This window comes from Pezoporus flaviventris, unplaced genomic scaffold (genome assembly GCF_033815535.1).
Source record: "Pezoporus flaviventris isolate CSIRO_AGI_PZ_B2104156 unplaced genomic scaffold, CSIRO_AGI_Pfla_v1 ptg000021l, whole genome shotgun sequence".
In the NCBI taxonomy this organism is placed as follows: Eukaryota; Metazoa; Chordata; class Aves; order Psittaciformes; family Psittacidae; genus Pezoporus; species Pezoporus flaviventris.
The window spans coordinates 11170537-11454686 of record NW_026892569.1 but is presented as its reverse complement, the minus strand read 5'-3'; the positions used below and the strand labels follow the sequence as shown (position 1 = coordinate 11454686).

General features: G+C 51.9%; 6 protein-coding genes and 1 long non-coding RNA gene across 13 annotated transcripts in view; 4 read left to right on the top strand and 3 right to left on the bottom strand.

The window, feature by feature from the left end:
* Positions 1-87097, bottom strand: part of PLXNA1 (plexin A1) — a 105391-nt gene extending 18294 nt beyond the window's left edge. For both annotated transcript variants that reach the window (XM_061456053.1, XM_061456054.1), the window contains exons 1-23: positions 86963-87097; positions 74558-75901; positions 68356-68538; positions 41524-41664; positions 39141-39241; positions 38862-38985; positions 36680-36833; positions 36001-36100; positions 28651-28765; positions 24308-24508; positions 16674-16770; positions 16162-16352; positions 13729-13880; positions 13302-13422; positions 12839-12975; positions 12158-12325; positions 11196-11289; positions 10601-10840; positions 10309-10452; positions 9397-9631; positions 7778-7920; positions 4433-4689; positions 1394-1460 (exon numbers count right to left, since the gene is read on the bottom strand). In XM_061456053.1, the coding sequence (XP_061312037.1) occupies positions 1394-1460; positions 4433-4689; positions 7778-7920; positions 9397-9631; positions 10309-10452; positions 10601-10840; positions 11196-11289; positions 12158-12325; positions 12839-12975; positions 13302-13422; positions 13729-13880; positions 16162-16352; positions 16674-16770; positions 24308-24508; positions 28651-28765; positions 36001-36100; positions 36680-36833; positions 38862-38985; positions 39141-39241; positions 41524-41664; positions 68356-68538; positions 74558-75760 (4368 nt within the window). In that variant the 5' untranslated portion in view covers positions 75761-75901; positions 86963-87097. The remainder of the gene's footprint in view (positions 1-1393; positions 1461-4432; positions 4690-7777; positions 7921-9396; positions 9632-10308; positions 10453-10600; positions 10841-11195; positions 11290-12157; positions 12326-12838; positions 12976-13301; positions 13423-13728; positions 13881-16161; positions 16353-16673; positions 16771-24307; positions 24509-28650; positions 28766-36000; positions 36101-36679; positions 36834-38861; positions 38986-39140; positions 39242-41523; positions 41665-68355; positions 68539-74557; positions 75902-86962) is intronic.
* Positions 87098-99884: 12787 nt separating this feature from the next.
* On the top strand, positions 99885-117409 carry LOC133270639 (uncharacterized). Of its 2 annotated transcripts, none has more exons than XR_009743860.1 (3): positions 99885-100198; positions 102580-102704; positions 116817-117409. It is a non-coding gene; the product is annotated as an uncharacterized LOC133270639 (long non-coding RNA). The 2 variants fall into 2 exon arrangements; XR_009743861.1 differs by lacking the exon at positions 116817-117409 and adding an exon at positions 106111-106295.
* CHCHD6 (coiled-coil-helix-coiled-coil-helix domain containing 6) lies at positions 107701-213704 on the bottom strand. Of its 5 annotated transcripts, XM_061456064.1 has the most exons (9): positions 213564-213692; positions 212858-212996; positions 211117-211186; positions 210171-210303; positions 183516-183536; positions 177716-177799; positions 160020-160090; positions 144269-144404; positions 107701-108268 (listed from the first exon to the last, which is right to left on the bottom strand). In XM_061456064.1, the coding sequence occupies exons 1-9, from the start codon at positions 213648-213650 to the stop codon at positions 108245-108247; spliced, it is 765 nt and encodes a 254-aa protein (XP_061312048.1). In that variant the 5' UTR covers positions 213651-213692; the 3' UTR covers positions 107701-108244. The 5 variants fall into 5 exon arrangements, with proteins under 5 accessions (XP_061312048.1, XP_061312049.1, XP_061312050.1 ...); XM_061456065.1 differs by lacking the exon at positions 183516-183536; XM_061456066.1 differs by lacking the exons at positions 177716-177799; positions 183516-183536.
* Positions 213705-214542: 838 nt separating this feature from the next.
* On the bottom strand, positions 214543-228872 carry TPRA1 (transmembrane protein adipocyte associated 1). Its single transcript, XM_061456052.1, is given in 12 exon segments — positions 214543-217243; positions 218321-218401; positions 218977-219079; positions 220111-220171; positions 220587-220697; positions 221788-221867; positions 222310-222382; positions 223847-223933; positions 226206-226338; positions 226471-226670; positions 228754-228827; positions 228830-228872. Coding segments are annotated over 12 exon segments (1266 nt in total). The 5' UTR covers positions 228858-228872; the 3' UTR covers positions 214543-217008.
* A 2212-nt stretch (positions 228873-231084) lies between these two features.
* MCM2 (minichromosome maintenance complex component 2) lies at positions 231085-242093 on the top strand. Its single transcript, XM_061456051.1, has 16 exons — positions 231085-231339; positions 231668-231855; positions 232343-232518; positions 233129-233392; positions 234356-234575; positions 234858-235065; positions 235662-235796; positions 235959-236150; positions 237159-237252; positions 237348-237598; positions 237851-237977; positions 238182-238294; positions 238394-238636; positions 239333-239515; positions 240191-240346; positions 241225-242093. The coding sequence occupies exons 1-16, from the start codon at positions 231334-231336 to the stop codon at positions 241333-241335; spliced, it is 2667 nt and encodes an 888-aa protein (XP_061312035.1). The 5' UTR covers positions 231085-231333; the 3' UTR covers positions 241336-242093.
* An 8737-nt stretch (positions 242094-250830) lies between these two features.
* PODXL2 (podocalyxin like 2) lies at positions 250831-275223 on the top strand. The gene is made up of 8 exons (XM_061456050.1): positions 250831-250970; positions 260151-260444; positions 266205-267100; positions 268069-268143; positions 270891-271047; positions 271167-271228; positions 272425-272604; positions 272915-275223. Exons 1-8 carry the CDS (start codon positions 250919-250921, stop codon positions 273122-273124), a joined length of 1926 nt encoding a protein of 641 aa, XP_061312034.1. The 5' UTR covers positions 250831-250918; the 3' UTR covers positions 273125-275223.
* A 2114-nt stretch (positions 275224-277337) lies between these two features.
* The window catches only part of ABTB1 (ankyrin repeat and BTB domain containing 1), a 23107-nt gene continuing 16294 nt past the window's right edge, over positions 277338-284150 (top strand). The window contains exons 1-7 of the mRNA XM_061456057.1: positions 277338-277500; positions 278915-278977; positions 280044-280099; positions 280562-280706; positions 281350-281509; positions 282427-282472; positions 283896-284012. Of these exons, the coding sequence (XP_061312041.1) occupies positions 277445-277500; positions 278915-278977; positions 280044-280099; positions 280562-280706; positions 281350-281509; positions 282427-282472; positions 283896-284012 (643 nt within the window). The 5' untranslated portion in view covers positions 277338-277444. The remainder of the gene's footprint in view (positions 277501-278914; positions 278978-280043; positions 280100-280561; positions 280707-281349; positions 281510-282426; positions 282473-283895; positions 284013-284150) is intronic.

The following is a 284150-nucleotide window of genomic DNA, read 5'->3' as shown; positions in this document are numbered from 1 at the left end:
GTGGCACATGAGCAGCTTCTGAACAAGGTGAACATGCCCCATCACTTCACCACTTGCCCACACGCCCAACCTAGGACAGGCCAAGGGCATCAAGTCCCACACACAAACACAAACACAACATCCCCAGACACCACTGTGGGCATTTGGATGCTGTGCAGCAGCCAAAGCCCAACCTTGTCCACTTCAAGGAGCCTTAAGGGTGTTTATAGGCTACTCCTGCCTATCCAACTGACCCATCTGCCAGCATCCTACCTTACCCCACAGGCAAAGCCCCAGCACAACAGGGCAGCAGGAGGTCTGACATCTCCCCATGACCAGCACAGCTCTTCTTCTCCCCAGCCCTGGAAAGCATCTCTGCTGCACGCTCCAGCTAGATTTGTACAGATAGAGGCTATCCCTCGACAGAGGCAAAAAGCCAAGTGCATGTAAGTGATATTATAAATCACCTCTCGCTGATGATCACTCGAGTTGTGCACAGGCTCTGCTCGCTCTCATCTCTTGGCTGGAAATGGTTCAAACTCTCTTTATCTTAATGAGGGATGAAATCCCACCAAACCTGCTGCGTGGCACCCAGCTTCGCTGCACGGAGCATCCCAAGGAATGGCTCTGTTCACTGGCAAAGCAGCAGCAGGACAGCAGGCACCATTCACCCACTGGGTCCAGAGGGTGGAAGCACTGGTGCTGGTGGAATAAATGTTCTCGATATGGGATGGATGAATCAGGGGTAAAAACAGCCCTGGGGCTTCAGCATCCTCTGCTGCCATTGCGATGAAGGTGGGAAAAAGGTGGATTCAAGCTCTGCATCCCCGTGGATGCACAGTGAAGAGAGCTGTGTCCTGGCTGCCAACACGCCCCATGGGGTGTCCATCCCCACCAGGGCACCTTTTAGAAGGGAAACAGCGATAGAAACACTTGAGGGAAACAATCCCCCTACCGCAGAGCCTCAGTGTCAAAGAGATGAAGGAAAAGCAGCAGCTGTGCACGAAGAGTGAAGCACATCCAACTGCAGCTCAAACAGGCAGAAACATCCTCCCATCACAGTCACATCTACAGAAGGACAAGCTCCAAGGGCTTTTTCCTCCTGAGTTACACAAACAGAGGCAAGGAGGGAGGAATGGGAACTGCTCCAAAGGGGTTCAAGGCTCAGCTGAGTTGCTTCAGATTTATCCTATCTCCACTATGCATTAAGCAATTCCAGTCTGGATTTCATTTCTCAATCTCAGCTATTTCTCCAGAAGGAGGCCCATTATCACGGATCACATCTCAGAATCCCAGGATGGGAATGGAGATTTGGGAAGTGACAGCTACTCTGGGAGGGAGCAGCAGAGCATCACCCCAGGCTTTGGTACCCCCTCCCTGCCCACATGGGGCTGCCATCCCTTCCCAAACTCACCTTCAGAAACTTGTACAGCAGGAACGTGAACCAATTCGTCAGCATCTTCTCTGCCACCGACTCCGTCCTGCAGGGAAGGCAGAGAGCAAAGCCATCAGCAGGGGATATTAAAGGGCTCTGATCCCACCTGCTGACACCTCAGCCTTGGACTACAGCTGAATTCCTTTTGTCTATAGAAGGGGTCATCCGGAAAGGGAGGAGCCTCGAAGCAAAGGGGCACAAGCAAACAGCAAAGCTCTAGTGGAAAGGGTGCCCATCGTCAAGGCTGAGGGATGGCAGCCCTCCAGGAGAGAGAAGCAAATTGGTCTCCAGTGTATTTGGAGAACCAGAGAGCCAAGTACAAACTTGTCCCATGGGATTTAACCATTTCTTGACTCCATGGTGGAAATCCGGGTCTCTGTGTGTCTCCTCAGAGTGGGGTGGTGATGTAGCAGCTTGCAGTGTACAATGCTGCAACCACCAGCTCCAAAAGGAGTTCAAAAATGGATCCGTGCCTCTCTGCTCTCAGAGATGCAGCTGATGGTCACAGATTGCCCCTAGTTTCCTAAAGCATGGTTCAAATGCAGATGCCACCTTGCTCCATAAGCATGGAAGATTCAGGGGAGTTGGCTGTGTCTGTCTGGGACCACCACCATGCAGATGTGCACAAGAAGGAGAGCAGGATCCCATGGGATGAGCGTGAGATGCGATGGGTCCCGACAGCATGGGGGGTGTGTGCTGGTACTGCAGCCAGGATGGGCTTCATCAGCAGGAGAGAGGGACACAGGGCTCGGGTTCCTACAAGGACATCTTATGGTGTCTATCTGCACCACAGCCTGCTCTCAGGGCCATAAGATTGATACTCCCCTTAACATGTCCATTATTTAAGTGCCTTTCACTCCCTCTGAAGTAAACCCCCAGCCAGCCCTCACCCTCTGGGTTAGGCTTCCTCAGCTTATCCACCCATTAACCATCATATCAGCCGCTTGCAGACGCAGATGCTCCTGAAGCACCAGCAATACCAACAACCTCAAGGACCTTCCTGCTGCACCAGGGGAAGGGATACAAACAGGAGACTCAAGGAACCAAACCCATAAGGAACCAGAACCTCAGAGCCACCAGAAGGAGTTCCACTGCCCAAGGGCAATGCCATGCAGCAGATGGGCAAGGAGCAGCTCCCAATGGCCAGATGGCTGGGATAGGAAATCCATTTTGCCTGTTTATTCAAGCTGACTCAGGGTCGTATGGTCCCTTCCATGGCTTTCTCTTGTGCTAATGGGGGCTTAGACCTTTTTGCCCTCCCTGGAATAGCAGAGCCCTCCTTAAACCATTAGGGGATGGTAATACCTGAGCCTCCAGGGAAGCCTTTCTGCCCTGCTGGGAAAGATTAATGCATCAAGGGGAAGGAAAAAGGGAGAAGGGACACAGGAAGAAAGCCATGGAGGGGTATACAGAAGCTATTCAGCAGATATCCCCCAGCCCCAGCCCAGGACCTTTGTGACAAGGCTGTAACACTCATGTGAAGTGTCATCATCCAGGCTCCGGTGGGTGTTTGCCTTTATCCGCAAGAGAGCCAGATGCCACAGCAACAGGGGATTATCCAGTAACAAAATAAACAAGTAAGAGCTCTCCCTACTCAGATCAACGTTAATCCAGTGCCCTGGGCAGTGAGCACACCCTCAGACCCAGCAGCAGGGCTAATCAAAAGGATGGAGAAGCCCTCTAGGCCATTAAACATCACCTGGGGACACACAAGCAAGATGATGGGGACCTCGTCCCTGTCCTAAGCCTCCTGCAGCTCCACCAGGATGGGCCCTTGAGTTCTGTCCCTGTGCTTGTCCCATGGCTCAGCCACTGCAGCTCCTGCCCTCCTCAACCTGACTTTTATTTAGATGTTATTGATTTAGTTCAGGAGCTGGAAATGCAGTTTAAGTATTCCAATGAAACCTGGTGTCATGGAGGGATGATAAGAAGAGAAGAGCCTAAGGATGCGCTTGGGAAGCAGGGATGGGGTAGAGGGTCGACACTTCCAAGATCCCCCCGCTCACCCAGGCGGCCACAGGTCTGCTCTGCACCCCATCTCTGGCACTTGAGAAACTAAGGTCACCCTTTTAAATGTGATAAATGAAGCAGAAAGAGACCAGCCAAGGGAAGGTGGCTGGAGCTGGGACCAACTCACATCTGTGTCTTCTCTCCAGGGCCAGGCACACAAAAGCCAACAGGCTTTGTCTGATCTGACCATGCCACCCATGAACATTGGCTGATGGCTGAAAGATGCTCTTGAGGCTTCCTGGTAACAAACCAGCCCCATGGCTCTCCCCTGGCCCCACAGCACCTTCGCTACAGGCTGGTGGCACCGGGCTGGTGAAGGCGGAGATAGGGAGGCACAGCAGTGCAAAGGGAGAAGATGGCACAAGCAGGGCCCCAGGCTGGGCTGGTGCAGCTTATTAATTGTTTTTGTTCAGCTCTTGGTGTATCTCTCAATATTCATCAGCCCGTGATGAAGGAGAGCTCAGAGCTATCATTAAATATTGATGGGCCAGGCTTGGCAGGCTGCCTCCTGCTCGCGCTCCTCCCGGCCCCACAGAGACTCCTGGATTGGGAAGAGCTGCTTGGCTTTCCCAGGAAAAACCCTGTGCGCCCAGCAAGGTGGGCAAGCCCCAAGGAGGCACCCATGCAAACCAAGAGCTGCCCCACATGCTGAGAGGTGTGTGTGACCACTGGTCCCATGGAGACGGGAAGGCATCACCGTGGCAATACACACCGGCATGCATCCTCACTGCACTGACCTAGCTGTCAAGCATATTGCTCCCTTCCTTCCCAGACAACACAAACCTCCATGGGCCAAACTAGAGCAAGAACATCCCATGGGTGACTCCTGAATGTTGGGTCCAAGTGGTCCCACATCCCTTATACTTGCACACAGACAGGCAAGGAAATGCTTGACAACAGACCACCAGCCAACACCAAAGCCATCACTGATGGCATCCCCAATGACACCAGCTCAGAAGAGCCTGGGCACTGTCCCACAACTCCTACCCCCCCAGAATGGTCCCTCACCTCCTCAGTAGCAGCTTGGGGTGGTTCTTACTCTCCAGGTTCTTCTCAATGAGGTCGGAGAGGAGCTGTTTCAGCACACCCGTGGCGTACTCCATCTCGCCCTGCAGTGCCGTCATGATGAGCGAGGCCACGTTGCCGCGGTCCCGCATGGAGAAGCTGCGCTGAGCCTCCAGCGTGCGGATGAAGGTCAGCAAGAAGTGCTTCTTGTTCAGGAGCTGCCCAAAGAGCGTCAGGGACTTCTCCACGTTTGCCTGGACCTGCAGGGATAGAGCAAAGCTGGGAGATGGGCACGAGCAGGAGGGCAGTAAGAAGGCGCTGGGCTGCACAAGACGCTGGATTCACACTCATCCCACAAGAGGAAAAGATGAAAATGGGTCAAAAAGCAGCTGGATTTGCTCTTTTCATATTACCAAGCTTCCTATTTGGTGATGAACCCCGGTTCCCTCCAAAAGTATTATCTAGTTTGTAGTACCCCAGCATCAGGTTAATACAGGGCATCACTGTATATAATGTACATACATTCACACACATCTATACAAAGGCTCTCCCACACATATGCAGGCACATACAGAAACTTCCATCCCATAACCACACACTCTTTCTCTCCCAAACACACACACGCACAAATAGTAATTCTCAATTTCAGCTAACAAGCAGCTCAATCCCCACCCAAGGCAATACCCAACACATGCTCTGGGTATTGCACAGAGAGCAAACATCTCAACCCTGAGCTCCACCACCAGCAAACCCACCTCATTTTGAGGGGCTGGATTTCAGACAGGGAAGGAAATCACAGAAACTCCACTCCAGACACAGCCTGAATCATTCCCTGTCCTCTCAAGACATTTAAAGGTGTATTTCTGGCCCTACTTGACCACGCAGGACCCAGCAGGGATGGGGTTGGGATGTTCTCAACCCCACGCTGCCATCGTCAGCACAGCTCTGGTCAGCCCTGACCACATTCCTTATCAGAAATGAACATTTATACAACACAGTGTTTTCCCATTGGAAAAGATGGTTTCCTCTGAAGAAGAGCCTCGCTGTGGCAAAAAACATCAATGGAATAAGTGAAAAATTTCATTCCACATCAGTATTTGGAGACAAAACAACATTTTTCACTTCAAAACACCAATTCAAAAAGAAGAACAGGGTTTTGACACATCAAATCACTTCACTTCAATCAAAACTTTGGATCGACACTTTTCCCTTCAGCAGAATTCCTCATGGGTTTAACTTCCCCCTCCAAAATATTCCTTCCCATTGGACAATCCCACTGTTTTCCCACCCTGACCTTGCCAATTCTGCAATAGGAATCCCCAGGTGCCACCATCACCCCCATCACCCAAACGCCTGTCCCAGAGCATCCCCAAAGGATGCTCTGCCTCCATCCTCAGGGTTCCCTCACAGCAAGCACATGGGTCTATTTCCCTTAATGCAGCTCAAGAATAAGGCCCTGCTAGGAACAGAAATGCTTTAAATTAGGTTTTCCCAGAGCCTCTCCCTCCAGACCATGCAGAGACCTCAATGCAATAATGCTGGAAATTCAGATGCCTGAGGTTCAGCAGCATTGCCCAGCAAGCTCCCTACAGGGATACAGAGGTGCTGGGCAATTCCTCAGCATGGGAAGACCCAAGAGCCAGCTGGAGCACAGTGGCTGCACTGGAGACCTACCAGCCCCACCAGTATAACTGATGCAGAGAAATGGTGCACCCCTATCCCTGTGGGCTGCTGGTGCTTTGACAGCCAAGCCCACACAAAGGTGACCACAGAGCAAGAGGACTTCTCCCTTCAACAGAGCAGGAGGATCTCAATAGGATGGGGAACGGGTCCTGTCCAACAGCGACCATCCCATTGGAGCACAGAAGGACATGAAACCCCATCACAAGCAGCACAGCAATGCCTGAGGCTGTCGCCTCCCTGGTTTCCCTGTGTTTAACTGGCTGATCATTAGCAGAAATAAATGAACAACACTGAATTAAATATTTCATCAGGCTTAAACTCCTACCAAGCACCAAAACCTCCCCCTCAAACCCTAAAGAGAAAGGAGCTGGTCCCGCCAGCCTGATGCTCGCTGCAGATTAGCGTGTGCGTGCGCAAGCGCCGCTTCCTTCCCGTCACTTGCAATAGCTAATGTTACACTCGGAGCAAAGAGACAAATAAAAGCAAACCTGATTAAATTATATGAAGCTTACACAACTGTAGTTGCTTTATTTAATCTCTTTTGGGGATTTGGTGGGGTTTTTTGTCCTCCTTTGCAACTTTAACCCCTTGTTTCCCACGCCAAGCTGAGCTGGCATGCTCATTCAAATGGGATGTTTTGAATTAGGAACTGGAAGCAGACAAACTCCCATCCAGCCTGTCGCAGCCAATGCAAAATTCCCCCTCTGATACCCTTTGTGATACCCTTTCCACCCCTCCCTCTGTAGGGAAAATCCTAAAGAGCAAGAGCAGAGGTGAGAGGAGAAACAGGCGTTTGCACAGGCAGGAAGGGCTGCACCCCAGGGAGAGCTACGCTCACGCTCAGAGCATCCGGAAACCCGAGCTGCAAGGGGAAATCCATGGAAACAAGGGGAAATCCATGGAAACCGGGTCCCCACTGCCCTCCGGAGCTGGGATTAGGGACCAGGGAAAGAGAGCAGGCGGAGGGCCAGGGCCCCGCGCCGCAGCCACGCTGGCGTACACCAGCAGCACGTGCACTTGCAGTTGGTAAGAGCTTGTTGTGTTGTAATTAGTGACCGTGCATCTTGCACCAGGGCCAATTACTTCTCCTAAATACATTGTGAAGCCCCCGTCGACATTAATTACTGTGCCGGGTCAGCAGCGAGGGGAAGCTGAGGTCACCCCCCCCTCCTTTCCCTCATCAACAGCGGCCTCAGCAGCCCAGCAAACGAGAAGCCAATTGGTGTGCAATTGCATGCACTAAATGAAACAGAGGTGGGGAGGCCGGGAGAGGAGAGGGAGCGGGTTTGGGAAGCAGGGGAAGGATGCCAAGGTTGGGTTCTGCATGGGGAAACGGAGCCAAGCAAGCAGGCCATGTCAGGCAAGCCTGTTAGAAACGAGCAGCCGGTCAGGCATCAAACAAACCCAATTGAATAAAGCAAGTGCTGTAGAAAATGACAGCAGCAATGATATTAATATAAATATTGATATTAATGTCAGAGTGCAGCAAGCAGTCAGCAGCCGCTCCGCGTTCATGTTGGCTGCCACGTGGCGAGATGCTCTTTGCTGCACCAGGCCAGCATCCAACCAAGGCATCTCTCCAGCCCTATGCTTGGGGCAAGGGGGCTTGTGCAGGGGCAGAGCCCCAGTGTGAGACGCTACAGAGACAGACAGACAGACCCACACCTCCATCTCCTTCAGCACGGGGTGGTCTTCTATCCCTGGGAAGAGAACGCGCATGGCGTAGGTGCGGTAATCCAGGAAGGGGATGCCGGCGCCATCCAGGTCGTTGGTCAGCTCGTTGATGTCAGTCTGCAGCTCCGCAAAGGCTGGGGTGGGAAAGGCAGAATTAAACCAACACATCCTGGAGTCCCAGCACCCAGCCTCAGCACCCAGCCTGCACCCCACGGCTGGGCCCCCAGGCATGAATGGGCTCCGCACCCCTCCTCCCCGCAGGCTCTGATCACTGTCCCCATCTCACAGATGGAGGAATGGAGCTGCAGAGGGAGGGGATGACTTCGCCAGAATAAAGCATGTGGCAGCACTGGGAACAGGACCACCAGGTCCCAGGGGGCTCAAATCCCTGCTGCTCAGCGCTCCCAAGCCTCCCAGGGATGAAGGGGAAGCAGGGAATGGCAAGGCATGAACAAAGCTGGAGCTTCTGGGGGAAAACATTAGCCTAAACCACAAGAATGTCCTCATTTCTTTTTGACCTAAATACTGCTCCAGAGAAGAGCTTGAACACACCCACCCCAGCACCTCCAGATCCGAGCAGAGGCAGCAACGAATCCCAGGGGAATGAGACACGGGATAGGGGGGGGTCCTGAACCTTTAATTGCACCTACAGGGAAAAGCTGTCAGGAGAAGAGTCCTGGAGATGCAGCAGGGAAAGGGACTGGGGGGCGAGGGGAGAGCAAACCCTTAGAAAAACCCAATTCAAGGCACTTTAAAGGGAGCTGGGAGGCAGGCAGAGGACTGCAGGCTCATCAGCCTGATGAGAGAAAACAAACCGTCAGCTTGAAAGGCGTGCTATCTTATCTGTAACTGGTGGGACTAGAAAGGAGAAAAGGCAGGGAAGAGATTGTGCCTTTTAATTAAAAGCAGATCCTTTTATCTGTCAGCTGTGGAAGACAAGACACCATCCCCTCCACCAGCTCCCTTCCCTCTCCCTGTCACCAGTGCCATCCGCAGGCACACGTAAGGATGGGGATTTGGGGAAGCAAAGGGGGTTTCTTCCTTTCTTTCGTCGCTTTATTAGCTCAGGTTTGGTGCCCACCGCACCAGCAGCACCAGGGTTGGTTGTGGTTGTAGCTGGCAGGGTCAGGGCCTCCGGAGCCAGCTCAGGGGGATAATGGGCAATTAGGTTTTATCAGCAGGATCATACAAGAAATTCTGTCCAATTTCACAGCATCTGTCTATCACATAATGAGAGATGGACTGCCCGCTCCCAAGCAGCCTCCACTACTCTCCTTGCTCTCTTTCCACCTATTTGGAGAAATAAAGGGGAATTTTGTAACGGGAAAAATCCCCAAATCCCACACAGAATGAGTCTGCTTCCTTTGACAAAGCAGCTTTGCCCATTCCCTGAAGGTATTTAAGTGACATGTAGATGTGCCACTTAGGGACATGGTTTAGTGGCAGACTTGCCAGTGCTGGGATAATGGTTGGGCCCTTAAAGGTCTTTTCCAACCTAAATGATTCTATGATTCCAATTCCTCTTTTGGGGAAAGGGCGGGACCACACTGAGCTTTGGGACAGTAGGTAACCCTCCAAGACCCCAAGTCAACAGCACAGGGATCCCTCACCCTCTTTGCATTCCAGGGCCACCCGGGACTCCAGGTTGTCCATCTGCAGCTGGAGGCGCTTCAGGGTCCGGTCGGCATCCCGGGATTTGCGCTTGTATGCGATGAGGACGATGATGATGATGAGGAGGAGCAGGCCACCTCCTCCACCGATCCCGATGATGGCGGGCAGGGTGAGCAGGCTGTCGGAGTAGATCTGCAGTGTTCCCGGGGAGAACTCGAACCCTCCAGCCTTGATCTGCACCATGGTGGGGGTAAAAAACAGACCTGGAGTCACAAGGACAGCCCTTCCCGCAATGCCCAGAGCTGGAGGATGACTCCCAGCCTAGGGGAGGAAGGATGCAGGGATAGCAGGAGCTGGTCCGGAGCAGTACAGGATGCTTTAACGGGATGCAGAACACACGCTGCCAGCGTGCCTGCAGAACAGGCAGTTTGATGTCTCATTCAGACAGCATTACATTAACAGATGGGATGTGAAGTGAGTTCCCCCATGGCTGGGAGGGTGGTGGGGGGACTGTGCTGGGTCCCTTTCAACCTGGCAGGGTCCTGGAGAGCGAGCACTGCTGTGCTACAACCCCACTAACAAAGGAGCCTTCCTTGGGGTATGAGCCAGCACTGAGGGAAAGGGGTGGGAGTCCCCCCCCCTGCCTTGGCACAGGCTGTGCCTTGGCACCCAGCAGGGAAGGGAGGCTGCTGGCAGGGCCACCTAGGGCACAGGAACACCTGGTTGTGTGTGCTGGGGAGGGGACAAAGCATTTGGTCCTAACAAGTTAAGGAGAGCGATGCCCGGGGGGCAGGAAGGATGCTCCTGCATGCACACCGGCTATCCAGTCCTCATCCAAGGATGAGCACAGAGCAGGACTGGGATCAAGCCCGACCCTCTGTGGTTCAGAGGGTACCAGTGTCAGCACTCACCGTGACTTTGTGCTGGCCGGTGAGGTTGGGGGACTCGCAGAGGAGCTGGGTCTCGGACACCGTCAGCGTGCAGGGGGTGTCTCCGATCAGCACCGTGTAGTTGAGGCGGGAGTTACCGGCTGCCGGTGGGAGCAGGTTCCTGCCCTTTGAGGGAGCAAGGAACGAGATTGTCAGTTCTCGTGCAATAGGGAACACTTAAACCAACCCAACGTAAAGCAAACCAGTGCAGGACTTCGTGCAGAGACAAAAAGCCACCTCCACTGAGGGACACATCCTTACCCCTCTGCCTTACCTTGAGGATGAGGGGAGAGCTGGGCTTCAGCTCCAGCATCCCAGTGGGGCTGAGCGGCTCAAAGACAGGGTCCGGGTAGTAGACGAAGTTGGTGGTGTTGATGATGAGCAGGGCCTGGACGTTATCCATGATGAAACCAATCTCATCTGGGCGGTCACCCACCTCCGGAGGGCTTCGCACAGGGTTGTCGATGGACGGAGCATAGCACACCATGGTCGTGTCGTTGTAGACGGTGCAGTTCTGCAGGAGGCACAACTGAGGTCAGACCCAGCTCCCAGCAGGATCAGACCCCATAAGGATCTCCTGCAAGCAGCAGCTCTGGACACGAGGTTTAGACTTGGGATCTCCTGTCCTGTGCTGTTACATCAACAGGCACCACATCCCACCATGGGGCAGAGACTCCTGTCTGCATGGATGTGCAAGGGGTGGATGTGCTCTCTCTGTCATTGTCCCGCAGACATCCCACAAACATCCCACCGGTTTTCCACACTCAGATCTCAATGCTCTCGTGGCCAGGGACTCTGCAGTGAGAAGGCTCAGGGAATCCCTCCTCCTTCTTATGCTCTGCCCCCAGCCCCAGCCCAGCATCACTTACGTTCTCCCTTTCAGAGCTGCAGTACTTGGCCCGGATCCTGGGCTCTTTGATGGTGGCCAAGTTGGTGCCAGTCACGGTCAGCAGCGTCCCGCCACTAGAGACATGGAGACAATGGGTTAGGACAGGCAGCTCAGCGCTGGGTCCTCACTTCTGGGAGGGAATCACACATCCTCATCAGCCAGACACCCATCCGCCCCAGCCTGGGTGAGCCACAATGCCTTGGGGACCTCTTATCCTATCCAGATGCCACCACATCCAGCAGGATCTGCATGCACCACTGCCAAACCATCTCAGCTGACCCAGGGACCACCTAGAGACATCTAACTTGCTAACTAACACCAACATCCCACCCTGCGTCTGGGTTTGGGGTCTGAAGGCAGCTCCCAAGCTAAAGGAGACCAGGTTTCTGCAATGGGAAAGCATCCCAAGGAGGAGGAGATTCTGTCACCCCCTTCACCATGCAGGCAGCGGGTGGCAAGGCAGGCTGAGCCCTGAGGGGCTTTCTCCATGTCTTGGTGTTGGTGTTAAGAGCCCCCATTGTCCCTGAGAGCTCAGCCATGTCCCTGGGGAGCTCGCTCCTCATCAACAGCCTGGAGAAGGTTTCCCCTTGGCACTGGCTCTTAATGGATTCCTTGGGCTCCTCTCCAGCCAATTCAAACCTTTTAGGAAAATATGTAAACATTGCAAAAACTCCCTGATGGGAAATAGGTTCATTTTATTTGCTGTCGCCAAATGTCAGGCTGAAATTAAGCAGATCCAAAGCGCTCTCTGCTCTTGTCCCCTGCCAGGCTGAGCACTGCAGGCCAGGAGTCAGAAGGGCCCCGGTGCCAAGCCATTGCTCACACTCCTCTCACCACGTCTCTGGAGCACGGCCCAGTGGCTATAGCAGCAGCACTGAGATGCATCCATCAGGAGGTGGGGGGATCCACGTGGAAAACAGCCCCCCATAAGCAGTGATTTACCTGTTGATGCTCCACTCGGGATCGATCTTCTGGATGGTGGGGTCCTCGGTGTAGTTGTACTTCACCTCAGGGTTGCTCAGCTCTGCCCGGTTGATGTTGATGAGGATGGGAGAGCCACCGGGGCTGTGCCCAGGGGGTGTCCTGCACCGGATCTCACGGGCGCTTCTCCTGGGGTAGGAACACACAACCCATCAGTGTGGAGGCAAGAAGAGGGTGAGAGGGGGCAATGCTACCCCAGCTCCTTGCCCCTTCTCAAACTACCGGGGGGGGGGGGGGAGGAAAGGGAGAAAAGAAGGGGAAAAAGACAGACAAAAATAACCCACCAAGAACTGAAACAAAAGGCAGGAGGGAACGGGAAAGGCTGAGCAGCTCCTGAGCGTTCCCATCGCGCGGCTGCTGCAAACAGCAGCGATTAGGGCTGATAACCAGTAATTACCGCAGGAAAATATTTAAAGAGCAGCTCCATTATCATCCCTAATCTAAAAATTATCCACTTCATGCCTCGGGGCTTTGTGCTTTTAGAGAAGAATCCCTGTTCTTGGGGCTCTTCCTGCAGCCTCTGACACACAGCGGTTTCAGGGGGGATGCCTCCGGATGCCCCCAGCACGGGTCCCTATGCAGGGGTTCCGCTGCCTCTGGAGGTGCCTTTTGCCCACCCTCATGGCCCTCCGTGCCCCTCACCATGAAAAAGCACACGGCCGTCCCCCGATGGTGACGGAGACGTTGCTGCCGGCGTTGAGGTGGCTGCCTTCGATGGCGATCCAGGTACCGCCGGAGAGAGGACCCCGGGATGGGATCACGCGGGAGAAAGTGGGCGTCTGCCAAAGGAAAAGAGCATCCCTGGGGTCAGAAAGGCTGGGGACCGGATTCTGCATCCATAAATAGCCCCAGGAGGGTGACAGGACTAAAGGAGAGCCATGGGACAGCAGCAGGGCACAGTGCTAAGGGTGACAGTGCCAGCAGGACAACGGGGAAGCAGAGCAGTGGCAACCTTGGAGAGATTCAACCAGCATGACCCATCACCTGCCCAGAGCATCCCCACCTGAACCCCAGGGAAGTGGTGGGTAAATGGTGGCTCATCCTCCAACTGATCCACCCGGCATCACCTCCCAGTCATGAAGCCTGTCCCCAGCATGGGACTTACCACAAAGGTGAAGCTCTTGGGGGACGTGGCTCGGTAGCTGGGCGAGCAGTCGCGGATGCACACTTCGACCCGCGCCTCGTGGACCTTGCTTGGGCTGGCATCTCCAATCTCACACACGATCCTAAGGGATGCAGGGAGGGAGCGCTCAGTGTCCTGGCACTGAGATGCTCCCTGTGCCATGGCGGGGATGGGCTGGCTTCAGGAAGAGATGGGTCTAACACCAACAAAGGTGCCAGCAGCTTCATGAGAAACCAGGGCAGAGGCTGTTGGCTGGGGGCAGCTTCCCCAAAGCCTTTGAGCTCCTCCCAGGGCAACCACAACCAGCAGCCCCTTCTCCCCCAGTTCAGCCCCATGCCTTCACAGCTGCCAGGTGAACACCAGCGGCCCTGTCCCAGCCCACCGAGGCGATCCCCCTGCAGACACTCACTGCTCAGCACTGATGTACTCGCTCTCGATGGGGATGCACATCACTTTGCCCACCCGGACGCCCCAGCGAACATCTTCAAACTTGAGGCCCAGGTTCTCTCCGGTGATGGTCAGACGGGTCCCTCCTTGCCTGGGGCCGGTCTCCGGGAACAGCTAGGAGAGAACATGGCCCATCAGCCAAGGGAGCAGAGCCATGGGGCTGCCCCGCATGGGCAGCCATAGGACGCGTGTTACTCCCCTACAATCACTCCTAAGGAGCAGATGGGAGATGATAAATCCCAACACATCTGTAAGGAACCCACAGAGGGGGAAAGACCTCCCAAATGACAGCCGTGTCCATAAATCCCCCAAGGAACAAGCCAGGAGATGCCACATGTGTCCAGGCAGAGGGATGGGATTTAGACACCCCACTGCAGATACAATAGGAAGGAGACAGGGAGTGTTTCTGCACAGCCCCACTTCAGCCATCACCTCTGGGGTTAACCACTGTCCTCTGGATTCATGCTGCTCTGATCATCTTCAGCATGGAATGGGGGATCCAGTCCCCCTGCACCCAGACAGCCTGTGGGATGTGTCCTGGGATCAGAACTGGGACCAGCACTTTGGGCCACAGAAGCAACCACAATTTACAGGGTAAAACCCCTTCTAGGGCTGCAGGGAACCACTGCTGCCTAAACCCAGCTCAGCAGTGCCCAAGGCCAGGATCAGAGCCCGTTACAGCAGCTGCCACCAGCATCATGCTGGGGGTTCCCCCCAAACCCAGCGCCACCAGGAGGGTGTTTGTTTGGTGTTTCTAAATGAGTGTTAAAGGCTGCTCCCTGTGTTCCCCTCCTCCTCCATGGCAGAGCTGATGAAGGCCATGCATCCAGGGGGAAAGGAGCCCCGGAATGAAAGCACAGCATTGGCACCCAGCATGGGGAGGTCACAGCTAAACAAGGAGGGAGCTGAGGAGGAGAGCAGGGCTGCTCCAGCCTCCCCTTTCCCCCCCACCCCTGAACTCCTGCCCCACAAACACCGATGCTTTCTTGCTCATTGGTTTCACAGGGTCCTTTCATACCAACAAGCTCCGGTGGGCATGAGCAGGGGGCTCATCCCCAGCTCCAACGGCTGCAGTAGGGGCAGGGGATGACAAAGATGAGGGGTTCCTCCTTCCCAAGGGAAGGGACATTGCTCTTCAGGGTCACAGGACCCTGCAGAGGTTTGGAGGGGGCTTGTCCCCACCCCCGAGCAATGGGTGTGACATTCTTCACTCCAAGGGAGAAGAATCATTGTCATCTCCCAGCCCAGCAACCAGGAAGACACCATCAGCCCAGAGGGATGGGCAAGAAGGAGGCTCTAGCTCCTCCTGAAACCACTGTATCATTGGATCCCAGACTGGTTTGTGCTGGAAAGGAGCTTAAAGCTCCTCCAGCTCCAACCCCTGCCATGGGCAGGGACCCCTTCCATAGAGCAGCTTGCTCCAAGCCCCTGTGTCCAACCTGCCCTTGAACACTGCCAGGGATGGGGCAGCCACAGCTTCTCTGGGCACCCTGTGCCAGCGCCTCAGCACCCTCACAGGGAAGAGCTTCTGCCTAAGAGCTCATCTCAGTCTCCCCTCTGGCAGGTTAAAGCCATTCCCCTTGGCCTGTAGAAGAGGGGCTGTGGGAAGCACCAGGCAGGCTGCCGGAGGAGCATCACGCCAACAGCTACACACATCCACACCGACCACCAGCTCTAAATGCACTGATGCAGAACAGCACCAATCTCAAGCCTAAATGCTACCAGATCTGCTTGTGCTACACCTGCAGTTACTGCAGCATCTCGCAATGATTCAGGGCTGGAGAGCTGCTGCCGAGGCTCCCCTTACCCCCATGGCTGCCGCCCAGCACACCACAACACTGGTACAGAAAAAGGCACCACTCTCACTTCCAGCTTCCATCAGATAAGGCACTGAAACCCAAACAGACCAGATCCTGCGCTAAGACTCCAGTCATTAACACCAGCGAGGCCTCGCCAGACACGGGTAAACAGAAGGTATCCAGCAGAAATACCCAGCAGTCCCTCCAGTGCGCCTGGAGCCCGGCCCGACGGGCATGTGAACATTAATATACACAGTGTTATTAAGCAAAGGTCATAAAAGCTGTCAGGGAAGGAGGTGATGATGAACTACCAGCACTAGTAAGCACTGGGGAGCAGCAACCTGGATCCGCGGCTTTCCCAGGATCCTCCCGTCACACGTAGAAGTGGTGGGAATCTCAGAGATGAGCCAGAAAACCAGTGCATGGAGAGAGGATTTCAGCCTTGGAAATCCCCACGGTGACCAGAGGTGTTTAGGACTAAACACCATGCAGATTTGGCTGCTGTGAGGTGCCACTGGACAGCATCGACTCCATCCCCATCGCGCATCTCAACCCCTCCACCCCGGGGTCCCGCAGCACGGAGCATCCCCTTGTACCTTGGTGATCTTGGGGTCGGTGCAGCGGCTGTTGCCGCTGGTGGCGTGCATCCAGCTGCTCTCGTAGGCCAGGCAGTGCTGGCGCAGCGAGCAGCGCCGCTCCGACACGCACCAGCCGCACTCGAAGCGTGGGTCAGCCTTGAGGCACAGCCCGCAGCTCTCCCGCAGCGCTGAGCACTTGTACAGGTGGGCTGCAAGGCAGGAGGAGAGCCAGGGTCAGCACGGACCCCCCAGCACATGGGCACAGAAGCTAGGGGAGGACGGGTACCCACTCCTTCCCCATCCCACTGCGTGCGTGCCAGCAGCTCCCAAGGGAACAAACCCCCACAGGCAGGAGGCTCCAGCATCATGGACTCAACGCCAAAGCTTCTTGATGAAAAGCCTCTTGTTTAACAAACCCATTTGACTGATGCTGGTGCAAACTGCAGCAGGGTTGGGGAGATGGGTAGGCTGGAGATTGGGGGGGGGGGGGACGGGGCTGTTTTCCCATCCCAATCCCATCCCTCACTCACCCTGGATGTTCTGGGGGTTGTCGATGACAAAGTTCCCGTTCCAGACCACGGACAAGTTGACTGGCAGGTCGCTGATGTCGTTCCCTTCATAGAAATACTGCAGGAGGGGACAGAAGGAGCCAAATCGGTGAGGCAAAACACCCCGATGAGGCATAACCCCCTGTCACACAGATGTCCTCCATCAACCCAGAGGAGAGGGATTCAGACTCCAGAGCTAGGGACAGATCTAAGAGCAATGGCCACAGCACATACAAGCCAGCAGGCTGAATTGGCAAAACATACTAATAAGCCAAACAGAGGGTTTCTAAATAGACCCAAAACCCATTAGGTCTGATCTGCGATGCAGGAAAATGACACTGCTCCAGCAGACCCCAAACCAAGACCCCAGCACCCGCTGCTGCCCAACGTACCCACCTCTGCTGCTCCTTCCAGCCTGGCCGGTGCCTCCTCTCCTCCCAAGCCCCCTTCCTGCCTGCCCATCAGTATTCCCTGCACAGCCGCCGCACGCCGGCGGAGCGGTTTAATCGATACGGAGGCAGGAAGGCAGTTGGCACCATCCCTGACAGCTAATGACCTCCTTCGGCAAGAGATTCCCCGCTCCTCGCCCGGGAAAATGACAGGCGTGTCACGAGAGATTAAATGAATGATTCATGGGCTGCTGGAGTTTGTTAGGGAGCGGTGGATGCTCCGGCAGCGGCCCCAGCATCACCTCCCGCAGCCCCGGTGCTGTACTTGGAGGAGGTGGCTTCAGCATCTCCTCCAGCACTGACCCACAGAGCACATCTGCCCCCTGCCAGCACCAGGGACCGCTGCAGGGGTCTGTTCTGCTCGACCCACAGGAGGCAGGGATGTGGCCCCAAAGGCAGCCAGCACGGCCACGTGGCTGTGGGAAGCAGGAGACACTAGGATCCTTCTCGCTATCAGAGCTGGGCCCTTCCATACTGAGCCTCTCCCATCATCAACCATGGTCCAGCACCAGACACAGCACCAAAGTGGGACATGTGCCCAGTGTGGGACATAGCTACAGCAACACCCTCCCTCAACCCTACAAGGTGCAAAGGCAAAACAAGCCTGGTCCTCACTTACACCTCCACAGCTTTTGGCTTGTGGTCCTATGCTCACCCCACACAAATGCAGGGTGAAGGATCCCAAAACACAGCCCTCCCCAGGAGGAAGGCTGATGCTGATCAACCCTATGCAGCAGTTTTAAGGCATAAAACATCCAGCCGCAAACTCAACCCTTTCCTGAGCATCCAACAGCTCCACCACCATCTCCACACTACATAAGAGCCCCATCGCCCCCCCATCACAAAGCTTGCTCAGAAGAGTTCAGCCACATCTCCACCACACATCACCTACACCCGGATCCTCTCAGCAGCATTCCCATCACCACGTATGGAAAGACAGAGCCAGAACCACACTGGGAGTCCAAACCCATTCACCTTCCCCTATCCTACACCCACCCAAGGACATCCCAGGCAGTAACACAACAAGGAGCCAGCTGGACCCAGAGCATGGAGCAGAGGGAGCATGTGCTGGGAACGGGGAGGGCGGTGGCAGTGCCGGAGCAGGATTCAGCAGTGAGGAGCCACGTGGCAGCGTAAGTGAAATTGGCATTTTCAATTTGTACTCTGACATGTCTCATTTGGGGAACTGGCATCTCGGGAAGGCATCCAGGCTGCAGCTGTCCAAAACACTTATTTGCATCTCTCTGCCCCGGCTGCTTTTGGAAATTAGTTCTTCTGGGAGGTGGGAAGGAGGAAGAAGAATAGGGAGGGGAGAGGGAGGGAGGGAGAACATTAACTCTCCATGTGCCAGCCCAACAGCGTGATTGCACAAGAGATGGTGTTCCTCTGGGGAAGGAAGGAAGGCGTGCTGAGGATGCTGGATTTGTGGAGCTGGAGCAGGCAGGACTGGGTGCAGGGAAGCAGCAGGAGGCATCACCCTGGCTGGGATCACCAAGGGAAACTGGGTATCAATGAATAACGTGTCCATCAGCAGCCTTGCAAACAGGCAGCGCACCCATGGCTTGGATGCTGTTATGGTCCCTGTAGGATGCTGGAGCCGGAGTCATGGCTCAGCTGTGTGCAGGCAGAAGCTGAGGGCTCAGGGCTCAACCCTCGTGGACACTGAGGTCCATCAGATCCGCTCTGATTTCCAAAGTATCTCTTCTTTTAAAGGATGTTTTCTTATGCCCTGTTTTCAACTGTTGGAAGCAGGAAGGTGCCCTCTCCACCCACAGGAGAAGAGGTAGCAACCAAACCACAGCAAAGCAGCAGCCACTTCCTAGCCCTGAAGGTCCCACAGCCAGTGGGGATCAGACAGGATCAGGGAGGGGTGTGCTTACCAATCTGTCCATCCCATGGGACCCAGCACACAGCTAGCCAGCAGGTCCCATCATGCTGGCTCCTCCCTGCTTCTAGCTAACACGGAGCTAAACATCCATTAAATACTTAACTGCTATTAACATCCCGGTTAATCAATCACTGTGGCTGGCAGCAATACGGGATGAGCCATGGGAGGGGATGCCAGGGCGGGTGTCAGCGCAGGGATGGATGCACCTACCCTGCAGTGCTGCTGTCAGACTCCTTCCACCCTACAGAGGTGCCCAGCACCCTCTGGCTGTGTCAAAGGATGATGTGCCATGATGCTGTCACGCGGCTGAGTTATAGGGAAGGGATGTTTCCTCTGGGAGCAAAATAAACCAGTCACAGCCCTAAGAGCAGACCCACGGCGCCCAAAAGAGAAGCGCTGTCATGCAGCACCGGCCACAGAAGGGGATGGCGGAAAGGATGTCATTGAGTGAGTCAGCAGCAGAGCTGTGAGCTGCTTGGCTCCTTACCTAGCCCAGCCAGCCTCGCCGCCCTCCCTGGAATGTGCCTACAAGGCGAGAGTGGAAGAGCTGATGGAGGATGTGCCACGCCACCAATCTGGATATGGCTATTCCCAGATGGCAAGGATGTCGTTTGGACAAGAGGACTCCTTGCTAAGCCTTTCTCAAGGCAATTTATCCAAAACTTACCTCAGGCAGCTTAATAGAATCACAGATTGATTTGGGTTGGGAAGGACCTTGAGCTATCCAGCTCCAGCCCCTGCCATGGGCAGGGACACCTTCCACTAGAGCAGCTTGCTCCAAGCCCCTGTGTCCAACCTGGCCTTGAACACTGCCAGGGATGGGGCAGCCACAGCTTCTCTGGGCACCCTGTGCCAGCACCTCAGCACCCTCACATCTTCCCAAGTAACAGCCAACAACCTCATGTGCTCCTCCCATCCCCGATTCTCACACTCACCCCATCCCCATGTGGGGATGTCACCAGCCCAGCACGCTGCAAGAGCTGTGGGTGCCCCGCAGCCATCACCCCCCATGAGGACATCCAGCGGACAGGTGGCTCCACTGCCCTCTGCAAGCAACCCCATACATCCAAACTTCCCTTGCATCCCCCGCTCCTTCCCATCTGCACCATCCCCCTGGGCTGCATTTCTGGAGGAGGGCTCGGGCTGCAGCTGTGTCCTATTTTCCTGTAGTTGATGACCTCAACTCCTTCCCCGCACTACGGGGACGGCAGTAATGTACATCGCGTCTCGCCAGGGCTCAACTGCAATTCATCATTATTTTATCTGCTGGAATTTAATTGGATCCTATCAAACTCTCCTGATACTCCCTTTTCACTTTAAACACTGCTGCAGGAAAGATAAATGCAGGCAGTGCCAGGACGGGGAGCATGGCTTTGTCGGAGAACGGAGCTGTTGGAGAATGGGCTCCAATCCTGCTTCCCTCTCCATGGCTGGTTAATTAGAGATACCTTTATTGGAGGTGTGAGGCACTCGGAGCAGGGCACGTGTGTATGATTTATGTTCTTCCATAAATACACCCCAGGCCTAGTAAAATACTGTCATGCACACAACGGCACAACTGGATAGGAATGCTTGGCCTCTCATTCTGGATCTCCTTTTGCTCCTTTCACATATATCTCCTCCCTTCCTCCCCAGTCACACACAAGCTCCTTTGCCTGGATTCCTTCTGCCCAAAGTTTGGCAGGGTGGAAGTGAGGACCTGAAACCTCGGGAACACGTCAGAGCAACACCCACAATAAAGAAATACCCAGAAAACATGAATCCATCAGGTCCTGCATTCCCACATCCATGCCTGGGGTACCCCAGTCTCAGCATCCGCACTGGGTACCACTCACACACCCACCCTGCTCTGCACCCACATCTCTTTGTCATGGGATAAGATGCTTCTGGGCAAACATCCCAAGCAGAGCCACGCTAGCAAGAGGGGAGTGAACTCCAAAGCCACAGCCCAAACGAGTGGATAGGATGGCCTGTCCATGGGGATCAGTAAGGAAGGAGCCAGGGAGGTGACACAGCTGCTCCTCACCACGCAGGGCTTTGGGTAAGAGGAAAGGGAAATAATTGAGGCGTGAGGCTTAATTCAAAGTGCTGAGACAACAAACTCCAATGCTCATGGAAAGGAGATCAGGGGTTCTTCCTATTTTTACATTTAAAGGGAAAGAGCAACTCTGGGGCTATGTCAGCCTTAAGAGGGACATTCTGGATGCTAAAACCCAAACCCTTGGCAGTGAGAAACATCCAAGGCCAGGACTAAATGGGATGAAGTCCAAGGTTAGAAGCAGTTCTGGGTGCACTGTGGTACCTCCCAACAGCAAAACTGCTTCCTTTCTGCAGCATTCAGAAGGATGAGCCCCACTGAGGGATGGCAGATGGGAAAGAACGGGCAAAGGCAGGAATGCTTGGGAAACGAAACTCAGTGGCATTGCCTGCACAATTTAAGGCCTGTGACCATCCCTCCATTCTCCGCTGCAAGAAGCAAGCCTGGAAATGTCTGCTTCCAGAAGATGATAGCTAATCAATTAACAAAAAACACCAGTTTATTAGCAAAGAATTCCATTTTCTTCAGCTTGCCTTTCCTTTTTGCTTCCTTACAACACATGTGGAAAACCTTTCAGGTTGCTTTCCTCTTGGAGAGCAAAAAGAGACCAAAGTGAGGAGGCTGAAAAGGCTTTTTTCTGGTGGGATGACAGGGAACACCAGGCCTTGTCTCCCTTCGGTTTGCTGGAGATCTATTGGGTGTCTCAAACAATGTTTATAGGCAACACTCAAACCTTAATGAATGGCCTGCTGAATATTTAACCAAGATGTCCTTTCTTCAAAGCCTAACAAGTCATTGGAGTTTGACAAGCACTAAAACTAAACAAAAGACAAAGAGTTTTAAGCAGGCTTGACTTATTATCCCTTCCATTCACTCGGGATTTAGGAAAGCATCCCTAATTCCACAGCGTAATTAACCTCTTGTTTAGATCTCATTGAACTCCTGGAAACAAAAGTGTGCTTAAATGCCTTTCAGAGGAGAGGACATCCATCCCTCACTCACTGGCTGGGTGTCATCCTGCCCTACTTCCCCACATCCCTAAAGCCCCATCCCAAAGGATGAATGGCAATGGAAGAACGCAGCGGGTCACGGGTGGGTGACGGCGCTACCAAGCAGCCAGATGGACCGCAAGAAAAGTCGTGGAGGAGACAAACATCACCCAAGTGTGAACACGAATCCCCCACTGCAGAACGCAGCCTGGCTGAATGCCCTCAGACGTTAAAGCAGACCCTGAAAGCAAGACAGCTCCTCTCAAACCAAAGCTGTCTTCTGCCGTCTGTGAAGCCGCGTCTCCTGCCTGACACCGTGGCCCCATCAAGCTGCTGCCATCCACTCCTGCACCCACAACACCTCCCATGCACCATCCATCCCATTTGCTCCATGTTCAGGGCATCCCTGGTGATTTCCAGGTCAAATATACACCACTACCAGCTCCATGTGGGGACCACAGAGCAAGGCAGGCACAGCTCAAGCTGTCCTTTCCCTTTGGAGAGGGGTTGCAGAGCCCATGCAGCTCATGACACCAGTGCTTCTGCCTCTCGGCTTTGCACCCAGCCAGGGTCCCTGATGGAATTTGGGACGAAGAGGCCACGTTTCTTCCAGACTCTGCATGAGGACAATGGCTCCTCCAGCCCATTTCCACCCACAGACAGGGACACGTCTCAGAACAACCCCCAGATGACCAAGCAGGTACCTGATGTACCCAAGCCTTCTGCTGGGACACAAATGGCTTGGCTGACCCCCAAGAAACCTCTCACACAGCTGTGGTAGACACAGAGTAGCTAGGCTTGGGTACCAGCAACAACAAGACCCCAGGATCCCCACCACCATCATGGCTCTTGGCACACACATCCATCATGCTCCCCTTGAAGCACTAACACCGAGCCATACAGGCGATGGACAAAACTGGGTCTGGGAGCAGACCTGCATGATGGCAAGGACCATGATCCACACCAGGGACCAGCAGCTGAGCCAGCTCCACTGGGCAGCTCTCCATCTGGATGCTTTTCTTCCCTAAACTCAGCAGCAAGAAGACAAAGCTTTGCTTAAGCTGCCTCAATACTGGCTCATTGCAGCAGAGCCCTGCAGACACTGCACTGGTCTTTCTGCTTGCACTTTGTGCTGCTCCCTGCTTCCATCTCCAGACCAAGCACAGACCAACAGCAACATTTCCAGGCAGCAGCTCAGGGCAAGGAACATTTCTGCTCATCACCAACTGCATGTTACCAAGAGCGAGCCCAGGCACTACAGCATCCCCCAGGCACCGCTACCCAAACAGGATGCAGCGACTTGGGATGCTCCTCCTGCCCAAAGGCTCCGCATCCCTGGGAGTGCAGGAGGAGGGAGGGAGCCAGGACTCATCTTTAACAGCCTCTAAATGTCACATGTGCCACCAAAGGACAGGGGAGCAGGGCTCGGTGCTGGTGTTAGGCTGCAAATGAGCTTTCACTGCGTGAGTGATGGAAAACAAATTTTGAACGGATTAAATGGGAAGGAGAAGGGAGGGCCGGGCCCCATGTAGATGAGGGCAGGTCAGTGCAGAGCTAAGGAACACTGTGGAGCTCTTAACACCCTGGGTTAGGTTTGCTGGTGGGCTTGCGGCTCCCTGCATAGGACTGCTGTACAGAAGGGGCATAAAACAGCTCAGCAAGGGGCCACCAAACAGCCTCTTGCTTAGGGATAAGGCAGAGAGAGCTGCAGGGAGCAGGAGCAGAGGCAGAGATGGGTGGGAGCTGGGAATGGCAGAGGGCTGCAGGAGGAGGGAAGTGCTCTGGGACCAGCAGGAACGGCAGCACACAGGGCAGGGTGCACATAGTGTGACACTGAGAAGGTGTTAGCTCAATCCTGCCTGTAAAGCAGGATGGCTTGGTGTCAGGGGAAGCAAGAGCAGGCAGGGAGAAGGGGAGGCAAGGCTCCGGCACGTCCTGGCCAGCTGGCTCCAGCCCAGGCAACTTTCTTCAGCTTCCCAAAGTCAATTTCCTTGGAAGTGCTCCTAAACCCTGGCAGCTCCCCCAAGGCAGCTCTGGCACTGATCCCATCCGGAATGACCCCGAGCAGCAGCCTCTACATGCACTTGGGGGAAGTGGAGAGGACCCCACTTCACACCCCGTAAACACCAGAAACTTCCCATTACTGCCCATGGGAGAGCAAACCCCTACACAAGCACACAGGAAGGTCCTGAGCAGAGCAGGGATGAGCAGTCCCCAAACACAGCTCGAATCGGCTCCCATCCTGCACTCACCGAGGTGTTCTGGCACTGGATGCTGGTGCTGTTGAAGCGCAGGGCGGTGACGCGCGTGGTGCTGCCGGGGATGTGGAAGATGCACTCGTAGTTGCGCTGCCCGGACTGTGGCTGCGGCAGGTTCTTGGCTGTCAGGGTGATGGGTTTCACCACCCCAACGGGGATGTAGATCTGGGTGGAGGGCAGGATCTGGGGGCAGTCCTGTAAAGGGAACAAGGGGCTGATGATGAGAGGGGAGCACCACACAGACCCCAGCACCCTAAGACCCCCCCCCCGCCTGGCAAGCTCGACAACACGCTGTAAAACACCACCCTTAATAAATCCTTATGTGCAGCCAACCCCAAACCATCTCACAGCTGCTCTGACCAAAGCCCTCAAGACAGGAAGGGAGGGCACAGAGGAAAATGTGTTGGTTGGTTGGGTTGTGGGGTGTCTTTAACAGCTTGGGTTGATCCAGGTGGGAGATGGGGAGAGGATTCGGCTGTGGGACCTGCACACATGTGGGCAGAATGACTGGTAATGAGATGGGCTGTAATGCCATTATTGCAGTCAGTAGGTTTCAGGGTTAACACCTGCTGGGCTGCGCATCGTGAGGCTTGCTCAGCCCTCTTGTTTCCCTTACAGCCTCCATCTCCCTTCTCAAGTGGACAGAAAAGCCTTTTGCCCCTTTGATGCAGCAATGTGGCTCTGCAGTGTTGCAGAGAACCTGCTCTGCAGCGGATGCTGCTGCTGCTGCTGCTTCTACCTGTGGCCAGCTCAAAGCAGCATCACCCCGGCTTGCAGGCTGCCCAAGAGACAATGCCTCCAGCCAGGGGATGCTGGTGAGGCCAAGGAGAGCAAGGCAAGGGGCTCAGCATCACCCCACCAGCTCTGATGTTCCCAAGGGAAGGAGCATCCTTTAATAGCCATGGGCTCCTGGCTGCTCCAATGAACCTGGTGTGCAAAGCAGAGGGGAGCAGGAGAGCACAAATAAATGAGCTCAGGCAGCAGCAGAGCCCCACAGCCCCAGTGGGTGCCACCAGCAACAAGAGCCTGATGTAATCCCAGGCTGGCTCTGCTGAGCAGGATGGAAGGCATGCACCTATGGCAGCAACTCCGGGAGGAAATAACATCCCGGAGGAATAATGTGTGTTGCAAGGAGCTGCTGTGAGAACAGAATCAGCAGCAGCAGCACACAGGCACCCCACTGCTCTTCAAAGGGTGGCAATGGGGCTGCAAGAGCAGCTCTTGCCCCAAGGCTACTGGTAGCCACACACAGCCAATGCTGCCCAACCGCCTCCTGCCACTCACAGCGAGCCAGGCTGGACTCTGAGCAGCACTGGGCTGTGTAATAGCTATAGGATTAATCCAACTTTCAAACAATGCAGAGAAACGAGACAGAAATTGCTTCATTTAGCAAATATTGACCAAAAACCCCAATTCGTTTTACTCTAAGTTTTCTGTTCTTCATAGAACCCCAGACTGGTCCAGGTTGAAGGGACCTTAAAGTTCATCCAGCTCCAACCCCTGCCACAGGCAGGGACCCCTTCCACTAGAGCAGCTTGCTCCAAGCCCCTGTGTCCAACCTGGCCTTGAACACTGCCAGGGATGGGGCAGCCACAGCTGGGGGCAGGCCGGGATGTGGGCAGGGATGCGGGCAGCAGGGCTCATTTTGCTGACTCACAGCTTGAAGGAGCCCCCCCCGGTATCTCTCATGCTTCACATCTGCCAGCAGAGGCGACTCATCCAGCAGCTATGTCCCCCTGTGACCAGGCAGGAAGCACCTGGTGCTGGCGGGCACCGGGTGCCCGGGCGCTGGGACAGTTCACTTCCCCTATCCCAGCACTTGCATCCCTTGGGAATGCTCTGACAGCCCAGAGAGATCTGCATCCTGCCAAAACCAGCCTCCCCCGGCACAGCCCCAGCTCCCAGGAGCCATGAAGGGATGGGACAGGCAGAAAAGCAGCATCCGGACACACAGACACATTCCCCACCATGGCAAACTCGGATTTTCTCCATTAAAACTGTTTTTCTGGCTGGATGAGAACATGACAAAGGTGTCCAGGGGAGGTTGAGAGCTTTAGAGCCACGCTGCAAATGCTGTGGTTTGGATGTTTCTGGCAGCTCCCAGCCCCAGCTGCAAGGCTGGGCCATCAGCAGTGATGGGGATAAAGGAATCTGGGGCTGGTTCCTTCACAAAGTCCTCAGCCATTCCCACTGGTGGGGGTATCACAGAATCCCAGCCTGGTCCGGGTTGGAAGGGACCTTAAAGCTCATTCAGTTCCAACCCCTGCCACAGGCAGGAACACCTTCCACTAGAGCAGCTTGCTCCGAGCCCCATCCAACCTGGCCAATGAAGAACAAATACACTGAACCAGCTTAGACTGAACCAACACACTTGGTCCCCAACACACTTGGTCCCCATCACACTTGGACCCCCTCTGCAGCAGCTCTGCAGCAGCAAGGACTCTCACAAGAGAGCAGCTTTTTGGGGTGGGATGCTCCAGCATCCATCACTGATCACCCCAGGCCACTGCTGAACACCACAAGTAGGGAAAAGCCAATGACAACCTGTGCTTCTTCATCATCCCTTCCTGCCCCACACCATGGAGCAAGCCAAGGGCAGGGTGATCTCCAGAGCTCAGGCTTCAAAGCCACAGCAGTCATGGGGCAGGGACATCCTTCCTGCTGCTTTCATTCCCAGGCGCATTTACATGAGTGCTGGCTCCTACCCACGCCTCATTCCTGCCCTGCCACTCCTGGAAATCCAGGTGAACATTCCTGGCATTCCCAAGGCAGTGCCATTGGTCACCCTTTATGTTTTCCTACAAAACAGCCACTTTCCCACCCAGGAAACCATGGTGAACCACCCATGGGAACCAGCGGAGACACTGAGTGCTGCTGTTAACCCCAGTGCCCACCACGCTCCAGCCAACACACACAGACCAAACCCTCCTTAAAATAACCTTCCCAGTCAGACTTCCTCCCACAGAGAGGATGGGGACGGACATCTACCATTAACGTGTCCGGGGGCACCGAGTCCCTGATCCACCACACCACCCTGATGGGGACCAGGATGGATGGGGACGGATGGGACGTCTCATCCCGGCCCAGACACGCAGCCCACAGCAGCTGCTCCAAGGCTGTCTCAGCATCCCCTGCAGGAAGAGCTGAAGCCACACCGATGTGCAAACAGGCTCCAAAACCTCAACCCAGGCACGGCTCCAGGTCCCAGTGTGGCCGGGAGGTCTGCTGGGGGACACCCTGCCATGCTGGGAAGTGACACGGGTTCCCATGTGGCTGGTTGAGGGAAGAGCAGCACGTGTCCCATAGACAACACCCCCGGGGGTACAGCCCAATGCTTTTGGGCTCTCCTGATGGAAGCCAGCAGCTCCCCATGTCCTCAATGAGGGCGATGGGCAGAGCAGAGCCACCGGGATGCAGTGGTCTGGACACCACGTGTTTGGAGAAGCAGCGCCAGGGCTGGATGGAAGCGCAGCCTCAAGAGCGGGCTGCGGGATGCCGGGAACAGGCTGATCCCCCGCTGGGTTTCTGCAGGGCACAACCAGGAGAAAACAGCTCCTTCTGATCTCTTGTGTTACTGAATCATCCCGGCTCGGTGGGTACGCCATGTCCAGGCAAGGCCAACCCATCCCAAAGGAGCAGGGAAGCCAGGCAGGGCTCATCCGCAGTACAGGCAACTGGAAACTCAAGTTCAACCGGAGCCCTCTTCCAGGAAAGGAGGAGAAACTCCTTCCCAAAACATTCCCTTCAGGATGCGAATGAGCACTTCCTGTAGAGCCAATGGCTGCTCACCAGACCTCCAGACCCAGCCCAAGGACCAGTGATGCCACCAACAGGCTGGGGATACTGGGACCCCCATAGGCACCCTGTCAGTGACACGTTTCCCACTGGATGACATGGATGTGTGCAGGATGAACATCCCCCCCCCCCAGGAATGTGTATTTGAGATGAAGAAGGTGTGCCGTGTAGCAGAGCAGTTTGTTTTACAGATTTCAACCTTCCCCTCTCTGGAAACAAGTTGTTCTGCAGTGACAGCTCAAGCTTGCTCCCTTCAGAAGCATCAAAGGAAAATGCTTTGGTGTCTCTGCCTTTGGTTTTCCTTTCATTCAACCTCAAGTGCTCTGGGCTGCGCCTGGCTCCCCAAGCAGCCTCTCTGCAGCCACACAGCCTCTTCCCACTGGCACACTGTCCTGTCCCATCCTTGCTGCTTCCCAGGCAGTCCCAGCACCCTAGGCAAGGCGGTGGGAAAGGTTTCCAAAGAGGTTTTCCCTCTTCCAACCCCATCCCCATAGGGGAAAGGAGCCGCAACAGGACCAGGGAGCCAACCCACGTCACCTTACCTCGGAGAGCTTGACACGTCCCTCCAGGAAGGAGCAGTCGGCAGCGTTGTGGGTGCAGATGTGGCGGTACTTGCACCAGTGGCAGGGGAAGGAGCCATTCACACAGGACAGGCAGCTGCAGGGAGACAAGTGGGCAGCGTTAGGGGAACACCGCTGGGGATGCTCCAGCAGGACAGCATCCACCGGCGATCCCATATCTCTGGGTGGGAAAGACCCCCCCATCCATGGAGCGAGGTGCCAACAGGCTGGGAGGGGAGATGCCTGCACACCCTGGACCCTCAGGCTTCGCCCATAGCAAAGTAAAGGGATATGATCTTCCTGGCACTGCAGCCCAACTCCCTGCTCCGCTTGGCACATTGACCCTGTCCACCTGGCTCCTGGCTGAGGCTGAGCTCCAAACTGTGGCTGGCTGAAAGGTGATTTAAGCAAGAGAACAAGCAGCAGAACAAGGGCTCTGCACTGCAGGGGAACAGGGGAGAAAGGGCCAGATTAATGCACACTCATGGAGGGGAAAAGGTTGGGCAAGATGAACAATTCGGGACCATAGCGCCTTTGAGCTGCTCACAATAGGTTGTGTGTGACCCCTTCCCTCCCTCAGCCCTCTGCAGTTGCGCCTGCCTGTGTGTGTGTGCAACTTCCACCCCCTCCCTCCAGCCCCAGACATTTCCAGTTCTCTCCCCATCCTCCTCTCCAGACTCTTTGTGTGGTGGGATCGTGTGTGCCCCCCTCTCCCTGCCTCTCCTTGGGATGCACCTGGGTACCGGGGATGTGTTTGGTTACCAGGGATGCGCTTGGGTACCAGGGATGCTGCGAGCTCTGTGCTCTGCACCCCTCTTACCAAAGGAACCAGCCCCAAGGACCTTGATGTCTCTCCCCCGTGCAGGAAGGGACATAAAGAATCCCCTCCTTGTGCAACCATTCACACAAGTGGCCTGTACCTTTGCTTTCCAAAAGCTCCCACTCCCAGCACCATGAGGCATCCCTGCCTGCAAGCACTGGGAATCCCATGAACCCCCAAGCTCTCAGGGCACTCAGCCCTGTGTGGATGGAATGTCTGAGCCCTCCCCTGTTGTGCTGTTCCATGGCACCAGTGAGGTCCTGCATTAATGCAGTGAAGGTTCACAGGGCAGGTCTGCACCAAGCATGTCCCGTGCAGCCCAAGGAGGAGATGGGAGAGCTCCTGAGGCAGAAGCTGGAGGGCAAGAAAAAGCCTATTCTGGCTTTAAAAAGAAATAAACAGGGAATAAAAGAGTATCAGCCCCGGTTTTCTCCCTAGAAGCTCATACCTGCCCCCACTGATCCAAGCGTGAGCAGGATGGGATCCAAAGCAATTACATTTAAACAAAGGGAGGATCTTCCCCTGAACACAGCGCTGGCAGGAGGCAGGCAGCCCTGCCTCATCCTGCTCCTAAAGCACAGCTATCGCGCTGCCTCTACCCCCTGGGAAACGACAGGGAGAACAGAGCATCACCGACAGGGAATATACAGCATCACCAACCTGGAATATAGCATCACCGACTGGGATAACACAGCATCACTGACCGGGAATATACAGCATCACAGACCGGGAATACACAGCACCACCACGCAAGGAGGCAGAAGGAAAACCTTCCTGGAGAGGGACATCCTCAGGGGGCACACCAAAGCCCTTGTCCTCCAGCAGACCTGTCCCTTTGGGTACAAGGACCCATATGGTACAGACAGCACAGGGTGCCAGTGCATGCTTCACAGGGCCACTGCTCCCTGCCTGCCCTGGGGTTCCACGCACCATTCCATATACAGCAAGAGATTCCCAAATCCATGCACACACACTAAGGAAATACTTAATTAAGCTGCTTGCAAAGGGGGCTGGAAGTCATTTCCATGTTTCGCTCACATTTTTGCTTCCAAATGAACAGCCCTTTTAGCTTTACCCACAAATATGCTAATTGAGATGCTCCTTATGCAAATATATGCAATTTTATTTCAGCTGCAGAGATTCAACTTAAAAGCAGAGCCACAGCCTCCTATTTCTGCCTGCTTTGATGGAGGGAGGTACAGAGGGTGCGGGGGACACAGACAAAGCAAACGGATGGCTCCTGCCCTATGATAAGGGCTCAAGCAGCGACCAGTGGGCAGGTAAATCCAGGACGTGAAGGCAGCAGGGCTGGGAAAGCACAGGTTAATCCTCATGGAAGCAGAGCTCCCACAGAGAGGTCATGTCAGAGAGGAGCATGCTCTAAGCCAGGGCATAACCACCAACCCTGCCATCCACCAGGCACTGTGCATAAGAGAGATCAACCAGACACCACGTCCTGTGCAAAAAGACCCCCAGTCCCCTTCATCATCTCCCAGGCACCTCAAAGCAGTTGGGTGAAGCACCCAGTACAACCCTGCCATAGGCATCCTGGTCTCCAAAGCTGCAGCTCTGCTCTGAAAGCCAAATCCTGGCTATCTGGGACCCTGCTCACCTTAGGGTCTCCTTTGCCATTTAAACACTGCAGTTCCCAGCTTATTTCCTGATCTCCACTTGCTAAAGGACCTAAAGCATCTCAGGTTATCCTCCATAATGTATGGTTCCCCCCTCCTACTTCAGCCCTCCCCTGGTTCCAACTGAATTGAGCCATTCCTGAAGCGCCGTCCTCGGAGATGGTTTTCACACTCTCCCTTCTGCCGAGGTTCTCCATCTGCCATCAGGCCATCAAACACCTCCATAAGAGCACTCACCACCGCGCATCTCACTCCACAGCATCCCTGCTGCGTTTAGAGCCTCTCGGGGTCAGCACTCCCCAGCTGGCCAAGGACTCTGTGAAGTGGTGACCAAGCCATTGCCTGGGTGCTGGTTCATGCAGTGAAACCCCATCTCCAGCCTTCCCCAGCACATCCATTTGACCACGCAGCTCCTGGGAGGCCGCCTGAACCCCAGGGCAGGAGCTGGGGCTGTAAACCCCACGCAGGTCAGCACGGCCGGGGCTGTATTCCCGGCGTGTCCGTGCGCCGCCGCTGTCTGTTCCCGGCTCAGGAGCAGGCTGCTCGGCAGCGCGATGCCATCTGTGCCGTCTCTCTCCTTCCCACGGTCAGGCATCGCTTCTTCCCTCATCACTTCTTGCCTAAGAGGCTTTCATCACTCTGATGGTTAGAGGGGGGTTCTCCTTCACGTCTTGGAGCTCCCCCCTGCCTCCCCGGAGCACGCCGGGAGGGCAGGGAGCCAGCGAGGCAGGAACCCCACAGTGGGGCTGCAGCAGACACGGACCCACAGCTTGTGCCCCATCTGCCCCCTCCTCCTCAGTCCTGCAGCAGCCAGGTAGAGATAAAGCCCCGTGTGGGAAAGGGGGAAAGGATCATCCCACCGGCCATCTCCTTTTGCTTCCTAATGTTACTGAATCATAGAATGGGTTGAAGGGACCTTAAAGCTCATCCAGCTCCAACCCCTGCCACGGGCAGGGACACCTTCCACTAGAGCAGCTTGCTCCAAGCCCCTGTGTCCAACCTGGCCTTGAACACTGCCAGGGATGGGGCAGCCACAGCTTCTCTGGGCATGCTGCTCCCCTCCAGGGATGGGGATAAACTGACAGGACAAGGGGTAATGGGTTAAAACTTAAACAGGGCAAGTTTAGATTGGATATAAGGAAGAAGTTCTTTACTGTAAGGGTGGTGAGACACTGGAATGGGTTGCCCAGGGAAGTTGTGAATGCTCCATCCCTGGTGGTGTTCAAGGCCAGGTTGGACAGAGCCTTGGGTGACATGGTTTAGTGTGAGGTGTCCCTGCCCATGGCAGGGGGTTGGAACTGGATGATCTTAAGGTCCTTTCCAACCCTAACTGTTCTATGATTCTATGGGAACAGCATTTGCACACACAGAAACAGCACAGCACACACAGGACATCCCGCCTGGAAACCCCGACTGCTCCGCAGCCCTCCTCCTGCCAGGAGGATCCATCCTTAGCAAATACTCTGCTCCAGCATAGCCGGCATCTGGAGCAGCAGCTGTCAAGGGTGAAGGGCTGAGCTGCAGTGCTCTGGGCTTTACATCCATATCTCTGCCCCAGGGAAAGGGGGAAAACCTGAGGAGCAGCGGGAACAGACGGTCAGTGCCCCCAAAGCCCTACAACAGCCCAGACCCAAACCCTGGAGAAGCATGGGCAGGAGATAAGCTCTTGCTTCCCTCCATCCCTGCCATCTCAATCTTTCTGCCCTTCCTTTCACACCAGCCCTGTGCTTCTCCATCCCTGCTGGGTTTTGCCAAGAGCCTTTAACTCACAGGGTAAGGGTTGGACACAGAGACCTCATCCAGGGCATCCACCACCATCCTGCCTGGAGGATGCAGAGTCAGGACCCAGGTTTTAAACCCCTTCAGCTGCCTCCCCTCACCGAACACACCCGCAGGCTGGACCAGCCCTCCTCATCCACAGCAAACGTGACATAAACCAGGTTATCCTAAGCGGTCTGTGGGGCCATCCTATGGGATTTTCCACCTTCCCCAGTGCAGGCACACACAGGGATCTCTTACTGCCTCACAGCTCAGTTGTGAGAACCCAGACACACTCAACTGCTTGCAGCCATCTGTCCATGCCTCCGAAAGAACACATCTGTATGCATCTGGAAATGAGCAGCATGGGGCCAGAGAAGAAGCAGTCATAGTGGGTATGGGCAGCCAGGAAGGCTGCAGAGAGGAGCCCAGTGAAACAAAGGCTACATCCTATGGATGCCAATGGTTGCCTTGGCCACCAGACCAGCTCCACTGCTCCCAGGCCCTGGGACATGCATGTAAATCCCATTTAATTAACGGAGGCTTATAGGGAAAGCCTGAGCTGTGGTCAGGGCAACAGCAGAGTCACATCTCCCCAGCCAGGAGGAGACAGAGCTTCTTGGCATGTCTACCCCTTGCTCCAGCACCCTGGAGCTGACAGGACCCGAGTGTCGCAACCATCACTGCAGCAAGGACAAGCACAAGGCTGGCAGCCTGGAGACCCTGCCCAGAGAAGTATCCCAGTGATGCTGGTCTGTGATGGGAAAATCCCCATGATGCACACTATAAAGCCCTGCAGTAACAGACTGGACAGCAATAGGGCTCTTGGCCTGGACCATCACAAGCCAAACACACAGGCAGCACAACCTTCTCTATACCCGTCCTTCTCTTTAGGAGAAAAGATCAGACACAGCAAGAAGAGTTTTGCAAGGTGGTGAGAAACAAGAGAGCCCGGTTCCATCAGCCCCGCAGCCTGCAGAAGGGCTTTGGCAGCGTGTTTTGCTGATGCCTTCCCATCAGATGGAAAGTGTCTTTCAGCATCAGATGTCTGCTGAAAACAAGGGTCAGACTCTCCCCAGTGCACACAGCGGAGCTGAGTTGGCTTCCCTGGAGCTACTCTGGCTGACAGAAGCAAAGAGCTCCTTAGAACCCTCCCATCTCCCCACAACCACCTGAAAACTCACCCAAACACTTCATCCTCAGCTGAGACATGATTCAATGCACAGGGCTCTGCCTCCCAACCTGAGCAAAGCCACCCAAATAGAGAAAGAGAACGTAACGCACAGCGATCAAAGCTCTCCATAGGAAAACAAAACATCAGCCTCGTGGAAAAGCAGTGTTCCCAATCCAGAATTCATCAGGCTGACGTATAGATTTTCCAGCACAAAATATGAAACCTGGATCTGAAAGGCTATTAACTCCAAAGAGATCCATTAAAGACGCCTGTCTGCAAATGGTATTTAGAAGTATTGCATCATCCAAGGTACTGTCACGCTTTCTGGCTCTGGCTCGACTGCAGGTCACCCAGTTAAAGCTGACTCCAAACCCTAAAATTCTTGACATAAAGGAAATATTAGTTCTGTTCACCAGCCTAGAACATAGACTTTTCTATCAGCTCCAATGCAAGCCCATAAATATTAATGCATCCATAATTAGCCTTTTTAAATAATGCATCCAAAATTAAACATGAACGCAGTAATAAATCAGTCAGGGCTCTTTGTTATAGGTTTGTCAGGGCAGGGGGGGAGGATGTTGGGTTTTATTTCCCCTCCTGTGCCAGGCACATCAAATAAAATGTCAATTCCCTGACCACCTCTTCCCGCTGGACCCCCGCTCGGAAGGGATCTGATGCCACTGGTACTTGAAAGTCTTCTTCCTTTGATTTAGAGAACTAAAGTCACATCTGCGTTTGGATTCGCAGCATAATGACATGCAGCCAGCCCACGCCAACGCTGAGCTCATCCTGTTGCAACCACACCATGCGACGGGAGACAAAGCTCAACCTGGGAGTCAAGGTGAGGGAGAAAGTCAAGTTGGCAAACTCTCTCCTCCCTCGCCGCCACAGCATTCCCAGGAGCCACGACCCGCTCCCATGCAAAGAAATCCCTGTGATGCACAAGGTTGGCTCATCCCCCTTGGAGCTCACCTGCTTTTCCCTAATCCAAGTGGAGCAGCAACTTGAAGCAGAGCCCCCCCCTTCCCAAGCCAGGCTAGACACGCTGCAAAGAGCCATCCGAAAGAGATCACTCTGCATTTGCTTATCTATAATTACTGATCAGCTGGAGCACCACCATCCAGGGGAGGGTTCTGCCAGGGTAATGAAATCATTCGTGTTCTTAAGCTCCAAATTCTTTGCCCAAACACACCCCAGCATCTCCCGCAACGTTCCCATCGTGGAGCCATCTCCCCGCTGCTCAGACACACCATCCACGGCTCCCCATGAGGAGCTCACGGTTAGAGGCGTTAGGCACCCTGCTTAGACAGCACATCAATAATCCACACCTCCTCTGTTTTATCATCACCTGCACATCTCAAGCTGCCTGAAATCCCATACGCGGAGAGGATTTCATGGCAGCCTGACAAGAAAGCAAATCCACAATTACTTCCAGTTAGGAAATTCTTGGGTAAACGCCCCAGGACATGCAGCATGTCCCGTCCCATGCTGCTGTAACTTTCCAGCTCGCTCTCCAGCAAGCCTGGGAAGCAGGTACCACAGCAGGAAAACACAGGCTTCTCCTTTTGCATCGCCAAGTCATTCCTATTAACTGTTTCCAGGAATAACAAGATGCTTGGCATTTTAGGTCACATGGATTCCTGCACTCTGCAATGCAGTAAACTCGCCTCCTCTTCCAAAGCTTTGCCAAACCCAAGCCCTGTGTTTAAGTGAGGTTCTGCCCTGATGCTACCCGTTCCCACACACCTAAACCAACTGCGGGTGCGCTGGTCACCATCCCAGCTTACAAGGGTAAAAGGAGGAGGTTTCTCACTGCAAACACCACTACACTCGACTGCCCTTTCCTCTTGTGACATCAGCACCCACAAAGCTGAGATTGAGCTCTCCAGGTCTCACCCTGCCCCACCAGCCCCTTCCCAGAGCATCCTCACAAAGCCCAGGCCACTTACGACTGATGGACGCTGCAGTTGTAGAAGACAAAATCCACGGAGGCAAACTTCTTCCCTGTCTCCTTTGACTTCAGGTAGAGCTTCACCACCCGCTTGTCCCCTAGGAGAGAGCCAGGCAGAAAAGGCATCAGAAAGGACACAGTGCTTGGTCCAGAATTCATTCAAACCAATGCTTGAAATGGGCTGGAGGGAGCTGGGTATCACCACTCAGTTAACAAAATGCCCCAAATCTAGAGTGTTCACCCATCCCAACAGGCCAGCAGAGCCCAAGCACAACTCTGAGCTCCTGAGGGAATGGAGGCAGGTGCCTTGGGTTGTACTTAGGTATTGAAGGGGAGCTTAACAATTCTGGAGTCAGCAGAATGTCCTAAAGCCCATGGTCAACTACAGCACATCTGCCCGGGAAAGGGACTATAGGTGGGAATGAAGCCAGGGTGCCCAGGAATGGCGCACAGACCACCAGAGTGCCAGCAAATAGCTCTGCCCGTGCCTCGGAGGAGATCAAGGGCCAGTCCCCCATGAGCAGTGATGTCCTTCTCCTCCTACACCCCAAGAACCCAACTCAGGTCCTCCCTGGGGACCACTGTCACAGGACCATCCTCCTGCACATCTGCCTATGGGGCACAAGTGGGGCAAGGTTTGCCTGTCTCTTTCTTCCCACCCCAGGGCACAAGCTCACCACGGCCTCTGGTGATGGGGATGACGTCCTTGGCAGAGGGAGAGCTGCAGTAGATCTTCCCATCTTCAATGCGACTCTCGGACTCGGTGAAGTCCTCAAAGGAGCAGTTGACTCCTGCTGAAAGGTCTGGGACATTCCAGGCCTGCAGGACCAGCTGGGGAGGAGAGACAAGAGCATCAACTTGGAAAACCAGCACAGAAGACTCCTCTGTGTGTCTGCTATGTGTAAATCCAGCCAATAGAATGGGGTGCAATCCCCCATCTGCCACTCGCGCTTTGGCAAGCGAGCCCCATCCATGGGCCTCCCTACTCGAACAAGGAGCTCGGATTTAAACGCATTAAGAGACGGAATGACTCACAGCCTCCATCCTCTGCCCTTGCCATACCACAAACCATTATGTCTCACCTCTGTGCAGAGGGCAAGCACAGTGTCAGGACTAAAGAGTGTTTCACGGAAAGGCATCCACTCCGGCAGAGCCGAGGAGGGGAGGAATCCACCTCTTCCTTCACAAAGTCATTCCCAGGGTCAGCAGTTCTCACTTTACAAAACGCTTGCCTTATTTCTCATTTGAATTTTTCACAGCTTCCAGCCATTAGTTCTTGTTATGCCTTTCCTTGATAGATTAAAAAGCCCTTTAGTCCCTGATATTTGCTCCTTGTAAAGGCACTTATACTCTGTAATCAAGTCACCTCTTAATCTTCTTTTTGATAAGCTAAGCAGATTGAGCTCTGGAAGTCTCTCACTGCAAGGCATTTTCTCCAGCCTTCAACTCATTTACATGATGTTTACGGGAGGATTTCAGCCTCTCCCTTGAAAAGCTGGATTCCAGCCCCAGCACAGCATCCCTGGATGGACCACACCAGACCCCATGCAGCATCCTGCCACTGGACAGGGGGAAAACCACCCCAGAGCTGAACACAGCACCCAGATCCCAGCTTCACCCATGGAGCATCAGCAGCCCCATAGTGAGGGCTCAGCCCTGGTACCATGTCCCAGTACACTGGGTGGATGCCTGTCCTCTCCTTCTGATTGAGACTTGGCAATGTCAACTCCCTGCCAAACCAGCCCCATGCAAACTCAACGGCACCAAAAGGAATCTCACCCCATAGCATCCCCATCAGCCCCAGCAGGTCCCATCACAGCCATGTCGCATTCATCTCCACATTAACAACACACATTAGCCCTTGCAGAAGCACTTCCTAAACCGTTTCCATCCAGTGACAATTCCCTCTGATGAGGACTTTTGGAGCTCTGTCACGGAGCCAGTTTTTAATCCACTTAACACGTGCTTTATCAATATTGTATAATGCTAATTTTTAATCAGAACGTTGTGTTGTACCAAGCCAAATGCCTTGTACAAGCCTAAAGACATCACATCCCCTGCAGTCCTCCTCCTAATTCAAGTCATAATTCCATCAAAGAACAAGACGTGGTTTGGTTGACATAAAACCACATCGACTGGCATTAATTATGTCTCCATCCTTAAACCTTTATCATTTGCATCCTATACCTGCTTCCAAACCTGATGGCAAACTAAGCAGTCTCTGACCACTTGGTCCTTTCTGGACTCGGGCAAAACAAGGAGCACCTTTTCTCAACATCCACTTATTTATCACAAAGTCGTTATTCCAAGTATTCGCAGGCCTCAGAACTCCTTGGCCAACTCTTTCAGGAATGCTGAGTGCCAGATATCCAGACAAGGCAGTTTGCAAAACTTTATTGCTCGTAGACGCTGTCTCATGTTCTCTTCACAGTGCTAATGGCCTGGAAAACTACTTTGGGGAAGTCCATCATCTTTTTCTGTCTGCCCTGAAAGAGCAGCGAGTTGTGCATCAAAGTCTCATCCCAAAATATCCACTGCAGGCCAGAGACAGAGACAGGCTATTGAGCTAGACGGATGGCTGGCCTGCGAACAGCATCTCTGATGGTGGTGTTTGGCTTATGGGGAGATATTTATTGCTCTGTTACGTCTTTTCTGACTAATCATCAACTGGTTTATTGTCTCCATCAATAGGCCAGCCCTCAGCAATGCCCTGCGCTTTGCTACCTTGCATTTGTCTCTCTTCCCCTTTCTCCTTACTTGACATAAACTCCTCAGCTATTTCCAATTGCTGCCTCCCCTCCATCGCCTGCAGAGGGTCAGGAGTGGCTGCTGGGGCTCTACGGAGCAGAGGTGACTTACCGGGACCTCGGACATGGTGACGGAGATGTTCTTGGGCTGGACGGAGAGCTGGACGCACTGCTGCAGGTCGGAGGCGAAGCGCTGCGGCTCGTCCGCCCGCTCGCACCGGTCCTTGCGCGAGCATCTAGAAGGGATGGAAACCACCCCGGTGAGGAGGAGAGACCACAGGGCCCTGCACAGCCAAATTCCAGGAGGGATGTCCCCAAGGGGACCAGTGATGGGGACACACGTGCGTTGCCAATGCTGGCCTGGCCCCAAGGACCGTCCTGCGGTACTTACATGTTGTGGAGGACGCACCAGCCGCAATGGGGGTCCCGGGAGCCCAGGCACAGCTCACAGCTCTCGTACTGCTCACAGCTCTCCACCGGCACCCGCGTCACCTGTGGGAAACCAGGACACTCAACTCACTTTAAGCTTCCTATTATCCATAGACTCACGGAATGGTTTGGGTTGGAAGGGATATTAAAGCGCATCCAGTGCCACGGGCAGGGACCCCTTCCACTAGAGCAGCTTGCTCCAAGCCCCTGTGTCCAACCTGCCCTTGAACACTGCCAGGGATGGGGCAGCCACAGCTTCTCTGGGCACCCTGTGCCAGCGCCTCAGCACCCTCACAGGGAAGAGCTTCTGCCTAAGAGCTCAGCTCAGTCTCCCCTCTGGCAGGTTAAAGCCATTCCCCTTGGCCTGTCCTTACAGGCCCTTGTCCAAAGCCCCTCTCCAGGTTTCCTGGAGCCCCTTTAGGCACTGGAGCTGCTCTAAGGTCTCCCCTTCAGGAGCCTTCTCTTCTCCAGGCTGACCCAGCCCGGCTCTCTCAGCCTGGCTCCAGAGCAGAGCTGCTCCAGCCCTTGCAGCATCTCCATGGCCTCCTCTGGAACGGCTCCAACAGCTCCACATCCCTCTTGTGCTGTTGCCCCAGAGCTGGATGCAGGACTCCAGGGTGAGCCCCCAACAATCACCAGCTGCTCTGCCAGGCCTGGCAGCACATCTGCAGTCACACCTCCAACCAAGCCCCTTCAACCAGCACTGTACCATTGCATGGTTGCAGGCGCAGCCGGCACCCTGGCTCTGAAGGGGTTACCAGCCCTTTATTAATTGCTCCTCCAGATTTGATTAAAATCCCCTCATTCTCGAAGCCCTTCGAGCTCTGTTACAACTGTTCATTTAATTACTTTCCACCAGCACTCTGATAACACCAAGTGTAGTAGGGAGGAGAGCGGGTTTTATTAAGGAGAGGGGAGGAGAAGAGGGGGGCCGGGGAGGGGGTGCAGGAGCTGCCTGCTGTGCCCCTGCCTCAGTTTCCCCATTGCTCCAACAAGGCAGAACTCACTCATTTCATTGCAATTTGCAATCTTTGCTACTGAAGGCTAAGCCCGGGGTGCTTCCCTCCTCCCAGCCCCAGCATGGGCTCAGAGTGATGCCTGCAGGGTAGGGATAAGGCTGGCCAATCTGTATCCTTTGGTTTGCATGTCAGCGAGGGTACCCGCAGTTCCCATCTCTTTGTCTATACATTGCATCAGTTGGTGGTAATGGGGGGAGCAGTGGGTCCACCCCCAAGGCAGAGCCCACACAGGCATGTGCTGTGCTGGCCCTTGGTGGACATCCCCAGTCCAGGTCAGCATAAAAGACACACACCCCCGTTATCCACATCTCCAACATCTCCCCTGCAGATGGGAGGCTTTGCAGAGCCAGGTCCAGGACAGACACACAGCCAGGGACAGACACATGGCCCAGGGCAGCCATGCCCAAACACAGCTTCTGCCCCACCTGGAATGCTGCAGGTTTCCTGCAGCAGAGCAGAGAGCAGAGGCAGGCACTGGGAGGAGGGGGAAAGGGCTCTGCTGTCCCACAGGGCTGTCTAGACAAACACACAGCATCCTCTCCCTGTGCAAGCCCCCGGGCTGGCAGCCAGGAGCCTGTTATGCTCCAAGCTCTGCTGTGGTCCCACTCACACACACACCTCTGCAGGGCAGAGGAGAGGAGATGCTGAGGGATAGAGGCACCACACCACAGCCACCCTGCACCACCCCACCGAGCCGGATCCACCACCATGGCATGAGCCTGCTTCACCCGCTTTACTGCAGCCCATGGATGGATGAATGGCAACAGCAAGCTCTTCCACAGCTCGGGGATCACACAACCACTCACAAAGCCAACTACAACTTCCTATTGTGAGCCCAAACCACGCTGCCACGATGGCAGCACTGGATGGGGATCAGGTCTGTACCTCTGGCTGGTTTAGCATGAGCAGAGACAGGGACCAAGGTGTGCACGGGAACACCAGCCCCATGTCCCCTCAGCCCCAAGGTGCAAAAGCAGCCACCTCAGAGGAGGAAAAGCCATTTGGAGCCAGGAGCTGCTGCTAACCTGTGAAAACCCTGCTTGGGAGGGGATGAACAAAGCAGGGAGGTTTATGGCCAGCCCCTCGCAGCAAGGAAAGGTCAGGAAGCCACCAGTCCCCAGGGACCATGGGCATTTCAAGCAGCTGCTGCTAACAATTAATGCCTTGGACAGTGCTTTTGCAGAGAGGAGCTGCACATGGTCCCCAGGCAACCTCATCCCAGGAAGCAAAGGGCAGACCCCACCACGAAGATGCCCAAAGGGCTTCCCATCACCAGGATGTAGCTGTCAGGCAGGAGAGCAAAGGGGCTGTGTCCCCTCCCCTTACCTGCTTCTCGGTCATGGCATAGATGTGCTGGCGGTCGGGGCTCAGCACCAGGTCCCGCAGGATGGAGCTGCCCTCGTGGGCCACGACGTTCTCGTACTGCAGCGCTTGGTGCTTCCTCTCGGCTGTCAGGTCCACCAGGATCTGTGGGGAGAGTAAAGGAGCGTGAGTACATCCCACATACACACGGGGAATGTGTCCTCTTAGAGATGCCACCCCTCTGTCCCACACCATGGCCACTGCATTATGGCAAAGTACTGCCAAACGGTCTGGTGCACCATGTTTACGTGATGGCATTCACCTCTCCACAGAGGGAAGCCACATCCCTGGTCCTCACACTGCATCCCCTTAATATGCTGCCCCACTTCCCCACTGTTGCTCAGCCCAGAAGCCCCTCCAACTCACAGCATGGCATAGACAAGCCCCCAGCCCACAGCAGAGCAGCAAACCCATCCTGCCACAGTGGTACCAAAAGCAGTTTGCACATCACACCATGCCAAGCCCTCCCGGGCAGGATGCTGCGGCGCATACCAGGCTCGCATCCCCCCATCCATTAGAGGAAATGCTTGGACAAGTGACTGGGAAGTCAACAGGGTCTTAAGGAAGCTGGAGGTCAACAGAGGTTCAGAAAGTGCCTTTGTTCCCTGAGCAGGAACGTGGGGAAGGCTTTAATCCCCTTCCAGCTCACAATTACCTTAAAGCTCTTCCTAAGTGCACCAGTTTCTGGCTGTACCGGCAACAACCACATCAGGAGGCACCACAGGGACCCCCATCAAGCAGGGAATAAACTCAGCCATAACCTTATGACCACCTGCATGAGCCTGCTAATGCCATCACTTGTGATACTCCTCAATTCAGGCTGTCCCCAACATGGAGCAGCCTCAAGAGAGGCAGTGCCAAGAAATGGCTGAGTGGGCCTCATCTGCTCCCATAGGATGCCAAGCACCCCCCAAAATCCATCCCACAGCCCTGCCCTGATCATCACACCCGCTCCCATGGCCATCCCCAAGCCCTCCATAGCATCCCGGCCACCTCGTCCCCCTCCTGCAATAAATCCCTGCTGGCATTTACATAGCTCCCAATCAGGAGGAACGGGGGGCCGGGAAAGCAGGATCCCGGTGTGCAGCTGATTAGCATGGAAATGTATGCGGCTCACAAACAAACCGGGGCCGGTTTAATTAGAGCGGCGCCTTTGATTCAGCGCCAGCCTCCACCGGGCCCCAGCCCCGGATTATTTTTAGGCAGTTTTACAAAACAAATGTATTTAATTAAGAAAAAGACCCCTGAGCAAGCAGAGCATGACGCGGCCTGAGCAGCACCGAGCCAAGGGGTGCCCTGCTCCCTCAGACCAGCCTTGCGTGGACAGGATCGCTCCCAGGAGCCCACGGCACAGCCAGAACCACCCTGGATGGCCAGGACTGAAGAGTCTTTGCCATGATGCAAACTGCTCCTGGTGCCTAACCTGCCTTCTCAGCATCCCTTGCCAGACCCATACGCAGATTCTGCTCCCCATCACCTACACACTGGGTACCACTGTGTGTTGGGGAGCCAAGAGATACCAAAAGCCCATTCTAAATCACAAATCAAATCACAGACTGGTTTGGGTTGGAAGGGACCTTAAAGCTCATCCAGTTCCAATCCCTGCCACGGGCAGGGACCCCTTCCACTAGAGCAGCTTGCTCCAAGCCCCTGTGTCCAACCTGGCCTTGAACACTGCCAGGGATGGGGCAGCCACAGCTTCTCTGGGCACCCTGTGCCAGCGCCTCAGCACCCTCACAGGGAAGAGCTTCTGCCTAAGAGCTCAGCTCAGTCTCCCCTCTGGCAGGTTAAAGCCATTCCCCTTGGCCTGTCCCTACAGGCCCTTGTCCAAAGCCCCTCTCCAGGTTTCCTGGAGCCCCTTTAGGCACTGGAGCTGCTCTAAAGTCTCCCCTTCAGGAGCCTTCTCTTCTCCAGGCTGATCCAGCCCAGCTCTCCCAGCCTGGCTCCAGTGCAGAGCTGCTCCATCTCCATGGCCTCCTCTGGACTCAGCCTGCCCTCTTACTTGCGGGGTATCTTTCCACCCAGGTCCAGGACTACATTTGCTCCTAATCCCTAACCAGAGGAGATCAAGCCCTTTTGGTACAGGGCCACGTTCACCCCCTGCCCTGCTGTACCGGTTGCTCAGTGGTACCCAGCATCACCCCAGCACCCTTCTTCCCTCACAGATCACTCCCCCCTGCCTCTCAGCATCTCCCTTATGAAATCCCACCGGAGCCAGCCTCCAGAGCAGGGTATCAGGAACATCCCCTCACTATTCACCGTGACAAACGCACCTTTCCAACCCTTTGACGGGCCGCAGCGGCGGCGCAGCAGAATCGATACCGCTTTCCCCTGGTTCTAAAATAGATCTATAGCTGGCTGCGGTGCTGGCACTCAGTTTTAACTAGCAGGGTAATTTCCCCATTACATTATTGCACTGCGCAGTGCTGGGAAAGAGAAAAAGACATTAAAAAACCCCAACAGACGCGAAGCGCTTCCAGTTAATTTGAGGCTCCAGGAAGAACCTAAATATACTCCCGGGTAAGCAAACAGGGCTGGAGCCCAGGCTGGCACACGTCAGGGTGTGCTGGTGGGGGGCATGAGGCCACCCCAGGCATGCCAGCATGGAAATCCATCTCTTTAGCACCTCTCCTCCCACTGAGGATGCTCTGTGGGTGGGTTTGGGATTCAGGAAGTGACATTTGGAAGCCCTGGCGACCGAGTTGTTCTCTGGTTGGCCAAAAGGTTAGCTTGTGGTAGGCTAAACCCGTCCTGCTGCTCCTCCCCGGCGTGAGGAGACCACCAGCAGATAAACCCAACGTCACCCTGCATCTCTGCTCCATGCAGGCTGAGATGGGAACCCAGCATCAAGGCCTTTCCAGCAGGATTAGCCCAATGGGAACCTACCCATCCCAGTTGGGATGGGCTGTTTGGACCATAACGCATCAAAGCAGTGCATGGGATACACAATGTGCCTCCCATCCTTTACAGACACTGGGGGGAACCACTTCCCCCCCTCTCCCTGAATCCATGGGGTAGCTGGGGCAGGGAAAGGGGGAGAGGATGTGGTTTAATCAGAGCAGCCCCCCTCGGAATCACGCTCCTTCCTGCCCACCCTCCGCCCGCCTTCCCACCCGGGGGAGAAGACATTTACCAGAAATAAATAACTAACCAGACCTATTAACCTTTCTCCTCATCCTGATGCTGATATAATTACCCAATACTAATAATTACTCGCACTAATTTCTCGCTCAGGATTCCTGCCCTCACTCTTGCTGCTTTGGGCTGGCTTCAGGCAGCGGCTCAGTGGTGGTAAAGGGCTGGCACGAGCCCCGAGGGGAGGCTGGATCCCAATGGACACCAAAGGCAAGAAGGCAAAGGCTGCTCTGCCAGGCACCCATGTGCTCATCCTCCCATCCAAGCAATGAGCCCACCTCACGGGGCAAGCATCCAGCATCACTTCAGTGTGGGGAGGGAAGAGTTTAAAGACCTGGTCCCTCTGAGCAGAATGGTGGAGGCAGAGCAAGGCCAAGAGATGCTTCTTACCATGGAGAACCCCAGCAAAGGACATCATGCAATGCTTTAACCAGGGGCACCTGGTGTAATGAGTGATCACACACAGCACACCCAGGCTGGGCAGAGGCAAAGTCCTCCCCCAGAAGGTCTAAAGAGGATTCCTGGGAATGGCATGGTCCTGGCTGGAGAAGGGAGCTGCCATCCCACACAGCAACGCAGTGGTGCAGGGTCATGGCCAGATGACAGCACCGGCCAGTCCTGCTGTGGCCTCAAGCCTGATGCTCCCTTCAAAGCTCAAGCCCTCCTCCAACAAACCATGATGCTGGAGCACTCAGAAGCTTCTACAGGACCCAAACCCATCACAAAACTGCCCCGAGGAGCTGGGACCTGAAACTCACAGGAAAGACAAAGAGAAGGGAAAACACTGGGACTGCAGAGACAACATCAAAGGAGAGAAGGCTCCTTCCATTGCAGCACGCTTGTTCCCCATGGCAAGATGCTCTCCGGGCTTGCCCAAGTGACGAGGCATCTCCCCACTACCATACCCACTGCTCACAGAACCACCAAGGGGAAACCTCCCCACATCCCATGGCCACCAGCAACAGGCACAAGGCAAAGAGAAGCATTTTCCCCCTTGGAAGGCAGGCAACAAGAGGGACAAAGGCAGCAGCCAACACCCAGCGCTGGCAGCAGAGGACAGCAGACAAGGACGGGGCTTTACAGCTCAGCGCGGTCCAGGGATGCCAGGCGGAGAGGGAGGAAGCGCAGCTGGAGCAGGAAGGCAGCTGCACGCATGCCATGGCTGTGTCTGGATTTAACACATGTGCTGGGTTATGGCATGGTCCGGGGGTGCTGGATGGGGCCACTGGCTCCCTGCAGGACCCACAACACGTGCAGAGGGTCCCCAAGAGCCCCCATCTCACCACAGGGGGACACCCCTCAAGAGGGGGCTCTCCCACCGCATCCCTGCATCTCCACACCTTCAGGCTCTCAAACCCCATCCCAGGTCCCAAGGTCCCCGGCCAGGAGAAGTGCTCAGCCAGGCTTTGTGCTCTTATCTCTCCAGGCTGTGATTAATTCGCAGTGGCTGGCAGCAGCTACAAGAGAAGGGCGCTTCTGCCCGCCTGCCACACTTCAAAGGCAGGGACTTATCTGCCTGGAACACACTCGCAGCCTTTTCACGGGGACCCTTTCCAGCTCCATGGGCAAGGCAAAAGAAAGGCTTATTTATGGGAGCGCATTTCAAAGCCTCCCCCCTTCCCTCTCAACGCTCGCTGGGGGAAGCAGAGTCCCCCTTGCTCCAGGGATGTCCATCAGGGACAGACTGAGCAGAGCAGGACAAGAGATGCTGGTCCCTGCCCCACCTTCACCCATGTCCTGGTCCCCTCCTGCCCCATTCTCTTGCTCTGCTTTGACATGGGCAGAGCTCAGCACAAGAACCCAAACCTGCCCCTCCCCATGCCCCTGGTGCTCACAGCTCAGGACCATCACAGCCCCTGGCTCCTGCATCCAAGCCAGAGTGTGAGCATCCCCCCTCCATGGGAGCGTGGCGATGCTAACACCCAGCATTCCGCTTGGATTTTTGGCCCTGTCAGCCCAAAGGGCACAGGACAGAGCAGATAAAACCAGGAGAGAAGCAGATCCCAGCAGAGCTGACCCCAAGGGGCAGTCTCCTGCAGGCTATACAAGACCCATACAGCCCAGTGGAGCTGACAGCCGCTGGTTGGCGTCACACAGCACCCACCAACAAGCCTGTAATTGGACAGGGAGCATCCTGTGTCCTGCCAGGGGTCTGGCTGGGGATAGGGACCCCCTTGGGATGCCAGCCATGACCTGGGCTCACCCGAAGCAGCAGGCATAATGGGGATGGGGAAATCAGCTGCCCCTCCACATCTCACCACAGCTGCTGCAGCCCCTCTCTGGTTTCCAAAGCAGGACGAGGGGTTTAAATGAGGCTCCAGGATCAGCTGCTCCGGGGGGGGAACACACATGGCCTGTGCTTCCCCCATACCAAGGAGGTACAGGGGCTGATGGTGAAATGTGGGGCTGGAGCAGCTGTGGGGCCATGGCATCATCTGTCCTAGGGGCACAGGGTGATGAGGGCATTCAGAGAATCCCAGACTCATTTGGGTTGAAGGGATCTTAAAGCTCCTCCAGCTCCAACCCCTGCCACAGGCAGGGACCCCTTCCACTAGAGCAGCTTGCTCCAAGCCCCTGTGTCCAACCTGGCCTTGAACACTGCCAGGGATGGGGCAGCCACAGCTTCTCTGGGCACCCTGTTTTGCTCAGGCATGAATTAAACCACCACCAGTACCACCAGTACCACCAGTAGAACCCTCACCGTGACTTACCTGGGCTCACCATAGGATGCTCAGTGCCCAGGGCAGGACCCATGCACCCACCCACAGAGGTACAACCTCTTGGGGTTGTATCTCCAAGGCTCGCACCCAGCACTGGGGACAGGCGGCCCCACAGAAACATCCCAGCTATGCGGGACAGGCAGCAGCTGGCACCCGGCTGCCTTCCCTGCATCCCACCAGCTGCCTGCACTGGAATGCACCGGCCGGGCCAGGAGCACACACAGGCTCCCTGCGGAATGGGCAGCTGTCGGCTGCTCCAAGCCGGCACACTGGGAATGGGGCAAGGTGAGCTGCCCAATGCCAGTCAGTGAGACCATTCACTTTGTGAAGATCACAGAACCTCAGCCTGGTTGGTGCTGAAGGGACCTTAAAGCTCCTCCAGCTCCAACCCCTGCCACGGGCAGGGACCCCTTCCACTAGAGCAGCTTGCTCCAAGCCCCTGTGTCCAACCTGGCCTTGAACACTGCCAGGGATGGGGCAGCCACAGCTTCTCTGGGCACCCTGTGCCAGCGCCTCAGCACCCTCACAGGGAAGAGCTTCTGCCTAAGAGCTCATCTCAGTCTCCCCTCTGGCAGGTTAAAGCCATTCCCCTTGTAATGGGGTAACACAACGAAGCAGGGTGAGGAACTCCAAGCACTCCACTGCTGGGAGCCGCATGGATGGGATGGGTGAAGACACTTGCCCTGCTTCCCTCCCCAGCAAAGCCCCAGGTCTCATCCCCACCACCCCCAGCCCCATGGCTGCTCCAGCGGTCTCAAGCCATTGATTTCCCAGCTTTGCCCTTCACGTCTCTCCTGGCTCAGCACCAGGTTCACATCATCCAGTCACTCAGAAGCAAAACATCTCTATTACTGCAATCACTCCCCAGTCTTCTTTGCTCAGGGCTGAGGCAGTCACAGGGGGGCTCCCACAAGCAAATCAATGGGCAGCCTCTGCTCTGGGGCTGCCAGGAGGAGCTGGCAGCTCTGAGCAGCACAGGGAAGGGCAGGCAGAGGACGGGGGACCCCAGGGACCCCTCCATGCGATGCCATGGCTCGGCAGGGTGGCAGCCCTCAGTCCTTGCTGACCTTCAACCAAGCAATGGTGATGGAAAATAACCTGTGCATAGAGCATGCAGGCAGCCACCGACCCCACACTCCCTGGGTGTGATCCATGAGGTTTATCCCTGATATAAAGAGCCAAGAGGAGCTTCAGGGTGTCCCTAGGAGCATTAGTTCCCTGGGGAGGGAGTGATGGAGCATCCCAAATCCACCCCTCCAGCAGCACAGTGCTGGCACCAGCATAGATGCAGAGAAACCCCAGCACCTCACTGCAGACACATCCCTCTTGAGGGAGGGGAACGCAGGCAGGTACCAGGTCCTGCTGCTTCTCAAGCCATGGGAAGAGAAGAAGTAGCTGTGGAGGCAGGGGAGCCTGATAATGGATGGGGAAGGAATTTTAGCCCTGCAAAACTGGAAGGTAAAGGCAGAAAAAGCACGGAGCAAAATGGGATGGAGACCTTCTCCCTGCTGCCCTCTGGGCAGAGGAAAGCCCTGGGTGACAGCAGGGAAGGGCAGAGCACACACAGAAACACAGGGTTATTTTCCCCTGTTTATTAATTGCTGAAGGCATCCCAAGCATCCCAGCAGGCCCCAGGGCACGCTGCAGCCATAGCAATGTGTCACCCTCCCTGCTCCCACGGGACTCAGCCTAGGGCAAGTTAACACCTAACCCATCCCAGAGAAGGCCCTGGGAAGAAAGCTGTCACCTGAAGGATTCACTACAGAGTCTCCCAGACGAAAGCACTGCCAAGGAGATCCCATCCTTCTGTCCCATGGGAATCAGCCCGAACCCTTGGCTACCAGTGCCACCAGTACCACATGCAGCCTGACCAAGATAAGCCCAACGTGAATGCCAAGGGCTTGGCCCATCACCTTTACCCTCCTGGCCACTTGGGACATGGAGCAATGGGCAGGCAAAGGGGCTCAAAGCCCTGCTGCCTGCCAGCAGCCATGGGGATGCTCCTTCTTCCAGGCCTCCATCAGGGAAGCCCAAAGGCAGGAGGAGGCAGTGGGGATTCACCAGGAGCACAGCGGGGAGGCAGGATGAGTTCATGGGGCCGCTGCACAGCTGGAGATCAGCTGGATCCATCCTCCCCCCTAGGCTCCAGGAATAGAGCTGTTTCCTTCCTGGTCCCTAAGACGAGCAGCAAGAGAGGAGCTGCCTGAGGACATGCAGGGGCCATCAGTCCTGCAAACAGCAGCAGGCAAAGCACACTTAGGGGATGCTGCAGACCCCAAGGGGGGATCTGCTTTAGGGCCCTCTCCCACCCAGCACCTACGCACACACCAGCCAAGCCCCCATCTCGGCACAGGTGCCTGTGCAGGGCACCATGGCTTTGGGCAGGGATTTATCCATCCATCCATCCATCAGGCTCTAAATCCTTCTGCAACCCCATCTCAGCAGGTCCCCATCCAGGTAACTCCAGCCATGCAGCAATGCACTTCAGCAAGGAATTACATCCACTGCCCATTCCCCTCCACCTGCATTCAGCGTTAAAACTTAAACAGGGGAAGTTTAGATTGGATATAAGGAGGAAATTCTTTACTGTCAGGGTGGTGAGGCACTGGAATGGGTTGCCCAGGGAGGTTGTGAATGCTCCGTCCCTGGCGGTGTTCAAGGCCAGGTTGGACAGAGCCTTGGGTGACCTGGTTTAGTGTGAGGTGTCCCTGCCCATGGCAGGGGGGTTGGAACTGGATGATCTTAAGGTCCTTTCCAACCCTAACTATTCTATGACTCTATGATTCTATGAACACCAGCTTTGATCCCTTCCTACCCACCTGGGTTCTTGCTCCAGGCTATCCCGGTGCTTTATCTCCATGGACAAATCACACCAGACTGGCCAGACGCTGATAAGCAATAAATGATCAGGGTCTAAATATCACAGACAACGTTAACTGTTAACACCCAGCATGGGCAGCAGGCCTGGACATGCAGGATCACTGACAAACTCAATGACTAAATCGCACACAGCACGATGTACTCTATGGGAACATAACCCACAGCATCAGGAGGAGGCAGGGAGTTACAGCCGCACTTCAGTCCTTTCTCCTTACATCAACATCTCCACTATTAACACGCCACAATCACAACTCCAGGCTCTGCCTCTCCTCCAGTCCCTGCTCCAAACCCAAGCACCTCCAGGATTACAGAAGAAACCTTCCCCCATTCCCTGCCCAGTGCTCCTGGTGATAACAGCCACCTAAGCCTGCCTCCAGGCTGAGGACAACAGAGAATGCCTGCAAGTGTTTGCCTTCAAACACACCCAGACCCTCTTGTTCGCTCCACCTCGAGCTCTTGATGTGTTTGCTAAATTCCCTGCTTTCAGTTGCATTCTAAGGCTTCATTCCCGCACCCTAAACTCCAGCTCTCCTACAGCATCTCCAACCCAAGAGCCGCATCCCTGGCCACACTACACCCTTCTCTGAAAAGCCAAGGGAAAGTATGGGCCCACAGCTCCCTACCACAGAGCACATGGAGCGATGAAAACCCCTTCTCTGCAGTGGGCTCTCTGCTCAAAACCAGGATGAAAATCAGGCTCTTCAGTGCGCGGATAGGAGCAATTGCGAAAGAGAGATTGAGAAGATTTAAATAAAGAGATTGCTTTCCCCAAGGATGCTGCTTGAGATATTTAAGAGCTCAGGTTTTACACGGCTTGGATTTCCTTTGGCACAGACGCAGAACTCCCTGCCCCACTTCTCCAGCCTGCAATCCCTGCTTCAGGCTGTTGGGGAGGGTCCAATGCAGAGCCCATCACTGACGACAGGAGGTAAATTGGGATGCAGTGGGCTGGAGCCCACCCTGAGCTTTCCCAGTGTGACAGCACTTGGCCACAATCCTGACTCTTACAGCCCAATGCCATGGGAAACAAAGAGCACAGATACCTTAATACATGACTCCTGGGGAGCAGGGCTGCCATCTGAAAGCACAGCTCATGCCAAGACCAGACCAAGCACACACCACATCCAAAACCAAGTTCTCAGAAGGTCTTTGAGGAGCAACTACCACCCTCCCCATCATTCCCACTGCTGCTAGGGGACCTCAGTGCTGCCACTCTCCATGACTTGCCACCGTGGCCAAGGAACATCCAGTTAGAGATGGGTAAGCACCAAGCATGGCTGGACCTCACCAGCCTGATCCTGGAGATGGGGACAGTCAGACAACCCCCAGATAACAGCTTCATCCCGAGATGCAACCCTGGTAGGCACCCATCGCACACCTGAATACGTGTAGAGGGAGGCCAAGGGGTGGGAAATGATGTTAATTAAAGTTTTAATTACTGTAACCAAACGAGTACTATAATTACTTTATTCTCACGGAGACTTCAAACTGATTAAGGACCACGTGCACAATCTTCGGGTTGATGTGGGTTTTAATTAAACATGCCATCAAAGACGGTGAGAGGGGTGGGCAGGACCATGGCTCAGCCCTGCCTGCACCCCCCAAAGACCCGCTGGTGAAGAAGGGGGCAGAAACACGTGGGTCAACAGCATCAACCAGTGCAAAAGGCCAAAGACAGCTGCTTGGGGGAGACTGAAGCCGATGGGATGCACACAGGCATGCAGGCAAAGGACAAGCTCCTCTCTTATCCATCATCCCTGAGCTCCACATCCCTCCAAAAACATCTCCCTGCACAAACAGCTCCAAAACAGCCCCGCACGGGGCTGGGAAATATTAATGACCTGGAGCTGGCAGGTGGAGGGAATGATTAAAAAACAATTGGGCAAAGGTATCCTTTTCAAATAATAACAGCACTAAAAGACAAAGCTGGAGAAATTAAATTCCCAGTCCCCTACCTCAAATAAATAGTATCAGAATTTGAAATGAGACATAATTACCCCGGCAAGGTTAAAGCCGCTAATGCACACGGAATGCGGAATCACCATCCATCATAATCATATCTCATATCTCAGCCATTATTTATAATTAGGAGGCATGGTTTAAAAAACACATAAAGACGCCCATGCAATGCAGTAATTCTTCTGTTATTACTCCTGGAGGGGCAATCCTGCGCCGATGTGTGGAGCCCAGGACCAGGCAAAAGTAATTCCCCCCTAAAGGCAGTCCCAAAACGCTTCTGGGATGGGAAAACCCATCTCAGCCCAACCATGAGCACAAGCAGTGATTGACAGCCTGGCTGCATTGGGTCCCTCCAGCCATTCCAAACCCAAGCAGGCTCTCAAGCCATCCAGACAGTCCTCCATTAAATGTACTGAATTTATACCCTTTCATCCCAAACACCAGTGCAGGAGGAGTGGAGCTGAGCAAACACTAGAGCCACAACCAGCTCAGCAAGGTAGTGATGTGTGGTACCCAGGGTCAAAAGCTCCCCAGTGCTGCTGGAGCTGCCCTTCCCCTGCAGCACAGGCTGTGCTGTGTCCTGTGCCCAGTGAAATATTAACAGGTTCCCGGAGAAGCAGAAGGAAATTACACTTAATGTATTCCGGGGAAGTCCGGGATGGCAACGCCTACATGGCATAGCTGGCTCCAGAGGGCCCTACCTCCCAGTCCCTTCTCCTCCCAGTCATGAGGAGCAGAGAGCCCGCATCCCTGAAGGGATGTGCAGGAGCTCCATTGAACACATATGAGCTGAACCCACAGCAAAGCCCTTGCACAGGAAAGCTCAAACACTGGGATGTGGTGGGGTACACAGCTGGTTCACAGCCCTAGAGCCGTGGGAGAGGTGATTTTGCACCCTTTGGTGGCAAATCTTCTAATACCTAAAGGGAGCCTGCAAGAAACCTGGAGAGGGGCTTTGGACAAGGGCCTGTAGGGACAGGCCAAGGGGAATGGCTTTAACCTGCCAGAGGGGAGACTGAGATGAGCTCTTAGGCAGAAGCTCTTCCCTGTGAGGGTGCCGAGGCGCTGGCACAGGGTGCCCAGAGAAGCTGTGGCTGCCCCATCCCTGGCAGTGTTCAAGGCCAGGTTGGACACAGGGGCTTGGAGCAAGCTGCTCCAGTGGAAGGTGTCCCTGCCCGTGGCAGGGGTTGGAGCTGGATGAGCTTTAAGATCCCTTCCAAACAAAACCATTCCACGATTCCATGAAATCAGAAAACAACTTTGGAGAGGTCAGAGAGAGCAACCTCAAAATACACAGCCATGCTAGTAGAGGCTATGGCAAAAGCCAGGGATGAGACCACCGAAAGGACATTCACATTTGTGTAAATCTGAGCCACGCTGCTTTCTGACATGGAAAAACAAGCTGGGATAAGGGCAGGGGAGAGACAAGGCACAAGTCTCCAGCAGAAGGAGCTCAGCCCCACCAATGCCTGCGAGCAGCCCAAGGGGAACAGCCGAGGCCGGCTTGCCCCGCCAGCCCCATGACTCTTACTCACAAGCAGAGCTGTGCTTCCTCAGAAGCCTCATTAAGCTGTAAAGCAGGAGACAAGAACAAGGAAATAGAAGAGAAAAAGCCAGCTCGCAGATGCACGTACGAACACACATCCTCCAGAACCCGGGAAACACCTTCCTCACGGAGACAACCGCAAACACAGCTGAGCTTCCAGTCAGGATCCCCTCACTGATGTGCTGTGCTCCTGCAGCACAACATAACGTGCACGGGGAGTAGCTGGCAGGGGGCACATCCACCACGCTGCTACCATAGGATGGGGGGAAATGAGCCTTTTTGGGATGCAGGCACCATGCCCACCCGGCTATCAGCTCTTAGGTGCAGGCTGTCTTCTCGCATGGTGGGTACCAGCCTACATGCCCCATCATGAATCATCGCTCTGACCTCGAGGGCTGCATGGAGGGGACGTGCGGCATCTCTTGGGCTTGCACTGAGCATTTTCCAGCTCCTCCTCTATTTCAGACAGACAGCACAATGCCCAACATGCCAAGGATCCCACCAGCCTTGCAGGATTGGGTACGTTTAGGAAGGATGACATTGGGATGATAAAGAGGGGATGCTCCCCATGGGGCTATGGAAGAGGAATACTGCAAAGCCAAATGTGACTGGATCATCCTCCAACAGCATCCCCAGCCTCTGAAAATGCCATCAGCACCTCACCATGTACTGGCTGCCATCCTTCAGGCATCCCAGCCCCGACAGCAGACAGCAAAAGGACTTTTAACATCAGTGGCAGGGAGTTTACCACAACCAAAAGGAGCGGAGAGGGTTAGGGTGCAGGCTCAGGCAGAGGATCGCTGCCTTTCCAAGTGCTGAGAACTCATCCCCTTTTCCCCCTTCCCACCCTACTGAGAACTCAACGCAACCTCCTTGCGCTCCGCAGCCGAAATTGGCAGCTCTGAAACTAATTGACTGCGATCTGACACAGCCCCACGTTGGGCTGCGCTGGCCCCCAGCCCGCTTGGCTCCTCACCACTCCCCAGGCACTGCTCAAGCAGCCTCCAAAACTTCATCACACATCGGAGGCTGCCAACGTGACCTGCTCCCTGCCAAAACCAGCCCTGCCTCCCCAACCCTGCTCCTCCTGCGTCTTCCCCTGCTCTCCATAATGGCTTGTTCAATCATTCCTGTCTTCTCTGAGGGTTTTTTGCTCCTCCGAAGGGCTGGAGCACGGGGTGGGCTGGGTTACGGACCCACTGCTTCACCATGGAAGCCGCAGCAACAGGACTGATGTGCGCAACAGGGGTGAGAAAGTCAGCTGGGTTATTTAGATTTGGATCCATCCTGATGCACTCCTGCTCTCTTTCTGCTTAATGCCATGAAGGACAGAGCCCAAAGCAGAAGATGACAACAACAGGAGGGCTGCATTGCCTGGGGATGGATGGATGGATGGATGGATGGATGGATGGATGGATGGGACAGGGATCTAATCCCATCCACCCACATAACCCCAGCGCACAGGAATGAAGCAATGCCTGCAACCCACCTCCAACCCACCCAAAAACCAACCACACTCTTCTTAGGCGAGGGTCTGAGCCGGCACCACCACTCAACATAGAGCCTGACCACAACCCAGACCCCAGGACACAGGGCTGGTCCTGGCTCAAGCTCCTGGAGCCTCCCCATGAGATGCTGCCGCTGCCTCGGCCAAGAGCAAGCCCCAGCAATGAGTCAGCCCCAGCTCCCAGCCCTCATCTAATCCCATCCCCGGTGCCGGGCAGCTTTCCAGGGCATGTCCACAACATGAAAGGCGCGATCCAGGGTCGAAAGCCGGAGGAGGAGGAGGAGGAAGAGGAGAGGGGAAGGAGCGCTCCAGCTCTGTGAAGACTTGGGTCAAGCAGCTGATGCTCTGCAAAAGCCAAACTGAGGGTGGGTTGTTTGTGTGATTTCATTGCTTGAACAAACAGAAACATCCTGTATGTGATTAAGAGCCTTTATGAAAAACACACCAAGCCCCGAGCCCCGCAGCTGGGGCTGAAGGCTGAGCTGCAGCAGGGCTCAGCCACACTGGGGTGAGCCCAGCTCCCATGCGGATTCACAGCATCCCAGGGATGCTCCAAGCCTACGCGCACAGAAGACATCCCCCTAGGAACTCATCTCCCCCATAAAAACATCATTGCTCTCATACCAAACTAACCCACCCTCGCTTCAGGGAGCAAGAGGCAATCAGGGTTACCAACAGTGCAGACGATGGCTGCACAGGGAGAGGCAGCCAAGGCTCTAACATCACTCCGAAGCACTAATTCCTTCCTTTATCACCTTCTGCCCCAGGATATCAAAGGTCCCCGCGCATGCTTTCAGCTTGCTCCTCCTTTTGGCTCCAGGCACTGCCATCCATAGACAGGAGGAGAAACAGGCAGGAGAAGAGAACTGACCACAGGCTGCTCCCCCCTTCCCGAACAAGGGAGGACTCCCGGCTCCTGCCAAAACCCAGGACTTGCCTGGACTTGCCCGTCCATCACCTCCATCCACAGCCCCTGCCCTGCCTCGGGGAGCCGCGCCAGGAAAACACATGCTTTTGGTTAAGGAGCACAGGCTGAAAGGGGGAAAAGGCCCTTCAACATCACACACCAAGATGAAAACTGAAGTTTTTGAAGTCGTTTCTCCTTGGCAAGGTTCAAAACAGGACAAAGCTTTTGTTTTGTTTTTTTGTTGTTGTTTAGAGGAAAAAAAAAGTAGGTATTTCATCCAAACCATCCCTGAAACATTCCTCACATTTATTCCTGCAAACTTTTCCTCCAATTAATGGCTGCCACACAACTATCGTTTTCCTGATGAAAAACATCACCAGCAACTCACGAGCCATTAAAAGAAACACTCGCTCTGCTCCTCCCTGCTCATGAGCATAAACAGCATGAGGGAGGTTGGGAAGGGGGGTCAGAAACAACAGTTTTGGCTCAACAGCCTTGGCCACTGAGAGCAGGGACACCAGGGGCACTGCTTGGAGCTCACTAGATGCTGCAAAACCACCCTGGTCCCACAGGAACACAGTACCACATCCAGTGCTGGCTCCGAAAGGCACATGTTCACAGGGGGTTAGGCTGGGATCGAGCCAAGGCTGTCACAGCACAGCAGTAAGGATGCTCATGTGAGTGCAGCAGCGCATGGAGGGTGGGAAATGACGCTGAGCAGAGAGGTTTTCACCCCCGGAGGGAGGCAGTGACAGACACCTGGGCGGATATATGGTGTTAGAGAGGACCAGAGCTGGTTGAGTGCTCCTTGATTGTTCCCAGTTCCAAAATGAAGCCCTGGTCTCATTTCAGCAGCCCGGGAGGGCAAGCATCAGGCAGGAAGGCATCTCTGACTGGGGTCTGACTCACAGAACCAGAGTGGTTTGCGGTGAAAGGGACCTTAAAGCTCATCCAGTTCCACGGGCAGGGGGACCCCTTCCACTAGAGCAGCTTGCTCCAAGCCCTGTGTCCAACCTGCCCTTGAACACTGCCAGGCATGGGGCAGCCACAGCTTCTCTGGGCACCCTGTGCCAGCGCCTCAGCACCCTCACAGGGAAGAGCTCCTGCCTAAGAGCTCATCTCAGTCTCCCCTCTGGCAGGTTAAAGCCATTCCCCCTTGACACACTCGAAGCACCCAAAGCAGTGCGCCCCATGGGGACCCAAGGCAGGAGGTGCCACCCAAGGTCACTAAGACAAACCACACCGAAGCTCCAGCAAGCACATTTCCACCCCATTCCCTCCTCCTCCTCCATCCCCAACGCTGGAAGTAGCAATTTTCCCCCTCTTTGCAGAAGCAGCCTAAGCCGCACATCCCGCATCGCCGCAGACTCATCCCCCTGGGAGGAGAGCTCAGCCTTCTCATTCCCAGGTTCTGTGCCCCAGCCTTTGGCTTGTGCTTTCCCACCGGCAGATTTGTGGGGGAAGGAGAGGCAGGAAGGAGCCTGGGAGCATTTATCTCACCTGCTAGAAGAGAAACACATCTTTAATTTTAAACGTTGAGCGTAAAAACAGATCCCTCGAGGCTCATAAACACACCAGAAAGAGAGGGAGAGTAACGCAGAGGATCCCTGGGGAAATAAGCCGATAATCCAATTTGGGAAGTTCCCATCCCTCACACAAAGTGGGAACAGTGTGGGTTTGGGGGCCTTCTAAAGGAATTTGCTTGTTCCTCACAAAGAACATCCCATGCATCACCCACAACCTGACCAGAAACCAAGAACCAAGTGAGTCCAACCCCATTCAGCATTCCCATCCAGAGATGCTCCCCTTCTTCCGCCCCACAGAAGCTGTTGGTACTGAGTACCCCACTGTCTGCACTCGCAGCCCAAGGTCCTGCATCCCTCCCAGGGATGCTGAGCCTTTCTTTGTGGCTCCATATGTACCAGCATCACTATGACACCCGCTTCCCATAGCTAATTACAGACACTGTCACCCTGGCCAAGACACAGGCCTATTTTTGGAAGCTTTTAAAGAAAAAATAAATACATACACACACACATATATAGACAGAGAAACACACACACATACGCATATCAAAACTGCATCATATTTTCCCTCTGAATTTTTCCAGTTGCATTTTGCTCAACAACTACCTGTTCATCTTTGAGCACCATCAGTGGGAAGCAAGAAGCCAGGGAACAGCCAGGCACTGCCCTTGCTGCCTTCACACCTTCCAGGACTGCAAACTGCTCTACAAACCTCAAGCTTCCCCATGAGCATCCCTGTTGAACCCCTAAATCCCCCTCCGATGGATTTTGCTGCATCCTTCAGCTGTCTGGGAAGAGCACCACCAATGAGATGGGTTTGATGCTGCTTCCTTCAGGTCCCATTCCTTACCCAGAAGGAAGCAGCATCCATCCATCTCCAGCTCCCTCATCCCCAAGCTTCACCAGAGAACAGCCACAGTGATATCACCTACACATATATTTAATACCATCCCTTCACCCACTAATGACTGCCCCAGCTTGCATCCATAGGTTCCAGAGGTCCATCACATCCAGCAAAGACAATGAGTTGTCCCCAGAAAGGCAAGGAAGAGGAGGCAAGGAGGAAGAGGAGGCACAAAGCCTCTTCCCTCCGCAGCCACCTGCCCCAGAGAGCATCATTGCCAGCGCTGAGCCTCCAGCTACGGCAGCACCAGATTTGCTCTGCGGATGCCGGCACAATAATTAAGATCTACGGGGCTCTGCCAGTCACTGAGGGGAGGGAAGCAGCAGGGAAACCTCTCCTGGGACACGTAGGCAGCAGCCTCCACGTTACTGGTGCCAGGGTGCCCGAGGGATGCTGGTGAGGTGGCACAAATCCAATCCACCCCTGGAGCAAGCAGCTGGGCTCTCCGCCCTCCAGACTGCCTCCTCTCAACCTGCTTTGCCAACCGTTAACCCCCCAAGACAAGGTTGTGCTGTCACAGCACAGCATCACTCCTAACTCTTGCTATAGAGGGAACAGCATCAGTCAACAGCTCTGTGGATATTGCTGGTTGGGAAAAAGCCATGGGAGATGGGATGCTACAGAACCAGAGGCTTCAATCTGGTACCCCAATGCAGGGCTGGGGGAGGAAAGCGTTTGTATGGGTCTCCTCACTCCCAAGGAGAAGCCCTCCAGGATGCAGACCCAGCACAAGGAAATAGCTCCTCTTCCCTGTCTGTACTCTGCCCTTGCCAAGCAGCATCCCCAGGAAACAAGGTCTCCCAAAGCAGTTGGACATCAACAACAGGATGCCCAAGAGCCCTTTGCCTGGACCCATCATTGCCTAATCTTCCTCTGGTGCCCAGACCTGGAGGACAATTCCTTGGTCCTGCCCTCAGCAAAAGGCCCCCCCAAGCAGGAGCCCCCCACTAAGGGAGTTGGGGGGATGAAGGGACCATCCAGGGCCTCTAGGCAAAGGGAGGAAAGGACCAGAGAACACAGAGCCTGCAGAGAGCCCCAAAACACTCTCATTAACCACAGAGCTCAGACCCACCGGCTCTCACTGCAGCAGCATCAGGGAGCAGGATGGGAAAGCTGCACCCCAAGAGCACACACAGCATGGGGAGCAGCAGGAGAACCTCCCTTTCCCCTGGAACATCAACCTTTCCCCAGCTCATCCCTAAAGAGGGACCGCCCAGCAGGATGGAGCGGCATCCTCGCTACCCCGGCACCACGCACAGCCATGCTAGCACACAAATTGCTTCATTAAATGTCATTGCATTAAGGCACTTTCATGAATTTAACATTGTCCCCCGACTATTGTTTGCCTGAAAATTAAATTACAGCAACATTTGTTGTTTCAAGGAGTCTGTCAGGGAGGGATGGGGATGGAGCACAGGATGCAGGCGCAGGCAGGCGATGCTGCTCTTGCAGGCAGTGAAGGTGGGAGGCACAGCCACAAAGGGAGAAGGGGAGAACTGAGCTAATGTGCTGTCTCAACCAAAACCAGCCATCCACATGTGGAGAAGTGAGCCAAGCTGCCCAGGAAGGGAAACCATCACCATTTCGGAGCCCATAAAGGCTCCAAGTGGTCGAGCAGAGCATCATCGTGCAGCACAGACCATGGCTACATCCACACAAGCTCAGCATGGCAGTCCAGGGCTTTCTGATCTGTCCAGATTACAAAGCTTTGCTGCATACAGGAACCCTCTGAAAAGATTTCTCATTTATTCTTCCTTTTCCCTTGAGCTGCTCCTCTCTGCAATATCAGAAACAAAGGTGACAACCTTTTGCTTTGTAAAGAAAACCGTCAAGCCAAGTGGACTATAAATAGCACCCAAAACTGACCTGCATCCCCAGCGAGGGCAATGAAATGAAGACAAGTGAACCAACAGCTTCAAGGTCAGAGAGACTTTTTTCTTTCCCCTTTGTTCAAGGTCTGGTAGTTTTTATCCACGCAGGAGAGCAATCCAAAATACATCATTAGGGTTGTAGCTAATAAAAACCACGCAGGGATTTCTCATCCGTGTCATTTCCTTCACCCATACAGGATTATGGGGTGGGAAGAAGATGCTTCCCCAGTGCCAACTCTACCAGCAGGACCCCTCCTTGCATCCCTGCATCCCCACACCGAGTGCCCCAGCCATGCCAGAGCTGTCCTGGCATAGAGTGACTAACCAATGCTGCCCTCAAGAGCACAAACCATGGTGAAACTAAAGCACTATCCCATTATCCCACCTTTCTCTGCCAGGCCATAGGGATGCTCCTCACCACCGCAGTCATTCCTCAGTTTGCTCAGAGCCGGCTTGTCACACAGCGCTGGCTCTCTTCCTTCTCTCCAGCTGCTAAATGGCATTAAAAGAACTAAGCATCCATTAAATAAAACTTTCCCACTATTGCTTCCCATGCAGACAATTGCTCCTGCTGCCACGGGGAGGTTTCGTGCTGGCGGCTGGTCCATGGGCACACAAAGAGCAGGGATGTGCCAGGATCAGCTCTGGCCACCCAGGGAAAGTGCCCAGGGCCCCAAAATCCAGCACCAAACCTCAAACAATGGCAACAGCCCTGTCCATCACGTCCCCTGCTCTCCCCATCCACTCTCAAGGCTACGAGAAGGGGGGGAGTTATTGGGAAACTTCCCATCTTGGGATGGGTCGGGAAGGTTTATTCCCTTCAGCACTGCTCTGCCCATCACTGAGGTGAGACACAGGAACCTCAAGGAGCAACCAAAGGGTAGGAAAGGAAGAACATGGGGCTGGTGTGCAGCACTCAAGCCTAGTGTGAGCACTGGTGGGGGTAAGAGAGATAAAAGAGAAAGGCAAAGTGGAAGAGAAAAGAATAGGAAATGTTTCCATTCTGGGTAGAAAGGGAATGGAAAGTGGAGGCGGAACCTGCAATCCATCCCATGGACTCAGGGCTCTGATGCTCCTCCTTCCTCTTGAGATGCTCTGCCCTGTCACACCACCCCAGCTCTGCCCACCAGCCTTCTCCAATGCACCCTCAGCCCTGTAACTGAGTCCAGTCAAGGGATTAAAGCAAGAACTCATCAAACTCACTTCATTTTACATGATGGCACTTCATGATGAAGGGCAGTGCGTCTAAACCCCGGTGCTGCAGCTGTGGCTCCGCTATTCTTTGATGAGCAGAGGGATTACCAGCACAGCCCAGATCCCCAGGGCTGTTTGCCCTGTATCACTCAGGCTAAGTATGACCCAGGGGGGGTGCGCCATCACCACCACCCCACTCCTCCACTTCCATATTTCACCCCACAATGCACCTTCCTGCTGTCTTCCCCATCAGTACCAGCCTGCATTAGCATCCCTTCTCCTGCTCCATTTCAGAAAAGCCCATAATTAACAAGGGCAGGGGATAACGAAGGCCAGACAGTGGCTTTTCCCAGCATGCTGGGGCTGAGTGCTGGCCCTGCCTGGACCCGCAGTGGAGATGGATGATCCCCACGTGTATCAAAGCCTCAGAGATGGATGATGGGCCCCATCAGCCACCAAGGGGCAGCTGGAGTCAGCATCCTGCATCCATCCCTAAGTGCCATCTGGCACCTCCACCTCGCTCTTGATTTATGATGGCTTTTCTTCCCATTCCATAAGGGAGAAGCGTGAGGTCAGCCCACAGGGATGGCTGACCTTCCCCGCTGTCACATCTCAACAGGAGGCAGTGCTGGGACACGCAGATCGAGTCAACACTGAAAGCAGCTGAGCACACATCTTCCCTCCTCCAGCATCTTCCCTCCCTCCTCCATCCAGGCACAGGCTCAGGCCAAATTCCTCAGGCACCATTAAATCTGGGTTAATGGGGCTGCACAAAGGCGAGGCAGGACAGCAGCACTGTCCATTCCCATGCAGCCCCTGCTCCCTAAACCACTGCCTTCCTGATGAGCATCCTCCTCCTTGTCCTCTGCCTTTGGTGGGAGGCCAGGGCTATTCTCCCACCTGAAAAGCCAAAATTAGTCAGTGTTTGTGCCCCTGAACAGGCACAATGACCCCAACAGGAGGGACCCAACAGAGCTGGGACCTCCCAGGTCATTTCCATCTCAATGGGGGCTTTTCATCCTGCCCCCATCTCATGGGACCACCACAGAGGTCCCCAGCAAGAGGAAAGATCCAAAGCAAGAGTCGTGCTCCTGCTCTTCCGAGCAGAACAGGGGTCACAGGCTGGGGCACAGCCCCGTATTCAGCGGTGGAGAGATGGGAAAGAAAATGCTTCAGCAGCTTCATGCTTCACCAACCAAACCAAACCAGCCCCGCTGGCTGGGACAGTGCTTGCTGCCGGCACTGCACACCCCAGTGATGGACAAGTCCCAGCACAGGCCCCCAGTGACTCCTGCTCTTTACAGGGGCTCAGTGACCCCAAAGCATCACCCTTCTGCCTTGCTCTGCCGAGCCACAGCCACCACTGCTTACACAGCCCTGCAACAACAGGGGCAGGAGAGCGCACAGACGCAAACCCACAGCTCTTGACTTTTCCTTTCCCAGCCTTATTCCCATCATATTCCCACGGTGGCATTCTTAGGGATGATCCGCACGGGCTGCAAGGGCGATGCTGCTGTGTTTGACTGGTATGGACCCACCAGCTCTTGAGCACAGAGCAGCACCAAGAGGCATTTTGCCCTCACCCCCTTTCCAGGGCAATCACAGAAGCCCTCTGGAACCCACAGGGTCCTCAGGACCCGGCTCCATCCCTGCTTCTCCAGCTCTCTGCTCCCCAGAAGTCACCTTGCCCGACATCGGCGATGCCCAGCAGCACCGGTGCCGTGCCCGCGGCACTGGCAGCGCGGTGATGGATGGGGTGAGGCCACGTGCTGCCTGCGGGCGCCGGAGCCAGCACCGGCAGAGGAGAGACCTGCACCGTCAGCGCTTCCGCAGGAGGCTGGAGCAGGGCTGGCCCAGAGCCAGGCTCCCAGCCGCTCACCTGCGGCTCCGTGCCCCAACCACAGCAGATGGGGGAACAGAGGGGTATGGCTTGAGTCAAAAAGGCTGGGGACATGGGAGGCAAGGAGTGGGGTTTGGGGGGAGGCAGCCACTGACACCACTGACACCTCCTTTCCTTCCCCATGGCTGTTGTGGAGCATCCTCAGAGAGCGTGGAAATCTCCATAGAACAGTTTGGATTGAAGGGACCTTAATGCTCATGCAGTTCCAACCCCTGCCATGGGCAGGGGTACCTGCCACTAGAGTAGGGTGCTCCAAGCCCCAGTGTCCAACCTAGGCTTGAGCACTACCAGGGATGTGGCAGCCACGGTTCTTTCCCTTCTCAGCATCCCCTCTATGCCACAGGAGGCAGGAGCACGGACCTGGCTGCATCCCCCTGCAGGAGTCACCCGAGGACGGCGCTGGCAGCGGCCCCGGCCGGTCCCAGGGGCCAGCGGTTCACGATGAATTTCTGATTGTTTCCTCCAACAATGACACATCCTGTCCGGAGCTGGGTGGCTCAACACAGCCCGACAGCACCGAGCGGGGCCCCTTCCTGCCGAGCAGGAGTGGGGCGACACTGAGCAGTCCCCATCACATGCAAGAGGGGACCTGGAGCCTCCACCTCCCCACCACCCCATCCACTTCAAGCCAGCTCAAGCCTCCACCTTGATTAAAAGAGCTTAACGACTCCAGCGAGAGCTCTCAAGGGGGAGGGAGCTGCCGAGAGGTATTTGATGGATTCACTTTGGCAACCGTCGCCTACCTTGTCATGCCAATAAAATGATTGCCATTGATTGGGGAGAGGTGCAGCCGCGTGCGCCGAGGGGCCGGGAGCAGGCACCCAGTGGGTTGTGAGCATGTGGGGAGGGGGTGAGGGGTCCCCAGAGGGTGGGATGGGGATGGAATGGGAGAAGGAAGAGGAACAAAAGGCCCTTGTGCTGGCGGCCAGCTGGGGAGAGGCAGCAACATGAGCAGGAGAGGACCCGCAGGGGCTGCGCTGGGGGCGATGCTCCTCAAGGGTCACCAATGACACCAGAGGCTTCATGGCCCGAATCTGCCCCCATCACCCCCAAAAAGCCATCCGAGGCTAAGGCAATGAGCAGGGTAAGCAGCAGCAGGGTCACGAGGGGAGCAGATTTCACACACAGCACAAAGGGTCCCTTTGCATCCAGAGCCGCTTACCCCGAGCACTAAGCACCACGCGACATGAACGGACCCACAGGGACAGGCAGAGCAGGCAGGGAGCCTGAGGGCTTGTCCTGCCAGCTCACGTGGACCACCGTCAGGTCATGCTCTATACACAAGAGGCTGACACAGGAGGGGCTTTTGTGATGGGAAGAGAGCCAGCAGGAAACAGGGAAACTCCCTCAATGCCCCCAGCCAGCAGCTTCCCATTCGCACACCACCTATCCTCAGGTCATGCTGCCCAGACACACTGAAGAATCCAAAGCTTTAAAAGAGCCCTATTCAAAAGAGGTGCCTACATGGGATGCTAAATCTGGTCCCCTAAAGCATCTCATCTCCCTGCCCTCAGCAGGCCAGAGGGGACGGTACTCAGGGCAGGCGAGGAGCACCGCATCCCGTTGTGCAGGGATGGGGATGCCCCAGTTAGTGTGAAGAGTTTATTTATTGTTATTACTACAGCGGAGAAGCCAAAGCAGGCAGACACGGGGCCAGCTCAGCTGTGCTTTCTGTGGGAGAGAATAAACAAGCTGCAGCAAGTGCAAGCCCTGGGGGGGAAGCAGATTCCCAACGGAGACACTCTTGATGCATCCACGCCTGAAGCCAGCTGGCGTCAGGACAGGGCAGGGAGCTGCAGGAATTATGGTGGCAACTGGGCAGCCAGATATGCATGGAATGGGTTGTGTTGGAAGGGACCTTAAAGCTCATCCAGCTCCAACCCCTGCCACAGGCAGGGAAACCTTCCACTAGAGCAGGGTGCCCAAAGCCCCATGGAGGACAGGCAGTGTCCAGGGAAACCCCAGGCATTGGGAAGCAAACCTCACTTCCCTTGTGCAAATACCCCCTGGACTTCCCCACTGCAGCATCCCCACATCACTTCCCCATCCACAGCACCCACACAGCACAGGGTTCAAGGCCGGGTCCCTGACACAGCAGAAGCACAGAGGACAGGAGCAGCGTGAGAAGTCATCTCCGCATTGCTCACCTGGGATGCACCAGGAATTCCCCATGCGCCCCAATCCCATGACTGCTGGCACAGGGCACAGCGAGCACGTGGGGCCAAGGGCTTTCCAAGCCTGACCTTTCCTCCATATAACTCAGGGCCAGCCAAAGATAACACAGGCCTGGTGACCCTGCAGGGACAAGCTGGAGTGGGTTACTGGATTCACTGCTGTGATCCATGCAGCATCCTGGGGTCCTGTATCCCCACCCCAGGTCTGCAAATCACAGAACGGTTTGGGTTGGAAAAGACCTTTAAAGATCATCCAGTTCCAACCCCCTGCCATGGGTTTGCCTGGAATATCCTTCCAGCCCTCCAGAATCGGGGTGTTCGTGCAGCTGCGGCAGCAGGCACTGCCCATCACCATGGCCTCATGGCAGCAACTGCGGGCAGCAGCGCCGGGGAGAGGCTGCAGGGCAGGCGGAGGCTCGCGTGGCTTGTTTTTGGGAAGGGGACACAAAGGGAGGCTCTGTCTGCATGCAACAGCCTGGACAAATGCTGGGCACGGAGCTGCCATCCAAGGAAAATCCAGACGCGGCAGTGACTCTGGCCTGACCTCACCCCAGCCCAGATGGTGAGATGGGAGCCCCCGCAGCACAGCGGCATCCGTCACAGGGCTCCTGGGATGGGGAGCACCAGCTGCCAGCACAGCCCTCCTTCCCTAAAGGACATGCTGGATAGGGATGGGGGAACTGGCAGGAGGATGGAGAAGCCACGAGACTGCACCAAGCCTTATGCAGGTTACTTGTCACTGTCCCCTTACACGGGAAACTTAGAAGCAGAGGGATTGTAACCACTTCCAAGGAATGCCTCCCCCCCCATCCTCTGCCTTTGGCAGCCACCTTGGCCATGCTCTGCTGTGCCCCTGCTGGGTATCACATCCCCTGGCTGAGGACAAGTCAGCAGCATCCCCCTTGTGCTTCCCAGGCAGGAGGGAGCCATTCCCTCCCCATCCTGCCTCCGGCCGGCAGCCAGGAGCAGCATCAGGATCAGGATCAGGTAGCTGCTGAGGCAGCGCTTTGCCAGGCTGGGCAGGCAGCCCCTGCAGCAGGGAGGATGGGCTGCTCACCACAAGGTCACAGCAGAGCAGTGGGAGAGCTGGCTTGGAGACTGCAAAGTGCTCCCATGCTGCCATCACAGCGACCACAGGTAGGATGAGCCTTCAGAACCTGCCCAGTATCCCAGGGCTGGACCAACCTCCCCATGCTCCCCCATGGCCTCAGCCATGACTTTGTAGCATGCAGCCTGCACCATGGCAAGGCACCCACCCTGGATCATAGGATCCCAGCCGGGTTTGGGTTGGAAAGGACCTTAAAGCTCATCCAGCTCCAACCCCTGCCACGGGCAGGGACCCCTTCCACTAGAGCAGCTTGCTCCAAGCCCCTGTGTCCAACCTGCCCTTAAACACTGCCAGGGATGGGGCAGCCACAGCTTCTCTGGGCACCCTGTGCCAGCGCCTCAGCACCCTCACAGGGAAGAGCTTCTGCCTAAGAGCTCATCTCAGTCTCCCCTCTGGCAGGTTAAAGCCATTCCCAGTGTCCTGTCCCTACAGGCCCTGGTCCAAAGTCCCTCTCCAGGTTTCCTGCAGGCCCCCTTGTAAATCACTCTAAAGGTGCAAAGACCAGAGAAATACTGAGAGAAGGAGGAAGAGGAGAAAACAAATCTGCCATGTAAAAAGCCACCACCAGCCCCTCTCAACAAATAAGGGACTCGAGGTCCCCCTGGCTTCATGACCCTCCATCCACATCCTTGCTCCTTCCCATCCCCATTTCATCGCTCCCATCTGGAGCCCAGCGCAGGAGCAGCCATCAGCAACGCGACACCAATCCCTGCAGATCCCCCATCGATCCGGAAGGGATGAGCTGCTTCGTCAGCTCCTGCAGCCCTGGCGCCGGCAGGGCCCCTCCAAGGGCCACACAAAGCCAACAGAGGATGTGTGGCTGCAGAGGACCAGCAGTGTTCTACCCCAACCCAACACAGCAGCACATATATATAGGGAATTATCTCCTGCAATGGCACCCTGCCCCTGATTCCGGTCAGGAAAGCCACCCTGCTTCTCCAAGGCATCCTGCCCAGCACAGATCAAGCACAATTGCACCACGCTGTGCCCAGGATGGGGTGCTGGAGCACCTCACAAGCCACAGAGCACCAAGCCAGACCCTCTGGCCAAACCCTCCTGCTCCTGGGCAGGGATCATACCGGGACCTTCACACTGCCCTTCCCTGGCTGAGGATGCCGTTAACGCAAGCTATGTTTATACAGGGCATGTACAGCTGTAATTATAGGCACGATGTTATGATAACAGGAAATCCATGCCCTGTGGAGATGCAGGCAGGGAAAGGCACGCACGGAGCTATTTGTTAATTGCCACCAACAAGCAGCCTTTTGTGGCACGGTAGAAAGAGGAATCTCCCCTACACCGGGATGGAGCCATCAGCACCCATCTCTGCCCAGGTCAATGGCAAAGCCATACAGACATGGACAGACAGATCAATATATCAAGTCACGGTATGATGGAGGCACAGCCTTATCTGCACCCCCAAAGGACCATCCCTCCCCATCACACCGCCAAGGCCTTTCCCTACCTTCTTGATCCGCCCGCTCCGTGTGCCAGCGAACACCACGGTCTGGCCCCTGTAGTCATAGGCAGCCACCGAGGTCATCCCATCCTCCTTGTCCACGAAGAGCGGGGTCCCCTCGATGGTGACGGTCCCCCCCAGGGGCTGGTTAAAATCCTGCCCACAGAAGTTGTCGTCGATCTGCAGCGGCTGTGGAGGAAAACCGAGGAGAGATGAGCTTGGGGATAACACCGCGACATGCCCGCCCTACCATGGGGCCATCCGCCACCTGCCACCTCCACCCCAGCACCTACGGTGGCTTCAGCAGCCTCATCATAGAACCAGCTAGGTCAGAAAGGACCTTTAGGATCGATAAGTCCAACCATCATCATGACTGTCTCAGCCATCCCAAGGGAAGGGATGAGCCGGTGCTTCCCTAAAATTCCCTTTCCACACTGATGTAAGGCACTTAGGACACATCCAAGGCACGCAGCCACTCTGCATCCGGAACAAGCTTTGCAGACCAAGATTAAGGCTCTGGGTCTTACAGAGCAGCACTTACAAACCCAGCGGGAGCCAGCACAGCATCCCTGCTCCCCCTCCATCCACTGCCACCTCAGAAACGTGGGATGCGGGCACGAACTCCACACACATCCCTCTCCTCCTCATCCTGGCAGGAGCTCCAGAAGGAAATCATCTTGGTAGCCAGGCAGGAGGGGCCGAATCCTGCACCCAGCCTTCCCCCAGAGACAAAACACTTCCCAGTCAAGGCCGTGCCAAGACAAACGAGTCGGGGCTCCTCAAAGAGCCTCATTTCACACAGCAGAGGCTCCAGCAGACACGCTGCCCACCTGCCAGCCCTGCTCCTCCTCCCACAGGAACGCCGTTGGGAATTCCCCACATTCTTTCCCTGCTGCCTTGCCCCAGACAAGGCGCCGGGCTCCAGGAGCTGCCTCCTTGCTTCTCTGCTCATCCATGGGGAGAAGCTTCTGCAAGCTCTGCCCCAGGAGAGGCAGAGGAAAGGGCTGCACCAGCCCCTTGCCACCCTTAGGCAAGCATGGTCACATTAATGGGCAAGGCAAAGACAGAGGGATGCCCCTGTGGAAGCTGGGATGCAGGCAGGGAAGTGGGACCAGGACCAGCTCCATTGAGCATCAGGTCACCCTGATCTGCTGAGCACAACAGACCCTGGCCATGGGCATCCAGCCTATGCACCCATGCCATGGCCTCATAGCACCAGCAAAATCCATCCCAGCCTGTCCAGGCAGTGAGGGGCTCCTGATCCCAGCGGGATCAGGGAGCCTGGTGCACGAGGTGAGGGCACAAAGGAGACAGCCTGCTCCAGCCTCGGGAGGACCACAAGGTCCCTTATGTAACTGAATTTAAAGGGGAGAGAGGGTTTTTGGCAAGCAGGGCCCTCCAAATGTATGCCATTCCCCACGGGGCTTTAAATCCATACAGCATGTGCATGGAGCACATGGGAAAACCCCGAGCTCCAATACGTAAGGGCAGTACATAACTCCACAATCCCACTCAATGCTGCCTGGGAAGAGATGGTCAGCCCGGACCAGCTCCCACCAGCAATTCCCAGTCACCCATGGGGAACAGGGCAAACAGGGCGCTTTTCCATGCTCCAGTGCATTGTATTCCATAATGGCTTCAGCCTCCCACAGCCATGGTGGGGCTCCTTGTCCTCACCATGCCACTATTCCAGCCCCAAGGCCAGTGGTCCCATTCCCGGCTCAGAGGGAAAGGACCAGGAATGACACCAACCAGGCACATTCAGCCTTTCCAGGGAGACTGGGAATGCTGGGCTGCTTCCTCAGTTACTTCTGTGTTTGCTGAGAGCCTGAGTTAATACACAGCCACAGATCAATGACCTTTGCTCGTCATTCCCTAAACTGGCAGAGCTCCTACAGCCAGGCATGGGAGATGTGGGGATCCCCAAAAGAGCAGCATGGGGCACCAGGCACTTTTGCAACCACGGGAGAAGGGGGAAGGGAAATTAGGACCTTTCCATCCATCCTCTTAATCCCAGCCTTGCAAGCACCCTCTCTCCTCCATCAGCCAGCACACACATTAAGCATCCTCCTCTGCATCACTTTAAAACAAAAGATCCAAGGAAAGAGACACGAGGGATGCTCCAGCCGATACCACGGTCCTCTCCACACACCTGGGATCCTTTAGGCACTTCACATGGAGAAAAACCCACTCACTGCTCCAGCATCCCAGCACCTTCCACCCATCCACAGCAGGTGAAGGGCAATGCCACGATGGGATTAAAGCCCCTGGGTGCAGTTGGTGCTCTCACGCTCCATCTGCAGCTTCTCCATCCCCTCTGCTGCTGAATATGCAGGAGGAGAGATGTTGATGGTGTTTACTCCGCTCTGCTTTGTCTCAACAAACTCTCCGGGAAACGACAAATACAGCTGCACCGCGGCCCCGCGGAGCCGCCGCCGCCATGCAGCCACCACCTCGATAAATAATTACACCCACAATTAGCTCATTAACAGCAAACTGCCTCGTTAGGGAAGCACAGGCAGGCAGTGTGGAGAGGGCAGGCCAAGGGCGGCGGAACCGGGGCTACGGCACCAACCAGCATCCCTGGAGGATGGGGGATGCAGGGGGGGATGCGTCCTGACACACACCACAGCACACAAGGGCCAGTGACCTTGGAGCATCTCAGCTCGCAGATGCAGGGGTCTGCAGGAGGCCTTTGGCTCTGCCTGCTCTCCCATTTGTACAAGTGGTTGCAGGAACCATGGCCTCAGCCCATTGCAATGGGGGGGGGAATTGTTATTTTGGGTTTTTTGTGGATTTTAATGATTTTTCCTTCAGTTTTTATTTCAGTGCTTTCCCTTGGCACCCCTCTCGGCCGCCCATCACCCCCAGACCCCACTTCTGCAGCACAGCATCCTTCTCTCCTCCACAGCCAACCCACTCCCCCAAAGCAGGATCAGGAAAGCCGTATTTCCCAGGGACAGCAGCATGCAAGAGGATGGAAAGCAGGCCCATAGCACCGAGGGAGCATCTCCTTGACGTGCCTTGTCTCATTGCCTCCCTTCAAGCCCACTTACGAAAGCAATGAGGGAGCAGACAGCAGAGGCAGGCGAGGCGCGCGCCGCGCAGCGTTATTAATTAGCCACTGATTCGCCAGTTAACACCATTACCGGCTCAAGCCCGGTCCCCTGTGCAGCCCCCAGGCGCTGCAATGGAGGATGCAGAAGGATGGGAAGAGCCAGGGAGGAGGCCGCAGGAGGCAAGGACCAAGCGCCAGGCCGGGATGCCAGGCTTTTAGCACGTTTCCCAGGAATAATCGCAGCCTGGTACGGTTCATTAACACCTGCATTTCTCTGGCTGCCCCTGGGAAAGGATTTGGCTTATCCTGGCCCAGTGTGGGCCAGTTTATCACCAGCCATTGCCCTGTGCCAGCAGGCTGGGCAGCAAGCCTCACAGAGGAGTCAGAACTCATTTTCTCCCTGGGGCTGCGCAGGGAAAGCTGCTGCCCATTGTCCTGCTGGCTCCAGGTATGGCTCTGCCTGCACTGCCAGCCAAGGGTGAGGATGCTGGAAACTCCAAATCACTCCTTGCTGCAGCATCTGCCCTCTCCCAGCCCTGATACATAGAATCCTGGAGTGGTTTGGGTTGGAAGGGACCATAAAGATCACCTACTTTCAACCTCCTGCCATGGGCAGGGACACAGCCATGTGGAGCAGATGTGCCGTGCACATCTGGCCATGGACAGCACAGTCCCTGCAATGCATAAGGGAAGCAAAGAGCCAGGACCCACAACACTGAATCCCTCATTGAAGCAAGCAGCCAGACCTTGGATGGGCTCAGGAGTGGTTTTGGCAGTGGGGCTGGAGCAGGGGGATGGACACAAGGTGCATCTGCTGTGTGCACAGGTCTGAGCACATGAGGGGTCTCGCTCCCAAGCCGGCTCCTCTCCCCTTCCCGTTGGATCGCTGGATCCCAGAAGGGGAGCACAAGGAACAGAGGACAGGAATTTGCTCTGCTCGCCAGCGCCAGGGAGGAATCGCTGACATCCCCTGAGCTGCTGCCAGGCCTGGCTCCTGGCCTCTCCTCCTAGCCCCAGCACCAGCCCTGCAGCGCTGCGGGATGAGCATCCCTTAGCCCCGAGGTCTGGGATGTCAGCATGGACCAGCCTCAGCCACTTCCCACTGCAAAGGAGGGGAGCTAGAGACCTCCTGGGACACTTCCCATATGGATGGGGTGTAAATCCCAAGCAACTACTGACTTGAGTAATTCCATTCTGCCTCCTCCAAAATCAGACACCAACATGCCCTTTGTTTCCTGGCCAGCCCTCACCACTGAGAGACCCGTCACTGCCACAGCCCACCCCAGAGGTGGCTGTGTTTCATTAGGGGCACAGAAATTCCTGCCAGGAAGAGTTTACATGTTCCACAGGCTCTGGTTTGGCTTGTGCTCAGCACAGCAAGGGGCTGAGGGCTGGACTTGCAATCCAGTTCTGCCTTTCCAGCTCTGCTTTGCAGCTGGAGCAGGATGGGACAGAAAACATCACCTGGATCCCACACAAGGGAGGCAGCACCCTCCAAGCCAGCCCATTTGAAAGCAGGAGCCATCCTATCACCACACACATCCTTCCATCTTGTGAGAGTCCCAAAAGAGCATCTTGAGATGTATCCACTCACATGGGCTGACCACCAGGACCCTGCCTACAGGAAACCTGGACAGGGGCTTTGGACAAGGGCCTGCAGGGACAGGACACCAGGAATGGCTTTAACCTGCCAGAGGGGAGACTGAGATGAGCTCTTAGGCAGAAGCTCTTCCCTGTGAGGGTGCTGAGGCGCTGGCACAGGGTGCCCAGAGAAGCTGTGGCTGCCCCATCCCTGGCAGTGTTCAAGGGCAGGCTGGACACAGGGGCTTGGAGCAAGCTGCTCTAGTGGAAGGGGTCCCTGCCCGTGGCAGGGGTTGGAGCTGGAGGAGCTTTAAGGTCCATTCCAACCCAAACCATTCCATGATCCAATGATTCTCTCAGTATGAGGCCAGCCCCAAAGCACAGGGGTGGCTCCCCATATCCAGGGAGCATGGTGCTGCCGTGGGGCACTGGGAGAGGCAGTTGGGAATGCAGGAGGAAGCGGCAGCATCTCCTCAGCGGAGCCGGCAGCTGCGGACCCAACAGGCAGCAGGGTAACGATTTCATCCTTTTCCAGCGGAATTCAATTAGCTCAAAGCCAAAATGTGATTTGTGAGCCCAGCGCTTCTGACAGCAGCCCCTTTACTTTGTCAGGCAGCTGTTAGCTGTCTGCTCCGGAGCAGAGAGCAGGACGGTGGCAGGGACGGCAGATCTGCTCCATAGGGACCACCGACCCCACCACCGAGCACCCAAAACCCTGCTCAGGCAGGGCTGGGGGGATAATAGCAATAGCAGGAGTGTTAGGACCTCCACCAGACCCTCCCAACACACACAATGGCACCCAAATCCCCTCTCTGGCACTTATCCGACCTCGCCTGGGGACCACCAGCTTGTGATCCTATCCCCCAGAGCCACAGCCTCCCTCTGACGACTCATGGGTTAGAATGTGAACTGGAAAATAAGCCAGCCCCAGGCAGGAGGACACATCTCTGGGGACAAAAGGGAGCGTTCCCTCGATTGGGAATCACTGCTTTGGGATGCTGCCACTCACCTCCTGCATCTCCGGATGACCACACTCAAAACTCACATCACTGACGGCACCTTGCACCCTCTGTCACCCCTCCAGCACCCCATGGAGAGGACATGGTCCCTCCTCACTGAGGATCTGACCAACTCCTACCTGGACTATCAACCTCTCCACCCTATCCATCAGGTCTGTACTGCTCAACCCCGCATCCTACTGCCCCCAACACCTTGTGCTTGGCCCCAAAGTGCCACAACACAGATTCATACATGTCATGTGCAAGAGACTCCCCAGCACAGCTGCAGCGGATGCCCTGAGGACAGAGCATCCCTCCCAGCCCAACCCACCGACACTTCCCATAGCCATAGTGCATCAGCATGGGGCTCCTCGCTTAGGGCTCTCCTTGGGCCCTGATGCAGCCACTATGAAGCCATGATCTCCACAAGGAAAGATGTTGAGGAATCCATGCACCCAGACCTAAGGGTGCCAATCCTCCCACCAGGAGCCAGGCAGGTTATCAGGAAGGGTCCAGCCACCACCAGCAGCCAGAAACAGCCTGGCTTGGGTAGAGACCAGCAGGAACTTACCGAGTTGATGCAGCCCAGCTCCTTATTCAAGAGCCAGGGTAGCGAGAGTTTCCCTTCCCCTCTGTAGCACGACTGGATACGCTCCTTGATCTTATCCTTGATCTTCTTCAACGTGAAGAGGCAGAGCACAGACTCCTTGGGAGGCTTAACCCTGTTTTTCTGGCCCTGGGAGAAGATGGTGAAGAGGATATCCTCCCTCTCCGAGATGCCCAGGTACTTGGCCAAAGCCTTGCCAGGCTTGGTCAGGTAGGCATCCTGGATGAGGCGGTACTCAATGCCGTCCTGCACGCAGCCGATGGGGAACTCCACGTAGGAGTAGAACTTGGGGTCATCCACGCAGAGCCGGACGATCTTGGAGGTGAAGAACTGCTCCCCGGTGGAGTCGGGCGAGGTGAGCTGGGTGTCCAGCTGCAGGGTCAGGTAGTACACAAACTGCTCGCTGCTGAAGCTGTAGATGTAGTAGATGTCGAAGGTGGGGAACTTGGAGAGCGTATCCGAGGGGATCTTGAGCTGCGAGGACACAAACTCATCCTGGTAGACGAAGCCGAACATCTCCGCGTTCTCCTCGTTGGCCATCAGCTTGCGGCTGGACAGGGTGGGGAAGTACTCCGACTTCCCATCAATGGGCGTCCCAATGAAGAGCTTGTTCTGCCCGTTCAGCACCTCAATGATGACCCCAGACATGGTGCCCGACTCGTTGACGCTGGAGAGGTAGTGCTCCTTGCGGTGGTGGGGCTCGCCCAGCTTGAAGAGGTCATCGAGCCGCAGGAACTGGCAGATCCCTTGGGATGCGCTGCCGCAGGCAATGAGCCGGTTCCCCGAGTAGTCCACCAGCAGCAGCTTGTTCACGTTGTTGGTGGTGACCAGCCCGTGCGGGCAGGACTGGACGCTGGGCGGAGGGTAACACTTCTCATTGTCCTCCACGGGGCCCGTCACGTGCGTCCGCAGGAGCGTGAGGTTGTTGGAGAGCTTGTAGATCCGATTGACAGCCCCCACGTAGACCTCCCCGGTTTTGTTGTGGACCACCAAGTGCGTCAAGCTCCAGTCTGAAACCGGGAAAGTCCTAAAGGGAGACTTGGGGCTGCCTTCCGCCAGCGGTAGCCAGGTGCTCCCCAAGAGCAGCAAGGTCCAAACGTGGATGGACAAGTGGTGCTTGAGCCAAAGGAGCCGCATCGCAGCGGCCTCGCATCCAGCCAAGGCCATGCCCAAACCCAGCCACAAAATAAATAGAAACAAACCCAAACTAAAGGGGTAAGGGAGGGAGGAGCTAACGGGACACAGTCTCCTCTGCTTCCACTGCGCTCGGCATTCAGGGTATCGTGGGCACGGCCACTCCAGTCAGCCCTAGAGGGAGAGAGACAAGGAGAAAAGGATTAGGAGGCTTTCCAGCACTGTGTCACGCTCCTTTCACCCAACCCAGAGGAAGATTGTCCCTGGTGCAGGGACCAAAGGAGCCTGCGAGATGCTAAGGACAACCCTGCTTGGTCGCACGCCAGCAGGAGCCCAGCAATGCTCTTTAGGACACCTACAGCATACAAACACTTCAGCAGGGCAATGCTGGCCCTGACCTGGTTTTAGGACCACCAGCAGCACCCAAGTGTTACCCAGGGATGGCTCCTAACAAGCCTTGATGGGAGCCTCCTGCCCCTGCACTGGGGGTGGATGCAAAGGCCCAGTTTGAAGCAAGCCCAGCCCAAGCCTTACATAGAGGAGGATCTCAAGAGCACCTCTTAAAGGAGCTGAGCACCCTGGCATGCTGCCTGCTGTCTCCATCACCCACCTGACAAAGCCCAGGAGAGCCCTGGGCAGGAGGAGCAAGCATTTACATGCATTAGGGAACCCAGGGACAGCAGCAGGCAGTTGGCTCAAGGGGCTCTGGAGGGATGAGAGGGCACACACAGGAAGGATGCAGAGCTCTGCCCTCAGCATGGGGCCAGCCAAAAGCCCACACCAGCGTGACCACTGCATCCCCAGCAGCAGGGAGGAGATGGCCATGGGTAGACAACACAGCTTTGCTCTCCGTGTCTGCCTCAGTTACACCCCTATCCATGCCTTCTCTATCCCAATCCACAAGCACAAGCACCTGGGGTTGTGCAACCCCCCCCACACACACCAGCACACAGCACATCCCACCAACACCATCACAACCCAACCACTCAGGGTGGGATCATCGCTCCCAAGGTCCATGACCAGGACAAGAGTTCACCCCAAGTTCTCCAATACCGAGACCAAAGGCAGGAGCCACCAAGGTCTGTGGGTACAGAGACAACCAAAGCACGAAGCCACCAGTCCTGGGAATCACCATTAAACTCATGTGCCAAAAGGAGAGGAGCAGGTGATGGAGGTGAAAACGGGAGCTCAGCGCAGAAGCATTGTCCTGTTGGAGCAGGATGTGTGAGCAGGACAGGGAAGTCACTTTCTCAATGCTATTCCACGATTCACCGCTTCTATTTCAGGAAGCAGGCAAGAGCTGCTGCCACAAAGCAGTGCTAGAAAGCCCAACAGGAGATTCCCAAATTAACGTAGGGAATTACTGCTTGGGAGCTGGAAGGAGAGCAAAGAGAGGCTGAGCTGGGGTGAGCCGAGAGCAGAGAGATGACACTGCAGAGCTCCTCTGAGATTTCTACTCCTAAATAGACTTCAGCAGCAGCATCACGCCCTAGTGACCTGACACAGTGGTGGGTCTGTCCAGCTTAAACCATCAGCAGTGATTATTACAGAGAAACAGCAGGAATGCTTTGCTTGTCTGCTCTCCTCAGGATTCCTGAGACTGGGATGGAATCAAAGCGGGGTTTGAGCCGTCAGCACAGCCCCAGCTCCATGCCCATAGGAGCAGCCTGGGAGGAGCAGCACAGGGAACAAAGGGCATTTCCGTCCCATCACACAACCTCCAACCCTCATGGAGAGGTCACAGCGAGGCTAACAGCAGAGCAGCTCCTCCACTTGAAAGCACACAGCATCCAAACCCCATAGGGCTGCATGCATGGAGCACCTTATCCCAGGAAGAGCACAGCCCAGGACCACCAAATGCCACCAGGAAGCCAGACCTGCACCACTGCGGTCCCAGTGCATGGAAAACCCTAAGCAGACACCATGGAGCCAAGCCCAGCCCTAAAACAGGCTACAATAAAGCAATACACCCCAGAACGGATATATGCGTGCCAACTGGGAGAGCAGGACCGGAACTACACCCTGTTAGGCTACCTGGGCAGCAAGGGATGCAGTGCAGAGCATCCCCACACAGGGCCACGCTATGGGGAGACAGCCCCACAGGCTTGTGTTTTGTTTTCCATGCACACAGATGCGCTCAGGAAACCTGCCATCAGAAACAAAGCCGGCATCAAACCCATCCCAACCCCTTCCATCCCACACCAGGGAGGATGCTTGCTCATGGGTCACCTTGGAAGTGGCCATGCAGAGCTGGTTGCAGCATGACCTGGATGGGGCTGCCCACAGCCAACACAGGCTCCAGGTTCAAAAGAGCCTTTCAGTCAAAAAGCCATGGACATGGCCCGCAAATGCCTGCATCCCACTTGGTCACTGCTGAAGAGGTGACAAGAGGCTGCATCGTTCATCCCCTGAGGCTGTGAGCTTCCTGGTCCTGCATCCCAGCCAGGAACCTGGGTTTGGGATGAAAGCCCATGCTTTGGGAAAATAATCATCACTTTTGATAGCAGAAAGCAGTACTGGGATGGAAAAAACAACCTCAAAAGGCAAAGGCTGGACAGGGCTTTAAGGACCACTCATCCAGGCACTGATGGATGCAGAGTCAGCACAGGCTGCTGGGCTACAGAGCACCAGCCCTAGTACTAATAGCTGGAGCCAGTGTTTAAAACACACTGGTGAGCACAGAGGTGCACATCTAGCACCCACAGACCCACCTGCAGTGTCCATTCCTGCCTCACCCAGACCCTGGCTGGGACGCATCACTACTGATGCTGTCCTCCACTGTGCATCATCCCAAGAGGAGCCCCACACATTACCGGAGTCCCAGGCGGGTCTGCACCCCAAGGTTAGGGAAAGCATCGCTGGACTTAGGGAGAAGCTGCTCTCAAACAGTGGGATAAGGCTGCAAACTGCCCCAAGAGCTTTACAGCCCCGCACTCTGCAAGGGAGCCTGGAAGAGGGAAGCAATGGGATTGAAACCCCCCATATAACCACCCAGGAGAGGGGAACTAGCACCTGACAGGTCTTTACCTGCAGCCTCTGCGAGTCCCTTGCTGCTTTCAGCTATAGGAAACATCCAGGAAGGGACCCGGCTCCACTTCCAAACCCACGAGCTGCAGAGCTGCCAGTAATTAGCGATGGAGAGAGTGCAGCTATTCCGGGGGAGAGGAAAACCACCGGAGAGCCGGCCTCACCGTGCAGCTGGTGTATTTTTAGGTTCCTCTGCCTGGGAAAAGCCTCGCAACAATGAGGAAAGCCTGGTGGTGGGACGAGTTAGAGCTGAGCTCTATATGCAATCATCTGCAACAGGGCTAAACTTTAACTCCTTCCTTCACCACACAAGTCACTAAAACCCCTTTGGATGCAGGATCGCCCTAGCAAGTGAGTTAAATCATTACAAATCTTATCCCTGCTCTGAACCGCACCCTAATGAAATCAATGGGAAGCTCTGGAGCTGCCCTGCTCCAGTCTCCATTGCCCTCATCTCCATCAGGACTATCATCAGCATCCCCCCAGGGCTGAGGACCCCATCCACTGCAACACACAGCACAGCAGCTCCCACTCCTGCCATGCAAGGCTCTTTTGGGCAAGGAATTCAACCTTTTCTGTCCTGAGAAACAAGACAAGGAGAAGCAGCCACCTACTGCCCAAGGAGTTCAAGCAGCAGCTTGACCCTCAGCAAAAACAGGGCATAAAAGAACAAGGAACAAGGAAATCAAATAGCACTTCTCAAGCACACAATTCCCCTTCTCCGGTCCTCTGGGAGATGTCACATCATGCCAAGGAGAACAGCTCTGGAGCCACCGCGTGCTCTCGCCACCAATGCACAGCCCATGGGTGACCATCTATCTACACAGGACACAGGTTGCTGCCTCCCCATCCTGCTTCAGGAAGGCTGTGCATCAGGGTACATGGAGCACACCCCAAACCCCTCTGCGCCTCTCAGCACACCAAGACACTCACCCATGGGGCCAGGATCCCAGCTGTGGGGCTGTGGGTTCCCACTACCAGCACCCAGGCCAGCTCAAGGCTTCGACCCCAGACTGATGTGGATATTGCGACCTCAACCATCACCATTTAACAACATTTTGTCCCCAGCTTTGGAGCAAAGAAGCCCAGACCATGTCCCCTGAAGGTCACCTTCCAGCTTGGCTTTGCCGCAGACCCTGGTTCTCCCATCCAATCAGCCCATTGCCCCATATAAACATCCCAAAATGCATCCCTGCTGGCTGGGGTCACCTCATCCAGCTGGGGCTGCAGAGACCCAGAAGGTCACCCAGCACCCAGCTCTCCCAAGAGCCAACAGGGAAGCCCAACGGGAGCTCCTCTGCCTTTGCACTCCCCTCACATCCCAGAGGGAATCTGGGAGCTCCCACGGAATGCTGCCGCAGCGGGATTCCTGCTGGACCCACTCTGCCCCCAGCAAAGGGAGGTGGCTCTGGGCTGGTTTGATCCTGGCTGAGCTGCAATTCCCATGCTTCCATGGCCCCGTGCTGACACCAGCACTCATGCCGTCACGTGCCGAGCCCAGCACAGCCCCTGCTGGGGTCAGGACTGAACAGAACAGACCACAAAGCTTCTCCAAACAAGGTCTCCCCGGATAAACCCCAAGCCATGTCCTGCCTTTCCTTCCCCCAAACCTCCATTGCTTCCCTCTTTGCTGTCCCGAGCACTGCAGCTGGAATAGGCTCGGCTTCCTCTGTGGAAGTTAACCCCAAGCTTTATTTGCCAAAGGCAGAGGTGACCCAGGAGCAGGGTGACAGCCGGAGAGCCAGCAAAGCCTCACTCAGCAGCGGGATGGACACAGAGGGAAGGGAAAGAACCCAAAAGCTTCCCTACAGCAACACCACCAAGGGGAAACTGCTCCTAGAGGACACATCTGCAACACAGCGGGTGCAGGGCATCCAATAAAACCAGATTCCAGGTAGAGGAGAGAGCGGAGCAAGGCTGCTGCTATCCCTGCACATCCTAGGTGCAGCCCGGGGGAGCACGAAGGGCAGAGACCCCAACCCCCTCGACGCAATGGAGATGCTCATTCACCGCATAGCCAAAAGCAGGTGTCTGCCTGCCTGCACCGGGAGGGCTGCCCAAGCACCTCTGCCAGAGAAGCCCACATTATCCTCACGGATGGTGGCTCCAGTGAGTGCCATCACCCTGCAGAGAGCCAGGAAAGCACAGACTCATCCTGCCCGGAGCCCTGGTGCAAGCCAACACATGCCCCTGGCACGGCACATCCCTCCCTCCCGCCTCTCCCCATGCAGGCACGAGGCTGTGCCGAGCAGGACCTCTTGGCATGTGCTGCATCCCTGCGGGCACCGCCGCCGTGCCGGTAATGGGGAATAGCCACGGGTGGAAGCTGGGACTGCCGGCGGCGTCACGGGCTCGGCTCCCTTCGGAAGCGGCGCTGCCTTCCTGCCTCCCTCCTCCCCCATTGCTTCTCGATGACATCAGCCTGAAAAACAGGTTCTCAACTTCAGAAGGAGCTCATCGGGCCAACTGTGGTCTCGCTCGGATGCCAGGATTCCATGCCCTCCCCCTTGATTCCAGAGAGGATGTCGCCATCCAGGAGCCAGAGCCGGAGATAACCGGGCGGGCAGGGACCCTGACGGCATTGCCAGCACTTCTAGGAATAAAAACCACCGAGGAGATGGGGGTGGAGGGAGCACGATGCTGGGGAATGGATGTGAAATGCCTCACGGGCTCACGGCCCAGCAATGCCACTGCTCCGGTACTAGGCAGCACAACCCAGGGCAAACCCCAGCACTCAGCCCCCGAGACCAACACTGCATCCTCAAGCTGGCCCTAGGACTTCCCACCACCCAGCAAAGCATCGCGAGGGCCGCAAGCCTGGCCATGGACCAGCGCTGCAGCACATCCTGCCCACGGGCCGAGCCCCAGGGCTATTTATAAACTGCTCCTAAAATATTCCTGGGTTTTCCTCTTCCCCTGCCGAAGCTCAGAGTCGGCACAGGAAAGCGCAGAGCAAACAGCTCGCTGCCATCACAATTACCTGCGATGTTATCGGCAGCTCCAACTCGGCATCTGCAGGAGGAAACGTGGTTTTCACATCGGTGTCATTCCAAACACAAGCCCAGCCTTCCTCCCACCCTGACCAAAGGGGTCAGAACCCACTGGCACTGACACAAGAGCTCCTGAATATGGAGAGCTACATCAGGCAGGATATTACCCCCCCTCAACACAAGCACCGATGGGAATCTGCCTCTCCTCTCACCAGGGATTTACTTCTGCAAGAGGCTGAATGCTTTGACACACAAGCAGTTGCTTCACTGAGCATATAAAAGGAATTCCAGGATTCCTACAACATTGGGATTTGCCAGGAGGAGGGTAGCACCAGTTGTGTCCGGTGCCTTGGCAAAGGATCGGGCCCCGGGCACAATCAGTGCTAACCCACTGCATTCCAGGATGACGAGCATCCCATTCAGCTTCCTGATAAAGATGGGAAACCAGCCCTGCTCCCAACCCCTCATGCACCGGACCACAGCTCTGCTCCAAAACTCCCTGGAAAACACGAATCACTCAGCATTTATCAGTTCAAAACAGCCGTGCAATTAGCAAGGGTTCTTTTTTCCCCTCCCTCCAATATAATTATATACATTTTAATGCAATTCCCACCCCTGTATTTTGTACATTAACAGTAGGGAAGTGAGAGGCTTGATTTTCCTTGGCTTCTCCTTTCTGAAAATAATAGTGTGTTGCAAAACAGCTCCAACAGAAGCGTTTATCTTCACCAAAGAGGGGAGCAGATGGAAAACAGGAAGGGAAAGGAGGGATCTCCCAAAGGGAAAGCAGGGATTACAGTGCCTCTCCACGCTGCCCTCACCCTACACATACCGATACCAGGAAACCATGCCCGATAGCAGGGGCAGGGCTCAGAATCAGCCTCAGGCTCTGTCTTCCAGTGATGGAAAGGAAAACCAAATCAGATGGTCACCGGTTACTCACCCCCCAAAGCCGGGGTCATTAGCTGGATTAAAGCTCCGGATAGCAAAGCACAATTGGATTACTGCTGCTCCTGGCTCTCCGTGCCAAGTTGGTCAGTGCATTGTGGGTTGTTGAAAATAGGGAGGTGGGTGCTGAGCCCCGGGGCTGATCCACAGGCTGTCAAGGAGGAGGGATCGGGAGAAGACCCCATCATCAACAGGTCCCCAGTGCCACGCAGCCCATTCCCAGCACCAGCCATGCTCTGAGCTCTCACCCTGGCACTTTCTCCAGTGAAATCCCTACAAGCTCAGCTCAAGGAGCAAAGAGGATATCCTGCCATGGCTCGCACCAGGCACTGCACTGACCCCGATAACAAATCTCCTCCATGGATCAGGCAGCTCACAAGACACAGCAGCCCATGGGCCAGGGGTAGACTCAGCCCCCATCAACACCTAGCCATCCTACGCCTTAGGGACAGAGGGGTCACCTAAAACAGCCCACCTTGTGCCACGCAAGGAGGCTTCAGCAGAGCACAAAGAGCAAAAGTGCTGGTGCAGTGCGAGCCCCAGGGTTTAGACACCAAGTTCTCCTCCACACACAAACATCTCAGCCCACCAGCAACAAGGAGATTTGCCAAGCCTTGGCTAAAGGGAAAATAAACTCAAATGTTTTTAATTCAGGGCTTTAAGTAGTGGCTTCCGCATGGAACAAGGGCTGGAAGCAGCCATGGGTGCGGGATGCTCAGGGAAGCAAGGCAAAGAAGGACACTGCTCCGTGCCCAGCTGCGCTCCGACAAGCCATGTGTTTTGGGGAGACAAACCGTGTCTGCCCATGCCTGGTGTGGAAACCATCAGATTTATTTATGTATTGGTTGGAGCTTTTCTCCTCCATGGATGCACAAGCACTTGCTCAAACCTGGCTTCCAACATAGCTGGAGGACCACACTGGGGTATCTACATGGCTTCCATGCTGCATCCTGGCCTGGACTATGAGGCTGTGGTCAGTCTGTGCCGGAGCCCTTGCATTCTCACCACACACCATCTGTCTGTAGAGGGATGCTCCTCATAGCACTGCCTAGAACGTATCACGGGCTGCAGCCAGAGGAGCAGCTGCCTGTGTCCAGCCTCAAGCCAAACCAGCCACCCCAGCACTGGATGGTGGCAAATACTCCTGCCCATTTCACATGGGAACTCCTGCCCATTTCCCCTTGCTGGGAACAGGGGCCCCAGTCCAAACCCCGGAGAGGTATGGGATCATGGGCCATGCTGAACCCAGCTCCCCATCACTTGTGATTCCCAGCCCCTGGATCTTCCTCCACACACATAGCACATCACCGAGCCATTCACCAGTCAAACACTGACCGGGAGCCCTCTGCCCACTGGTTTCTTCATAGTCTCTAATGACACAGTTTGGAGAAGACATCAGTAGGTCACAGAGAGCAGCGACCCAAGGTCTCCACACACAGATCACACCAGCCGAGATCAACACCAAACCCGAGCCTGCAGGCAGCAAGGATGGCACATGGGCAGCGGGGTGACCCATGCCCACCTCCCCGTCACTGCACAGAAAAGTGAGCATCACCTCTACCACCCTGGCTCTTCCGAGGTCCACCTCCCTTCTATTGTGCCAGAGGTGCCAAAAACCACGATGGACGCTTCACTGTAGACACAAATGACCGCAGAACCAAAGAGAAAGCCGTTGCAATGGGCCCACTGATGCTCCTAGCAATGCTCCCCATGGTTTGCAGGGAGCCGACACCAGGCATTCCCGCTCCAATATTCCCAGCTCAGGGTCAAATCCGGCTCGTGGCAGCGGTCAGTGGTACAGCCAGGAACAGGGCAGGCGCAACAAAGGCCCTGACCATTGCTCAGCCTGGAGAATAAACACGCACGAGTTTCCATCATTAACCCCGCTCCTTCCCTTTGCTCAAGCACGATAAAACCACCGGAACCAAGGGCCTGGCGTGATACCGACCCCCGGAGGAACGGAGCCAGCCCCGCCAGCGCGCACCAGCGCCGCCGCATCTCCCGCTGCCATTCCAGCTCCGGCCAAACAGCGCTGGGCTGGAGCCGAGTCGAGAGGAGTTTGTTTGTCTCTGGCTCTGCCTCGCACGGAGCAGGGCTTTGTGCACCGAGGATCTTCCCCTCGGCTCCGTGCGCAGCCCCGCCGCACGCCTCCGCTCCGCAACAGATCCGATGCTTCCATCAGAGGAGAAATAAGCCAAGGGGGGGGGGGGGGAACCCTCTCACCGGTGCCGCTGGCACCGCAGCTTCCATCGTGAGGGCACCATCTGCAGCAAGCCCCAAGAGCGGGAGGCAGCCCCTCGGGAAGCGGCGCATGCAGGCTCCCCGCTCCCGGAGGAGCGGCACCGGATCGCACGCCCCATCGGGTGTTTTGAATGCAAACTTCCTCACCAGCCTTCCCTCGCGGCCCCGTGCTGCCGCACCGCTGCCAGCGCCGGCATCCACCGGCACCCGCAGCCAGCACCTTCCCCTCGCTCCACAAACCATCCGCGCATCCTCCCCCCCCCCCCCCCAAGGCTCTGCCCCACTCCTCCTGCTTGGATCCTCCAACCTTTCCACCCCGTTTGGTCACCGATGTCTCGAAAGAGAGATATCGAGTCGCTCATTTTACCCACGGAGTACATACAAAAGACCCTGAGATTGTTCAGGAAGCAATTAGCCGCTGTTCAGAGGAAAACGGTGTTTTTAAATGGATAACCTTTGGTGCAGGCAGGAGCCTCGGCTCCTCTCTTTGCTTCCCCCCCCCCCTTCGCAGCCGCACACAAAAGACAATAATAGAATAAAAACCCATAAAGAAATCCAGCGAAAGACGGGCGATTGCCCTCGGCACAGCCCTCGCTCGGCAAACAGGGATCCTCTCCCAGCCGCAGGAGCGGCCGCTCGGGAAGGCAGCTCCTCTGCCCAACTTTTCTCCCCTCCGTGTCCCAGAGCAGACGAGAAGGACCATGAATATTCATCCATCCCCCCCCCCGCGGCCGTTAGAGGTTTCTGCTTTTGTTTTGTCCTCCCCAAAGCAGGAGGAAGGGGGGAGCGAACAAGTGAGGTTAATGCCTGTCTTTTCTCTCCCATCCATCTCCGCCTTAACCAGTGACCTCCGCGTTAAGCCCTGTTTACACACCGGCCCCCTCCCCGGCTCCCCCACGCAGGGGCAGAAGGCAGAATTTCCCTGCAAGGAAGGCAAGGGAAAAGAAGGGATTTCGGGATTTATCTCGGCACGCCACAGGGATCTGCTTTTACAGATCCCTCCCCGCTCGCACGCCGGAGCTGCCGTGCGTTTGCAGGGCAGAAATGGGAAAGGGAGAGGGAAAAGGGACACCGAATGTGCACCCGGCTTCATTTCCCACCTTCCCCGTCGATACCGGAGCTGGCACCGGCGCACAGCCCCGCAAGCCTCGCTGCGAGAGGTGCCCGAGCGCTGCACGGATACGACACGATCACAATAGTCGCGATAAGAACGGAGGCGATGGCAGCAGCCCCGCACAGCGCCCTGCCTCTCCGGGCGAGCACGACCCAGTCCTCCCGCAGCCACACCGCATCGCTCTGCCGGCTGCGCTGGTGGGGGGGGGAAGAACGGCGGCTCTGCGGGTGTCGGGGCGAGCCCAGCCCGGTGCCGCGCCCCGACGGGATGCGGGGAGGCAAGAGCATGGATGCGGGGATGGAGGCACAGCGGATATGGGGCAGGGCGGGCGCGGGGATCCGAGGCGGCGGGTGCGGGGATCCGGGGCGCGGAGCCCGGTCAGGGCTGCGCCCCGCTCACGCCTCCAGCGCTACCGGACTCGGGTGGGTCCCCGCGGTGCGGCACCGAGGAAGCAAACCCCGGGCTGCGGGAGGGAGGCGGCCACCCCGGCGCTGCACCGGGCAGCTCGGAGCAGGGCGGCTCCGGCCCCCACCTGCCCGGAGCCCGGCGCCCCGACGGGAGCCGCGTGCGGGGGTAACGACGCGGGCTCGGTCCCCGCCGGGGTTTTTGTCCCCGCGGCGGGAGGCGGCTCCCGCGGCCGCGCTCCCGAAGCCGCGGGCGCAATGCGGGGCTGGCCCCGGGCGGCAGCAGCGCGGCCCCGGCCCGGCCCAGCCCGGCCGCGGCGGCCCCTCCGCGCACACACACATACACATATATACACACACACCCCTCCTCCTCCTCCCGCTGCCCTGCCCGGGCCGGCCCCGCTTCTCCTCCGCCGCCTAATTTTGGGGTGAAAAACACGAAGAAGCGGGCGCATTTTTACCCAACCGCCCGTCAAGGCGCGCGGAGCAAAGTTCCACCCCGGTTACTCACGGCTCCGCTCCCCGCTCGCCTCCGCCGTGCCAGCCATAATCGCATTCCACACCGCGCCGCCCGCCGGGGCCCCTCCGCCGCCGCCGCCTCCTCCTCCTCCTCCTCCCGCTGCCGCCGCCGCCGCTGCTGCTCCTCTTCCTCCTCCTCCTCCTCCCTCCGCCGCCGCCGCCGCCTCGCTCCCGCCGCTGCCCCGCATGAATGGGACGGCGGCGCGAGCCCCCCGCCGGAACGCCGCCCGCCCCAGCGCGCGACCCCGCCGTCCCAGCGCGCGCAGCGTACGCGGGAGCGCGCACGAGGGGGGGGGGGGGGGGGAGAGAGGGAGGGAGCGGGCGCCGCCTCCAGGGGGCGCCAGAAATGAGAAGTGGGCGGAGCTTTCACCCCCCCCTCCCCTTTCCACCTTGTCCCGCCTTAAAAGGGCGATGCAGCCTAGAGGGGGTGCAGCCTTAAAGCGGCCGCGCCGAACGATCCCCGCAGCACGCCCTGCAGCGCGAAGGGGCCGTGGGGCAGAGCCGTGGGGCAGGGACCCGGCAGAGCGCGGAACAGAGGGGAGGGTCCTCTCTGGCAGCCCGCGGCGGGGCTGTGCTCCCCAGGGATGTCTGCTCAGCATCACCCCAATGGCACCACATCCGCTTTAACTACAAAGGGGGGGACGTAATAAAATCCATTAGGAAACGATCAGTTGGCTGTTTAAGCACGCTGGGTGCCAACCACTTGTATCACCTTCGTCCCCCACCCCTAAGCTCTCCCCCATGCCTCTCCCACTTCCCATGCCGGCCCCGGATGCTCCCTGCCTCCCCCAGCACAGCACACCCCAGGGAAAGGGCCCTGCCTGTCTCTGATGCTCCATCACCTCTCATTTGGGAAGGGACCTTTGCAAAGACCTGCAGAAACAAATCCAGAGTTTATAACTGGGACCTCCATGGATTTCATGAGGGATTTGGGGATGAAAACGGAAAGAGCGGCTCTATCCCGACCTGTCCACCAGGTGATGGAGCTGCAGGTCCTTTGGGAGAGGACACGGGAGAGCAGGAGGCTGCTGGTGAATGAAGAATCAAAGTGGCCCTTGGAGGCTCCTGCAGGGATAGGAGGGAGGATGGAGGGGAAGGAAGAGGTGCTGTGGCCGAGTACAACAGCAGAGATGCTCTTTCCCTCCTGCACCTCAATGCTCACACCTTGCTCAAAGCCCACCTGAGAGCAAAGATGGCATCCCTGTGCCTGGGACAACAGGGCCTGTCCCACACAAGCAGGGATTTCTCCTCTGTTGTCCCCCCACTCTGCCCTCCCCAGCATCCATCTCCGGGAGGAGCCGGGAACAGGAGCATCCTCAGGGATGCAGCGTCGGAGCTGCCGCTTTCCCACCTCTTGTTTGTGCACGGACACACACTGGGCCAGACTTAAAAGCTTTCGAGACAGAGGGGAAGAGAAGAAAGCAGTGAGCTCTGCCAGGGTTTGGATCGCTTCCCTCCATTGAAAGAAACCCTTCACTTCCCCCCCCACTCCCTGCTTCCAAGAGACTGAATTCAGTGAATTCCCTTCACATTGAATCCTTGTCAGGTACCCACATCCAAGGAGGCAGCAGCTCCTGTCTCTCAGGGGAGTTACCAAGGGAGTGAAACTTCTTACACCTATAAAGAAGGAAGAGATCTTCAATTTCCCACCACCACTTTCAAACCTGCTTTGTCCCAGTAAGGGCACATCGGTCCCATATTTTCCATGTCCCAGGCAAGAGGAAAGGGATGAATCCTTCCTCCCAGCCCTGGCCATGGAAAGCAAACTGGAGTGATTTGGTTTTGCTGAAGGATGGATTATCACCATCCATGGGAATGAGGGAAATGAAGGTGATGGAGTGAGCAAAGGGCAGGTGCCCCGGCTGTGGGTGCATCACCAGCCCCTTTGTGAGCCACCAAGAGGGGTCCAGCCCCAAGAGAGGGGAATAAAAAAAGACAGCAAGAAATCTGAAGCATCCCCTGTGCCCCGAGTACAGCGCAGGGAGGGACCTGGAAGGGGATGGTTCCAGGTGGGAATCATCTATCCTGGCTGGGAAGCAGCCCCATACCCGCAGTGACCCGCAGAGCTCATGGCGCTGGTACGATGTCTCACCCATCCCCATGCCCGCGGGCACTGGGGCACGCTTGTCACTCCCATGTCTGCCCCCGGGCTCTCGGCACCTCACCCCTGCAGAGAGCCCCTCCTTATGTCAGGAACCGGGGCCTTTTATCCCGTCTCCCATGGGGCTGGAGTGGCTCTGTTCATCCCTGCGCATCCTCGCCCCCTTCGCTCCTTGCCCCGAGGACAGCGCCGTGAATGGCACCTCAAAAGCTCCGCTCTCAGCGGGGAGCTGGAGCAGGCAGAGGATGGGGCTGGTGGCAGCTGGACCCAAAGCCCATAGGCTAAAAGCTGACTCAGCACTTCCCCCCCCACACCAAAATCACATGGAGAGGCCGCTCTCAGCCTCTAAAAGCAGCCTGGCATCTCCTTTGTTAATAAAGAACCTCACTGGGAGAGGATCAGGTGGCTGGAGAGAGCCTGCAGAGATTGGAGGCTCTTCTGCTCCACTCGCTGGTTAACCCAGCCTGGGTGCTGCGGGGCTAAAAGGAATCCGGTAAATCCATGGTTTTCCAACTGTTTGCAAGGTTTTGGCTGCTAAAAATTCCTGCTAAAAGGCAGAGCCCTGCACGGGGCACCCGGGTCCTGAGCAGGGGCCATCCCCCTTGGTCATCACCCAAAATGAACCCCCCAGGACCAGAAGCCATGGTCTGAACCCCTTGTGCTGAGCAGTGATGTGCAGGGATGAGACGAACCCAGTGCCCTCATCCAGGGGCCTTTTGGGATGTCAAATCTGCAGAGAGCAACCTGCACCCCAAAAATGTGGGCTTTGGGGACCTTCACACCCAAATTCTGCCGCTCAACTGATCCCATGGGATCCTCCAAGGGTTCATGGGCTCCAGGAGGGGATCAGCTCTGCCCAGTGTCACCAGTGGGGTCTTTTTCCCTCCTCCCATCCCCACCGATGTGTTTTCCAATGAGGCCCCAGAACAGACGGGCTGGGGAGGCGGCGCTGGGTCCATCTGAGGGGCTGTCAAAGTTTTCCAGGAGGTGTCAGCAGCTCTTTAAGCTTCTTGACAGCCAGGATAACAACCGGTGCCTGCGGAGCGCCGGGGCTCCGAGGTGGAATTGAAACAGGGAATGCATTGGGCTATTTTTCCTGCTTGTGTTCCTGGAATGGGGAGTTCAAGGCCTCAGTGAGCAGGCAGCAGCGTTTGAATCACAGCAAGAACCTGCCCCCAGCCAGGGCAAAGGGTCTGCAGGCAAAGTCAGGTTGCCTGGAAGGGGATTGGGAAGAGGAGGGGTACAGGAGCATCCTTGTGTCCCCAGCCTGATTCCCCCTTTGTTTGGGAAGAGATTTGCTGGGAGCTGGGATTGGGGGAGATGCTCTGTGGGCTTGGAGCAAGCTGCTCCAATGGAAGGTGTCCCTGCCTGTGGCAGAGGTTGGAACTGGGTGAGCTTTAAGGTCCCTTCCAACCTGGGATTCCATGGCCCTGCCAGGTCTGGAGCAGGCCTGGGACACGCAGCTGCAATGGGAGAACACAAACACCCCGTGGGACACCTCACTCTGCTCTTAAAGCTGATCCCAGCTCCTTAAAGCCCTGCCTGCCCCGACGGCTCCATCCAGCAGCCACAGCCGTGCGTGCAGCAGCGCTTCCCGACGGGCAGGGACGTCCCGCAGAGATCCCCCCTGGCCATACCTGCTCCTGCTGAGCTCCTGCCCGGCTCCATCCCTGCCCCGTGACTCACAGCATCGCTTAATGAGCAGGAAGCTGATGCAGGCACCTGACAGCTCCTCTGAGAAACCAGCGTTTCATGTTGGCTGCCCCGGGGCTGCTCGGCAGGAGCGGCTCCTCTCCATATTGATATCCCTTCATCCAGGCCGTCACGCTGCCAGCTCATCCCTCCCAGGCCTCACAGTGCCAGGGAAAGCAGCTCCCGGACGCTGATCCCACCTTTGCAGCCGCTCAGGAGCACCGGAACCGCTTTGTGGGGTCCCCCCCCTGAGGAAATCAGGCAGCTCCCGATGAGCCAAACCCCGGCGTCCCCACACAGAGGGCATCAAACACAGGCTTCAAATCAGGGCAACTTTAAAGGTGGGAATGAAAGTCACTGTCTGAGCCCCCAGCTCCACAGAGGTGGCTCCCAGGTCCATGGGCTCTGCCAGCACGGATATGGCATCACCACCCCATCAGGACCCACGGATGCTGCTGCTGTGATTTATTGCAGGGGGTAGAAGGCTGCGGTGCCATCACCAGCGTGTTTAGTGCCTTGGATGCTGGGCTGGGTGTGCAGGGGGTTATCTGGGGTGGGCTGAGGTTTGAGTCAGCCCTGCAGAGGAAAAAGCAGGACAGGTTGACCCGATGGTTTGTGGGATAAAGGGGTCCCCCTGTTCAATGCAAAAGGTGTTAACCCTGAAACCTAATGGTTGAGGGCTGAATAGCAATGAGGTCAGTGCTCAGTGCCTTGGCTGGCCTGTCACCAGCTGGAACAAGGCAGAGCATCCCCCCTGTGTCCTTCAGAGCACCCTTCATCCCCCTCCACCACCAACAACCCCTCTGCTGCTTGCTCCCTCCTCCCCAAGCCCTCCTTCACCAGCGCCAGCTGAGGACCACTCTCACATCCACCTCCTCCCTCGCCATCAGGGTGACATGTGTCATCATCCATTCCCAAAGGCTTCCTGCTCCTCCACCAGTCCCAGGAGGGGAGATGCTGTGCTCAGGGAGGGACAAGGGGGGGTGTCGTGGTCTGAGAGCATCCTCCTTCCATTACATGCATGGGGAGAAGATGGAAAATGACCCAGTTAAGACCAGATGGTGCATCAACCACACCAAACCCAGGCTACGCATACCAGGTTACATATACCAGGTAACACCCCTGCTCCTTTTCACATCAATGGAAAGATCAACACCAAATCCTTTGGTGGCTCAGAAATAACATCTCCATCACACGGAACAAGTGGCTGGCCAGGAGACAACCCGGGGTCCCTTCCCTTTCTCCAGTGCCCATGTAAAATTAACGTGGACAAGGCAGAAGCTGCTGTAAATAATGCATCTGTGGTGCATGACACGGCTTCGGGAGCACGTTCCCATTGTCTGCTCTCGTTTATGGAAACCCAGCCCTACCGGGGTCATTAAAAATGCATCCTGGGTTCAGCTCATCCCGCTCGGTGCCTGTGCTCCTGCCCTCCTGCTCTGGCTCGTCCCATGTGGCCCCGTGCTGGCACAAGCCAGGCCTGGGCTCACATGGACCATCCACACATCAGCACTGGGTGCTCTCCATCCCTGTGCTCCTGCACCCAGGCCTGGGGATCACTCCCTGCCAGACCCCACAGCATCCTCTGCGCTTATGAAGGATGCTGATGGGAAGCGCTAAGCCCCCAGCTGCCCACAGCATCATCTCCCCATCCTGCTGCCTTCTCCCTAATTCCCTCTGGCCAGTCCTCATCCTCCTCTTGCTCACACCCTGCATCTCCAACCCACCCTCAGCCTGCTGCTGGCTGGGTGTTAACAGCCACTGGGAGCGGAGCTGGGATTCCCTATGGCATCCTGTGCCTGGCTGGATAGCAGTGAGGCATCCTGTTTGCTCTGCATCTTCACTCCAGGGATGCAGTGCCCAAGGCCGGCATCCCGCAGAGCTCCTGGCAGCCACTGCAGGGAGCTGAATTCACCCTTGGTGACTGGGGGTGAGGAGGAGAGGCCCCGTTCAGTGCTCCCATCCCTTCCCCAAGCCATGACCTGTGCATCTGCACCCATCCCTGCAAGGATGGATGGGTGCTGCCACCCTGACCAGAGGCAGAGCCATCAGACCACGCTCAGCCTATCCCTGCCTGTTGACCGACCACAAGCAGTTGAGACCACAGCAAAGCCTGGACCAGAGCATCACCTGCAGCTTAGAACATTCATCCCTCTGCTCACTGCAACCCCTCCCTGGGAAGCGCTGAGCCACCAGATGGAGGGAAACTGTGGGATGGGATGGGATGAGCTCCAGCATCGCTCGGACACACGGACACCAACCCACAGCCCTGCGCCCACCCTGGAAGCCGCCTGGATCCTCCACATTCCCCCTCACTGCAGGAGCTCCTGGGAGATAACACATGCCTGCGACATTAGCAATTAAAGAACATTAATTATAATAATAATAATTATCACAAAATAGCATTTTTATGGCACAATATTATGCTGAAGGATTTACAACATACTGAATCACGAAGTTCGTAATTAAAGTTATTTTAGTTTCTAATTTCACTTTAATTCTATTCCAATAAAAGATGTGATAAATATACCTTCACAAAAAATGCAGGAACCATTACTTAAGTCAATTTCCCTGCATAGGGATGTTCTATTGCAGCACAGGGATCCCTCAAGGAGCATCACAAACCTCGGCGAGGAAGCAGTGTCCGGCCCTGTGAGATGCCACGCTCCGGGCAGCAGGATGCTTGCATCCTGAAGGCATCCACAGCCTCTTGGCTTCAGCTCCTCGGCCATGAGCCCTCCTGAGACGGTTCTGGAGGTCACTGTGGTTCTGCTGCTGGTGGGATGGGAGGAAGAGGAGAGCCTGGTATCCATGAGGCAGCTTCCCAGGAAGAGCAGAGCTGGGTTTATTCCTCATCCTGGCATCACCGCAATGGGTGTAATGCCACCCGCACGGAGCAGGGATGTTTCCCTCTGGATTAGACTCCAGTCCATGCACCCCTAACAGTGCACACTAGAGAATGCAGAGAAAAGACCCAAATCCCAGTATTCTCAGGACCCTGGGATACTTCTCCTCCTCCAACTTCTTTTCCATGAGAAAACGAGTGACTTATTCCCTGTGAGGGTGCTGAGGCGCTGGCACAGGGTGCCCAGAGAAGCTGCGGCTGCCCCATCCCTGGCAGTGCTCAAGGCCAGGTTGGACACTGGGAATGCAGAGGAATCCTGGCTGGAGCAGGATCCCCACACCACGAGGGATGCAGCATCCCAGAAGGGGTTTGGTGCCATGGGCTGGTGGCACAGACAGAACCAAGCTCCCCCCTCAGCCACACCGAGCACTTCCAGAGGAGCTCCTCTTCCCTGCTCCCCATCCCCATTTCTACTTCTTACATCTATCCAACCTGGAGCACCAGGAGTGGTCCTTCCTTCCCACAAGGACGTGACAGAAATCCTGGGAAGCCTGACTGCCAGCCTGCTTATGAGGACACACCTAGGAAGGGGTTCGCCATCCTTAGGAAGCGTAAGAAGGTGCCTGCTCCCAGTGCACATCCCAGTGCCCGAAGGGAGAGCTGGAAGCTGGGGAACAAAAGCAAACCCATCCCAAGCCTGTTTATAGGAGAAACTTAGCAAGTGATGAGTGAAAGACAGCGAATGATGCATCATATGCTCAGTGCCAGGGAGGATGCTCGCATTAAAGTCCTCAAACATGAAAAGAAGCAACATTTAATAAGACAGTTAATGCATGTCATTGAAATGTCACTTCATTATTGGAAGTGTATATTTTTTGAGGTTTAATAACCATGTAATTGAGGCATCTTTTCTATAGTTAAACCTTGGCAAATATGTTTTTCATAATTAGCTGGTATTTATTTAACATGCAATAACCATCCCATTACATTTAATGACTTCAATTAATAGGTACAGAGGGGCCCTTTTTAATGTCAATATGTGTCTTAAAGAGGTTCGCGACGCAGGGCCACGAGGAAGCTCAGCTACCTGGGGGTGCCCACCATGTGCCTGGGCTGTGCCATGGGTCCCCACTGCAGGAATGGGGACCTGGGGGAGCCCGCATCAGGAATGCTGCCTGTCCCAGCCAGGATTGGGGTGTGTAAGGACAGGGATGCCATCAGGAACTCCATAGGGATCCCAGCCCATCCATGCTGGCATCTCCTCAGCCCCATTGCTGGGAACAAGGGGTGAAGCTGAAGGGCAGTGGAGAGGAGAGGCTCAGCCTGAACCGAGCCCCATGGTCTGAATTAGCCAGCAGTAAATGAGCTCTTTTAACAAACCACCCAGTGTGGAGCTATCGACCCGTGTGCAATAAAGACCAGCAAGGCTCTGCGTGTGCTCTGGGCTATGGAACCCCACACATGGGGGAGGAACCCCCCATGGTGCACATCACCTCCATCACCCAGCACCTCCGTGGCACAGGGCAGGGGCTTTGCACCTCTTGCACCTCAGAGGCTGTCCCTGTGACCCCAACCCTGTCAGGACCCCCCAGATGCATCCCAGTGTTCCCAGTGCCCCATGGCCACACACCCATCCCATCTCACACCGGCTGCGGGTACCAGCTCAGGTCACATCCACCTCTCTTGTGTGCTGGGAATGCTCACTGCAGCCAGAGCATCCTGGGGAGGCAGCCCCAAGCTCTGCGCTGTTTTCCAGCTGTCCTGAGCCAGGACAAAGCTCAAGACACATTGAACATCGAAGGCAAAGGATCATAGGTTGGGTTTGTACCTCTGGATGGGCTGGGTTCACAGCATCCCAGACTGGTTTGAGCTCACTGAGTTCCAACCAGAACACAGACTGAGGTCCCAGCAGTGCTGCCAGCCTCCATCGGGCACAAACCCTACCTGTGCTCACCCACCCCATGCACAGTTAGGCAGGAAGACCCAGCAGTGACCAGTGAACCCCATTTCATGGTGGCCTCGGTATCAAGGGACCCCACTGGTGCTGTGATGAGGCCACCAAGAGCTGGCCCCATCCCTGCAGGGCTGGACCGGTGGTTTCTGGGGTTGGAGACCCCTCACTGCTGCCTCCTACCTGCGCTCACTGAGGTGGCCTGGGTGGGATGAGGAGAAGCCGATGGGGTTATTTAGTGCCTGGACCCAGGCACAGATGCCCGGTGGTGAAGCACCCACCTGGAGTAGGTGCCTGGCTGATGTGGCCATCAATTACCCAGGGAATGGGGCTGGAGGACAGGCGGCTGCAATGGGCAGCCCCATGCAGGAGCCCAGCACATGTAATTAATCCTCGTTAGCAGCCTGATGGGGAGAGGGGTGCAGGGGCTGCTCCTGCAGCTGGGTCCACTCCTCCGTGTGTACCCCTCCCACCTCTGTCCCCTCTCCTGCCTCTCCCTTGCTATCCTGGTTTCCCCCTGCCTCTCTCCATCCTTTCTTCCCACCCCTCCCGCTACAGAGATGCTCTTCCCATCCCTAAAGCAAGGCTGAGGCTGGTCCCTGCCTGCTGAGCTCAGCTCCCAGCGGGTGCCCAGGATCCCTTATGATGGGGCAACCACAAGGACTTGGTCATCCCATGCCACAAGACAGGGCTTGGAGCACCCTGCTCTAGTGGAAGGTGTCCCTGCCTGCGCCAGGGGTTGGAGCTGGAGGAGCTTTAAGCTCCCTTCCAACCCAAACCGAGCTGGGATTCAACGATAAAACCAAGACGTTCCAAGCCACAAGGCCACCTCCAGAGCCCCGACCCACACTGCTGCACCCCAGCCCATGGGGACACTGGGGACATGAGGCTCAGAGGGCAGGAGCAGAGCAGGGCCTGGCCGGGGCAGCCTGGCAATGAGCGCTGGCAGGGACGCGTCATCCCCAGCCTGACATCCCTGGAGCGAGCAAATGCCACTGCTCACACAGCAGATGGCAAAGCCTCCGGGAGGGAGGGGAGCGGGGCCCCCATCAGCACCCCCAGCCATCGCCTCAGCTCTGCGCCTCCCTCTCAGGGCTGGGAGCCAGCACTGGGCTCCCAGGCTCTCTCCCCCCAGCTCCAGGCATCCCCATGGACACCACCCCAGGAGCAAGGGACCAGCCCCAGCCTCCTGCCCCGCAGCGCCTCGCATCCAGGTCCACCAGCCAGCGCTCCCATAGGATGCATTGGGCTGAACCAAAGCAGGGCCTTGATTTGAAAGGAAATAATAACCCTGGAATGAATAAATAAATAAATAAGTGACAAGCCCGAGCACAAATCTGCTTTTAAATTCAAATGTGCAATATGGCCCGGAGCCGCGGAGCCAGAAGGAAACTACAGATTTGGGCAAGGAAACAGGGAATGTTTCACTTTAGCTCTGTCCAAGCCGTCAGGATTTACAAAGCCGTGAGGGAGGTGGGGAGAACAGAGCGCTGCTCCCCAGGGATATCGCCCCCCCCTGCCCAGGCTGCTATCGCACAACCACAGCATCAGCCAGGTTGGAAAAGAGCTTCGAGATCACCCAGTCCAACCGTTTCCAAGCACTGCCAAGGCCACCACTGACCCACGGCACTGAGGGCCTCGTGTATGCGGTGTGTGAACACTTCCAGGGATGCTGATTCCCTCACCTAAAGAGTTTGTCCAGCTCCCACATTGGGTCCCCATCGTGTCCCACCAGCTCCATGGTGGTACCAAAGTGGGGGGCTCTCCCTGGGGATGCTGTTCAATCCTTCAGCACTCACAGGCGTGCAGCACCCAGGCAGGAGTTGGTACCCAAGGAGGACCTGGCACCCAGACCCTGCTCTGGGCACACTCAGGATCACAGCAACACCCATGGTGGCAGCGGCTCCACCCTGCTCAGGCTGGGTGCTCACATGGGACAGCAACACCATGACCATGGTCCTTGTCCTGCCAGGGTGGGGGGGCTGCAGCCCTCACCCTGTTCCAGGACAAGGGATGCTCTCCTGGACCTCGGGCCACCAACCCAGCAGCAGTGACCAATTCCAACCCTTCGGGCCCTTCCTCAATGAAGGGTTCCCGGGTTCCTGCCCCGGGAACCGGGAGCAGTAGCCGGGATTCAGAAGTGACGCGAGTTCAGTCATGCACAGCCGGGCCTTCACCTCTCCCGCAGCCAGCACTCAGCGCCCGGGATGCTCACGGGGATGCGGCCCCCTGCAAGCGCAGCCCCCGCCGAGGGAGGCTGCAGCATCGCCCGGTCCCGGCACTGGCGGCATCGGCAGCACGGACCGACAGTGCCACCTTGTGCCGCCTGCCAGAAGGATGCCCGCGGACGGGGGGGTCCGATACAGGGGGCTCGTTCCGGAGTGGGGTGGGGGGGTCCGTCCCCGGGATGCGAGGATACAGCGGGAGCGCGCACAAGGGGATGCTGCGCCCGTGGCCGTGTCCTGAGAGGGGGAGCTACGAGACCCCGTGTCCCAAACCCAGCCCCGACGATGTTGATGCATCGCAGATAGACACGGACCACGCAACTTCAGACATCGCCCAGGGCCATCCCAGGAGGAATCCCCTCGTGTTCTGCACAGGGAGCCTCATGCTGGTCGGGATGGGGAGAGGGGTTATCCATGAAAACAGGGGGTCCCCACCGAGCACAGCCCAGCCTCCCCCCAGAACATGGGGCAGCACGGCTGGGCATCACAAAGTGGGATGCAGGGGTGGCTCCTGCGGTGTGAAGGCACATGGGAGGCATCAGGCAGAGCACTGTCACCCCACGCCAGGGCTGCAGAAGCCATTGGCAATGCCATGCCATGTCCCCAGGTCCCCCTGTCACAGGCACATCCTGCATCATGAGTGTGGAGAGCAGAAGGGGACTCACACCCTGACCACGGGGGGGGGGGGGGGGGGGGGGACCTGCTGCACAAATCACTGCTGGTACCAAATGTCCCTTCTTATCAAGACCGGACGGGTATTCAATTTTCTCTTCAAACGCCTGCCTCTGAAATGGTAATAGAATTTCCAATCTAGGGAAAAAGGGAGGGGAAAAACTGAATATGCGAGGATTAACAATGAGAGAGAGACAAAGGGAGAAATTAGACCCAAAAAATATAGCGGGAGCCTATGCGGGAATTAATTAAATACAAATATAAAGAGAAAATTAACAGTCTCATGCTTCGGAGGGGGAGAAAAGGGATATTTTCTGAGCTTAATTAACCTTCTTTTGCCAAGCACAATGAGGAGGAAGGGGGAAGGGAGGGAGAGGAGAGCAGACTCCTGCTTGTTTTGCCTTGCAGATGATTGCAGGAAGGGGCCGGGCTTTGCCCACACAGGTTTGGGATGCACAGGTCTGGCTCATGCGTGTGTTGGGATTGTGTGTGGACAATAACTCCTGTGTTGGTCCTCATGGGCAGATACATGGGGGAGCAAAGGGAGAGCTGGGAAGAGCCATGGTCTGGGATGCCAAGGGATTGAGGAGGGGACAACCCCTCCTGGCAGGGACATCAGGAAAGGAGAGCTTTGGGATGCGGCTGGTGGCCATCAGGGGCATGAGATGATGATCCCCATTTCCAAGCTCCCAAATGTCATGTTTGCAGGTTTGGTACCTGCAGAGCTCAGAGGAATCAATCACAGGGCAACAACTTAGGGATAGGATGGGGCTTGGAGCAAGGGGTAGCAGATTAATGGTCTTTGTCACCTCTGTCCCCTCCTGGGGAAAGCAGGGGAGATGGGCAGTGACAGCAGGTGAAAAGCCACAGGATAAGGCAAGGAAAGGCAATGACAGTGCTTACATGAGCATTTCCGTGAGCATTCCACCCTCCATCACTTGTGTGCTTGGATGGATGATGGAGAAGCCAGGGCCCATGCTCCTGGATGAGGATGCAAAGAGCAGAGCAGCTTTCCAGGCAGGATCAGCTGGATGATGTAATTCATAATTCCCATGCAGGAAGCTCCTGAGAGGCACAAGCTGAAGAGCTGGGTCCATGTTCCATCCCTGGCAGTGTTCAAGGCCAGGTTGGACTGAGTCTTGGGCGACATGGTCTAGTGGAAGGTGTCCCTGCCCATGGCAAGGGGTTGGAACTGGATGATCTTAAAGTCCTTTCCAACCCAAACCATTCTATGAGTCTATGATTCTGTGATCTCTGCTTGGGTCTGGCCCTGTCAGCACAGCATCACCCAGGACACAGCATCACCCGGACACAGCATCACCCGGACACAGCATCACCCAAGACACAACATCACCCAGGACACAGCATCACCCAGGACACAGCATCACCCAGAAACAGCATCACCCGGACACAGCATCACCTGGAAACAGCATCACCCAGGACACAGCATCACCCAGACACAACATCACCCAGGACACAGCATCACCCGGACACAACATCACCCAGGACACAGCATCACCCGGACACAGCATCACCCAGGAAACACACAAGATGCCATGGGGAGCGGGATGGGGTGATCAGTAACTTAACCCCAGCATCAGCAAGTGTTCATTTCCCCAACACAGCTCCTTGTCTGTCCAGGCATAGATTGCAGAATCATTCAAGAGTGTTCAGTGTAAATGACTGTGGGTACAAGGAGTGCTGGAGCTGCAGGCTGGGAGCGTTGCAGTGAAGTGCACAAGGTATGTGGCAAATGACGTCCCTAATTGATGCAATTTATAAATTGGGTTTCATAAATTAGCTACCCGAGGTGCAGAATGAGTGTCAGATTGTGTACTCCATTGTCACAATCAGAGCTCAGCATCAGGCGAGTGCGAGGATTAATCCTGACAGCACCAAGTCTGGGTGCTGCAAAGAAAGAAACAGAAATACCAAACTCTATCTAATAGCTCAAACTAGGAGGTTATTGGCACTAATAAAGTGCAACCACTCAATTACTTATTGGGGGGGGAATAAACAAGGCAGAGAGAGCAGGATCAGTTAGCACAGACATCAACATTGCCTTTCCCTTCTCCCAAAGTTCATGTCTCATTCCCAGGGTAAGGAATACCTCCGTTAACAGCTAAGGGCTACAGAATCATGGGTAACTTTGCCATTAAGGAGTTTAGATTAAGGACAACATTACACTACTGACAGGCAGCACATGGGACCATGAGTATGGAAAAGTCCATGGATTTAGTGCACAGACTCAGCTGCCATTATCCAGAATCCTGAATTTTCAGGACTTGAAGGACCCCAGGAAACCAGGACCAAGTTAACAACCATTTCCCCCAGGTTAACAGCCAAAGGTCCACTTTCAACCATTCCTTTTCCATGAGCACTTCCCTCCACATCCATGCTCAGCATGGATGAGACAACCCTGGGCCAGGCGCAGCCTGTATCGACACACAGGCATCAGGAAGGGAACGGTGCTTCTCTTCATGTAGAGCTTTGATATGACTTGAAAACCTCAGAAGGGTTTTGGGAGGGTGTGTGGGGATGCAGAGCAACAGGAGGAAACATCACGGAGAGGTTTATACATCACCTAAGACCTAGGTCTGGGTGGAAATAGACGGATCAGAGGAAGCAAGAACGGCAGGAGCTCCCCCAGGGACCCCATGGGCACTGACAGTGCCAGGGCTGAGCCACACTTCCCACTCCCCTTTCCGCATTCTCAGTGGGTGTTAAAGGCTCCTGAGTTTCAGACCTCCTCACCTTGCTCTCCTCATTAAAACCCCATTTGCTTTCCAGTTGAGGATGGCAGAACCCTGCTCCCCTGAGAGCTGCAGTGATTACGTTGTCATCTACTCGCACAGTGCTGCAGGGTCTGTGGCAGTGTCAGAGCATCAGCCTCCAGCCCCAGGGGTGACGAAAGCGATCTGGAGCACAAGCCCCTTGAGTACAGCTCATTCAAACCTCCCCATTGACGGGGCTGTTTTCCCACAGTGCAACCCAGGTTTGGACCTCCCAGGTAACCCCATGAGGTGAGCAAGTCCATGGGCAGAAGGATGATGTTATGATGGGCACGTGGCTCGTTTCTCTGTGCCGTTCTTGGCACTGTTGAATGGAGGGTTTGACCCAGCAGAAGAGCCACACTCTGAAACATCTGCCCAGCACAGAATCAGAGTGGTTTGCATTAGGAAGGACCTTAAAGCTCATCCAGCTCCAACCCTGCACTGGACACCCCATTTCTACAACCAGATCCAACCCTATTCATTGGCTGAAAAGAGCCTTGGAATAGAACTACTTGAGCTCTGCATCAGGCACAAGCACTGCAGGACTCCAAGGAGGACACTGCTTCATGAACCAGAGCCTGCTGTCTGAGGGTGCTTCCAAGAAGACAACCAGCTCAGACTCGGCAGCATCATTTCTCCTCTTTATCTGTTTGGCCACAGCCTAAACCGTGCCCCTTCCCTCCAGGCAGCACAGTTCCATTTTCCTGGCACCGGGAAGGCCAGGAAAACCAGCGGATGGGTGGAACCGGCAGCTGGCACCGGGCTCCCAAGGCTGGGTTTCATTAGGATGGTGGGGAGAGCAGCCATGAAGTGTATTAAATGTATTACTGTGGATATTCCATTTCCTAAACTACCCTCCAGCATGGGAATGTATACTTCAGGGTACCATAAGGCTCTATATGAGATATTCAGAATGTAGAGACCTCAGAGCAGCTCCCAGTGCCTAAAGAAGCCCATGAGAAAGCTGGAGAGGGGCTTTGGACAAGGGCCTGCAGAGACAGGACAAAGGGAATGGCTTTAACCTGCCAGAGGGGAGCTTGGGGTTAGATACAGATTCTATGATTCTGACTCTTTGACCTGGGTACATCGTCTGGAGGGTGTAAATGGGTAACTTACACCTGTAAAGGCAAGGAGACCATCACTAGCTTCCAGTCTCTGACCACCGAGCCTCTAAGGGGCTGCTTTCTCCTAGGGGAGGACAGGGAGTTCCCTGTTTCAGCGCCATGTGCTGAGCTGCTCATGGGGTTGGATCAGGTCTACCTAACAACTGTTTGTTTTCTTACACCTTTAGATCAGTTTTGTCTTATTTAGTCCTTGAACTGCTGAGCTTGAACTGATTTCTTTGACAGGCACCAGCTCAGGGATGCTCCCCTAGAAGCAATGGGAAGGGCGAAAATATTCTCCCTCCTGAACAACCCTCCGTATCCACCATCCCCCTGTATCCGTCCCCTGCGTGATGGAGCCCATCGCCACAGTGAGTTTGGTTTTATCCTCTGCGAGTGGGGAGTGCCACTGCAAGTCAGGATTAGCTAAACATAACATTAAACCTAAAGCACGGCTATTAATTTAATGGGCTCCTCATTACAACCATCATAAAACAAGTAAACAGGAACTGTGCCAGTGCCGCGCATCCCGCTCCGAGCAGCGGAACCAAGGGAGAGGCTGGAATTCTTCCATGTGATGGAGCTGGCTTGTAAAAATTCATCCCTTGCTTCTCCTTCAGTGGCCTTTTGACTGCTGCAGGAGCCTGTGGCTGGTGAATGCAGCAAAGCTGCATGGCTTGCAATGAGGAGGAGGGGAGATGCCAGGCCAGGATTTCCCTTAAATCACGTCAGGCAAAATTAGAAGCTTACAAAAGGCAGAGAAATGGCTCTTTATGGGCTGCAGCAATCAAACAGCCTTCACAGCCCCTTTAACCCTTATTTACTTCTCTTTTGCAAGCCTTCGTGTTGGGACTTCTCCCTCTGCTCCTTACCTTCCAGTGCACTAATGGTAACTGCCTTGGGTTGCAGTTATTGGACTAAGTGGATGGTCAACAGGGTTGTCCAAACAGAGCATAAGCAGGGGGCAACAGACTTCTCTGTGTTAGGCTTGTTCCAAACATCAGTCAGGTCTTGTGCAGTGCTAGGGATCAGGGAATCATCACAGAATGGGTCTTAATGAGGGTGCTGAGGCACTGGCACAGGGTGCCCAGAGAAGCTGTGGCTGCCCCATCCCTGGCAGTGTTCAAGGCCAGGCTGGACACAGGGGCTTGGAGCAAGCTGCTCTAGTGGAAGGGGTCCCTGCCCGTGGCAGGGATTGGAGCTGGATGAGCTTTAAGGTCCCTTCAAACCCAAACCAGTCTGGGATTCTATAAAAGAGGATGCAAAGCAGGATTCAATACGAGCCTCCAGGTCCCTTCTGCCCCTTCTCCCACACTCCCGGGACAGCACATACATCTCCCACACAACAGCTCCCACAGGAAAGAGCACAGGGCATCAGGAACCAGACACAAGTACTATTAACACAGCACAAATGAAATGGCTGGGTCAAGCACAAGCCACTCCACTGAGTGTGAGCAGGAAGAATGGCTAATTTAGGCCATTCACACGGGGAAAGCAGCTCTGGGAGGGGTTTGTTACGTACCCAGAGGGAGCAGTGGTTTCATCTGCAGCTTGGAAACTGAGGTTTGCTGCTCCTGCTGGGCAGAGGACAAAGGAAAGTTCTCTGCCATGCGCTGGGCTCTGTAACAAGTTTGAGAAGAGCACATGGGTCATTAAATACAAGACACGGAGCCCTTCGCTGACCAGTGGCTGCTCCATTTGCTCCCTCTGGGTTTGCCCCGGGCTGCACAATCAGTGCTCTGCAGTGTAATCACACACTGGAGCAAGAGGTGGAGGGGAGTCCTACACTATACAGTACCTATACTGCTTCCAGTGCTTGGACTGATGACCTTAAAGGTCTTTTCCAACCTAAGTGATTCTATGATTCTAACCCCCCAAAGACCAAGTCACCAGGCAAAGGGAAGCCGAACATGGTCCAAGACACTGGCAACGGAGTGTTTTAGGGGATCAGACATAAACAACAGAGCAACAAGCTCCAGACAAACCCTTTTAACCAGGTTGGAAATGAAAAATAACAACTTGAAGGCCAAATTGAAAAATTCTGCTTGGGAAAAGGCGCACGCAGCGGGAGCCCACAGGATTCAGCAGACTATAAAATGGGAAATGAGACTTAGTCTTCTCCCCCTACAGCTACACAAACCCCTCCTACATAGATTACAGAGCGCTCGGCAATTGCCTTCCTCCTCCAGCCTCTCCCGTTATGGCCAAAGCAGAGCCGGTAGGAGCCTGAATGCAGAGAAGATATTAGATAAAGCATCTTGCAAAGTCAAGTGTGAAATATTAACAACAGGAGGCAATGGGTTGTGTTTTTATGCAAGATCACAAATTTGGTGCTTACGGAGCCGGGGATGCTCTCGCACACTGGAATCTCAAAGCGCTCGTTGAATGTTTCATTTCAAAAGCTGTTGAAGCCTGCTGGAAAACGTCTATCGGTTCTGTTATTTGCTGTATCTCCTCTGGCTTTGTTGGTTTTGTTCTTCTCCCTTCCTGCAACACTAAGAAATGATGCATGAATAAAACAAGGCTGCTCCTTCCCTCTTCTGGGCAGGTTCAGAACAATTCACATCATAAAGCACGTCCTCTGCAAGCCTCTCCTTTCACATGAAGTAACTACAGTTGTGCACGTTGCAGATACATCTGTACACACCATGACCCTATTTGCACACAGAGCTGCAATAAATGGGCAGGCAAAATGGACATGCAATGTTCATCTGGAGGGAGCACCCATTAGGTAGGGTTGGTTTGAGTAGGTGAGACCGGTCATGGGTATTCCCGGACACAAAAGAACTCCTTTTTATCCAGCCCATGTAGCCCAGGGAGCAGCGTGGCTGCCCCTGCCCTACCTCAAACTTGCCTCCAATTCAGTTCCTACAATAGATGCAGACCTTGTTTATCCCGCTGTGCCACTTGCCCATTAATGCCAGCTGTGCCAGTAGCTGTGTGATGAGGACATCTATTCAGCGCTGGACACCAGGCTCCAGGAAGAACAATCTCTGCCACTTCAGAGCGTAACTGACACCTGCTGTCACAATCTTGCCTGAAAAACAAATTCATGCTCCAAATACCCAACAAAGAGTCAAGGAGAAACATAAAGAGCGGGAGCGTACGAGGGGATGCAGGGCTGCTGTCTGCTTTGCAAGGGCCCCGGTAGTGCAGGAGCAGCAAAGGGAGATCACTGACTCGAGGAGCTGCGTTACCTGCATGTTATTTACTCAGGCAGCAGCTGAGACCCTGCAAACTGAACTTCATCTTCAGCAGCTTCCCACTGACATCTCTGCTCACCGCATCCTCCCCTCGGCTCCACTCCCTGAGCTGATGATGAGGGCAAGAGCAGCAAGAGTGCTCCTGGGCACAAGGAAACACCAAAGGAAAAGCACTTCCTGGAAGGCACCTGAGACCATGATCCCCATGGACCTGATCACCGAGACTTTCATCACAGAGTGATGAACATCAAACCCAGGCAGGATGAAGGAGTGTCCCACTTTGAGGCACAGGTTGAACTCATCCTCAGGGGCAGAGCTAGACAAGCCAGACTGGAGCGTGCTGACATGCAAGAGGTGTATTTTCAGCTATTAACCACTCGGCCCCTCATCTGGAGGTACTGGATGGCCTCAGAGAGCCACTTTGTCCTTGTTGAGCTGCAGGACAGCCGCAAAGCACCTGGGCAGCATGAGCTGGAGATGTTACACTGATGATTTTAGGGCTGATTTCTCCTCCCCCTCCCTTCTATCAATGGAGTTCAGTATCTGAATGATCACATCTGTTTATGTTTCACAGACACCTGCGTATCTTGAGATGACAGCAACTCCCTGAATGCTGTAATCAGTTATTTCTCAACAGAGGAATTGCCAATTTGGTAAATAAAGCTCATTATAAAAGAACATGGAAATGCATTACAGTTGCCTAACAGAGAAAATTGTCCAGCACCGCCAAATAATCAACCTGGTATCACAGCCCCCCCAGCTGAAATAATGACATGCAAATTGCTCACACCAAGAGAACATGGGAGGGGGCAAGAAGGGAAATGAGGAAGAGACAAAACAGATACTTTACAGACCAACAGTGATTTAAAACCTAGTCTGGGACAGACCTTGGTGCTCCACGTTCCTGCATGCAGAACCTGGCTGTCCCAAGCATATCCCAACGCCAGCATAGCAGCAAAAGCCCTCCCGAGCTGTTTGCTCCAAACAGCTTGTTTGGAAAACTTGCCTTTGGTGCAGCAAGTTTGACCTGCACAATGATAAAGAGCTGGGATCTTGGTCAGATCCGAGACTACAAAGGTGAGCCATGGGTAAGCAAACATCGCTGCCGAGGAGGAGAGGGTTGGGGCATCAGCTCACCACAAGGAAAGGCGCTTTTGCTGTCTTAATGAAGATGTAAAGCACAAAGTTGCTGCCTAAAGAAAAAAAGAGGTGAAGCAGAGTAAAGCACAGAAACAATTCTCACCCCCCTCCATCCATTTTCATCAACACCACATTAAATTGTGACACAACCTCCAAAAATCCATGTTCATGACCCTCAGAAACTGTCAGAGCCGCTCAGAGAGGACACAAGCAGCAAATGCTGCCAGAGGAGATGCTTCAGCCAGGAGAGGATCCAGTTCTAGAGCTCAAGCTCCCCAGGTTTGCTGACACATCTCTTGCTCCTTCCTCTGGGAGGATGAGGGATTCTGAAGAGGGGCTTTAGATAAGGAACACAGGGACAGGCCAAGGGGAATGGCTTTAACCTGCCAGAGGGGAGACTGAGATGAGCTCTTAGGCAGAAGCTCTTCCCTGTGAGGGTGCTGAGGCGCTGGCACAGGGTGCCCAGAGAAGCTGTGGCTGCCCCATCCCTGGCAGTGTTCAAGGCCAGGCTGGACACAGGGGCTTGGAGCAAGCTGCTCTAGTGGAAGGGGTCCCTGCCCGTGGCAGGGGTTGGAACTGGATGAGCTTTAAGGTCCCTTCAACCCAAACCAGGCTGGGATGCTGTGACGAAATGCCAGATGAACACTGCTCACACCGTCCCTCGGCTCTGCAAGGAGAAGGCTTGAAACAGAGCGCAGGGCTGAAAGAGATGGGGGTGTAGTCAGACAAAGCAGGAACTGCACACAGAGATAACTTGGGCTGTGCATTCAGCAGGCAGAGGTTTTTTCAGTGTGATTCACCACCCCCGTTCCCTCCAGCCAAGACTCTGCACTCTTCCAAGTACTCTCAAACAAGCCAAAGTCATTCAGACCACAACCGAAACGAACAAGTTTTGTGATTTATAAACTGCGACGTGAAATATTCCTGTTCCTCACCCTGGCTGGGAGGTTTTGTTGGCATGGGCAGCAGGCAGAAAACAGCGACTGACAAAGTGCTGGGGCTGGAAGGATCTCACAGCGCACAGTGACCATTCAACTCTTTATTGTTCAGGAGGGAACCTTGGAAGGGCAGAAACGTGCCTGCTGGTGCCACCAATGGGAGCACACTGGGAACAGTGAATCCTAACAACTGGTCAGGGCCACTTCCAAATAAGCCAGACCCCTTTCACCACGGCAAACGGACAAACATAACAGCTCTTGCAACTCCAGTGTGGGTCAGTGAAACCAAAGCGAGCACAGGGTGAACCAGTGTTGGGCAAGGCTCCGAACTACAGGCTGTGCCGGAAGCACCTGAGGCCAACGTGAGTCTTTACACTGTAATGCAATAAAAAGGAAACGATAGCATCCCCCTCCCCTGGGACCCTCCTCCCAACTCCAGGAACATCCCCCTGAGACTGAAACATGCAGACAATTAAAAGGAGAATCATGTCGTCGTCTTGGACCGCGAAGGGCAGAAGGCACCGGGTTTTGGTCAGTGTCTATCCAGAAGGATGCTGGGGCTTCCAAAAGGATGCTGGGGCTTCCAAAGGTGTCTGTGGTCCCTGTCCTCTGCTCTTTGGTGGCTGATGTCTATCCAGAATTAACTAACAGCTCCTGGGTGAAAAAGGAGACAAAGGAGAAGGCAGGAGGTTAGCGACACAGCTACGGACATGGGATGGTTTCCTTCAGGAGTGAAGGAATAGTGTGGGCAGGGTGAAACCCCCATGGAAAGTAATGAGGTTTCACCTCTTGTAAAACACAAGACACTGAGGGGACAGAGAGCAGAAGCAAGGCAGGAGGTCCTGGTACCCCAGGCAAGCCCCGCTCTGTGAACAGGAATGTGTGGTCAGTTGTAAATGATGAGGGTTTGTAAATCCCATGGCCTGCAGTGGCAGAGGATGGCTGCGATTGCAGGGGAGCCTCCAAGGAGCTGGGTTACGGGAGTAAGTGTGGCTCCATGCGAAGTCACAGCCGCAGCAGGACACGGGAGCACTTGGACTGGCTGCCACCAACCATGCACACACCACTCGCTCATCCTGGAATGGGATCAATGAGAGGGTGAGCACAAAGGATTAAAGAGAGGGACTCGGAGCCTGCCTTGACGTGTTTGACAGCCTTTATCCTGCCAAAACCCAAACCCCCCTAAATCCAAAGCAAAATCATGCCTGCTTTGTCCCCACCTTCTCTTTTCTAAGTGTTGCATCCCCAGACACTGCAGGTATCTGTGTATGAGCTGTGGAATTCCAAGGGGTAGAAAAACCAGGAGGGTTTTGACCTTTTTATGATGGTGATTGCAGAGATATGATCTCCTCCTGGTTTTATCTCATCACTCCTATAAAGACAAAGAAATCAAACCAAGAATGCCACCAGCAGTGGATGAGAACACACCTGACACCAAATATAATACCTCTGCCTCTGAGAATCTGGAATATCAGCATCGGACCTTGCTTCCAAACCTAAGCAAACTGCTCTCATGCACCAGCAATCGCCATCTTTAGATCAATGCTACATCAAGAGCAATATCACATGGGCTGAGCCCATCCACATGCTCTGAGAGGTGCAGTTCTATTTTGCAGAGCACTTACCCATGGTGAGAGGACCCTGCTAAAGCCTCCTACAGAAAGACAACTGAACAGTTACCTGCATGGTTTCTCAGCACCCATTACTACCAGGGCTGGATCTGAGCTCAGTTTTACTCTCTAGACACTCGTGTTTCTTAGGAGAGAAGTTGTGCTTCCTTGAGAGTGAATCAGAAAGGACACCATCACACAGTAACGATGCTGGCACACTTGGCAGCGAATGTCAGAAGGCGAGAGTGCCATTTGGACTACTTCTGCACCGCAGGCTGATCCTGCCTGACACCTGCAAGGTCAGCATATCCAGCCTACGCTGACCATGCATCTCCAAGGACAGCCCCATCTCTACCAACAACAAAGTGGGAAAGCTTCCCAGCACTCGTGAGTAAAGAGGAAACTGTTTGCCAAATTATTTAGACAAAGCTTATCCAGAAACGTGACAAATGAAGCATCAATACCACCCAACTGACTCTAATTTCCCAGGTAATTCTTCTCGTCATTAGTGACTTGAAAGTTTCACGCTGCAATATATCCGAAACCCTCCAGCAGCACTCACACCAACTGTAATGAGTGAGGCAGCAACAACTCGCAATCAATTCTGCAATAAAGTCATTTGCTGTATTCGCACTGAAACACTTCACTGAAGTGTCCGGGAATGCTACAGCAGGAAAAGCCACTGCTGGGGCCACTCTGTGGTTAACCCTTATGGCAGAGAGTAAAACCTTTTCCTTCAAAGCAATTCTAAAGGATCTCAGTTACACGATTCCGTGTTCGGAATCATAACTGCAGATTTTTACAGCTTTCAGGAGAAAATGCAAACACGCAGCACCTAACCTCAAACAATTACTTCCAGCCCCAGCTACCCACATACTGGGGATGCATCGAGCTGTAGGCCCACAAACATTCCTTGTGCCAGTCCATCAGGTTCCATCTCTCCCTGAATGACTAACCTGAGCACTGCCAGAGAGCCAGACACTGGTGCCCTGCTGCCCAGCTCTCACCAAGGGATGCTGCTGGGAACAAGGGATGCCGTCCATCACCCCATGCTGCTCTCAGGAGTGGCCTGGCACAATTACATATCTAAGAGCAGCATGGGCTGGATGGAACAACTCATTAACATCTCCTCCTTCATCAGGGGCGTGAGATGCTGAAGGGTTGGCATCTGGGGGAGCTGAGGCACTCCCAGTACAGGACATAGGGATGCTTCCCAGCTCTTTCAGACTTTCCTGCTCAAATGCCAATCCAGATCTCACAGCATTTGCCATGCCACTGTAGTCCACTACTGTCCTGAGCCCTGTAATCATACAACAACCACACTATGATTCTAATACTGCCAAGGTTCAGTTTACAAAGGAAGCAGAGCAGAGTCCAGTCTCTGGCTGGCCGTGAACCAGTGCTCTCTGCATCTGCAGGACATGCAGGTGTGGTGCAGGCACAGATAACATCTGATGAGGCTGGAGGTCAGAGCTCTCCTCTTCCAGCTACTGCAGAGCTCCACGTGGCCATTGCACGCTGCTCCGTGAAGCTCTGCAAACCTCATTGTCTGCTGGCCCATCGTATAAGTCTGCACTTGTTAGAGTACACATGTAATTGTTTCCACTGTTCCTAGGCCATCAGTTTATAAACCTGTGGCTAACTACTTAAAAGCACAGTTGCATCAATTTCATGCCTCGCATGCTGTGTAATAGCGTGGAAGGACACCGTATCTCCAAGCCTAAACCCACTCTTTGCTAAGCTAACCATCTACGCCAGCCTTTTAATTCCACTTCAGCACTGCACCCATGCTGATACAGATTTGCCACCCCTCCATTTCCTTGCAACCCAAAATCCTCCTTGCAAGGTACTACAAGGTTGCCACAACACTTACCTTGAGCAGAAGGAGTAAGAAAGGGAAGGAGAAGCCTCACCTCTCCTGCACACCCTTATCACTGCCTATGCACCAGACAAGCTGCATATGCAACAAACCCAGGCAGCCTGTGATCACAAGCTGCTCCTACAGGACAGGATGCTCCCAATGAATCGGATTGTGCCTGAAGTTTGGTGCCTCATCACAAAACAACAGCTCCACAGTCGGCATTGGCTGGTCCCTGCTGCAGCCTTAGGACAACCCCCTGGAAACAAGCAGCCTTGGAGAGTGCATCACACTCCAATGAGAAGGGATGGTGCCCTCCTTGCCCTGGGCAGCATCCTCCCTCCTCCCACAGCCACTGCAGGGATCTCCCTTCTTAAAAGCCCACTGAAGAACTTCCTCCCTCCCTGCTTGCCAAGCCTCAGCTAAGACACATTGATTTAACCAGCCTTTAGTCCCACGGGATAAACCCAGCAAGTCTCCTCCAGCGAGCACCTTATTCTGTCCCAATATTCCTTGAAGCAGTTGCACCACGGCACTCACACACACTGGCATCGTGTAGCTGGGATGGCATCAGAAAGCAGATCCCTGTGATAAATGACTCGGTGCATTCAGAGTGTCACTGACAAAGTAGGAATTAATCCCCACAGTTCCTGTGGAAACTGCCACGGGCAGGCAGCTCCCAGCACTGGGATACCCGCTGGCACCCCAGTGATGTGACTGCACAACTCCTGCATCCCAGTTAGTTGGCAAAGAGGCACTGATGACAAACAAACCCCTGACCCGTCCTGAGATGGGTGCTCAAGGCCTTTCCCCCTGGAGAAGGCATTTGTTGCAGGGCTATTAGCACCCCGAAGCACTGCAAGGGACATTTGAGTCACTCTGGGTTGATGTATGCTGTAGGTATTTTTTGGTTATGTGCAATTTGTTCTGTTACATTCAGGGTATTGGCTATTTTGTGGAGCAGCTGTGCTGACTAATGGATCACAGCACTTCTGTGCCATACAGTTATTGCACAGAAAAGCCTCTCTGTCTCTCATCCTTCAGGAGCCCAACAGTTGCTGTCCTTGGGTTTGGAATAAGGAGGGGCAGGAGTATGCCTGGCAGCAACAAAAAACATTAATTCAAAGGGCTATGAAGAGAGTTTTGTTTCCCCTCTTCTCTGTACTGGTGTTAACGGCTTTGCAAAGCAGAGAAGCTCACCCAGTGACTTCTTGGCTGCTATCCCAGATGGTGTCTCCAGAGCTGGCCTGGCAGCACCAAAGGCGCCTGTCAACCCCCCCCCAGACGCATTGTCCGGATGCCCAGAAAGGGCTTTCCTGTGGAAGTGCCCTGTTCCACACACCCACCAACACAGCAAGGCACAGAAGCCGCCGGTCCGGCTTCCTCTCCCCCTCCTCACCCAGCTCTGACTCACAAGGGCTGACCCGCTGCTCGCTTTGCTCTGCCCCGACACCTCCCCATCGCCCCGCATATGAAGCTATTTACTAGCACAACTCGGGTTGTTTTGAGGCTCACCTGTTTGTTCATGCATTCTAACATTGATTTCCTCCGCACAATCGTTCTGATCGTGGTTCTAACTCACACAGAGCTCCCGTCATTATCCTTGCTTAACAGGAAACGTTTTGCCCCTGACTGAGCAGCTCCACAGTTCCTAAACTGCACAGAAGCTTCCTCCCGGCTGGGGGCTGCATCTCCCCGCTGAGCTGGTAGCCCCAGACATCACAGTAGGGAACACGCTCACTGCTTTTGATTTTGGACATGTGCTAGAAAATACCAGGGCCAGGAGGTACAAACACAGCTCTACAAAGAGGCGCTGCTGAAAGGATGCTGTTAATTAACCGCCATACAAACCGAAGGCAGGTTTTGTTCAATCAATGTTAATTGCATTTAATCTCCTTCTTTCGCCGTTAAGAAAAGCCACCGAGCCAGGCTGATGTTGCTGGTGCCTGACACACAGATTCCACCCACGTTTGGGAGGCAAGGCAGGAAGAGAAAAGTAATGGAAAGAAAGGAAATAACCCTTCGTCAGCCCTTCCGCATCGCTGCACAACTGCATTGGGTCTGCTCCATTATTTAAACAATTTTTGTTTCCCAATAACATTATAGAGGAGCTCAAAGGATGAAAATCAGATGCAGAGCTTTTCACCACTGGTTATTCTTGCTGGCCTGGGTACCAGCTCAGAGCTTTGCTAACCTGCCCGGCTATTGGGCTTCTGTACTGGACTGAAGCATAGAAAATCACTTATGTGAAGTGGTTTCTGCAGCACAGGAAGCCCAAGGTTTCATGACAACAGCCTTATTGCCTATTGCAAGCACCTTGCCTTCCCCAAACCAGTCTCAAGAAAAGCAACCAAGACCCTGCTCTGCCTTCCCCACGGCAGCATACACCTCACCTGAAGCTGATGCTGCAGCTCAGCAGAGATTTCCTGTATCCCTCGACAAGCGTTAATCCCAGTGCCTCTCACCGTGTAAAGTGGACGTATCACAAGTGCTGTGAAGGACTGGCTGAGTTTTAAGTGGTCTGAAATGGCTCCACTAGACTTGGTCAAGATTGCTTTAAAATCATTTCCCATTAGGACTGTGACCCTCTCTCTTTACAGCCAGCATAATGACTCTACCTCAGGGGAAGATAATTACATCCCACTATCTATACACATCAGTACACTGTAGACAGCACTGTGCCTTTCTGGAACAAGCCAGAGTAGGTAATGCAGGAGGAAAAGGAGGTGACATTGGATGCCCCTCCATCCCACAACTGCAGCCACCCTGAGCATTTCCCAAGCTCGTGGATTAGCCCCCATGAGGGATAAAGGGATCCAGAAGGCACAGAGTGTTTCTAAAGCAGAACAACGACAACTTGTACAAATCCAGCTCTGGTTTTGTGAGGATTAAAATGAACTTCACCCAACTGTGAATATCCGTTTCCAGAGCCAAAAGGAATGGAAAACCACTTACTGATGCAACAGCATTTCATTCTTTCAAACCCTAAGCCCAACGCTTCCAAAAATTAAGGACAGGCAACAGTAATGTTATGGCTGGGGGATGTTGGCTGCAGGGGTTTAACTGCTGAACTGCCAAGCCGTGCTCCGAGCACAGCACAATGAATCACAGTACACAAAGAGAGGCAACTCCTCATTCCTGCCCTTGCTACCGGGATAATCAGTGGGGGACGGAAAAGGAAAAAATAATCCCAGAAGCCAAGAGACTTTGGATGAAGTCGTATAAATGCCCCATTCCCTCCTAACACAAGGAAGAAAGAAACGCAATAAATACCTGCAAAGCCATTCCAGTATTTTGGATTAAATGGATTACAGGAATGGAAAGTACACGATGCAAGATGTTATAAAACAAGATGCCAGGAAAGTGTAGGAATTTGAATCAGGCTGGCAAATGATCCCTGCAGACTATTGAGGAAAATTAATAGAGAGAAAGGGTAAAGAAAGGGTACAGTAAGAACAGTGACTGATGAACACTGTTGTTGGGATGTGTAAATTCAGGACGCCAAACTCCCACTCAAATCCACTGCAGCCCTGGAACAAGAATAGCAAATCCTACTGTTGAGAAGCACTAGAAGCAGCAAAGTCAGATACACCAAACCCTGCTCCGGGATAGATTTCCCCTGTGCATCCCTCAAGATTGAAGTTTGTGACTTTAATCATTCCTGGCACACTGTGTATATAGGGATTCAATGCAGGGATTACTAGCAGGATCCTTGTTGTAAGTGCCACTTCTCAAACCAATTACACTTCACTGGATGTCAGTAACATACACAAGAAAACAAAGTAGATAAAGGCAGCAGGATGGCGAGATGCAGATCTGGTGCAAGGAAATTTCACAAGGTCACCCAGGAAAATAGAGACACTTAGCATCTAAACTGCTCCAAGGTTTCTAATTCCACAGCGCATTAAAGCTCCACATGACCCAGACACAAAACACCTTCAACACACCGGTGACTCCAAGCAAGCCATGGCTGCTTGTGGAGAAGTGCCATCAGGGTGCAGGAAGAGAGAGCCAGGAGGTAAAGAGCAACCTCTGAACTCCAAGGGATGGCCCCATCCCATCCCTTGCCTTTGACTGTTCACAGTCAAACATGGATGGATGGGAGAAGCCAGGAAGAGAGGATGTCACCTTGCCTGGAAGCAGATAGAGCAGCTCTTCAGCTTGCAGGGCTTCTTCACAGGCTGACCCCAAGCTGTACTGACTGCACTTTGCCTTTCCAGAGCTCATCTTGGAGTGGATCATTACCCTCCACTAGCTCTAACAAGAACTCCAGGAATTTCCATGGAGACGGAAGCACAGGGAAGCCCAGACCTCAGGTAGAGCGCAAAGAGCTCATGGCCCCTCAGCTACTGTGCCTTTGAGATGGGACCTTGAAAGAGGTGGTTCAAGTTTCATCCTGGAGTTTAACCTGCCCCTGGTGATACCGAACCCTGCAGCTCTCCCACAGCTGAGGAAGGCAGGTCCCAGGCTCTGCTGCCAGTCTCCTTCCATGTAGATAAATCCCATCTCTGTTTCCCTCTCTGAGCACCAGGCAATGCTGCTTCACCGACCACACAGAGGAAGGATAATTATTCACCAGCAGAAGATGCTAAAGCAATGCAAAAAAATGGCACAGCTCCCGAGGGATCCATCCCTCTGTACAATTTGCATTTGGGCTTCGGAGGAAGTCTAGTGCTTTATCCTGTCCCTTTCTGCCTTGCTTTAGCAGGCTCCTGCACTGGATAAAGAGATTTCTTCTCCAGGTTGGGATGGCATTTCTACACGTAAGGTATGGCTCACTCTGTCTCATCCAGCCTCACACACCAAGCACAGAGGCAGAGACTTCTCCAGACATCCTTTCTCAGTGCCTAATTCTATTTCTGCTCAGCAATACAGTGAAATTCCACGCAGAAGTATTATGAGCTTGACTGCCTTTATTTGTTTAACAGTTCCCATTTTCATTAAGCTGTTGCTGCTCGGCAGGCAGTAATTCTATTTGTGTGATAGCCGTATTCATCTCATATGGGTGTAGATGCTGCTCTCCTTTCGTTTCTGGCTGAAGAAGCGAAAGTCAGCAATGATAGAGCCAAGGGAGGACTGGGAACTCTCACGGCTGTTTGTGGGTACATGTGGGATACAACTTCTACCTGGTTTTGCAGAACACGTCCCAAAGACTCGGGTCACAGTAAAAAGCCTAAAGGTGAACTTAAAACAGTAAAATTCCATTGGGAAAAGACAAGCACTGCCCAGGTACAATCCAGAAATAGCAGTATCTGTCAGCAGAATCAGCCCATTGCATACAGCCATGGAAGGGTTTGGGTTGAAGGGACCTTAAAGCTCCTCCAGCTCCAACCCCTGCCACGGGCAGGGACCCCTTCCACTAGAGCAGCTTGTTCCAAGCCCCTGTGTCCAACCTGGCCTTGAACACTGCCAGGGATGGGGCAGCCACAGCTTCTCTGGGCACCCTGTGCCAGCGCCTCAGCACCCTCACAGGGAAGAGCTTCTGCCTAAGAGCTCATCTCAGTCTCCCCTCTGGCAGGTTCAACCCATTCCCCTTGGCCTGTCCCTACAGGCCCTTGTCCAAAGCCCCTCTCCAGGTTTCCTGTAAGCCCTCCACAAGACTCAGCACTGCAAACCTTCTGCACCAGCTCAGTGCTGACCAAGCATTCCTGGTACCTGACTATCAGATTTGAAAGCATTAATTATGTGTCTAACTCTTGCCAATCTCCACGTATCTCGAAATATCTGGTCTCAGGAGCTGCAGGATCTGATGAGACCACAAAGAAGAGAAGCCTGGTTGGTTGGCCTGCACCAAGCCCCAGTCAGACAATCCCCTACCAGGTTCAGGCAACCAGACAGAGAAATAACAGGCGTTTTGAAATGGTAATGACTGATCTGAGACAGTCAAATGACTCAGCCACACCTCTTGGAGGTTGCCAAAGTCATGCAGGAGCAGGGAGCCCTGCCTGCTGCTCAACTCTGGGCAGGGAATGTGCAGTGCAGGCAGGAGAGTGCTGGGAGCTCCTGCAGATGGGAATGGAGGGGCTGTGGATGGATGTTCAGGATGCCAGCCACAGGCACACCCAGGCAGGAACCTGAGTGCTCAGCCCTGGATGCAGAGACCATCGCAGTAGCTCAGCAAGATGGATTTGTTGTGAGCGGCTGCCCATTGGCACCCAACATAACCAATGCAATTAAGAGAGCAGCAGATAAGATGCCCTACAACGTGAAACATGGATCTGAGCGAACAAAGGGAGAACGGCGAACACCGGGAGACGCATCCGTATTTCTCAATCAATGTCTCCTCCTGCCTCAATTCCAAATCCTTCTTTCAAGATTGAAAACCTTTCCCAAGTGAAAAACAAGCTCAGCATTTCTCTAACTGCTTCCTGTCCCTTCCCCTCTTCAGAGGGCACCCTGGTAGAATACCAGATGCTGGAATAAGCCACAAAAGCCTCCTAAATAATTATCTCCCATCCCCTCCACTGCAAATTTATAGTCCTGCATCTGTGTCAGGACAGAGGCCTCTTTCCATCTGTCTGAAACGCATCCTTTACAGAGAGGACACAGAGGTGGAATGTTTAATGGGAGCATCTGAAAGCGCATTAAATGCCTGGAAAGCAAGCGGCCGTTTAGCCGTGTGCTGTTCCCTGCCTCGTGGACGCTGCTCAAGTGGAGGGGGAGCTTGCTTTGCTTTAAATATGACAAATGATGCTGGTCCCATCTCCTAATTTCCCTCTCTGTGCAGCATGTCTGTTCATGACAGATACTGTGCAGCTGCTTAGGTGTCCCTTTATCTGCTAGGAAAGTATTGTCTGTTTGGAACCAACTCATCCTCAAACAGTAGCCCCTGAGGGGGAGAGAGAAAAGGGAGGGGAGGAAAGAGGCGAGGGAGCTGTCAACTGGGAATGCATCCATGCTTCTGCTGCAAAGGTTCTGGCAAAAAGCAAGCATCGTATTTAGCTTTAGCTACATCCTCTCTTCCCCCCTCCTAGACCATCCTTTCCCAGTGTCACTCACCACCTCTTTCCGCCCTCTTCCCACAAAGACCTTACCACTAACATCCATCTGATTTCACACTTACAACCTGTGGAAACAAAGCAAGCCCGGAGCCTTCTCCTGCAGGCCTGTGCCAGTGCAGAGGAGCTTCAGGTCCCAGCCTGAGCAGCGTGCAAGGAAGACAGGCAACATTGAAAAGAAAGAAAACCAACACACATAAAGGATGGAAAAAGGGGGGATTGGGAGGGAAGGAAGAGAAGGGGAGGGGGGAGGCAATCGCAGGGTATTTATATTTTGTGTTTAAAGAGAATCAAAGCAGGAACTTGGCAATTTTCTGTAGCCAGGATTAGAACAGAACAAACTCAAATGCTCCGTCCTTCTGCAGAGCCCTGCGAGCTGAATCTCGCTCTGCAAAATGGCCAATATAGAAAGCAGCTCATAAATCCCTGTGACGCAAGTAACTTCCCATTACTCTTGGGGAAACAGAGGCAGAGACAGATTCATTAATCCAAGTAAATGAATCCGTGAAGCAGGCTGGATAGCTGAATCCTCATAATGTCCCACTCAAGAACCAGCACCCAGGGCCCAGCAATTTCCATGCCACGCTGCCTGGGACAAGCACAGCAATACACTGGAATGGATGAGAGTGTTTTTAGGAAGGAAAAGTACAGTCATTAAACCACACCTGCCTTGGCCATGCAGCCTGCATCCTTATTAAAGCATGGTTTACTGCTGCAAAACGCCTCCCACCACCTCAGTCATCGCATTGTTAATACCAAAGACCAAGGTCACATAGGTAAGATGCTGCCTCAGAAAGCTGCTGAGTAGCAGAGAGCTGCAAAACCTGTCTGAGCAAGTCCTCCAGCAGCTCAGCACCACGGGGTGATGCCCAGGCTGGCGAGGTAAGGCTGCCTTCGAGATACCATCATTATTCTGCAGCCTGGGCACATCCGGAGAGGATGTTGCTACAGGCTGGTGTTCTGCTTCCAGCTTGTGGAATACAACTTCCATGTGTGTGCAGAGAAAACCTGGGTCTTTAAAGCTGTTCAGATACTTATATGTACACACAGAGCTTTGTAAGACACGTTAAAGAACTGTTAGGACCAACACTGAATCGAAGACTTTTAAGATGAGGAACTGTCCCTTAATTATTTTCTGGTGGGGTGGGATTTCCTTGTTCTGGAAATACTGAAATTCCACACATAGACCTCATAGCAGCCTTCCAGTATCTGAAAGGGGGCTATAGGGATGCTGGGGAGGGACTCTTCATTAGTGTCTGTAGTGACAGGACAAGGGGTAACGGGTTCAAACGTAAACAGGGGAAGTTTAGATTGGATATAAGGAGGAAGTTCTTTACTGTAAGGGTGGTGAGGCACTGGAATGGGTTGCCCAGGGAAATTGTGAATGCGCCATCCCTGGCAGTGTTCAAGGCCAGGCTGGACAGTGCCTCGGGTGACATGGTTTAGTGTGAGGTGTCCCTGCCCATGGCAGGGGGTTGGAACTGGATGATCTTAAGGTCCTTTCCAACCGTAACTATTCTGTGATTCTATGATCAGGCCACACATGAGTGGTCCTGAGTGGATCTGCTGACACTACCAAAGCACCATGCTATGTGATGCTGACCAAAGGCCCCAAGCACAAGCCTCTGAACCACGCAGTCCAACCCCGCTGACACCAGCATGCGTTTGCCCTATAATTGGGCAGGACACATGCAGGTCCAGCCCCACCAGCCCACCCACACAGGGGGACATGCCACTCACTCCATCTGCAGAGAGCTTTTCCATCTGTGCCACTGTACTCACTGCAGCGCTCCGACAGACAACCCGCTCCCCTTTCATGCGCTCCGTGGTGGCCGCTTCTCCAGAGCTGCCTATCATTTCCTTATCAAGCAGTAAGGACGTAGGATCACTCGAGACACAGCTCAGCCTTGCTGCGATTTCACTCTCTCAGCGGGTTGTAAATGCCCCTATAATGTTGGCTTTTTTAATCTCGTGTTATTATTACCCGCGGCTGCCATTCAGGCTGCAGAGAATAAAGCACTGAGGCTTTCAGGACCCGCACAATGGCTCTGTGCCTTTGCCAGCAGTTGGACAAACAATACCTCTGTGTTTCAGCTTTATTGGAAACCTTTCTGTTGTGGGAGCCTGCCTGCGTGTGTCCCTCCGCTCGGGCAGCACACAGGCACGAGCCTGTGGATTCAGCCGTCATCTCAGGAGCACGTGCCTCCGCCGCTGCCTACAGAACCAACACCAAAGCGTGCAGGCAGCTGCCTGCGAGCCTATGGAGGGATGGAGATAGGGGCTGGGGGAGCCAGTGGGTCTTCCCTATAGACCAACCAGGGAGTACAAAGCTTAACAGGGCCCCCCTGTGAATAATGACCTTCATTTCTGCATAAATCTATATGGAAGTCTGATGATCTATGACACAACTATGAAAACGTCAAAACTCCACTTCCCCAGATCACGTTCTTACATGAAATCCTGGCTTCTGCTTAAAAGAGCCCGAGATCCTCCTGTTTGCAAGGAAGGCTTCAGAAGTGGAACAGCCAAAAAAGCACAGCTCGGAATGCGGAGGGGATGGGAAGAACGCAGGGCTCTCCTCATCTGGGGAGGCTGACTGCTTTGGTTGGTTCATTACTGCAGGGGACACTGTGGATGTGCTAGCATTTGCAGGGCTGCAGATCCTCCCTCCCTCAGAGCACAAGCCATGCTGCACACCCTTCACTTATCCAAAACCCAAGAGACAAGTCCGAAACTCCCCCAGACCCAAGGCTGACTTGTCAAATGGTTCAGAAAGACACTGGGGTTATTCCATTTGCCTTCTGGTTTTAAGCAACATTCTCCTACCCCTGCTGTCTAGGCAGGAGAGCGCTGGGCGAGTTTATTTATGCCTTCCCTTCTCTTTCTCTCCCTTTTAAATAAAAGCCCAGATTCTCGTGTACTTGTAAAACTTCAGGTACAACTCCACAAAACTAGGGCAGTAGAAAACATGCCAAACACTTCAAGGCTTGGCAACAGCGAGTGCCTGCCTGTCTCCGTGGCAGGAGGAATGTCTGTCTGTCTTCGCCAATGTTTCTGAGTAAGAAATGTCTCATCCGATAGCCTGTGTACGTCTGAAGCACAGATGCTGTCAGCTCGCCAGGAAGAGCCCTTGACATCTGGCTGAAAACCACAGCCCCATCTCCCCTGAACACCAGCAAAAGGCAGGGAAACCTGGCAGGTCTGGAAACCTGCGCATCAGGTGCTGCCTGCAGCAAGCATCCCAGTTAAAATGGAAGAGGCAGCGGTGCAATGAACACAGGAGCCTTGGGGTACCAAAGCACCCACTTCCCAGTTTCCCAGCTCTGTGTCCACAACTCTCTTTGTCCCATGCTTGGGAGCCAGAGATATTTTGAAGGGGAGGAAACTGAGGATTGCTATCTTAAACAGAACAAACACAAGGTGAGTGGTTTGAGCACACGGTGTGTTGTCAGTGAGGTGTTCTGTGCCTCATGCACCTGGAGAGACAAAGTGCATCCTGCTCCCAGCTCCAGCGTTCTGGTACTGGGGCTGGCAAGGGAAGATGAGCTGTGCTCACTGTGGACACAGTAACTGGATTGCAATGCTCTCTTCCCAGGAAGAGTAATGAAGTACCCAGAGAGCCTGCGGAGATGTCAGAGAAGCAGCTGCCTTTAGACCCTTTGCAGGCCAAAGGCAGATTAAGGATAACACAGCACCAGCATAACAGCATCTTATCAACCACTAAGAAGTGGGGGCTGAGTGGTGGTGGTGACACTGGTCCGCATCACAGCCCAAGTGTCCAAACAGCTCTAAAGCAAGGAGCTGCAGACAGCTGGGAGAGCCGATGTGAACACCTCCCATTCCAGCAGTGCTCGTCATCCACAACATTTCCGAGACATCCATTCACCCTCGACACTCCAAACCACAGAAGTAATATCAGCCCAGGTAGAGACGGGCAAATAAACACGAGTTAAATGACTGCTCAAGGTCGTCCAAGGACTACGAGAGGCACGCGCGTCTAGCGAGTAGATTACTCTTCCCTTTTGAAAGGCACACAGACACAGAGAGGGGATTGGAACTGCTTAGCCAGGTGTGGAGCCTGCTGTGAACAGCACAGCTTCACTGAGCAGCCGCTCTTCCCGCTGCCGTTCCACCAGCGCTAACATGTAAGAAAAGCAAACCTTTATAATAAAATCCATTCAAATAGATGCAAATAGGGATGGGGGGGGGGGGGGGGATTGCATCTGGGCTAAGTAACTGTAATCTACGCATCCTATTTGTTTGCTCGTTATTAAATTACCCACAAGCCATTGACGATTTGAGTCTCTCTCCGAGAGCCAGAGATTAACTCAGAATTGCTAAGCAGAAATGCTGCTCTCCAGCAAGATCAGCCTCACGATGAGCTGCGGACATTTGGGAACAAAGGTGAGCTTTCCTGCAAGAAATGAGAGGCACACAAAGATGGGAAAACACTGCTACGAGGGGAAGAGGATGCGCGAGGCAGGAATCTATGGGGAATGGCTTCACACACGCTGCACACAGTGGTTTCACATGGGCTGATCAATCCCACTCGTGTTCCTGGAGCACAGGAGCCACGCTTCGGTCCAAGCACTAATGCAAATGAGATGCTCAGTGAAAGCCAATGAAGCCAGGATGTAAATATTAATTTAAGAACCTCATTGACAAAGCCTCAGCTCCTCTATAAATAGCTGGTTTATCAGCAGGTGATGCTGAAGCAGCTATCCTGGCTCCTCTTCCCACCATCCCCTGTGCCATCTTGGTTTTATTGACCCCGGAGAAACAACGACTCTTCCCTGTACAAGGCTTGCTTCTCCACCACTACCTGCAGAGCAGCTCCAACCACTCGCCACTACAATACATATTTATCAAGGCCCTTACACAACAAGGATCCTGCGGCACTACGCACACAGTGGCTCACAGCTGCAATTAGAGGGTGAAAACAGTTTAGAGAAATAGAAAAATCATGCAGCCTTGCTTTTAAGCAGGAGGTGGCTGAGGAGCCGGTCACTCAGGAGCCATCAAGCATTTAGGGAATGACTGACACAAAGCCAGGCACTGTCTGTCTGCACTTCCACTGTGCACTTGGCAAACAGAGCATCTGAGATAGCAACACCTTTAGTAACTCTAGGCCACCAGAGAAGCGCTTTGCATCTCAAAAGAAGATGTCAAAATCCTGCTCTCTTCCCACAGTTCTATTTCATCTAGAGTTATTACTTTATAATACATAATAAATCTTACAATCCATTACCATCCCTTTGGGCTGCACAGGCAGGCATCCCTTCTTTCACACAGGCAACAAGACAGCTATTGAATAGCAACCCCACAGCAGAGCTTAGGGCCAGCACTCAAGAATATTCCATCCTGGTAAAACTGCCGCTTGGATCAGCCCAACGGGATCGCCCTGAAACCACAGGAATGATGTTTTGGGCTATTCACGTGGATTTGTATATGTTCTCCAGAAGTCTTTTAAAGCCTCAGTCTTCCTCCTGCTGCAAAGAACAGTGACAACATACTTGATGGGCTGGGGTTGTAAAGAGGCAGATTGATGCAGAGGAACAGAATGGACTTTGTTATCCCTTCCTCCCACTCGCTTCGAGTTTCTAAAGAAACCTTCTGAGCACAACAATTTACTACGTTTCCCCAAGCCATATGATAAGCAGAAAGAAAAAATGAACACACAGACAATCAACACTTTTTTCCCCCTATAAAGTCTATTATATTCTTACAGCTTGGACAGTGCAGGCTCTAGAGCTTATCCTGAGAGGGAACCCGCTGTGCCGGGCATCATTGTGATGGTCTGTTGGTTTTAAGACCATTAAGAGATATGGAAAGGAAACTTCTGCAATAAAGTTCACTTATTGAACTCTCTTTTCTGAGTGGAAGTTCTTCTGGTTTCCACTATTTATGGAAATAAGATAGAGGAGCTTGACTTAGCAGAAGAGAAGCTTAAAATAAAGCCATGCTCAGAAACGCGGCGGAATTTAGCAAGAGAAGGGCTAAACATTGCCAAATTGATCATAAAGACAGAAATTAGTTGTTCTCATTAATCAACCCAAAAAAGCCTCACATAGCAATAGATTTGCAATCATCTTCACTGCATTATTTACTCTAATAAAATTGCCATAAATCTAATAGCAATAGTAAGTAGCACCAAGGATGAACTGAAGCATCTTACATCGTTCAGTATACACAAGATGCTCCAACAGGGCATCAAAACAGCCTGCCCAGGAGAAACCCACACCACCGCTGCTTCCTTTGTTGTTGCTATAAAGCTACATATAAACCTGCAGTGCCAAGTGACCCACAAGTAGCTTGTTCTCTTCCCCAAACCTCTACATGTGCCATTTCCTGTAGCTCCTGCAAAGTGGCTGCTCCCTCTGTCCGCTGTCTCCTTTCCATATCAGCATATCCATTGCTCAGATCCTGGATTTTCGTTGTCATCTGTAGTCCTTACAAGGCAGGACCTGAAGAAAAGTTTAACTAAGTTTGGTTCCCTCTGCAGTCAATTTGGAGCCTCCAGAGCACTGCTGAAATCCAGTTTATCCACAGTAATTCCCTCTTCACACCTATTTAACGGCAGCCACTCACCGAGGACAGGCTGGCAGCCGTCTCTGCGCATTGGAGCCTCCACCACGCTGCCAGGAACTGTGCTGAGCCACGTCCACATCACACGTCAGTGGAGATGGACTGCACCCTTCAGCTCGGGGATGGAAAGATCAAGCTGGTAGATGGGTTCTCTTCCTTGCCAGGTGCACTGATTTTTGTCAACGGGGAAAGCCAATTAAAGTTGATAAAGACACATTCTCTGCTGGTTTTTCCTCACTGCCCACTGCTCAGTGCCAGTGTAATGGATAATGTTCTGCCTGTGGGTGTATTTTCTAAGATCTGTCAGTTCTGACAGCATTTTGGCACCTGGATAACTCAAGATCTATACCAAGAGTCCAGGAATGCACCATTTCTCAGTAGCTGATGGGTACATTTTTCAGCAGGGCTTCCCTAATTAAAGGGCTAGAAAGAGATGATCTCAGATTGATAGGTTTTGCAGTCAGATGTTTTACACTTGGTTTGATGAATTATAGATCACCTTCTGCAACTTTTGGAACACGTGAGGAGAGCATGCAAGAGGAAAAGAGAGCAGCACGTCCATAACATTACCACATAATTACTTGTTTCCAAATTCCACCTCTGTCCCTATGGCAAGACCATTAAAGGCATACTCCAGGAAAGCAATGCTCATTGAAAAGAAACATAAAAAACAATATCTAGCAATAAATAAGCCAATGCTATGAAGTGAGACACTGCTGCTCCGGAGGTACGCACACATGGCAGGATTTTGCCCCAAACTGGTTTGTGTTGAAGGGACCTTAAAGCTTCTCCAGCTCCAACCCCTGCCACGGGCAGGGACCTCTTCCACTAGAGCAGCTTGCTCCAAGCCCCTCTGTCCAGCCTGGCCTTGAACACTGCCAGGGATGGGGCAGCCACAGCTTCTCTGGGCACCCTGTGCCAGGACCTCAGCACCCTCATAGGGAAAAGCTTCTGCCTAAGAGCTCATCTCAGCCTCCCCTCTGTCACTCTACAGCCATTCCCCCTTGTCCTATCATTAGATGCAATGTAGCCTAAAAGCTATAGAGAAGAAAGTCCCAGAATAACCATCTGGAATGGGAAAAAAAAACATTTGTTGTTAATTTAAACCATGAAACCGAAGCAATACAATGCAGAGCAACCAGGACGTGAAAAGCATTTCCAGGCACTGAGAGGTTAAAACAATTATTTGAACAGCTGGGAGAATTAAAATGGTAAAATAATAGCTACCCTTCAAAATTGTACAGATGCAAAGAGCCTCTTCAATGAATAACTGATAAAGGGGAAAAAACATTGCAGAAGAGAAACCGTTTCACGCATGAAGGTCACACAAGTAACAGCTCCTCTCAAGAACCTGGGGTTCGAGTCTTGGCATTAGGTGAAGTGGAGGGGTTGACACAGCAGCCTTTTACTTACAGGGAGCCAGGGTCAAATCCTGAACGCTCCAAGTTCCACATGAAAGCGACTTGAGGCATGTCCTTCCAACTGCTTTTTGTGGGCTGTTTCCCCACCACAGCACAAGCAAGGTCACACAGGATCAGGCTGGAATTGCTGGAGCTATCTGTCTGCTTTCCCAAGGAGTTCTCCCAGCACCGGCACAGCCTCTATGGCTGCAGGAGCTGGTGCAATTGAAGCAGCCAGTTCAGGTGATGCCATTGCCCTGTTATCCAGGGCTCCCCTAAGCACAACCCTGAACCTCAAGCACAACCCTGCTCCGTACACACAACCTTGCTCCTTACACACAGCCCTGCTCCGTGCACACAGCCCTGCTCCGTGCACACAGCCCTGCTCCGTGCACACAGCCCTGCTCCGTGCACACAGCCCTGCTCCGTGCACACAGCCCTGCTCCTTACACACAGCCCTGCTCCTTACACACAGCCCTGCTCCTTACACACAGCCCTGCTCCGTAATCACAACCCTGCTCCTTACACGCAGCCCTGCTCCTTACACGCAGCCCTGCTCCTTACACGCAGCCCTGCTCCTTACACACAACCCTGCTCCGTACACACAACCCTGCTCCTTACACACAACCCTGCTCCGTACACACAACCCTGCTCCGTACACACAACCTTGCTCCGTACACACAGCCCTGCTCCATACACACAGCCCTGCTCCATACACACAGCCCTGCTCCATACACACAGCCCTGATCCGTACACACAACCCTGCTCCTTACACACAGCCCTGCTCCATACACACAGCCCTGATCCGTACACACAACCCTGATCCATACACACAACCCTGCTTCATACTCACAACCCTGCTCCATACACACAGCCCTGCTCCATACTCGCAGCTGTGATCCATACACACAGCCCTGCTCCATACTCACAGCCCTGATCCATACACACAGCCCTGCTTCATACACACAACGCTGTTCAGGTAAGAATATGGTGCTCTGTAGTCTTCCATAACAAAATGAGTCTGTAATGAGCAGCTTGACTCCTTAGGAAAGGTCTAAGAGGAAGAATAAAGCCCATGAGGACTGCAATGTCTAAGCCACGGTGTACACAGTGCTGCTCATCAGGACAGGGTACATGGATGGACACATCCACGGGAGCCAAAGCTCCTGCAGAACCATCTTAAGGGCAAGGATGAGGTGAAAACACAGCCAAGTCAGGTCTATTTGGCACCTGGCTCCAGCTACCCTTGTCGGCAATGAATCCTCTCTCTCAGCTCGCTATTTTAAAGCAAGAAACCAAGAATCTTCACCAAGTAGAGAAGAAAATTGACAACGGAATGTGCAGCACTGCAGAGACAAAATCAGCTGCACGCTGCCAACTCATTTCTGTTCCTCACCCACTTCAAATGCACAACCTCTTCCACATAAACACTGAGCAAACTGTTAGAAGGACAGCGACTGAGCACACCTCATTGCAGTCCAAAACCATGGATGCTCTGGCAGAAAAAGGCAGAATGGGAACAGAAGGCCAACTCCATCCACCCCAGCAGTCAATTCTTCCATGGTTCACACATATCATTTCACCAGTCTCCAACTCAAAACTACTCCAACTACTCCTTTTTGCCTTGAAGTCAAAGGAAGAAGTCAGACAGCACAAACATGAGATCCCCCCACGAAAGGACTTTTTCCTCCAGCCAAAAGAATTTATCATTGCAGGATTATTAGAGCATTTCTGAAGAACTGAGATGTAGCCTCCTCAATCTGCCTGTTTCTTCTCTCTACAGAGTACAGCCTGCTTCAACCTATTCTGAACACAGTCATTGTGCTTCTCTGGTTGACAATTATAGAACCACTGATTGGTTTGGGTTGGAAGGGACCTTTAACCTCATCGAGTTCCAACCCCTGCCACGGGCAGGGACACCTTCCACTAGAGCAGCTTGCTCCAAGCCTTGTTCAACCTGGCCTTGAAAATCATCTGAGTCCTGATGCTGTAGGTATCTCCTCTGCTGGGTTTGGCTGCTCAATAGCCAGTGATGCTAAAAGAAAACACGAAGAGGATGAGCTTCCAGCCTCCCCCCCCTTCTTGCCCAGAACAGGTTGGACACCCCCAGCGACACAGCCCAAGTTTGACCACTTGAAGGATCAGAAACATCCAACATGTTGCAGAAGGGAATAGTTGTTACCCTGTGTCTACGCAGAACCAAAGCAGCCTGTGCCACAGAAAGTAACAGCGTAACAGAAGGTTTCCAACAGAGACCTTGACCTTCCCATGGTCTTGAACGACCCTGTGCCACATTTTTACCACTCAGGACCTGGTATTCCACCCCACTGAACACATTTTGTCTAAATCAGAACCATGAGGGCAGCTCCACTGCAATCTGCTCTCCTTCACTCCAGCTCCCAGTCTGCTGGCAGGAGCTGCCAGACCAGTCAGCACCTGCCTCTTCGTTGTCCTTTAGGTGACTACATCACTGTGCTGCTGGAGCAGATGCCAGCAGCGAAAGCTGCACAGCAAAACGCTCCAGCTGGGCACACAACCCGCCTCAGCAGAGCTGCTGCCCACACTGGGAACCCTCAAACCCATCTCTGGTACCTTGTGGTGACACCGGTTGTGATGGGAACATGCATCTGGGATACTGCAGCTTGTCCCCTCGCCACAGCAGTGATGCTCAGCTATCAGTCTTTTACTTACTCACAGCAAACAGCATCCTGCAAGGCTGATGCATAGAGAGGCAATGTACTTTGGATCCTTCAGGGTGAAAACACCCTGCATGAATGTGACAGGGTGAGAGAGAAGCTGAAGCAGAAAAAGAAGGTGTGAGGCTTTACACAGCACCCACACCTTTCTACCCTCCTTCCACAGAGTCTCTGAATCCTTCCCATGTTTGCTGGAGTCAAATTCCCCTCTGCCAAGCAGCCCTCATGTTCAGTGAGGGTGCAGAGAGGGATGCAGAGGATTACTCTACATCTTCAGAACCCAAGGACTTCTCTTGCTCCTCTGATCAGCCGTGTCCAGATGCATGTTTAAAAATAAGACAGCCACTGAACTCTGCCTTGGCCCCTGAGGGAGCTGCAGCCTCCTCTTTCCAAACTGAGCTTTCCAAAGCCAGCTCAGTACTGCGGGGAGCAGGCAGCCCCATGTCAGCTCCAATACAGAACTCAAAATGAAAGGAATGCAAAGGAAGAGGACAGAAAGGAGGAGAGGAGGGAGAGGATGCAGAGACACCGGCAGGGAGCAGGTGAGAAAATGAAGGCAGAGGGGAAGGGAAATGTCTGAGCCCAGACTCCAGGAATAGGTGAGTAAATAAAAATATAGGAGGAGAAGGAAGTAGCAAAACCAGTATGTGCCTAGCTTGCTAGTACACACTGTGAGAAAGACCTTATAGCTGGCCAGAACTGCTCACACTGCATGGTGGGAGTATATCACTCACTCACAGTGATAGCACTGAGCCTAAGCATAGTTTAGAACATACCTGAAAGACCCACAGCTTCAGTTTCAATCGCAGGCCATCACAGAACAACATTTAAGCTCACCTTCAGCTCAAACATTCGCTATGTGCTGTCCTGACCTAATGGAGACCACCCCAGTGCCAGCACGGCATTTGGAACGAGATGGAATCCTGCACACCATGAAACAAAATAAACCCAACCAACATGATGGAGAAATCAGCTTGGCACTGCTATACCCAAAAGTGGGGATCCCTCAGTCTCCATGTTTCTAGATCTTGCTCAGTGGGATCCTAAGAAGATCCCAGACCGTGAACCTCAGAGAAAGAGCTCTGAAAACCTGAAGGTATCATTGGTCTATTAAAGAGAGATAATCAGGTGCATGCCTGCAAGCTTGCAAGTAGAAACTGCCAAGGCAGAACTCGAGGGCAGGTTCTCACAGCTCCAGAACACAAAGCTCATCAAAAACTTCAGTGGCACTTGGGAAACCCATGCCAGGACCAAGAAACACCTCCAGCTGTTGATTCAGAGGCAATTACCAGGGAGAATACAAGCTCGCCTGAAGCAGGGCGCTGTGAGCTTACCATCCTGCTGTCAGAGTGGACCAGGTACCATGGTCAAGTACAGATCAAAACTGAGAAGCCAAGGAAAGCATCCACGGAGAGAGCAAAGCAAGAACAAAGATGGAGCAAGAGCCAAGGATCACGAGGAGGAGCAGGCAGGATCCCAGATGCATGGGTACAGCCTAGGGGCTTGTGGAGCAGTTCAGAGCCACTGAAGAAATTCCCTCACATCCCTGTCTGCTGGGTTCAGAAATCAGTCAGATCCAAACCTGCCAGGGAGATTAACTGCAGACAGGCACAGATTAACACACAATCCCTTTCATCCCTACGACAGTGTATTAGACTGCTGCGCTTTGGAAGACTCTTCTCGAGGGAAGATGCCTACTTCAACCTTCAAGCACCACAACACTCCTCCCGCTTTATGTTGTCCCTTAAGAAAAGCTTTTCATAGCAGCAATGAAAGCTTTTTGCACTGAACAGCTGGAGCCAAAGTCAAAGCACAACCTGGCAGTTTTGTTGGCTGAACAGAGATGCCATTGAAGCCAAGTGTCACAGGCAAAGAGCCCATATTGACAAAGGTTTGAGACACTGGTTCAAGACACGAAGAATAAGAACTGCAGCTTGCAGGATTTACAGGCAGCACATTTTGAACCTTACCCTTCTCCTGCAGCTGGCATCCAGGGATTAGCTCCCTTACTTCTCCCCTTTAAATTACTTTTTCCATAACACCTATCAAAGCCACCATCTCCCCAGCAGGACCAGCAAGGACTTGCTGTTGGGTCTCCCCAGATGCTCAGTGAACTCTGTTCTCCATGCAGGAACTCTCAGATCCCACAGTTTAATGAAACAGGGATTTGGATCCAAGATTCAAGTTTCCATGAGCGGGATTTCTGTTGTTACAATAGATCTGGTTCCTGACACAGCCACTGTGAACTATGTGACAGGATATATGAACCCTCTTCTCTGTACTCCTGCTGCATGATCTCACTCTTCAGTTCTTCACGCCCCCCTTTTCCCTACAGTAGTGCAACACTTCATTGATTCAACACAATCGACAAGAGAGCAAGGAGGCAGAGGCAGACTCTGGTATTGGAACAGCTGGTTTCCTTGATGGCATCATGTCCCAAAGAGAGCTATGGAATCATAAGAAAAGAGACTGCTTATTCTCAACAGCAAACAGCTCCGCACCGGAGAAGAAAGCACAACCCTGCTGACGGTGAGAGAAAGGCAGCAGTGGGGTTTGGAATCTATTTCCCACTCTTTGCTGGGTCATGCCTGAAGATTCTGTGGGAGAGGAGCAGAAGAAGCCACGCTCCAAAGCCTATCGCTGTGCTCACAGGGACTGTGAAAACTCCAGGAACACCAACCCCTGTGATACTGCCCAAAGCCCACGTGCAGAAACGCTGACACAGCAGCTCCTCAATGGCCACACTCCACAACTACTACACCCTGTGCCCGTTAAGCTGTGGAATAAGCTCATGCCAAGGGATGGGCCTAATGATGGATGGATAAGGATGACCAGCAGGGACTGAAAGAGATGGTCAAAAGTCACTGACCATGAGAGCAAGCTCTGAACTTACGCTAGACAAAATGACCACCGATGTCCCAGCCAACCACCACGCTGAGTACCCACCATGAGCTGACACATCTTAGGCTATTCCACTCACACACAGTCGACTCAGGAACACAGCATGCCCCAGGTTTCCTCTTATCTCAGCTGTTGTCCTGCCTCAACATGCAGCAGCAAAACCATGGAACTGCGCAGCAGGAGGAGATGCTGAGGCCAGCAAGGATCAGCAGATCCTCTGGTCCACAGAGGAGCACTTGACTAACAACACAAAGAGTACGAAGCAAGAAGCTACCTTAAATCCACAAGCTCTTTTCCTTCTTCCAGGTTGCTCATGTGTGATATCCTATCTTTTATCTCATCCTAAAACAAGAGAACATGCATTAAAGGATCAGGCCATTGTCTTCTGAAGGCTGGACCCTTCTGCAGCCTTCTCTTGCCACAGGGGTTTGCTTCCATTTCTCAAATGCAAAGGCAGCAACTGATACTTGGATGGAGAAGGTGTATTCCAAAGGACAATCCTGACAAACAAGGCTGCTCTCTCTTCTCTTTGCTGCAATGCCGCCCTTGTTGAGTCCCTCCAGTGAAGCTGATTACAGTGGTAAGAACAAGTCAGCCCCTCAAACATTCAGGTAAGCCAGGCTTCAAGTGGAAATAGGGCATTTCAGAGCAGCGGAACTGAAGTCACCTGGATTTGTGTCTCAAAGTTAAGTTCCTCTGTGACCAAACTGATGTCTAATAAAGGGTGAGTCAATACCATCCCCATTGCACAAGCACCACTGGGTCCCTTCCCTCTACCTAATTGCCTGCTTTCACAAGATATACAGGAACTTATTACTTCAGAGCCTTTGTGCCTTCTGAGGAACATCACTGCAGCTCAGCAGCGGGTTCAGAGCAAGCAGTGAGCGGAGCAGAAACCAGGCTCACACACACACAACACGGGTACATGAGTCCCGTTGCCTTAATCAGGCCAAAGCCACAGGCAGGGCTGGGGAGCCCCTCCAAACAGGGGAAGAGGTGGCACATGAGACCCGGAACAGGGTCACCTGTGACACCAGAGCAGGCTCTGTCCTGTTCTCCAGGGGCTGCTCTGTACATCACAAAGCTCCTGACCTTCCAACATCTGTTCAGCTCCATACAAAAGCAAGCCAAGGCCCTGTAAGGCAGTGCAACATCTCAGTTGACATTTCGGTCCCCGAGAGAGCAGCTCGCCTTTGGCTTTGTGTCAGCCACCTTTGGCTGTGGCAGTAAACAGTGCAGAGCCTGTTCTCTCAAGCAAATCCATCTGCCTGCGCAAAGGTTCCCAGCGAACAGACAGGAGGTGGCAGCTGGAGAAAAGAGACCTGGGATCACTGCACACAATCTCACCTTTTGTTGTTTATCCACGTTTACTGCACACAGCCTGCCTCTAATCCATCAGTGCAAGAAACCTGCTCATACACCTACACAACTGCAGAGGCTTCCCTGCATTTTATGGGGCTCCGTTGCAGCAAATGTCAGGCTCAGCAAAACAAGAAGGCTTTAGGAACTGTCTCACACTGCCTGGGATCAATCCTGCTCATCCCCCAACCAGCACACACTGGATACTGCATTAAACAAGGAACCTGAGAGGCCTTGGGTGATATGGTTTAGTGTGAGGTGTCCCTGCCCATGACAGGGGGGTTGGAACTTGATAATCTTAAGGTCCTTTCCAACCGTAACTATTCTCTGATTCTATAATTCTATTCTGTTGCCTTGAGTTTGGATCATAGCTTTGCATGCACATACCCCCCCATAAGCACAAGCTAGAATGAAGCATGACTTTCACATTAAATAGCACTCCAAACCCTTGCTGTTCTTGAACAAAGTGTCACCCCATGTGCCTCAAGACATTTGCTAAAGGGTGGGAAGAAGGGAATTTATATTACCCCCTGTCTATCCTCAGCACCAAACCTGCTTCTGCTCCAGAGAGGTCAATCTGGAGTCTGTACAAATGCTTTAAGGTTGGCTTTTGCAGAACAAGAAGGGGGTCACTGGTGTAGCACAAGCTACACAACTATTTCTCCAGGGCACTACAGCCCTATCCCAGTGCCTTCATTATATCAGCTCAAGGTACACGAAGCTGGAAGAACCCCACCTGCATCACAGTATCCAATAGGTTTTTCCATGACTGTCTGCTTCTGCAAGGCTTGGGAATATTCCCTGAGCATCAGGATGCTCCTGAACACACTTCAGCTTGGTACTAAGAGACAAAATGCAACTTTGATGTGCCGCAGGGAGTTAAACAGCCCCGCCAGCATCCTAGAGCCCAGGAATAGTGCAGAGCTTGTTAAGCAATGATAATCCTTGGTGGCCACCTTCAGCACTACTGAAGTCAGAAGCTTTCAACTGTTCCTGCTGATACGGCCTGAGGGAACCTCTTGTGTTCAAACTGAGCTATTGGTGTACACCTGAATCCATAAGAAGACAAAGCAGTTGTGTCAGAGAGCCTGGGGGGGGGGCATAAGAAGCACCCATATAATTCACTGACATACAGAGTTTAGCTGCAGCCAGTGCCGCAATAGCAGCATGTGTTTTCTCCCTTCTTTCACCCATGGAAAGGACTCAGCAGAATTGCTCAAACATGGAATTAATACAGCATTGAGATGAGACAAACAAACAGTAATTCAGGCTCCTTTCCAATCCCTTTGCAGGGATGAACAAGTCTCCGTATCATATCTATAACCAGAAACGCTCCTGTTGTCAAAGAACTCCTTTCATAAAGTTATCGTGTCTGTAATTGAAGCAGGGTAGATTGCTTGCCCTGCCAGAAGGAAAAACCTCCCTTCTTCAATCTTTAGAAACATTCTGGGGCTTTTTAATCCTATGCCAATTCACTCCTCTAAATTACACAGTTCTTCCCGAAGTTTATACCACAAAGATGTGTTTATTTACACTTTCCTTCTGAAGCTCTCTCTGCTTCTGAAGCAGGCAGATAATCACTTTGCCAGCTAGAGTTTCAACCCTTGATCCAAGGGCTCACTCACAGTCCTATCAGCAAAGGCTCTTACAGAAGAGTGTGCTAGATGGGAACTTAATGGCTTAAGTAGCTGGGTTGGGGGATTGCACAGGACTAAGAGGAGAATTAACTCAGAACAAGTGCAAGTCCTTGTGAAAGGAACTTCAAACAAGCAGAAAGGAGGTGTAAAGATCCAGAAGCAAGTAACTGCAATGGGAAGGTGCCATCTCAGACCAAGCAGAAGGACCCTGCCCATGCCAAAGACTTGCATGACCTGGGCAGATGGGTGCTCCCTCCCTTCAGTTTTTAAAGCAGTGTCCATAGCACATAAATTGCAGGTAAATTCAAGTGTTTTCAGAACACTTGACATCACCCTCACCAGAAAACTCAAAGAGAGATCCAAGAAACAAGTGAATGAAGAAAAACGTTCTCCATCTCCCTAAGAAGCGCTTGGATCAGGTCAGAACTGAAGTACACGCTCTGCAGAGAGGAAACCAGAATGATCACTGCGCACACTTTAACCTGCTCAGGAGCAGAAAAGAGATAAATCAATCTCATGCTCTTCTTTCACTGACGTCAAATTCATTCTGAGAAGGGAAGCAGGTACCTGCAACGACACCAAATGCTGCAGATGTCGTGGTGCTTGTTCAGAGCTCCCACTAAAAGAACAGTGTGATAGCGTTTTCCCAACAGAGAGAATGAGTAACCCTTAGCCTTCCCATTACACAGCTCAGTGAAGTAACCCAACAGATGAGCTGCTCTGAAAAACCAAACCCAGCCCTTGTGGGCAGCAGATGTGGGCTGGTGGAGAGAATGCAGAGGCAGATGGGGAGAGGGGATGGGAAATGACAGAGATGAGCAGGAGCAGGGCAAGCAGAGAGCATGAAGGACAGGGGCAGGAAAGCTGTGATTTCACAGACGTTTGTGAAGTTAAATCAACAGCTTTCCAATGCCATTATTTTAATGATCATTCCCCTCCTAATACATGCAAGGAACCAGCTGTTTGCAAAATGACCTTTAAACCCTACCCACCGTACCTTATTAGACTAATTCAGAGCTGCAGGTTGGCTGGTCCCAAAACCCATTTACCCAGGACAAACAGGCATTCAGCAGGGACACAAGGTGAACACACTGTCACAACAATTCTGCCTGCATTTCTGGATGCACACAGCAGAGCAGCAGCTTCCCCACCTCAGACACTGCAGCACCAGATGAGCTCAAGTCTTCACTACCTCCTTCCTCACATGGCAAAGATAGCAAACGCTAACTAGAGCAAGTGCTGGCTTTCTGGATAGCTTCTGTGGGTGCAGAGGTGTGTCAGAGCCTTTCACCAGCTCTTAAAGGCCTCTAACCAAAGGAGATGTTATAACCAAATGCAAGCTTCTTGCCAGCAGATGAAAGCAGCAGAGCAGAGCTAACTCTGGCACTATACTCAGATCACTGTATCTTCAACACATCTCGTTCCTATAGCTGAAGCACTGGTGCCCAGCAAGGCTCCTTCCACTGGCTTCAGAAGGTCTAGCCAGGACTGACAGCTTTAAATTGCTTTGGAAGCATCACAAGTGCACTAGGAAATCTCTGCAGACAAGGCAGCCCATTGGGAAGACAGTGTCACAGAGGGGTGAAACCCATGAACAATTAACACAGGCACGATGCAGCCACCAACCTAACAAAGGTTGGATGTTGTAACAGATGAATGCTCCACAGTCTCGGACAGAGAGGCTCTGTCAAAGCAGGATCAGGGCAACTTCCGCCTTCTCCTCCAACATGCCATAGCCCTGATGGCTTCCTACTAATAGCAGAGCTCATCCATCATTCATTCATGTCCCAGGTTTGGCAGGGCAGAGAAGGATTAGTTAGAGCAGCCTTGCTTGCTTGGTAGTAACTCTTCCACCGGCTCAGGACCAATGCCACCAGAATAACCCCTGCACATGCTACACAGGCACATCGAGCTGATTGGTGAAGGCTTCAAATCCCATTAGTCTTCAAGGTATTCAGCCCCAGGACCTGCTAACAAATCCAGCTGATGGATGGTGCGTGGCAACTGCAAAGTGCATGCAGCGGGAGGCCATCCTGCTCAGAGCATGACCAGCGAGCAGCATCACAAATCTCTGGTTCCCCCAGTTTGTCACGAAGGCTTTGGCATCACTGATATAATTCCCCAAGTTATAGCCAAGTTGTCAGGGAATGGCTCTAACGTTAGCACGGAAGTTATGGAAGTCAGGGCTACTTTGGAACTTCTCAGGAGTCTGCAGGCATTTGACCATTGACCTTATGCTTCTAACCAGCAGTTGCTATCGACAGCAATTTCAGTGGATCTGGTTCAATCTAACTTCAGCAGCAAAACACATCGTTTAAAAATTGGAAATCAACTTCTTTCTGCCCAAGAGTGCTTGGTCATCAGTCTCTGGGAATTAATCCGAGTCCCAATTTCCACTCCCAACTTGCCAGCACAGTGCTACAAATCTTGTGTGAAGGAATCTGGCATGAAAGCAGCGTGATGTATCACAACACTCCCTCACCCCCAAGCAACTGTTTCCCATACTAGATAAGTCTGACTGAATTCAGGCTGCAGCTCCCAGGAAAACGCTGCTTAACACACAATACAGACAGCATGGAACTAGAGGAACCTGTTAGGTACAGTACATCTATGCAGGTCCTGTTCATTCAAGCCAACAGAGAAGTGATTTTTAAAAGAGAAAGAAAAACCCCACAAGGCAGCAGAGAAAAACATTCCTGAGAGTGCTCAGCCCTACTTTGCTTGACGTTTTGATACTCGGCTTCAAACGAGCCTTTTCTGATTCACCCACTCAAAGACCACATCCCAGCATGGAGCCAGGTATGGCTCTTGCTCCTCCTTGAGCTGTGATTGTATTTGTGTTATAGAAAAATGAGTGGATTGATTTTAAACAGGTTCAGGCAAAGTAAGCTTTAAAACAAGCAGAACTGTAGCACAGTAGAAGTAACAAAACACCAAAGAGCTCAACTTCAGAAACTGTAATGGTATTCTGACTTCCTTCCCTCTTTACCTGTAGTATATCTGAGACCACAACAATCAAGCAAGAATTAGACCCAAAGGCAACTCTGCCTTACTCTAACAATGTCAAAAACGCAACCCAAAACCCCAGAAAACCAAAACTAAGAGCACATGGGCTGTGCATGGAACTGTTACAACCAGGTTGGTTGTGAGAAGAGAAGCAGTGTCAGAAGTTCTCCATCTTCCTTCCAGCCCAGGCAATGGATGTAAGAACTTCAGAGGAGAAGATGATGCAGGGCATGGACTAAAGAACTCTAGCTCTGGGCACAGCCAAGTAATCAAAGAAATTTAAAGCTTATTTATGCCTTTGTTCTCTTCTAAAATGATGAACTCCAGGAGGTGCCACATTTGGGCTTTGCGTGGACTGGGAACAGCACACAGAAGAACTGTTCGGCGTGGGTTATTGAGTGCTGATGAACCAACAGGCTGTGGGGGACATGAGGGCTTTGGGATGTGCTGAAACACACAACAAATAGAGAACTCAGGCCTCCAGTTTCACAAGTAGCAGGGACAGGCAGCAGCATCACACTGTGGGACATGGCTCATTCATCCAGGTGGTGGTTTACACCCTTCCAGGCAGCTCCATGGTTTGAGTTACCCACTGATGAACTCCTGAGCGTACGCAGTGCTCTGGGTAGACCCCAAGCTCACCAGAAGCAAGAACTGCTGCCCTAGAAATCAACCTAACAACTGCTTCCATCCTGTATAATTAGAAGCGAAATAAGGACCCTCTGTCACCTTTGCAAGCAGCAGGTTGGGGTGTGCGTGGGTACAGCTCATCCACTGCTGCTCTCCTGCGTGTTTACAACTAAATAGCAGCTGCTTGCAGCTTGTGGCCTCTCCACCAACCAGCTCCCTTGTGGGGACATTTATTGAGTCATAAACTCCTCCAGCAGCGTTATCACCACAGCATTTGCACAAATAAAGGTTGGAAGAGAGAAAGATTAAATAAGAGAGAATTCACTTTAGAGAGAAGGCAGGGGAAATGCTTTACAGGCAGGTTTGCTACGAGGAAGGAGTGAGCGGAGGAAGGCAGGGCAGGAGTATACATGCATGAAGATGGCTGGCACATCATCCTCCAGACATGGAATACAGATTTCTCTGACATGACAAATCTGAGCTTCAGAAAGCTCAAACAACCCTAAAGCCTTCCCTGTTAGATATAGTGCATTTCAAGTAGCATAGCATGTGATGCATTTATATCTCCTCAATGAGACTTAACAACTAAGCTCTACCTCTCCAGAATCCCAGGGGAGGAGAAATCCTGGTGCTCCTCAAGCACAGACATGGACCTTGCTATACATGGCCAAAACTTTCTTTCCCCAGCACACACATGAACTGCTCCTCTCTACCCCAATGAGCACACAAACAATCTATGAAGCATTTTGCAATCCATCAGAATGGAAGCAGCTCTTTAACAAGAGCCTAATGATGCAGAATGATGAGAGATACCTGCGGCGCAGCTCACGGCACCCAGAACCTCTTCTCTTAAGCAGAGAGAGAGATTCAGATAGAGGAAATGCCAGCTCCCACCAGGCCATGCTTCAGCAGGATCCACAATGCTTCAGCGAACCCGCTCCATCGGGATGGGACACTGCAGGACCTCCTCGGCATCTCCTCAGCAATCCGGGTCACCACTGCCCAGAGGTTAGAGAGGAACTTCCAGCAGAGCTGCAGTGCCCCGGGGTGGGTGCCAAACAGGAACGAGGCTTTCACAGGGATCACTTGGAAAAGGAAGTGCAGTAAATGGACCGCATTCTTTTTATTACAGCCAAGGGCAAAGGAGAATGCAGTTGAGTCAGGGTTATGTTAGAAGCCTACCTCTGCTGGAACCCAGTAAATGAAGGGTGTTAGGGTGTTTGCACAGAACAGTGACTCACAGAGTGACAGCCTTCCCTGCACTTCCATTACAAACCCAGACTGTTCATAGACAGGGTTGCTGTACCATAAACTCATTCACCAGTTTATTGCATTGTCATTTCCTTATGCAGACAAGCCCTAAAGCCGTGTCAGAAGCACCTTTGTTAGCAATACTCGTGAGCAGCCGGACACAGAAGAGAGGAGGAAGAGCACAGACTTATGAATGCTCCTAGCTCAATGTACTCAGCTCCTACCGACAAGGGAATACACGTGTCTGAGCGTGCAGCTCTTCATAGCTCGGTTTGGCCAGGAGCACAGACATTGCACCTTGGTCCTTCTGTGAGTGACAGGCACCCAGAGACAGCAAGAGAACACTGGGAAAGACAGGGATAACGCTCCTCACTAACACAGCTTCCTACACGCAGTTGCAAGAAGCAGGTTTGTCTGAACTCTCAAATCACATCAATACACAGTCACCAGGGGCTGCGTTTTCCCAGTGGCACCTGGTGGGAGATTCTCTGGTAGAACCACCAATTGTGGAACAAATTAACCTAGCAAAATTCCATGGAAATGCAGTTTTGCCAACTGGTGTGAACAGGGTGTAAGGGAAGCAGGATGGGCCACAGATACTCCGAGAAGCTTGGATGTGAGTGCAGATGTGCAGGGAGAGGGAAGCAATTCCCTAATAGGAGTCAGACTTGAAAACATCATCATATGTTCTTCCCTTGCATCTGGACTCCAAGACAGAAATGACAGAGATTCCCACTGCCCACTGTCCTTTCCCTCCCACACCCTCTCCTCATTGGGCCAACAGCAGCAGCGATGTCCAATTCTCATTATCTGTGGGCAGCAGTAGCTCTTGGTGAAACCTGAGGTCAAGAAACTACAGGCAATTCTAACAGACACAATGGGAGCTGCCCCTCCCACAGCTGCCCCATTATAGAATCATAGCATAGTTAGGGCTGGAAAGGACCTTAAGATCATCCAGTTCCAGCCCCAGTGCCATGGGCAGGGACACCTCACACTAAACCATGGCACCCAAGGCTCTGTCCAACCTGGCCTTGAACACCGCCAGGGATGGAGCATTCACAGCTTCCCTGGGCAACCCATTCCAGTGCCTCACCACCCTCACAGTAAAGAACTTCCTCCTTATATCCAATCTAAACTTCCCCTGTTTAAGTTTGAACCTGTTACCCCTTGTCCTATCACTCCAGTCCCTAATGAAGAGCCCCTCCCCAGCATCCCTACAGCCCCCCTTCAGATACTGGAAGGCTGCTCTGAGGTCTCCATGCAGCCTTCTCTTCTCTATTATCACAGCTTTTATTACATTTAAAGCCAGCGGTTTTGATGCTGGAGCTGCAGTTGTGCAAAGCCATGAAAACAGACTACCAATACAGATAAAGCACTCCCAAATTAAACAGGAGACATCATGGTAATGTACTCTGAAGTCTGAAAGCTTCTCGACCAAAGCACAGGCCACGGCAAGGAAGTCAGAGCCTGAGTGGACTGATGCTGCTGCTACCAGCCCACGGTGACACAACCACACCTTCCCACTGGGGATGGTATCAATGGCAAAGTCAGTGGGCAGGATTCAACAGGGCAAGTTGAAAGTGTTCTAGCTACAAGGGTGGACAATCAGAGCAGGATCCTGCTCCCATAATCCTTAAGAACATCCCACTACAGGGAGTGCTTGGAGAAACTGTGGCTGCCCCATCCCTGGCAGTGTTCAAGGCCAGGGTGGACACAGGAGCTTGGAGCAAGCTGCTCTAGTGGAAGGGGTCCCTGCCCATGGCAGGGGTTGGAGCTGGAGGAGCTTTGAGGTCCCTTCCAACATGAACCAATCCTGGATTTTAAGATTAACTTTGGAGTTCGTGGTCTGGATGTGCCTCCCAAGCAGCAAAGAGAAATACTCACATGTGGATGGCAATCGAGTGGACCTGTTTCAGGTGACTGTTTTATAACCAGATGCACCATGCTCCAACAGTGCCTATCTCTCTCCTTTGACTACAAAAGATGCCCTAAGGGCCAGCAGATATTCACAATAGGTAACATTAGCTATATCCCCACCATGCACTACAGTAAAGTAACCTGTGCCACTGAGAGCCTGTGCAGGAAGTGAGGAGAAAATACATTTCAAACCACATTAAATGATGAGCTGATATATTTGTCCGTGGGGCAGAAGTAACTGAGGGAGCATCTCAGCTCCTGTCTCAGAGACGTGCACAGCAACAGGCAAAGGGAAACCAGTGCCCAAAGGAACGGTCTCAAACCAACACAGTCAGAAGGAAGATGGGAAGAATTGTACTCATCCAGTGTAAGCTGTAATTTTCAGTCTAGAAATCTAGAGCTTGCTTTCTCTCAGCCTAATGTATACCATGCCCTGGAGACGTTTTCACCAGCCATCAAAAGGAACTTGCAGAGAACCAGATGCTTCATTAAAGAATATTCACCAAGCCTTATGAAATCCTTAGTAAAAAGCAGCACAACAAATCACCAGTGTGCAAGGGAGCTGGAGTCACATATCCAGCTTTGATTGCAACCTCCTGCGCTGGGAAACACGGTCTGGTTAAGAAATAAAGGGGAAAAGTACCCAAGAAATAAGAGATTCTGGCCTCTCTTTCCAACATTCCTCCAACCTGCATTTCCTGAGCGAGGAACACGCGAGACAAAGCCATTTGGCAGAAGATGCTAATTTAAACTTAAAGGAAAATAACAGCTTAAAAAGAGAAGGGAGGAGGGAGTTTTAATCCTTCTGAACAAACCCAACAGCTTGTGATCACTACACATATCTCAGGAGTCAGAGGAGGGAGGTGAATTGAGCTGTCCTGGGCCAAAGGGAATGACATGGATGTACTGCGCTACATGAGTTTTGTTGGAATGTGTTCTTGCAAAGCCTATATCTGGCTGCAAGGTTTAGCTACCCATTCCTTAATCTCTCTCAGGCCTTCGTGAAACACAGAAAAGGGATCTCCTGCCACGCTGTCATCCTCCACAAGTTAACGGCCAGTGCATTGCCCCTTCCAGGAAGTTACTATAACAGTGGGGGATAAAATTCCAAAGTTCACTGAGCACTCTGGGAACCAAGACAAGCCCCAGGGTTTGATTTAGGAAGAAACCCTTACGGAAACCCCACCACCCTCACATCCAACAACCATCCAAGTTAACAGCATCTTCCACTGCCCTCTGCTGTTACCAGTCATTCAGCTTCCAGTTCTCTCTCCCATAGCGTGAGGCTGGGCTCCGGGCTGGCAGCATCCCAGCCCCTTTCTCCGGCGGGTTGGAGCCGCAGCTTGCAAATATGCTGAAGTTTAATGCAATCTGTCTTCTTGGGTAATCACATTCCACCCGCACCGCATGCAATAAAGATGTATTGGTAAATGCATTTGCTAAAGATATACTCGAGTGGAAAGGCTACAAGCCTGATTTACAGGACGTAAGAAGGAAGCATCAGGTAACGGGGGCTGGCAGAGGATGCCCCAATGCTCTCTGTGCACAGCGACCGAGGACATGGATTGTGCAGCACAGGCACCACGTTAAAGCCGAGAAAGGAAAAGAAAGCACATGCTTGGGGAGCTGGGGACGCTAAAGATATGAGAGAAAAGCCCTTTCCCTGGCAGCTTTAACCTTGCTGATTTGCAGACATACAAAGACCTTCTTTGTAAACAGGAAGGAAAAAAATTCCACCAGGACTAGCAACAACATTTGGTCTAATATATCCTGACAATTTCCCCATCTCCTTCTGTCGGGCTGCTTCTGAGAGCTGGCTGGCAGCTTGTTTCATGTTATACTTAAATCAGGCATACAGCTTCCCTTCACAATGCTAATGCGACAGAGAAAGACTGCTGCTATGAAATCTCCACCTCTTCCCCATCCTTTCCATTAGCAATCCCAGGAGAGGAGTCTCAGTGTTCTATTCCCAGAAGGCTCCATCCCAAATCCACCTTAATACAGTCTCAGCACCTTTTCACTTCTCTGGGCAGCCTACCTTGAGATAGGCCCAACCCACTGAATTCTCACATGGGGAACTGCATCCTTCACACTGCAGATATCCCAAGCAGCAGCTTATGTCTAACCACTCGGTTTTCCCAAGACCATATCCCAGTTGCAAGGTCGAAACACTTCATTTTTACTTTATCCTCCACTTGTTTCAATAGCCAGAAATCCTTCCAAGGTACTGAGCAGCCGCTGTCCTACAGCATCCACAAGGGCTCTGCATCTCAGAAGGAAGAGCCATAAGGTTTGCTGCCCCCACGAGATGAACACTTCCCAGGAGTGTGCCATTCTCCTGACAGCAGCTTTGCCCAGTAAAGCAGCTTTCCTCATGCAGCACAAAAAGAAGCAAGATCTCCAACTGCAAAGTCCCATAATAGGAGAATGCTTAGAGCCTGTTTAAAATGCTGCCAACACCAGCAAAAGGGATCTGCCTACTGCTTGCAGCGCACAGTGTTCACAAAGGCAAAACTTGGGAAAATCACTGTGACTCACTTTGAAACCCTAGAGCATCCACAGTGCTGGTTTGGTGGCAGCTCAGTACAACAGGAGCCACTGAGGGGAGTGAAGCCGGGACATACCACAGTGTGACTGGGCAACGTGGAATCAATGTGGGAAAATGGATCCCAAGGGAAACGTGGCTCCTATGAAGGCTGCAATTTGACTAACAGGTACCACAGCTCTCAGAAACGCTTCAGAGAAGAAAACACCATGCAAAACAAGAGAGCAAAGCCAGCAAGTCCAACAGGGAAGCCTTTGTTACCTTCTGAGCTGCACTAACACAGCGCCGGTATTCCTTAGCCAGCTCGGAGCATTTGAGCACTTCACGTTTGTTTTCTTGGTAGCACTTGAGGATTTCAGCCTGGAGGCTTGCACAGACAGGATCCGTGTTCCTCCTCCTGCAGGGAAAACAAGCGCAGAGAGATGTGTGAAGCGGAGTTACTGCCCACTTACTATCACTTTACCAGTGACACACATACTGATCTGGTGCTGGAGTCACCTCATCCTAATAGAGGAACTGGTGGGAGCAGCAATCACCAATGTGGGTCAATGACCAACAGACTCTTCCAGCTGAGAATTCCAGCAGGAAGAAGGAACTTGCTGTCTCTAGGTTGGTGTGGAAGCCTGTTCTACCCTGAGGCAAAACATCACCTCCCCTCTGCCGCCAGGAAGGAGAATAAAGGAAAACAGATCAGTTCCAAGAGGTTCAATGATATTCCCAACTCACACTGGAAATCTTTGGCAGAACTCAGGAATCCTGGCTGGGCCTGCGCGAGATCTGCAACAGCCTGACAAGGAACTGCACGGACTTGTTGAATAAGCTGCCTGGATCTATTGAATTCTCATCTATTTAAACAGTTCAAACCCTCCAGCATGGTTGGAAGCACTGCAATTCTCCCAGTGACTAGAAAAAAAACAATAATAGCTAGAGCACGTATCTGTTTCTTTGTATTTCTGAAGCAATTAGTACTCAGACCCCGTAAATGGCATTGACAGCTACCCAAGAACAATTAGGGATGATGTTCTTATACTCTAATGTGCATGTGTACATATGGCACATCATCAGCAACAGTACCAATAGAGGGGAAGGTCTTTGTAAAACAATCCCAGCAACAATGGCACACACACAGTAACACAGTGTCATCAGCTGCATAGACAGGCACAAATTGCAGGAATTTGCAGCACAATTGCCATGGATTGTTTTACCAGACAACAAGAGAACATATGTTTAGGTGTAGCAACCCTCACACACTGCCTCCCAAAGCATAAATCCATTTAATTCCTTGCATTTTCTGTCCAATATGCTTAGAGAGATCTGTGCCTAAATATCAAACACACCTCTTCCTTCCGGGGCACTTGATGCTTCAGGCAGGCGTTAATGCTATGATGTGATATATTCATTTCCACAGTCACAACAGCAGGTCCTCATTCAGCAAAAGGGCTTCATAGCAAGGCAGTGAGAAAACACTGAATCACAGAGTGCTTTGGGTTGAAGGGACCTTAAAGCTCCTCCAGCTCCACCCCCTGCCACGGGCAGGGACCCCTTCCACTAGAGCAGCTTGTTCCAAGCCCCTGTGTCCAACCTGGCCTTGAACACTGCCAGGGATGAGGCAGCCACAGCTTCTCTGGGCACCCTGTGCCAGCGCCTCAGCACCCTTACAGGGAAGAGCTTCTGCCTAAGAGCTCAGCTCAGTCTCCCCTCTGGCAGGTTAAAGCCATTCCGGCCCTTGCAGCATCTCTGTGGCCTCCGGACTCACTCCAGCAGGTCCACGTGTCTCTTGTGCTGGGACCAGGAGCAGGACTTGCTCCTGGGCATGTCTCATGCTCTCAGGTAGAACATATCTAAGAAACATGAAATATTAAACAAAGATTTCCTAAAAGCTTTTGGAAAGCTCGGATATGAGTTTCCAACTCATTCTGTCCTTTCTGCATCAGCAACCTGGATGCTCCCTCAACGCAGTCTGGATGAGACACACTCCAAATGATACTTCTCAGTCCCCGCTCTTACTGTCAGCATATGTGGGCAGAGGAAGGATTTATCAGTATCAGTGTGACAGCCACACTCTGAGGTGCTGAGCCACCAAAGATCAGAAGCCACCAAAGACACGAGACAGACTTCTCGTTCCACCTCTTCACTAATCCTCCAGCTCTCAGAAGAAACTTCTTCCATACGTGGTCCCCAGAGGCCCGTGTGCATTTCTAATTTGTGTGTTCTGAAGCAAATCGCGTTTAAAGCCTCTAAAAATCCATATTCTAAAGAAAAAAAAAACAACTTCAAATTTTGGAATAGGGAAGAATCCAGGGAGAGCTTCAGAAACTCATAATGTTGGCATTTTACTTTGTCACTAACTTTAATATCACTCTAATCAAATCAGTGAGACTGTGGAGATGATACCAAACAATACCAGGTCAGGAAATACCACCAAATCCCTCAATTCATTGAAAAAGTTAAGACTTTTAAAATTAAGGTTTTCTTTAAAACTCAGCCATGTTAAACTGAAGGGCGTTTTGTCATTTTCATGCCGAGAGCTGGAAGAGCAAAAAGGTACAGCATGAACAGCCTGCATTCATCTGAACTGAAGGTGGTACGAGCATCTCCAGTACCTAGAAGGATGCTTGCCATTGTCAGCATAGAGAGCTATAGGAATTGTGGGGTTTTTCTTGTCTGTTCCTTCCCTACCTCTCCTACAGCATCAGTCTTCACTGCCTAGAGTAAATACAAAGCCAGGACCTACCTGTGGGGTCAGAGTAGTGCAAAGTCTGGAACAGGTCCAGGGAAGGGCAATGGAGCTGGTGCAGGGCCTGGAGCACAAGTGTTGCTTGAAGCCTAACAGAGGGATCACCCCACAGGCAATGGCATGTGCTGCCCAGCGAGCACCTAAATCAGTGTTTGCCCATGCCACTAACCACAGCACAGAGAGGATTTACTGGGTCCCAGGTACCCAGACCCATAACAAGAATATTCTCCTTTATTTCTTCAAAACCAAACCTCAAGCTGTGGTTATGCATCAATTGCCCCAGCTTCTTAAAACAGATTTAGAGAAGCTAATCAACACAGAGCTTAGTTGGTTACACTGATTATCAATACAAATTACATAAACCAATGTATTTGTGCATTCACAAGTGAACTGGAAACTCAATAGAACCAGCTAAATCCCACTGAGAATGACAGATTTTCTTTTGGAGTGGGAAGCTAGTGCTGCTCAGGAGACAACCGTCCCTGTGCCCACCATACACTGTGATCGATGAAACCAAAGGACACACTGTATGGAAGCACATCCTGTGGAGTCCAGGAGTACACACGTTACTCACCTCCAGCAGACGAGTTCTGGTACCCATCGTGACTGAAAAGGGGGAGATCTGAACTGTTCTGGTGTCAAACTGCTCGAGGAGCTTTCCTCCTAGCACAGCAATCACTACTCTTCTCCTGCTCACATGAAGTCTCTTAACTTTAGGTTGCAACACTTCTACATATGGGGAACTACAGCCCTATACATCAGTTACACCTTAGAGCTGTCTGGCTTTACTTGGAAAGGAATTTACTTTACTTTACACAGGAAGAGGAATTTAACATGAAAGATGTGATGGAGGCCAGCAGGATCTAACTACAAACACCTCTGTGGAGAGCAATGGCACAGTGACTTCCAAAGGACCTTCCTCAGTTACCTCCCTTCAACCTCAGCCCAGCTCAAGGCTGTTGGCACTAACCAGCCTCTAGAAAAACTCCTCTTCTGGACACTCCACTGCTCCTGGCAAGCATCTCATTGCTTGAGGGGGTTCATTACTATTTCTTAATCAATGAGGGGGAAGGAACATGGTGGATCAGGGATGGGGTTTGAATACATGAAGACCAGAAGACCAGGATGGGCTTGGAATACGGGTCAGTTCTAAGCATAATATGCCACCACCAAGTAAGGCAGACAATTAGTTTCTGCCTAACGTAAAACACATTGCAATTGCTATCACTATCATCAAAACAAATGTAAGAGGCTCATTTATAGCAGCTAAGGCAAGAGAGAAAGGCAGGGCTGGGAGGGATGAGGCCAATACCTAGACAGGGAAGTATGGGAGATGAGCTCTGACAATACCTTGGAAGTAATTGCAGGATATAGAGAATATGAATGATTAAAGCCTTAACGCACCCTCTCATCTGCTTGAAGGAAGAAAGGTGGGAGAAAGATCTAGAAACGCAACTGATTATCAGTGCCCCTCACGACTGGGCAAGAAACCTTTGTCTCACCACCATTCAATGGGAAGGAATGAACATGCACATGGAATCCATGATTTTGGATCCGCCTCTCCCCCTCCCAGGGAAGGTTCTAAATCAGGTCTTTGCCTGGAACAGAAGGGAGACGTTTTCTTAAAATGAAACAAAGGGCATCCTTCTCTCTGCTATCCCTTGAGGTAAAACACAACGAGCATGATCTTGCTGCATTTTGACACGCCGAGAGTTACCAAATCCTCTCTATCACTGCGTATTCCCTTTACTTTATTTAATAAATGAAATCTCATCAACTTATCCTTCTTCTATTATCACTGCTGACATCAATCTGATAATATTGGCTTGGCGTGGAATCGTGCTATTATATGTCCTCTTGATATTTAATTTAAGAGAAACGTCTGCAGTGGGGTGAATATGTGAAGCAAGCTTTTTATTACTGGCAGCAGTAAGGACGCTGGGAGTGAATTAGACATTCATCTTAGTCAGGGCCAATCTAGAGGCTCAGAAGAGGTTTTCTTCTTAACCCTCTCCTACCTGTTCAATTGCGGCAGGTAACGGCTGCTCCAGTCAATAACGGCATTCATTTGTCTTGGCAAATTCATTTCTACATGGACATAAACCCCGTGAAGAAGCGCTAAGCGCCAGGGAGGTGAAAGCAAGGTTCTTTGAGAACTCCCATCGTAAGTTCTGCGACCGCTGGTCTAAATGTCCATCAATTAATCAAGAAGCAGCACAGCTTCCAAAGACAAACACCAGCTCACTGCAAGGAGCGATTAAGGCAGTATCACCAGGATGCAGACCCCTTTGAAGGTCTCAAACACAGCTCAATGGTTACAAGCTGCTCGCTGCTGACAGGTCCCTTTCTTGGAAGAAGAATTACACTCAATGTTGGGAAAGCTGGAAAATGCGTCCCTATTTGCTGGTCCTTTTATCCAGCTGAGAAGTCAGACTAGGCAAGTGGAGATACAGCTTCAATGCTTTAGGACCCAGCAGCTCTTCAGACTAGTGTAAAACCGGTAACTCCACAGTGAGCACCGCAGCATCACTTGGCTTTACCAGGGAGAGCAGCAACTCAAGGTGGAGTTAAGAGCAAGATCCTCTTTTTACCTTTTCCTTTAGGAACCACTCAAGCTGAGAAAAACCTCATGATGGAGACTGATGGTACCTAAACCTTGACACTGTGATACCTTTGCTTACAAAGTGAAAACCAAAGCCACGCAGGGTCCCCCACATCAGCAGTGAGCTCTGATATACAGCTGCAAGCAGCAGCCTAAATGGGGCAGCAGCCTGGAATTTCCTGTGCCCTGCAAAACCCAACTGGATGAGCTGCTTTGTGCGGCATTATCTAAGACCAGTGTCTGAGCTAACCTGAGCAAACCACATCAGTGCCCCCGTCACCGCAGCCTCAAAGGTCAGCAGTGAGGTGCAGGGACAGTGCTATGAGCAGAGCCCAGAGCACACAGCAGCAGTTTCTGTGCATCAGAAAGGACCTGGAGATTTGGCATATAGTTAGTTAGCATGTTTGTATATGCATTTAGATGCATTTCAGATAAAGCTCAGTGATGCTTTGGTCACATAAATGTGGTGTGCTGCTATGCTGCACTGTACACGTATTAGAACTGGTAAGTGGTTAACTGACCTGTGAAAGTGCATCCTCCCTTGGGTGGCAGTTGCCTCTGATGGCTTCTCTAACATGTCAGAAAAATAACTCCAGATAGTTGCAATACACAGCACAGAGGAAGGTTCCATCCTCTCTCATTACTGCATCCTTGACATTTACAGCAGAAAATTAAACACAATTGAAGCATTTCATTCACATCCAACAAACTCATCAGCACAGAACAAACACTTGGGAAAGGCAACTTCCAGCGTAGGCTGCAGGGTGCTGCACTGTCACAAAGCAAACACTATGGCCCCATTAGAACCATGGGATGCCCTGATCCCGCATGTCAGCTTGGTAACGTGGCTCGAATGAAAGAGGGAATCCCAGCCTCATTTGGGTTGAAGGGATCTTAAAGCTCATCCAACTTCAACCCCTGCCACAGGCAGGGACACCTTCCACTAGAGCAGCTTGTTCCAAGCCCCTGTGTCCAACCTGGCCTTGAACACTGCCAGGGATGGGGCAGCCACAGCTTCTCTGGGCACCCTGTGCCAGCGCCTCAGCACCCTCACAGGGAAGAGCTTCTGCCCAAGAGCTCATCTCAGTCTCCCCTCTGGCAGGTTAAAGCCATTCCCCCTTGTCCTGTCATTATGTGCCCTTGTAAAAAGTCCCTCTTCAGCTTTCTTGTTTGCAGCAGTTTGGCAGCAGAAATAAGAGATGGAAGAAGCTTAACAGATTATTCAAATGCCTACTAAAAATTCCGTAACATTTAAGCTACATAACCCAGCCCAGTGTAAACAATCTGCGAGCCTCAGGAGGATACACTGTGATCAGGAAGGAAATCTTTCTGATCAGCCTCCTGTGCTCAAAACACCGCTCACCAGGCTCTGCCACTGATGTGGAAGGAGAAGTAACGTTGTGTAGAGCAAGAGAAGATGGACTAAGAGAAAAGGTGACAATTTGCATGAGAATAGGGGCACTACCTCCAAATCTCAACTGTAGCAATCGTGTTCCTGTCTTTCTATCCCTTCCCATACGCCTTGTCATGTTGTCTGCACCATCTGCACTATCTCCCCTTCCTCTTTCTCCCCCTTGACCGTTGCATTTCAGTAACAGGTCACCCTCTTTTCACCCTACCTCTCCATGGGAGTGCCTAATGAATGCATGTTTATAAAGCACTGTAAGTTTCTGGCTGACTCTGTGATCCTACAGAATTTGTCACTCAAGTGCTTCCCAATCCCTGTTCCTGGTTTGACAGCTTCTTTGAAGCTAACACGCAATTCACCGCTGCAATTCATGCACCCGGTGCACCCTTGTCCTTGCCAGGACTCATACCTCCTCTCCTTCTCATCACAGATATGCAGAAGCTGTTCTGAAACCTTCTCCTGTATTTAGATAAGTATTTAGATTCTATTACTGAGAACAAAAGTTACCACAACATCCAAACCTCAAGCGCCAGCAACTTGTGGTGTCACTGCACTGCAGTCACAGAAAACAGCCTGACCCAACCACATTTTCTTCATCAAACAGAAAAAACCACCCCAAAACCCAGAGATTGATGTGGAAAATAACCAGAATTTAGCAGTTTTCTGTAACAACCTCTAATTTTGGAAATCCAACAACAATCTCTGCATTTCAGTGATGAAATTGAAGCAAACTGTGTGCCCCATCCAGCGCCGGTTCCAGCTCTTTGTCTTACTCCAATGTATCACAGACTCCCTTGCCCTCCTACATGGTTTATGCTCACGTACAAGTGCTCATTCCCCATTTGACCAGTGGGTCACCCTAAAAGACTTTGTTGCGCTTTGCCCAGTGCAGTTGCAACCAAATTTAACTGGCTTCCTTAGCACCCCATGAGCTGCAGGCACTGGGTGGTGGTGGGTTTTGGAGGAGCAGGAGGGTAGCAACATGAAAACCACCTATAAACCCATATAAGCTGACATGCTCCCTATCCTGCTGAACCTGCAAATGCAATAACTAATGATTCCTATCAGCATTCTGCATGGCAGATGGCAAGTGGTTTGGAATAATGAGAAGCTTCTCCCCGCAAGTGGATCATTCCGATGTACATTTGGATGTAAATTCTTTACTGATTATGATGGTAGAATACCAAGTTGTGAGAAACTGCCAGTTTGGAAGATGGAAGGAAAACTACTGCCTTTCCCTTCCCTTGCCAAGAGACACAGAAGTTCACAGAAATGGATCTCCTGCCCACAAAGCCATGAACCATCTTTTCCAGAGATGCCAAGCTACTAAAAGTTGACTAGCAAAGATGAAGAGCCTAAAGTTAGCAGCAAAACGGTCTCTGGAAGCCAAGCAGGAATGAGTCAGAATCTTGTTGCTGGAAGGAGTTCTCTGAATCAGAAAGGAAGCTGGCTCAGCTCCCACAAGGCAGAAAAGCAATATAGCAAGCAATAACTGAATGTGAAAACAACACACAGCCCAACAAGTGACCCGAATAGGGATTTTCTTCCTTCAGATAGAAAACAGCATCTAAAAACTGGTTAAGATCTTAGGTCAGAAAGGGAATCATGAAGCTTACAGCATGTACACAGCATGGGCCCTAAGAATGGGCTGTGGTAATGCTGAATGGCTGGGATTTAGCTGGGAACTGCCTGCTGGGACAATCCTGTTGGTCTATAAAACCCCATCCCAAGATATATTCTAAAGAAGGTAACTGAAGCAGGGATATGCTGATTGCACATAGCCACAGGACACAGTGACGGACAGGGTCAGTAACGCTCTCCTGTGTGAGGTGACCTGGGAATGATGTCAGACTGCTAACAGAGTTACGTTTCTAAAAGGGAAACCCTGACCACCTCTCTGCTATAGATGCAGAAACACATTCTGGAGGAGAACAAAGCTGCAGCATTAAAGCTCAAGTGGGATCTGAAGCTCAACATTCACGTCATGCAAACAATCCCCTTGCCTTTGCCCATGTGCCCTGATCTTCAGACCCATAGTGCCCTTTTTACCACGCCGAGCCATCTGCCAAGCACTGACTCAGCAAGATCCCCATTAAGCAGCTCCTCATTCCCCTGAGAGCATCAGTAATGGTGCTTTCGAAGAGCACCAAAGCCTTGAAGGCTGGTTAGTAAGGTGAGTTAGTAAGACCCAGACCAACTTAAGGCTGCTCCATCGTGTGCTGCTAGGGCCACTCACAGTCAGCACAATGCTGACAAGTTCTCTCCAAAGAAGCAATATTCATCCCTGAACAAGCAAGTCTTTAAATGCCACTTTCTTGTCCAAATGAGTTCCAATTGTGGTTGCTGTGGTGTGTGCATGTCCCAGAGAAGAGGCACTTCTAACATGGAAATTAAAAGGACAAGATGCAAGAAGCATCACTTGACCCTGAGACTCCAAAAGCTGACAGGATCCAATAGCCTAAAAACCATATTTTATCAGAGTAACTTCAGGAGCTACCAAAATTACACCAAATGAATTAAGTCATCGAAGCCTGGTGTGATGGCAGAGATGGGTTTTCTCTCTGTTTATAAGGTAGGAAAGGACCTCAATCTCTCATCAGTCAACACCAAACACCACCAACTTCCTCTGTGCAGAGGGTCACCACGATGGAAGGTCTCCACAGCATCCTGCCATGGTCCGTGTTTCCTCAGAGGGTGAAGATACAGCAGCTCTGACCTGCAGAACAGACTATTTCTCTCCTCTCCCCTTCTAATACTTGCCTTCGGTGCCTCCTGTCATCCCTCCATCACCCCAGGAGGAGACTGACTCAGCAGGAAGCAAAGGCACTGTGCACAGACCCAGGAACACAATTACTGCTCCCAACAGCAGCACTGCCCTGGAACTCAGCTGCCACTGAACTAATGACCAGATTGTTTGCAGTGTTACCTCAACTTAGCCCGAGGCTACTCATTAGCAAACAAGTCATTAATTCACTGGTAACAAGTGGTTTCTCAGGCATTATTGCCTCTGACATCTTTAATTCACTGCTCCTTTTGGAAGGCTTCCCCAGATGACTTTAACCTCAATCCTCGACAAATCAACCCTGTGCCACTGCCCCAAACACACTACACAACACACACGCTGGAAGACAGAGGCACAAAAACACAGTGGGGATAAGCTGAGCTGGGTCTTTGATTAATATTCATGATATCTTTCCCAATGGCATAGAATCACAGGATGGGTTGGGTTGCATGGGATCTTAAAGCTCATCCAGGTCCAACCTCCTGCCATGGGCAGGGGTGCCTTCCACTAGAGCAGGTTGCTCCAAGCCCCATCCAACCTGGCCTTGAGCACATCCAACTTCAGCCAAGGGAAGGGGGAACCAAAGGCAAAAGAAGCTCTGAACTTTAGATCTGCCACTGTATCTAAATGCACAATAATCCACTGTGAAGACCTCGTGTCCACCGTGGCACACAGTGGAATGTGTAATACCCAATCTGAGGGCAGAGAACTGCTTCTATTTTCACTGCACTCTCCATGATAAAGAGCTGCGAACAGAAATATTTCATGTACTGTGATGCACAAAGAATGTCTGAGGTTTGTTTTAACAGCTGCACAAATATTCCTGCTTTGGAAAACAATCTGGATCTGCCCTGCCAACAAACCCTGATCTAAGGGTTTATAATGGCAACATTACTACAGAATACAAGTGCTTTCCATGTAAAAATTGATAGCAATAGAAACATCCTTAACAGACTACATGGAGTCTTTGGCACCTCTTCCTTTACTCTTCAGGTCTTATTTTACATTACAAACTCCCCCCAAGTTCTACCAAAGTACTCTGAAGAAATGCTCTTGCAGTGTTGAAGAGATACATTAATATTTGACAGTGGTTCCTCAGCACTAACAGAACTGCAACCTCAGTTCATTGCACTGATTCATTAGTCACCCCTCGTCACGCATGAGAGGAGAGACAACACTGTGAACACGAGATGAGAGCATCGGTTTACAACTGGGCAGAAGGAAACTCTTATGTAGAACCAGCATCTTGGTGACTCACAAGAACTGAACGTCAGGAAGAAGATCCCACAGCTTGGATAAAGAATAACAGTCCAATCAGCTTTCAAGATTTAAAAATTGGTTTAAAAAAAAGAATAAGCAGTAAAATTCACACCCAGTAAAACAAGACAAACTCAAAATTCACCCATTCACAGTTTTACCCTCACTTGAAATAACTCGGGGGAAACTCATGCCTTGAGGTCTCTTACAGCGACATTCCAATCTCCTACTAAGGATGACTTTATAAACATGAGGAAGAGCAAAGCTTTGACTAATAACTCATCTCTTTAGTTAAGGATTACACGAGACAGGCTCAGCGCAGACAGAAGTAGGAGCAACTTGCAGAAACCAAGCACTGAGGGAGGAACAGGACTGGGATGGAGCCAAACTATTTGTTGTGAAGGGATCTTCATCGCAGGCTCTAATCACTATGCTGAGATAAGGTGGGGGATGAGCTCCCAGCAGTAATCAGTCTTTTATTCCTGAAAACTCATAAATCCCTGGTGCAGAGGCTTTTAATTTCAACACTGACTTAATCATTTATCTAATCTAATGACAGGAGAAATCCCGGAGCAATCCTGTTGGAAAACCATGATGTCTTCACCCTCCTGCTCCCTGGGCTTCGCGCCTGTCCACGTAACAGCTATTTCAGAGCTCAGCTCCAGGGCACAGCCCTCTGCTGAAATACCTGAGGCCTCATAGTGGGTTTCAGTAGTAATACACTCAAGTATCACCACATCATTCCATAAGCTTTCCAGATCTACACAAACAAGATAAAAAGAAGAAAGGAAAAGGCGGTTCCTCTGGGTTCCAGTCAGCGCTGCCATTTTAACTGGGGGGCATCAGCCTCATCAGATCTTGCACGATTCAATAAAAGCTTCATTTCCATGAGTATTGAAAGCCATAAATTCCCTGCTCCCAGCAGACTGCCCATTTATGAACTTCCTCCCCCTATCCCCACTAGGTCAGCATGGTTCTCCACGTTCAGCTCAAGAGGACACTTACCACGTGCCAGTTTCTCTAGCACTAAATACGCATGGCCATTAAGTTTAAAGATCTTAGGACCATTAAATGGAACTCTTAGATACTGAGTCCCATATGGAGTAAACCTCATTGGCAGTCTCTGCATTGGAAAGCTGCCTCGGATTCAAGGCTGATGTCTATCAGGATAAGATACTGATGTTCTTTATGCACTCCTTGATAACAATCCTCTCAGCACAACAGGCGAAGCAGCACAGCCACCGGTGAGCAGCTTCAGCAGCAGCTCTGCAAACCGTAAGGAGACCTCGGAGGGAAACTCAGGTTCAGAACAACTTTATCTTTCAATAGCTCCCTAATCCCCTCACCCCTCTCCTGCAGGTTTCCCTTTGAGCGAGTCACACCCTGCCCGAGCCAGTCCCTGCATCCAAATTTAACAGCTACAGAAATAACCCAGCACCGCGATAAGACAACCTTCACAAAAGGAACTAAATCAAATGCTTCCAAACCAGCGTTTGGAGGATAAGTCTGGAGTGCCTGCACTAAGCCATAACCTCTTTACTGATGGTTTTTCCCCTTAACAGATTCGGGGGCTGTAATAACATTTAATCCTCAGGAGCTAATCTAAATGTAACACTCCAAAGAAGACAAAGACAACGCAACAGGAAAAAAAGTTTGGCCAGTGCCTTTTGGGAGTGCTGCTTTATCCCTGGAGCGAGCGCATTAACAGAGCTTGGAATGAAATGCCATTTTATTCTCTGTAGCAGGGAGGGGATTAGCAAGTTGTCTTCTCTAAACCCAGTCTGAGTCATGGCTTTATGAACACTGAGAAAAGGATGTGGAACGAAGCGAAGGGCGGGGAGCACTGGCTTTTTATTTACACGCCGCTTCCTTTGTGGGTGGTTACTGATGTGCACAGTTTGCTAAACAGGGGAGGAAGGGGGAAAAGTTCTAGGTCCCCAGACTTCCATTCTGTTGGTTAACAAAAGAGAAAAATCGTAATGCATCAATTATGACAACATCACTGAGACAATATGTCCGTGGCGTGCGTCCAATTCACCGCAGCGTGTAAGCAACAAGGGCAAGTTGCTGAAGGTGCTGAAAGCTGTGCTCAGTGCTTTGTTGTTGCTAGGATCTTCTTCCTGGGAGGAAGAAACTGGTTGGACAGAGCCCAGAACAAAGAAGAAGGAGGCAGAAGCAGGCTGGGTTCAGGTGAAGAGACAAGGAACAAAATCCACTGCACAGTCAGGCCATGCAGGCATCAAAGCCCAACAGCTAATAACTGTGCCAGTGATTTAATAGGAAGCACAGCACTTGGTACCTCACCTCTGTTTCTAGACAGAGGCAACAGGAAGGTTTACCTGCCTACCATACCAGCCTGCTGTGAAGGGTCACTGATGGAAAGCTTGTACAACATTCCTAAACCCTGCAACACCTGATAATCACTAAGGAGAGGAAATAGTCCATGGAACTCTTGACCGCTTGTGCAGAGCTGTAAGTGTTGATAACGGAATTACACAAGTCAATAAATGCCAAGAAAACGCTGGATTTTTGTTTCAGCTATTTCTTCTCTCTGCTCCAACATGGGCTCCGAAAACAGGCTGTGGAAAGAGCCCCAGCTCTAGTCCCCTCTTCCTCCATCAGCCATGCCAATACACATGGCAGAAGACAACCCATACAGGGCAGACTGGTCTCACAAGGCACAAGTACCCAGTGTTAGGTCAGACTTCACAGTGAAACAGGGATAATATAAGCTAGGGAAGAGACACTATGGGAAGGGGATGTACTCTCCTCTGTGAATGGAGAAAGTGCCACTCCTGGGTTCCTTTTGTTACAGGAGCTGTCATAGTCCAGCACTGGAAACAGGCAGACCTGCGCTTCATTCATAGTTTGACTCTATTCCAGTTCATGTCATTTCGCTGGAGTATCAGCTTATTCCTGCCAACCAAGCTACTAGATGTGTGTAAATCAGCCTTACCCGTCTTAGCACCCACTGCGCTTATAGACTTGTAAGAAAGCACAGAACAGGATCAGCAACCTGCTCTTTCCACTGAAGTCACAGGATCTTGTAATTTATTACCATAAACAGGCTGTAGGAAGACTTGAATGTACAACGCCTAAGAGGACCTTACAACATGCAGGCTTCCAGTCCTACCACTGAAGCATGAACACCAATGTACAAAGGAAGTTTCCCTGACCCTGTCTCAGCCTTATCACAACACACGAGGCATGTGTAGAATCACAGGATAGTTAGGAATGGAAAGGACCTTAAGATCATCAAGTTCTAACCCCCTGCCATGGGCAGGGACACCTCGCACTAAACCATGTGACCCAAGGCCTCGTCCAACTTGGTCTTGAACACTGCCAGGGATGGAGCATTCACAACCTCCCTGGGCAACCCATTCCAGTGCCTCACCACCCTAACAGGAAAGAATTTCCTCCTTATATCCAATCTAAACTTCCCCTGTTTAAGTTTTAACCTGTTACCCCTTGTCCTATCACTACAGTCCCTAATGAAGAGTCCCTCCCCTGCATCCCTATAGGCCCCCTTCAGATACTGGAAGGCTGCTATGAGGTCTATGTGTACTCTTTAACATGTTGTACACCAAGGCAATGATTATGAAAAGGATCATTGCTACTGCTTTAAGAGAGGTATCCACTGCAGTGATGGGGTAAAGCAATGAGTCTTTAATGTACAGTTACAGATGACTCAAGTTCATATTGCCAAATAGAAGAGCCTTGTACAGTAAGGCCAGAAGCCAGGGACTGGCAGATGATAAAGGCTCAAAGAAAAGGGTAAGGAAATCCTAAAAGCCCATAAACACATTTTCTGGCTCTTGAAAAAAAGAAGCCATTAGCATTTGCATTGGTCTCAGCCACTAATCTTTATGAGGAATGGTTGCATTCCTGAGTTTCCTACATTACCAGTCACCACCTTCACAAGAAACAGAAGAGACCAAATGAAACCGAAACCTCAGGAATCAGAACTAAAGACAGCTATAAAAAATAGGTTAGTTCTAGTCTGTAAAAGCAAGTGAAGCACATAAACCAAGGTCCCAATCTCTTCCTTTCTAAAGCCACAAGGATAAATCACTGCTACGTGTGTTCCCAACAACTCACCGCGCATCTGCAGAAGCAAATCCAAGACAGAGCTGATCAAAGACCGTCAGAACTTTATGTCTTATGAATTTCTTTGATTTTATTTAAAACCAGAATTTTGATTTCTACCATGGAAAATGGCATGAAAAAGCTCACAATGTGTTAGCTGCCTTGTTTTGGCTTCTTTAGCAACTTATTGCTTGACTGTCCAAACAAAAATGTGAAATTACAACAGGTTATGTGATGCTTTGGCAGCCAAATATGATTTTAAATAAAGACAGCACAATATACTGCCCACCCTACTAACATATTCATCACTACTATATTATCTATTTCTGCAATTAAGTATCATACAGTCTGGACTGGACCCAACTGGACTACATATGTTGCTACTCCAGTTTACTGCATGTTGGCCAACTGTTTACCCAACTGAGATCCGAGTGCTGCTCTTGACAGTGTAATTGCTTTAGACTCATTAATATTAAAGAATTAGAGAAAATATTTCTTCTTGGGCAGCTGTTAGTGCATGTGGAACAATAAGCTATCTAACAGTACTGGCAAACACAAAAGGAATTGAGACACTAAATATGCTCCTGGTAAAAAGGCAAGATTAAAGGTCTGCTAATTGTATCAAGGCCAATAAAAAAGGCCAGAAAAACCATCACACCCACTCAAGAAAACATTCAAGATAATTATAACTCTTTTTTGATTGGAATTTACAGGGCTGCTCACCTTTTTCTTCCCTGGTCAATGAAAACCCTGTAAGTGGTGCTGTTCTTCCTCCTCCCATGCACTAGCCCCATCCTGCAACGTATAAGGCTCAACACATTGGGTCAAAGTTTGAGCAGATTAAATACATTCCACTGCCATCTTGAAAACCCTGGAAAACTCACATTAAACAGGAGCAGTTACTAAGTCTGTGTTTTCTTCCTCGTTCTCCCTTGGAAGATCTAACAACCTGATAGTAAGCTCTGTCAAGCTTGGCACAGAACACGAAGGTGCTGCCTTACAACTCTTGCAGCTCCTCAACCCCCTGGATACCTGACAGGAGGTAACTCCACACTCCATTTACAGGAATATCCAGAGGCTACACACAGAGGGTTATGGAACGCAACTGGAACTGCTGAAAAGAACAAAAAGGCTCCTCACTTGATCCACTCCTCTGCCTTGCTGGCTGCTTCCTTGTACTGCTCACACGTCAGCTTGTAGATCTCTGCGTTCTGAAACAAAGAGGAGAATATTCAGCTCTAAAAATGAAATGTGGTTCAGATCTTATCCTGGCACAGGGTTATCTTCTATAATTAATAACCATTTCCAACAACAAACAGCATATTCAGTTCAAAGAACACACCAAAAAATGCTTAAAAGTTGCTTTTCTTCTATGCATCAAGGCCACATGTCCCAAATTCCAGCTTCGCTTTGCAAAGGGAAAGAGAGGGGAAAAGGTCACCAAACCCAGCCTCAGCTTTGATTATTCCATGTAACCACAAAACCAAGGCGATTCCAGCACCACGTTAGGGTTTGGTTGCGTTTTGTTCTCTTTCCCTGTGAATTGTTTTGAAGGATCCCAGACATTTCTGACATGCAAGTACCAAACTTGGCTGCCAGCACTGAAAAAGCCATTTCACATTTCAGCGCTCCTACTTAGAATCATAGAATAGTTTGGGTTGGAAAGGACCTTAAGTTCATCCGGTTCCAACCCCCTGCCATGGGCAGGGACACCTCACACTACACCATGACACCCAAGGCTCTGTCCAACCTGGCCTTGAACACCGCCAGGGATGGAGCATTCACAGCTTCCCTGGGCAACCCATTCCAGTGCCTCACCACCCTTACAGTAAAGAACTTCTTCCTTAGATCCAATCTAAACTTCCCCTGTTTAAGTTTGAACCCGTTACCCCTTGGCTTCTTCTTTAAAACATAATTATGCAGCCTGTTTCCCTTTTAACAACATCGGGAGGCATATCAGGTCTCAGCTACAGCACTGCCAAACAGCGGCTTGAGTGTCTTGCTGCAGGGCTTAAGAGGTTTGCATTAAATTCTCCTGAGCTTGCACAGAAAGAGTTTTAGTTCACAACTGCTCAGCTGCTGAATATGGAGATGGAATTCCTCCTCGGCTGCATGTACAAGCTTCCTAAGCACAAACAGAAGGGAGCGGCCCCAGCAACTGTGCTGCTGATAAAGCCGCTCCAGGCAAAGCCTCTGGACTTGGTACTGCAATTGCCTCACAGCTCATCTGCAAAGGCACATGCAGAAAATAGGCAATAATCAATCAAACTAGTGACAAACTGGTTCTGGGAGCGAGGACAGCTATTCAGCTAGGTTCTACCCGCCCTCATCTCCCCACATTCAGGCCTTTCTATAGAACGCTATTCTTGCCCTTCTTTCTCATTTATTTCCCTATGAATGCAGCCGTGGTCCCTGTGCATGAGATGACACGCATTGTTCAGTGGTTACGAAAGGGAAAGGACAGGCACAACTCCAACACTATAGGCAGTTGTGCCACTCATGAATCCACCGTTTTCCATGTGGGAGCGAAGGATAACAGCCCTCTTCATCACTGAAGCCGGGTGAAGCTCAGCTAATGGGAAGCTTCAGACAGGTTTTCAGAGCCTTCAAGGTGCTGTATTGAAGTTTTATCTTTGGCGCCTGAATTTATGTCACATACCAAAAAATCACAGAGCAAACTTTGGTGTTCCAAGCCTTGACCCCGGAGACAGGCTTAAACTGAGAACTCCTGAGGAGTAACCACTTCAAAATGCATTTGCCAGCAAACTGACATTACTGTTTCCATTTACTTACTTGTTAAATAATGACCACAAACTTCTGTGCTATTAAAGCCATTTTCCCCTCTTCTATAAGGAAAAGTTCAGCTTTTAATGGAACCTCTTTCCCTGTCCTGTAAACACCCCTCCTGACTCTCAGCTCCCTGCTGCTGCTTATTCACACACGAAGCCACACGACCTGTGCTCCATTAATTAAATTTGCCTTTAAATATTAACTAACGTGAGCCAATGGATGTGTTATCTCCATGGGCTGCACGAGGCTCCCCGATTCTCCAATTACTACCCAAGCAATTTGCATATTTCATACAGTCTCATTCCTCACAGGGACTGGATTTGAGAGATCAAAATGAGAGAAACTGGGAAAAAGAAAAAGCAAGGCATAAAATGAAGCATCTTTCAGGCAACGGGAAGTAGCCCCTTCAGATGCTATTAGCCCCCAGCACTCTGCAGTGAAACAGCAGCATGGGAGGGAAACAGGAACAAATACGTTGTACCTGAGACCCAGTGTGAGGTTGGCATTTAACCCACCTCAAGAAAGGGAAAAAAGAGCCAATGGGTCCATGTGCTGGTCAAAGTGTGGATTAAAGCCGTTGTGGTGCAACCTTGCCTTGTCTATTAGAGAGAGTTCAACTGCCCAGCACTGGGGTCAGCCTCAGCTTCAACACCACCAACTACAAACAGGGACAGAAATAGCTGGGAAGGAGCTGGTAGGAAATAGCTCTGGATTTGAAAGCTGATAGAAGCAGGCAAGTGAGGACCTGAGTGGAGAGGCAAGAACCTCAGTGAGGGAAAGGAGAAACCTGGCCTCAAAGAAACCACAAGGCCCATGGCACAAGGTGAACATCAAGGAGGGGTGCAGAGACCTTCAACCTGCACATGAAAGCTGTGGGGCTTTAGAAGTGAAAAGGAAACATCTTTGCATGTGATCCAATGGGGGCTCCTGCCTTCGGATCAGAGCCTTCGGCCGCTTTTGCCCCGCTTCAAAACCCAACGAAGCAGTATTGCCAGTGCTATGAATCAGTATCTTTAAGTGCTTCCCCAAGTCAGAAAAAACAAGAGTTTTACCATTCAAACCCGGGTTGGTTCAACAAGCAGACCTGCCAAACAGGTTTTCCTTGGCCTCTAGGCCCTTTCCTACCTTGGGAAAGTCACATTCACTTTTGTCCTAAACACTAAATGAGTAACAAATGTGCAACAGACAGGTTCTGTCATTTAGGGCTTCTATTTAGAGGGTAATTCTCCAACCATCCCCATCTCTATGACTGCAGATGCAAGCTCTGCTTCAGTTCCAGTATTTTACCTACCACGCTATGGCAGGAAATAATGTTCCAGTGGCCTACAAAAGGTCACAAGCGAGGAGCCAAGCCAGGAGCCAGCCCTGCACTTCCATGACTCCCACAGCGCTGCCCGCAGACAAGGGCTATTCAGCAAGATGTAGTCGTAGTGAAGTCCTTGAGCTTCACAAACTGATATTCAGTTATGCAGCAGAATAGAGCACATTCCACACAACATTACAAGGCGTGGACGCTGCTTTTAATTCACTCGCACAATATTTGATGCTCAAGATAAAACAGCAGCTCACAAAGAGAAAGCTGAACATGAGACCCCAACTATTATTAAAGAAAGCTCCTGGCAGTCTTAGTTGCAGAAATGAGTTAAAAGACACGACCAAAGGACACCATAAGGGCTCAAATAACAAGAGACACAGAAAGAATGAATGAACCACCTCAAATGTTTCACTTCTCTCAATAAAGCTGAGCCTTAGGGGAGCCAACTTCAGAACATCGGAGCTTTGTCATATGGGGAGAGAGCTCTCCAGAGAGGACAAACAAACTAAACAAAGAACTGTTGGTTTGAAGGATGTTACCCTGCTATTAAATGATGCTTCGTAGCAAAGACTAAAAACACCAAGAAGTTATAAAAATACATAACTAGAGCCTAAAGACCAAAAGAATTGCTTTCCTTTACTCTGCCGCCTTTCCGCAGCGGCTTTGCTGCTCTCCCCTTGCTCCCCGCTCTTCCCAAAACAGCCTGGCACTGAAAACTCCACTTCCAAAGGGAATCCATTTTCAAACTCGGAGCTAAATTTGGAGTTGTTTATAATTCAGCATTCCTCCTTGGCTGCAAACATGCAGAGAAACTCCAACACTCGTTGCTACACCTCGGTACGCACTGCATGGGCCCCTGCCATGCACAGCATCGAAGGTAAGAACACAGTATAGCAGAAGATGGAATTCTCAGGGTTATTTCAGGAGGGAAAGTAATTGAAGCATAAAGAGAAACCCCTGCCAGCTCATTCTCACGCTGCCATTAAAGCGCATTCCTTACAACCTCAGTGCAACACACACTACTTGCAGGAACACGTAAAGCAGAAAAACCCAGCAACGCCAGCCCGATGAACTAGAAATTAATGAGGTTTTAGGCCAGATTCACTGTGAACATCAAGCAGCAGCATCAAACACCAGTTTTCTGACAGTGGGCCGCAGATTTCCCCAGCAGGTACAGGCTGGGTCAAGAGATCAGAAAGGGTTTGGATGCAAACCACCGCAAACCAACACAGCACTGTGGCTATCCGGAGATATTCTGACACCTCTATAGAAGCTTGTCAGTGGCCAGAGCGTGTAAAGACCCAAAGAGGATTAAGAGCTGTTGAAACGCTGCCAGCAGCAATGAATGCTGGTGATAGCTCATGAAACAGAGCAGGACAGGGGGGCTCTGACAAATGCTGCCTGCGACAGCCGGGAGTAGATGGTAGGATGTGCCTTGCACCTGACAGAGCACTGCTGTGGTCCCTGCTCCTGACATCCGTGCTCCCCATCTCCCAGCAAACCTCCATTCCAGCTGAAAGGGGCATGAGAGGCAGGGTGGACACATGGCACGTCCCACAAGTAGGGACCACACGGGTTTAGTAAAGGGGAAGGAAAGCAGAGATTACTTCTCAAGTCTCAAATGTCAACTGGGAGACATTCACATTCCTGCATCCAGCTGTTTCTGAAGGCAGAAATCAGACCTCACACACCCTGAGAACACAGCACGACCGCTCCTGCCTGCAGCAATGGGGAACACACACGTGTCCTGGACACAGCTGCGGCCCCGAGAGAAGGTCAGTCATGGGATCACAGAGTGGTGTGGGTTGAAAGGAGCTTAAAGCTCACCCAGTTCCAACCCCTGCCACAGGCAGGGACACCTGCCACTAGAGCAACTTGCTCTAAGCCCCTGAATCCAACCTGTGCTTTAGGAGCTGCCCTTCCTCACAGCACTACCCGAGGGAAGCAGCGGAGCACCGGGGTTCCCACACCTCACCGGGTCGCACAGCACAAATCAGGGTATTCACCCCTATCTCTCCAAGTCTCACATAAACAGCTCCCAATAGATCCGAAGAACAACCCCAGGTACCCACACCCCTCCTGCAGGTACAGAAGGGGATGAGTTGAACCCATCTGTTCACCAAACCCTTTGGATGTGTTAAGGTCAACTGACACGATCAATCACTGCTCTCAACTCCGGTCCCAACCAGGGAACTCAGGGATTTCAGGATACACTGAAGCAACAACCTCTTCAGCTCCTGAGCTCACTCCTCTCGAGTTCCTGTTTGTTGGTATCAGCCAGCACTTAGCTAAGAGAGATCAGTCACGTTTTCTCCTTCCTATCAAGCACAAGTGCACACAGAAGCCAATTAACAAAGAAGAGAAGCATGCATACAAATCCTATCATGAGCGCAGAGAAGCCAAGGGTTAAACTGCTTTTATGTGAATTCAGTTGTGGTTTTTCCTCAAAAGGTAACAAGGCAAGATGCAAGCAGCTACAAACAGCTTGCTGATATGGAAAAAAAGCTCTTTTATCAGCCAAAGCCAACTTCTAAACACAGCTCTGTTGTTTGCTGTTCATGTGTGGGTTCCTCCGCTCCTCCCGCTGAGGCCAGTAATGAAATGAGAGCATTGAGTTTGTGTCATTCCACGCTCTCCTTCGGCAATAAGCTGTGAGATCATAAATTCTGGATGAAGATTCAGAGAAGACAGAAAAAAGAGCAACGTCCACAGCAACAACAGAGGGAAACAAAACTCGGCACGGGCAGGAGGATGCTCCTGTTTGCACAGGGCTTCTCAGGACTGAGATATGATCCCAAGTTGAAAGGAAAACATTAATCCTGCAACATATCTAGACAGCTCCTCAAAGATAAAATCCCACAAGTACCCATCACCACAGCATGAGAAGGAGGCAGAGCTGGGAGAAGGACCACGGCTGGGTTTACCCTGCGTGCAACGAGCACAAAGAGGTTAAGCTACAGCCCCTAAAGCACTAGGGAAAACAAAACCATGCTCGCCAGGACTTCCCAGAACCAGGATCCACATCGAGATACTCCATATGGCTGCAAATGGGTTTAAAAAGCCAGGCTGAGCTTGCACACCAGAGCAAAGCTGTCTCCATGGAGGTACCCGGGGGAAACCCCAATTAAAGCAGGTACCCCACAAAGATGGTGTTAGGAACCTCTCTGCAAATGCCTCACTGGAAACATGCAGAAAGCCTCATGTCATCTTCAAGCCAGAAAGGCAGCCAGCAACAAAGGAATCAGCAGTGCACAGGCAATTAAAAGGGGAATAAGGAGCAAGAAAAACCCCAGACAGAATTAAGCATTGAGTTTATGTGAGGTTGCTTTAAGGCACTCCATGGTGAAAGACTGCAAATAAAGCGTTAGTAAATCTTGAAACAAAGTCTGGACTGTAAAAGCACCTTCAAAGGGAAAGGCCATAAAATGCCAGCAGGCAAGCCAGGCTTTCTGACAAGGACAGCAACGTGGATGGCCCACATTAACACTAGAACTGCAGGAGGAGAGCAGAACGATGCTCTCCTCCTACCAGAGACTTCAATAAAAGAAGTGAAGAAGCCACAGTAAGGGCTGGAATCAGTTACACCTGACATGTGCAGGTAAAGGGGCTGCTCAGGCATCAGTTAAACATCAAGGGGTCTCAGCATCTGCTTTGGAAAAGCCTTACACCCAGCTGACCCTCGCAGGCAACAGTGCCATGACTTCAAGGGCATGCTGAACCCCTGAGCCCATGCTGGGAGCTGCACAGCGAATCCCATAGGGGTACCAGGGTCCTACCAGGCCATCATCCATCTGGATGGACTCCGCAACCATGGGATGCTGCCTCTAACCACTGGGCACCATTGAGGAGGGATAGTCATGGAGAGAATCACTGCCAAGGGAAAAGGGAAAGAGAGAAAGAAGGGAATTGCCAGAACACCAAGAGTGCTGAGGGATGCAGCTGAAAACTCCCCTTGGAGGCTGACCAGTGCTTCAGAGGGAGAGAAGGAGAGGAAAACAGCCCCAAACCAGAAAAAGGGCAGTCATCAAGTACTTGTCATACATTAAGAAAGATACTACGCACATTCCCCTGTCAGGCCCATCACAGGAGCTTATTTTGGGAAGGGAGGAACATTATAGCTAAGGTTTGATGCCATCATGCCAAAGCTGGTATTTGACAGAACTCCCACCGCCTCAGCCGGGCACGCTGCAGCTGAAACTCCTGCTCTCACTGCTGAGAATATCCCTAAAGCCCATTTATAAACTACAGCAGCTGCCCAGACCCTGTCCCAGTTCTAAAAAGCTAAACTGTAACCATGACCTCATTCTTTCCCACAACAGGTAGCTCAGGAATGCGATTCACTGATTCCCAGAGGAAGCCAGAACAGGAGGGACCCAAGGTATGAGGATGCACAAGAAGACCAGAGAACACTGAAGGAAATCACAGAATCCCAGCTTGGTTTGGACTGAAGGGACCTTAAAGCTCCTCCAGCTCCAACCCCTGCCACAGGCAGGCACCCCTTCCACTAGAGCAGCTCGCTCCAAGCCCCTGTGTCCAGCATGGCCTTGAACACTGCCAGGGATGGGGCAGCCACAGCTTCTCTGGGCACCCTGTGCCAGCGCCTCAGCACCCTCACAGGGAAGAGCTTCTGCCTAAGAGCTCATCTCAGTCTCCCCTCTGGCAGGTTAAAGCCATTCCCCTTGTTCTGTCCCTACAGGCCCTTGTCCAAAGCCCCTCTCCACGTTTCCTGTACCCCCTTTAGGCACTGGAGCTGCTCTAAGGTCTCCCCTTCAGGAGCCTTCTCTTCTCCAGGCTGACCCAGCCCGGCTCTCTCAGCCTGGCTCCAGAGCAGAGCTGCTCCAGCCCTCGCAGCATCTCCATGGCCTCCTCTGGTCTCGCTCCAACAGCTCCACATCCCTCTTGTGCTGTCACTCTGGAGCTGGATCAGCACTGCAGGGGGGCAGCCTCCCTAGAGCATAGCGTCACAACCACGCACCTGCACGTGGAAAGGGACCTGCAAGGAACAGTCACTATAAGAAACCCAAAGCCCACCAAAGCCCATCAGCACAGCAGAGCCTGCAGGTTCCACCCGTTCCCAGGGTTCTTCCTTCCCCCCCTCAACTACAAATCACTCTCCCTGTGCAGCTTCCAGCAAATCAAGCTTTGCTAAATAACCCCGACATGTGCGGGGCTGAGAACCAGCCAAGAAGCAATGATGAGATGTCCCTGGAATGATGACGGGAAGCACAGCCAGCGCTCAGGTTACCCGGCAGCCTGTTGTCCTCGCCCCTTGGTGCATATGCGATGCTGCAAGCACTGTTCTGCAAACCTCCCCTATTCAAAGGCTCATTTGGTTGACAAGGAGCCTGCGGATTCGTGGACAGATTGTCACACAAACTGTCAGGTTTTTAGAGAGACTATCAGACCTCTCTTTGCCTACGTTATGGAGCACATCAAAGACACAGAAGATGAACCAGACGCAGACTGCACAGATCTGACAGAATGGTGGGTGTACATATTCAGAATACTGTACTGCTGGGGGGGGGGAGGCTTAATGTGAATAATCAGGGGCTGAAAGTTCCAGAAATGTGACAGTTTTTGGCAGCAATTCTCATCTTTGCATTTATTTATTGAAGGGAGAAAACTGCCATCCTAGAGGCAAACTTGGGAGAGAGCAAGAAAAATTAGCTCAGCAGCAATCCCTTTTGCCACCGTACTTTCTCTTTATTCTTACTCCCAGAGCATCTTCTGAAGATATTTGTGTTTCCAGGCAGGGTTCTCTCACTTGCGGCTCCTCATCCCATTGTGTACCATAAGAAGACAGGCTGGTTTAATGATCACAGCCCAAAAGACCACAAGGACCTCACTGGTCCCCAGATGCCGTTAACGACAGAGACAAATCCACACTTTGGGAAGTGCCCGCTGGCTCCTGGAGCTGCTCAGAAGCTCATTATTCAAACCTTCAAGCTCCAGTTATGGGTATTCAGCACATCTGAAGAAGCACACCACAGCCAGGAACCCAAAAGGCAGTAACAAAAGCTATTGTAGGAAATGTGAACCTTAAGCACTGGGGTCTCACTTAGAATGGGGACAACATCCACTTACCTTGCACAGAGCTGAAACCTCAGTTAATGAATACCTGGAAAAAGTTCCCAGCTCCCCAGCTCAGAAGCAGTTTTACAAGGATAACTTGATGTCATCCCCCTTTATTAGTAATACATGGATAAATATTATAAAGCAACGGTATATTTATTTTACAGCTGGCAAAAAAAGGGATTTAGACTCTTTCTGCCCAGTATTGACTGTTACTTATAAAGGAAAGTAAAACATAAAATGAAACGCTGATAACACAAAGGAAGAAAATGGATTAACAGAGATTCCTTTGGCCTGTCTTTACAATAGCACTGCCACAATCTCCAGCGCTCCCTGCAAGTCATCACTTATTCCACAGAAAAGAACACTAGTATCTCTTCATATTTATTCTGCTATTCAGAATGGATTGAAATGCTCCACACAGTAAACAGAAAACAAACACGATGTTTATCCAGAGATAAAAAAAGCCAAAGAGGACAAAGGAGAAAGGATGGGAAAACGGATAAGAAAGAAATCATGAAATATTGGTGAGCAATTTCCTCTCCATCATTTGACAGTCTCATTCGCCCTGCTTTTAGTGAGCTTCTCTCCCCCATGCTTTTTAATGGAGCCATTTGTCCTCTGAAGGGGACAAAGCACTGAAGAGACAGCTCTGTGCTGCAAAGAGCTTGTGAAGCCTCCAAGGATGAGCCCAGAAGGCCCGTGGGCTGCTGGTCAGCTGAAGAGGGGCATTGCACAGAAGGGTATCGGGCTGTGAATATAGCATGAGAAGCAAACACCTAGAGAGCAGAGCAACCCACCTGCTGCTGCCTTCCACAGCTCCAGACACAGCCCTAGACACAGCCCTGGGTATGATGTCAATGGGTCTGGCTCACCACCCGCTTCATGTGGTACCTTCATTACAGGGCACAAGGCATTTCCCATGTAAATATGAAGCAGTCCCCTTTGAAAGTCTGCTCTCTGGACTACTGAATTCAGCACCAATTTGAGGTGTTCCATGGAGCCTGCCCAATTGACAGAGGAATTATTAGCCATATAGTCCATTAATGTAACGACAGCATGGTCTGTAAGGGCAGAGGCATAATCCTAAGGAGCTTTTCAAAACAAAAGTAAAGCCAAGGCCTGAGCTCAAGTCATGATGGAAATCTCAGAGTCCTCAAAGTCAGGCTCTTAGGCACGTGGATTCCACCCACACGGGGAAGTTCTGTCTACCTGCAACCATTTCCAAGACTAAGTCGAAATGGGGAATATCCCAAGAGAAGCACAAGCTTCAATCATCCAAATCCCTGCCAACACGCTGACTCCAGCCGAAGGTCTGGAACAGATTTAATCAATTCACTGCGCTCACTCGCTACAGCTTCATAAAATGGCCAATACTGCAATAACAGGGCCAAAACCTAATTGTACACTGGTGAACGACACAGAACTAACAGCACTGGTATTTAGTGCAGGAACATGTAGTTGGTGCTAAGGTGCAACTACAGCACAGCGGAATAGGCGAGGTACAGACTGCGTGTGCGCACATGCGTATATGTACGTACGTTCATGCGAGAGATGCTTTCCATTTGAAAAGCAGCACTGGTTTTACTGGTAACAGCACTATGTGTCTATACACATGTTTATAAATACCACTCTGCTTATAAACAAGCATATGTGCAGTGCAAAAAGGAGGGGGAAAAAGAAGTTGAAGCTATTAGCAATAAGAAAATGAATGAACTGGAGGGAAAACTAGGTTGAATAAAAGAGAGCAAGGGAGGGGAGCAGGAATAGGAGCTGATGGGGAAAGCTCTCAGAAGTAAGACAAAAGCACCCTTTGTTTTGCTCTTTTTGGACTAGACTTGACAAATAACTCCAGTGCTGAGCTCTAACAAAGAGAGAGGATCACATTCTAGGTCTTTTTGTTCTGCCTTTAACAAGTCTTCATAGTGATACACTGATGAGACCAGATACCAGATTGTTATCTAAATTCAGCTGCTAAATTCAGTGTTAAAGACACTAAGTTCAAACCACACATTGCCACATTTATTTCACAAGTCGAGCCTGAGGATGGATTTCTCCGAGATGAAGCAGCCCATCAGCATCCTTCTCTCCCCTCTAAAGGTACTCTGAATGCCAGGGAAACAGAACCACCGTGAGGCTCTGTCAGCTCACCCGTCAGCACAGACTGCAGGCGCATCCCTGCGCTGATCCGGGAAGGAAGCAAACGCTTGGTTGCTGTTTGCAGAGAGGCTGCTTGTGATTTGATGTAATGCCCTGTCCGTCAGTCAGCGCAGACGGAACACACGCACTGCAGAGGGCAGGGAGGCAGCGCTGACAGCTAATGCGGTTTATTTACCCTATTAGAGATGTTCCTTGAGTTCATCAAATTGCCAATCCATTTATCTGATCTCTAAAACCCGCTGCACTGAGCTATATTAACTCCTAAACTTCACCAGCTTTCAACAAAACAGCCATGGAATGGGTGCAAAGGGCTGCACAGGGTACTGGAAGTCCAGCCAGGAGCAACCTCTCCTGCCAGGGGAGGATGGGGAAGCATTGGGAATCAGCAGCCTCCTCTAGATGTTCAGCCCTAACAGATACCAGCAGAAAGAGGAGATTATGGGTGCCGCACTCCTCCTCCTCCCCCCCGCATGACATTTAATGTCTGTGAATAACTGGAAAGAGGAAGATGATGGCAGATCAGAACTGGCTCAGATGAGAACTTCAGGCTCGTTCTGGTTTCGTTTTGTTCCCTTTCACAGGACAAAACCTTCAGTTCTCTAAATATCAAAGGCTCTGCCTTGAGAGACTGCCAGAGCCACTGCTGCCTGGAAGACAACGTCCACACAGCCCAAGCGATGGGGAAGTGATCTGGATGATTAGGATGGATCTTACCAGCCTGATTCAGAAAACCATAGTGGGGATTATTCTCGTTGTGCTCAGAAGACAAAAATCAGCAGTTGGATGAACTGGGTGCTTCATTCCACTGCTCCACTGGCCCGGGCGGATCAGAGCTGTTGTAGGTTCAAAGCGAGCTCCCCATGACCCAGCACATTGTGTGCTGGGCTGCACCCCCACCAGTGGGAGCACAGCTCAGGAAGGGGATTCTGCTCCTCTACTGTGCTCTTGGGAGAACCCCCCCGCAGTCCTGATCCAGCTCTGGGGAAGATGTGAGGGTGCTGAGGCACTGGCGCAGGGTGCCCAGAGAAGCTGTGGCTGCCCCATCCCTGGCAATGTTCAAGGCCAGGTTGGACACAGGGGCTTGGAGCAAGCTGCTTTAGTGGAAGGAGCAGCCCTTACACACACCAATGGCTCACACGCAGCCTGGAGATGTCAGAGCCAGTTTATGGAGAAATACAATGGTGTTGGTGACACCCGGCAGGACCTACCATTTCCTCTAGGAAAGGGCACTGGATCTTGAACTCCCTCTGCGAGGGCAGAGGGCTCAGCTGAAGGTAATACCTCACCATGGCTTGGCTTTTCAAAGGCTCAGGGATAGACACACAGCCTGGGAGCCCAAGTAAGGGAACTGATCTTCATCCCCTTCAACTTCCCTGCCACATAACAGAAGCCTGTCCAGCCCCGCAGAATCTGCTTTGAATTGATCACAAAGACCCAACATGAAGATGCTCTAAAAGACTTGTTTCTTCCAGGCTACTGCCACTTCCTCAATGGAGGTTTTTAGCGAGGTGAGTTGCAGGCCAAAAAGCACCGACATGCCAGTGGGCTCCCATGGAGGGCTGACCTTGGTGCACCAGAAGTGGGAGACTGCTCCAAGAAGAAGGATCAAGGCTGGTGAGAACAAACAGAAATAACTTCTCCTCCCCTTCTTTACACATCCTAAGTGCTTTCCAAACATGAATTAAATGGGAAGCGCAAGGGCAAAAGGAGATGAATTTAAACAAACCAAACAAGGGGAACGCCACAGACACAAGAACGAGATTTGTGAAGCTCAGCACAGAAAAAGGTGCAGTCTGGCTTATTAATAATAAAAAAAGGGGTATGTGTTGAATGCATTCCTCTCCTACTCGCATGAATACTCACAGCTTATGAATACCTCGGGTGCTACTCACTGCTCTGAGAAGCTACAAGCAGAGACACATTGCATATTGATGTCCCCACTGCTCGGAGTTGTTCACAGCCACCCCATAAAAGATAACGTGGGAGCTGGAGCTTAGGAGAATCCAAAGAAAGAAGAGGGACATCAGCTAAAGCAAGAGCTTCACTTCACCTGCTGAGACCACCTTCAGCTTCCTCTGCCCCTTTACGCACTCCAAAGAGCTGCCCATGTTCCACTGCCCCGAACCTGTGTCAGGTTAAACCCAACAGAGGCCAAGCAAAAGGAGGCCAACAGTATTTACCTGGGAGAAAGCATACAAGTAATGCACTCAGTGAGACCTGCTGGCATCTGAAGGGCTCCAGAGAGGCTGCATTTCTTGGTCATCCTTTTGGAGGATGATGCACACAAGGAATCCCTAGTAAAAATCCCAGTGCTGAGCAGTGCACATGTTAACTGTTCATACCAAGCTCCTTCCTTTCCTCAGTGCTTCTCAGTAACACATAAATGCATGAAAGAACTTCAACTTAAGCTGCTCAATTTGAGTTTTTCTAAGGGTATTAGGTCCAACCTGTCGTTCTTTCTATCCAAACACTTCAGTACAAAAGCACCTTAAGACAGTTGAGGCAAGACCCACTTCCTGTGGAACAATCCCAAATTACATGGATAAGGTGTAAAATTACTCCAACAAGTCAGAGGTCAACCACTTCTACTAGGTAATACCTGGATAGTCACAGCGTACAAGCAGGGGTGGAATGGAATGTCTGTATCACCAGCTCCAAGATCCTGCCATCACACACAGGCACACAAGGAACAGTCAGTTCAAAAGATCTATTCCCTGTAATTTTCCTGATTACACAGGAAAAACACAGAAGGAAAACAGAAACACAGAAGCGATCCAAGAGACTGAAACACACAACTACAGTGATCAAAGCGATGAAGACCAAGGGCATCACCAGTGCCTGCTGATCCTCCGCAAGGAATTTATCCCATACACATGCCCTCATCTGATGCTCATCCCTGGACCTCCCCTTTTGGTCACAGTCAGGACCCCGACACTGAACTAGATGGATCTTCAGTGTGACACAGCACTGCTGCAACCACCTTCCAATGCTTTGGTAGATCACAGACTGGTTTGGGCTGGAAAAGACCTTAAAGCTCATCCAGTTCCAACCCCCTGCCATGAGGGGGGAGATGCAGAGCAAACCCCACAAGCTGAAACGCTGACATTCTTCTTCATACCTGCCCTTTCCTGGGGAAACCTTAATGAGGCAGCATAGAAACAGAGTTTCCAAGCTCCATTTGAAATAAGGTACCCCCATAGTTCATCTCATGCAAAGCTAAAGGCAAAGCCTTTTTAGCATTTTTATAGCTTTACTGTTTCATAACACTTTGCCCTCTCATTATAAGCTATTCCATCACATAGATGGAATAACTGAGATAGATGGACTAAGCAATTGTTTCAAACTCCCAGAAGAGAAGTTGCTATTAGAAAATGAGCAGGTTTTTGCTTCCAATTCCATGCTCTGTCCAGTAGATTATAGCACTCTGAAAGAGATTACCCAATACAAGGATAATGTATTCACACAATGTGCTGCAGTCAAGGGAAGTACCGAGTTCAATTCTGGCCAATCCATCTCAAAAGACAGAGCCACAGGGGGAAAGGGCCTGAAGACAAACAAGTGGAATGAGAAACCTGGAACAAACTCATTCACACAAGCAGAGGCTGAAAGGTAAGGACTGCTCTGCTTAATGGAAGGTAGAAGAGGGGACAGGAGTCTACAGATAATGAATAAGGAAAAGGATTCCTTTTATCTCTTCCACATAAAGGATATTAAATGGGGGGTGAAAGAGTATTTGAAACCAGTGACAGAGAATATACAGAGTGGATAAGTTAACCTGTGGCACAGGCTGCCACGTGATGTTGGAAGGGAAGAGCTAACCAAGGCTTCATGAAAGCTGCCTGAGACATGGAGAGGAGCAATGGCAGGAATCCAAGCTCCATTACAGTGAATAAGAATACTGAATGAAAACAACCCCTTCTGCAGCAGGACGTGTGGCAGCCCCCAAGTGACAACATGCACCAGGCTCTTCTCTAAGCTCTTCTCCCAAAGTTTGGTGGTTTGTTTGTTTGTTTTTTTTGGGTGGGGGGGGGTGCTGCTTTGCTGAGGGTTTTGTTCTGCATCTTCCTTCCATGTCTGAACAGGGACCACTGGCAGAAGCAACAGGCCAGGCTCCGTGTTGGATTCAGGGCAGCAGCCACTGCAATGTAAGGAGTGCATAACACAACTGCTCTCAGCATCCTATTGGGAAAGTACCGAGTTCTCAACGTCAACAGTTCAAACCCAAACCCCAGCTCCTACTGCTGAATTCTGTTCTCATGCACAAGTGGGGACAAAGCCAACGTGAGCGTATAGACACAGCAGGGGAGGGGAGGAGGGAATTCCTGACAGCCTGATCCTTAAGAAGAGATACTTTAGCTTTCCAGGTCCACATTCATTCACCCCCAGCCCAACACCTCTGAACTACCAGCAACCATGCTTCAAGTGACCATCCCCTCCGAGAGCAGGGAAAGCACTCAGAACTCCCCACCGCAGCCCCTTACCCACAGCTTCTGATACACACACACATACATAAAACTCTCCCTGAGTTGGAAGGTTTTAGCAGAGTGGAAGGGAAAATAAATAAATAAGTGTCAAGGTCTGCGTGTATTCACCAAATAAAGGCAGGATTATAGAAAGGCAACAGCTAATAAAGAAGATTGTTCTGCGCTCTGGTTTGCTTCTTCCCAACCATTACAGGAATAAAATTATCCACAGAGAAGATCAAAACCCTTTTTCAAAACTAATACAATTAAGCTTTATTACACTGTTCCAAGCACATTCCTCTCCCTCCTAGCCCCCACCTCCTCCCACTCCCATCCACACGAACGGTTGGAGGCATTCTTCTATTTTATTACCAGCAAAACGCTCGTGTTTAAGGGTCAGAAACTGCCTCAGTGTTTCAGGAGAGGAAAGAAAACCCGTCCTTTTTACCTCCTTGTACACAAAAGAACTAGGAGATAGTTTCTATGCAACTCTGCAGCTTGAATAGGACTGTGGGCAAAGCGCCCTGCTCCCTGAGAAGATGCTGCACTACAAATATCCATCACCTTGTTGCCAAAGTTGCCCTGTAGCAAAGGACAGAGACCTGAAAAGGGGAACAACACCCAACAAAAGCCTTCAAGAACGGGACAATGCAGCCTGGACACTGACTTCTTCCCACTTCACTGGCCACAAAGGACTGACACACACAGATTGGATTTTCCCTGCCGCTTCCGCTTTGCGAAGCCAGATCCAGAGAGAATATAATGGGAGCACACAGCATGGGAGCAAGGAATTGCAAAAATTCCCTTTGCGTATGAACATATGGACAACTGTGATAATTAGGAGGAGAGCTGCTAGACTGCTTGCAATTCCCCTCAACAATCCCCATTATCTACAAATAGCACTTACAAATCTGAGTGCAACACCGAGCGGGAGCTTTAATAAAGTAGGCTTTTTAATGAACTCGATGGATTTAAAGTGTTGCACGAGTGTATCACGTGAAACTCCTCATGGGCATGTTTTACCATCAATGGCTTCAAAAGCTGCATGGACAATCGTGCAGGAGCAGGGAATGAAAAGGGGAAGAGATGGACCAATAGTTTCCTGCCACTTCTATAAGCTGCCGCTTTCCCATCTTCCCTATTCACCGTCACACTGGTAGTAAAGCAGATTGATTTCGCTCTCTTCATCCCACCTTCCCCATTGTTTGCATTCCTCTTCTAGCACCTACCACAACTCCAAGGCGGATGCTTGCACCCCCCCGTCAGGAGGTCTAATTGCTTCAACTCAGAGAAGGTAATTCTCCACATTTATTAAAAACTAAAGACTACTTATCCCATTACTCCACGTTGCCAGGAAGGGAAAACACATTAACCGGTGAGGAGCAGCGCGCCTGCTCCTGGTTTTATAGCATCAATTTTTAAAACCTCATCATGGTAAACAATTAAAGAAAGAAGCAAATCCCACGTTTCGGGGAGATAGGCAAATCCCTAAATGGATTTTCAAAGGTCATTGCAGGCTTAAAAGATGCTTGACAGGGTCTCTTTAAATGGGGTTCATTTGAAAGGCTTATCCAGCGAGAAGCAGGCAGAGCGCTGCAGCAGCGCTCTGTGAACTGGTGGGCTCCCCAGGGGGAAATTAATAATACAACTTTAATTCATCTTTATAGCAAAATTACGGGGGGGGCAGCAGTGTTGGAAAGGATTTCGAACAAAAGGCATAAAAACCAGAAGATTTGAGGTTATTTTTTCCTTCAAATTAACATTCACCTCAACCCCATGGTGAAAAGGAAAATAAAGTTGGAACTCGGAGAAATCTTCCTTTTTAAATCACAGTTAAAGCTCATCTCTCAAATGCAGGTGGCTCAGATTTGCTCTCAGCACTGCACCAAGGAGTAAGGGGCAGACACACACTGCCAAGTGACAGCTCCAGGTTTCAGCACAAAGCTCCTTGTTTCTCTGCCCTTTGGACCCACACAAACCCGTGCTTGATGCTGTTGGAACACCGAGGGCACAAATCAAGGACAAGCTGACCGTACCTTCCTCTCAATGCGGGCCAGCTGCTCCTTGTAGAAGGCCTCTTGTCGCTTCATCTCGGCCTCCCTGCCTTGCAGCTCAGCCTCCTGGGAAGAACAACAGAAGAGCATTGGAAGAACCACCAAAGAGCATCACTAAAAGAAGAAATAGCAAGTGTGAGTGCAGGGAAAGCGCACGGGGTGCAGGCTGGGACTGAACACAATCACTGCTCAGGACTGGTGCATGGGATCCCTGCTGGTGGAACTGCAAACCTTCAGCCCTGCAGTTCAGTTTGGATTATCCCCACAAGCTTGAGACATCCTTACTAGTATCAAACTCATAACCTTGACTTCTCCTTATTAAATGAAAACTCACAATCGCAAGAAGGTGACACCTTCCTATTGCCTTTCCCAGAACTCCACCTTATGCAAGTCTTTTGTTTTTCATGAATGATGATGTTCATTAATCCAATGTTCTTTACCTTACCTTAAAAATCACCCTCAAACCCTCCACTTGATAAACACTTTTCCCTTGGAACATCAGGAAACTTCTACAGATTCAGCACATCCCTACAGTTATGAGGAAGATCCAAAACCCAAGGCTCTGCTGTAATGTCTTTATCACAACAGACATTCTCAGCGACCTTGAGCTTCCAGACATCAACAGCATTACCCTGATAACCAAGGGCTCTCCCCACATGCTCTCTGCACACCCCACCAGCACCCCGAGCCCCTCTGGCTGGGTGCTGCAGATCTGGAGGGGAGATGGATGTCACAGAATTCCTCTTCTATCTTCCAAAGGCTGAGTGCGACCCTCCCAAACCAGCACATTAAGGATACAAGCTCGTGCTTAAGCATAACCCAGCCATCAAATACACAGTGCTCAATTAAAAACCAAAGTCTGTGCGGTTACAGCAACAGCTTTTGCCTTTTAGATCTTTACAACCAGCAGCACTTCCTTCCTTCCATTCCCGCCCCTGAACATAAGCAGCATTAAGAAAACGTGGCATAGATGGAACTGAACCAAACTTCTGAAGTTTAAAACTAACAAGCAACAGCAGCAAGAAGAATGGCACTGGCTTTTCTTCCCCATCCCACCCCAAAATTCCTGGGGCCATATAAGCTAGCACCAGGCAGAAAACCTTTCAAACCCAGCATTATGAGCCCATTTAACAGGAGCACAAACCCTGCTCATCTGCAGCATCCTAGCAGCATTGCTCTTCACTTTTAATGATGATGGTACAGCACAGAAAATGCTGGTCCAATATCATTAAGCAGCCAGGACAGAAACATCCCCGTGGGCTCAGACCTGTCATTTTATGGCCAAAAGCCATTGTTAATGAGAAAAATTACATCTGAAAGCAAGTTGCTGTGCTTTGCCTTCCTTCTGCTCCCCTGCTGATGGAAATGCAGTGGTATAATAGGGCTTAGCAGAGATTTTAAGCTAGGCAGTGGAGGATGGTGGATAAATAAGCAAGGAAAGGACCATGTGAAATAAAGGGCTTGTGGTGGTGTCTGTTTGCTTGCTTTTAAAGGAAAAAGAAATGTTTTGGTGCCTATGTTCGCCATGCCAGGCAGCAGGGCCAAGTAAGGCACAAGCACCACAGACTCGTATCGAAACCCTTGTGCTCTCAAAGGCTCTTGATTATAGGCAATATCTCTGCCTTTAGTTTAATCAGAGCTGTATCTTCCATCCTGCAAACCAGCCAAAATGGGATGGGGAGAGGGATGAGAATGAGCTGCCCCACACATGTAACCTGACCAAGGAGATGCCTGATGAGCATCTGAAGTGCCAAAACGACGACCCTTTTCTGCTAAGAGAACCATAGCTGTCCTTGTGAACCAACATCCCTCTTCTGTACAGAAAAGGACTAAGCAAGTTCAAACTGAAATGAAACAGATGGGAGGTGTCAGGGTGGGCTGGAGGATGCCCAAAGGACCCTGGTTCTCCTGCGTAACACCCATACACTCAAATTACTCTACAAGTGATTTGCGTTTCCTAAAGAAGACATACGGAAAAGAAAGAAAAGAAACATAGTGCCCCCTCTGCAAAATTCAGAAGGTGCTATTTAGTGTGAAATACAAGGGAAAGAGTCAAAAAATGAACCCTTAAAAATGCAAGGAAGTTTCTGATTCATCTAAATAAGTGAATGATGGGGCAGTGCTGGTCTCCTGGGGTAGCAGGCTATTTGGGGAGCACAAAACCCACATGTGCAACCATTCTGGTGGGCAAGAGGCTTTGCTCTATTTCTGACAAGACATGGATCCATGTACCCGCAGCCCCACTCATCTCTTCAACCTCTGAGCTTGCCTGACCTCACTCACCAAGAAACTCAGCATATTTGTCCCTATGACACCTCCGGAAGGGATCACAAAGCAAACACCTCACCTCTCAAGCAGGACACGCAAGAGACGTGCTGCAGTGCATGGTGAGGAGCCAGGGCCTCCCAAGCAGAGCTGACTGAGCTGGGATGCTCACAGTGAAGGATGCCTCCACAGCAGCACACCCTGCAGCAGGCACATTCTGTAGTGATTTCTTCCCTTGGGGCTTGCAAAAGTGATGGCAAAGAATCAAAACTGGATCTCTCAACTGCAGACCACAACCTCATATACCCCTCATCTCCCCCCACTAAGTAACTGCTCTGTATTACCTCCTGTTATGTCCCACTTACCACCCGTATAAGCTGTATGATGAGCCAGAGGTTGCAGAGAAAACTTTTACCACTCAAACATATTTTCCATGCTTTGCTTGCTTTTAAGAGCTGCTGATGTTTCAGTGCATTGAAATCTACTGAGAAACATCCCATTTGTGACAGATCTGCTTGAAAGTAACTTTCTGCCTCCCTCTGTTCCAGCTGTTATTACTAGAAACTTTAGTGCACTCTCTGATGATGTTTGAAGTGTGAATGGTACAGTCAGAGCATGTGTCATTTGAAACATTCACTGTTCCAAACTGGGTTAGGCAACAAGGGACGTGCAAGAAGCATGTGTGTATGAATACAGGATATTTATTATGGGTTCCTCTTGTCCTGCTGCTTATTCCCTACCTGAAGTCAGAAGCCTGTGATGTCCCAGACAGAGCTGCCAGCTATGGAGATGATGACAGTTTCAGAGGGGACTGAGACTGCAGGTGTCAAACAAAGCATCAGACACACTTCTCACATAAAGGCCTTTAGAATGGAAGGAGGAAGGAGAAGGGAAGACATGCATGCTAACACATTGGACTGGATATCAGGTATCACAAAGCTGCATTTCACATCCATGCTGCAGAAGCTACATCTGAGCTTGAACACGTCAGGCAAGAGATGACCAAAGCCCAGAGATGACATCTAAAACTGGATTGTAGAACACAGAGTGTGTGACAGTCTATGAAATGAAGACAGAAACAAAGCAGGGAGGGGAGGAAGAGCGTACTGTGCTGTGGAACGCACAGGTTGCAACCAAAACTTGGAAAAGCAGCATGGGACAGCATGGATGTGCAGAAGAATCACAGCATCATCACAGAATCCCAGCCTGGTTTGGGTTGAAGGGACCTTAAAGCTCATCCAGTTCCAACCACGGGCAGGGACCCCTTCCACTAGAGCAGCTTGCTCCAAGCCCCTGTGTCCAACCTGCCCTTGAACACTGCCAGGGATGGGGCAGCCACAGCTTCTCTGGGCACCCTCACAGGGAAGAGCTTCTGCCTAATGCCTAATCCAAATCTACCTTTTTTCAACCCGGGGCCAGCACAAGCAGTTGTTCTCTGTACAAAAAAAGCAGGTATAAGATAGAGTCATGCAAATACTCAAGAATTCCCTTGGTATCAGACGTTACAAGCGCTGCATTCGTACCAGAGGACGCTGAAGGTACACATCCAGCATGCTACTACAGCTTCCACAGACATGGGCCCAGGGACTGGTTGGGGGCTGGTTCAAACTCTTCCTCTGTTTTATCTTTACACTTTTTACCACAGCCCCAACTCCTCCTGGTTATCTCAGAGCTGCTCTGAAGGGTGACAAAGAGCTGGGGCAAAGCCATGTGCGATTCTCTGCCTCCTCCTCGCCCCTTTATCAAGTAACCCATTTAGAAGCAAACTGTGAAAGCACATTGCTGAAGCTGTGCATTACATCCTGCCCCAACTGAGGAATTCCAGCCCTGGCCTGGGAGCTGACAGGCAGCCCTAAAGGAATCTTTTACCAGCCTCTTCATTGAGGTAACGCAGTACTATTGGTTCATTCTGAACAAGCAAAGCCACGTCCTGAGCTGACACCAAAACATGCAACACATCAGAGTGTGCAACTGAGCCCCTGGCGTTGGGCTCTGCTCGAGCTGCAGCCATTCACAGCCCAGCTTTGGCTTTGCCTCCCATAAAATAGCACCAGATCTTTATTATTTTTAATCACAGCCCCTTCCCATCACCTCGTTACACAGGAAAACCAGGACGGAAATCTGCTTGGGATAAAAAAAATAGGGCTTCTTAGCAGGGTCAGATGACAGTAGGGAATGCGGCACCCAGAAATAAAGTGCAGCAACAGCACAGCCCACAGCTGATGGCGACCATCAGGCTGTCTCTCCCTGCAATCCTGTTGGGATTCTGGGATTTGGGGAGAGGGCACGGAGAAGACTGCACTGGAGGACAAAACCTCACCCCTCCCTGCAAAGGGCAGGGGGAGCTGGAAGAGAAGGTCCATACCTCGATGTCTACAGAACTTCCTCAAAGGCAAGTCACAGCACTTGGCAAATTAGTGCACAAATATTTATCTTCTTGGCAAAACACATTCACCAGGCACAGATGAAGGAGTGAGATGTCGCCTAGAGACTCAGGCGGAGGCAATCCAGGGAAAGAAGCCACAAGGATAAAGGAAAGGTCCTTAAGCCTCTATCAACTGCCTTGTTGCTACATCCTCCTCTCTTTGCTAGGAGGAGTTATCAGCTCCCCCCCGAGGTAGCAGCCCCATCCCTGCAGCAGCCCAGCAGAGATGTTCTGGCTGGGTACCTCAGCTTGCCACACTTCACAACTGCAAATTCTCCTATCTCATGCTTTCCTGTGTCTCTTCCAGTCCTGGTAACAGTCCAGGTGGCAAGGGAGAAAACAACTGCTATTAAAGGCTCCAAGAGTAGAGGAAGGAACTGACAGCAATTCACTACAGAACAGAACTAGCTCCAAAATTAGCTGCCTGGCGTGTTCCTGACCAAGCCCAAAGGGAACAGCAGAGCTGAAAGGACAACACTGAAACAGCGATGGCAGCTTGTGCACATCATGCCCGAGACTGAACAGCAGAGCTTTACAGGGAGCTTGTAGCAGACAAGTTCCTAAGAGCTCATCTCAATCTCCCCCCCTCTGTCAATTTAAAGCCATTCCCCTTGCCCTGTCTCTACATGTCCTTGTCAAAAACCCTTCTCCAGGCTTCTTGTAGCTCCTTTAGGTACAGGAGGCTGTTACAAGGAGGCCTACAAGAAATGTGCAGAAGGACTTTGTCCTTTTCTCATCCTGTTGAAGGCAAATGACTAGGGTTTGTTTCAGTTTAGAACCCAAATGCAGACTCGTGGCCTTCAAAAGCAGCCCTGGTGTAACCATTCCCATCTCCTGATGGTGCTGCTCTCCCAGCCAACATCACACATCACAGGATCAAGTTTGGTTTCAGCAGCTGTAAGCTACACAAAAGGAGCCAGTGAAAATCTTTATGGAGGAAATAATATGCAATTTTCTAGCTGAACACCTTTTAAAATGTAATGACAGAAAATAAAATCCTGCATCTGCGCTGAGCAATAACAATCTGTACAGGCGCAGTAACAACATGACACTTGGAATAAGCAAGACCCAGACACAAAAAAGAGAGCTTACCCAGGCGTCCAAATCCGCAGGCTTGGAATAAAGAGAGCGCAGGAGAGAAAGGAAGGGAAAGAGAAGAAAAAGAGGCATCAGTGATTTATGGAGGCCGCCTGCTGCTGCACAATACAGCTTTTAGGATGATAAGTTTAGGAAAGTTCCTTAAAAATGACAGCATCTTCAGCAGTGCAGCGCTGTCCCCTGTTGGGAACTGTGCTGTTAAAGCAAACAACGGCACATGTGCCCCAAAACCAAAGCAAAGCCCCCCCCAAGACTGCTGCAGGATCCCCTGTAGGGTGAAAGCTAAGTGAAGGCAGAGGGGGAGCAGCAGGCTGCAGTCACGCAAGGTGCTGCACAACGTTAGAGGGGATGCTGAGAGCCACAACATGCACTGATGCCCAGGGCAGTGCTGGGTGTACTCAAAAGGAGGCGGCCATCAAGTGCTCTGCTGCAAACCACCTGCAAAGAAAAGGCATCCTTTGGCAAGGGTGTTACAGAATACATGACCTGACCTACACATCCAGTCATCTGCTGCCCTGGATTACTTCTGAGAGCGCTTCCTAATAGAAAGCCACCTGACTGACCAGATTTCCAACCAGGTCCCCCCTTCCTGGGCATCTTTAGCGCACAATCCAAATCTCTGCCAAACACAAGCTGCCTTCATCTCCTCCTCTTCTTGTCATCAAGCCTAGCAGAGTATGAGGACCAGGAGATGAAGCAGGCTGCAGTGTCACTGCTTGTTCACTTATTACTACTTTGGACTTACACAGTAACCCAGCAGCAGCAAAGCAACTACAAGATGATGAACACTTCACACCCATAACCACCTCCTCCTGAAGCCAAGGCAGTTACAAGGCAGCCAGAGCCCTGTTTGTTGCCAAGGGCTGCAGCCTTCGCTGCCTCTCAGGGCTGTGCTTGACAGCAGCACATTGGCCAAGCAGGAACCTCAGAAACTGGCCTCTTATTGTGATTATTTATTTGAGGGGGAGTTGACAGAGCAGGAGGAACTTTCCTCTTGGTCATAGTTCAGTGCCAGAGGGAGCAGTCGCTGGAGTGCAACATGTTTATGGGATCTGCCATCACTTTAATGGCACAGAGCGGCTGCTCCAGGTAGCTGAGGGATGAGGTGGCATCAGCCATGTGTGTCATCCATCCTCATCCCTTACAACAGCTGAGAGGGCTCCAACTGAACATCTACAGTTCAGGCAGGGGAAACCAAGTCTCCCCTTTCTGCAGGCAGGGTTGATTTAGCAGCATCAAGTCCCTGGCCAAAGCCATACACAACAGGTTTGCACCAGGAATCACTGCCCCCGTTTGACAAAAGCCTGCTTTGAATACCATTTCTCTTCCTGCTGGTTTTTACAGGCAGGACAGATGCGCTTAGCTTTGGTGTTCCATTTTAGCAGCTGCAGGGCTGTCCATCCTCAGCAGATGGGCAGGAGGAACACGGGCTCTTTATGGCACACAGCACTATTTCAGCAGGTAGGTCATGCGCACCGGGAGCTCTTTACTGGACACACATCTGTCATCCCTGGGGTACCCAAACCATTACCCGTCGCATTCCTGCTGGATAAATGCTTGCAGGGCAAAATGAACACAAGGCACTCACTCAGTGGCACTGGGCAGTCACTGAGAGCAGGGAGAAGGCATCAGCCCTACCACCAAGAGGTGGTCCCTCTTATACCCCTGTAAGATGCAATGCACAACAGCAGGATGACTGCTGTTTCACACTACTGTTACTAACCACAGCGCATCTCTCCCACAGGCACTGCCGAGGGATTTAATTCTGCCACTTTTCAGGATTGGGGGGGAAATTACTACTCCTAGACCAGTTACACTGCACTGAATGGAAGCAGGACCATTAAAATGAGTGTAGATGCAGTTGGCAAATGGATGCACTGGGGGAAAATGACTACGCTGGGAGTGAAGCACAGCCTAAATAAAACAGGGTAAGAAATACCGCTTCAAGTGTTGCTGCCTCTCCGCGTGTGCCAGGACCTCTTTGCAGACCTGGATTTACCAACAGAAGGCACAGCATGTGCACTACTACTTGCCAAGGGTAAGTAAACTGTTTAGGAAATGAGCAAGATCTGGATTCCTCGCTTCCCAACCAGGTGAGTTTCACTTCCAGCTCCCAGTAGGGAACTTGAGCATCTCATAATGCCAGCCCTGGGACACAAACCATCTTTTAGCCCTTGGTCAACAGAGCCGAACTCTGCTGCTAAACCAAGGGTTCATTTCTCACCCAGGTAACCCACAGAAGAGCCATCACAGAAAGCTGCATAGATACTGGACTTAGATACCGGACTTAACAGTTTGGAGTCAAAACCAAACCAAGATCTTCCTCTTGATGGTATCAGAGGCAAAAGGTGCTTGAAACAGGATCTCAGACCAAACCAGCATCCCCTGCCTCAGGGATTTATATGGGGGAAAAGATGACACAGTCCACTTGGAGAAGACTCCAAGCACCCTGAGAAAGGGCAGCACCTTAGTAACCTGATAGAACCAGCTTCACGCTAGATACTCATTACCTTGCCACAGTCAAGAACTCTGTCATCCAACTCCCCTGCAGCGTGACCAATGACTCAGGAACCCAGCTCGGTAGCGATCTCCTCCTTCAGAACTCAACACAGCGCATTTTTGGGGGCACTGCCAACTTTGGGAGTGGAAGCTAAGAGTGGGAGATTCGAGAAAGGAGAGGCAGCAGGTGCCCAAAACCGAACACAGCTGCTGGCACCAGCTCCTGCTCTCATGGCAGTATCTGAAGAGCTCAGCAGCACATATTCTAACATCTTGATGACCAGACTTCATCACTGAATGAGCAAAGACTCGTTTCTTCTGAAGGCAGTAATCCAGCTCTGAACTTTTCCACGGTGAGAAGAATTAAAGCATGTAAAGAATACATCGAGACACTTTGCATCCACTCCAGACCCTTAAACGCTTCCAGTTTAGTGGAAAATTGAAGCCGTATCAATATTAAATGTAATGAGAGTCAGAGATGTGACCAACTGACAAGGGAGAGGAAGCAGGAAGAGTCACTGAACAGCAATCAATCCTGAAGGAAGGCTGTGATGAAATTGCTCGGCTCTAATGTATACAGAGCACACAATTCTATCAACATGAAGATGGGAAGCAGCAGAAAAACCCTCTGCCTTTTTATGATTCAGGGACAACTGCACTCCTAATACCTACGGCATTGCCACAAATAGGTTTGCAATGCTGACAGTTGATGGTTTTCATTGAAAACAAACCAAAAAAGAAACCTATTTTATAAAATCCAGAGTGCACCATCTGCTTTCAGTGCGCGCTTTAATACTTCAGCCCATGCCCACATCTCCTTTCCCCATCACCACTTCTGCACATGCATACATACATAGAGTTTGCATTCTGTAAGCTGCCAACAGACCAGGCACTCGATGCCTATAGAAACCCTGCTGAGCGTAGGCTCTCCAGAGATGTGTGCTCAAGATGGTTCTGAGCGCAGGTGAGTCAACAACTCCCTCTCATTTTCACCTCTTTGCTTCAATTCCTGCTCTGCCCCTTCGACAGGAGGATTCCGAGCCCCTGACCAATGAAGCCCAAAAAGAGAGAAGTGAACCTCAAGAGAGAGCATCGTGAAATTCTATCCATGAAGGCCAGGTTGGATGGGGCTTGGAGCAAGCTGCTCTAGTGGAAGGTGTCCTTGCCCATGGCAGGGGTTGGAGCTTTAAGGCCCCTTCAATCCAAACCACTCTGATTCTATGAATTTCCAACCCTCCTGAGTCATATTTTCTCACAAAGCTTGAATCAAAGGCCATTCAACTCCTCTTGGATGATTTCTAGCTCATAATCATTAATACAAGCTCCCATTATGTTAGCCTAAGGGTGGCATATGGCTTTCTAGGGATAGGACAGACGGGGGGAAAATAACAGTGAAGGCATGCCTACATCCCAGCCTCATTGCTGTGCGTGCATATGGGGACAGAGATTCTCTTGCCAAACTCTTAAATACCAAATATATTAACTTCCGAGTCCAACACAGGGCTTCAAACACAACCACTGCTTTGCAAACTAAGCCCCCGAGATGACGTGCGTAATGAAGCCGTGTGCTTCCCAGCATACCAATGAGGAGCCATGGGAGTTCAGGAGGAATTCCCTTCCCACATTTGCTCCCAGACGCTCCCCGCGATTCCCTACCTGGCTCCGAACAGAACAGATATTTATAGGCAGCAGCAACGGGGAGAGGTTTAGTGCGGTGAATACAGATCTCCTGTCACGAGATTAGAAATCTGATTCGTTTGATTTAAGAAGCAGATTACCTCAAATACAGCACAGTTTAAGAGAAACTCAGTTGACTCTGGGGCTGCTTTTTAATACAGGCAAAGACTGTCTCAATTACATGCTTGAGTAAGAAAACTCCTCAAAGCCTTCAGTCATGGTCACGCATCCCCTGCCTGTCTCTGTGAATCCTCAGACTCAGGTGAGCTTTCAAGCACCACGTTCCACATCTTACCCACTCTGACAGACCTGTTCTCCTGCTCCAGCATCCCAGACACAGCAAAGCACGCTTTACACCGCGTTACAGACTTGGCTTCTTTCTGGGGGCAGGATCCAACCTACCGGTTTCCAAGATGTATGTGGGAAAGTCACGCATGCAGTGTGGATCGAGGGGATACGAAAGCCTTACAGAAAGGACCACAAAAAGCACAGGGGACTCAAAATATATCAGAAAATCACAGAATAGATTGGGTTGGAAGGGTCCTTTGAAGGCTGGTCAGGGCTAGGACAGATTCACAATCACACCAATAGTAAGGTGTTACCTATGGAGTAAAATGGAGTCAAAACATGTAGAAAGACTGATCAGACTGTCCAGGAAAGGAAAAACAACACACAGAAGTGAGGAACTTGACTGCAATCCCCCTCATTCCTGTGATCACTGCAGAGACAGGCAGTCAGCACTGAAATTCCCCACTACCAGCTCTGAAATGCACCTTGGCCCTTGCCTGCAGCATTCCCTACATCCTAAGCCACAGTCAGAGTTATGAAAAGGCTGCCAATTAAGTTGCGGTTTTGAGTTATAGACAAAATGTCCACCAGAGACTCTGATTCTTGCTTCCAAAGCACTTGCAACCCACTGAGTGCTTGGGGAAGATAATGTACCGGTTCTCAAGCACACGCGCTGCCGGCTGCTCGCCAGGCTGCGAGCAGAGGAAATGCTGCAAGGTTGCAGCTTTTAATGAAGTCCGAGCATATCATAATGAAATCATCTGCAAAAAGAAGAGTGTAGATTCAGCAACAAGCAGGATTTCAGGCTATTGTACCCTGCATTCTTCATTTGTACATTGCCATCTCCGGGGCACGATTGTATCACAAGCAACCTGCAAATCTATGTCACTGCCAGCAGAATTTTGATTTCCTTTTGATGGGATAAGTTGCAAACAGCAGCTTTCCACACTGGGCAAGTGCTTCACATTTGTAAGAGACTGCAATATTCAATGCTGATTCAATGTCCATTTATTGGGCAACACGACACACTTGTGCTCAAGGCAGATGGCTTGGAGAAAATAGGGGTTGGGAAGAGCATCCTCTCTTTCTAAGGAGCAATACCTCGTAGTCTCCCAGCAAGGACCACAAACCAAGCACTGCTGCTGCTCTCAAGAAGATGCTGGTATAGACTGGGTGCAGCAGGAAGAGTTAAGCAGTTTGGGGAATTTTCCTTAGGGAAAGAAACCATTTTGCTCACAGTGGAGCTCCCATGTCTCAAAACTGATGTCACATCCGAAAGAATCCGAGTAGCATTTACTCCTGGAGCCTCTGATCAAAAGCAAGATTGAAGTCCAGCTTTAAAACAGTGTATGCTCTAAATATAGCAGTCAGAGAGAGCTAAGATTCATGCTTCATGAGTTTGCAAATTGAGTCAATCCAGCTCAGAGCATCACAGAACCCTAAAGACAGATTGCTGGATTTATTATACTAGATACCATGTACAAACATATCTGCACACTGTTTGCTCCCTAATTCTAGTTGGGGCACACAAAATCATGTTACTTGGTAAGCTCCTTTTCCATGCTACACTCCAGAGTCAATGACAGCGATTTTAAGAGCCTGGTGTTTGATTTATTCATTAAACAAGTTGACCAGAGCAGCAGACTAGAAATAACCAGACAGGCGAGTGATTTCAGATGGATTCCTGGAGACTCATCACTACAGGCACTGTAAGCCAGGGGGAAAGAAACCCTCCAAGGCAGGTTCAGGCTTTTTATAGGTACTACATTAACAGTTGGCTCCAAACCTTCATTCCTCATGCAGGGCCTCCTTGGTCAAGTGCCCTCCCCAAGCACATGTTTGGGATAACTCCGCACAACCCAGTCTCAGCTGTCAAATGCTGCAGAAGCAATTGGCAGAAGTTCAGCTCCTATTACCAGAAACAATGTGAGAAGAAAGAGGAAGCAGGGGGGATGTGACACAGGGTTTGAGGCAGGAAAGGGATTCTTCCCTCTGACCAAGGCCATGGGATGGAAGAAACACAGGCAGAGATCGTCCCCCAGAGGTGGTTTCCAGGGCTTGGGACAATTTCCTGGTGGTTCTGTGGTAGGACTTCAACACAGAGCACCAACAGCAAGGAGCAATGATGCCCCTGACCAGCACTGGAAACCATAAGCCTCATCCATCAACTACTCACTGAGATGACCCATTTTCTTTTTCCCGTGGATTTAATTGTGATTTAATGAGGTTTCCAATGAAACACGTTGGCAGCTTATCACAAAACTCAGCTGAACATGTACTCCTTCTACACTGCCCGCTCGCTTGTGTGAAGAGTTGTCATCCAACTCAAGCAAGAAGCAAATTAGGATTCAGCTCTGCTGCAGAGGAGTGGTTTGCTAAGAGGCAGGGGAAAGGTACACTAACAAAGCAGGAGGCACAGGAAAAAGCTCGTGTTACTACTGTGATTTGTACAATGTTTTAGCTCATCTTTTGGCATTGTGGTTTTGGGGAATTTCCATTTATCCCCAGGCCAACAAAGGAATTACATGCTCAAGGATGGCAATGGCTTTTTAGACAAGTATAGAATTAAATCGGAAAAAAAAACATATTTAAGTATAGACAAAATAGATCAGCAAGATCAGATTCAGACCCTCTCATAGCCTCTTAGCATTCTGGAAAATAAAGGCCATACTTGGCGAAACAACCTTTCAAATGAAACCCTTAAAAGCTTATTTATCTCATCATACATCATGCATTATCATATAAGGCCAGGTTAGACGGGGCTTGGAGCAAGCTGCTCTAGAGGAAGGTATCCCTGCCCGCAGCAGGGGATTGGAACCGGATAAGGTTTAAAGTCCTTCCAACCCAAACCATTCTATGATTCTACGACATTCTCCTTGCTGCCTGTCACATAATTTATATTACATACATATAAAATCAAAAGAAAAACCCATCCAAAGAAACCAACACCCCAAAGCTCCCTTTCCATTGTAGCGTTGGTCCTACACCCCCAGAGACCTAAAACCGTCGGAAAGGACCAAGCTTTCCTTCCCATCAGTACCACCGTCACGTCGCTCGGAGCTGGGGCCACGTAACCCCATGCACCTTTTCACTGTGCTGAATCAATCTCCCCTGGCAACTCCTGTGCGGCCCCGCGCTCCCATGCCTCCGGCGCCGCTCCCCACACTAATTCTGTGCGCACAACTGTGAAGCACAAAATTAGCCGGTTCAAATTAAGCAAGGAGAGAGACTGAGAACCTTATTAAATCAACATTAGCAGCACAGTGCCTTTAAAAGAGAAACTCAATTGCAAAATATTACCCGTCTTTGGGAAGCTCTTTACATTGACAGGAACGAGACAGGCAGCAGCTGAAGTCATCGTCCTCTGCCCCCACCTTCCTCTTCACGCTGCTCACAGCGCTTAAGCAGCAGGAGCTTTTTCAGACCAAGCAGAGCTTACCCTGAACTCCCCAGCACTGGCATTGGCAAGGAAAAGGGACAAGGTCTGTTAGGTACTGGGGTAAAAGCACACACACAGAAAGCATGTGAACACACAAAAGCTGCGTGTTCTTCTCCCAAGCCATCCACAACACTGGTGGTTCTCCCAAGTAGTCACATTACAAGTCAGTCAACTCTTCACTTCTTACAACAAGGCAAGGAGCCATTTCCCATTTTAGTTTCCATTCTCAGTCCTCAACAATCAGGATCACTGACACAATGGTGATGGTCAGCAAGTTCTGTTCCAAAACACTTTAACTCTCCAAAATGTGCCCCTCCTGTTCCTGGCCAGGGATCCTTCAACTCCTTTCCAAGACAAACCACTGGAGTATTGTACCATTCCCCCTTGCTGGATCATCAGAGACGTTGTTAAAGACGCAAATCACCTCTGAGTCTTCAAACATGACTTTCCCTTGGCTCTCCTTCAATCAGAGTTGGTATTTCCACCTTGTGTCAACGGCATGAGTGTGCACACCTTCACCACTGTGCAGCAGCTATGGACTTGTCTGCTGGGCTACCACCTAAACCAGGGAATGTTTCAGTATTATCTTGCAGGGAGAGTTCATAATGTGTGTTCCTAAGGAGTCCTAGGGAAACTAATCCTGCTAAAACAATGTAGAGAAGAGAAGGCTCCAGGAAGACCTTAGAGCAGCTTCCAGTGCCCAAAGGGGTTACAAACCTGGAGAGGGACTCTCTGTGCCAATAAAAGGCCACTCTGAGGTGCTGCAGTGCCGAGACCTCTTCAAAGCTATAAATAAAGTGACCACTTCCTCAGCTAACAGCCAGGCTCTGATGGCATTATGAGCTGGACAAAGTAGTTCCTACACCAGAGTTAAGACAAAGTGCACCAGGGAAACAGGAAGGAGGAGGAGGAGGGTAGAAAACACCACCCACTAGTGTCAAAAAGCTAACTTGGTTCTCAAAGGGCTGTCTAGCAAACATCCTCGATTCATAAAATGCTTCATTCTCACCTCAAAGGGCAGCAGCAGCAATACAAGACTGCTGGGAACCTTCTGCAACAAAAGGGGCTGCTGAAAACCAACAAGTCCCTGTTCAGTTCTAAAAGCTGGAAGATAGGGAAGGCAGGAAAGCCAGACTGAAGCAAGGAATCGCTGTCCTAGTGCTGCCTCCATACTCAGGCTGGGCAGAAGCCTGACCAAGCTACACTGAGCTGCCCGCCTTGGTTCCAAAAGGGACAGCACCAAGCTAGGACTGGAAACTTCCTTTTCCCTGTTCTCTGCTGCATCTGATTTTCCTCCAGCCCTTCCCAGTGGCCTCCCATGGCAATTGCTTTCGTAGGGGTTAACATACAGCACCTTTAATTCAGTGGGACAGTAACGGAAGTATCATGGAATACCAGGTTGTAAGGGAACTCGGGGACCATCTGGTCCAACCTTTTAAATAACTAATTCCTAGTCACATGCCCAACATCTACAGCTCTTTAGTGCCTCCATCCTGAAAATCCTTCTGGAAACAGCTTTACCAGCCACACAGAGTACAACTGAGAGGAGAACAAACAGCGGAGACAGGTTTTGTGCAACTTCCATCATCTAATTCTGCTGCTTAGGAACCAAAAGTCACTTTGATAGCTCAGCATATACCAACCCCACAAGCAGACAATGACACACGCAGGTACTTAGAGTCACTTATAACTGAAAGCTTGGAAAAGCTTTCAAAGAAACATGAAGTTTTAAACACCTGAAAAGCATCAAGAACTAAACCAGAGGCTCCTGAGGGGGGTATTTTTGTTTTCTAAAAACACACCATTCACCTGCAGAGATCTCAGTAACATCAACACATCACGACAGCACTTCTGGAGATAACCACTATTCCAACGACGCTAAAGCACAAACAAGATGCAATAATTTGGCCTGATTCATGCAGCAAATCCTAGACAGGATCATGACTGATAACGGATCCAAACAGCAGAAGAAACCAAGATTTTCATCACCCATGTATTTGTGCAAATCACCGAAGAACAGCCGCAGAGTACCGAGGCTTGCCTCTTAATATCCTCCAAGATGCACAATCAGAAATTATCTCCAAAGATCTAAGTATAAAAGAATGAAAGGTTTCACACACTGGAGATGAAGGGAAAGAGCTGGAGCAGCAAAAAAAGCAAGCCCTGTTTCATTGTGAAGTCTCCTGAGGACTCAGGAGCAGCAGTGAATGGTGAAAGCCATCCACCAACTCCAAGTAACTAACACTGCTTGCAGTGATGAACTCACTGCAGGTGTCAGGCTGCCACCTACCACCGTCAGCGTGGAAAACGCACTGTGAGCACAGAGAGGATTCTGAAGGAGTGCACAGAAACACTGAAAAAGAAGGAATGAGACAGCCACAAACCCATGCAGAGCCACAGCAGCCTTTCCCTTCAGCCCGACCTCCTGGCTGCCGCGCTTGGGAGCCATCAGTTAAAGGGATTCATCTCCCCAGGGTTCAGTTTTCCAAGGAGCGTATCAGGAATTAACATTCCCGGGTTCTGTGACTGATGTAACTGGGATTTAAAAGGACAATCAATCATCAGCCCCACTGATGCTTCCAACATGCTCACAGGAGGCAGCAGCAGCACACAGACACAAGAGCCCTTCTCCCTTTCCCCTCCAAGCCCAGGCTGCACAGTGTTTGCTATGGGGGTTGTGACTGGGGTTTCTCCCACATCAGGAGCACTCACCCACCAGTACCCCAGCAGCTCCCTCAGGAGGCCCAACCAACCTCCCTTGCCACGTGGATAAGGAATGTTGTACCTCACTCATGTCAGCCAAGGCAATGAGCTTGATCACCTCCACTACAGAGTCCTCCTTGTCTCCCTGTTTTTCTCTGCATCTTTGAGTGAATTGGTATTTTTAAGAGTGACAGTTCATCCCATTCCTCCTTGGAAAGTATATTACAAAGGTGAGAGAAGCAATTAATACAGGTTCATGGAAACTTCAAACCTGGCAAGTGGGTTTTACAAGACGAGGCCAAAGAAGCCACTAAGGCTTTACTTATTTGTGTATTTCCTGCCATGATCTTCTGGGATGGTTTTCAAAGCTTTAAACAAAACCAAACCCCAAGCAATTGGGCTGGGTATTAGTTCTGCCACTTGAAGATCTTTCTGTGTGAGCATCGACTGCCAGATGGGAAAGGTATTTCAGCTCATAGTATGTAGAGAAGAGACGTGGAAATTTGTCAGTGGTGTTCAGGCTCCCAGAAAGACAGTTTTGAGACTAAATTACTGTGGGGTGAGCATATAACCTCCCGTAGGAAGTATAGTTCTTACTATAATATCCTTTCCTGAGAGGAAGAAAGCCATCTAACTGACCACCCTATGATGCCAGTCTACTTATCCGGATAGTACATAAACCACTATGGTGACAAACGCCATGGAAAATAAGTCTGAGATTGATGGAAAGATTCAGAGCTCAGCAAGCTGTGAGGTCCTCAAGTGACACACTTAAGACTATGTCCTTGAGCCAAAGAAAATATACAACCTACTTGGAGGCCAAAGAAAGCTTGCTCAGACAGGTGCCTCTGCTGCCAGCCAAGTGCAACACATCCAGAGGGACTGAGGAAGCGCGTTGTAACGCAAGCTGTACAGTCCTGCCCTCCTCATTCCTGCCAGTCAGCAACCAGAAATTGCCTTCATCATAACAATACAGGAAAAGAATTCAATGCTTTTGTATGTGAAAGAGAGTAATTTCAATCCACAGAATTAAGTCAGGATGGAAGCTGGAACACAATTACATATTGCACGCCTTGGTCAGAGCTCCAAACAAAGGTAGCTGGCAGAACGTCTCCGCCAGCAGATAACACCAATAAATGCCTCATTTCCATCTATTAAAAGCTAATAAACAGGCTTTGCTTCTCACACCGTCCTCATTTCCACCAGGCCCCTCTCAAGACTTGCTACCTTTTCTGGCACATGCTCCAGGTGCTCTCCATCCCCAAACCTCGGTGCGTCACTGCACGTGAAATGAGGTGCCTGCAACCCACTTCTCAGCTTTGGGAAACCAGACAAGTGCAATTACAGCTCCCTCCAGCTTCCTGCTCATTCAGATTTTGCAGGGTTTGAGAAGTCTCTTAAAGAACATTTTATTCCCAAAAGAGACCTTTGCCTTCCAATGCCACAAATATCATGCTGTCCACGTGCCTTGTGTTCAGATAGGTCTGACCTTGCCCTCCACTAGCAAAATCACTGCTTAAACACAAGTATGGTGTGAAGAACCAGCACTTATTTCACTCAAGTATGTGTCTTCTCCCACCTTAGGAGTAAATACCCTGTAACTCAGTTGTAGCTCCTCATAGTGACTGCCTGGATCCCAGGCTCTTGTACACTCTGAGAGGGTGTTTACCAGCAACAGAGTCAGTAACAAAGCAAGGGGGTGGGAAACACAAACACAAGCAGGGCTCCTGGGCTGCTGCCCAGGATCACGGATGCTTCATTTCTTACACTCCTTCAGCAGAAAAACAAATACTTGTGCTTCCAAATCTCCCTAACACCTGTAAGCTTAATGCCTCCAATCAGCACTTGCTCACATCTTCATCTTCAAGCCGTATTAGGAAGTTCTGATAAGCCCTTTCCTTCCCAGTCTCTCTCACTCCACATGGATGAGAGCCACTAATAGAAGACAGAGACTAAAATCCTTGTCTCTCCTATTGCCTTCGTTTAGCAATCAGCAACTGCCTGAGTATTGTGTGAGCCCCAAAGCACCGCTGTGCATTACACACTTATCTCTGCAAAACCACGCTGCACAAGTGACAACTTCCAGGCAGAGGGGAGGGGGAACTGCACAGCTTTGGGATAATTAAAGCAGAGATGAGTGTCACCGCTGCAGATAATTCTGCATTAGCAGTAGAGTTACTTAATGGAATGAAATAAACTCAGCCAAATGGTTTGTTTTAAAGGGAACTTAGGGGCTGCAAAAGGTGCCCAACTGACAGCCCAGGAGAGTGAGAATGACAGCCCTTCATCATTCACAAAGCGAGGCTCTCACCTCCCACCCTGGCTTTGGGAAGCAGAGGAAAAGCTAAGGGAAACTTCATCCAAGTCCTTGGTCATTCAGGCTCTGATCCATCCAGTGGGCCCCCACACAGGGACCAGTCAGTCACCAAGCAGAGAGGAACAACTGACTGGGATCAACTGGCCACAGCAACACCCTGCAATGCTCCAGGCTTGGGGGAGAGTGGCTGGAAAGCTGCGCATGGAAAAGGACCTGGGGGTGCTGACTGACAGAGCTGAACATGAGCAGCTTGTGCCAGTGCAGCCAGAAGGCCAATGGCATCCTGGCCTGTACCAGCACCAGTGTGGCAGCAGGACCAGGGAGGTAACAGGCATTGGAATGGGCTGCCCAGAGACTGGTGGAGTCACCATCCCTGGAAGTGTTCACACACCACGTAGACAAGGCCCTCAGTGCCATGGGTTAGTGGTGGCCTTGGCAGTGCTGTGGAAGGGTGGGATTTCGTGATCTTAGAGGTCTTTTCCAACCTGGCTGATTCTCTGATTTCCTACATGAAGATACCAGCTCTGACACAATGGGTTGATCCAACCCACAGATGTTCCACAGCCCACCCCCACGAGCATCCACCAGGAAAAGAAAGAATAGATTGATCAGTGTCAGTGCAGACAACAGAAACAACAGGGTAAGTAGGCACGTGGCCCCCAACGAAACCACCTCCTCCCACCAAGTCCATGAGGCCTTCTCATTCCTCTCCTCTTGCTTCAAGAACTGCGCACCTACACACAACTCCCACCCCTGCTCTCGTCTAGATGGCTCTCCACAGCATCCTCCTGCTTGTTAGGACAGGGACTCTCAAGGTCAGTCAGAATTTATAAGGCAGCCATTTCATCTTTTGTGCTTTTCTGGCTACAATCCTTCCTAAAAGATGCTGAACGGTGGATATTCTGCCGCTCTGAAAGCCCTGCCAACACCAGGCCAATTAGGAGCTTCAGGATGATGCATATTAAAGTTATTATGGGAGGCAGTTCTGCAGCCAGAATAAATCTTAACTGAACCTTTAAGTGGTTTTTCTAACTCTTGTTTCTCCTCCTTGAAAACAGATGAAAAGACACAAATCTCCTCCTTCAAAATCTGCAGGGATTCCAGCCAACCACCACCTTCTCCCTCGAGAGCAGATTCTACCCTCGAAGCAATAATTCATTTCATCCAAGGCCGAATAGATCATCTTTATCTTTTACATTCAAAATCACTCCGAAACTTACAGTATCAGTGAAGACTGACCTGAGATAGTGCCTGCACATCTCAAACTGCTGCTGAAAGAAACTCCAGTGGTTTTGCAGCACAGGCCTTCAGCAGTCTACAGCCTGTCTGCAGACACTCAAAGCCAAAGGGACACAGATGATACAGTTAATGTTTCAGATGAGGTTCTGTAGGAAGTATCTAATTATAAGGTTGGGATGTAGGTCAAAACAGTGAATCTTAAAGAGGATTTGAGGAATGGAGGCAGCAACATCAGTTTTGATAGCAAGCACGAGATGGCATTAGGGCAGATCTGCCACTCTCCTCCCACCACTTCCCAAACCAAACTTGCTCTCAGGAGCCCTTCTCTACCCCTCCAAGAAGCACCATTAGAAACCATTTACACACAACCACCTTGTGCTCCCCTCTGCAGCCTGAAAGCACAACTTCACAAGCTGCTAGATCCATGCAGCTAAACGTGAAAGTGAGCCCAGGAAGCATGGGGAGAAAAGGAAAGATAGAAGTAGGCTGACTGCACATACATCTCCAGTTTGTAAACTGGGTCAGTAGTTAGTGGCCTCACACCTCCAAGTGATCTATTCCTATATAAACCAATGAACTTCAAAAACTAAGGGTAAACTCGTCCTGAGAAATATTATAGTAACTCCTGGAGAAGGAGAGTCAGAATGAAAACAAATAAGCAAAACCTTGGAGCTGCTGCCTTGCTATGCGAGCAATGTGAGGGCTCAGCAGCTCCCAATCCAGCCTCGGGAAGGAGTCCTCATGGGTGTCCCTTCACTGCCACCTTCAGGAAGCACTCACTGCTGCTTCCAACGTGCTCACACCGCAGGAAAGGATGAGCTCAGCGAAGGCATCATCACTGGCATGCAACAGAGATGCCCATTAAAACCCCTCATTTCCAAAATCAGGAGTACCACAGCTGGAATCGCATCCCAGAGAACCGAGGAGCAGAGCCTGCAAGATCAATACCCAGAGCGGCCACGGGCTGAGCCAGGCTTCTGACCCCAAATAAGATACATAATTCATCTCCCAGGTTCTGCACAAGGCAGGGAATAGATTTTCCTAGATCCTAAACTGAAAGGGGTGTTAATGAGGATACACTGGTTATGGATTGTTTATGAGACTCCATTCGCATCATTGCATTTTAAAGGCTCACTTGAAAAGCCAACAAGTTCCCCCCTCAAAACCAGTTACAGAATAAGCACATTCAAACTGCTTTGCTAAGGAAAGAGCAAGTTTTCATAACAGTTCAGAGGCAGTAATGAAGTGAAAATGTAATGCATAGGTCTGATAAGATATCCTAGCATCACTTATTTATTTACACACGTGTGCACAAGATGCTCCTTAAGCCTCTGGACAATGTACTGACTTACCAGTAGAGGACATGAATTATCAAGCAGGAGACTTAGCTCCAAATCAGTCTGCATCATAGCTCTTAAAATAGGCAAATGACTTGCTGAACTGTAGAGAGAAGCCCAACTAAGCTCAACAGCAACATCTGCTGGGCAACCAGCAACAACCACCTCAAACCGACATGGAAGTTTATCAGTCATTCCTGCAGAGATGCGAGTTTTCACTGCAGCTTAAGGACGCCCAGCGAGACATCTCTCGTGCAGAAGCAGAAAGCAGATGTAACTTCTGAAGGTGGGCAAACAACAAGGCAAAATTCTGCCTGCTCAAGGAGTCAGAAAATGTATGTGCCATCATTACCTGCTCCCCAAGATACCTGGCAGCAAAACACTGAAATAGAGGGGTTAAGATGCACTTCAATGAGACTGTGCTGAGGAAATCTCTGCCTTTCCACTTCAATCCCAGCTGAAGAACACCCCTGGTACCCCTTGAACTACTTTCTTTCCTAAGGGAGCAGCCTGCATTTGAAAGGCCTGAGGCAGTGGAGTATTTATCAACCACACTGGTCCCATCTACATAGAAGAGAATGGCAGCTAAGACCATTAGAGCTCCTTTCCCTCCAGGTGCCTTAACATTCCTTATTAACCTCAGAAAATAAGGCTGTTAGGGCAGAATGACATTAGTGGAGCAGGAGCAGGGCTAATGATCCCCAGTAACTCTGGGCACAAACTGAGACTCTATTGAGATTAATCACAATGAAAACTCTTATTCATACCCCAAATGCATTACATAAAGAGAAGAAGTGGCTGGCAACAGCTTCAAGATCGGGTTTAGTCCTTCATCGCAACTGGAATAAGGGCAAAGTGCCCAAGTGCCAGGTTCTGAACAGCCATGGGAGAAGGAGTTGACACATCCCACTTCTACTACCAGCAAGGGAACAGTGCTTAATCCTTACCTGGCCAGCGAACCACCTCTTTCTGCAGGTCACTGTATACAGGCAGGGAGGTTTTCACCAGAACTCCGATAACCTTCAGCAGCACAAAGGCTCAGAGAACTCACACTGCAAAATGCAGAGCCCTGAACAGGGAAAGGCAGACTCTGCCCAAGGGGCAGCTCTGGAAGTGAAGGAAAACTACACCATTCCCTTGAAAAGCACAGCTGGCTTTGCAGCTTGAAGCTCTCCTGCTTCCCCAAGTTCTGTACTTGAAACAAAACCTTTTTAGCCTGAAATATTAGGGAGGAGGATTTAAGAACCACACAAGTTTATTTACAACTGATAATGTTATTTGGGAGGTTTTTTGACTTGGGCTTGCTTTGTGGGGATTTGTTGGGGTTTGGGTTGGTTTTGTTGTTGGGTTTGTGGGGTTTTTAAGCACACTCTTATTCCCAATGCCCCTTTATTCACATCTAGCTGTTAAACCAGGAGAACATATCACTTGATGGTACAAAGATGACCGATTGCTCAGGTCCTCAGCTGGGAAAAGAACAGCTTTTGCAAGGAACCATTTGCGTATTGAAAGCTGGGAAGCTCCAGGGGAGAGTCACAGTTTCAGGTTACTGTTGCCAACCACAGCTATAGCCAGGTAACACTGAGGAGCAAACCCACCCTGCTCAGAGGCTGAAGGGGAAAGGAGAGGGAAGAGATACAAGCTTATGCGTTTGGAAAAAGAAAGGAGCTTGAAGACAATGAACTACTCTTTGCATGGCAAAAAAGGATCAGGCTTCAGATCCAGTGAATGCACATGGCAAGCACTGAGTCCTAGTTGGAAGAGCACAGGTTATTTAACAAGCGTAGCCTCAGCCTGAGGTGCGATTCACGCAGGTATTAAACTCTGGAGCTCTTTCTTTTGGACAGTAATTATACATAGCTCTGCTCTATCTGCGTGTTTGATCAATTTTTACTCCCTGCTCCTACTGCATCATCCTTCAACTTTGCCCATTATCACAAAGTCTTCAAGGCTAAAAAGGCTCTAAAGCCCCAGTGTAACATGCAGCCAGGAAAAGGAAAGGCAGCTCATTCTCTAATTCCTTCCCCCCCTCCTGAGCTTGCAGGTGTTCTATTTTCATTGTCTCAAAATCAAAGAGAAAGTCATCAGCTCATTTCCTCTCCCTCAGTAAAGCCCCTTTTAAGAAGCTACTTTCCATCATGTTTTACTCAGCGCTCATAAATAATATAGGTAATTGCAGATGGTCATAACAAACAAGAGGAGAAAGTACACGGATAGAGCACAAAGGAAACAATAAAAACTCTGATGTGCTCCAAAAGCAGGAGGAATTCCCAGCAAACAGCAGCGACTGCATCCAGGTCATTTTTTTGTAACACAATCAATAGTTCAGGGACAGAGTTTAGCCAAAGCCAAACGTGGGTGCTGGCAGCTTGGCCCCCTTTGCAGCACGCATTTCCTACCTCTTCCCCACATGCAATCCACACAGCTATTTCTTCCCTCGAAATCTGCTTCAGGAAGGAATATTGGTCACGGAAATATAGGCTGGAAAATGCTGAAAATCCACATTAGATAAGCAGCATGCAATTAGGAGGGTATTATGCCGACTGTAACAAGCAACTCTAAGAGTCCAGCCAGCTGCCCAAGAGTTAACGTTGTGCGCCTCATCAAACCCTCTTGCAGAGGTTAAGCACACAATAGACTATCTAAAGCACAGCTCGAAAGGCTGCTTGAAATTCCACACGTGTACCTCAGCAATGTATTTCTATTAATGTCCAGTGTGTGTCAGCATGAAGATAAGGTACCAACATCATGTCCAACCAGGCAGCTAGAGAATGGGATGCCGTGTAAAACATTGTCTGATGCTCAGAATCCCAGTGAACGGTGGCATCCGCAATCTCAGCATAGGCACCGATAACACCACTGAGGAGAGGTGGTGGGAGCAAAGTCTGCAGTTTGGGGGGAGAAAAGAGGCAGAGAGAAAGAGGGAGCAGAGGGAAGCAAACAAGACTGGAAATAAACTGCCTCAGCAAACAGGAGCGGGTATGAGGACGCTTAATTGTAGCGGAGGGAATAAACGAACTGGAAAAAGCCACAGTGAAATTAGCTCTTCATATCGAAGAATCACAGACAGGTCTGGGTTGAAGGGACCTTAAAGCTCATCCAGCTCCAACCCCCTGCCCCAGCAGGGACCCCTTCCACCAGAGCAGCTTGCTCCAAGCCCCTGTGTCCAGCCTGGCCTTGAACACTGCCAGGGATGGGGCAGCCACAGCTTCTCTGCTTGCTCAGGGAAGCATCAACCTGCTTTAGCTTTTCTTTAAGGTGAGAAATAAAGAAATCACATCAGTGCTTATTTTGATTTCTCCCATCACACCATGCACCAGAAGACTCTGAGTTTACAATCTATTGTAGCTATCTTATTAAACAGCTACTTCATTATGCCACTTGTCACCCTTTCTTATGAGACCCAGAATGATTCTCCCTCACCCCACCACCTGCTGCAGAACACTCTGCCCATCTCAGGTATCTACCTCCTTTACCACCCTCAGCTGTCAGCGAGGATCACATCAAGGCACACATACCTGTTACGGCTCCAAGGAAAGGTGGCAGATGCACCGTAGCCAGTTTTCATGGCATTTAGGGAATATGACAGAAATGACAGCCTGTGGTAGGTCACCTACCTCACATCCCCATCATGAGAGCGCAAGAGCAATCAGCGCATGCCATTCACTGCAAACTTATTTCCCAGCTCTCACATTAGCCCTTCCCATTCACAATCTTGCTCTTTTTAAGTAACACTTTCCAGTCAGAGACATCAAGAAAATTCTCAGTGATCAAAGATCATTCATTCAAGATTTAAACACTGTCATTTCTGAGATAGAGAACGGGGAACCGTGGAAAGCTATCACCAAACACTAAGTTAGATGTATGTAATATCCCAAATACTCCAAACACAGACAAGCAAAGTCATAATCCAATAATAAAGTTTAACCAAGCTAGTGGGAACTGCCTTCTTCTAACACACTCAGCCTTTCCACCTGACAACCTCATAGCACAATCGACTCCACATTTGACTATCACTGGCTCATAGGAAAGGCTGAACTCCCAATGCATTATCAAATCTTGCTGGTTATGACCCCAAAATCAGCTGCAGAATTAGAGCAGAATTCTACCACTCCACAGTAGTCAGTGCAGGAAAAAGATGCAGCAATAACTTTGTTGGAGCATCCATGGGAAAATATCCACATGTTGTTCTCTTCTTTATGAATTGAGGATTCTGTAGCTGCAGGTAGGGGAAAAGGAAGGCTCATCTTACCTTCTGCTTCTTAAATGACGGAATGGCTTTACAGCAACCTGAAGTCAGAACAAACGAGCCTGGAAGAAGTTTCTGTGGAGCAGATGAACTTGCAGACCAAAAAGAAGTGTGAAATACGGGCAGAGGAGAATTGAGGCAGAGAGGTGGGCAGCACCAGGGCCAGCTTCAATTTGTTGCAGCTATAGGATTAAAGAGGCCAACCTGTGTGATAAGGTCCCTTAGCCCAAGAGACTACAGGAACAAAGCTCCAACAACCATCAGCTGCTGAAATCTGCAAAACTCTCCAAACACAAATTAACCTTCAGCAGGAGATAAAAGAGGAGCTGAGGAAACTGGAAGTTATTAGAAAATGCTATAAATGTTTGACAAATCAGAGCAGCAGCAGCAAGGAAAATAAGGAGCATCAGCCAGATAACAGCCCTGCCTTCCCTCCAGAGGGGCTGGAGACAGAGGAGGGTTTCTTCTGCTTTGCCTTGGTTTTCACTGTCTGGGTTCATTGCAGTACACGTTCTCCTAAATTGCTTTAGTTAAATTTAGACCTCCCTAATGCTCTAGAGACAGGAAGTTATTGGCTTGCTGGAGGCAGAAGGATGTAGATCCTCACCACGCCAAGCTTAAGTTTAATGCCAACCTTTCCAAAGTCCACCATTTAGTACTGGCAGACTGCTTCCCATAGGGATCCCTTACATGCCTGATGGTTTCACGAAAAGAAGCAACTCCTTCACTGCAGAAAAGCACCCACTTCTATAGTAGTAAGTAACAGCCAGAGAGGAACATAACTGGAGGGAAAGGAGGAATGTTCTGGTCAGAGACTATAGAATAACTTTGAAGGCTGCACACATTAATAAAGGTGCTGGAGCAGCTCTGCTCTGGAGACAAGCTGAAGTTCAGCCTGGAGATACCCTAGAGCAGCTCCAGTGCCTAAAGGCGCTACAAGAAACCTGGAGAGAGGCTTTGGACAAGGGCCTGTAGGGACAGGACAAGGGGAATGGCTTTAACCTGCCAGAGAGGAGACTGAGATGAGCTCTTAGGCAGAAGCTCTTCCCTGTGAGGGTGCTGAGGCACTGGCACAGGGTGCCCAGAGAAGCTGTGGCTGCCCCATCCCTGGCAGTGTTCAAGGGCAGGTTGGAAACAGGGGCTTGGAGCAACCCACTTTAGTGGAAGGTGTCCCTGCCCGTGGCAGAGGTTGGAGCTGGAGGAGCTCTAAGGTCCCTTCAACCAAAACCAGGCTGGGATGCTGTAACACATTTTCTTCAAAGGAAAGCCAAGTATCTCTTAGCTCAAAGAGCAAGAATGAGAAGGGCAAAAGGAACAAGGTCTGAAGCTGCCCAGCCTGAATATTTACATCTCCCTATCAATAGCTTGCAACATTTTGTAATAAAGGCTTAAAACCAAAAAACCCTACATCTTTCCATTCATATCCACACATTTAAAAGCAGTTTTATTCGCTTAGTGAGGGCAATGAAAACCAACTGCACTGCAACTCCAGCCAAAGAAAGGCAGCCCCCCACTACCCTAGCTGGAGCATAGCAGGTGGTTCCATGCACCAAGGTGGGTGTGCTCCACACAGCATGGGTATGCTCTGCTAATAGCAGGGACAGGGCTCAGCAGGAGGCACAACTGGTGGCACACACAGCCCCATGCAGGAACTGGTGTTCTGCTAACTAAAACACCAGTTGTTTGCTCACTCATCTGCAAAGGTGTCACTCCTGCAGTGAGCATCTGTAGACACTTGTTGCATGCACTGTAACATCAATGGGAATCAAACTTGGAGAAGAAGAACTGAGTGGGCTTTTCCCTCATCTTGCACTGTTATTTAAAACAAGCTTCCATACTTCCTGATTTAAATCAATGCTTGCTGCTTCCCCCACAAACTTCAATCAAGAAATATTTACAGAAATGACAGAGTACTAAATACTAAACCCACAATTTGTGTTGGCAACATCTCCTCCCAGAGCCAACCTATCTGCTGCACAGGCTTGCAGCTTGGGAAAGAGGAGGGGGTTTAGGGAGCTACAAAGCAAACAGGACAAACAAAACCAGCCCTGATGTGAGCAACAGCCAAACCACAACACAAAGCTCTCAGAGACAACACCTTCTATTGCACCAACTCAGATAAATAGAGGGGAAAAAGTGACAGGCTTGGAGAACAGAGGCCTGACCTCCAGAACAGCCTCACTCCACTGCTACCAGTTTCAAACCCATGGTACTTACTGGACCCCAGGCAGCCACTGCAGCTTGTCACAACGATAGGAGATTACCCACAAACCAACCCCAGTCTAATCTAGAGATGCTCACCTGTGGTTAATCTGCCAGGATGAAGCTGATCCCCAGCTTATCGCCAGGTAAACTAAAGCATTAGCGAAGCTAAACCATGTTTATTTCTAAAGCCATCTTCAGCACCAGTTCAGCTGCATCTACAGCTGATGCTGCTCAGCAACAGTGGGTAATTCACAGGGAAAACTGAGGCAAGAATGACCTGAAGCTTCATCACTGACCAGAAACCTAACAAAAGCTGGCTATGAATGGGCCAACTGGATCATTCCTCCACCCCAACAGGGCCAGAAAGAGAAACCTACTTCACCTGAGCACTGCCTTATGACAACCAAAATGCTCCTCCATTGCATCAACTTTTAAGTGGGCTTTTTATGTTGCTTTCAGCATTTTCACCTCCACATGCTGTGAAACGGAGTAGAAACACACCAGTTAAACCTTCAACAGACCAATGCACACTAAAACAAGAGTGGAGGTGTCCAAAGGATGCCACAACAGTTCAGAATCCCCCATTCAGAAGGTGACACCGATATCAAACCCCAGTGCCCTGATCGAAGGCATTCCCAGTCATACTTCCTCCTTCAGCTCTTCTCTCCTGAATGAACAATGAGTGAGAGGATCTGAGGAGCAAGAAAGAATTCAACAGTCTATGACCAATTATTACCAGCTACTGCAGCAACCAGAGAGAGACCCTAAAGCCCTGGAAGTATTCCCTCCCATGTTATATTCCAGACCACACTCATCTAAACAGCACAATGCTGGAGCCACCAGAAAGCAGAGGTTGCCATGCAGCACGGTAGTGAGCAGGGCATGGCCAGGAGCCCTGGGAACAGCGAGCATCCATCATTGATGGCTGAAGAAATACTTCCCAGCAACTTAGGAATTCTGTGTCTGTATTCACAACAGCAACCAGTGCCCATTGGCATTGTCTGGAAAAGCTCATCACAGGGCAAAGTTTGTCCTACTGCTGCCCCATGAATTCATCCTCTCAAAGTGAGAGGGGAGAGGAGGACTTTTGGTCAATAACTCTGACAAAGCCATTATCCTCGCAGTATTAAATGGGGAGATAAGAACTTGAGGGCTTTGCACAAATCATATTAGTTCAATTCTCAAACCCGGGTAATGCTTCTTTCCAAAGTATTAATTTCATTTATTCTATTTGCTCTCCCTCTGTCCTGATAACACAGAAGCACATGGCCCCTAAATGAGATCCTCCTATTTTCCAAGTTCTAATCCTCCCTTTCTAGAGCAGTAATGAGATGTCTTCGCTTAATCGCGTTTATTAACCCCCCCCCTCCAGCTCCAGCTTTTATCCAGCCCCATTCCACATTGATTTGTCTCAAAAGCCATCAGGCAGCGAGTCACCAGCTCCAAGAGGCCCGCGATGCATCTGCTGCACATGCTGCTCAGCCTGAGGAGATTACAAAGGCAGAAGGAGAAGAAAGAGCAGCTTTGCTTGCAAAGTTTCCTTTGTTGGGAAGAACACGGGGCGGGGGGAGAAAGCCAAAAGAAGTGAGAAATTGAGAGGTTTTGATTAATTGGAAATGAAAAAGGAAAGATTCCTGGTGCTGGGGAGAGGTGAGACCATTCACAACACAGGGAAGCAATTAAATAACCTGACTGTGGCAACTTAGGAAGCTCCTTGTGCTAGAACTAAGAAAGGCTTTCAAGAAAGCTGTATTAATTCTTGGGCATTTAACATGGGACTCAAGGCATGCTCCAGGCATTAGCTAAACACCCCAGGCCCTGCTGGGGAGTACTGTCCACATAATCCTTGTTGTGCTGGAAGTACCTAAGGCATTCAATTATTCAGAGTCCAGTCAGCACCATGAGCCTGCACAAACAAGCACTGCAGCTCTAACAGCGAGGGCTGTTCCGCAGCAGCTCAGCATCCACGTGAGTCAGACCCCTCTGGCTAAGCAAAAGCCATAGGCAAAGTGAACGTTGCACCGTTTGTACTTACAGAGCTGGTCTGCTGCTTAAACTAAAACTTTAAGGAGTTTTACTCAAAACTTATCTAGAAGCCAAGTCCCTTGTTCAAAGGCAGGAAAATCCCAGGGAGATCAAGACAAAAACGTGGAACAGGACATAGCTACTTAACTCCAAATCCCTCTCATAACAAATGAGCCACATCAACACATAAACCACCAAAACAACAGGTTTTAACCTGCACATTACCCCATAAACGAGGAAGCATTTGGCCCTGGAAGCAGAGAGCAGGTTCCCTACCAAAGATTAGCTCTGGCCACAGTCTCTTCAGGAATGCACGCTATATGATGAGACAGCAGAAGTGCTTCAGAGCAACACTGCCAATAGTAAAAGTCAGAGAATGGAACTCATGGTTAAATGACAAGTGTCATGCAGCACAATCAAAATGAAATAATTCCAAAATGCAGCCATCACACCTGGATTGATGGTCTGTGAATAGGGAGGTTAAAGGAGAACATTGCAGCACCACTGGAGACAACTGTACAGGAGAAAGCTACAGATCCCCAAGCTATTGAGCTGTTGAGGGCACAGCTCAAGATCTTACTGCAAATATCAAATAAGGAAATTAATAAAGCAAACCTTTCCAATTGGCCTTGGCATGATCTTCAATCCCCACTAAACCAAGCACTGCTAGAAGCAAGTTACTCAGTTCTTTCTTTCATGGGAGTTACCCCACTTTTTAATGGCCTCCCCATTAAGCAACAACCACCATCACCTGGGAATTGCTCCCTTTAAGTAGCTAATTTCCAATGCCATCTGCACCTGGACCAGCACTAGGTTCCTAGAGTTCCACTACTATCTCCTACCTGAAAGAGAAGAATGACACAGAAGAGATGAAAGAGCAGCTCACACCATTATCTGTCCCAGATGCTAGGGTTAAAAAGCAGACCAACCAAGAAACACATTCAAGCCTTATTCCAAATGAAGGTAGAAAACAACACTGGAAGACAAAGGACAGATAAGATTTGAGTAGGATTGAGTCAATACAACAAGGTGACCATGCCCAAAAGGTGACCACAGCTGAGATAAAGCAGGTCTGATAGGGATCCCAATAACTTAAAAGGCTGACAGGAACAGCTCATGCTTAGGAAAGCATCAGGCAGCCAACAGACAATGGCTTTGACCCCATCTCTGCAAGGACAGGCCAGACTATTCCATTTTTAAGGACCCTGGATTTATGACTGATCAAGAGGTAGTTTAAGAGCAATAAAATTTAACAGTTTCTCATTCTTGCATCACATCCTGGGTTAACACTCCATGGTCACTGTTTATCTTTTATGGGTTACACAGGGAGAAGCTGATCAGATCTTTGCAGAGCACCAAGTATGCAGTATCTGGGTATGTGACACTGCAGGGTTAAAAGCTAACTCAGGTAACAGAAGAGGCTTTGTATGTTAGCAGCCAGGTTCCAACTCCTTTTAGAGGACTTCACAAGCACTGCCTGACTCTGCTAGCCACAATTTTCCAGGGTTACTCCACACCTCACTGCAAGAGGACTAAGCCAGGCCACATCTTTAAATGGGACAATAAATCCATCAGCTTCTCCCTCCCTCCTTTACCAAAGTCCATTAACTGCATTCATAAAGAGAATATTCTCTTTCTAGTGGAAAGAGAGTTAATGCTGCATTTGCTGACCCACATGTGCTATGCAGAGGAACGCAGTCACCCGCCTCAGACATGACTATCCCAAAGCTCAGCAATCCTCCACCTTCCCATGGTCAGGATACAAGCTGCCAAGAGGAAAATTCCCACAATGCAGCAGCCATGCCCAGGCTGTATCCAGAACAGGTTCAGAGACTCCCAATCCAACCACACACAAACGTTATCAGGGAGTCAAAAAGCACCAACGGGTCCAAACCCGCAAACCAATGCATGGGAGGCAATTTCAGGACTGTAAATTCAGGACAATGTCCTGAGGTTGAAAATACAGCCTCTTGCTGAAGAAGCCTTCAAGCCCCAGAACAGAAGCTGCAAGTGTAATACAGGTGGGAAATACTATAGAGAAAACATCCTCAAAGGATTCTTCATTTAAATCAAGTGCACGCAACAGATCAGGAGGATGGAAGAACACAACAAAGTCCATCAGAAGTCTGCCCTCTCCCTAAGCCATCCTTTCAGTACGTACCAGGCACAGAGAATCAGTCCAGTTCTCTCAATGAAGTTCCAACATCCCAGTCTAAATGGGGGACGTTTGGTCTCACTGTGGCAAGCAGAGTCCCACCTCAATGTCACACCCCAACACCTCACACCACTGCAGGTCAGTAAAGCGGCAGCTCCAGCAAGACTCTGCCTTGTTTACAGGCAGAACACCACTGGCACAGTAATGTTAGGACTTAAACCAACATAAAGTCCTATCATGTGCACATTAAGCACCACCAACAACCCAGCAGTCACTGCTCATGCCTTTCCCTGCAAGCTTGGCCTTAGCATCACTGCATGACATGCTGCAAGTGTAGCCTGCCAGCTACACTGTAAGCCAGACGTGAAGTGACAAATGGAACGAGGAGGTGGTGAGTGTTCCAGCACAAATCAAAGTTTCTAAGCTCATCGCCCAAGTGACACGTAATGAATCTGCTCAAGCAGAGATACTTTAGCCTGTCCTGCATGGAAACATACAGGGGTTTTTGTTACTCACCATCTGGGCTACTCTCTGCCTCTCTTCACGAGCATTGGCCCTCTCCCGCTGAAGGGCAGCACTGGCTGCTTCCTTCTCTCTTTTGGCCAGCCGGAGCAGCTCCTCCTGAACCAGCGCCTGCTCTTGCTCGTACCTGTATGAGCACCAAAGCAAACAGAGAGGAGGTGATCAAGAGGCTTCTGGAAACAGGGTCATGGCTTAGCTTGTGTAATGCAAGCCTTGGAAATCCCATACGCAAGCAAAGAGAGATTGATGGAGTGCTTCACTGCACTCACTGTCAGGGGTCACCCCATAGCCAGGCAGAACTTCCTTGCTGTCATCTGTGTCCCTTGCCCTCTGGGTGCACCTCTGAGAGCACTGCCTCTACTTCACTATTTTAGGAAGCTGAAAACAACAATTAGGTCCCACTTCTTCACCAAACTAAGCCAATGCAGCTCCCTCAGCCTCTCCCATGCCTCCAGCTTGCCAAGGTCCTTAGACATCCAGTCTAGGAAAAGGAGGAGGAACAATCAGAGAGATAAAATGGATCTGATTGTTTTAGGTGTAAACTGGATTAAATCAATCACCATGTTTGAGATTCCAAAACCCCTAAGGGAAGTATCACATACAGACTCCTTCAGTTGTCCCAGAAAAGGCAGCTGTATTCAAGTTCATGCTGTACTGGCCTTGCAATGCACATCACACACAAGTTTCCTGAAGTTACCCACTCGTTACATTGGTCCTCCCTGTTTCTCCAACCACCACCCAGTTGCCCCCAGCTCCCCTGACTGCTCTTTTTGGCTAAGGGATGGCTTCCCTAAAAAAACTGTATTCCATGGCCCATAACTGAAAAAGGCTTCAAAGGAGATTCACTGGCATTAACATGCACAGTCCTTGTGCTGTGACTGAGGCAAAACAGAGAGCAAAAGGAGTTTAACTACTGTTCTTTTCAAGAACTTCACCTCACCTCCTGTGCAGTTCCTGCTTTGCAGCAGAAGCATCCTGACCAGAGTCACTTGCCACTGGCAGCTGGGTTCCTAGAAAGGATAGAAACCTGTGAGAGCTGTAGTACCAAACACAGCCCTTCATCACATCAGAAATGGTCTGATGAGGATTTCATATGTGAGGGTTATCCCATTGAGAGATAACACCTGGAAAAGTCTCTATAGAAAACATAAGTTTGCATTATGAAACAAAGAGGCACTGACAGCATTGTCTTCACCAGGCACACTGAGCAAGACATGCTACAGAAGCTTCTAGGTAAGGAGGTTAACTCCTCAAACCCTGGTTTATACTGAAGCATAAGCATGGGTTCAGACCTACTTTCCATTTTCTTCCTCTAGCTCCAGTAAGTCTTTCCCTTGACCTCCTGCTTTCCTTGTGATTACAAGGGATCCCACAAGTGGAGATGAGGTTATTTGACGGAGTTCAGGCCATCCATGAGACCCACTTTCAGGAAAGATGCAGGCTACCAGCAAGCATAAAGCAAAAGCCTGGTTCCTCTACCTCAGCTTATTCTAGATGCCTCAAACAAACACACACCGATAACCTACCAACAAAGTGTATCCAAGAGCCAACAGAAATCAGTTTTCTGACCTGTAAAGACAAGTTCAGAAACCGAGCTCTCCTCACCCGCTTGCCAAGCTGTGCTCAGACAGCCCATCCTTCCCTGGGAGCTTCTTTCCAAGAACAAAAAGCCATGTTTCCCCCACCCATCCACAACACACTCCTGGGCGTGCAATGGAGATGAGGCAGCTTGCCAGGAACAAAAGGTTAAATACAGAAGTTCTGCCTTGTTTATTGCAGGGCCTGTAGGGATGGGACAACGGGAATGGCTTTAACCTGCCAGAGGGGAGACTGAGATGAGCTCTTAGGCAGAAGCTCTTCCCTGTGAGGGTGCTGAGGCACTGGCACAGGGTGCCCAGAGAAGCTGTGGCTGCCCCATCCCTGGCAGTGTTCAAGGCCAGGTTGGACACAGGGGCTTGGAGCAAGCTGCTCTAGTGGAAGATGTCCAACCTCTGTGGCAGGGGTTGAAACTGGATGAGCTTTAAGGTCCCTTCAACACAAACCAGGCTGGGATTCTGTGATTGTATAAATCCTACAAACAGCCCCATCCTGACTGTCCTGGGTTCAGCAGTAGCAGTCATTTTTCTCCTTCTTAGTAGCTGGTGCAGTGCTGTGGTTTTGACTTTCGGCCTGGGAACAGCGCTGATAACACCGATGGTTTTAGTTGCTGCTCAGTCATGTTTAGTCTGACCAAGGACTTTTTGAGTCTCATGCTCTACCAGGGAGGAGGGGAAGCTGGGAGGAAGCAGAGACAGGACACCTGACCCAAACTAGCCAAAAGGATATTCCATACCACAGCACGTCATGCCCAGGATGTAACTGGGGGCAGTTACCCGGAAGGGCGAGATCACTGCTTGTGTTGGGCTGGGTATCGGTCAGCGGGTGGTGAGCGGTTGTATTCTCTTCCCTTGTTATTTCCCTTATCATTATTATTATTGGTGGTAGCAGCAGTGATTTGTGTTATACCTTAGTTACTGGACTGCTCTTATCTCAGTCCATGGGACTTACATTCTTTCCATTCTCCTCCCCATCCCTCAGGGAGCCAGAGGAGGAAGAAGGGAGGGGAGTGAGCGAGCGGCTGCGTGGCTTCTGAGGGACAGGCTGAGCTTAAACCAGGACAGTGCCGCAGGGCCTGACAATACCTGCAGGAGATCTGGGGTTCTCTTCTGCTGCTGCCGGTGGCGAGGGCTGCGCTGCGGCACTGGGCGCACGGGGCGGTCTCTGGACGTCCCTTTTGCTCTGCGGGGCTTCCTTCATCCTGTTCACTACATCTTCAGAGAGCTGAAACGTACGAGCACGGGAACAAAACCAACCAGGGCCGCTCAGTGAGCGTCTATTTCACCACCATAGCTTGGTTCCCATGCTCCTGCTTTGCCACTTGCCCCATTTCAACACCACGGTCCCTCCAACCCGCGGAAGGATGGGATAGGACAACCCATGGAAAGATGGGATGTTGACTTCCCATTTTATCCCTAGAAACACCCTTGATCCCCACAGCCTCTTATGGCCCTGCACGGTCACACACTGCTGTGCTCACCCGGGCTCTTGGTGTCCTTACCAAGGGCAGAGGTGTCTCCTGGATGCCCTGAGCCAGGCAATGCCTTCAGCATCGAGCAGAAGGGGTCATTAAGCCGTGAGGAGGGAAAAACGGTTGAGAGCGGCTTAAAAGGGAGCTAAAGGGCTGGTGTGTCCCTGCTGATGCACTCAGCCCTTTCCCATCGCTCCCACTCACCCACCGCCTCCGCAGCCCCGCTCTTCCTCCCTCCTCCTTGCTGGTGTCCCCTTCACCGCATCCCCTCAGCGGGGCCGCCCTCAGCCCTGCACCCTGCACCCCGCTCCCCGGCTCACCCTGATGCCCTGCAGCACCCGCACTTGCTGCCGCTCGTCCAGCCCGAAGGACACCTTCCTGCTCTGGCTGCTCTCGCTGCCCCCCATCACCGGCAGGGCAGCCCCCCCCTATACACCGCGCTGCCGTTGTGACCGGCGCCTCTCCCCTTGCGCACCTGCCAACATACCCGCGCCCCATTGGCGGCCGGTTGCGGGACAGCCAATAGAGCGGCGCGGTGCTGGCCGCGAGCCGCGGGGCAGGCTGGGAGTTGTAGTCCGCCGGCTGCCGTGCGCAGGGCGCGGTGGGACTCGGCCATGGCGGGAATCCCGCGGGGGCATTGCCCAAGGGACAAGGCTCAACCCGGGACTCCCAACAGGGAGACCCCATGGGGTCTGAGCTGCTCCTCCGCGGCCATCAGGGGCCTGACAGCGCTCCTGCCAGAGCCCGGAACAAGAAACCCACAGTCGTCAATTTCAGCCTCCACGTGACCGGAGAGACCCTATAGCGGAGAGACCCTATAGCGGAGAGACCCTATAGCGGAGAGACCCTATAGCGGAGAGACCCTATAGCGGAGAGACCCTATAGCGGAGAGACCCTATAGCGGAGAGACCCTATAGCGGAGAGACCCTATAGCGGAGAGACCCTATAGCGGAGAGACCCTATAGCAACACCGCTGCTGCCAGACATGCCCAGGAAGAGCCACCAGGAGTCAAAGGTTTTACTGACAATTATTTAGACCATTCTCCAGAGCCATCCGCTGCCCTACCCCTCCCATAGCCTTCCAAGAAGGAACAGATCCATCCCTGACCCAAGGACATTGTTATTCCATTATCATCTGCCGTATTTGTTCACAGATGGAAAAACCAAACCTCAAAGGTCACTTTTCTCCATAATCCGGAGTATTTGACAAAGAACACATGACCATTTATGCCAAACTTATTTTTTTTATTTTACAAACAAAAATATACATTTATTCTGTATTTTCTCTCTTTTACCCCCCCCTCCTCACACATAACACACTTCTGCTCAAGGACCATGCTGAAGATGGCCAAAAGCATTCTCTATGTACACAAACATACAAGAGGAAGGTCAGCCCATGACCTAGTGCAGAAGCTCCTCAGCAGCAGAACACAGGGCACCCCAGGGGTACCAGAGCCCTGCCTGCAGAGGACAGGATGGATGCGCTGCCCGCTCACCCGGGTGATGCCTCAGCACTGGTGAAGGGTGAACTCATAACCTGCTCCTCGCACCCCCAGGGAGGGCAGGGCTTGTCCCCCGAGGGTGCTGAGTCAGCAGAACCTCCTTGGGATGGAGATACAGCTGCTCCTTCATCCCTCAAGTGCTTTGAGCCCTTCGCACCTCTCGGCTCTGGTGAAGGCCCCTCGGTTCCAGGGGAGCTGTGCAGGTTCCTAACAGCAGCTCGGGCTCAGTGCTGAGCAGCAGCAGGAGGACAACCCAGGCACCGTGTCACCCATCCATGGCAAAGCAGGCAAGCGGGGCTCAGGCCGAGGCACAGCAAGCAACAACAGGAGGAGCACAGCCACTTCTCCGACTTGGCCAGGTGCTTGTGCAGCCCTTCCATAGTCATTGCATGGAGGGGAAATGTGACAGGCTGCTCCCCCACAAGGGACAATTCAGCTCGCACAAGCTGAAGCCTTTTAGCCTCAAAAGGAATTGAAAAAGAACATAATGAAGGGGTGGTTGTTCTCAAGGTGCTAGTGCTAGTTACAGGCCTGTAGGGCAAAGTCCACAGGCAGGACGGAGGCTGTGCTGCTCATGCACAAAAGCAGGTAAGCAAAGGGCCTGCATAGTTTTAGCAATCAATATGGACTTTGTGTCCTTGCCCAACCTTTGCTTCCCTACAGCAGGAACACCAAGTAGGAAATGTTTTCCTCTGCCTGCTCACAACCGAAACGAACACCTCCAAACTGCAGCCTGCATGGTGATACCCAGAAACTGGTACCTGAGTGCTCTGCAGAACAGCAGTGAGTTGGGCAAGAGATGCACAGAGTCCCCAGACACTTCAAATCCCTCTTTCTACCATCTCTAATGAAGAGTTGCTATTGCTTAGAGCAGATCTCTGCCTACCTGAGGGATTCAGGTAGGAAAGCACCCCACAGCTACAGGAGTACACTTCTTCACCCCTGGAGAGCACAAACCAGCCTGATGCAGCTTCCAGCTGGAACAGTCCCTGGATTAGAACACGGTGTCCTGAAACTGTGTGCCAGACAGCTCAGACAACAGCAGTCCCTTTTCCCGCATGGGAGAGGTGAGAAGTTCCAGATAGTATTTAAATGAATCACACTCCACATGCACAGAAGTATTTTCAACACTATCAAGCCATAAAGCCTATCAGACCAGCAGAAGTCTGGGGATCTGAACCGCAACACAAGAGGAGAAACATCCATCTCCCACTTGCCTCCCAACTTAGAACAGCAGCCAGCTCCATTCTAGCACATCTATGGTGTCTGAGAGCTTCCAGTCACTCAACACTGACAGCTTGGACTCATCATGGGCTCTGCTCTGCCTCAAGCACCTGAACACCTCCAGAGGCTTCATCTGCAGAGTCAGCCTCCTCCTTCACAGCACTCTCCAGGGCCCTGCCAGAGCCATGAAGCAGGGCACAGATGGGAAATGCACCTTCCTCACTGGTTTTAGTCTTGATACTCAGCCTGCTTCAGTGGTGTTACATCTTCCTGTGAGCTCAGCTGCACACTGGTGCAGCCTCCATAGACCCATTCACAGCTCATTCAGCTTAGCTACACAACAGCACTGTCAGTCCTGCCTCTCTACTGCTCAGTCAGTTCACACCATGCTGCAAGTTACCAGCCCCACAGGATGCTCCCAGGGCAAAGAACAGTTCACGCCTCTCCACACCTCTCCTTGCCACCCAGAACACTCTTTTTAACCCCTAGCAACTGCAGTTCATGACTTCCATCAGCACTGACTGAAAGCAGAGGTGAGCCCAGCTGATCAGCTTCCCTCAGACACTATCCCCTCTGTTGCATCATGACCAGACCAAGCAACCATTCTACTTGGAACGGCCCAGGAAGACCATCTTCAGTTCCAACCACCAAACTCTTTCTACATATGTACAATACAACAGTGAAATCAACACCCTCATCCTAAACACCATTCCCCAGACAAGTGCTTTCAGTCATTGAAAGGAAGAGGTGCCTGTCAGGCCTTGTCTTCTAAGTCACATTCACATCTGGAACATGGAGGGTCAGGAAGGTTCAGTGTTTATAGGTTTATGAACAAAACTGTTCTACATTGTCCTCAAGTAGCAACAGTAAATGTTCTTCCCAACAGAATTTGGGCTGCCAGCTGAATTCCACAACAGGTTTTGGAAATCCTAAGGAAGAGAGGAAAGCCATGGCCAATAGCCAAGGACAGGTTTCCAATGGACATCCCAATGGCTGTGGTGTGAGGGGGTCAGGAAGGAGAGGGATGAGGCAGCTCTGCTCAGGCGTTGATGGCTTTCCAACGGTCACTGTCTATGCTGTTGACGCTGCCCACATGGTAGGGCAGAGAGGCCATGTCATCCATGTAGGCTGCTGTGTCAATCTGAGTGCTCGAGTAGAAGCCAGAATCCAGGCCCTCCTTCTTGGCAACAGCGTAAGGGTGGGGAAGGTGCACGTCCACGTCTTCTGGTTCATCCACCTGACATTTGTAGGAGAAAAGGATCTTCGGTTCAGACCTGCAGTGATAAAGATTTAAAACACTTGCTTAAGCAATGTAGTATCACAGCAGTGTAGTATCACAATGTAGTATCACAGCAATGTAGCATCACAATGTAGTACCACAGCCACTTATCCTTAACTGACACTCAGCAGCACTAAGAAACTGCTTATTCAGACCCTAAAAGCCTCTTCACACTACCTAGCAGTGTATTTCACTGGGCAGAGTAACTGCCATGAAGTGATGCTAAAGGTAACTTTGGATTAAGTCACTTAAGAGAACTAAAACTGGCAGAATCCGATCTCCACGCAGGAAAGGTGCTCTCATCTTTGGGAGTCCTGAAGTACTGACACTGACAGAACTGTGGCCAACACATCTCAACTTCCATCTGTGTGCAGTGGGAAAACCAAAATACAAGACAGGGATATTGTGGATCTACAGCTTCCATCTCTAACTCCAGACACTTCTGCCTTCTGGTTTCAAAAGGCAGCAGAGGCACATTTGGATATCATAGGAGTACAGCATGTTTTAGTTATTGTAAAGCCTGCTGTGTCTTGCTCCTGCACACTAAAAGCTGAAGCTACACTAAACCACTTGGGGTTTTCCTACCAAGTTGCAGCTCCTCCAGTAGCCACACAGCGGCAGCAGCGAGCCAGGAATCGCACTCCCAAGGGCTTTAACTGGTAATGCTCGGGCTCAGAGCAGAGGATTCCTCAATCAGAGTTACCGAACCCCCAGAGCCTTTCTACAAACCTAACCCAAAACCCACCCCGAAGAACATTCAGCCTTCCGGGAATCAATCTCTCACTATACATTTAGTTAACTTCAGTTTGTGCTAAACAGGATGCAGACACTGAAGAAGTATTTGAGAGGAATATAGCATCAGCTCTGTTTTGCATATAAAGGAGTCTTGGATAGAAGCAAACAGCCCTGGCTCACATAGGAAAAACTTCAAGGCCAGAAATTCAAAACTGGTTCCCTAAGTTCCCTTTCCTGTTCCAGTCACTGCCTTTTATTCTACAGATGGGGAGAACTCTAGTGCAACACAATGAAATGACAATATATCCCCTCTGAACTCCTGGCCCTGGCTACTCACCCAAAGAAGCCTTTCAGGAATGCCACGTAGATGAGAGGTGCAAAGAAGCTGAAGTAAAGGAACGTGGTAGCATCAACACAGCTGTCAACAGCAAAAGGGAACATGAAGGAATTTAGGACACACACACAATACAGCTGGGTAACAACAGTCACACAAGGGAAGTCTTGTGCTCAACAACTTCAGGTTGATGCAGAGTAACAGACACTGCCATGGGCATGTGTCATTGCTTCTAGACACTTGGAGGGAACCATGCAAAGACCCAAGGTCTGGCCAAGAGCAGTCTCAGAGCTCCCAATTCTGACTCAGCAGTGACAAGGATCCCTGCAGAGCCACACTGCAGGTTTGAACAAGGGAGTCCCCATGCTATTCTTAGCAAACAGGCCATTTCCTCCCTTATTACCTGCAAAACACCAGCCAATGGCCAGGCATCAGTGGATTCAAACTATTACTTTCACCACTTCAAGACCATGCAGCTCCATAGACCTCTCCACTAAGCTTCCTCACCACTTCGAGGTCTTTTGGCACAAGAGAGCCAACAGCTTTACCCTTTCTTAGGAGGGCAGCACAAGTTTATTATCCTGGGAGAGTCAGCATTGAAGGACACTCGCATACAACACAAGAAGTCAGACTGCAGGGCTGCTCCCCAGTGTACGTACCACAATCCTTCTATGATATCCACACAGAGGAGGGCACTGCCCAGGCCCTGCACCAGGTTCAGCAGTGCCAGGATTCCAGCATAGACATAAAAACTCTTCCTGGCTGTGGGGAAACATGGACACAGATGAAACTCAACCTCATAAGCACCAGCCCAGAGCAAATATGTTCAATGGAGATGGCATACCCAACAGAAGGGTCTAACTTATCTAAGAACTCCTGAAGAACTAAGAGTGCATCTTGCTGCCCCACGCTGGCAGGATTGATGGAGGTATAGTGGGCTAAACCATACCCTGCCCTGCATGAATACACACACCAGGTGGGTTTTGAAATCACACAGTCATGGCAACACATGCAAAGATTCTGGAGTCAAGCATCTGGAACCAGTGTGAGCCACATAACTGAGTGCAAGAAAAGCCAAAAACCCTAGAGCTCCACCACAAGTTGTGCCCTTCCAATGCACAGCACTCACAAAGCTCAGGAGAGCTGCTCAGGAGCACATCAGGCCCAGGACCTGCTGCTTGTGGCGTGTGCCACATTCCCCTCCCTCAGGGTACCACACACAGATCCCGACATTACTTAAGAGAACAGCCCAATGCAAACATCTGAGTAACAGCTTCTCCCCCAGCTCAAGGACTGCAGATACTCTGCAACAAAGAGAAACCAGAGCAGCTTCTTAATAAAGCAAATGCCCAGATGAAAACTGCTAAGCAGCTCCAATGAGCTTTTCTTTCCCTGGGGATGACCAACATGTACTCATTAACTTCACACACACAGCTCAAAGGAAGCTGTTATTAAGGAGCTATTTCTTCCCATCTCTCTGCAAGATAATGTAGCCACATTGCATCTGTATCATTAGCTGAGTAGTAAATCTTGTTTTCTTTATGTAATTGTTTAGCTACTGAAGTAGCAAAGTAATTGCTCTCCAAAGGGCAAAACATACTATTTTTCCAGGGATAACTTATCAGTCCTTAGCCATGCATCTGTACCCCAAGACAGTGGTATATATCTGCAGTGCAACCACATACAGGAACCTCTTACTTCCACCTACGCTTATCCTGGCTCTGCCTCCACCTATCCTACGGAATATAGGATATGCCTCCACCTATCCTATGGAACACTCCACAGTCACTTACAGGGCAAGGAAATCCGGTCTTTCAGAGGAGTCTTTGGAAGAATCACCACGAAGGAATAGACCTGTTGAGACAAAGAGTAACTGTTCCACTGCTGCTTGGCAGCTGAACTTGGCAATCTTTGCAGGGATGGTGTGCGGTGTCACACATGGCTATAGATGCCTCAGGACAGAGGCACACACCCCTGATACTAAACCCAGTGCAGATATGAAGGCCCCAGACCTCACCCCATCAGCACATAAAGGCTGGTCGCTGAAAAACAAGGAGTAAAGAACATTGCTTCGGTTGGAATTCACCTGCCACAGTGTATCCCACTCCCACCACACCTTTCCTGCTTCAGCTTCCCTGCCATGGGGGCAGCATCAATGCTGCACTGAATCCGCAGTGCTAAGGCTACCTTATACACAAATCATCCTCCCTGCCCCACACAGAACATACAAGGAAGCTATCAAAGTGCTTAACTCATGGCCAGTACTTACCAGAAAGAAGAAGCAGGAGCTGGCAAGCCAGAAGTGTCTCCCTCCATGGCCATAGATGTTGAAGTCCTCTGCTGAGAGGTGGGCATCAGGGTACAGGATTTCCAGGGTGCCCTAGGAGAGAAGTGGCACCAACATGATCCTGCTGCAGGCAGCACCCTCACTACAGTGGGTGTCTGGACATGGGAGAAGCTCAGACAAGAGCTGTCCCTCCCCCCAGGACCCAGCTATTGCCCTGCTTAGAGCAAGTCAAGCTCACACTGGAAGAGAGGAAGAAACTGAAGACATGAGGGGAGGAAAAAAGTGACAGGAACCTGCATCTGTACAATACCAACATCAATGACATTCCAGGACAGAGACCAAATGAAGGGATAAGATTTCAAGCAGCTGGCTAACATACACAGAGCTCCATTTCCATCTTTAAAGTAGACCCTTTCTGCTGAAGCATCCAGAATCTAAAAGCCCACACATAAAAGTCTCATTCACTTGAATTGCTTAAAGAATGGTATGAACAGAAGCTACCACATAGAGTGGAGAGGGAAAAGTGCTTGTAAACACCCAGATATAGCTCCAGCACTTGATATTTCTGAGGCTCCTCAGCTTTGATCAGCTCACTGCCTCCGTAAGCAGGAGCCTGGTCACAAAACAAAGATCTGTGTGTTATCCTGGTGCTGCCCCAAGCACAGAGACACAGGGCTGACCACTTCAACACCGAGAAGGAGAATAACCCCAGACACACACGGCATTGTTCAGAGATGGAGACGCAGCTGAGGAACAGAGCTCACAAGCCAGCTGCCAGTCTGAAGGGCAGCAAGAGCTCTCAGCTCTTAAATGTCAGAGACAAGAGGCTCATTGCACTGCCCTTGCCTAAGCAAGCACCTCAGGTCTCTCCATCTCCCTATCCTAGCACTTGAGGCTTGAGTCAGAACTTGTGGCTCGGGTGTGAAAGCCTCTCACTCCCCTTTCAAGATTCGCTAAATCCATCTAAACCTCATCTCAGTTCTTCACCGTGGCTGAGCCATTCTTGCCATAAAGGAGATGGAGTCTGGTGTTCGCTCTCTGGGATCCTCACACACTGCCAAAGCATCCAGTCTTCCCACAAAACCTCATCTTAAGATCAAAGCTGCCACTTTCCAGATAGGAGTCCTGCAGGCAATTGCCTAACCCCAAGCAAAGCCTAACTCTTCTGCTCCCATGTACCCACCTGGGTGACAGAATAAGCCAGGGACAGCACTGTAGTGATTGCCAGAACTCGTTTCACACTGGACTTGCTCTCCAGGTGACCTGGAATTAAGCAATACACAAGTGACTCAGGATGTGATCCCAGCCCTGGTCAAAATCAGTCCTCTCCAAAAGCAATAGGGGGAAACACTTGTATTTCCAGAGGCCTTCAAGGGCAGGTTAAAGCTCACTTAACCACTCGGACGACCAAAGGAACCACCTTAAATAAAATGGGGCTCAAGCAAGGATCAGACTGCTGATCTTTGCACAAGTCTTCTTCCCCTAAGCTGTCTCCATCACATGCATACAGGACAAGCAAATCACAAGCCATAGATCTGCAAATGCAACCAGGCTTTCAACCATTTATAACAAACTCATCAATGTGTCCTATGTCTTTATCCTAGACCTCCTTCCCTTTATAGGATCAGCATCCCCCAAACTCACAGATGCAGACAGAAAGGGAACAGGAAACATTCAAAGCACTCAAAACTCTCCTGACACTTACCAAAGGCAAGACCTAGAATCACCACACTCAATTCAATCGCCAGAAGGAAGAACCTTGTGATCTCCCACAGGATCTGAGGGTTAACAGAAACCAGACAAGCATGATTAGATGGAGCCAGGGTTGGAAGTGAATACACCAAAACTGCACTCCCTGCTCCAGGAGACAGCAGGCTCTGAATAGAGCCAGCAGCATGCCTGCCGAGAGAGGAAGTGGCCACAGTTTGCCACACTTGAGGATCTGTCACTTGTCATGCATGTGTTCTGCTGCTCTACTCCCAAGGAGCACAAACCCATGAGCACCTCAGATGTATAACAGTGAACATGGCTGGTTCTTACAGTAGCAGACTCTGCAGTAATGCCTGAACAAACACTCCTCCAAAGCTCCTCCAAAGCTTCTGGTCCCTCTATTGAAGCACATTCAACTCTAAAGCCCTCCCACTTCCAGCTTGTCCTTTCCATTCCCAGGTTTTGTTTGGTAAGGTAAGAAACCAGCAGGTGAGGCAGCTTTCCAGGTAGTCATGCAATAAATCACAGCCAAGCCTAGATCAAGAACCCAGATTCCAGCTTATTAATGCTTTGCCCATAAACACTGAAAGGCACCTCTTGAAGACACACAATAGTTTAAGAGGTATTTAAGGAGACACTTCTAATGTCAGTAAATGCACAGTGTGTATATGTATGAGAGAGAAAACCAACCAAACATAATAGACATGACAGAACATGCGCTTACAGGAAAACCTGAGTCTGTGTCTTAGTGCATGACTCCCAACGCAGTGCACTCAGCAGCAGCACCAGAGCTGAAGGAAAGCACCTTCCCACCTCTCCTCCATCATTCAAGTCCTGCATCTCCATCCCCCCAACAGAGGTGAAGGAAAATGCTGCCAACATCCATCTGCTCACACCAAGCAGTGCATTACAGTGCTCTGTCAGGTAGCAGGAAAGGGAAAAGCAGAACCACCACTGATCCCCGAGAATAAAGCCAGGAGACCTGGACTCTGCAGCTCTTCTTCCCCTAACAGCTCAAGAACTACACAGCTCTCTGGTTTAGGTAATGTTCTGCTGTAAGTGAGTACAGAGGAACAGCATGTACAAGGCTATTTCCTGTTTGCTGAAGGTTCACCCTGTGCTCAGTGCTACAAGGACATTCAGATATTGGTTTCAAAAGGGAATTTGGGTTTATTTGCTTTCAATACAAAAGAATTCAATCTTTTCCATAGAGCCACTCAAACACTGGAGTAACAAAGGGCAGGTCTTGCCTGTCTGAATGTTCAGCTTGTGCAAAGCAGAGTCATTTCAGCCCTGCAACAGGAAAGTTTTGCTGCCATTAGTTGTGTACCTATTTTAGGAAGCCCATTGTTTTACAGCCCTGGATGTTGTGATCATTTAGATACAGCTATCACAACAGGATTCCATTGTACACATAGCTGAGTACTGCAAAAACACACATCCCTCTTGCATGCACATAAAGGGAAGCTGTAACAGATTGCTGTGCTCAGAGCTGCAATAAGCACAGCCTCTAAAATCAGTGTTGCACCTACCTTATCAGCAACTGTGGCAGCATCAGAGGCACTCACAGTCATGGAGACAACAGCACGGGCAATGCCAACTAAAGCCACCACAAATACCTACACAGAGAGATACCAAAAGTGAGTTCCCATCGAAAGGCACGTATGCAGTAGTGACCAGAAATCCCTTTGGAATCGTTTCCAGGCCAGCTTTCCAGTGTCCTAAGGCTTTCCTGTAGCAGATTAATTTGCCAAAGATGCCTCAGGCCTGTTAGATGGAGGAACACCGTCTTGGAATTTAGGAAATAACAAATCTCCTCAATGTCAGATTAAACAGCTCTGAGGTCTCATCCACTCCTTACATCATCTTTATAGCAAAAAAGCATCTTACAGCATCTTTATAGGCAAACAGCCTTCCCACCCTTCAGTCCATGGACAGGGGAGAAGAAGAAGAAGACAAAACCCACATCCCTCCAAGTTAGAAGATCAAGTGCATGGTGTGACTGAATAAACCAGTCTCATCAGATAACAGAAGCCACTTGACACCAAGTCCCACACTTCAGATCTGTGGTAAAGCTCAAACCTGTGGTTCCCTCACTCACCTCTGACTGTGCTCAGGAATGCAGAGTTAAACATCACCTGCAGCCACCAGCTTCAATGCATCTCACCCTGCTGCTCAGTGCAGAGATACCCAACTGGGCTCAGGCACCATTTAAGCATGACAGCATGGGGCTCAGCCAGGCTAATTTACCAACCCGTGTGCTGGCACAGCCACAGGATGCAATTAAGAGCTCAGCTGGATGTACCTCCCCTCTGCTGTGCAGAAAGCAGAGTTTCCAGATCAGACTCCAAGTCATAAGCTAATTCTAATGATGAGGGTATGAGGCAGCTGAACCTATTAAAGAATGAAGAGTCCAAGCTGATTCTACGGTGGCTGGAGAATGGAAATGATCAACAAGTCACCTACAGTAAATATTTTTTCCTCAGAGGAAGAAGGATGCAAATAGCATGAAAGGAGAATACACCACCACTCTCCTGGGGTGGAAAACTCTGGGGCAAAACACAGACAAAAAAGAAAGGTCCCTGAGTATAATGGTGCTGTACAACAGCAACAGCTCATGGGAGGGGAAAATCCACCCTTTTGGCTTCCTCTCTTAAGTAGGTACTCTTCCCAATCTATTAACCTGGCTTTAATCACTGACTCCACAAGAAAGCATTCCTTTAAGACAGGACAAACAGCCATCTGAAAGGAAATCCCCACAGAACACACTTCCACCTCATTTCCCAGTAACATACTCCAGAAGGTCAAACTGAACAGAGGCATTTTCCTCTCAGGCTGTGTGCTGGTGTTGGCTGGGACACAGGAGCTGGTACGGGGCTGTGGTTTGGATTTGTGCTGAAAACGGTGTTGATCACACAGCGATGTTGTTGTTATTGCTGAGCCTTACACAGGGCCAAGAGCTTTTCTGCTCCTCACCCCACAAGTGAGGCTGGGGCTATACAAGCATTTGAGGGAGACACAGCCAGGAGAGCTGACCCCAACTGACACAAGGGATATTCCAGACCACATGGCATCATACTCGGCATGTAAAGCTGGAAGAAGGAAAGAAGGAATGTTTGGAGTGATGGTGTTGGTCTTCCCAAGTCACCATTACACATATTGGAGCCCTGCTCTCCTGGGGATGGCTGAAGTGTTGAAGGAATTCCATGTTTTGCTTTACAGATTAAACTGTCTTTATCTCAACCCACAATTTTTCTCCCTTTTACCCTATCCCACCATGAAGGGTAAAAGTGTGAGGTGCTGGGGCCGAGCTGTAGGCTGGGGTTAAACCAGGATGGGCTGTTCCTTTACTTCCTGCTTCTTGCTCTGTTTTGAAACAGCGGCAGCATCAAGTCAGTTCACTTGCTGCTTCCCTTTCATTTATTGCTATAATATTGAATAGGGACGCTTCTTAAAACACTGAAGAACACAAATGCATTATGCTACACACTGAGACAAACCAGGATCTCAAAAAGCACCTATGACAGAGCTTCTGAGTGGTGTTCCTAACAGCTTCACACTTGGTGTTTACCAGTTTCACTTTTACTGCCTTAGTGCGAAACTGGTTTTGTGTCACTTGCTATGTAGTGCAAGGAGCAAGTGTAAGATACTAGATTCAAAGACAAGAAAGCAACAAAAGAATAAAGAGGGAAAACAAAAATCACCACAGGAGAACAAAATCCACTCAAATCCTGCAGGTATGGGCCCAGAATCTGTCTATTTGTGCAGCACACCTTCACCTTCAGCTAAAACAGGCTTTGTCTCTGCAGGAGCTGGCCTGGGCTCTCTCTCCACCAGTTCAGTGACGCTACCCCCTCACTCCTCAGTTCTAAAGCACAGAGAGGTACTCACTAGGATGTAGAATGTAGTGAAGATGGGGCTGGAAGTGACCCGGATTTTGGCCCTGGCAGAGGGCAGCTTCCAGAGAAGGAACACAAAGAAAAGCACATTGGGCACCAGGAGCAGAAGATCCCAGTAGCGGACTCTGCAAAAGGTAAATAAATAGGGTTTTTTCCTGCTCTGCAGCAGGCAGGAGGGAAGGCACCAGGCCCAGCCCCTGCCCAACAAACCCTGAGAACAAAAGCTCTTTCCTCTGGCCCCATTTCCTCCATCTCACCTGGACTTCCCGATGTCCTCATAGAGCAACAACAGGCACTTGTGCGGCACAGTGATGTTGGTGTCATTGGTTGCCTGTGTTGTCGTTGGGTACAAGCTTGTCACATTATCCAGGGCTGTCACCAAGGCAGTCGAATGGGTGATGTTGTCAGACACGGAGAATCTCAGAGGCATCACGGACTGGAACATCCTGCCTTCCTCCTGGTCCAGGTCAAACAGAGCGCAAGGCAACCACAGCAGAGGCAAAAAGGAACATTACATCAGTTGAGTCAGAGGTAGAAAACTCATCCCTGCCATTAGGCCCCTGCACAACTGCTTCCTGCTGGTTACAGCAGGTTATCATCATCACAGATACTCTTGCACAATGAAATGCCACCTGCCCTGACTCTGCACATAGCAGTAGGGTGGACAGCACGAACACGCTAACCTGTATCACAGTAACAAACACCTTCAAACTAGCACCATACCATGTTGGAGTAAACTGTGTGACTTTGAGCTTTGGCATATTCATAGGAAAAAGAAATCAAGACTCAGAAGCAATACATGGCATCATCAGATGAGACAGCAACCCTGCAGCACCACAGCATTCGTTATCATTCTAGCTCCCAAGATCAGGAAGTTACAGTCTATTATTTGATTTCAGCTATTGCAAAGAAAAACATGAAGGCTGCTACCCAAAACCTCTTGCTTGTAGGTCCCTTCCAACCCAAACCAGGCTGTGATTCTCCAGCTTCTTTCCATCCACCAGTCTCAACTGCACTGCCCTTCTCAGCACAGAGCAGCAGCTGCACTAGTGGTTCATGAACCCAGAAGCAGACACAGGCCTATCTAATGGGCCAAACCCACAGGCAGTAGGGAGCTCTGGTCAGAATCAGGAGAGTTCCTGTGCCTACCCTACTTTAAACCTCTCCTGCCCCTCAGGAAGATGGCAGGACAGAAGTTCCCATGATGAAACCTCTCTGTACTGCCTTCGCTGAGAGAACTGTCATGTCTTTTCCACCGCCTCTCCATCCCCCAGGCCCTGAACTGCTGCAATATTAACTGTCCCTCCAGAAGTCAAAGCGAAGCTCTGCTCTGCCATCCATTAAACTCCATGTGCTCCATGCCCGTGCCAGCAGCAGTTTATCCTCTGTTGTTCTACAGTAGCCTTAGAAGTGGACTATGGCACAGAGTACATTCGATCAGGATTCAGTGTACGCTCAGGGTCTGACCTGATTCTCCTTGCCAAGCTCCTGATCTCCTATCACCTTGTGCAAATCCCCTCCTCACCCTAAAGCAGCAACCTCACCATTAAGGCAGTTGGCTGGCTACAAGCTCAACACCAGCACAAGGTCCTGCCACCCCTCCTGGCATTCCCTAAAGAGGTGCTCACGGACACACAAATAAACTCTATTAGCTGACATGCTAAAGGGGCAAATTGCCAGGGAAAGCACTCCATGTGCCACAGCTAATCCAGGATCCCTCAGAACAGCTCTCCCTGTTTGACTTCAGCCCTGGCAGGACCTGGCAGCCCCAGGGCCAGCACTCACAAGGTGTTTCCCTGCGAGGTCCTGGCTGAGTCACAGATTGGAAAGGCTCAGCACAGCCTTGTGTCAGCTTTCAGAGCTGTGCAGCACCCTGCCCACAGGCTGTCAAGCCACAGGATCCCCTTCCTCTGCAGAGGCTGAGATTCTTTGTGGGTCCTCTGAGGGCCAAGGGATCATCCCACCTCAACCAACAAATGCTGCCTTGGCTCATCCATGCTGGCAGGCACTCACTGAGGAGGGATTCTTCTTTGTGACTGCCATATGCTGTGCGGCACAAGCGATGTCACATTAAACACACAGACCTGGAAAGATCAACTTTGTGCCAAAAATCCCAGCGGAAGTTCCAGCAGGCAACCTTGACATTCCATACTTATCTCCAGAAGTGTCCTCCCTTCCTTCCAGCTTCTCCCTTTGAATTGACACTGCTGAGAGTGATTTTCAGTTAGTAACTTCAAAAGACCTCACAGAGCATGGGCAGAATAACACTAGCAACTGCAAACCCTCACACCTCCTAACAACTCTTCCTGCACAAGAATTCCATCTGCCTGTCAGACTGACAAGAGCTTGAGGATAAAGCTGTGAGAATTACATGGGAATAACAATTTCCTTATAAAAGGAACAAACAGGCTCCACTCTTTTTGCTCTAGAAGCCACCACTATTGCATTGCAGCAGGGAGCTGCTGATAGGAGAGGAGCTGGCCCCATGGAACAGAGCTCCACTCACAAGGTTCCAAAGGGCAAAGCAGAATTAGGCTTACCTCAGCCAGGCTGCTCGCTACAGCCAGGTGCTGGGGTCCTGCTCTTCCTGCCAAGCTGGAGCAAACAGAACACCCAGGAGGATAGGACAGGGCAGCAAAGCCATCAGCCAGACAGCGCAATGCCCCCGCTTCCCAACAGCTAAACCCTACAGCAAGGATGTGAGGAACTGTTCAATTCCTGAGGAAATTACCAGCAAAATCCCTCAGCAACAAGAGCAGAACTGATGGGAAGGATCCGGGAAGGCTTCGTCACCCACAGCAGCGCCTCACTGTCCACAGCCCTGCCTGGTCCAAAATTAACCCAGTCAGCTGAGCATAGCCCAGGCATCACTCATCCCACTGTGCTCTGCAGCCAGCCCAGCCTGCAGGGGTCAAACCAGCCCGGCCACGTGAGGAAATCACTGCCACAGTCCTGGTCTCTCTTTCCCAAAGAGGGCAGCTCAACTGACCATAACCAGAATCCCAGCCTGATTTGTGTTGGAAGGGACCTTAAAGCTCATCCAGTTCCAACCCCTGCCATGGGCAGGGACACCTTTCACTGGAGTAGCTTGCTCCAAGCCCCTGTGTCCAGCCTGGCCTTGAACACTGCCAGGGATGGGGCAGCCACAGCTCCTCTGGGCACCCTGTGCCAGCGCCTCGGCACCCTCACAGGGAAGAGCTTCTGCCTAAGAGCTCATCTCAGTCTCCCCTCTAGCAGGTTAAAGCCATTCCTCTTGTCCTGTCCCTACAGAGCCTTGTCCAAAGTCCCTCTCCAGGTTTCCTGTAGCCTCTTTAGGCACTGCAGCTGATCCTTGGTTGCTGCATCCCAGCTGCACCTGCAGGACCATGATCACCTCATACCATGGGGATGTTGTTTCTTGATTCACCCCACTACAGCTGCAGCAGAGCTCAGTGAAGCCCGGGGCTCACATCAATTTGTGCTCTCAAAGCCTGACCACATGAAGGGGAGTTAAACACTGCCAGGCTTCCATTCAAAAACGCAAGTTTTATTCCCTTCTGAAGGCAGCAACAGAAACCCCTGCAAGCACAGATCATAGCAAGGGTATGGCTGCTCCTTAAACCCACACCAGCCCAGCCCCTTGCTTTAATACAACTGTTGCTTCAGTGAGTTAAAATCCAACACAAGACACGACAACTGCAAACCACTTTAAGCTGTTCCTTTTTAACCCTGTTGGTCACAACAGTTGTGCTTCGCATTCCACCCTCAGCACTCACAAGACAGGGGAGTTCCAGACCTCCCCTTCTCCAAGCTTCATCCTCAGAGCCTATTTTGAACTCCAAGTAACTGCAACGCTAAACCCAACCAAAACTAAGCCCCAGAAGTACGGGCCATAACCCAAAACCATCGGTATTACCCAGACCGTCGGACCAGAACCATCCCAGTTCGCAGATCTCTGTCAGAAATGAGCATCCTGATTGTTGTTGCTGGTTTGGTTTTGGTTTTGGTTCCTGGAGAAGGCGGCAGCTAAAGCACAGCGCCGGCCTACGGTCACTTCACCCCCGCTGGCAAGGCCGCACTGCCGGGTTCGGGTCTAAAGGCCGCCAATGGACCGGAAAGCAGGGGAAATCCTCCGGTTACCTCCTGCCCAGCAGACAGCGCTGCCTGCGGGCGCTGCTGCCACAGGAGGGCTCCCGGCTGCCACAAAACACCGCTCGGGGCCGGCTGAAGCTCCTGCATGGGGCAGAACCCAGCGGGCTCCGCGGGCTGGCACCGAACCCGCTTCACCTCACAGGGCCAGAGCCGCCACCACGCCGCGCCATCGGGACAGCCCCCCCAGGCCCGCGGTGCCTCGGCGCCCCCCAACAGCCCTCCCCGTGCCCCCGCCCCGCCGCCGGCCCCGCTCGCACCCACCACGGGCCCCAGCCGGAGGCAGAGCTCAGTCTTGGGGCCGCAGCGCCGCCATACCAGGCCCCGGCCCCGCCGCTCCCCACAGCCAGGGAACGTCGCTAAAGAGCGGCTGAAGCCGAGCGCCGCACGGGCAGAGCGCAGGGGCTGCCCCCCTTTCGTCCGGGTGCAGCTGCGCCTATTGAGAGAGGATCCCTGAAGCAGGCCACGATTGGGCCAATCCGGAACCTCAGCGGAGGACGCGCTGTTAAAGAGGCCCAAAGAAATAGCGCCGTGAGCCAATGGGAAGCCGCGGGAGGCGGGACCTGGGGAGACTTAAAGGTGCCGGTGCCCGAATGCCCGCCTGGGGGCCGGGGGCAGCTCCCACTGAACACCCGGCTCCCTTCCCACCGCTGCAGCGGGGCTGTGAGCCCCAGTGCAGCTGCTCCAAGCGGGGGTCCCGCGGCTCCGGGGCTTGATTGCACCTGCTGGGGCAGGCATGAGGACATGACCGCTGGAATTCCCACCGGGATCAATGCCGGAGAGGAGCAGACCAGAGGGAAATGCCCAAATTTACCCCACTTTGCCCAAATTTGCCCCTTCCTGCAGCCCCGCCCCCCTCCTCATCCACATTCAAGGGCGGGGCTGGCCACGTCCCCGGGAAGATTAATTATTCATGAGGTTTCGCGCGCTTTCGCCGACCACGTGGGTCCGTTTTCGCGCGGAATTCAGCCGGCTAGGAAGACGCGGCGGCCATGGCGGTGAGCGGACGGGACGGGACGGGACGGGACGTCCCCGTTAAGCCTCAGGGTGCAGACCCCGGTTCCCCCCCACTGCGGTCACGGTCGCCTTGTGTCCAGTGGGGATCGGGGCGGGGGGGTGAATGGGGATACCCGACGTGCACAGGGACGTTTTCCCCATGCCCCGCACGGGAGCGATAGCCGGGCCAGGGGGATCGGAGGATGGGTTCCCTGCACTCCCGTTGGGATGAGGGTTTTAATCTCTTCCCCATCGGTGGTCCATGCCCCGCCCCTGGACGCCCCGGTTCCGCTGTCCCCCGGTGCCCCCTGACGCTCCGCGTCCTTGCAGGACTCCTCCGAGTCGCAGGCAGCGGCCACCAGCCCCGTGCGCAGCTCCCGCCGGGGCGATGCCTTCACTTCCAGCCCCGGCCGGGACCTGCCCCCCTTCGAGGATGAGTCCGAAGGGCTCCTGGGGACCGAAGGGCTCCCCGAAGAGGAGGAGGAAGGGGAAGAGCTCATCGGGGAAGGGATGGAAAGGTAAGGAGACCGGTGGGGGTGGGGTGGGGATGGGGTTTGCTAACGGGATGTCAGTGCAGCAATGACATAGGGGGATCCCTCTGCCGTGCTGATAGCCGCGGTGAGGGGGCTGAAGAGCAGCTGGACAAAGTGCCATCGTGATCATAAAATCATAGAATGGTTTGGGTTGGAAGGGACCTTAAAGCTCACTCAGTGCCACGGGCAGGGACCCCTTCCACTAGAGCAGCTTGCTCCAAGCCCCTGTGTCCAACCTGACCTTGAACACTGCCAGGGATGGGGCAGCCACAGCTTCTCTGGGCACCCTGTGCCAGCGCCTCAGCACCCTCACAGGGAAGAGCTTCTGCCTAAGAGCTCATCTCAGTCTCCCCTCGGGCAGGTTAAAGGCTGTTGCTGCAGAGCAACTGCTCTGACACCCCGCAGCAGTAGCCAGGGAGGGGCAGGATGTGTCCTGGCTGTGTCCTGACCCTATGCTGTGTGTGTGCACCAGGGATTACCGCCCCATCCCCGAGCTGGACGTCTACGAAGCAGAGGGCCTGGCCCTGGACGATGAGGACGTGGAGGAGCTCACAGCCAGCCAGCGGGAAGCTGCCGAGCGGGTCATGAGGCAGCGAGACCGGGAGCTGGAGCAGGGCATGGGCCGCATGAGGAGGGGGCTGCTCTACGGTAGGTGGAGATGAGCTGTGCCGAGCAGGATGCTTGTGTATGGGGAGCTGCAAGCAGCTCCTATGGGGAGCTGGATTCACCCCCGCGGGGTTAGCAGGGAGGTCTTTAGAGCTCCAGTGTGCTTGGGGTGGTGAAGCCTCAGGCTGTGGACTCCACACTGCGCGGTCCCTTTGTTTTGGGATTCCTAGGAGCGTATTTGGTGTGTTCTGGTTATGTGTTCACTGCTGAAACAAAAATGAGGATGCTGGGCCTGCATCAAGGGTTGGGGAACCTACCACGTGTATGCTGTCTGGTCTGTTGGTGTTCCATCCATCTGTGGGATGGGTGGGAGGACCATTGATGCACTTGGAAGCCCATTCTTTGGCGCCTCATCCCTCCATGCATTAATGGATGTGTGTGTGCTGTTGCATAGGAATCCTATTCAGCCCCATAAAGTCTTTAGCTCTGCTGTGGAAGATGTAGAACTGGAATTAGGCTGGGCCCTGGGGTGGTTCTTGGTGTGTATCCCAGGCTCTGACCTCTTGGCTTCAGCAGCCGGTGAAATACAGCTGAGACCAATCCAAAGGGTGAGAATGGGAATCCTGTTGAGAGCTTTCCCTCCCACCCTCAGATAGCGATGATGAAGATGAAGATCGTCCCTCGCGCAAGAGGCGCCTGGCGGAGCGCGCTGCGGATGGCATGGAAGAGGAGGATGAGGACATGATTGAGAGCATCGAGAACCTGGAGGACATGAAGGGGCACTCGGTGAGGGAGTGGGTGTCCATGGCAGCTCCCCGCCTTGAGATCTACCACCGCTTCAAGAACTTCCTGAAGACCCACGTGGACGACCGCGGGCACAACGTCTTCAAGGAGAGGATCAGCGACATGTGCAAAGGTAGGGCTGGGAGAGGAGAGGCTCTGCTCTCTATGGGGGACACCTTGCAGTGATCCAGCCCATAGGTGGGTTTCTGCCTGCCCTGTTTGTTGCAGACATTGAGTCAGCACCTTGGGGAAAGTGATGCTGATGGAGACGGATGAGTAATGGGAACATGTGCAGCATCGTCTTTGATTCTGGCTAATTCAAAGGCCCCTGGCGTCTGCTGCTCATCAATATTCATATCATAGACTGAGCAGGGGAATATGTGGGGCAGCAGACAATGGCCTGCAAGTTGGAGATCCGACAGAGACAACAATTGCTCACTGTCTGTGCTTTCTCACAGAGCAAACTGGGATATCCAATGAGGGGACACAAATGGATCGTGTCAGTGTCACAGCCCTGCCTTCTGAGTAGGCACTGCCAGAAGCAGCAGTCACTGGCACTGATACATTTATAAAGCAGAACTTGGCACATCTAGAACAGCTCCTGGAACTGCAGGCGTTCATATTTCTTCTTTATATAAAGGCAGAAGCTCAAGCAATGGATCAGGGTCAGTGTTGTACAGCTGGGAAATAAAAGGCTTTTGTCTTGTCCCTTTCCAGGAGCACACACAGCAGGCTCTTTGCCAGCAATTCAGCCCATGTAATGTCTCTCCTATTAATTTCTGTTTCCTGGAAGCTTGTGGGAGAGTTGTGTGTTGGGCTGAGGCTTTAGAGTCTGAGGAGCGTTGAGCCTTGGGAGGTATCTGCTGGAGTGGAAAGGAACAGTAACAAACTGGTGCTGCTGAGGGATTTGTCAGAGAAATGAATCAAGAAGGGTTTTCTACCCATTTTAACATCTAGGGATTTTGGGGGGAAGGTGCAGGCAGGATACAGGATGCAGGCTCTTTGTTCTGGCTGTCTCCTGCAGACTCCTCAAGGAAGGAGCAGGTTGAAGATATAACTCATTCCATATGTGACTCATTCCATGTTTCTTCTTCAGAGAACAGAGAGAGTCTGGTGGTGAACTACGAGGACCTTGCAGCCCAGGAGCACGTCCTCGCCTACTTCCTGCCCGAGGCCCCAGCAGAGATGCTGAAGATCTTCGATGAAGCAGCCAGGGAAGTAGTGCTGGCCATGTACCCCAAGTACGACCGCATTACCAAGGAGATCCACGTCCGCATCTCCCACCTCCCTCTGGTGGAGGAGCTGCGGTCGCTCAGGTGAGTAATACAACTGCTCGGGGCCTGCAGCAGTCTTTGTGGTGCTCAGGAGGTCTCATCTGCTAAATCTCTGCATAAATCCAATGGGATGAGCTTATTGCAGGAGAAAAAGTCAAGGATGAACTTTGTGTCCCCAAAACACAAACCTGGATAGAAGGCTCTTACTGATACTTGGTTTCTTAGCAAGCCTTTGGGAGTTGTGCCTTGTAGCAAGAGTATTCCTGAAGGGAATTCTACCTCCTATGTCCCACAGGCACCCAGCATCTCTCTGCCTTTCCGCAGGCAACTGCACCTGAATCAGTTGATCCGGACCAGCGGGGTGGTGACAAGTAGCACGGGGGTCCTGCCTCAGCTCAGCATGGTCAAATACAACTGCAGCAAGTGCAACTTCATCCTGGGTCCCTTCTTCCAGTCCCAGAACCAGGAGGTGAAACCCGGTTCCTGTCCAGAGTGTCAGTCCCTTGGCCCCTTTGAAATCAACATGGAAGAGGTAAGAGATGTGGTTGTGTGGATGGGGCTGCTCCACTGCCTGTGTCCAGGGCTTTGTGAAGGTGAATGTTGTCTGTTTGAGCTCTTGAGCTGAATCTGCCCAGTTGAGCAGCCAGAAGTAGTTTTCTGCCCTGTTGTAAGTTTTTGGGCTAAATCTCTTGCCACAATCACCTGTGTGGTACACACACAGTTACCCATCCAAACTGTAGTAGATACAGCCTGTCCAGCTCTCCTCCTTTCCACATTGTCAGTATTTCCTGATCTGCCAGCTCAGGAAACGAGAGGACAGCAACAAAATCATTGCTTTGGAGCTTCTGACTTTAATTATTTGCTTCATCAGAAGTGGAGCATCCTCCCACAGGAACTGGTCCAGTATTTGTGTGGAGGCTGAAACACAGCAGTGAGATGTGACAAAGCCCTTTCCTGTCCCCACTGTTGTCTGTCACACCCTGGAATTGCTCCTCACGACCTCCATCCTCCCATGCCCCAGTGTTTCCTAACCAGTGTTTGAATGGAGCTTCGTTGGTGAGGTGCTTTGAAAAGCATCCTCCTCACTGCCTCCTGGCCTGGCTGAGCAGCCTTTCTGTGTCGGTGCAGACAGTCTATCAGAACTACCAGCGCATCAAGATCCAGGAGAGCCCGGGCAAGGTGGCTGCAGGCAGGCTGCCCCGTGCCAAGGATGCCATCCTCCTTGCCGACCTGGTGGACAGCTGCAAGCCAGGGGATGAGATTGTGAGTACCAGGCTGGGGTGAGCACAGGTAACGGCATCATCTGTGGGTAGGGATTGTCCTCAAATTCATTTGGGCAGCTACTTACGACACTGATGTCTTGAAATGGAGAGGGGGCTGGTTTTGTATTGTGGAGGCACTGACGCGCCACCTCCTGGTTCCCAGGAGCTGACAGGGATCTACCACAACAACTACGATGGCTCCTTGAATACTGCCAACGGGTTCCCGGTGTTTGCCACTGTGATCCTGGCCAACCACATTGCCAAGAAGGACAACAAGCTGGCAACCGGAGAGCTGACCGATGAGGATGTGAAAATGATCGTGGGGCTGTCCAAGGATGAGCAAATCGGGGAGAAGGTGGGTCAGCCTCAGGCATCCCTTCTTCCCCTGCTGAGAGCCCACCAGCCCAGTTCCCTCTGTGTGGTGTTTTGTAGCTGTTGATGAGAGGGGGTTATAGGAGGGAAGTAAATAAGAAACATTCCATGTACTTTTGGGGTCAAATGTTCAATTTCTTCCCTTCCTTCTCTGAGCCTTCCATGTCACAACAGGGATGGAAGATGGGTGAGAGGCGCTCAGACACTGCTCTCGTCTCGTCCTTGTTTTCTCTCCTCATACCTTGATAGCAAAGAGGGGGAAGTGTTCCGAGGGGCCAGTGCTTGCATCTCCAGTCCTCTTAAGGGGATGTTACTACTTAGCTTCAGCTGTGTTAGAGATCTCAGCTTTGCTGCTTTCTGCATGCTAAGACCCAAATCCAATACTTGAAAGAACGAAGACTGGGGCATGTTCAGCCTCACTTGGGTCAGGTTTAAGCTCTGTGATGGGGGATTTCCCTCTTGCCTTGGTCATGGTGGTGTTGTTTTGACTGCTGTCCCCAATGGGTGGAGAAGCATCAATTGAGTCAAGACTGTTTTGAGGTCCTTCCTCCCCAGCATCAGGCTGTTATCAGAATACCCTTGAGAAATAAGCCAGTTATGTATATTTGACCATGATGACAATTCTCTTGTGGCAGAGCCCTTTCAACTACTATCACATGCAGTGAGTGAGTCTCAGATCAAGGTCTCCAGCTCTGCAGTAGCCGATAACAGACACTGTGATAGGCTTTGTGTGCGAAGGAACGTAGAGGCAGTGCCAGCACCAGACTGCACAATCTGCTGTGCCCCAACAGCACCATTATTGTGAAGCACATTTGGGGGGCTCTGGGTGGGTATTTCCCTTTGAAAGAGACCCCTGACCTTGGCTAAAACAAGATTGTTTGGAGACAGCAGTATCATAAGGGTAGATACAGCACCTTGCTGATGTTCCTGCCAAATGCTGTCCAGATGGGAAGTGGTATTCCCTGCACAACTCCTCTGCTTTTCCTTTCAGATCTTTGCCAGCATTGCCCCATCTATTTATGGGCATGAAGATATCAAGAGGGGCCTGGCTTTAGCTCTCTTTGGTGGAGAGCCCAAAAACCCAGGTGAGGGTCGCTCGTGTCCCTTCAGCTTTGTGGTGTTCAGTGCTTTCAAGCCCTGCACTCATCTGCCAGCGTTGTCTCTGCCATTGCTCTTACAGGCGGCAAGCACAAAGTCCGTGGTGACATCAACGTGCTCCTGTGTGGAGACCCCGGTACAGCCAAATCCCAGTTCCTGAAGTACATCGAGAAGGTGTCCAGCAGAGCCATCTTCACCACTGGCCAGGGCGCTTCTGCCGTGGGTCTCACAGCCTATGTCCAGAGGCACCCGGTCAGCAAGGAGTGGACTTTGGAGGCAGGAGCCCTCGTGCTGGCTGACAGAGGTGTCTGCCTCATCGATGAGTTTGACAAGGTGAGGCCCAGCTTCATCTCCATGGGCAGGATAAGGTGTGGAGGGATTGGTTGTAACCTCTGCTGTGAGGAGACACCATCACTCATGGTGCCATCCCCCAGCTGACCAGGGTTCCTCCAGTTTGCTTAGGCTCTCTCTGTTCTATAGTGCAGTTTGGTACCTTTCCAGAGCATCAGGAGCTGGTTCCCTCTGGTCTGTTGGCAGTGGAGTGTAGACATCGATTCAGTTTAAGTCATTCTTGCTTTCTCATAGATGAACGATCAGGATAGGACCAGCATCCACGAAGCCATGGAGCAGCAAAGCATTTCCATCTCCAAAGCAGGCATTGTCACATCCTTGCAAGCCCGCTGCACCGTTATTGCTGCTGCCAATCCCATTGGTAAGTGCTCAGAGACCTCAGGACCATCTCAGGATTCAGCATCGGTCAGGAGAGCTGTGGCACTGCTTCCCCTCCCTCTGCCTGGTTTCTCCAAGCTGAGGCAGAGATGGAGCAAGCAGTCTCTAGTAAAGTGCTGGGGGTCTGTGCTTGCTTCAGAGCTGAGCCTGGAGCCTGTGTTTGACTCTGGTTGTCTCTGTGTCCCAGGTGGGCGATACGACCCATCATTGACTTTCTCAGAGAACGTGGACCTGACTGAGCCCATCATCTCCCGCTTTGACATCCTGTGTGTGGTGAGGGACACGGTGGACCCTGTGCAGGTACAGGCTGTGCTGTCAAATTGGAGCTTGCGGTGCTGCTGGTGGGATGCTCAGCTGCAGGTTTGCTTCAGTGTCTGCGTGTCCACTGCTCTCTTGCAGGATGAAATGCTTGCCCGGTTCGTTGTTGGCAGCCATATCAAGCACCACCCAGGTAACAAGGAGGGAGTGAATGGGGACGCCGCTGAGGTCAATCTTCCCAACACATACGGGGTTGAGCCCATTCCCCAGGAGGTCCTGAGGAAATACATCGTCTATGCCAAAGAGAAGGTCCACCCCAAGCTCAACCAGATGGACCAGGACAAGGTGGCCCAGATGTACAGTGACCTCAGGAAGGAGTCTATGGTGAGAATACTGAGGAGAGGAGGGGAAAGAAGAGTGTGCCTGGACTGCAAATCAGCCTGAGGCTGTTCCCGCATGTGCTGTCACTTTCTTGCCATGTGTTGGCAGAGACAGGCAGATCCTGCAGCGCGTGCTGAACAGATGATGCTTCATCTGACTGCAGAGCCGTGCCTGTTGGTGATCTGCGGAGTGATGGACTGGACACATGTATTCGTGTCTGCCATGGCAATGTCCTTGCTGTCACCCAGTCTGGCAGGCCTGTGGGGAAGTGTTTGCGTGCACCCAGCCCCACGTGTTCCTAGTACATTCTCTTTTGTCTGTGGGATCTCTTGGGCTCATTTCATGCTCTCACAGAGGAATTAGTTGAGGTCAGAGGGGGATATTTGGAACTTGGGAAATCTATCTTTATTTTTTAATTGGCTTTTTGTTTCTTGAACGACTAAAAGTCACTGGAGGAAACAGGACTGGAAAGGCACTAAACAACGGCAAAGAGGGACCCACGTAGCATCCCTTAGGCTAAAATGTGGATGGGGGAGCCTGTGCCACTCTGCAGAGCATGCCAGCAGGTGGCAGAGCCTCCTTAGGCTGAGACAGAGCTCCGAGGTCCAGGAGCAGCTCACTGCAGTGGGAAGCAGGTCCTGGGCCAGAAGCCGCCTCTGTAGCCCCATGTTTTAACTCCCCCTTTAACTCTCCCCTCAGGCAACGGGCAGCATCCCCATCACGGTGCGTCACATCGAGTCCATGATCCGCATGGCCGAGGCTCACGCCCGCATGCACCTGCGGGACTACGTGGTGGAAGATGATGTGAACATGGCCATCAGGGTGATGCTGGAGAGCTTCATCGACACGCAGAAGTTCAGCGTCATGCGCAGCATGCGCAAGGTGAGCACCGGCCCCCCGGCCCCGTGGGTTCCAATGCAGGCCCCTGGCCTTAGTGGTCGGGCACTGGTTCTGTGGGGCTGATAAAGAGACCCTGAGGTCCTGTGTCAAGAGCACTGCCCTGTCTCTATTCTTGTCCCCTGTTGTGGCACAGACTCCCGCTGCTGCCAGGTGATGGAGCCGGGCAGACAGTTTCTCCTTGTTCTTTCCAGGGCTCCTCAGGGAACAGTTGACCCCTGGGCAGCGCTCACAGTAGTTCAGTTCACAGTGTCTGCCCTTTCTCTGCATGGCAGGGACTGGCTCCAAACAGCTCTTGGCTGGCTACAGCCTAGCATTTATCCTCTGCAAGTGTCTGCCCTCAGTCTGGACCACTCGTGGCCTCTCCCTTTGGCTGCACAGAGCCAGCCAGGCGCAAGCACTTGTTGGGGAGGCACGGGGCAGGCTGGGCTGGAGGTTTCAGATGGGTGAAGGAGCAGCCAGCACTGTCGTGGCTGTCACAAGGCTGCTGCTGCATGTGCAGGTGGCAGCTTAGCAAAGCCAGTGTCCCTTGAGAGACACCAAGGGCGCAGGTGACAGTGGTGTCATTGCATTCGCTGTCGGGAGGCTGGTGTGGACACGGGAACCGCAGTGCATCACTCGGGTCCTGACCTCCTTGGCTCATCTCATCCTCCCTCCCAGACCTTCTCCCGGTACCTGTCATTCAAGAAAGACAACAACGAGCTGCTGCTCTTCATCCTGAAGCAGCTGGTCGCAGAGCAGGTGATGTACCAGAGAAACCGATACGGGGCCCAGCAGGACACCATAGAAGTCCTAGAGAAGGACCTGGTGGATAAGGTAAGGGCTTCTCAAAGCAAGCCTGCTCAGGCTGGTTCCTGCTCTCTGCCTGCAGGCTCAGAACCAGAAGTGTCCTCAGGCTTGTAACTTCTCTGATAGCAGAGAAACACTGATGTTAATCAGTTTGACCCAGAGTCAGCACTGTCTCATCTGTCTCTGCTCCTTTCTTGTCTGGAAGCACCATATCCTTCCCCCTCTGTCCTCCTGCACCCCCATAAAGCATTAGGGTTGCAGTGGTAAATCCTGCAATATGGCTGGTGCTTTGCAGGGGAATGAGAACATCAATTCCCTGGTGCCTGCGTTTGAAGAAGCAGGAAAATCTCTTGCTTGTATGAATTTCCCCAATCCATCCTGAGGGATCACCCTCCCCAGTGCATCCTCATCCTTGTCCAGGGGCTCTGCTCCTCACCCGGCCTATCTGTGCAGTATTGCCCTTGCTTGGCACTAAAGCACTGTTTGATTCCCGGGTTGCTGCTTTTCTGCTCCTTGCATCAAGTGTGAGGAGTAACAACTGCCAGAGGCACAGCTCGGTGCTGCTGCTGCTGTGACACCCCCAGTCACAGGTCTCCAACAAAACTTTCCCACTGGATGAGGTGCTCTAGGATAGCAGCTCCATTCTGGCTCTAGTGGGAGTTAAAGGGCGAGTGGAGAGCAGGCAGGTGCTGAGCCAGCATCCTCTCTGCCCAGCTCAGCTCTGCCAATGCTCCTTCCTCCTGACCTGCTGTCTCCCTGCTGCTGCAGCTCTGGCTCCTGCTGAGGAGCGCAGAGGTTGCTGACTCTCAGGTTTTGTGTCCTCTGCTATGGAAAACCACATGGTTCCTGCTTTTCAGTTTTCATAACCATTCCCCTCTCCTTTCCCTCCTCCTCGTCCTCCCCAGGCTCGGCAGATCAACATCCACAACCTCGCAGCCTTCTTTGACAGTGAAGTGTTCCGGATGAACAGGTTCAGCCGGGATGTGAAGCGGAAGCTCATTGTCCAGCAGTTCTGAGCCTGGCACCGAGTCCACCCGAGACCTCCCTCCTGCAGCCCTCCCGGGAATGCTGCAGAGATCCAGAGGGACTGAGCTGCACATTCTCTTGCTTGCTTTGTGCCTCGTGGATTAAGGCAGCGCTGAGCTGCTGAAGACTTTGTAAATAGAACAGAATTAGGTAGTGAAATGCCCAGCCAAGTCTGTTTAGCAGCTTGGTTCGTGTTTTGCCTTGTAGCTAAGCACACCAGGGAGAGGATTGCTGGCCACCTAGGTGGCATGTTTGCTGTTGATTTGTTGCTGGTTGTTACGGGCTCGTCTGCAGGAAGGGACCAAGTGGGAGCATTCAGAAAGCATTTGTCTGCCTTGTCCACCCCCCTGGATTGGAAGCACCATCTCTGGTGACTGCACAGGCTGCTGGGTGATAACTGGGACTGCTTTCAACCACTGGAAGCAGCCAGCCTCTTGGCTCCAGGTCTTTGTGCTTCACACTTGACATTTCCCCAGGTGCCCTCATGGGCTGACCTTGTGCTTGGTTTCTATACAGGCAAAGAAAGCTCCTTCAGTACGTGCTGAGGAGCATCCAGCAGCCTTAGAAAGGGGCTTCCCCTGCCTTACTGGATGTTATCTCTGCAGATGTGACTTTCCAGCTGGATCGAAGTGCTGGCACATAAACTGGCCACCACCACCCCTGTTTGTTGAGGGTGAAGTACCCCTGGTATTGCTTTGGGAAGGGGCAATGGAGGAGCCCTGAGCTGGAGCTGTTCAGGGAGGGCAGGATGGGCTCAGTGCTCTTATACAACTTCCTTACTGTGTTTTGAATACATTTGTTTTCCAATACTTTTGTGTTTCCTCCTCTTTCGGGATCTGCAGCTGTGGGGGGAAGGAGGAGCATAAGTGAGCAACCTGGATGCTGGAGCAGCTACTCAGTAGCTTGTGGGGTTGGGTCTGGGTACAAACACATCCCATGTTCTTCAAGTTTAGGACTAACAGCAAGGGTTGGTCTCAGCTATTGCACATCCTTTGGGTAGGTACCAGGATGTGGTGTTCCACAGGGCAGTGTCATGGATGCTGCCTTTGCCACCAAGGGCCTGTGTGCAGTGGCTCCTTCCCTATCATCTCTATTTACTGCAGCACTGATCCCTCTGTGGGACTCCCCTGTATCCCCTTGAGACTGTCCCCTCACAATATGTATCTCCCACCTCCCTTTCCCACTGTTGGACAGCCTTGATCTCTTGGATGCCAGTCTGGGAGAAGCCTCTCCCAGACACAACTGAGGTCTGCAGTGACTGTGCTTTTCCTGGCTGGACTCAATGGGGCCATTGGGCATCTCCAGCCTCCTGGGCTCGAGTGCATTGTAAACTGCCTGCTGCAGTGCTGGCCAAGCAGCCGTGTCCCTGCTGTCCCTGTTTGTCACGGTGATGTGCGTGCCTGTGCATCCTTCCAGGCTGGTGTTACTGGGGAGCTTGTGGTGCTGAGCCCTGCTGGGGGCTGAGCGCATGACTCAGCCTGAACCCGGCTCCGCGTGTTGCCTTCTGCTGCCAGCTCCCTCCTGAGTGTTTGTTTAACTGTTTTGGCTGCTTTTCCCCCCTTCCCACTGGGTCTGTGTCTACCAGGGCTTTCTGCACGCAGCCCATAGAGACACTCATGTCCTGCCCTCCCTGCCTGAGCCAGCCCTTTGCCCCTGCACTGGGGATGGCAGAGCTGCTGTGCCTGGAGCCCCACAATGAGACCTGAGGGGCACATGGCTGTGAGCACCTCATCTCCTGCTGCCAGAGGCCAACCCTGGAGACAGCAACTGCCAGCATTTGTAAGCAGTGCCCAGCTCTGTGGGACCCCATGTACGTTGCTGGGGCAAGTGCTGCCCCTGAGATTGCAGAACAAGGGATGAAACAAGCTTGTCACCGAAACTGAACTGATGTGTGCTGGGGATGGACGTTGGGTGTGGGAGGAGAAAGAGGCTTTGTGTCACAGTGCAGAAATACTAAATGCTTCCTAATCACTTGCAACCTTGTGATGCTTCTGCTATGCCAGCAGTGACCCACACAGAGTTGAATACTTGGCCAAGCATATCACTGCAAATGCAGAGGGTTGGAGTGGGACTCCTGAATCACCCAGCTCTTTGCCCTGCTGTAAGTCACCTACAACCTACTCACACTCTGGTCCCACCTCACTGGGCACACGGTGCCAGCAGTGGCAACAGCGATGCTGTTGTTGGAGTCCCTTGTTTGTCACCACTCCCTGCTCCTCCTGAGCCCCCTGCAGAGGCAGTTGCTCTCTCCTGCCTTGCTGTTGCCAGCATCCCACAGAGCAATGAATTCTTGCAGCTGCGCCCTTGCTAACGCTGGCACCAGCCACGCAGCGCAGTGTGATGCCAGGCTGAAGGCATGTTCCTCCTCTCATGGCCACTGAGCTTCCCGGGCTCCCTGGAGCAAGCGCTGGCCAGTGACAGCATCAGGTGTCTGCTCTGGACAGGGGTGCAAATGTGCTGCTTCGAACACTGCCTGGCCAGGGCCATGTTCCAACTGAAGGCAGCAAGAGTTTCACTGCAGGGCCCTGCAGATTATGAGCCAAGCCATACTCTCATGCAGTGTGCCTGGGCTCAGATGGAGGAGGATGAGGGTGCTCCTTCAGGCAGGGTCCTTGTAGCGGTCATTCCCACCTGGGGATTGAGGCAAATGCTGGGTGAGACTGGCTTGGAAGAGCATCTTGATTTGAAAAGGGCACGATGAGCCAGCTCCTGATCCAGTTTGCTAGGAACATGTTGTGTGCGTGTTCCTGAGGGAACAGCGTGGATAAGAAACTCTGTGACCTCAGCCCAGCACAGAGCATACATAAACACACACACATAGTGCGTACGTGCCTGTTTGGGTACCTGAGCGAGTGCCTGCAGATAACCATGAGGGTGTTACATGAGGGCATGGGATGCCGGGAGAAATAGGAGACAAACCCCCTACTCTTCCTGAAAGCTCTTTCCTACTGACAGGGTTTAGAGTCTCGATAGAATCTACCTTTATTGTGAGTATAAACCAACATGCTACATCTGCAAGCCCTTGGCTGGAACCTGCTCTGAGCATCTCCTGTGTATTCACTAAAGAGCTATCCGGGAGCTGGTTGACAAGAACTTTCCCAGTTTACCTGAGCTCCAGATGTTGGGTAGTGTCATTTTCCTGGCCAGCCAGCTGCAGTCCAACCAGAAGGGCCAGCCGGGGGGTTTATGGCTCTGTCCTTGGACAGTATGGGATGTATTTACAGATGCTGTGCATCTGCAGACACAGGTGAGTGACTGCAGGGACTCGACCCCACACCACCCTGCAGGGAGGGTGCGCTCTGACCTCCTGAGTATTTTTCCATCTCCTAAAATACTTTTCCACTTCACAAACAGCCAACATTGGACCAGGCCTCTGCTGTATTTTGCATCTATTATGCAGTTCTTGCTGCCACGACTGATTTAATGTCTCCATTATTACGGAGCACTGGTCTGCCAACAACTCCAGCCATCCGGCATGCTCCTCGGCCACAAAAAGAGATCTGTGAGGAGCCTCAAGGGGCTGCTGAGCATCGCATATTCACAGCAAAAGCTCCTTGGAAAGGGACTGAGCACCTTTCTGCCCATCTCACAAGTCACTTCCCTTTAGAGGTGAGGTGAAGCTGTGCAGGGAGCACAGGGGAGGTGCCAAGTTTCTTCTCTGGGTTATCCAGTGCTCAGGGACATCAGAAAGTAACTGTTCTGTCTATAAGATACCACCAAGCTGCAGTCCATCAAACAGCATGGAAACACATGTAGGAATGCCAGTAGTGCCTAAAAGCCAGTGCACCTTAGAGTCAACAGATACCAGCCCTCTTCAGATACAGGCTGCTCCTTCTGCTATTAGAGAACAAGGAACTTCTCTCAAGGGTTTTCAGTTTAGCAATGAAAGGAATAAACCACCTCAAGCCTTCCCAGTAACCAAAACGTCACTCATTGATGAGTACAAACTCCCCTATAGTTCCTCAAGCCACTGTACAAGAAGAGAGGCTGATGTTGGCAGCGACCAGAGGGTCTTAATAGGCCTTAATTGCCCTAATCAGGCTCACCTGGTCCTCTACCACACCCAGGAGCCCTATTTAAGCTCAGCCTGGGGCCTATCATTGCCTGCTTGAGCTATCAGGGGGTGTTGGTTTGTGGCTTGCTGCCTCTATCATGTTGGGCTATGATGCATCAGCTGCCTCCCTGGTCTGACCTTGGCTCTGCTGTGGAGCTGCGAAGTGGTTACTGGATGGTGTCTGACCATGGCTGCTATTAGCAGATCTTGATTCTGACCTACAGGCTGACTTGGTTTGCTGTTGGATTGGCTTTATCCTAGTGAGCCTCTCTGTGGGTCTGGATTTCTCGTTGGAGATGGATGCCATCCCTGTGCTGCTCACCTGCATTAGGTACATCGGGGGGATCTGTCCTGCTGCTTATTATGCATTTGATTTCTGCTTAGGATCTGAGCTGATGAGCCCACTGAGGTTTGCTGTCAGATCCTCCTGCAGGAGAATGCTGTGGTGCTTAATGCAGCCATCAACTCCACTTTAGTAAGGAGAGAAACGGGAAGCTTCAGAGATAGAAGGCAGCAGGGACAGGAGGGGCTTGGAGGAGTACAACTGGTGCTTGCTTTTCCACTGCACCTTACGGTAGGGATGGGAAACGAGCAGGGCAGGTAAGAGCCCTGTGTCTGGGTGGGCAGTGTGCCTCCCTGGAGGGCAGCAAGCTGGTTCAGAGAGATGGAGATACTCAAAGTGATACAGAGGATCTTGCTCCTGTGCCTGAAATAGAGCCAGTTCTGTTCCCTTCTAATTACAGCATATCCTGGAAGGCATTAACTGCTCCAGGTCCCTCCTCTTGCAGTGTTTATTATGCATCTTCCCCATCAGGGTTTTGGATGAGAGCAGAAGCTGTGTGTTTTGCCCAGAGAATGGCTGTGTGCCTGGGCTGTGCAAGAATAGAGCAGGTACCTGCCCCTGCTTGGTACAGTCAAAATGGTTTGGTGTCCCAGCATTAAAAAGGCCAAGTCAGCCAATAAGCTGATATGAAATTTGTGGAGACTGGAGTAAATTTACTTCTGCTGGAACAAGGGAGACGTTAACTCTTTCCTTGTGCCTAAGGAAGGAGGAGCCAAGCCAGGCAGTGGAATTCTTAAGCTTTCCTCTTCTGGGGGATACCAAAAGGCTGTGCAGCTTCAAGGACAATGGAGTTAAATTGCACAGTGCCACGAGCCTGCTGTGTCACCCGTCCTCTATCCCGAAGAAGCATCCAGGTAATGGGCAGAGCTTGAGAGCAGGCTTTTCCCTTTGTTTCTATGAAGGGGCACAGGTCACCTCCTGTCATGGTTGTTGGCATGCAAAGGAAGAAAGGGTTAAACCCTTTCCCTGGTACTGGTGACATTTGCACTTTCTGATGCTGCAAGAATCACAGCATCCCAGTCTGATTTGGGTTGGAAAGGACCTTAAAGCTCATCCAGCCCCAACCCCTGCCACGGGCAGGGACACCTTCCACTAGAGCAGCTTGCTCCAAGCCCCTGTGTCCAGCCTGGCCTTGAACACTGCCAGGGATGGGGCAGCCACAGCTTCTCTGGGCACCCTGTGCCAGCGCCTCAGCACCCTCACAGGGAAGAGCTTCTGCCTAAGAGCTCATCTCAGTCTCCCTTCTGGCAGGTTAAAGCCATTCCCCTTGGCCTGCCCCTACAGGCCCTTGTCCGAAGCCCCTTTCCAGGTTTCCTGGAGCCCCCCTGCTTAGGTATTGGAGGAGTGTTACAAGGTCTTCCTTGAGTCTTTTCTCTCCCAAAAGAACTTGGCATCTGACTGCTGATTTGTTTTGCTTATTGTTTGCTTTCCTGCTCTGCTGAGTAAGGGCAACGGATCCCTTTGTAGGTGAATTCAGTTTTGCTGCATTTGGGAGAACAAAGCATCTCACCAGCAGGTTTCAGCTTCATGTGTTGCTGCTTTTTGTTACTTGGCGCTTCAAAAGCAGTTCTGTTTCTGTTGAGATGGGTCTGTGGCTAATTTCTTTGCAATTAACAAGTCCTAGGCACCAAGTTCTTTCCCTGAGCTACCACCTCATTCCTCCACCTCACTGACTGTTTGCAAGTGGCTTGGAATACAATGTGACCCTCAAATGGCAACCGAAGCTGGCTGTGTTTCCTGACAGCAAAGGCAGTTACAGTACCTTGCAGGGGGAGACGGCAGGAGGACTGCCAGCTTTGCCAGCCTCAATGCGCGCTTGCTTTCGGCTTCTGCCTAACGGGAGTAGCTGTGAAATGGAACCATTTGGGGAAAGGAGAGGCAAGCACGGATCATGGTAATACCAGGGAAATTGTGAGCGGCTTTGAAGCAGCTATCAAAAAGCATTTAGTGCAATTGTAAAGCCCCTTTTACCAGGGCTCTGAGCAGCGCTGGGGAGTACACACCAGGTAGGGAGGCTGGAGGAGATCAAATGAGAAATTACAAGCTTTTGGCTATACACGCCTTTGACAGTAAAGCTGTCAATAGCCCAGAAGAGAGCCAAGCCAGCTGTCCCTATTCCAGGGAGCGTACAAAGGAGACACGAGAGCTGTGCTGGATTTAGGTTTGTGCTGGTTTGAAGCAGGATGGGTTTTGCCCATCTCTGCTGGCTGTTTTCTGCTCTGCTGGCAGCACTGACCCGCCTGATCGATGGTGCCACTAATTTAGTGTAATTTTCTTGTCCAAGATGTACCTTCTCCTTTCATCCTTCCCTTTTGTTGCTCCGTCTGAGATTGATGCCTAATGTCAAAATAAATCCAGGCAGCACCGTGAGCCTCATAGAAAGTGTGCTCGCTGCCCTGCCCGCGTGGTTTCCTTCCCTCTGCTTCGAGGCCATGTAATACATGAGGGTGGTTTTGTGCTTTCTTTGATGTGATTAGTCTGCTTCAGACACTGGATTCAGTTTCTAAGACTTGGGAGCTGGATGTGGCAGGGTCAGGGGATCTGAAAGGCTTTTAGTTACCCACTTGTCGTAAGCCACCTGCATGTTAAGACAGCCAAATTACCAGCAGCAAAGTGAAAAATGACAAGAGCATTCATTAAATGCCATGCCTGGGCTAGAATCTGAGAGCACTGAAGTAGTTTTTATCTCATCTAAGGGGTAAGCGGCAGCTCGGCAGTTCCTGCTGCATTTCCTGCTTGGTGGGGGCCAGGGGCTGCATTGATTCAGGGATAAAAAGGACTTTCAGAGCCCTGGAAGGATGTGGTCCAAAAGAAGCCAAAAGCGAGGGCTTTGGTTTAAGGCTGTCAGCTTTGCCTTGCTGCACTGGGTGATGAGTGCAGCATCACTGTTACCTGCCCCTGTCACGAACGGGGTGGCTGCTGCACTTCTCTGAGAGCTGTGAATCCAACAACTGCTGCACTATGAAATCCTTTATTTCTTTTGTTTTATTCTGTTTTCCAGGCAGTTGGCACAGAAGGGCAGGAAGAAGGGAGCAGCAGCTGAATGGTATCACTGTGACAGTCTCAGATACAGTGGTGCCACCACGGAATGGTGTTGGAGGAGCTGTCCCTACTATAGGGCATAGAGGTTGCAACACAGACCCTGCTCCCGATAGCAGATGCTGCTCTCCAAGCCACAGGAGAAGTGCCCCTCTGTCCTGTGGGATGTGTGCTGTCTTGGAAGAGCTGTGTCACCCAGTGCAGGAGTTATAGGAGGATGTGAGCAGGCTGTGCAGTGTAAGGGAAGGTGAACGAAGATGGACAAGGTCTTCTCTGAGATGAAACAACTCGAAAGGCTCCCAGCCCAAAAAATGCAGCCTCTGAAAGATGGAAGCTTTTGACATCAAGAGGAAAGCTCCTGCTCCCTCTAAGGACTTCTTCCTCCATCAAGGATGGACGTACTTGATACCTGCTGGAGTGACAATGGTACTGAATTACACAAGGGTTTCATTGTGTATAAAACCATGGTCATGGACAAGGCTACAGACTCTCAAGATAAGGAAGGCTGCAACAAGAGGACCAGATGTCTTCTCTCAAGTCAATATGGGCCTTCCTCTTGTTGATAAGGCCTGAGAAATAGGTGAAGAGCTGGAAAAGCAACAGCCAGAGGTTCTAAATCAGCCCAAACAAGAACATTTAAGTGGTGAGACTAAACACACATCCCTATGTCCTTAACTAATGATTGATATAGGAGGGTAAAATGAGGGGGGGGATTTCTTCCCCAAACAATCACTGCAACCCCAGAGACCGCTCCCCACATTCACAGAGCCTGTACTGCAGCCTTATCTGCCCAAGTATGCCATATTTAAGCATGCCAAATATGTTTATCTACCCATATATGCCATAAGGAATGGGAATTGGTTGGGCATTTCTTGGAATGGCCAGGCCCAGAGAACAGTGGCACCAAGTCTGGTTGGAGGCCAATGACTAGAGGTGTACCACAGGGGTCAATAGTGGGTCCAGGCCTGGTTAACCCCTTTGTTAATGCTGATGACACCCAACAGTGAGGGATGGCTGAGGAACTGGAGGGGCTGTCACCCAGAGGGACCTTGGCAGGAACCTCATGGGGTTCAATGACATGCTTAAGGTGCTGTATTTGGGGAGGAACACTCTCAGGCCCAGCATCTGATGGGGGCACCCAGCGGGAAAGCAGCTTGGCAGGGACCTGGAGGGTGCAAAGGTGATGGAGCCAGGCTCTTTGAAGGGGTGCCCAGTGACAGGACTGGAGGCCATGGGCACAAACTGGAACACCGGAGGTTGCCTCTGGATGCTGTTTTAGGATGAGGATGACTGAACACTGGCACAGGTTACCCAGAGAGGTTGCATCTGCAACACTGGAGATACTTGGGAGCCGTGGCCCTGGGCAGCTGGCTGTAGGTTGGAGCAGGGTGGGTGGACTGGGTGACTTCCAGGGGTGGGAAATGGAGATGTCCTGTGAGAAGCTTCTCCAGGTTACAGAATCATAGAATGGTTTGGGTTGGAAAGGACCTTAAGATCACCCAGTTCCAACCCCCTGCCATGGGCAGGGACGCCTCACGCTAAACCATGGCACCCAAGGCTCTGTCTCTCATTACCTTCCAGCATCGATGCTGGGCCTCTCATGAGGCGAGGCAGTGGCTGGGGGGTACCCAGCAGCACTCTGGGCCGAGGGGCGGCCAGAACATGGGTGCTGAGGGTCTGTGCTCCCTCCCTACCGGAGCCCCCCTGTCCCGCCTCACCGGGGCGCTTGGCTCCCGCCCCCGCCTCAGCCGGCGGAGGGGGGCGCTGAGGGCGGGGGGGAGTTCGGCGGTAGCCGGTTCCCGCCGCGGGGGCTGATCACCCCCGGCCGCGCACGCAGCCGCGCCGCCGGCACTCGTTGTGGGCGCCGCGGGACGCCCGTGCCGGCGGAAGGGGGGGGCACCGGGACAGGGACGGGGGTCGGGGCTGGGCCGCAGCGAGGCGCAGATCTCCCCCCCCCCCACCCCGCTGCTTCCCCGCCCCCGGCGCGGCGGGCACCGGCGGCGGGAGGAGGCGGCGCCGGGATGCGGTGCGGGGCCGGGCGGCGGGCGGGCGCGGCGGCGAGGGGCAGAGCCCGGCGGGCGGCGGGGCGGCCCCGCTCCCCGTGAAGAGGCGGCGCGGCAGGGCAGCGGCCGCCGCCATGCAGCCGTCGTACCGGGCCCCGGCGTTGCTGCTGCTGCTTCTGGCCGCCGGTGAGTGGGGGCTGCTAGGGTTGGGGTCGGGGTGGCCGCCATCCCTGCGGGTTGGGGCGGGCCGGGCGCCGGCAGCGGGTGTCGGTCCCTTCCCTGGGCACCGGGATACCCGCGGGGGCCAGGTCTCCCTCTCTCGACCCCATCCCCGGGCAGCCGCGGCCCGCCATGTGTCCGCTCCCCGGGAACCCCGCGGGAGGCGGGTCCCCATCGCATCCCCCCCCACCCCGCCGGTGATCCCCGGGTACCGGGATCTGTGCGGGGTCCCCATCTCCCACCCCGGAGCTCTCCGTGGGTACCAGACGCTGACCCTAACGGAGCATCGGACCCTTCGGAATGGCTGGTGACAGCCCCGGGACCCCCGGGGGGTGACAGTCGAGCCCCAGGCTCCCGGTATAGACGGGTACGGGTGGGCTTCACCCCGCGGGGCTCCCGCTTCGGGGATGGGGCACAGAGCGCTGGTCCCTGCGGGGTGAGGAGCGGCATCACCCTGGCCAGGGCTGCCCCGAACCCGCCTTCCCTTGCACTGATGCCTCCGTCTGGCGTCGTGGTGATTTTGCGAACAACCGCGAAACTGGCACAAAGGAAAGGGGGAACCGCAAATTGCTCCGCGTTTCCCCAAGAGCCTCCTCGTGTAATTGGGAGACGAGGTGGGGTGCCAGGGAAAAGCAAGGAAGTGCGGGCATAATTGTACTTGGAATGGTTGTGAAGGCTCTGCTTCTATTTATAAATAGTCTGGGGAAATTGTCCAACAAAGGGATCCCCTCAAAGACCCGTGAGGCTGAGGCTGCTTTTTTCCTCCCTATCCTTTTTGTCCTGGATTGTGCTTAGCGTGGAACAGGAGTTGAGAACGGGGACATTTAAAGAGTGGGGGAGTCTTTGTCTTGAGTCATCCTGGCAGTGAGGGGAGGGCTGCTTTCCCAACCATCCGCTGGCTTCCAGCACGACCGAGCTGTGATACGGTGACATCCAGCCCCCGGCACATCTCTTATTACCCCTATCTCCCCAAAAACCTTCACAGAGGAATGTGTCATCCTCGGAGCGGCTCTGTCTGTGAGCTGTGTGCACGGTGCCTCGAGCTGTTGACTGGGGCTCCCTAAAGAGAAGGGATAAAGCCTTTTTAGGATTGCGAACAATAGTGGGCTTAAAGAGCAAAATGGATCAGAAAACCTGTTGGGGTTTGTGCCAGTGCTCCATGGCACAGAAGCAAGGAGCTTTTCCAGCGCCGAGCAGGCAGCCAGTTTTGTGGCTTCCTCCTGGGAGGTTGTCCACATTAGGGAAAACCTCGGGCACGACTGGCAAAGGTCCTTTAGCCACATCTCAGCAAGAGACCCATGTCCCCACCTTCAGCTGGGGGTGCGTGTCCCCACCTTCAGGGTAAGGTGCATGGGGGAGCTGCGGTATCCCCACCCGAAAGGGCTGGTTCTCTCCCCATCACTTGAAAGCTGCGTTTGCTCTGTGGAGGAGGGAGATGGACTTCGTGGTGGCTTTAAAAGGACCATGGCTGACGGTGCTGTGCTGGTGGGAGGGTGTCTTTCCTGTTCTGCTGAGGCTGCTGGAAACTTTCTAGTGCTGCTGCCCAGCTGGTGATGATGTGGAGGATTTGGGTCCTTGGCTTCCCCTGTGACTCTGCTCTCCTGGCACAGAGAGCTGTAGGGGTGGAGGTGAGGGACAGCTCAGTTCCTACTGAACAGGGGATGCTGGGGCTTGTGGCAGCTCTGGGGGCTGGACTCAGTTGGCCACACATCCCTGGACACCTGGATCCCTGCCTGTGCAGGAGGTCAGAAGCAGAGATGCAGCCTGCTGGGAATGTATACATCAAGCCCTGTTATGTTAGTAGCTCTGCTCAGCGGTTTAGGATCTGATCCAGCCTGGAATAATTCAGTGTGCTCCAGTGCTGAAGGATGGGAATAGTTAAAACCTGAGAGTGAGCTGGAGGGTCTGAATGCGATTCCTGGGTGCTTCCCAGGATCGGGAGTGGGATGGGCTGAAGCGGGATCAGGACCCATCAGGCTGCTGGGTAGCACAGGTCTGCTGGCAGAGCATCTCTCCAGGCTCCTGGGTATCTGAGCCTCTTTGCTTTTGCACATAGGAAAATGACGTGGTTGAAAAGAGAGGGAGAACAGAGGGATTTGGTCTCTTCCCTCTTGCTGTCTCCCCAGGTGCTTGTCTGCATGTCGGCTATTGAAGGCTTTTTTTCCTCTTCTGCCTGCTTAGGTCCTTGTTAGTGTTGTGTGAATGAGCCTGTGATGAGGGAGTATAAATCAGGATGGATGTAAATTCCCTGTAGTCAGTTTTTCCTTGGCCTCTTCAGTGCCATAAGGAAATGTTCATTTAATTATAGGCATCAGGGGTAGAAATAACTACATTAAGCCCTCAAGGGGAAGCTGCCGGCGATGAGCTGCACATCAGAGCACACAAAAGTTTCTTCCCCTGCCTCAGCGTGGGAAGCAGCTCCGGCATTTTGTGGATACCTGGATGAGCAGCAGTGGAGCATCTGCATCCCCCTGCTGCAGGGATGGGGGCTGTGGGGAAGAGGCATCATTGCTTGCAGTGGGTGAACCCGCTTCCCATCCGTGCTGGCTGCTGAGACACGTAATCCCAGCAGCACAGAGAGGCTGTTTGTCATCCACACGAGCACAGCCCGCGCAGAGGCAGAGCAAGCACATGTGCTGGGTTCTTCAGAAGGCCAGGGATGCTGGCAGGGAAGATGTGCTCTGCCAGGGCTTGCTTCCACCCCTGGTTACTAGGCTTTGGATGTACAGTCTTGTTCTGGGGATAACATTCTACTGTTGGGAACAGCTCTGCATCCCTCCCTCTGCATGACCCTGCAACCACCCTCAGCTCTCCCTATCCTGCCTGGTGTGTTGTGGAGGTCGACAGGACCCATATGTGTGCCCGGGGACTATCAGACCTTTGCATGAGCTTTTTGCCTAGGGTGCATTGAGACGATTTGGAGACTTGGGGTGAGCCTGCAGCATGGTATGCCAGTGTGTGACAGGGTGGTCATCACCACTGCTGCAGGGGCTGGAGCAGAGTGTAACCATTTTGTGCTCAGTGAGTTTTAATGGCCTTTTGGGATGTAAAAGGCTTCTGTTCTGTTTTGATGGGTGACTGTGTCTTGATGGAAGTCCTTCCAGCATCTGCAGTGGTACTTGCTCTGCCTGGGCAGGGAGGCTTGGAAGATGAAGCAGCCACCAACCTTTATCTGGTATGCTGGAAGTCAGACTGGGTGCTGTGGGGTGTGTGGTCCAGGTTGGGACAGAGTGAGAAGAGGAAGCACAGGCTTTGTCACAGGGATGTTGTGGAATGCTTTGGGCTTGCAAGAGGGCAAAGGAACCTGTGGGCTGTGGTTTCTCTCTTAGATCAGTGGCTTTCATCCTGTGGTCTGTTAACCCTGGGGGCTGTTTGGAGGCTTCTGGACGGTGACTGAGGAAGGCAGGATCACTGTGCTGTCTGTGTGCAGCTGTCTCCCCGGTGCTGTCTCCCCAGAGGCTGCTGCATCTTCCCCCGCCTGAGCTGGAACTGCCACTGATAGCGAGAGGAGCGGAGCAGGCGCTGCAGCAGCACAGGAGGGAGATGTGAAGGCTGAGATGATGTGGGGAAGGAGCGAAGGCAAAGAGTCTGGAGCCTGAAAGCAGCAGGGCTGTGACTCCCAGAAGGGGCAAGAATGGCTTGGCTGAGGTGCTGTGACCTGCTTGTGTGGAGTCTCATCTGTGGAGATGGGTGAGCTCCGAGCAGTCCTGATGATACTGATCCTAGTGACAGGAGAACCTGACTCTTCCCAGCCCTGGGCACCTCTGGAGGTCAGGCTCCTGGTGCACATGTGCAGATAAAGGGCACGTCTGCATCTATCTGCTTTTGCAGTGAAATGCCATTTCCTATGGATGTACCTGGGTCCGCAGGCTATAGACGTCCTCTGCTGAAATGCCAAGGGAGCAAATGCTGGTGGTGCTGTGCAAGGTAGTGCCCGTTCAGTGCATGCAGAACCTGTAGCCTGGTGTTTGAGCTCTCTGTTCCAGCTGTAAAGATCTGTAAGAGCTTAAAGATGCTGGCACAGCTACTGTGTGCTCTAGGGTCTCGCTCTAAAGAGTTGTCCCATTGCAAAGGCTTATCGAGTTGTGCCTTGTCCCTCTTGTTGGTGCAGGTTGCTAAGTGTATGTGCTCCACACAGACACAAGTGCTTTCCCCATTGCTTAGAGGGAAACTCAGCAAGGGGTGTGTGGGAGCTGGATGTGGTTCCTAGGTGGAGCATCCCAGCACAGGTATGGTCTGCAACTCTGAATTAGCACCACATGGGCTTGGTCTGATACATGGACATCCCATGTGCTTCCCTGTGGCAGCTATTGAAGTCTGGGCTGCAGAGATTCCAGGTGAGTGTGGGGAAACCAGCTTGGAAGTCCTTCAGCTGCCTGCAGTTGGGATGCTTTTTGTTATTAAAATTGCTCTATTTTGTTATGTTCTGGGGTTGCTGTATTCCATGAAGTGTTCTGCCCTGAGGCCTCTCTCTGCTCTGCCCCTGGGCCCTGCTCCCTGGTTCCTCCAGGGATGGAATATCCCTGGCAGATGCTTCCCTCATCTGGTCATTGTCTTTCTGTCCTAACTGATTATCAGTAAATGACCCATTCCTGACCCAGCTGTCCCAGGAAATAGTGTTGTTGGGTAACTCTGGGTTTGGGGTCAGCTGGAAAGGGAGGTCAGCGGTAGCGGGGCCAGATGGGCGTTGTGGCTGCCGAGTTGGCAGCATGGAGCTGCTCTGTCCCCCCTCCCTGGTACCCAGAGTGTGGCTGCACCTGAGTGCTGTTGTAAAGGCTCTGCTAGTGAGAGATGGATGAATCAGAGTGTGTGCTCCAGGTGAGTGCTCTTCCCTTCACAGGCACCATTGTGTAGCCACAGCACCCAGGAAGGAGAGGGAAAACCATCCTTCAGCTGGGCAGACCAAAGGGCACACCAGCCCCTGGTAGGTCAAGCTGGTGTGATGACACCTTGAGGGATGTTTGTGACTTTCCTTGGAGAGAAAACTGAGGTTTGCTTGTTGGTAATTAAGCAAGCAAATTTTCAAGGCAGTTTGACACAGTGGCAGCCAGATCCCATCTCGTCTCCCCAGATCCCTGCTCTCATTTCAGCTGGATACAGAAACAAATTATTTTCTCTTTCATTTCTAGTCCTATTCAGTCCTGGGCCAGTTGGGAGCTTTCCACCAGATGTCCCAGCCCATGGAGAAGTGACTTGCCTTGTGGCAAAGGGATAATGTGGTTCTTGGTTAATGGAGAACATACTTGGGGTTCTTTTAGCGTTGTTTAGAAGTGTGGAGCTGCTCTTGTTCGCAGCACTTGGGGAGCACTGGCAGATGTGCTTCCCTCAAATTCTACTGCATCCTTTTCATGCTGCTGAGCAAAACTCCTCCGTCTGCCTCATCTGGGACCACTGCACTGAACTGCACTGAGCTGGACAGGGTGAGCATCTGCACTTCGCCTTGGAGCTGTGTCCTGAGGGGCCCGTGGGGTCAGCACTAGCAAACCCGGTTCATCTGCGCGCTCCTGGCTGGCTCTTGTCCAGTGGCCTTGGGAAGGTAACACTGCACTGTTATTCCCTGTGGAAATCACCTCATTCTGCTCCTTACAGCAGGGAAGCATCTTCTGCAAGGTCAGCGTTGGCTCCACGTGTCGTCTTTGTGGGTGCGCGCAGCTGGAGGGCTCGCAGCCAGCGCCGGAGCTGGTTTGGATGCTCCCTCTCCGCCTTTGTTCCCTCCACCTGCCTCTCCCACTTTCCCTCCTTTCTCCCCCTGCTGTGTGTGCTCTGGGGAGGCTTTTCCTCCCGTGCTCAGCCCCAAGGCTGGCTCTCTCTTTAGCATGCGGAGCCTCATCTCCTCCAGGTTACGCAGAGGTGCCGCAAAAATAGAAATGAAAGACAAACGCCCCATTGAAGCAGCTGGCAAGCCCTGGCTCCGTTCCCTGCTCCCTCCCATCTACACTTGCAGGGCTTTATTCTAGTGCTGCTTTATTCCTATGGCTTGATCTGCCTTTTGGAATACAAAACTGGGAGACTGATTGCTGGTAGAAGGGGACTAATCCCCGGTCCTCACCCGAGGAGGAAAAGGGCCAGCCACCCATGTCTTGGGCATTACATTTCCCCTCTCAGCTGTGCTCCCTGCCTCCCGCTCAGCTCAGCTCCTGCTTTCATTCTTTCTTTGCCCGTTGACAGCTGCGTTGAGCTCCTTTATGAGATGCTTGGAAGAGAGGGGGACGGTGGCAAACCTTGGGTGTGCTGTTTGGCACCTCAAGCCTTTGAGTTCTTGCTGCTGGTGCAAAACGTGGTGTCAGGATGCTGTCCAGGGAGGTTCTGATTTGTACACTGGTGCTGTTAGCCTTATGGCATTCAGGCTGATGCTGCTGGCACAGAGGGTTTCTCCAGGCCATTCTCAGCATCCTGTGCCTGTGGGTCAGGTCCCAAGGCATTGTCTTACTCCAGATCCACCCTAGGAGAAACCTAGCTTGCTCAGTCTGTGTCTATTAATGACTCATTCTTAGGGATGAGGTGGTGTAGCTTTATCTTGGGCTGAGGAGAGCATCCCAGTAAACAAGATAATGCAGCTTAGGGGGTTTAACTGGGTAAACACTTGAGAGTTAAAGGAGGGTAAACAGACTCCCAGGATCTGAGCTTCCCACATGGACGGGATGAGCTCTGGGTGCCCAGGTTCACACGCCAGAAGAGGTCTGCTGTGGCAGTGTAGGCACCATCATGTTGGAGCTGGGTGAGCACCACTGGATCGGTGTGGGGACTGCCCTGTCCATGCTGTGCTTGTGCACAAGAAACTCATTTTGACCTCTCATTTTGAGCTGTGGTTTTCTCCGTGTGTGCACAGCTCACAGGGAGCTGTTCCATCCCTGGGTGCTTTGGTTGGCTCCATGATGCTGCAGAACCTTCCTTCCCCTTCGATACTCTGCCTCTGTTGCTGTTCCCTGTCTGTGGCTGCGCTGGCCTTGGATCAATAGAACAAAATAAATGAGCTGGAGATGTGCTGAAGCCTGGCCCAGGAGTGTATGGGAAAGAGTAACCAATATTGGATTGTGCTCAGTTGAGAGAAGAGTGGAGAAAGGTGGAGAGGGTCAGAGCAGGCAGAAACCTTGAGAAATGCATTTCCAGCTGCCAGCATTCCCAGGACAGGTTTGGGAATCAAGTGAGTAGCAACTCCCAAGCTTTTTGGGCTACAAGCCAGTGTTGTTGATGAACGCACCAGGGCCAGCCCCTCTGCTGCTGCCCTATAGCTCATCTTGGCACTTGCCCTCATCTGGATTGATCCTTCTGGGATGTGGAGCTGTGGGATGCAGTGATGGGGGGGAACCCCAGGAGGTCGCCTGGCCTGCGCCCTTGCCTGGAGGCAGTTCAGCTCTGCTTAAATCACTTCAGGCCACGTGGCTCGAGATCTGCATGCAGCGTCCAAGTGATGTCTCAGCAGTGCTTTGGCAAATCTATTTCTAATACTTGGGGACTGTGCAAGCAGTTCCACACCTGCATTCCAGTGATGCCGCAGTGATGTTCCTCATGGGGGAATTCTCCTCTTAAGGCATTTCTAATGGATGTTTTTGGGATGTTTGGTGCTGCTTTTGAGGTGGTGACTTCTATTTCTTTTCAGACTATTTGTGTTACTGCCATCCTTGGGATCATCGTTAGCTCATCCTATGGTCCTCCTGTGCAGGGAGGAGTCTCCTCGCTTTGTGTCCTTGGCTGATTTCATTGTGATGTTCTCAGTTGTTGTTCCAAGGACACTTAGGGAAATATTAAAGACCAGCAGCTCCAAGGAGAGACCTTGAGGAATTCCACTAATGGCCTCCCTTCAGCACAAGCCTCTCATGTTTTCATATAGCCAATGCCCTACTGTTTGTTGTCTCAGTTTTCCTGCTCACTGGTGCCTGTTCCTGCCTCTCCTGGAGTTGTATACGAGGCACTGTACTTTGTACTGAAGAACAGCTGGATTAGATCTGCTGCGTTTCTCTTGTCTAGCAAATGAGTTCTCAAAGAAAAATACCAAATTAGCCTTCATTTCAGCTTGTTCAATTAGTTCAGTTCAGTGACTAGTTCATTAAGAGCTGGGAAGCACAGGATGAGCTGAGGAAGCAGGAAAACTTGTCCTTTCCTTCTGATCTATGAATAAAAATCAGCTGAGAGAGGATGAGATCTTCGAGCTTTCATGTGCTGAAGAACAGAGGGCTGGGAAGCAATTGGTTCAGTTCACCCACATGAGATACTTTGCTTGCTTAACAGAACTGTTTTAAATGGAAAGCGTGTTTTGGTAATCTCATTTTTTCCCTTCTGTCTCCGTATTTGTCATGGTATTTATGGGTTGAAGAAAGCCAAGTTCCAGGTGCTGTTCTCTTGCTTTTTGATTGAAGTTCAATATGCATGTGAATGTACCTTGACACAAATCACAGTTAAAGTCTCATCTAGGACTCGGGAGGTGTCAGTCAAACCTTCTAATAGATCAAATGGAGATAACAAGGCTGTAATTGGTGCAGGAGGAGTGTGAAATGCAGCCTGCCTGCCTGCTCGGTGTTCGGTCGCTGGTTGCTGCTGGCATCTGACTCCTTACCTGTGACAGCCCTTCCTTATGGTAGCAAAAACTGTGAATGCAAAATGCAGTTGAACTCAATGACTTTAATAGATTTCCAGCCTGCTGGTTTGAAACATGATTGATATTGGTGATGTGAGTAATTCTGTTTTACATCAGTCCCCCTGCATATAATACAGCTGCGGGTCAGGAGCACCAGGGTGAAGTCATGCCTGGGTGGCAGTCAAGTAGGAAACTGTCATTGACTTCACAGTGCCAGGATTTCCTGGTTTAAGGAGCAGACATTCCACCTCCTCTCCAGGATGGTGTTGAACAACCCCATGGTGCTTCCAAAGAGGCAGAAAGCCTTAGAGAGGGTGAACCTTCTTTGTACCACTAAAGAGAGGTGCCCCGGGCTGGGTGGCTTCTGGCACCAGCTCCTCCTGGATGTGAACACTCTTCACGGTTGTGGATGTTTCCCAAAATACCCCAGTTTTCCTCATCGGCTCAGGGCTCAGCCCATCTGCAGGGCAGGGTACCTGCAGGCTGCACACAGCAGCTTGGCTTGGCAGGAGCAGAAGACAAGCACGGTGGGTATCACTCCTGTTTCTGATATGGGTTTACTCATTGTACAGGGACCTTGCACCTCTGCCTTGCCTCCTCGGAGGAGACAACCGCCGATGGCCTCACGTCGACGTCCCTGCTGGAGTTTGCCGTGCTGCCCCACCTGGAAGCCATGAATTCCCATGAACGAGCCAGCCCGGAGCCTGTGGAGCCTGATCTTACCCCTGTCTCTCTGCATGCTGCCCCGGGATCGGGCTTTGCCAGTGAGGAGAATGAGGAGTCCAAGATCCTACAGCCCCCGCAGTACTTCTGGGAAGATGGTGGGGAGCTCAATGACTCCAGCCTGGATTTAGGACCCACAACAGGTAGGTTGTTTTGAACCCATTCCTCCTCCCCGTGCTGTGTGGGGTTTGAGGAGGTGGAAGGATGCAGGGATCCGTGCTGCTTTGACACAACTCTCGCTAAGAGGGCCTGAGATTAAACGTCAGCTCTATTTTCTCACCTCAGTGCCTGATGTGTCCCCAGTGAACCCTGAGCAAGCATAGGCTTTAGAAACCAAGTTACAGCTGAGCCTTTATTCCTGAGCTCCTATGGGCTGGGAGAAGTATTGCCTCCACCTAGCTTCCCATTGCCTCATACCCTTCTTTCTCTCCTTCCCCCTTTTATGTTCTCTTCTCACTCCCTTCTTTCTATTGCTGTCAGTTAAGCGCAGCCTAAAGGTCTCAAGATCAAGGCCATCTTGGGGTTTGAGTCAGAGCTGGCTTCCCTTGGTTAAACTCTGCTGTCCTCACTCCATGATTTCGGTGGGGATTTGACCTTAGAGCAGACAGCAGGTTTGTCCCTTATCCTATTGCCTCCCCTGTCCTGCTTTCTTCCTGAGGGGACTCATGGCCAAAATGAGCTGTGTTAGCACCTGCGCTTGCTTGCCAATGTGGGCTGTTTCTTGAGACCCTTGAGCCCCCCAAGCCCCTCATTGCTCTCAAGGGGGAGGGATGGGAGGAAGGAGGAGGAGGAGCATTGCAGGGTTTCCAGTATCTTAGGAGATTATTTCACAGTGCTCCTGCTCTTAAGTGTCATGTGGGGCACGTATTAAGTGCTACCCAGGGGCCAGGCTTCAGCCTTATCCCTCCTCCCTTACCTGGCATCACTGCCTCCCTGCAGAGGGTCCGACTGAGGTCTACAGTCAGAAAGCACAAGCCTTGTTTGATCTTTGCTCCTGTTTCTGTGACCTTAACGAAGACCTCGCTGAGGGCTGTGCCTTTGGCTGCCAGCTGGGACACGAGACATGCTGTGTAGGGCAGGGGCCATCCCAAAGCCCTTTGCTCACCAATGCTGCTGCTGAACTCATCTGGCTGTGCTCTTGCTGCCCTGTGGCTCATGTGGCCCCGGGGCACTTATGGTCTTGGCCATGGGGAGCTGTGCTGGTGCTGGGGTGGATGCCGCAATGCTCCTACCAGGGCATCTTTGGGCCGTGCTGTGGTTTAGCCCCTCTGGTGCATTGACAGCGTGCTCAGCAGCACTGTTATTTGTGTGCCAGCGGGCACCTGCGTGTGCTCAGGCCTGGACGTGACTTGGAGGCCAGCGTGTGCTTGTGCATTGAGAGGAGCCCGAACCAACCTCGCCTCTTGCACGTGCCTCCTCCCATCTGCATGCACAACACGCTCCCCTCTGCTTCCGTCCTTGCCTGCAGTGCTTTCCTCCATGAGCAGATGTACTCTTTCAGCTGTCCTCTGCACATACCCTATGCAGTGCCCAGCTCACCGCTGCTGGGCTTCCCAGCACTGCCTTTACCCCTGGCCATTGCTGTGGCCGGAGCTCGTGTCTCGGTGATGTTTCAGAGCCATGCTTAATAGAACAGTTTGAATTATTCAAGAGCTGGGAGCACATTTCTCCTTAAAATTTAATTAGAAACCTGCTGTGTGTCATTTTACAATGAAGGATATTGCAATAGCATCCCTCAATTGGACAGCCTTCTCCTGCACGAGAGGTGCACGCAACGTGCTGTGTGCGTGGCAGATTCCATGCGATGCGTGGTGGAGCCGTGTGATGACATCTGTTGGGTTATTTTCAATGTATAAATCCATTAAACAGTTTCAGGCAGCTGCTGTTTAAGAAAGAAAATCTCATGGTGTAAGTTTTCCTGTCGTGGAATTTCTCTGGACAGCAGTGTAGTCTGGTAGAGTTGGTAGCTCTGTCCCAGGCACAGATTTGAGCCCCTGTATCAATTAAGGCACAAAGCAGGATTGTGATAGTACTGGAGAGAAAATTCCCTGCTGTGAAAGGAGACCTGTGCTGGCTCCTTTCTGTGTTTGGTGCCTGGAATTGGTGGCGTTAGGCCAGATCTCCTGAGATTTCATAGAACCGTGGAACGGTTTGTGTTGGAAGGGACCTTAAAGCTCATCCAGTTCCAACCCCTGCCATGGGCAGGGACCCCTTCCACTAGAGCAGCTTGCTCCAAGCCCCTGTGTCCAACCTGCCCTTGAACACTGCCAGGGATGGGGCAGCCACAGCTTCTCTGGGCACCCTGTGCCAGCGCCTCAGCACCCTCACAGGGAAGAGCTTCTGCCTAAGAGCTCATCTCAGTCTCCCCTCTTTCTATGAGTCACCTTTCTTGTATTTTACTGCTGTAACGTCCTTCTGCAGTCTGTGAGGGGACCCCTCTGCCTTTGTGTGACTCTGGGGCTGCAGGAGGTAACAGCTAATAGCAATCTGCAGCTGCTGCTCTGGGGCTTTAAGTGCACTCAAATATCCTTTAATAATACTTCAGGAGCTCGTGTGGCACCAGGGGCCAGCTGTTGGAGACAACAAACCCCAGTGGCAGGGCACAGCTCAGCCTGGGGCTCTGATCCCTCTGAATAACCTGCTTCTGCTGGTTTATGCTATGGAGCAGTCATTCTGGATTGACACCAGTGACACCAGCCTGGGAAGGAGCCTGAGATTGATCTCACTCTGTCTGGGAGTGCACAGAAGTGCATGTGTGCTCACCCGTGCCCAGCTGCTACCCAGTGGGGCTGCATCTGGGAGAGATGGATTAGCTCTGGTGGGAATGGGGATGCATATCCTTATGGAAAGAAGCAGCATGTGATTCATACTGCAGCCAAGAGGCAAGTCAGTGGAGCTGTGAAGCTGCTGCTTCTGCATCCCACTGCCTTCAGGAGCTTCCCAGCCTGCTGTTTGGGTTTGGCTGCTTTGATTCAGCTGTGGTATCAAACTGGCCTGAGCCACAGATTAACCCTTAAGACAGAGAGGACCTGCAGGAACTCGCATCTCCCTTCTTCCCACCTTCCCCATCTTGTTTTGCCTGGAGGCTTCCAATCCCCGTGTTCACTTCTGTCACACTGGATTTCCTGAGCAACAGATGCAACATCTCTTCTAGATTTAGGGCTAGAAGGTGGGTGCCTTGAGGGCTGCAGGGCCCTGATTGTTAGTGGAAGAATTATATGGTGGCTTATCCATCCTGGGGAGCTCCTTGGTTTGCCCCTGTCTGTGTTTGCCTGTGGCTCAGAACACAGTGCCCCATGTGTTCCCTTTCCAGTGAAGGCTCTAGATTGGGGCATCCTAATCACTAACTGCTGGGAAGGGAGGGTGAATGAAGGCACTCAGTCCCTCTTCTCCCTTGCCCCAAAACTGAATCTCCAAGGATTGGAGTGCAGCATCACATCTTGTCATGTGCTGGGCTGGCACAGAGCTCAGTTTGTTACAGCCAGGGTCTGCTCCTCTAGCTCCAAGGCTCTGTCCTTGAAGACCAAGGCTTGTCTGTGCTGGAGCTATCAAATCTGGTATCACAGATTGGTGATTCACTGGGATGGCATGTGGTGATTTGGGGGGGGGTGGAATTGTAATCTTTTAATTATTCATAGTAATTAGCAGAAGGGGTTCCCAGCAGAGCACGGCTGAGGGGTTGCAGGTCAGACAAGTTAGAAGGATCGCATTCAAAGAAGTTTTCTGACCAGCTAAAGGGATAAAATCTCTTCCATCCCTAACTGATATAGTGAGATTCCCTTCTTTCTGTGAGGAAATACTTGCTTCTGGCCAGAGCCATCCCAGCATCTCTCACCCTTACTGAAATCGGCTGCCTCTTTATCCAGACTGACAGCAAATCTGGTGTTCTTAATAGCATCTTCAGCCCGAGCACTAATGAAATGAAGCACCTGGTAAAGGCTGTCTGCATAAGGAGCTTAGTGCTGAGCAGCCGCCTGCCCCAGCTCAGCTCCTGGATGCCTCTTGTTTATGCCTTGGTTTAGTGGACACTCACACCTCAAGTGATCAATCCTGGGGCGAGCCACCTCAACCAAATATGATGCTGGCAGAGGCTGACCTGTGAAAAAGGGTTTCTCTGTCTTATTCTGTCGCAGCCAGCCCTACCTGGCTCTGTTTGGGTGCCTGGTCTCTACCTGGAGCCAATTCCAAGCGTGATAAGACCTAACCACTTTGCTACCATGGGGTCTCTCTTTTAACTATAATCCCTCTTGTGTGTGGACCTGTCTTGGAGTCACCGATACTACCTTCTCCTAGTTCTGGAAGATGAGGCTATTAGCCCAGACCGGCTCAATTCCAGCACCAGTAATTGCATTTTGCCTCTTTGAAATCCCCCCGCAGAGTAAATCCAGTGGAATACATCTCTTTGTAGGAAGCCTCCCTGCTCTATACTGCAAAACAGTGAGCAGAGCCTGCCTCAGAGCTGGCTGTGTTACAGTGCACCTCGCACTTCCCCAGGTTAGCATGTGCTTCAGGAAGAATGGTGCTATTGAGCTGAGGGGGGGGAGCCCAGGAGTGTTCATGGCTTTATTACAGTGCCTTGTGGTTATCAGTAATTCAATCACTGGATAACATGATCTTCCAGTTTAATCCAATCAAGACCTTATGGTCAGGTTGTGTGGACTAAAACCAGGGAGGATCACCCTTTTTCTGCGCTGTCCCAGTTGCCAGTAGTGCAAATAGAGGGAACCTTGCAGGGCAGCAGCTGAGAGCAGGTTTTCTGAATGGAGGAGCAGCAGAAATGGACTGAATTAACAGCTGGCTGGGAATCTCTTCTGGTGCAGAGCCAAGGCTCGGCCCATCTGATGTCGGGGAAGTTCTGTATTGATTCTGGGGGAAGCAGGACATGGCCTGCCCCTGCAGAGGTTTGGAGCTGGTGTTCACCTCTCCCAGGGCAAATCATCTCCTCAGACAAAGGGAATGCATTTGTGTGACCCAGCCCTGGGCCTGTGAGAGATGCAAAGGGCAGGACGTGGAGGGCTGTGCAAGATGCTTCCTTTAGAGAAGAGCCTGAGGGTCTTTGTAAGAGAGGTTGGAAGGGAAAAGCTGGGGAGGGGGACTGGGGGAGGCAAAGCCACTTGGATGCTGCAATATGAGCAATATCACTGCTGGTGGGAAGCACTGAGGGGTGAGCTAAGGCTGTGACGGCAGAGAGGTGAGGTGGAGGTGTGGAATTTCAGATGGGTGAGCCAGCCTCCCAAGGGGATGGGGTGACTGAAGCTGCCCACTGTGCTCATCTGGGCCGTCCCTGCTAGACTGGAGATGCTGGGACAGGGCCATGGTTCCATGAGCGGTTCCGAGCTGTCCCCCTCTGAGCATCATGGCATGGATGCTTTCTTGTGTGTGGCTGGGAGGGGTTTGTGGCATTTCAAAGATGCCCAGGGTGATGCAGGTTCTGGGGCCAGGGAGGAGGATTGGGTTTGCTGTGCTTTTTTTTCTCTTCCTTAGTGTTTCCCCTTTAGCTAGTGGCTGACTCCTGCTACCACCCCATAGCTTTCTGAATCCCATCTGCAATGAGTCTCTGGGTCCCAGCCTGACTTCTGACACTCAAAACCTCACCTTAAACATGCCACATATCAAAGCTGTTATTTATTATTGTCTCTGAAAATGCCTGAGGACAAAAAGGAGTGGAGAGAATGAACAGGTGGGTTATCCCTAGGGAGAGTGGGTTCACTGGGATGTGCAGGACGTTGTGCTGCACTTGTCAGATGGGATTGTTCTTTTTTGTGGCAGGCTACCTGCTCTTAGAGGGTCACTGCTATTGAACCCCATCTGTGGCTGGACACATACAATGGGGCCAGCTCTCTGCCTTTCTGGGTTCATGATTACTTGGGATGTGACATGAAGTCCTTTGGGTCTCATTTTAGATTACAACTTCCCTGCTGCATCTCAGAAGGCCGGGCAGAAAGGGAACAGGACACGGGTGAAGGACAGCTGGGCACCAGCCACTGTGCAGCCATCGGCAGAGCTTGTTGATCCCGACTCGCGCACGCCTTTCTCCAGCACCCTGGAGGAGGAAGAGGGGCTGCTCCCCATAGAGCACCCCAGAGGAGGAGTGGAGAGCTTCCAGACCTCTGGGCCAGAGGTTACATCTGCTGAACCCATGGGCCAAGAGGACTCCTTCTCCCTTCTCTTTTCCACAGTCTCTGCCAGGCCAGGAATTGTGACTGAGGCAGCCCCAGGAGAGCAAGAGGAGGATTCTGTTTCCGCAGGCTTAGACCTGGGCAGCAGCATGGGACCAGGTCTTCTGCCTGTGTCCTCTGTGTTTTCACCTACTGTTGCTGCAGGGTCTCCCAGTGATTCAGAAGAGTCTTTTGAGGTGACAGCTGGGGACACGTGGGCTGTTGGAGGAGCAGACTCGGAGCTGACTGTGACTACCACAGGAGCAGAGCTTGCAGAGGCCACAGTGGAGGATGACGGGGAAGAGCTTTCATCGAGAGAGGAGGTCTCAGAGTACACAGTGGGGTGGGAGCTGCTGGAGCCCACGGTGCTAACTGAAACGGAGCAGACAGTGGAAACACTTGTGGGGACACCCTCTCCTGCAGGCAGCTCCCCGCACACCCAGACTTTACCTGGGAGTGAGCAGCACCACACTTCATCTGCATCTCCATGGGACAGGGCTGATGAGGCTGTGCTGGATCCCATTTGGAATGACACTGAGCCAGCCACTGAGACTGCAGCAGCAGAGAGGAGCTTGGCACCACAGGCTGGGGACTCCCGCATGGCCATGCTGCCCACAGAGCTGCCCTGGGACTCAGCACAGGTAACACTAGGAGCAGGGAGTGGGTGCGAGGTGTAGTGAGGATAGTTGGGAGTGTCCCTTTTTGGGGGGTGTTTAACCCCTTAAACCATACCCACATCCCTAAGTCTGGCTGGTGGATGTAGCTGCTTCTGTTCTCCCCACCAAAACTGGGTTTTGGGGTGAATTTTCCACAGTTTTGGGTATCCATCCTCCTGCTCCTCCCAAGCAAACTGCTGCACAGAATCCTGCTTCTAATAAACACCTGCCCTCTGGGGCATGCACAGCAGTGAAAGCTCCTTGTTTCCTCAGCCTGCATTATTGGAAGTGTCAGGACAAAAATGGCCCTAAGGATTTCTGGAAAGGGAGTGAGAAGGGAGTGCTATTTTTGCTGGTGCTGCCTGCAGGGACCAGCTGCAGAGCAGGGTACAGCAATCTGTGAGGATGCTGGGCTAGGAGAGCCTGGGGGAGAGGAGGTGTGAGGTGAGCTGCAGTGCCTGGATACAGCAACCTGGCAGCTGGTTGAGGATGGACACGCAGCAGGAGCTGGCTCTGCGAAAGTACCAGGGAATGCTTTTAATACTGCTTTCTGCCCCTCAGTACCCAAGTAGCATGAGCAGGTGACTTAGTCCTTCTGTGCATCCTGTCCTGCTTGCAGAGTGCTGCCCTCTCTCCTCAGTTTAAGGACTAGAGAAGCTTTTGTGTTCAGTGCTGATCACATATGGAATCAGGCTGCAGGCTGGACAGCTTTCTACTGAGTGAGTCCTCCTCCAGTCTAGAGGTGGAAGGAAAGTGGGCTTTGGCAAGCTGGCATAGTAACCTTGTCTTGCCCTGTGTGCTAGCACTGAAATGGTGATTCCTCCTCAGTACAGAGTTACACCCTTTGAGAAGTGCTTCTAGGGGGTACATCACAGCCCCTTGGCCCTGTCCCTTGTTTCAGCAGGAGAGCTGCATTCTCTACCCAAACTCAGCTCTTTGTCTTGTCTCTCCAGGTGATCTGCAAAGACTGGAGCAACCTTGCGGGGAAGAACTACATCATCCTGAACATGTCAGATAACATCGACTGTGTAAGTCAGCCCAAAGACATTCGATGGCAGAGGGGGAATAGGGCTTGGGGACGTGGAGGCAGGCGCAGCTCTTGCTGTCTACTTTCACTACAAAACATTCTAAATCACGAAATCTCAGCTTCCCTGTAGAGGCTGTGGAGAGAAGGGGAGGAGGACAGAAATGTTGCTGTTCTCCAGGAGGGAAAAGGGTGGGTGGAGAGTGATGATTTTGCTCAGTCTAGCACATGTCAGTCTCATACTGGAGTTTTGACTCCCTTGTGGCTGCTAGTCTCTGCCATCAGTACCTGGATCGTCATGAGGTCTTTTAACATTGCACCTCTTGCCGACGGGACTGAAGTGCGATTCTTCTTCCCTCCTCTCTTCCTCTTCCTTACCCTCCTTCCAAGATATACTAATGTCTTCTGATGGCTCAGAGGAATGGGGACTCCCCATTTGCACTGTGAATGGTTTGGTGTCAAGTAGCTTTCACTAAATCTTCCTTAAGTGCCTCTTCTCCCCACCCTGTTATCTGTGTGTTATCTGGGTCTGTTCACCAGCCACGCTCTGCTGATCCACTGCCTGTCCATCCATCCCCATAAAGCCACGGTTAATTCATGAGCTCAGAGCCCCTTGTGGGTCCCTTTTAAAGGGGCTCGTTCACCTCTGCTGGGCCTTTTATCAGCACTCAAAAACCTGTTGTGAGGGGCTTGGGGTCAAGGTGCCCTTCATAATTCTAGGCAATGATTATGAGCCTGACAGCCTGAGACTGGAATGTTTCATTGGGGAACTATGGCCTCGTGTGTCAGTGCTCCTGCTTTCTGCAGCTCCTTTGCTTTGGTTCCTGCAGGGCAGTTCCTGTACACCCTGCAGGATGCTGACTGCTTTGAGGGGAGATGAAAAGTCAATCTCTTCTTGACTTAAGCAAACCAGTTTGAAGAGTTCTAAATATCTCTGCTACAGTTCACAATTGCAACTCGGATTGAAAGCCAGAGTCCTGCTGCCCCATTTCCTCCATGTCCCAGTCCCCATTGCTCTTTCTTCTACCTCTGTGGTTAATTAATGCAAGTTCATTTTGTCATGTGTGGTACCTTGCTTCCCATGGTCCCTTGCCCTTGTGTTGGTTAAACCAGTGGAGGGGCAGAACTGGCAAGCAGATGTGCAGATGTCTCAGCCAAATGATGCCTTCACTATTGAATCCTTGCTAAAAGAAGACAGTGCCAGGGATAGGCAGGGCTGAACTGGTTTTCTACTTGATTTCACGTTTCAAAACAGATTTCTCTGCCAAAGATTTGTGCTGTCCTCCCCTTTATTCAAAGGGACACGTGTTAACACACATATTTAACATGAACATCACTTTGTTCCCTGCATCCCATTACCACGTTCATGAAGTTGGAACCAAGCTCTTCTCCTTTCCAATGGTGTTGATGCAGTTTGTTTCTTACCCATGGTAACTTGCTCAGTTTGGGCAACTCACCGATCCTCTGCTTGTACTTTCTGTTTCCTGGTTTCCATACCTGAGCCCTGTGGTGGTTGGATTTCCAGGGTTGCAAAGGGAGAACCTACATTGCAGGTGCTATAGTTCAAATTAGTGTGAAGGGGATTCCTCACGTTTCCTGTTCTGATGCCATGGATCATACAGGAATAGGTAGTCACTATTCCTCTGAGCCATCAGAGGAACATTTCTCTGTTTCATGTTTCCTATGTTTTGATGATGATCGGGTGCAATACCGAGTCCCACTGAAAAGCAGAGGGACTGGGAGGATGCTTAGCCCCTTCCAGAGGGTTGCACCTTGGGCTTTAACACTCTTCATAGTGCCAGGCTCTTGCCTCCTGCAGGGATGATGTCTGTATCACTGGGTTAAGCTGGCAGCCCATTTATCTTCCTAATGGGCTCTGGGCAAGGGAGTCACTTCAGTCTCTCTCTGGGCACATCTCCCATTCCATATCCCTGGGCATTTTGCCCAGGTGAGGACTGCAGGATCTGACCCAGCAGTGGTGCCTGGCTGCGCACCGGGAGGTGACCTCCATATTGGCTTATGTGCGTTCAGGCTCCTTTGAGCTCCTCTTTCTCCACCATGGACAATTTATCAGTGCTCTGCAACCTCAGCTTTGCCCATCACATCTCACTTCTGTCCTTGGGCTCTTGGGCTGAGCTGCTCCCCCTCCTCTGCATCGCCCAGAGCAGAGCCAGGACCTGGCAGCCCGGTGCTGCATCCTCTTGCTTCCCATGCCCAAACCACAACCCGGTGAGGTGAGGGCACTGTGATTCAGGCCCCAGTCACTGGTGTCTCTTCCAATTAGGCCATTTTGGGCACAGGCCTGTGCCTGCCCTGAGCGCTTCGGATTGCCATGGCAACGAGAGCTCTCCATTTTATTAATCAGCTGCGTGGCCCTCATGTTGCCACGGCAACCAGAGACAGGAATAGAAACCCAGGAGTGGGAAAGCAGCAAAGGAGCAGTCAAGGGGTGGCTCGAGCATGTTGTGGGGCTGAGCGGCACCCGCTGCATCCTTCTTACCATAACAGCACCTCAGCACCCCAGTGAGCCAGGGGACCTGGGCTTGGCACTGTGTAGGGTGTATGGAGACCACAGGAGCTGAGGAGAAGGGCTAATGCATCAGGAGATGTGTGTGGGTCCAGCGTGGGATGAGCAAGGAAGCGCTGGACCAGGTTTAGCATTGCTTTTGACCATGCAGTTGTGCCAGCCCTGTGGTGCTGCTTCTGCCCCATCCCCACCATGTGGTCACCAAGGTGCCTTTCCTGCGGCAGGAGGAGTTTCGGCTGGAGAAGGGTCCCCAGCTGCTGGCGCTGGTGGAGGATGCCTTCTCCAGGCAAGCGGATGGACTGCAGGACCGCTGGCTCATCTCTCTGAGCAAACCCAACGAGAACGACAAGCACTTGCTGATGACACTGGCAGGGGAGCAGGGTAAGTGCTGCAAGAAGGAGCCTGCAAGACCTCCATCCTGCTGGGGATTTCAGACTGATGGGTGCATCTGAGCTGCACTGAGCTGAGCAGCGCTGATCTCTTCCTCTCCTTCTTCACAGGTGTCATCCCTACAAAAGATGTTCTCATGGCACTGGGGGATGTTAAGAGGAGCTTAGCAGAGGTAAGAGCCTGTCTGCCTGCCTCCATTTGTTAAGACTAGCTATACAATTAAAATAAGCAACTTGAAAGCTGGGAGCATATCTCAGCCTAACCGAGTGCAGGCAAACAGATGAGTCAGACACTTGGCAAACTCTCTTCTCCACTCTCTGGTAGCTGCCAGGCCATCAAATGTCTGCTCCCATTAAGAGAGTAACTATGGGTTATTCCCTCCTTGCTTTTCTGGCTTGGCTGTGAAGCTGCTTTTCACACATTCGTTTTGTTGGGATACTTGGTCTCATCCCTTCTACGCTATTGCCAGTGGCAATGTGGGTGCTGCAGAGCCCCAGATTGGGCCCTGCTCACCCTACAGCTGATTTACATGCACTGGCTGCTCTCAGGCTTTGCTAAAGAGGTGGGAGAGGTGCCTGCACTAGATGAGACATGTTCACACACTTTCTTCTGCAGTGCCAGGGTCTGCATTTCACTCCTTTAGACAACAGTCTACACAAGGGCAGGCAGAGGAGCAGAGGTGAGGGATGCCAGGCTCCTCTGCCAGCTGCCTCTAGCCCTCATGTATTCCCTTCTAACCCTGGGCGGCTTGGAAGAGGATGGAGATGAGGTCAAATTAGCCCCATGATCTCGACTTTGGCTCTTAGGGACATGTAGGCACCAAGGGTTTTATTCTGCTTGGATTTGTTACACTGTTGGAGTAATTCTGCTGGTTTTAGCCCCTTGCTGGCTGTCTGCTCCTAGGTTTTCACCCGACCTATCAAACTGGAGCAGTTAGGCAAAGTAAATTAAGTGCTTGGTGTGTATTGCTTGGCTTACACCAGAGAAGGTGCAAAAAGCCAACCCGGTAGAAACTGGGTAACCAAAGTATCATCAGCTGGAAGTGTCCAGGAAGGATTTGTGTTGGTGCAAGGTGTGATTTGCCACTGTGCCCCTATGCAGGCCTTCTTGTCTTGCACATAGGTGTGATCCTTGCGTAGGTGGTCAAGGTAAGATGATGCCTACTGTCATCTGCTGATGTGCCAGCTTTCGGAAGATGGTGTTCTATTTAGTTATGTGCCTTCTAGTCACGGAAGCCAGTGTACATCCTGACTCCCCAGTGCTGGCTTTTAGTTCTTCTGCTCGCAGTGGTGGTCCTGTACTTGGACCCTGGAAAGTCTGAACAGGATCCCATGGGATTTACTGTATCCCTTCCTTCCTTCCTTCCAGATCGGCATCCAGAACTACTCAACCACCACGAGCTGCCAGTCGCACCCCAACCAGACACGCAGTGATTATGGGAAGCTCTTTGTGGTCCTGGTGATCATCGGCTCCATCTGTGCCATCATCATTGTATTGGGGCTCATATACAACTGCTGGCAGCGACGCCTGCCCAAGATGAAGAACATGGTGAGCACTGGATGAGCAGAGAAGGTGGCTAAACTCTTAGCTCTTGGGATGGAGGGGATTGGGAAGTTGAGGGAGGTGGATTTCCCCTGTCCACTTAGCTGGATACACTGCTGGAGCAGCAAGGAAGCCCATTCAAGTGTAAGAGATTCAAAGCTGTGCTCTTTGCCACTGTGAGGGCTGGGCTAGGAGTAGATGTTCCTTTTTGCACTGACCCTGCAGGGTCCCTGGTGGCCCTCAGAGCCTGTTGTGATTGTGCTCCTCAGCAGCATTAAGACCTGTCCCCCTTTGTCTCCATTTGTGTTCCTCACAGTCACACGGCGAGGAGCTGCGCTTTGTGGAGAACGGCTGCCATGACAACCCCACCTTGGACGTGGCCAGTGACAGCCAGTCGGAGATGCAGGAGAAGAAGCCGAGCGTGAATGGTGGGAACACCATCAATGGGCCAGAGAGCTGGGATGTGCTCATCAACAAGCAGGCGAGCGAGGACGTGGATGTGTTTGAGGAAGACACGCATCTCTAGAACAGGAAGGGAGGGAACCACCCCCTCACATACACTTGTCTCTCTCCTATCTTAACTGATGGACCACGGGATCAGGTGGCTTCTCAGGAACTTCTTAAAGGCTTGGAAGAGGTCAAGTCTTTGTGGAAGTTTTCCCAGTGGAAGTCCTGAGCCCGCATCTGAGGCTTGGAGCCAGGAGGATCCCTGACCAGAGGGAAGCGGGAGGGGTGGGTTTGTAGGTCTCTGTGTGTGTGTTCCTATCAGTAGCACCAATGCTTTCATCGCCTTTAAATGCACTTACTGTAGCTCTCTGGTAGTGGCTGAGAGTGGCTGGGCTTGAGAAGCAAGGTGGAGAGGCTGAATCTGCCAGCAAGAGTCCAGCTCTGAGAGTAAATTCCCTTTGGGAGTGCAGCTGGAGTTCTGGCAGCCAGATCCTGACCTTGAGATCATGCTCAGTCCCTGCAGGTGCAGTAAAACCTCTGCATTCCAGGTGGAGGGGAGCGAAGACTCAGTGAGGTCCTGGTCAGAGGTTGCCTTCCACAGCTGAAAAGAGGTTTTGTAGTGCTCTAGTGCTCAGCTGCTGGTGAGGTGAGCTCTTGATACTGGGGAAAACGTCCTTCTGTTATCTCATTTCCCCCACACACCACAGACAGCCCCGTTCCAGCTCCCTAGCTGCAGGCTGAGTGTGCAGAGTTTGAGCACTTTACCCTTGCTTTGACTGATTGCAGAGAATTCAGTGCCATGGAACAGCATCTTAGCTGGAAATCCGCTTTAGGTCAGAGAGTTGCTGGGAAAGGTCATTTGAATGCCTCTTTCATGCAGTAGCCTGTGAAATGAGCAGCAAAGTATCCCTGTGTGTCTCAGTTTTAGAGTCCACCCCTGTTTTCCAGGGTAGTTTGGTTTCAGTGGGTCTTTTTGAGGTACATGCAGAATATTGGGGCTTTTCAAAGGGAGAGAAGTAAGAAGTCAGACACAGCCAATTTTCTGGTCCTTTTGTTTCCTCCTCAGCATCCTGCCCGGGGGGGGGGGGCGCTGTTTATTGTCCCACCTGTGTAAATCGGGGTAGCATCTTTCAAACCACTGCATTTAAGCAAGCCGAAAAGCCAGTTCGGATGAGATGAGATCTAAGAGGTCCCCAATGAACGTTGCTCAGGAATGCCTCAGGCAACTTTGAGGCTCCAGCTCCTCCCTGAAGATGTGTAATAAAAGGCACGTGAATGCATAATTGTTCTCTGAGCCCTGCCTAAACTCAGAACTACAGTGGAGCCCGAGATCCCAGAACATTGTTTCTCTTGTCATTGAGGGACTGAGGGGCTTGCTTTGGTCAGATGCAGCAGTATTCCTCTGTTAGGTGATGTGTGTGCTTGCTTACTGCAAGGTGCAGCTTTGCCTTTGGTCTTTAAGGGAGCCTTTGTACAGAAAGACCCCAGATGTGCAGCCTGATGCCGAGCCTGTAAATCTATCCCTGTATGTACAGATCTTTTTAGCATGTTCACCCCTGGTGTGGGTGCCTCAAGTCAAGGTACACAGTCTGCTGGTTCATTCTGCATAGCGCTTTGCATGCAGACTGAATCACAGATCACCTCGATGGAGGACCACTTTGCTATCAGTCTCTTAGGGATTCGTGAAAGGTGACAATAGCCTTTGGTTTCCTATCCAGATTCCGGTTTCCTATCCAGATTCCAGTTTCCAGTGGTTTTATCCCACCTCCACACCTTTCCCTGTGTTACGTAGGAGACGGTGATCATCAGCTCCTTTTGGATCTTGTTAGTTGCAGCGATGCTCAGAGGAGTTCCTTCTCCCCCCCATCAGTTGATAAAGGGGGACAGTCCATGGATATGGACATCCACCCAGTGGCCCTTCTCTGACCACCCTGATGGCTCCTGCTGAGCGGGATGGATCTGTGCAGTGGAGCTGCCCAGGTTCAGTGGCTGTGTTGATGGCACTTTGGGGCTCACAGGATTAAATGCGAGTTGTTGTTACAGTACAAGGAGTTCATTAAAGCATGGAGTTAAGGTTTGAGTTTGTATAGCACTTAGCATAATGAGGCCCTTAGGCACTGTCACCATCTCAGTGTTTCAAAGTCAAATAATCCTCATTAAAGATGTTTTTAATGCTCAGTGGCTATTAAAATAATAATGCCACTGATAGATGTGAATCAGTTCACCCACAAAACACTTCTTTGGTGCCCATTATCACCAGGAGCTGCTTTGCTGCCCTGTTTTCTCTCCACTTTACTAATCAGAGAGACAGCAAGGTGCTGATAAAGCAGTGCTGGGCTTAGCACCTCCTGATCTGGTGTAAAGTGCTCAAACTGTAAAGAAACCAAGGGGGCTTTGTGGGCTTATTCATAAACTACCAGATTCTCCTCATTCACTCTTCCAGCTTCTTATGGCCTCAAGTTTTGCAGACTGTGGAGCTCTCTTCTGTGTCCAGAGCATCCAGGTGGTCTTGAGAGTGTCCAAGGGTGGCTGTCACGAGGCTGCAAACACCTTTCTGCTGTCTCTGACAGAGTGTACCCGGCTGTATGATCTCCATTTAGCCCTGGACATCCCTGGTTAATAGCATTTCACTTTAGTCTGGTGATAACTTTTCCTACCTTCTTTCTCTGTACCGTGTTTTTGCACTAGGCAGATCTTGTTAAGTCGATTGCACTGTTGTCCCTCTCCCCCAGCCCTGCAGAGAAGGGTCATCCAGGACCTGCGGGCTGGGGAGCACTGTGGAGCCCGCTCCCTCTTGTTGTTCAGCGCTTGGGTTTCCAGCTCTGCGCAGGGAGGATTTAAAGAGAAACTTTGTCTCAGCGTTTGTAACGGGAAGCTTTTCTATCACCTTCATGTAGTTACACTTCTTTTTAACAAAAACTGTCAAAGCTGGACTTGGAGTGGTGTGCCCGGCAAAGCCAGCCCTGAAGAGCCGTGTTCCTTCTTGGTCATCACCGTGTGGTCCCATCGGCCAGACGTTAGATCGCACTGACACCTGGTGGCTGCTGGGAGGTGGAGACGGAAAAGAAGATGGACAAAAAGGACTTTCTCTTTCGGTATTTGATTCCTATGGTTTGCCCAGGCCTGTTGCCTGCTTTATTGATGAGGGGCTTGCACCAGGCTCCTGCGTGATGGTTTATGTGAGGATATCCCCGTATGCAGAGCAAGGAGATGGGATGTTGTTGCCCACATGTCTAGAACAGCGCCTGTAATGTGGAGTCCATCATGTGCTGGGGCTTTGCATCCTGCAGAACACCGTAAGGATCCCTCCAGACAAAGGGTTCAGGGTGAAACGGGTATGTTATCATATGGATTATTGCAGTATGACCGTAGAGCATCGCAGCAGGACCCCACTGCAGCCACTGCCAGCAGCAGCAGCTCACCCGCTCCAGCCAGTCTCCGCAGCCATGCAGGAGCACTTTTCCTTCACAGAGGGTCTGGGGCAACTCAGACAGTCAGAGACAACACCCACATCATCTGTGCTCATCATGGGAGCCTCGTGGGCTCATCCCGGCCAACAACCAGGCTCCCAGCCCTTCTTCTCACCACCCTCATTCCTGCTGGACCCAGACATCTGCAGGCCCTGCCCGCTGCTTGGGATTGCTGCCGGGGAACACTCACAAACACTTGCGTCCGGCCCTGGGAGCGACAGGGTCGTGGTTTTGTTTTCTTTGCAATAAAACACACCTCCTGGGTGGCTGAACACTGCCCCAGCCCTGTGCTTTGCTTGGGAGCTCATGTCTGCCCTATCCGTTAACACAATGTTGGCCAAGGTCCCTCGGTTCACCCATGGGCTGTGGGAAGCTGTTTTCCCTGTGGGGTGACATCCTATGTCCATGGGGTGACATCCTGGTGTGGATGCTGTCTGCTCTATCCCCATGGGGCCAGCCCAGGACCCCTCTTCCCTGCTAGGGTGGTTTATCACAACCCCCCTTCCAGAGCAGAGCCTCTATGTGTGCATGCATCCCTGTGCCACGTGTGTCCTGGAGTGGGTGCCCCCACCAGGTCCCTGCCATGTCTTCCAGAACCCACTCCCACCCCCATTCTGGACCATTCCCCCCTCAGGTATGTTGCAGAGCATCTCCTATCCTCATTCCAAAGCAGATTCCCCCTTCATCCCTTCCCCAGCGCCACGCCGTGTCCTACCCTTGGACCACGGTTGCTCCTCCAAGCCGCGTGGGGGCGCTGCGCTACCCCGTCTCTGCGCGTTGCCGCTCTGCCCCCTGCGCCGTGTTTACCTCCGCCGTCGCTTCCGCCCTGCTGCCGCCGTCGCCGCCGCTGCCCGGTGCGGTCCCGGTCCCGCGGCTCCCTTCGCCCTCCGCGTCAATGCGGCGCCGCCGCCCCGCGGCCTGCCCCGGCCATGGACACCAGCGACCTGTTCACCAGCTGCAAGAAGGGGGACGTGAGCCGCGTGCGGTGAGCAGGGCCGGGACGGGGATAGGGATAGGGAGGGGGTGTCCTGGGTCCCGGTTACCCGGCGTCCTTCCGCTGCCTTTAACCGCTGAGCTCACCGCGGGACACCGGTGTCCCGGCCCCGCCGTGTTGCGTTACGGCCTTCGGCCGGCCCGGGGACCGCGCCCGGCGCTCCCTGTCCGGTAACCGGCGGGGTCTGTGGTGCCGGTAGGTACCGGGGGGTGGGAGGGAGCGTTTATCCCGTAAAGACGCGTCCCATCCTTTATCCCGGAGGAGCTGGGCTCCCGCTGAGCCCTTGCTGTGCTCCCGGTGTGTGCTTGTGAGACTCGGGAGCGCTGCCAAAGCAGGGGGACAAGGCGACCGCACGGGTCTGAGTGAGGAGCTGAGCTGCTTGGGGTGAGGAATGTGGTCAGAGGGACCTGGAGTCTGGGATGGGGAGGATGGAGGGGGTGAAGGGTGAGAGCGATGTGGGGGTGAGTGAAAACCAAACGACTTGAGAGGGGTTGTGGAAGCCAAAAGGGACTTTACCCGTGCTTAGGAGAGGTGGGTGTTGCAGTAGTGGGGGACAGGCTGGCTTCTAGAGGTGCCTGGGAGGGAGCATTGGCAGCATTTGATACAGCCTAAATGTGCAGGACAAGGCAAGGGCAGGAGTTAAGAGCAGTCTGGAGTGGTGTTACTTGTGGCAGAAGGAGCCCAGCATTGGCCTTGTAGGCTTGGCCACTGAGTTGTAAGCATCCCGGCTGCGTGTGTTGTTGGAGGCTGAAGGTGCTGCTGAAGTGCTCAGGCTTCTTTTGTGATGGCTGCCCAGTGAGGGGTCAGCAGGAGGTGGGTTTGATTCTGCTTTTTCGTGACATCCACCACTTCAGATGGAATGGAGCTGCAGAGTGCTGCTCTTTGGGTTGAGGGTTTAACTTCAGCCATAGCTGACAGCCCCTCGAGATCCTGTCATACCTTCAGGAGTTCCTGTAAACCTCAGAGTTAGAATCATAGAATAGTTAGGGTTGGAAAGGACCTTAAGATCATCCAGTTCCAACCCCACTGCCATGGGCAGGGACACCTCACACTAAACCATGTCACCAACCTGGCCTTGAACACCGCCAGGCATAGAGCATTCACAACTTCCCTGGGCAGCCCATTCCAGTGCCTCACCACCCTAACAGTAAAGAACTTCTTCCTCATATTCAATCTAAACTTGCCCTGTTTAAGTTTTAACCCATTACCCCTTGTCCTATCACTCCAGTCCCTAATGAAGAGTCCCTCCCCAGCATCCTTATAAGCCCCCTTCAGATACTGGAAGCGTGCCCTGAGGTCTCCACGCAGTCTTCTCTTCTCCAGGCTGAGCAGCCCCAACTTACAGCTTTTGAAAGAGATGTGACTGAGTGGCTGCTTGGTAACTCTGCTCTCCCTTTACTTCCAGATACCTCCTCGAACAGCGAGATGTGGAGATCAACGTCCGTGATAAATGGGACAGCACCCCTCTGTGAGTGTCCCGCTGCAGCCCGGGCTGGGAGCAGGAGGGGAGAGAGCTCCTGGGCTCTCTCTGCAGCAGCTGCCAGCAGCACTGTTACTGAACACCCTGGGTTCTGCTTCTGGGGAGATGTGGTGACTTTCTGCTTCTTTGTTGTGTCCTTCCCTCCCCACCTGACTGGCACTTGCTGCAGTAACGCTCAGAGGGGGTGGGATGATTTTGTGACTGCATTACCTGGATTAGGCAGCCTGGTTTTGGCTTGATCAGCCTTTCCCCCCTGAAAGCCCAGGGCATTTTAAGGTGTCTTTTCAGGTGAAGGCTTTCCTTGGTAGAGTGCAAAGTAACTGTGGGGTCACGGGCTCTCTGGCAAGGCTGCGAGCACACAGTAGGTAGTGAGGAATCCCCATGCTGGAGCTGAGGAGTAGAGTGAGCTTTTTGTCTCCCTGCATACCAACTCCGAAGATACCTGTGACATATTTAGAGTATGGAATAACTTCCCAGTGTAAAGGTAGAGTAACATTTGCCTGCTGCAATGTGCATTACAGGATTCTCCTAGTTTGCAGGACAGCTTGAGGTCCTTGTGGGAGAGAAGAATGAAAGGCTGAGGTTGTGAAAGAGGAAACAAAGCTTCTAGGACTTTGAGGGGTGTACATCTCATAGCTGTACATCTTGTAGCTGTGATAGCTCTTCCCTTGCTGTCATAGCCTGCAGCGTTCACACTGACAACAGAAGGAGCAAGGAGTGGTTTTGGGAATTCAGTGGAATTGCTGAGCGCCCATGGAATGAACTCTGTTAAAACGAGGATGGATTTGGCAGCTGCTGGTGCAACAGAAGATGCTGAGCCCAGATTGGAACCTTGAGATCTCCTTGCAGGACAGCAGTGACAGGGAGTGCTCGGAACAGATCCTGCTTAGTGTCCTGCTGGGGTCTATGCTATTAGGTGGCAATTTGTCACTCCTGTGAGGAGTTATCTTCTATGAGGGATGCTCAGTTCTGAGCTCTGCGCGCTGTGGTGTGCCTGAACACTGAATTTGGCTTCTTATTGTATCGCTGATTTTCTTTCTGTTGTTGTTGTCAGGTATTACGCTTGCCTCTGTGGACATGAGGAGCTTGTACGCTATCTTCTGGCCAATGGTGAGCAGAAGCACCCTGATTATGGGTGCAATATCTCTCTCCATGGGGATTGTGTATCCCTCTAGCTGTGCCTCGTGGAAACTTCTGTTACAATGAACCATCTGATAAGTGATCTCAGGCTGCAGTGGGAGCTCTGGACACGCATTCATGGTCCCTTTTGCAGGCCATTTGCTGCTTGAATTTTGCTACAAGGACACTTTCTGTGGTGAATCGAGGCAGTGTGAACTTTCTGAAGTCACAGCTGATGTTTTGTGAGGGGGTGTTGCTGTTGGGAGTTTGCTGATGTAAGAACCGTGCTTCATCTGAGGAGCTGTCTGTGTAAAACCTTCTTGTACTCTTCCTGCAGCCTTGCTTTGTAAACAGGACTTAATGGGGAAACACAAGGGCTTTTCAACTCATTTAGTGACCATTCAGGGACTCTTGATTGAGCACTGCTGGCATGTTCCTGTGATCATTTTGCAGGAGCGAAATGTGAAGCCAACACCTTTGATGGGGAGCGTTGCCTCTATGGAGCTTTGAGTGATGCCATCCGCCGCCTGCTGAAGGAGTACAAACAGATCACAGCAAAGTGCATGAAGAGGGACTACTATGATGTCTTCCTGCAGCGGTAAGCACATGGGGCAGCTCTGTGTGCAACACATTCTGCCATCCTTCCTTAGCTCTAGAAGCAGCAATCTTGTTTTTTTCCCTTTTAAAGAAGAGGGGATGAGCATGCAAACATGAACAAAGCTTCATCTCTGATGTGGTAATAGCCAGCATTTCGTGCTTGTAACATCCTGCCTTCTGAGGGTGGATGACTTCATGTCCTCTCCTATTTGCTGTGTGGTTAAAACGTGCACACTGACAGCGCAGGGAAGTTGCATCTTGCTTTGTAGTGGGGTAGTCCTTTTTCAGAGTGTGGGCTTCTGCAGGGCTTCTTATCAGCTGCCAATTGAAAAGCAGAATTAACCTTCGGAGTTGTGTTTGGGGGCAAGTAGTTCTGCTTTGAAGTGTGCCCTCTGTGTTCTGGTGTTAACCTGAGGCAGGTTTCATTCTCCAGTCTCCCTCTTGCACTGACAAAACTGGAGTCATTGGAGGAAGTGAGAGACTCCAGTTTATGTGAGGTTCCCATCCTTGTACTGGCCTCTAACTGGGCAGAGGGAGACTGCAGTGCCAAGAAGTATGTGTTGATTCAGACCTCATTGCACCATGACCCCCACATGCTTTTACTCCGTGCTCCTTTCTCATTCCCCTCTCTGTGTTCCTCACAGGCTGCTGGAGCAGGGTTACCAGAGCGACATCGTTTTCATTGTTCATGGCAAATCCTTCTGCGCCCACCGCTGCATCCTCAGCGCTCGCAGCGCCTACTTTGCAGAGATGTTTGAGACCAAATGGAAGGGGAAGAGCATGATAGTGTTGAAGCATCCACTGGTGAGCAAGGCCCTGCTTTTTCCCCTCTCTTCTCCCCAGCTCTTCCCTTTCTTTTCCTGTCTCAGCTGGGTGAGACAAGTCAGTAGGAAGGACAGTTTGAGAGTTCACTTCCACAGTGAATAGCTCCTGGAGCTCAGAATGGCCCTAAGTCAAGGAGAAGGGCTTGTGGAAGGACTTTATGCCATAAAATAGCATCTTGCTCAGATAACAGAAGGCTGTAGACTGTGACTTCCCCTTTGTTCCCTCTGTCATGGGCTCAACCATGTCTTAATTAATGGCAGCAGCAGGTAGCTGTGACCATCTGCCAGCTGTGTCAGGACTCCTCTGTGGGATGAGTTGGGTCTGTCTGATTCCTGGGGGACAGGTGGTCTGTGGTGAAGACGCCACCTCCATAATTGGTGCTAATTGAGTCCCTTTTGTTGCCTTTGCAGCAAGAACTCAATAGGCCATAAGTGCATTTCATCCATTAATCACCAGTACTCTGGCATATGTTTCTATAGGTTCATTGTGGCTTTGCCAGACCACTTGTGACAAGCATACTTCCAGTTTCTCAGGATATTGCTTAATGTCTCTTCTTTCTCTTTGCACAAGAACACATCCTCCCTCTCAAATTAAGAAGAGAAGCTTGTGACCAGGGAAAGACTGGATTTTACGGAGGCCATATTTCAGCTGTGTCTTTGGAGTGCCTCCATTAGTCAGGTCCTGTCCCCCCGGGGCACATGGATTAGTATCATCTGGTACATTTAAAGAGCTGTGCGAGCCAGGTGGAGTGGCAGCATTAGTCACACTGGGAGCAACGAAACTTGGGTGCAGTGTGTGAGCTGCTATTTAAATGTTTCTGTTTGTATCAGGCAAGTTCAAGCTTGTTACAAAATTTCTGGGAATTCTAAAGGTAACTTTTCCTTGGTTTATTTTAGATTAATCCAGCAGCCTTTGGCTCTCTTCTGCAGTACCTATACACAGGTATGTGGCTTCCTCTCTTGTGTATGCATGTATAGCTGGTAGGGAACTGGGGGTGCCTCTGCCTTAGCAGTGAGTGGCCCAGGCTTGCAGGCAGCAGTGTTTGAGTGTCAGAGTCACCAGCATCCTCTCTGCTGGCACAAGGGGAGGATGTGAGTAATCCCCAGCTCTTACACGGCGTTTGTACCTTTTGCCAGTTGTTTTACTGCCAATAACATAACTGCAGTCAATTAAAACAAAATCAGCTTAGGTTGTGGTTGGATGGGTGTGAGAATGTATTGACTTAAGGAAGGTAAATCTTTCATCTGGGATAGCAATCCCTTGAGGTGGTGAAAAGCCAGCTGCCCATGCAGGACATTGAGTCTGGCAGACTGAGCAGTGTGTGCTGAACACTTTGGCTGCTTTCTAATATTTCTTCTGAGCAGAAGTTGATCCTAAGCCTTCAATGAAAATGCCAGTGTTGCATTGCAGGCATGCTAAGTGCCGAACTCTTTCAGGCCAGGAGGTGGTGCCAGAAAATAACTTTCTCTTCAAGGTTCTCCTTCCCCAGTCCAGTGTTCTCAGAAATGTTCCTTGCCACGTTTTCAGTGATGGTAAAACATTCTGGGATGGCAGCTTGCGAGCATAAAGTCTGCTGTTACCCGTGCCAGGTAACAGCAGCCATGCATGCTGCTGTTGTGCTGTTAGTTTTAATCTTCTGAGGGAATTAAATGTCGTCTGCATAAAGCCTGATCAGTCTTTGAATGAATGAAATTCAAGGCTATGAAATGAAATTGAAATGAAGGCTTGAAATGAAATTTCAAGGAGAAAGTTGGGGCTATTCAGCCTGGAGAAGAGAAGCTGCATGGAGACCTCAGGGCAGCCTTCCAGTATTAGAAGGGGGCTATAGGGATGCTGGGGAGGGACTCTTCATTAGGGACTGTAGTGATAGGACAAGGGGTAACGGGTTCAAACTTAAACAGGAAGTTTAGATTGGCTATGAGGAGGAAGTTCTTTACTGTAAGGGTGATGAGGCACTGGAATGGGTTGCCCAGGGAGGTTGTGAATGCTCCATCCCTGGCAGTGTTCAAGGCCAGGTTGGACAGAGCCTTGGGTGACATGGTTTGGTGTGAGGTGTCCCTGCTCGTGTCAGGGGGGCTGGAACTGGATGATCTTAAGGTCCTTTCCAGCCCTAACTATTCTGTGATTCTGTGAAATTCAAGGCCTCTTGAATGACGCTGGAAAGTGGGAATGTGAATTAAACTGAGATTCATCAGAGTGGTGGGGTACCAGGTCTTAGCTTCTTGGGCTGAGCTGTAACTGGATGCTGGAAAGTGAGGCAGTGTCTCCAAGTGCTCGATTTCTGTGCCATCAGGTCTTCAGTCTTTAATCTTTGCCATCTTTACACTCAAGTGATGTGTTTAAAGAGCTGGTTTCTTCTTGGCAGGGCGTCTTGACATCGATGTAGAGTATGTAAATGACTGCAAGAGGTTAGCTAAGCAGTGCCGGCTGCAGGACCTCATAGATGATTTGGAGACCAAATGCAAAAAAGTCTATGAATTTGGTAAGCATTTTACTGTCTGTTTCCTCTGCTGTGCTCATGATGCCCTTCTGGGGACCAAGAGCAAAGTGTGACAATGCCCTTGGGGCTTCCAGAGAATGATCCTGTTGTGGCATTCCCATGTTTACATGCTGGTTTTGA

What these genes read in the sequence shown, in the direction of transcription:
- CHCHD6 (XM_061456064.1), bottom strand. Translation starts at nt 213,650, where the DNA reads ATGGGGGGCAGCGAGAGCAGCCAGAGCAGGAAGGTGTCCTTCGGGCTG. An exon ending in GGGTGCTGCAGGGCATCAGG is followed by an intron (nt 212,997 to 213,563) that starts GTGAGCCGGGGA and finishes CGTACGTTTCAG; the next exon opens with CTCTCTGAAGATGTAGTGAA. An exon ending in GTGTTAGTGCAGCTCAGAAG is followed by an intron (nt 108,269 to 144,268) that starts GTAACAAAGGCT and finishes TTTTTCACCCAG; the next exon opens with GAGCTGTTAGTTAATTCTGG.
- MCM2 (XM_061456051.1), top strand. An exon ending in TGGAGAGCCCAAAAACCCAG is followed by an intron (nt 237,253 to 237,347) that starts GTGAGGGTCGCT and finishes TTGCTCTTACAG; the next exon opens with GCGGCAAGCACAAAGTCCGT. An exon ending in TCATCGATGAGTTTGACAAG is followed by an intron (nt 237,599 to 237,850) that starts GTGAGGCCCAGC and finishes GCTTTCTCATAG; the next exon opens with ATGAACGATCAGGATAGGAC.
- PODXL2 (XM_061456050.1), top strand. Translation starts at nt 250,919, where the DNA reads ATGCAGCCGTCGTACCGGGCCCCGGCGTTGCTGCTGCTGCTTCTGGCC. An exon ending in GACACTGGCAGGGGAGCAGG is followed by an intron (nt 271,048 to 271,166) that starts GTAAGTGCTGCA and finishes CCTTCTTCACAG; the next exon opens with GTGTCATCCCTACAAAAGAT. An exon ending in TGCCCAAGATGAAGAACATG is followed by an intron (nt 272,605 to 272,914) that starts GTGAGCACTGGA and finishes TGTTCCTCACAG; the next exon opens with TCACACGGCGAGGAGCTGCG.